This window comes from Camelus bactrianus, chromosome 26 (assembly GCF_048773025.1).
Source record: "Camelus bactrianus isolate YW-2024 breed Bactrian camel chromosome 26, ASM4877302v1, whole genome shotgun sequence".
NCBI lineage: Eukaryota > Metazoa > Chordata > Mammalia > Artiodactyla > Camelidae > Camelus > Camelus bactrianus.
In genome coordinates, this window is record NC_133564.1 from 23322308 (window position 1) to 23610665 (window position 288358).

General features: G+C 40.8%; 4 protein-coding genes, 1 long non-coding RNA gene and 1 other non-coding gene across 25 annotated transcripts; 4 read left to right on the forward strand and 2 right to left on the reverse strand.

Moving 5' to 3' along the window:
* The first annotated feature begins 10765 nt into the window (after positions 1-10765).
* CLDN23 (claudin 23) lies at positions 10766-12452 on the forward strand. The gene has a single exon (XM_010953236.3). It carries the CDS (start codon positions 10770-10772, stop codon positions 11649-11651), a length of 882 nt encoding a protein of 293 aa, XP_010951538.2. The 5' UTR covers positions 10766-10769; the 3' UTR covers positions 11652-12452.
* Positions 12453-17910: 5458 nt separating this feature from the next.
* LOC105067725 (low-density lipoprotein receptor-related protein 2) lies at positions 17911-54472 on the reverse strand. Of its 5 annotated transcripts, XM_074353422.1 has the most exons (33): positions 50975-54470; positions 50309-50422; positions 49214-49333; positions 48573-48812; positions 47416-47529; positions 46233-46352; positions 44845-44970; positions 44066-44269; positions 43180-43348; positions 42526-42694; positions 41456-41681; positions 40550-40675; positions 38930-39154; positions 36965-37276; positions 36084-36296; positions 34761-34955; positions 34003-34215; positions 32133-32368; positions 31143-31272; positions 30737-30921; positions 29728-29914; positions 28933-29151; positions 28341-28524; positions 27141-27342; positions 26888-27052; positions 26509-26709; positions 25110-25659; positions 24571-24696; positions 23503-23613; positions 21887-22123; positions 19532-20003; positions 18409-18517; positions 17911-17990 (listed from the first exon to the last, which is right to left on the reverse strand). In XM_074353422.1, exons 1-33 carry the CDS (start codon positions 51588-51590, stop codon positions 17961-17963), a joined length of 6846 nt encoding a protein of 2281 aa, XP_074209523.1. In that variant the 5' UTR covers positions 51591-54470; the 3' UTR covers positions 17911-17960. The 5 variants fall into 5 exon arrangements, with proteins under 5 accessions (XP_074209523.1, XP_074209522.1, XP_074209524.1 ...); XM_074353421.1 differs by having other exon boundaries at positions 17911-18517; XM_074353423.1 differs by lacking the exon at positions 24571-24696 and having other exon boundaries at positions 17911-18517; positions 50975-54471.
* LOC105067639 (uncharacterized) lies at positions 50455-167224 on the forward strand. Of its 9 annotated transcripts, XR_012502442.1 has the most exons (10): positions 50455-51082; positions 58389-58446; positions 69353-69626; positions 94151-94296; positions 120583-120687; positions 131988-132109; positions 139144-139440; positions 145825-145949; positions 160848-160894; positions 161729-167224. It is a non-coding gene; the product is annotated as an uncharacterized LOC105067639 (long non-coding RNA). The 9 variants fall into 9 exon arrangements; XR_012502444.1 differs by lacking the exons at positions 160848-160894; positions 161729-167224 and adding an exon at positions 147100-147607; XR_012502445.1 differs by lacking the exon at positions 139144-139440 and having other exon boundaries at positions 50461-51082.
* Positions 98177-170807, reverse strand: MFHAS1 (multifunctional ROCO family signaling regulator 1). 6 transcript variants are annotated; one of them, XR_012502435.1, is made up of 4 exons: positions 167815-170807; positions 110188-110314; positions 105203-105313; positions 98177-100880 (listed from the first exon to the last, which is right to left on the reverse strand). XR_012502435.1 is itself a non-coding variant. In XM_010953232.3 (3 exons), the coding sequence occupies exons 1-3, from the start codon at positions 170804-170806 to the stop codon at positions 100847-100849; spliced, it is 3153 nt and encodes a 1050-aa protein (XP_010951534.1). In that variant the 5' UTR covers position 170807; the 3' UTR covers positions 98177-100846. The 6 variants fall into 6 exon arrangements, 3 of the variants coding, with proteins under 3 accessions (XP_010951534.1, XP_074209528.1, XP_074209527.1); XR_012502436.1 differs by lacking the exon at positions 98177-100880 and adding an exon at positions 102521-103703; XM_010953232.3 differs by lacking the exon at positions 105203-105313.
* Positions 160588-160722, forward strand: LOC123616408 (small nucleolar RNA SNORA1). Its single transcript, XR_006724404.1, has one exon. It is a non-coding gene; the product is annotated as a small nucleolar RNA SNORA1 (small nucleolar RNA).
* Positions 170808-231475: 60668 nt separating the features above from the next.
* On the forward strand, positions 231476-273213 carry ERI1 (exoribonuclease 1). 3 transcript variants are annotated; one of them, XR_012502371.1, is made up of 9 exons: positions 231476-231745; positions 235615-235793; positions 240516-240726; positions 244251-244334; positions 245666-245775; positions 247779-247893; positions 251372-251673; positions 253913-254004; positions 265979-273213. XR_012502371.1 is itself a non-coding variant. In XM_010953231.3 (7 exons), the coding sequence occupies exons 1-7, from the start codon at positions 231638-231640 to the stop codon at positions 251612-251614; spliced, it is 1050 nt and encodes a 349-aa protein (XP_010951533.1). In that variant the 5' UTR covers positions 231476-231637; the 3' UTR covers positions 251615-253620. The 3 variants fall into 3 exon arrangements, 1 of the variants encoding a protein (XP_010951533.1); XR_006724353.2 differs by lacking the exon at positions 265979-273213 and having other exon boundaries at positions 253913-259998; XM_010953231.3 differs by lacking the exons at positions 253913-254004; positions 265979-273213 and having other exon boundaries at positions 251372-253620.
* The last annotated feature ends 15145 nt before the right edge of the window (positions 273214-288358 follow it).

Genomic DNA, 288358 nt, shown 5'->3' on the forward strand with positions numbered 1-288358 from the left:
ACAAGTCTAGGATTTGACGGCAGTGTTCTTCTGTATCAGTTAATTATTGCTACATAACAAACCAGCCCAAGACTTAATGGTCTGTTATTTATTATTTCTCTAGAGTTTGATGAGTGCTTTTTCCTCTGATCTTGTCTGGGCTCACTCATCCAGCTGCATTCAGCTCGCTGAAATGGAAGGTCCAGGATGGACTCACTTGTCGGGGGCCTCTGTGCTAGCTGTCAGCCAGGTAGCCTTGGTTCTCCTCCAAGCTTCCTCTCATCCTCCATCCATCCACTAGACTAGCTTACTTACTTGGACAGGCTCCATTACACAAGCATCTGTCAAGCCTCTGTTTAGTTATACGTGGTGGTCCTGTGAGCCAAGGCGAGTCACATGGCCAAGTCTAGGCAACGTGGGAGGGAACTTATGGAACTTACTTAGATTCCGCCTCTTGATGGACAAAGTGACAAAGAATTTGTGTCATTTTTAATCCTTCGCAACATAAAAGAAATCCTATTAAATTAATTTTGTTGTTGTTGCTATTGTAAATGAACTTTCTCTTTTCTATTTTGCTTTTTTCTTTCCAGTATTTGTACCCTTCAACTTAGGTTCTTAGCCAGTTTCATTGGCTAGCCCTTCCAGGTCGTTGTCAAAAAATAGTTCTCAACTTATCAGGAATGCTTCTGCTATTTCACCACTTATGCTGTTGGCTACTGATTTACGTAGCTATTCTTTACCACTGAGGGAAATATCTCTTTCTTTTATTTCACTAAGGGTTTTTGTTGTTGCTGTCTGTCTTAATTAGTAATTCACATTGAGTTTTAACAAAAAAAAGAATCTTTTAGTATGATTGTTTTCTTTTGATTTATTAATATGATGGATTATATTAATAGATTTCCTATTGTTGGGCATTCATCCATTTCTTAAACAAATCCACCCTCCTCCACTCTCCACCTTCTGTTGCCAGGTGTGTGTGTGCATGACTGGGGTGGGGGAAGACTGCTCTACATACAGTCAGTTAATCCCAGTTTCCTGGTCCCACTTCTCCCACTTGCCCCATCTATTAACGTCTCCATCTATGCTGCTTAATAATGGTCACCAGCCACATGAAGCTACTGAGCACTTGGAACGGGACAAGTCTGAACTGAGATGTGTCATGAGTGTTATTAGGTTTTAAAGGATTAATGCAAAAAAAAATAATGTAAAATCCTTCATTCATAATTTTTATAGTAAGGACATGTTGAAATACTACTTTGGATATAATGGGTTCAAATAAGTATAGTATTAAAATTAATTTCACTTGTTTCTTTTTCCTTTTTTAAAAAATGTGGCTACTAGAACATTTTAAATTACTCTTACATATATGAATACGTATTTACATACATAATTACATACATCTGTATTGAACAGCACTGATCTAGCTGAATTCTATTCCATGGTTGTAAACTCCTGAGCTATTGTGACATTCCTATTCAAAGACGGTTGGACATATCAGTGACAGATGGTGGCAGTAATGGGCCAGAATTGCTTTCATCACTCTCTATGCATTCCCTGCAAAATTCCTTCCATGTTCACTCTGACCTTGTCCTTGTGACTTCGCAAATGTGAGCAGAGGCTTGAAGAGTGCTTGTGTATCCTCTTTTGCTGCGAGAACTCTGAAGCCACATGTGAAGCAGCCCCAGGCTTCCTCCCAGAGAATTATGCCTTAGGGAGAGAAGCCGTGCTGTGTTAGGCAAACCAGCTGTCCCAGTAGAGCCCAGCCCCCAGCCCAGACACTGCAGACATGTGACAAAGCTGAGCCAAGACCAGCAGAAGCATCACTCAGCCAAGCCACAGGATCAAAAGAAATAATAAAATATTATTATTTCAAGCCATGAAATTTTGGTGTAATTTTTATGCAGCAAAGAGGCCAACTGATTCTGTACTTTAAGTCTTTAAGAGAGAGATGATGCTGTATGTATAGTCAGGATTGGCCATAATTTCATTTAGTTGTATGTAAATATAAAACACATTGCCAAATCATCTAAAGTCTCTTACAAATGGATTTCACGCTAGCCAAATCTGTCACCAGTATGTCATTTATTACCCATGTCCTCTCTCTCTTACTGTCACCTGCCTTGTCATGCAGTTGAAAATTTACATACTTTATGGATTTCTCTCAAGAAACTTCCTCCTCTCCTAACCATTTATAGTTTAGCACTCTTGCCTCTATGAGCTAGGTTTTATTGCCCCTGCAATAAGTAACTTTTCGTAGGTGATGTGACTAATGGTTCAACACTTCTGAATCCTAGGTCATTACTTCTCCAGGGAGTCTTCCATCTGACTAACCCTCTAAAGCCAGCCTCCTCCCCGTAGGATCAGCAGGTCTTCCCCAGGCAAAAGAAGGAGGACACGTATTTCAGCTAATTAAATCTGTTATTTAGAACAGAGTCACCAAGTAACTTGGCCAGCAACCCAGTAACATCATGACCAGAACTGTTCATGAATTGTACTCTAATGAAATCTGTTGTCTACGAAATTTAAAACATATTCAAGGCAAAACCACAAATACCATGTGGCTGGGGTCTCATAATAGAATAGGGTATCCACTGACCATCTTTCTAAGTTTCTTTAAGAGAGATTCCAATCCAAATGCATTCACATTCTTTTGATTCTGTCTTCCTCATTATACCAGCACTTCTTTGTATCCCCTTAACAAAACATTATTCCAATATGGAATTTACATTCGAATTGTATTATTCTGGAATTTTATATTCAAACTGTCCAATTATATATAAAAATTCTACTCTCAGAAATGCTCCATTACATTTTCAATGACTGAGAAAAAAATATTTTAATTAGCTTTAGACTTCTATATCAAAATTGACCAGAACCAGCCTCTAAGATTTTTATATAACTTCTTCTGCAAAACGAACTCAATTTTAAAAGTGTCTAGGTTTTCAACACTTAAATTTGACTTGCAGAATGAATTACCTCAGGTCTAAAAACAAAAGGAGTATAAGCTAAGGGTTCAGGTTATTGTTAATGCTCCACACACTACACTGGTTGGCAGACTGGACACACTTGTTCTAATGCCACCGCCTCGTGTGTTGGCTCTTTGTCTCATATCCCATAGCTAAAGAAAAGTAGACAGACGTACCTAAATATTGCCTTTTTTCACGTCCCTACCACATACTCATACGAACATACTACTCTCCACTATGCTCTTGAAACTTCTAGGCTCCCATTTTATTATAAATTTCAGAAACACTAGATAGAGTATAATGAGGTTTAAACCCAATATCACTCAAATACAGATTAATCTGGCTTTGTTACTATTAATAAAATAATATTTTAAGTGCCTACTCTTTGTTACATACTTTATAAAGGTTACCTTGTTCATCCTTACAACAATCCTATTGAGTAGAAACTAACTGCTCCATTTTAACTTGAAAAAAGTTAAGCTTCTGAGAGCTTAACTTGGCCCAATAGTAAGAATGCACATCAGAGCCAGTTCTGCTGTGTCAAAGCTGTTGCCAGTTACCTTCACTCCATCATTCTGAAAGTCTCTTCTCTCTGCACCTCTGAATTCACATCAGGAAAATAAGGAGGTTAGTTAGAGTCCCTGCTCTCATGGTCCTTCTAGCCCCAACATTTGCTTATTTGCACATACCACATAGTGGGTTTGCCTATTTCTCCATGGCTGGGTTTTGTCCAGGTGTTTTTGAGTATAACTGGGTCAGGAACTGAAGAATGTCTGTTGAGCTGTAAACATTGTGCGTTGTTATTGATCCAGGAGAACTGAAAACTGATAAAATGCCTGACTGATGGCATCAAGCTTCGCACTGACAAGTTTTGCAAGTTTAACCGGTTCCGTTCTGAATTGCTTCTACAAAATAGAGTTGGAGAGGAATGCTGAACGAAGATAAAATGGTCTTTCTCAAAAGTTTATACTTAGAAAGGTCTCTAATTTTTGACATTTGCTTTCTAGCTACTAAACAAACCTCACACCAGCCATAAAGTGAGGAACATGCATGTTTTGATAGGATGTGCTTGTGAAATCACCATCTAGATGTTAGTGGTGTGTAACTCCTCTCTCTCTCAGATTTTAGTTGTTTCAGTGACATTCACCCCATTTCTGTCTGTTGATGTGAAACATAGCTGTGCACAGAAGCAAGACAGGACAAAGAACTTCCCAGAGCAATTCTATGCTGTTTCCTACTCAGCAAGGAAAACAAGTATGTCCTGCAAATGTCCAGGCAAGGGAATTATCTTGTCCTAAAATGGGGAGGGAGTTGCTTTTTTTAATACTCCATTTTCATTCCCAAGTTCAGAGGACCCTTCAGCGAAAACAGCTGCTTGTTGAATTATTTACCTTTACTTTGTCCAAAATAATTAAATCCAATGGAATGGGACAATAGTTCCCTTTAAAACCACTATAGTTCTATTTGATATCTTTAAACTAAAATTTCCCCTTTAATTTAATTTAAATTTTCTAAAGTTTATGGAGTTTATTTAAGCTTCCTAACGTTTATGGACTGGCAGTATACAATCTTTGTCTGTTACTAGATTCGGTGCGTTTCTCACATGTATTTAGAAGTTGCATAGCATAACACTGTAAATGTAACATTAGGTCATCCACAGAATTGTCCTATCTGCTTGGCAACCACAGGAAAATACATTCAGAGTTCCAGGAAGAAAAAGAGAAAATATGTTTATTACTATTTCTGAGTATACAGTACTTACCACAATTATGAGCATGACATTCATAAAAGTGACCTTCTGAACCAAGAAATAATGTAAAAATGAGAAAACTGAACGTATGGTTCCTCTGTTTACCAGTCTACAAAGTATTTGCCAAATATATTGTTGAAGTTCAGAGTCAATGCCAAATGTGAATTATGGGGCCCATGACAGATCTATATGTTGAATTTTTGCCCTTGCTGTTTGGTGCTAGGTAAAGTGTTTCTGTATCATGCATAAACATGAAAAATACTTGGAAATACAGAAAAATAACCACCCAGTTTTCTTCCTAGAGTTATGTGCTTATTGTTTATTGTGTGTACATTTCTGTGAATGATTTGATGTTACATCAAAATAGAATTTAGCTTTGTGCTTTTCACATAAGACTCAGCCTAGTTATTGCCATAAAAGACTGTACATTCACAATTATGGAAGAAAAATTTGTGGCATAAACTTATGGGACTTGACTTCAAAGTCAGAGAAATTGAGAAACTTAACTGCTCCTATGAACTTTTAAAAGTAATCTTTTTCAAATTTAATTTTAAAAATTCTGGAAAAACGAAATTTTGAAAATGCATAAAAACTCAAAATAAAAACCGGTTGTGAATCCCATCACTCCAAGAACAGCTAATCTTTTGGTATATCTCTTAGTATTTTTCTATATACATACTTTTTTTTTTTTAACCTAATTGGTTTCTTGCTGCAATACTGTCTTATAATTTGCTTATTATAAAGGACACCACAGTGAATATCCTTATAGCTAAATCTTTCCACATACTCTGTTTATTTCCTTGGGGAAAATTCCTGGAAGGTTAATTGAGAAATCAAAGAGAAGGCACATATTTAAGGCTTTTCAAAACAAACTGAAACTTCACTTCTGAAATATATTTACTCTACCTCCACTAGGGACCTTTTCCCCAACCCTAGCCAAAATTGATAGCATTTTCCCCCTTAACTTTTCTAATTTAAAAAGAGAAAAAATGGTTTCCCCACATTTTATTTTGCATTTATGTAAATAAAAGGGTCATTTAATTGATACCCTTGAATATGCTTATTAGGTGTTTATTTTCTTCTGTGATTGTGCATTTTCTTTGCCCATTTTTCATTGTGATATTTAGTGTTCTTATTGATTTGCCAGATAGATATGAAATATTAACCTTTTTTTCTGCCACAAAAATGAAAAAAGATTTGTCCTAATTTTGTTTGAGGCAAATTTTGTGTATTTGTGGAATAAAAAATGTTAAGCTTTGATATAGTTAGGTCTATCAAACTTTTTCTCTGTAATTACCAACTCTGATGTTTTTCTTAGAAAACCTTTCCACATCCTATATATTTATCTCCCCTCCTACTTCCTTTTAACTTTACCAGGATTCCTTTTTATATGTTACTATGCAGGCCTTTTTTTTTTTCTTAAAACATCTTTTGTGATAGAGGGGCTTACCTTTTTTTCTTCTCCCAAAGCTAAGCAATTACCACACCACCATTGAATTTTCATGCTTTTCTGTATAAGTTGAAATCTCGCTTTATCATGTTATAAATTTGTACATAACTAGGATCTACTTTTGGCCTTAATTATGTTTTATTAATCTACCTATTCTAGTGCTAATATCCCATTGTTTCAATTATGGCTTTATATCACATTTAGCAGTTGGCACGTGCATGCTTTTTCATTGTTGTTCTTTACAAAAGTTTCTTAATATGTTTAATTCACTAATTTTTCCAGATGAACTTTGAAATTACTTGTTCCATTCTAGTATGACTTTTTATTGGAATAGGATTGAATCTTTCCATTAGTTTGGAAAGCATTACTATCATTATAGTACTTGGTTTTTCCATTTAGGAGTTTGCCATGGTTGTCATGTAGTATGAATTTTGGCAACACAAACAGACAAAACACTTACAATGAAAAAGAATACCTTTCTCAGTCTGAACTGAATACTACCCCAAAGACCTAAATGAACCTAATCTGTGGCATAGTAAATCATTTTGCCCTGCAGTGGACAGAAATGGACAGGGTTAAAGAGACGCAGGCTATGTGAGCAACAGCAGCTGATTCCTGGGAGCATCCCCACCTTTGTAAAGGAGTCAGCCATGATGCTAAGCCAAGAAGGGTTTGAAGCCTCTAGAAGATAAAACTTGGACAAGTTTTTTTTTTAAGTGGCATGATATCCCACATACCTTCTGATTTGTACAAAAGGGATGACAAATAGATTCTTGCTTTAGATGACCAATCACCACACAGAAATGATATAGAGTACATTTTAAATGATATGTATTATCATAGCAGCATTATTCACAATAGTCAAAAGGTAGAAACAACCTGTGTCTGTTGACAAATGACTGCATAACAAAATGGGGTCTGTTCATACAATGGAATATTATTCAGCCTTAAAAAGGAAGAAAATTCTGACACACACTACAGCATGGATAAACCTTAAGGACATTATACTAAAAGAAATATCAGTCACAAAAGAACAAATGTTGTGTAATTCCAGTTATATAACTGGCATTGGGTAGTCAAATTCACAGAGACAGAAAGGAGAAGGGTGATTGTCAGGGGTTGGGAGGATGAGCGAATGGAGAGTTGTTTAATGGGTAGAGAATTTCAGTTGTGGAAGATTAAAAGATTTCTGGAGATTCAATGTGAATGTCCGTAAGACTACTGAACGGTGCACTTAAATGGTTCAGATGATACATTTCATATTCTGTGTATTTTACTATGATTTTTTCAAATGACATATACTGTGTCTTCCTTTTACTGTGTAGGAATTTTACTAAACTTCTTTCATTTATGTAACAAACTAAAACTATTTATTGAGTACTTTGTATGAGCTAGGCATTATTCCAGGTGCTGAGATAGACCCATAAAAAACCCAGCAGTGTCCTTAGTGTTTGGAACTTAACAGTGCAATGGGAGAAACATTATAAATAGGTCAATGTGTAATTAATAAGAAAAAATTTGGTAGTGATAAGTTCTATATAGAAAATAAATTAGGGTGATGTGATACTGAGCTAACTGGGGGCTAATTTAAATTTGATGTCAAAGGCTATCTATTTATTCTCTTCAGTCCCGGGCTTGAAAAACAGTTTTTAGGCTGTATGCCAACAAGGAAAGCTAATGACATGTGGAAGGTCTTCATTCAATTCAGGCTGTTGTAATGCTGTTTTAAAATAGAGAATGATCACAGTTTAATTTTTATTCTATAACCTACTGAACTGAATTTGTCATTGGAAGACAAACAATGGTGTTTAGGGACTTTGAGGACATGTCATAACAACACACTTATCTTTGCTCCCCAAAGTTTGCAACGTGATCTCCAAGATAAAGTCACTGCAGAAGACTGGGGTTTTGTGGTACTAGGCGGCGTCTGAGACCCAGCCTGTGTAGGCTAACAGAGGGCCCAGCATTCATCCCTTTAGAATTAGTCACTGGGAGCTCTCTGTTTATTGGGAAACCTGGGGCACTGTAAACAGACTCCTGCCTTAGGCCCCTCTTCAGAAAAGAAAGCTATTATAGGGCCTGGGGATCGGCTTACACAGACAGGTACTAATCTCAGCAATAATTCATTCCTGCCACACTGTGATTCACGCTTTGTTTCTCACTCAGCCTCATGATGAATTCGGAGGCCCATGGAACAAAGAGCCCAGGTCTAGAATCAGATACTATACTTAATGCAGTCATCTCTTTTATTACGGTAGAAGGTTACCCTCACAAGGCTACTCTTTTTTTTTTTTTTTGTCATAAATATTGCGCTGTGCTATATCTCATTGTTTTGTCTGCTGAAAAAACATATAAACAACAAACAACTTGTTTATTGAAATGAATTAATAGTTTATTTTGGCCAGGCAGTCGTCTGTAGGTGAATTCTGTGGATACTATGTGAAAGAATAAAGGGCAGAAAGAGATAAAATGGATTTGTTGAGTGGCTACTGTGGGCCAGGCACCAAGATGGATTTCGGGGCAGAACAACTCGAACATTATCCCTCCCTCAGAGAATTTATCCCTGCCCTACACAACTAGCTGACTCAAGTAATAAGGAATTGTGGCAAGTGTTACGATAGAAGAGGGCGTATTTGGAAGCACACAATAGGAAAAGTTAACTTAATCTTTGGGATTGAGAAACCCTCGCAATGAAAATGGCATTTAAGCAGAGATCTGAAGGATGTGCTGGGCTTGAGAAGTGGCAGGCGGGACTCTAGAAAAAGAAAACAGTATATGCCAAGGTCTAGAGTCAAAAGGAAGCACAACACTTTGCAAAAATGAGGAAAAAATCCAGTTTTCCTGGGTTATGGTGTGAGGAGGTGGTGGGAGTTGGAGAAATTGTAACCCTTGTGTACTGTTGGTGGGAGTGTAAAATGATGCAGCTGCTATGGAAAATAGTAGAGCAGTTCTTCAAAAAATTGAAAATAGAGTTATCATATGATCCAGCAATTCCACCTCTGGAGAATTGAAAGCAGGGACTCAAAAGAGATATTAGTGCACCCTTGTTCATAGCAGGATTATTTATAGGAGCCAAATGGTGGAAGCGAAGTGTGCATCAAAGGATGAATGGATAAACAAAATGTAGTATATACACAGTGGAATATTATTCAGCCCTAAAAAGGAAGGGAATTCTGAGACACGCTATGAACGTAAGTGTGTCTGGAGACATAAGTGAAATAAGCCAGTCATAAGTACTGCATTTTCCCACTTGTGCAGATATCTAAAGTGATCAAATTCATAGAGACAGAAAGTAGAATGGGGGTTGTCAGCGGCTGGGGAGTGGGAGGGGTGGTGGTAGACCCAGGGAGTTACTGATAAATGAGTAGAGTTTCAGTTTGGGAAAGTGAAAGTCTGCAGATGGGTAATGGTAATGGTAACAAACAATATGAATATACTTAATTTCAATGAACTGTACACTTATAGATGGTTATGTGTATTTTTAAAATTTAATTTAAAAATTTTCAAAAAACAGTGATTCCTATCCCTGGTATTGTCCACTCTAAAATTATTTCAAACCAATGCTTAATTAACTTCGATTTTTAGAAATAATTTTAATTTTAATCAGTTATAAATGTTCACACACTAACATTGTAAGAAATACAGAAAATGAGGAAAATAATGTTAAAGGATAATTTTTAGGAAAACAAAATCTTTCAAGAGGCTGAAATAAGAAATTAAAATCCACGGTAACTCCTCATCCCAGAAATACACTCGCTTTGATTCTTTTGCATCAAAGTTAATTCGGAGCATAGAGTCTTTATTAGACAAATCAAACAAAATACATAATTGCAACACTTCGGAAAATGCTTCCCGACCTCTGGGTACACCTGCCCAGCGCATCTCCGGAGGTTCCTCCCGGTAGGCCGCGAGTGGCTGCGAGCTAACAGAGCAAAACTTCGAGGGGCCATCGGATCCTCGCTGAGGGTGGAGGGAGGACAGGCTACAAGCGCAGGGCCGGCAGTCAGGGGTGCAAGAAAAACTTGAGCAACCGACATCCGCTGAGAAGCAAGGGACCTACGCGGCGCCGCGGCGGGGTGCGGCCGTCGAGGCGGTGCCGCCCCTTTCCTTCCCCGCCCACGGCCGGCTGGGCCACGCGGAGCCTCGCCGCGGAGCCGGGGCGGGGCGACCTTTGCTCGGTCCGGAGCCCTGGGGCCGCGCCGCTTCCTGCTCGCCGCTCCCGCCCCTCCCACCCGGACGGGTTAGACCGCGGCGACCGACGTCTCTGGTCACCGGCACCTCAGGCTGCGGTTTCGATGAGACTCGCCCGCGAGCTGGTTTCGATTAGGCAGCCAGGAGGGAGGGAGGGAGGGCGGAGCGGCCAGAACGCGAGGAGCGAACTAGGGACGAGCGGCGGAGCGCGGACGGCCCCGGGCCGGAGACAAAGAGTGGCCGGAGGAGAACTGGGCTCAGAACTCCGTGCTCAGGACCCCGGGAGCGGCGGCGGCGGCGCGCGTACGGACTTCGGGGGACCGGAGCCTGAGGCGCTCTCTGGGAGACCAGAGCCTGAAGCGCTCTCCCGGGGCGCGAAGGCTGAGAGTGCAAGGCGGCGGAGGCGGAGGAGGCGGCAGGTGCGCCGTCCAGGATGCGGACGCCGGTGGTGATGACGCTGGGCATGGTGCTCGCGCCCTGCGGGCTGCTGCTCACCTTGACAAGCACGCTGACGCCCGGCTGGCGGCTGGTGAAGGGCTTTCTCGACCAGCCGGTGGACGTTGTGTTGTACCAGGGCCTGTGGGACATGTGCCGCGAGCAGAGCAGCCGCGAGCGCCAGTGCGGCCAGCCGGACGACTTGGGCTACTTCACGGCAGAGCCCGTGCGGGTGGCGCGGGGACTCATGATCACGTCGCTGGCCATCACGGCCGTGGGGCTGCTGCTGGCGACGCTCGGCGTGCGCTGTTGGCAGGACGAGCCCCACTTCGCACTGGCCGGCCTTTCTGGCGTCCTGCTCTTCGCCGCAGGCTTCTTGAGCCTCATCCCAGTCTCCTGGTACAACCACTTCTTGGCGGATCGCGCCGTCCTGCCCGTCCAGGCCAGCCCGGTCACCGTGCAGGTCGGCTACAGCCTGGTGCTGGGCTACCTGGGCAGCTGCCTACTGCTGCTGGGCGGCTTCTCGCTGGCGCTCAGCTTCGCGCCCTGGTGCGCAGAGTGCTGCCACAGCTGCCGCAAGGAGACCCCGGACAACCTGCGCCGCAGCAGCATCAGCACCGTGTACGTGGACTGGCCCGAGCCGGCGCTCACGCCAGCCATCAAGTACTACAGCGACGGCCAGCACCGGCCGCGCCCCGCCCAGATCGGCGCCTCCAGCCAGCGCAAGGTCGGCTTTCCGATGCCTCGGCCGCCGCCCAAGGCGTACACCAACCCGGTGGATGTGCTGGACGGAGAGAAGGCTCCTGACTCCCACCACGGCGGGTCCTCCCTTAGCACCAGACCCTGCGGCAGCGCGCTGCCCTGCGACTCTGACCTGTAAGCGGCGCCCCCAGCCTGCAATGGTCAGGCCCTGTCTGGATGAAGGACTTAACACCAGGGTCCAACCTTGAACCTGACTGTTACCTTCCCACTGGAAAAACCTGGCTCGGAGTCGGACCCCCGGACACATTCCAGTAACTGATTTGGAGGGCGATCTTACTTTCCTGTGGCCAAAGTCGACTCCTTGAGACGGGATGATTAGTTCAGGTTGGGTTTGGTTTTCTTTTTATAGAGTTTAGTGTTCCTCCCCAGAGGGATCAGGGTCCCCTTATGGAGCAGCAGGCTTTTCATATGTTAGGCTGAAAGATATAAAAAAGGAGACTTTACATTATGTTGACCCGAAACAATAACAACAGGGTGTCAAAATCAGCAAATAGAGGCTCAAGATTGATTTAACACCTTGAAACAACAACATTCTGAAATGCCAATGAATCCTGCATCAATACGATTATTTTTTTTCCCCACTGTATAATTCATTTTCATGCAAACTCAAGAGGCCAGTATATTTCTGGCTATATTTCAATGAGGCTCTTAGAATAAATGTAGAGCCATGAAAATACCAGCAGCTTTAGTGGCTTTTATGGAACGAAATAACCTGATTAACTTGTATTTACATTTCTTCATGTATAAATAGGATTTACCTTTTTTTATCACTTCTTTTTGGTTTAAAAGTTGAGGTCACTCCAGAGTTTCTCTTCTAGAAGCCAGAAGGAGAATGAAGGGACTAACGCTATATTGTTCTATTTCTCTGCTACCTCACCCTGGACCTAAAGTACTGTATATTAAATATTTGGTACAATCACTTTAGGCTAACGTCCATCTGTATCTATCTCTTATTTATAAATAATATTTGAAAGCAAGAGTTTCATTATACTCACAAAAGCTTTTTTGTATCTGGTACAACCTTTGGGAGTTTAAGCATTCATTACTAACAATTTCCTAGGTGCCTACGCACTGTTTCTGAAGTCTAGCACTCAGATCTTTGCACCTCTTAGCATAAGATTACTAAAAGTAGCCAGTGGGCCCCACTTCAATCCCTGATTGCTTTATTTTGAGGTTCATGCTGTTTTCTATGCAAAGCCAAGTCTATTGTTGAAAAAACTAGAAGCACCAGTTTCTACATGAGGTGAGACTAGAAACCTTTTCCTCTTGTAACAGTGCTGCCTGAAATCACAGGTGGGCAGCTGTGTATTCCATGAATGAGACTAAATCTCCAACAGGGCCGGCTCCAATTCCAAGTGGTTGGTTTAAAGGCGCCTTGAACGGAGTGAATCTCATCTTTAAAACCTGCTGTTAGTAGCCAATTCTGGGGTTGGAACATTCCGTTCAGTAAGCACTGATAACAGAGCTATAGTAGAACTAACTAAACAGCACATACTGCTTGTTAGCAGTGGAAGGGTTAATACAGTTTCACTTCCTTTGTTTCTTTTTGCAACCAAACTTTAATGTGCTGGCATATCGCTTGAAGATCTTTTTCAAATGCAAATTCTGATTCAGTAGGTCTGGAGTGAGTCGTGGAACTGATTTCCTAACTGGCTCCCAGGAGATGCCAGTGCTGATGGTTCACAGACCCTCTTTGGAGCTGCATGGCTTTCACTGGGACGGTGCCTCACTCACATGTCCATCCCACTGGCAGCACACAATCAGACTCTTGAGAGCTACCACCTCAATGAGTTAGGGGAACTTGATCTAGGGAACAGAGCCAGAATGGAGAAAAGGACCCTGCTTTCTTCAGCTGAGACCTCAAAAGGCAGGAATTGGGCACCTGAGAAGTCAGGATGTAGCAGACAACGTAAAGATACTCGGTTTCTGGCAAATACTGAAATTTCTGAAACTTGCCTACATCGTAATTCCAAATATTTCTAAGTGAGCCTTGGTAAAAACAATCAAAACTGGTACTTTGTGTGTTTCTACTTCTCTCTGCCCTCTTATTCTCCACTGGCTTCAATCCAAAACACCTCCTCTTTGGTGATTAAGATTTGTTGCCAAGAGCTAGAACTCTGTTTTTGCCCTATCAACAGAAATAAAACCAAACTCCCTTTAAGAAATACAAACTTCCTTTTGCTATAAAAATATTCAAGATGGCTTGGAAAGAGACTCCTATGTCTGCCAGGATCTGGTCTGGGCCTGAGGGTCGTTCTGTGCTCCAGCAGCACAAACTGACAATGGGCTTGAGACTCAAGATGCTGGAGGAGGCTGGAGCCTTAGGCGTTGCTGTTGTGGGCAAGCACTTGTCCTGAGCCTGATACCCACTGGCCAAACAACTATGCCGCAGTGAGACAGCACTGAGTGAAGTAGCACTGCCTCCTGGCCTCAGACCCTTCACACCTCTGATATGACATTACAACTCATTTTTTTGTAATCCTAATGACATCCAGAGGATGTGTCTGCATTTAATGGGTGATGTCTTTTCAAGATTACTCAAGTTCTGCCTGGAGAACTGAGGAGTCTGTGAAAGTAGAGTAGGCTCTGCATTAACACAGCACCTGTGCTACCTGTTTGCTAGTCAGCTCTGATCCAGGTGTGCACACTTACTAAGGAGGGGCAAGGTTTTAGCTCACAGGCTGTTGTTCCTTGCAGAGGCTCTGGGAGGTGCTGTTGAAGATGCTTCAGCAACCACCTTCCTCTACCTGGCCCTTATCCTTGGTCCAGTAAGTTTGGAGGAGGGGGCACCTGTCATTCTGTCAGCACATTTCTGGATGCCTTGGAAAGCAAATCCACTCCAGGCTTTGCCTTTGTGGAACTTTCATACTCTAGCGTGAGAAACATGTACAAGGCAAATGAAGAAGAATAAACCAAGGTCAAGGGCTGGAGAAAATAGGGTGATAGTTTAAGAAAGGTGGTCAGGAAGGAGGTGAGAACAGAAAGAAAAGATTGGGCATCAGAGAGAACAGCAAACTCCAAGTTCCTGCTAAAGGAATATTAGTGAAAACTAGCTGGCAGAGCGGTATTGGGACTGGCTTGTTTTGCTTCTCCTTCACTCTAGAATGGGGTGGTAAGAAGCTGGTGGTACCATTGAGTGAGTCCGAGGAAATTTTCTGGTCTACACTGTATTGGGCGAATAGCTTTTTTAGGAGGGAATACAGTCTGGAACAGATTCCATCTGTTGTGGAGAAATATTTTCAGAATCAAATAGAAACAACCTGATATATGAATAGATGGTGAAGGATATTCTGTTCTGCCAATGGATAGGTACTTCCACAATGCAGTAGGCAAAGAAAGATATTTCATCCTCAGAGCCTCATCACATCCCCAGAGTGCTGGGAAAGGTTAGTAATCAGGATCTCTCTCCCCTACACTAACCCTACATCTTCACTCTGAGCTTCCTAAAATGAAGGGCTGTAATTAATCTCGAAAACTCTCAGGCTCTTCCTTATGTATTATCTACTCTTAGGTTAAATTCTGTTCATGATTTAGCCAAGGCTATGTTTTCACCCTCTTGACTTTAACTACTTTCACCATCAGTTTAGAGGTGTCATATTTGAACACATCATTTAAATGTTCATATGTGTAGTTTTCTTGGTGTATTTTCTCATTTTACCTCTAAATTGAAGTTAGGGGCACAGACGGTTTCTATTTATTTTGGCAGTCCTAGAATGGATACTAACATTTCTTCAGAGCCTGTTAGCAATTTTAATAAATTAAAGGTGCCTCTAAAAGCCATTTCTGTACCCAAGTGCTTCCTTACTTGACACACAACTTATCATGCACCTAGGAAGTAATTTGTGGCCCGAGGCCACTGGCTCGAAACCCAGGAGGGGGCGTTTGTCACTGGATGGCAAACATGTTTGGTACTATTGGACCAGAGTGTGGTAGAGTTGTACTTAAGTCATAGTCATCCTCTCCACCTGCCCCCACTGGGGAATCAAGCCTTCTGGTCAGTACTGCGTCCCCCTACACCCCAAGCTTTGTCCGTATTTTCCCTTCTTTGGGCAACTTAAACCATGTTTTCCTGTGTTCAGTGCTGCTTCATTAAGATTTGCTGGAAGAGGTCATTTTATTGTGTGTAGTGAGGAGAGCAGAATGTGCGCAGAGGTTGTTGGGAGATGGGGTGAGAATTTCACACAAATTTTTATCTGAAGTATTAATTGAGTTCCTTATTTTCCCCACTTCCCACAGGGAGAAAGAGCTCATCTGTAATGTCTTGGGAATAGAGGAGGCATGAGTTATGCTCGACTGGTCTTTGTAAGCCAGTCATAATCCAATTCACAAAATTGCTCCCGTGACCAGTTCTCCACCAGTGTTGATGTGCCTCCACTAATGTAGAGATGATCACTAGAAGGCTCTTACACTTCATAACATGCTTGTTGCTCCAAAGAGATAAGGTTATGAAATTGACATATAACAACCAATTTAGGGGATAGGATAGTTAGGAATTAAGTATTCTTTCATGAAATTAAGACTTTATGGTGAAAAGGGCATTCAGATGTGTCTTGTGAATTCTTGAATACAGAAAGTCCAACAGAATGTGTTAAACTAGATTCAGGTGGGATGTTTGTAAGATAGGCAGACATTCATAAAAGATCAAAGATAGGAAAAGATACAAATACCAGTGGGTAGGGTTGGAGGAGTGTATTTGTGACAGATTTGGTTACAGCCAGCTCCCTTTTCCCCAGGAAGAGCAAATAGCAGGTGTTTCTGGGGCCCAAACAGGAAATGGGCCTGCAATGCAGAAGGGAGGGCCAAGAGTACCACTCCAGCACAGAGCCGGCCGAAGCAGGCCGAGCTAGCCAGGACACAAGCTCTGGAAGCCTGGTAGAGGTATAAGGTCTAAGGAGCCAGGGCGGAGGCTTAAGCACATCCAGAGAAAGTGGTGATTCTGTTGTACATCATCCATGCAGACTTTTCATCAGGATGCTTTTGTGTCCTTGTTATGTACTTTTGCACAGATAGAGGCAGAGTCTTGCCAAGGGCAAACTTGGCAATGAGGATGGCTCTTGGGAGAGGTGGCAAGAGAAATGTGAGATTCACCCTGTGGAGGACAGGGGTCTAGGGTACTGTGGTGCTGAGATGGGTTCTCTCAAATACAGCAGAGCCCCAGAGGCAATCTCATGATGCTGCACGTGCCTGCCAGCCTCAGGAAGTTGAGCCCCCAGCACATATTCTTCAGGTCAAGCTGATCTGTACTTGGGAATTTTTATAGTTGACTACATAGCACAGTTTACTTTATGCACTACACCCACAGGATTAAGCCCAGGATTCCTCTTTATGCTTGGCATCCTGTACAAATTCTTTCTGCAGGAAACTGAACATGAATAGTCTAGAAAAGATCCAAGCAAGAAGTCTTCCAAGTTGTGTTTATTATAACTTGGACTCATGTTCATCAGTCTCAGGTACTATGGTAAGCAGGCATTTTTGTGTTTTCATTCAGTATCCAATTGGCCTGATACAGGTTCTGTTAATCTTACTCAGTTTCATGATTAAGTGATTTGCCCACGGTTGGTGCTGTTGAGCTTAAGACCATACTCCTGCTTTGCTGCCTGTGTCCCATCACAGATTCCATGCCCTTGATTCCTTATGTGGTGTGAATAAAGTAGTGATCCAAGAAGACATGCAGAGATATTAGCAGTCGAAGGAATTGGGGACCTAAGTTGCATTTGCATGTTTCCCCAGCCAGTGTGAGCTGGTTGAGGTGAATTCTGGTCCACACCTATAATTCTGCCCACCAGTATCCACCCACTTTACTTGAAAGAAGTCTTAGACAAATCATTTGTCTGAGTTTCTACACCTGTAAAATTGATTTCCCTGTGCTTAGTTTTAGAATCAAGATGAGATCCTGAGAAACATATGGTTTTTATAAATTGTCAGCAGAAGTGAGTACTAAACTTTGCAGCCAAATGTATCTGAGAGAGGGAGATTAGGAAACTAACACTTGAATATCTTCTGCACCGCAAAAGCTTGACCTTTATCCCCAAAAGCAAAGATTCAGGAGAGGTCATTCCCTTTTGTAAAATGGGGAAACAGGTTCAGAGAGATTAAGTAGCTCCAAGTTAACGTCAGAGCCTGGATTCTGGATTCAAATCCAGAACTTCTAACTAGTACTGAGCCAGGCATACTGGGAACAGAAAGCTTCTGTGGATAACCCAGAACCTAAATTACATGGAGATTGTACTGAAATCTGACCCTGCCTATGAATATTCAGTTTTTCAACACCCACTAACAAAACCAGATGACTTCCTCCAATTTAAAAAGCAGTTCTTTTAAATATGAAGTTACCATTTACCACAAACTGTTACAGAAGTTAAAACAGTACACAGTGAAATATAGAAACAATTTTTATTAAGATGTTTCAGCTCCTTTTTTTATCAGGTTAGTCAGTTTGTAAAGAGGTTAACAATTCCTGTAGGAAAAGAGACTTGAAATTAGACAATATGCATTGCATTAAAACAAAGCAAAAACACAGAAATGGTTGAGCTATGCAGAAGTTCACAGAGATCCAGGGTTGGGGGGAGCATAAGTTTTAGCGGTAATTCTAACTAATTACATCTTAATCCATTCCACAATAGGATTGGGCCCCTTTTGGAAGACCACCAAAAGCTGAATTTCTTAATTATTATTTCAGGTATGTTACACTTTGGTTTAAACAACTAAAGATTGAACAGAGTTGGAAAACAAAAAAAGTTACTGAGCACTCATTTGATCTACATAGTAGCATCATTTGCCAGTAACAATGTTCACTCTGCTAGGATTTTCCAGAAGGGGTATTCTGTAACTATACCTCACCCCCTCTTTTTCTCAGTGACACTTCCGAGGCATACCTGTTCATCATAAGCTTCATTGACAAAAATCTCACTGTTCATCAGATTCTCCTCTTCTTGATTATTTTCTTTATGGCGAGTCAAATTTCTTGATGATGCTCTACTGTTTCTAGAAATCAGAGAAAGTCAAAAGAGTTGTTCCTTAAGGTAGAAGCTGGGATTGGGACATGGTTAGACATGTCCAACTTATCTCCTAGCAAAGGTTATTGTTATGAGGGCTGTGCTCCGTTTTAATTGTCTCTTTAGCAAAGTGACTGAAGAATTAATAATACTCAAGTCAGTTATGATTCATTACTGGGCATTCACTTAACTTTCCAAAGATACATCTTCTCAATTGAGGGGAAACTAGGTAATTGGAATCAGTGAGAACTGAATCCAAAAACAGGTTAAGTAGCAACTGGACACAGGTAATTTAAGAAAGCAGCTTAATGTAGAAGACAGACCTGACTGACAATCAGAAGCCCAAGGGAAGCACCTCAGTTCATCTGAATATTAACCAGTTAGCTATTAACCTGTGTTACTTTAGGTAAAGACAAATCATTCCTTCTGGCTTTTTCTTCATCTGTAAAGTGAAGGCTGGACAGAGGAGATATAACTTATAAAGCTTTTTTTGGTCATCTCTGCAATGTCCCTTCCCAATATGTTTATCTAATCAGTTTCTTCCATTCCTATATCTTGCTACTCTAAAGCTTCATTTTATTTAATTAAGCTCATTCTTACTCTAAATCATCATTTTGTTATTCTTGTTTGTTTTGTTAATTCAATGACTCTCTTGCTCTTAGACAAAACTTACTGCTTTTACGTTAAATCTTTCATGAGCTTGTTTATTTCACCTCCTGTTATGGGCTGAGTTTTGTCCTCCCAGAATTCATTTGTCCTCCAGCCTCGTGTACATGCCTCGTACCCCTTACAATATTGTTTGCCGCAGATCTCACTCAAAGAGATAGTCACAATTATGATTTTCCCAGTAACACATAAGGCTGCTTCATAGCCCAAGTCTTTCCTCAGAAGACAAGTTTCTAGAGTGGATTCATACTTCCAGCCGCATTAATCTTGTTTTTATTTATTTAATAAGCCTTCTTTGGAATAAAATTCTCCCATGAGGACATTAGTAGCTACTCACCGTTTTAATTCATGGTCTCTTCTGAAATATACAAATGCTCCCAGAACCACGAGAATAACCAGTAGGGCTATGGTTAAGCTGAGGGCCATGTAGCCAGGGGTGGGTCTGCGTGCTGCTTCTTCACAGAACTCTCCACCATATTCCATCAGACAGCTGCATTTCCTCAGTTCTCCTTCCATAGTACAGGCTCCCCTCCCATTACAGAAATCGCTGCTACAGGGCAGATGTTTTGCCTTCTGTGAGTCCTTGAGCTGAACAGACTCTCCTCCTCCCTTGGTTTCTGGAGTCTTGCTCTCTTGAGTAGGAATGAGAGGTATTAGTGTTTTCCTAGCAGGATGATTCATCCCTTCTGGACCTGGAGATCTAGCTCTGGTGAACTTGGTACCCTGGACAGGCTGGGCAGCTTTTGGTGTCAGTCCTTCTCCAGCCCCTGACATTTTAGGTGTCAAATGAGTTTTATCTGGATAGGTACCTACAAAAACAGTAGGTATGAGTGTGGGCATACACACAAGTTTGTCACTGTCAATTAAGAACTATTTCAGAAGAACAAGAATTCTAGCAGACCTAAGCAGATAAGTTTGAATTTTTGAAATCAGAATCACAACCATTACTTTTGGCCAAACAAAAAGCTATTAAAAGCTTATAAAAAGCTGAATATCTTAAGGCACTTAAAATATTTCATTCTGGGACCAGTGCAGTCTGTCATACCAATCTATTTTTAAATTATCTTATGCAGAATTTTAGCCAAGGTAGATTTGTCCAGTTATAAAAATGTTTTACTCTGTAAGAATGAGTGTGGTAGATCTAAGTAGTAAATATCTAAACTAAAAAAGTTTTTAAGATATAAATTTATCTGTAAGTATTTCAGATTTTTTGAGTCCACGTAAACTGCAGGTTTAGTGAGATCTACAAGTTGCAAATAGTGAACCAGATTTGGTGGCAGTGGTGGGAGGGGCCCTTATAAGGCAGGGATTAGGCAACAGGGTTCTAACCAAAGAGAAATCCAAGAATTAAGTTTGTGTTTAAGGCATTTCACCATACTCTCCATCATTGTTGGCAAAAGTGTTATTCCTCACATGGAAGACCAAACTACAAGGGGTGAAGACAGCAGTATTAGCAATAAAACTGCCTCTTGCCTCTGCCCTAAGCTGGCATCACAGGAGTATTTTCACTCCTGGGCGTTTAGGGCTCTTGATGGTAGGGTACATCCAAGGGAAGCCAGTCTAGTTGTATATAGCCAGAACCATTTCCCCCAAAAAAGTTTTATGTAAAAGTCAGGGTGAAATCATAATTAAGGAGCAGAACCAACTCTTGGGCCCAGGTCATCAGGAATGGGAGAGCAAGTGAAGGGATGTTAGGTTCCTGGTTTCATTTTAAAACCAGGTGGTGAAGGTGACAAATTTCTCATTCATTTGCCCCCATCCTTGAGTCACTGCCAACACAGGACTTTCAACAAAACCACCCTCATTTGCTAAATGAAGGAATCAAATGAGGGAATCTGGGAATCAAAATCCTTTATCTTTCCTGTTTAAGGTGTTTTTAGGGGTAGTAACTGGTCTTCCAGCTAGTCGGGTTTTAGGAGGATGAGAATTTAAGTTGAGAAGTCAGTGAGAACTCTTTACTGTAAGACTCCTTTCCCAGGTCTCTTCCTTTATTTGTTATGACCAGTTTCAGTACCAAGCCCACGGTCTCTTCGATTCTACAGCACAGGGACTTGGATACCAGTGGAGCTATAGCTATAGAATAAGAGGCTGGTGGTTGCATCAGAATTAGATATTATGATCACTCAACTGACTGGCCATGACAACACCTTCCCATGAAGACACTATGTGGCACAATATTTCTATAACAACCATCTAAAACTAACATTTATGTACTAATATGACAGTACTGTAGACTAATATAACAGCTTTACACACAATCTCTTGGATTCATTAACAACTCTATGAGATAGAAAGTGCTATTTTCACGTTAAAAACAGGGAATCAAGACAAGTCAAATAGTTTGCCCAACCTCTTACCCTAGGTGATGCTCACAGTTGTGATCAGTTTCCATGGACTAAATCATACCTAGGTTAGATGAGTGCTCTTTCACACAACACACAAACTGGCGAGCCCTGTGGAGCACACTATCATATTGCCTTACCCTAGAGTCAAATTAGCTTTTTACAAAGAGTCCACGTAATCTATATCCAATTGCCCATTGTTAGAAGTTTCATATTGTTCAGTTTAATAATACAGTAATAAAGAGGTAACAATTTAAAGGATAAGACCTTGAGAAATACTGTGGAATTAGATATTACTAAATAAATCATTCATGGTGACCAGTATTGGGTCCTGGGTAGGAGTTACTCACAGTCCATTTCATCAGATCCATCCAGACAGTCAGCTTGACCATCACAAACTTGCTCCACGGAAATGCATTTCTGACCATCCTTACAGGATTGTGATGACGCAGAGCATTGGACAGCTTCAACACATTTATGTCTGTCAGCCAAGTAGTACCCACTGGGACATTTACAAGTCTGTCCTTCAGGGTTTGGTAAACAGATATGGCTGCATCCTCCATTGTCTTTTGAACAACTGTTACTACCTGTGGATCCCCACCCCCCAAAAAAATTTGATTTAGATTGTGTCAGAAGGGTCTTCTGTAAATTTTCTGCAAGTAGACTATCAGAGTTACAGGACCCAGGTGTTCTGCCCAAAGTAGCTTTTCAATTTAATTTCTTTTAGTCAACTAAGTACCAAATGATTGGTTATTCTTCTTCATGGATAAAGATGGCTTTAGAAGGCTAGGAGTTCAGATAACGAACCAGCTTAAGAAAAACTAAGGTGAACTCTGGCTCATCCAAAATCTACTGTAAGTTCTCTCTTACTTTCTACCAAGTAGCCAATATCAGAACTAGGGGTGGGCTTAGAAATAAAGCTCTCTTTAGATGAGAAGATGGAGGCTGTGGTCTCTCTCACCCCTCTAAGAGTCATAGATATAAAGAACAGATTGGTGGGTGCCAGGGGTGAGGGTTGGAGAGTGGGGGACAAGAGTCTGATTAAGTCAGCCATTTATGTCTTCCCATAGTTCTCCAAGGTTTATATCTCAAGCTTTTACTTCTGGTGAGGTTTTACCTCTTGACATATTCTAGGAATTGTGGAATAGGCTGCATATATAATGAAGATAAAAAGTACTTCAGAGGTGACAGGGACCCCCTTCTGGTTCTCAGAAGTCAGTGACAGATCAGCATCACTTGGATGACAATTTATCACACTGAAGAATTCTTAAAAGTTTCTCCCAACAAAACCAAGACTTCAGGAGTTTAAGCCAGACTAGTACCAGTTTATAAAGCTTAGCCTTCAAAAGCAAACCAATGGAGCAGCATTCCCTTAAGACAAGTACATTCATCATATATGGTAGTGGTAGGTATGGTTAGCTATTCGAGCTCACACTGTTGGTGTTAATCTCAACTAGGGACAAATTTCATCTATTACTAAGCCCATCATCACCCTCTCCAAATGCTCAATTAGGCACTCCATTTGTGTCTATAATAAAGTTGGAGAAACACATTTGAGCACCCTCAATTTGATATTTCAAAGATAAGTTAACACCGTAGGTAGATACAAGTGACAGTGAGTAGGATGAAAACCAGTTTCACTTTAGAACTAAAAGGGAATTTTGATTATGTCACAGTTGAAATTCAGCCTACAGTAAAAGAACTTAAAATAGAGCCCAAGCCCCAGCCCAATATTCTTACCACTATTGTGTCTCCTAGATAAGAAATAGGACTAGTTATACACCAGAATCAGATTGTATAACTGCATAAAGATATGAGAGTAATACAGATATACAGGAATTTTCCAGAGAAACATCTTAATGGGAAACACAAAGATATTCCAAGGAGATATTGCAGGATGGAGCAATCCCTTCAGGGGAAATTCAATAGACTTCAGTGTTGTTATCATCTTTGTAAGCTTGCTTACCCTGTTGACCAAGTTTGCTATAAACTTTTAAATCCATAATCTTCTGGTCTACTTGGAACCACCGATTTTCTGAAAGTTCTGTGTTGCTGTACCAAACTTTATTGATTTGGGCTGAAACAAAAGCCAGTGAACAATCATTAACAAAACTGAAATTCTATCTTACAACAACTTTCTAGGCAAAAAACATTGCTCAGCAGAAAAACTGTCATTCATGTGTCAAAACTCCAGTTGAATGACAAGGTTTTTACAGAAAAGACATGTTTTTCTACATCTTGTTTCTTGGAAGAAACTTCAAGATAAATAAAAAAGTTATATGCCTTTGTTGAAGATAAAATCTGGTGGAAATTATGTACAGCACATTCATATGTGTCCAGATATAAAGGCAGAAAATGAGGATATGAGACACTTAAATGCAGCTCATGCAATTGATGGGTCATGATTTTAAACACTGTTCTAGAACAACATTTCTGAAAATGGCTCATCTGCACCAAGAGTCACCAGGTGATCTTAAAATAAATGTCAAAGGTATCACCACACACCTAATAATTTAGCATCTTTGGGGTAGGATCTGACAACTTATTTTTGCAGTTCTGATGAGGGCAGCCCAACTGGTCAATCAATAGACCAGCATTTGGAAATATAAAGAGAAAGATTTGTTTTAGACAGAACTTTCCAGTTTTAACTAGTCAGAAGCAATGTACTAGAACACTGGGGTTTAGATAATTTCTTTGAATATTAGAAATACCCAGGAAGGATAGAATGCTCTAGAATTCACCTAGTACTCTATGTGTATATTTGGTCAACTGAGACGGTACTGCCTTCATGATACAGCTAAGGTGTTACAGCTACTAACTGACAAAGAAGTCATAGCACCTCATTCCAATTCCTGGCCCAGTTCTGTCTGTACCATTCCGTGGTGTCCTCCAAAGCCAAGAGCTTCATATGAGAGCCAGAAATCTCAGGCAGAATAGGATTAAGCATATTCACATTAAGCATATTCACATATAAACAATAACCAAATGAGTAAAAGCTCCCCAAATCACAGTCAGATTTAGAAATAAGACCTACCATCATCAACTGTTGTCCAGAACATCATGCCTTGGCCATACGTAAAGAGTTTAAGGCCCTGAATTCCTCTGCGGTCTACTCTGTATCTAGAGCCATCTGGTTGAATACTTTCTATGAGTCCTCTCCCTAGAAGGAGAGGTTCAGTTAATCTCACTTAGCCCAAACAGCTGTACTCCGTCCTGCAGCTCATTATGTCCTGTCCTGCCTCCCCTCCAGGAGGACATTGCCGTGCATTCTTTGAAGGCCAGTTTTTATTCATTCCACTCTAACAGTAATACACAAAGATTTGCTCATGCACATATGTTAAGTTCTTGATTTTATTCCTTCATCAAGAGGCAACTGCATGACTCTCTGGGCTACTATATGCTACTCAGGATGGGGAATGATTGCATTTGTTTGGAAGGTTGTGCAGAAAATGTAAACTCAGACCTACAAGTTATTTAAAGTTCTAGCTGAAGACCAGAAAGCAGAACATCACTATTTCACTCTGGCCAAGGTCCCTCAGACTCACATTCAGAGTGTAAAAGCTAACTGCTTACCAGGATCAGCCCAGTACACTCGGGTCCCTGCATCTGAAAAGGTCAAGCCCACGGGGACCTGGGATTTTTGCCATAGCACCTTCCTCCTGCTGCCATCCATGGAGGCACATTCAATGCTGGAGCCACGCCGACCGTCATCCTGGGAACCCAGGTCTACAAAGCACAAGGTTGCGGTCGGTGGGTGGAGCACGACAGAGGCTGGGCGGTAAAGACTGTCGCTGAACAAGACCATGGAGTACTGGCCCTTGGAGGAAGCTACGTTGATGTGAGGATTCTCACTGTCAATCCAGTATATGTTTCCACTCAAGCAGTCCACAGCAAGGTCAATCACTGTCCCCTCCACAGATATGATTTTCCTCCAAGAGAGCTTTCCAGATTCTTTCAGCCTCCATAGCCAGATATCACCCTTATTCCACTCTGAAAGGTAAAGCATCTTCTCCTGCACAAGGTAGTCCATTGATGCAAGCTGGCTCACACTGGTAAAGGGAAGAATCCTATGTTCTGGGAAAGTTGCTTGTTCTCGGAAAGCTTCTAGATTTCTCAGATAAATCTATGGGAAAAAGTTAGGTGGATGACACCAGTTGAATCTAGTCTAATCCTTCATCTTGATTTTGCATTCATGTTAGGATACCTAAGTTCACATTTTCACATCTTCTATCTTCTAAAAGCAGATAGTATTTCTCTCCCTTCCTGGAGCTCCAAGCACTTAAAATTCCTTGATTCCACTCTTCTATGAAAGGCTCTCCCCTTAATTTTTTAAATTTATTTTTATTGAGATAAGATTGACATATAACATTGTGTAAGTTTAAGATGTAAAAGGTATGGATTTGATACATTTATATATTAAAGGCCCTCCTCTTTAAATGAGTTCACTATTCAGATCTTACTTAAATTGAAGTCAATTTTCCAACCCCAAAATTTGTTTCATCGTCTTAAAATACCAAAGTTGACAAGTCCTCTGGGGCATACTAGGAGTGACTTGCTTGTTGGTACCTTTTATCCTCCTATGATTTAAGAGAAGTTCCCTCACAAAATGAACCTATCCCTCAGGCTGCAACCCCACCAAGCTCCTTGTATTTGGATTTACTCTGCCTCATCAGCTAGGTACTTGGATGATTCAACCACATTAAACACACTCTCAGATCCCTAACCTCACTATGTTCTGAGCTACGAAGCATTTCTTAAGAAGTTTCATAGAAGTGGTCTTCATTTCCTGGCTACTTTATTTTGGGCATGCCAGCTCCCAGCACACAGTGAATATTAAAATTTAAATTGTATTTAAAGAATATTCCAAGAGGAAGAGCCCCCTGGAATAGTCAAATTCAAGAGGATTCAAATTACTCAAAGACTGAGATAGACCATGGCCCAGGCACAGACACGGGACAGGACAGGGCAGTACCTGCATGATTACTGTGGGCAGCATGAGGAACAGAAATGCAGACTCCTTGAGTGGAACACAGTTGACGCCATCATCTGCAAGCAAGAGTCCGACTGGGCAACGGCAGCTTCCCTTGGATCTCGGGCTCAGAAGGCACAAGTGAGAGCATCGCATGTCCAGACAAGGATTAGAAGACCTGGGCTGTAGCACTTGGTGTATTACCTGGAAGATAACAGCTAGATGTCACCACACATTACCGAGTCCTTAAAAAGAGCAAATGACTAAATCTTGCCTTCTAATCATTAGAGATGGATGTCACTCCAGTTGGTCCTTGGGCAGCTCATATATGTAGCCTTTTCAGGGAGGATTAGGGGGATATTTTGAAGCGTAAACTATAGACCTTAAGTCCGTAAGGCTGTTCAAAACGCTTGATGAGGACGGCCCTGTTCTTGCCTGTTGCCTTTTTCATGCGCTGTACTGTTCGTGTCTTCATTTCAGACCAGAAGACTTCATCTTCAAACACAGCTACCGAAAAGGGGCTCTTGACTTGTGTTAGCTGCAGCATCTAAAATGGCGATGGTGAGGTTTCCGGGACGAGTTTTACATAAGGCACATGACATTTCACACAAGCCTGACACCAAAAGAACACTTACACTAATACCAGTGCCATCGAGATTGGCAGAGCCAATACAGTGAAATTTGTCATCAGACCAGAATAGCTTCCCACTCAGCTGATCAAGAGCTATGCTAGTTGGCCAGCCAAGACCTTGGTTGATGAGTATTTTTCTGCTGCTACCATCCATTCCAGCTTGTTCTATTTGAGGTTCTCCTCCAATTTCAGACCAGTACATTAACCTATGTGGATAAAAACCAGCTTTAAGATAAAGTATTATCTCATGGGAAAGAACATCTATTCATTCCTTAAAACACTGACTTAAAGCCCAAACTTAAACTTGGTCTATGCCTTAAGCATAATTTGTGGAGTAGTAAAAGAGGGCTTTCCTTGAAATTTTATGGTGATTGTTTATTCATCATTTAGGGGTAAAATACCTATAATGACACCTGTATAAGAAACCTAAAAAATACGTTAGTCCCTAGCCTGGAACATATCCAGGGAACTTGCCAGTTTTTTCTGGGCTAGAAAGTAGCCTAGTTCCATGGGCAGATGTGTGCCTCAGACCTCATTCTTGGTCACAAGCTATTCCATGCTCCAGGAAACTCCTGCCAATTTCCTGAGGACCATGTTAACAGATTCCTGGTTGGAGGTACTGAAAAGGTGAGAAAAGCAGAGGGAAGGTATCTGATCTCAGTGACCTTTGGATCCTGAGTTTTGCTCTGTCTTGTTCTTCCATTTGATACACACATGGCCATTCTGAGGGCTTAGCTCTGACAAGTAGGAAATGCTGTCTCTAAGTTTCTGGCCCTTTGCAAAGGAAAAGGACTCTAGACAGAAGAATCTGGGCTCAACCCCATCACCCAATTATTTTGACCCCATCACCACCACCAAGCACATTATTGTAAATTAAACACTATCCCTAGTTTCATTCTCCATCTTCCTGCAGCTCCAAAGCCATAAAAATTCTCCATTTAGAGGTATATTTGTTTATCTTAGCAAGTGAAAGTATAAGCGGGCCACCAAGTAAGCACATCTACATCTCACTTTTCTGGAATAAAGGACTTTTCCCAGGAGCTTTCAAAATTACTGTGTTGACTCACATCATCATAACATCTAAAGTAGAGTAAGATAAGTTTCTGTTCACCCATTCTGTGTTAAGGGAACACAACCAAAGTAGAATTAAAGAGGAACATCAATCTTAAAGGACTTGACCAGGCATTGTGACACCTGGACTCACCCATTTAGGGGATCTAAAGCCAAGGACCGTGGTTGGTTTAAGTTAGCGTCCAGCACGATTGTGTACTCAGATTTTCCTCTCCAAACAGCAGTCAGTTGAATTGCCAAAATCTGACCAGCTGCCTTGTCCGTCCAGTAGAGATTCCTCCCAATCCAGTCAACCGCTATACAGTCTGACTTTATCCCTGAAGAGAGAAAAAAAAACATTCAACATGTGTACTTAGGTTAAATTATAGCCTTTACTAGGTTTGAGGTCACACAGCAGACTCACATGCCATGTTTATTTATTTTCCACTGGTATACACATCTCCATCAGAGCAGTCTTCTTTTAAATGCTCCAAAATACTATTTGTCAAGGAAGATGGCACTATTTGCAGAGGAAGATGACCATTATAAATGATGGTCACTGGCTGATAGTTTGTCTATGTCTACTGAGATGGCACCTTTCCATTTCTAACCACTTAGCAAGCCTTGATCCCTTTTAGTTAAGGAGATATAATCCAAGGTTTAGAAAGTTCACGGCCACTCATCTGATTGTTCATGCTACGCGTATGTAGTAAGGGCGAGATGAGAGACCACGTAAGGGCACATACCTTTCACCACCGTCCCTTTCCTCTTCGTATCCATGCTTATCCACTGGATACTTTCTGCACCAAGATCAGTCCAGAAGACTTTCTGATCCACTAAGTCATAGTCGATAGAGAAAATAATTAGGTTCTTGTCTGTAGTTGCGAGAATATCTTCTTTCAAGCTCCTCAATCCATAGAGGAGTAGTTTAAACTGAATTGCCACAAGCAGGATTGGTTCAGTACCTGTCAAGTAAGGACTGCTTTCAGCATGGCCTGAAGGAGTTTGAATGGTGAACCCAGCACTGGCTAAGGAATCAGAGGACAAAGCAGTGTTTGCCTTCTCGTTGCCAGAGCTGTCATACCAGGTAGCTGGCATTTAAGTGGTTCTTCCCTTGATGTGATGGTTAAGCTAATAGCCGCGGTTCAAAGATACTTAGAATAAAGGCATGATTCGCTTAAATTGAAAACCACATTTTAAACTAAATATTTGGGGGTAGGTGAGCAGGAAAGAAGTGCTTGTCAGGTCCTTAGATATTTATTCTAATTCTAGGTAAGGCTAACCCATGGTAACAGAGGCCCGAGTTATGATTTTGTTATACTAACGCCTTATTAGTGGATGCTTTCAGACTCGAATTCAGTCTAAAATATGAGATATAAAAAGGGAGTTTGGGATCGTGCTAGTCTTGTTCTAAAGACAGGTAAAGCAGGCAAGGACACTTAAGACCTGATAAAGAGAGATTTGTATCAATATTCCTGGAAGATCTAGGACCTCCAAGCCTTTGACCCCCAGCTTGGGAGATAGTCCCAGCTCTAGTTTACCTGTTGCTTTACAGGTATGGCCATCAGGCTCCAGCAAGTAGCCAGGATGGCAGGTGCAGCTGTAGGAGCCCTGGGTATTGATACATGTCTGACTGCAAGGCTGACCACCTAACTTCCGGCATTCATCCACATCCTCGCAGATTTGGCCACTGCTTTTCAGCTCAAAGCCTTGCTCACAAGCACATACCTGAAAGAGGTTGGAAAACATTAAGACTTTCTGAAGACAAGTACAACATTGATATAAAGGCCTCAACATTGATATAAAAAGCACATGGCAATGTATTCAGTGTTAGCAACTCAAACTGTTCTTTGAACCAACTTCATCTTAATTACAGTCAGTTTCTCCATCTCATCAACCCTGCCGCACACCTCACCCCCTTGCCACCACTGTGGGTCCCAAGTTAACAAAGGAATCAGACCAGGACACTAGAACCCGCAAGTGAACGACACGTAGACAACTGAACTGGTTGCCGATAGATGTTACTGTGACCAGACATCAGAACAGTTTTTTTCCACGTGCCTGTCAGAATCAAGTTCACCATGTTCAGTCAACTAGTAATTCCAGACCAGAACACAGTCAGTCCTCAATTTAAGGGCAAGTCATTCTAAATACTCTTATGGAAAGGATGTCCATGGGGAGGTACTCAATTTCCTAAGCTTCATCACGAGGGGGATTTTTTGGCTCTTGGGACAATTCACAAAAACTTGCTGCTTTGGTGACCCTAAATGTCACCCAGAGCTCACAGCTGGGGTGGGAAGGACCTTAGTAGTCGAGTTTCTAGAGGCTGAGCAGCAGAGTTCCAGAAGACACGAGACAAGAAATGAGCTAGACAGGACTCACCAGAAAGGCTCAAGCACAGGGGTGCGGAGGGATCCAGACAGCTCTGCCACAGACTCAGACTCTGACTCAGAGCTTCAGGAGCCATCAGAGACGGCCCAGATTAGGATGTCTCCCCCCTTCCTTAAATCACATCTCTGGTGCTAAAGGACAGGAACTGAAACCACTCACAGGTCCACGGGGTGATGGGTAGCAGGTGTGGAAACATTGCCCTTGGCCACATGCCGACGACGAGCACCTCCCGCCTTCATCGGAGCCGTCGGCACAGTCCTCCTTCCCATCGCACACCAGACTGAGGTCCAGGCAGGTGGAGGAGCGGCACTGGAACTCAGAACTCTGGCACTTTCCAGGGGGGCCTGGAGGGAATGACTTCCTACTTTCATCATCAACCCCCGGCCAAACATCCCTCCCACAGCAAGCCTCCCTTGTATGCATCCTAGACGACTCCATCCTGGTAAAGGGATGGATTTCAGGGCCTGTAGCGAATGCACCTGCTCACTGAGCTAGGTACTCATGCCAAGAAGCAGCAAGCAGCAGGTGCCCCTTTGAAGCCATCTGCCTTCTCCCCTGCACTTACATCCAGCCTCATCACTGCCGTCCCTGCAGTCAGTCTGCCCATCACAGCGCCAGGGCTCAGGCACACACTGGTCTCCACTGGCACAGGACCACTGCCTCGAGCCACAGCGAAGCTCCTCAGGGTCACAGTCCTGAAGAGACAGTGACTCCATCAACAACACCTGCATTTAGAGCCTGGGAATTGTCCTGGAAGAAGAGGAAGCCTCAAGTCCCTCCTGAAACAAGGCTAGACAGAGCCTGAAAACTCGAGTGGTATGTATTAAAGAAACTCCTGCATCTGGAATTCAGGCGAGAAGTTCTAGGTGATACCAACGTGGGCGGGAAGTGGGAAGAAATGTCTTATTTTGCAAACTGATCAATCAGGAAGTCTTAGTTCCACTTAAAAAACAAAGCAAAAGAATCTGCTCTAGAAACTCTACTGTAGAATTCTTCCCACCATTTCTAACACATACTCCAGTAAATTAAAACTTAACACCACATTTTGCACCTGACTTGGATTCTCAGATCTGGTGCAGGATGTACGGGAGAAAGGAAGGGGGACTTCTGTGCACCTGCTATACTCCAGCACCTTGAGATAGTCTCAGCCCCTCAGACACTACCCATTTTACTGAACACTAGGGCATAAGTACTTTTTTTAAGATCAATGCAAGCAATAGTTCAAAGCCCAGGCTGCATCTCATACAATGTGGGAGCACCAGTGGATGTCACCATGACTATTAAGTAGAGCATCAGAGCATCTAAGTAAGACCTTAAGCCACAACAATCAAGACCTAACACTTGCAAACCTACTACAATAAAGACCTCTTACAAGTTTGACTTTCAACAAGAGGCTATTAACCCTTTGGACACTTTGATGCAGCTATGACTGGCTTTCTGGGCAGGAATTATGGAAGACTTCTCTGTTGTATTTTCCCAAGTTCTCTACTAGGAAGCATGTGTTACTGTTGCGATTAGAAGTCAGCTGTATTGTACTGAAAGGAGAGTGGGCTACCTTCTCATCGGTTCCGTCTTTGCAGTCTAAGTCATGGTCACATATCCATTCTGCCAACACACACTCTCCACTCCTCGGGCACTTCACCTCCCCTGACAGGCATGTCAGGGGCCAGGCAGGACAGCCCTCTTCATCTGAGTGGTCCAGGCAGTCCCGGTTCCCATCGCAACGCAAGGAAGAAGACACGCATTGGCCATTCTGACATTTAAATTCAGACGTGCTGCATTTTTCATAAACTGAAAAACAAAGCTTTAGGTAAGAACTCAGCCAGATAGAGAAGCAATTTGATGGGAGATAAAACGGTTTGAAGATCCTCAGTCTTCTGCTGTCACCTTGAGAGCTAAGCCCCAGCAGGTGTTAGGACAGGAAGGTGGTTCAAGTAGAGTGTTAGGCTAGAAAAGACCTACTAAGCAAGCCCAGAAAACGCTCTTGGTCCTGAAGAATGAGGGCTGGGGGACAAGGTTGGGAGGACATGTAGGACATGTAGAAGGATGCTGGACTAGGTAAGGTAGTGGGATTTTCCTCTGGGATCTTAATGTCATCCAGGAAAAGAGAAATTCTCCCATAATTTCCAACATACCCTACAACTTACGTTCTTGGACTCAATTCCTCCAGATAGGAGTTGCTTGACTTGACTCAAGAAAAAGGGTCAAGTCCTAGGCAAAACTATAAATATGTATTGAGAAGTAAATTATACCTTGGGTTCCTCCCTCATTCCTTCCTGTGTCTTTTTCCTCCTGATGTTTTTCTCTCGAGCCCAAGTGCAGTCACACCCTCTGGCTACCCCACCTCCACATCCAAATCTATCATGGTACCTTACCCAGCCTCCTCTTCTTCCCACTTGCATTCCCCAAATTCTCTCTTCTACCTTCCTCCCACAACATGATTAAGGCCTTTGAAACATATCATTAAGAAGAATGAAAATAAAGGTGTATATCCCCAAAAAATGAGGGGGAAGCAATGATGTCTACAATGAGATGGCTCATCCCATGAGAAGGCCTAGGAACAAAATTAAATCTTCAAGGAGGCAGATTTCAGCCCAACAAGAAATTATACGTTATTTTATACATAGATTGATTTTCCACTAATGAAAATCTTGTCATAGAAAGGGGTCCCCTTCTATCTCCAAACATGATCTCCAAGGTCCCTCTACCTCAGAATCCTTCATCTTCATCTGTTAACTCTGTCGTGGGTACAGTTGCTCCTCATCATTTGTGGATTCGGTATTTGCACATTCACCTACTTGCTAAAATTCATCTTAACCCCCCAAATCAACACTCCCACACTTTCATGATCATTTGAAGAGACACACAAGAAGCAAAAATATGAGTTGCCTGACGCAAACCTTTCTAGTTGTTGCAGAACAAGGCAACATTCTGCCTTCTTGTTTCTGTTCTCATACTATAAAAAGGTGTCCTCTTTGCAATCCACTTAGAACCATGCTTTTCACCTTTTTTTGTACTTTTTGGCAATTTTCCTGTTTCAAGTGGCCCCGAGAGTAGTGCTGAAGGGCTATCTGATGTTCCTAAGTGTAAGAAATCTACGATGTGCCTTGTGGAGAAAATACACGCATTAAATAAGCTTTGTTTGGCAAGACTTACAGCACTGTTAGCTGTTAATGAGCCAGCAATTCGTGTTAAGTTGTCTTTAAATAGAAACACACATAAAAGAAGGTTATATGTTGATCGGCTGGCAAAAATGTTGTGACCAGAGACGCAAAGAACCCTCACCCTGTATTTTTCCCAGGAGCAATGATTCAGTATCCTCTAATTCAGTGTTCATGGCAACTTTATGGAACATACCGACCCTGAATAAGGAGAACTGACTGTAATGCAGTTGAAAATACTGCGAGGAACTTCCATGAACTTACTACAGCCTTGCTCGTCTTTTTTGTCAGAACAGTCTGGGTTGCCATCACACAGCCAGCTCTTGGGGATACAGCGGGTCTTGTCACAACGCAGAGAACAATCTTCTACGGGCTTCCAGCAGTCCAACTCATCGGACCCATCCAAGCACTGCTGAGCCCCATCACAGTGGTACTTCTCCTCAATGCACTTGTTTCCATCCAGACACTGGAAGACCCCTTAAATGGAAAGGGTCAAAAGCTATCACCATATATACTCATCACCCTGTAGGTTTATAATTAGATTAACTCACCCTCATTCTGGAGTTTGAACTTACTTGTTTGAGTTCTATATCTTAGTTGCTCCGTAAGTGAACTTTAATAAAGTGCGTGAGTCAATTAAATTAGCAAGCTGAACTAGGTTGTTTAAATAATAAGGCCTCCTATAGGTTTGGTTACTTTAACGACTTGTTAAAACACTACCAAGTCTGTTATAAGTGGTCCATTTAGGTCAGTCTATAAAGGCAAATATTGGCAAACTTAAGCAAATGTGAGGAAGCAAGGAAGCAACAAATTATCCCTAGCAAAACACGGCGGATTTAAATGTGATAAAATGGACAATCACAGAGTCAGTATTCTGACAGACTGTGATTTTTATCTATGATAATACATAGGGAAAGTCAGTGTGATTATAGTAACAAACACTCTGGCATTTCGTATGGTGCACCCAAGGCTGAATCAGTGTACCTGGACCAAGAGACCGAGAACAGGAGACGGTGACACACCTGGTCTGTTGCAGAACTGAGAACAGTTCTCTTCATCCGAGCCATCCTCACAGTCCCGCTTGCCATCACAGAGGTTCTCCCGGGAAATGCACTCCTGCCCGTTCCGACAGGGGACAGAGGATCGGGTGCAGAGGAGAGGGGGTGGTGGAGGAGGAGGACGAGGGGTGGATGTGGTGGCTCCTTCTACCTCAGGATCTAGAATAAACAGGTGAATCGGCAAGTCTGTCCATTTGGTTTCAGCAGTGGAGACGTGCTTTTACCGTCCCCTCCTCGAAAACCCATGTCATGGCTAGGTTTAGGCATGCAAAATTAAGTAAGTTTCTGAAGACAGGGACTTGTTCTGTCTGGTTCCTGCTCTAGCATCGCATGCTGTAGGACAGAGACCAGCATTACTCTGAGGTGTCCAAGTCACACTACTAAAAGTTACCAGTGAGTACTCTTCAGCAACTGTCCCAGTAACCTAACAGATTTGTTAGTAGAATAATCAAAACTATATTTTTTACCAAAAAGTTAACCTTTTATTGGTACCCTTTACCACCTAAGAAATATGCCTGATGTTTCTTAGCCTCAAAGATCAGGTTAAACCCATGAATCCAAAAATAAGGCAGTTTAGACAACAGGAGATGAGAGACCCAAACAGAGCAAGTACAAATAAGGAGGAAAGGTTCTGTCCAGCTCTGCTTCTACTCTCCCTTGGGACTTCCGGCTGCTTCTACCAAGAAAGCCCTCTGAATTCTGTTGATAAAACTTCTTCTTTTTCTGCCTCAAGATCCAGAATCAGAACTTTTGGCACCACACCAAAGGCTTATATGAAAAGCGTTAACCCAGGTGTAAGCAGATTAATCTAAATGACAAGGCCCAGCTTCAGCAGGAGGAAGAGCTGCTTCTCCGGGTAACCACAACCCAGAGCAGCTCCACAAAGGGTGCTCCGCAAGATGGCACTGCTATGAGAAAGGGGGTTCCTTGGTGAAGTCAGTTTGGAAAACTGGTTTAGAGCAAGTTAAATGGATCTCTTTACTGCCAGACTGAAAGCTGCAAAATGGTAATGTGAAAGATGAATCCCGAAAGGGGCTTGTGGTGTACACCCTCCTTGGGGTATTACTTAGGAACTCGTGTCACTTAGCGATTTTGAGAAACGTGTTAGAGTCTTACTTCTCCAGGACCAGGACAAGGACAAGTTAGGGAGAAGGCCTGCTGAGTCGTTGGTTGGGATGACTGCCCATACACACTGGAAGATGCCCAGGATTTTCTCCTAGAAGCACACACTGAGGAGAGCCTGGGAAAGTGGATCTCAAAGATTAACCCCCCCGGGGGAGGACTCACCTGGAACCTCCAGGTTCTCTGCTAGGATGATCATTCTCTGTATGTATGGCTCTTTCAACACCAAGAAGGGCTCTGGCATCCTCCTGTTCCACAGCACCAGAGCTGTTCTGTTCAGGGTCACCAGGTAAGGCTCGTGGGCCGCTATCATCCCGTCACTCCAGGTCTTGTTCAAAGTGTATGTTCTATTTTTTAGGAGACTCAGACTTTGCAACCCTAGGGCAGAGTCAAATTCTTACAAGCTGACACAGAACAAGTAACTCATGACAGTGAGGAGGCATGGGTACCACTGGATTGCAAGGTTCAATGACCTCACACTGAAAATCAGCACAGTCTTATAGGTTTTAGTTTTATCTTTAAAGATAATCCAAGAAAGTGGTTAAAGCTCCAGGAAAGCAAGGTCTGCCCTATGGAAACATCAGATGTGACTTTACCACCTTCCGTGTCCTGTCTTAAAACCCCGAGTCGTCAGCACACAGCTACCAGTTCTCAAGGATGGCCTCTGGGTGAGAAGATTATCACATTCAGCTACAAAGGCATAATCTGTACCTGCTCTCGAGTTACAACTGAAGCACCTGTACCTCGTTTGCAATGGAAGTTTGGTTCCATTATTTCTACTTACAGAGATAGAAACAAGTAGCCGCCTGCAGTGTTCAAAATTATGTGATTTCTGAAGTTTCTCTACCTTTAAAATCATAAATCTAGACTTATAGATGAGAGCTGAGCTTAAGGTCCATGTCTGTGCTCAAGCTGTAACTATGCAAGTCAGAGTTTGAGCCTACATCTAATGAGTTCCAAGAATGGCTGGCATCCTTATACTAAACCCAGGACTCCCACTCATCCTCTTAAGCTTCTTCCAACCTCTCTGGTTGTGTAGTGCTTACCTGACCCTTTGGTGGCCCAGAGGATGCTAGATGAGCCGAGGTCTAGGGCCACATGGGTGTCTGCCGTCCAGGTGCCTCTCCAGATTTCCTGTCTGCCTTTGCCATCAAGGGTCATACTTTGCAAGTGTTCCCCACTTTCCATCCAGTAGAGCAGCCTCTTTGGCCAGTCGAGAAGAAGATGCAGGATAACACTGCCTGTTCTGTACAGGGTACGTGTGTCTGGGCCAGTGATTCTAGTCTTCTGAACAGCACTTCTGTCACAGGGCAGCCAGTACAAGTTCCCAGTCGGTATGTCCACACTAGCTGAACAGACTGTGTGGAGGACAAGTCACTTCCGTTAGAAAGGGCATTCAAATAAGTTCACACACTGTCTTAAACTCTGGACCAAGGATAGAAGGGAGACAATTAGGGGAATGCAAAGATCAGTCCCTACAAGCCCACACACCTTGGTGGCACAATGAGCCCCATGGTGACTATTCTGGTTCCCCACCTTGTCTGTCACATGAGCTCATTTGATACTTGACAACCACCTGGCAAGGTAGACAGGCACTGCATTTTATAAGTTAGATATTTCAGTGGCAAGGCCTGCATTTGAATGCAGGTCTGCACCTTCAGATTCACATTCCTTCTTCACAGGCTAAGGATGAAAATCAATCAATTACATGTCAAGTGACTAGGACTGAAATTGCTCTGGGAAGGCAGAGATTGGGCTCAGATGACACCAGGACAGTAGTATGAAAGGTTATCAGTACAATGGCTAGACAGTGAGGAGATCTACAATTACAAGATACAAATAGAAAGTTCTGAGCTTCTAGTCATGGAGCAGTCTTTCTGTGACCAACCTCCAGAGGCACTGATAAGGTTTTTTAGCTTTTTCTGGTCTTGAGTCTGGGTAGGATAGAAATGGACCTTAAATTCAATTTTGCACTGCATTGCAAAGCCCACCAAGCATTGTCTCATTAGAACAAAAGCAGTTCCTATCACTCAGGAAATTACAAAGGTCTTAGGAGCTCTGTGCCATTAACTGGGGACAGAGGCCAAAATATATATTTTCTATTATTTCAGAGCTATCTATCACAGGGACTCAAAATTCACCACGAGAGCCAACTCAAAGGAATTGTCAGTCTTTTGCAAATCCTTGATATAGCTGTAACACAGAAACCAGTTATCAAAGATTAGCCAGTGGGGGGAGTTACATTTTAATTAAGTGGGAAGAAATCCATGATCAGAGTTTCCTAGACAGCCATCAGATGTACTGCAAGATCACTGCCTGTTTCAGTTTTATCCCTGAAGTTCTCTTAGTCAGGGACAGAAAGCTTCTATGTGCCAGGCTTGCCCACAGGGCTCTGGGTAGATTCTACTGCTCTGAAGGCTCTCAGGAACACGTATTCCAACACAGCACTTCCTGTAGTAAAGCAGATCCTTGGTACTTGAAGTACCCACTCCACAGGCATTCAGAAATCAGATTACTCACTCTGGAACTCAAGTCCCAGTTCTCTTTTGTAAAGCAGATATTTGCATTTAGGCTGAGGACAGGGAGCTGAGGGTGGGGTATGCCATGCAGGAACGTGGGAGGGGAGAGAAAGTATATATTATCATATTAACAAAATATCTTGCTAGTTTACTCTGAAATCTGCATTGCAAATTGCTCCTAAATTAGTGTAAGAAAAATCTGCAATGCAAAGTTGAAATATTTAAGGTCCGTTTCATCCTACCCAGGCTTAAGGCCAGAAAAATAGAATTTTAAAAACCTTATCACCAACCATAGGATTTCCCAAATCATGGTGGCCTTGTAAACTGTCTGCCCACCCCTTGTAAGAACAAGGGTACATCAGACACAATATTAAATTAGTTTAAAAACCACTCTTTGACCACTCTTTGAATCAGAAACAGGTAGGGTTTTTGGCTCTAGTTAATTTTAGAGCTAGAAAATGAAAAAAAATAAAATAGGCACCCCCAACTCACCTGTACGCTCTGTCCTAATCTCTTGCTTTTCCCCTGAATAGCCAGTTGAGTGGAACAGATGCCCCCGGGTATCTGTCCAGTAGATCAGGTTTCTTTTCCAGTCAATATCCAGTAAGTAGATGTTCCTAGGATGCTCCTGAATTACAGTTCTCTCTATAGAAGTTCCCATAAAACCAACCTTCAACAAGTAGAGACGCTTGCCAGAGGAAAACACTAGTTTTAATTCTATCAAGGAAAAGGAGAGATTGATTCTTTAACTGTTTGTCAGATAAGCCCTGTGCTCCCCCCTTGAGCTATGCCCCTCTCTCAAAGCGAGGTTCCCCTCCAAAGGAATCTTATAAAATTCGCTTTAGAAGCACGCATATGACGTATAAGATGTGAATGCCCCTCAGAACTTCCTTGGAGAAGGGAGTCATGTGGGCAAATGGCAGTGCTGCTCAGCTTTCCCAAGGCACCGAGCCTTTTGAATTTCTGCTGAAAGGTTAACACAGAATCACGAGGGTTAGGGCTGTAGTGCTGCTCCATTTGATTCAGTGAAGTCATCAAGTCCTTGCTTGTAGCACACAAGGCTCAGTACAAAGAATTTTAACTCCCTATTGTTTCTCTAAAGGAAAGTTACTTGGATATTTAACAGTATATATAATGTTTAAAATACAGTTTCAGTTGAAGTCTGGAGTTGGGCGCAGCAGCTTATTACGCCATAGCTACCTCTGCTGAAGTATGTTTTTTTTTAAGGTAGTTAGAATATCAAAACGTTTACATCATTTATTCTTAAAGCCTCAATTTTCTATAGAAAAAAAGTCAATTAATTTGGGTAGAATGGATAATCAATGTAGCCTTTACCATTTCAAAGATGGAACAGCAACACAAGGAATTACGTTAATACCGAAGGAGACACTGCTTATAAGTCAGAATACACAACAGTCATAAGACTATAGAGTGTTTCTTATACCAACTTAGCTGTTAAGTTTTCACATAGAAGCTATTTTTTTCCTGGTTTAAAACTTACCAAACCCTAATGTCCACAGATGGATGAATGGATAAACAAAATATAGTATATCTATACAAGAAAATATTATTCAGCCTTAAAAATATTATTCAGCCTTCAGCCTTAAAAAGGAAAGTCTGACACATGTTACAACATGAATGAGCTTTGAAGATATTATGCTAAGTGAAATAATCCAGTCACAAAAAAGACAGATTCTGTATAATTTTACTTATATGAGGTACCTAAAGTAGTCAAATTCATAGAGACAGAAAGTAGAGTTGTGGTTGCCAGGGCCTGGGGGAGGGAGTGGTGGGGAGTTATTGTTTAACAAGAACAGAATTTCAGTTGGGAAGGTGAAAACGTTCTGGAGATGGATGGTGATGGTTGTACAAAAATGTGAATGTACTTAATGCCACTGGACACTACACTTAAAAATAGTTAAAATGGTACATGTTGTAATGCTTATTTTAGTACAATAAAAAACTAATCAAGTTCTTTTGATAACAAAATTTGTCATCAAAGTAGGTTGTCAGTATAAAAGCGATTGATCCAAAAATGGAAGCTATATTATTTCCAGACCTACCACGGAAAGTGCCTTTTTGAGCCAAACCCATTTCACCCAGCATACTTACTGCTACATGTACCAGAAGGTAGAAGAAACATCCCCTCTGGACAAACACACTTATAGCCCTTGGGATGGACAGGGGACAGGAGACATAAGTGGCTGCAAGATCCTGGAACACATGCTGGGTATCTGCCTGTTTTAAAGTAAAAACAGGTTAGTTACAATTTCAGACGTATTTAATCCAAACCGGTTCAAAACCTAAGACTCAAGGGGAGTTAAGGCATTTTTGCCTTAAGGGGAATCCCGATACACTTGTTACCTCCTAGGTTAGGCATACTGACTTTGAACTCCTGTGGATCCCTGTCTTTCAGATCATTACAATTACCTATCTGTACTCAGCTCAGGCCATTAAGCTTCAACCAAAAGCATCTTCCCTCTCGGAGTTAAGGCAAAATGACTGTCTAACTTGCTTACAGGAAGTAAGTCATGGTTCTAGGCTCTCCACTTTGCTTAGTTTCTTGGGCCCATTTGAGAAGCATTATCTGAGTTGACTCACGTACAATTTCAGATTCGCAAGTTTTTAACTCCTAGTCAGTGAATGTTTGACTTCCTCCTCTAAGGAGGATGCTACTCTTGGTTAAATTTTCTGTTATCAATGGACATGTCCGTGAGTAAGCTATTCTAGCCCTTCTGTGAACAGCTTATGACCCTGTTTTGTGTATTTCAGACGTTAAACCTCGGGTTGCCATGTTAGACAAGAGCAAGATGTGTGCCTGGAATGTTTCCCAGTAGATATTTTCGTTCAGTTCATCTTGCTCAGAAGTCCTGTCTGTGTCTGGAATGATACCCAGAACATTTCCCCTGCCTCAAAACAGCAGTTTCCAACAACAGACCGAGGTAGTTATTTAGGTGTTTTCCATTTAGTATGCGTTCTGATTCATAAGCATTTCACAAAAGCAAGCTGATGACTTACTCTTAGGCTGCTGGGACTTGTGGAGCACAGAGAAGGCAGATACGGACGTGTTTAGTAGCGCCACTCTCTCCTTTGGGGTGTGCGGTGAAATACGAAGCAGCTGTAGTTTATTTGCCCAGAAGAAGGAGTTCTCAAATATGGCGAGTCCTACTGGAACTTCATCTTCCAAGAAGATCTCAGGAAAGGTGTGCCTCCCACTGCCATCCACATTTACCGTCTCTATGGACTGAAGGGTTAGAGGGTCTCAAGGGAGCATCAGTGTGAAGTGCTGACCATGGTAGTGCCCCTCAGTTTCTTGGACACTGATTAAACATCTTTACCTGATATCAGCTTGATAGAGATGAACTTGTGTTAGGATCCATGGCGGCTAATGCCAAAGCCTGTGGATCTGACTGCTTCTTATACAAACCAGGGTCACAGATATTTTGTACAAATAGCTACTATAACTTATTGTCTGCATCCAGACATTGTACCAAATCCTTCCACTACATTCTCCAAATGCCTTCTGAGGTGGGCATTCTCTCTATTTTCAGAGAGGGTAGTGGGAGCTCAGAGAGGCACCTAAGCGGCCAGATATCATAGCTGGAAGAAATAGGCTTAAAAATACGACTCCTAAATCTAAGCTTTCAGCCACCATGTCCTACTGGTCTTCTAGTTTGATTGTTCCAAAAATGAGATGACATGAACTGTAATATTAAGACCTAGAAATGTGAGTGCCAGACATTGAAGTACTTCAGTAACTGCATGCTTCCAGAGAAGTGGTCCGCCATCTTTAAAATTTTGTATCCTAGGTACCACATAGAACATGACCTATACTACCAGGAAATTTCAGTGCTGAGTTTGATTGTAGAGAGCTTAAGAAAGTCACACTAAGTCTCCCCACCTCTGTTGATACAGCCTGGCTCTACCTGAAGATGCTGTGCAGTTAGGGCTTGCTTTTCTCACTTTTCATGGCCAGAAGATGCTTCACCAAGTTGGTGGAAGACTCAAGAGAACTTTGTATTTACCACGGTCCTACCAAACCCCTACTACATAGGTTTACCTTTTTCCTCCTGACCCATCTGCGGTACCTCCTTATATTCACTGATCCAGTAGAGCCTGCCAGTCACATGGTCCAGCGTCAGTCCTGCAGGTTCCTCCATGTTTACAACTGTCAGCACCTTCCTGTCAGAGCCATCCATCCCTGCAGTTTCAATAGTCCTCATGCCTTTCCCACCTCGATTCACCCAATACAAATACCTGAGAAAAGCAAAGCACAAGGATTAGAGAATCCCCTCGGGAGCATCTATATGACTGAACAGCCAGGCTTGCCTGGCTCTCCCCCATGGACCTCAAATCACTGCACTGCTAAGAATGCTGGAGATTTCTGCTCTTAGACTTAGTAGACTTTGAAAAGTTTGGCTCTATGGTATTCGATTGAGACTTCAAAATTAAGAATTTTTTTGAGCAAATAAGGACTAGGTTGAAACAGTTGATGTATTCTTTTATCAACTTAAATATCTAAGATAATATATCCATGAAGTCCTGGGTTCAATCCCCAGTACTTCCACTAAAAATAAATAAATGAATGAATGAATGAATGAATAAATACATAAATAAATAAACAAACAAACCTAATTACCTCACCCCAATCAAAAAAAATTTTCTTCTAATTTTAAAAAAGACTACACATACGATAACATATCCAAGATCATTGGTTATATTCCAAAAGAAACACTACTTACTTCTTTGCAGGAAACACTATTAGCTGTTCTGGCACAAGATCCTTTTCCAAGATTTTGACGTAGCCTCTGCCATCACTTAAACCAGCACAGACAACCCTTGCAAAGCTGCTAGCCCAATATAACTGTCCCGTGAACCAGTCCAAAGAGATACTGTTCACTGCTTTAAATTCTGGGGATACAGGAGACAGTATTATATTTCTGTATTCTTCTACACCCATCTTGAAAAAAGAGACTCAGACAAATCTTTTCTACATCTTCTGATTTCAAGCTACACAATGAGGCAAGTAGGACACAGGGAATGAGAGCCAGAGCTGTGTGAGGGGTTTCCAGTATACGGTGGGCAATTAGGACAGAGAAGGACTTTAATAAAAGCATAACCAAGAAATCCAAGAGAATGTGACCTTGATTTGGGACACTGTTTATTACAGAAGTTTCCGATGAATTGTTATGAACTCCACCTCCCAACTACTATCAGAGGATTTCTCTGCGCCCAGGGCTACATTAGGCACTTTCTTCCCAAGCACTGTCTAGCTTAATCCTCACACTTAACCAATGCTATTACCCTCATCTTGTACACAGTGGTTCAAAGGAGTTAACAATTTGCTCAAGGTCACACACCTAGTGATGGGGCTGAGACTAATACTTGTCCTGAGCCACATCCTCAAACTTTCAGTACTGGTTAATAGCAATTTCATTCTCAGGTTATGCTCTACAAAGCTCCCGAAGAACCAAACTACATAGAATCAGTATCTTGAATCAGGATTTTATGTACTCTCATAATTCATGACAAGGGAGTCACAGAATATGTCCAGATGAGCACATATGCTTCCTACACTATGTTTAAGTAACCTGAAGAAGCTAGGGCTCTTAATATCAAGAAATATACCTGGATAGAGAGGAACAAAGTTTGGCTTTCCAAGAACAAACACATTTAAGACTTCATCCACCCAGAAGTACATGCTTCTCTCAAGATCATATGCAACAGAAGTAGGCCTTGATTTTATAGGTATCAGAGTCTCATAGATGCCTGTTCTTTGATCCAAGACACCAAGTTCTCCATCAGCTGCGGTAAGAATTTTAACAGCATCATCTGCAATAGAAGTAGGAGTGATACGTTCCTATGAAACTTCCTTCCATGCCATTCCCTTTAACTAAAGATGCTGTCCCATCGCCCATGCCAAAATCCACTTATCCCTGAAATCTGGACTAAGGTGGATCGAGAGCGGATCTAGTTGACCACCTGAAGCCTCAATTCCTCCTCTGAGCTCCGGCACATTAAAACTAATCTTTGGAACTTTTCTGCCTGATTTCAGATTCAGCCCTTCTCCCCTAGACAGAAGCCTTCTCCATGCCTTGTATATAGCAGCCAAATGTAATTAAGTGTCCCATCATTAAGGCAGCACAGAACAAGTTGAGATTATTGGTTGGGTCTCTGGAGCCCCAAACTGTATTATCCTATAGAAAACCTAAATCATTTTATAGACACTTGATAGCACCTGATACTCAAAATTGACCAATGAATGTTATAATAGCAGCTTCTTTATGTAACGAGTAGTGTCATCTCTAATACCAAACCTTAAAGTGAATCGTCTACATCACTTTTATCTACACCTACTGCTGAGAAGAGAGCAGGAGCTCAGCTTTGCTTCCAGTACTGAAGCTCACCTGTCACTCGACAGTCGGTGCCATTGTAGAGCTGGTAACCTCGAATACACTCACAGGAATAAGAGCCTGGTGTATTAATGCACAGCTGGCCACAGGGGCTGTATGCTGTAGAACACTCATCCACATCTGATGATAGAGAGTTGTAAATTAGAGAAGACTGAGGAACAATCTCTTGAGTATTTTTGTTCTTTTGGGCCACTTTTCAGGTGCTCACAAGACCTGTCATATGTGGAGATCACTGTGCTGGGTACTGGGATAGAAGTTGCTGCCTCCGTAGAATTCCCACCTATGTGGTTGTGTTTCAGCAGAACCATCACTGTAGGGAACCATCAATGCAGAGGTTTAACTGGTACAGTATATTTATCTGTGTTACCCTAGCAACATTCTTGGGGACGTGGCTCCTCTCAAGCCAGCTGGAGCCTAATTTGAGAATGAGTGGCAAGGATGTAGAGAAATCAGAACCCTTGTACATTGCTAATGTCAAGTGATGCAGCCACTGTGGAAAACAGCTTGATAGTTTCTCAAAAAGTTAAACATAGAATTTACCATATGACTCAGCGAGTTCCACTTCTGGTATATACCCAAGAGCACTGAAAGCAGGGACTCTTGTACACTTGTACACCAATGTCCTCCACCACAGCCAAAGGGTGGAAACCACCCATGTGTGCATCAGAGGCATGGATGTGGTATATAATCCCACAAACAAAATGTGGTATACAGTCATCCCACAAGGGGTTGATTCTGGGACCCCCGAGGATACCAAAATCCATGGATGCTCAAGTGTCTTCTATAAAATAGTGTGGTATTAGCATATAACGTACACACATCCTTCTAAACATTTTAAACCATCTCTAGATTACTTACAATACCTAATACAATGTAAATAGTTGCTAGCATGCAGCAAATTCAAATTTTGCTTTCTGGAACTATCTGGAATTCCCCTTACCCAGCGTCTTCAACCTACAGATACAAAGAGCCAACTGTTTACATACACTGGAATACTATTTGGCCTTTAAGAAGGAAGGACATTCTGAGACATGCTAAAACATGGATCCACCTTAAAGAGAGGCTAAGTAAAATTAGCCCGACATAAAGGACAAATACTGTATGATTCCACTTACATGCAGTATGAGAACAGGCAAATTCATAGACAATGTCAATGAAGGTTCCCAGGAGCAGGGACAGAGAGTTACTGTTTAATGGGTACAGAGTTTCTGTTGGGGATGATGCAAAAGTTCTGGAAATGAATAGTGGTGACAGTTGCACAGCAGTGTGAATGTAGTGGATGGCACTGAATTACACACTTAAAAACTATTAAGATGGTAAATTTTGCTATGTATATTTTACTACCACAAGAACTTTTGAAGATGAGCCAAATGAATTCTGACCTCCACAGCTCTGACCATCCGGCTGTAATAGCCATCCAGCTCCACACGAGCACTGAACACCCCAGTCTGTGTCACTGCAGGGCCCCTCACAGCCCCCGTTGGCCAGAGAGCAGTTCTTACCTGGTAGAGACAGGACAGTGGTCAGTACAGTTGACCATGGTAAAGATCAGACGTCTTATAAACCATATTGTGTCACAAACCTCTGTGCTTGTGTGAGGAGTGTAACACTGGTTAAGAATAACCTTCGACCCTGCCCTCTTACCTAGGAATGTGGAGGCTTTCGGGGAAACCAGAGAACAAGGAAAGTTAGGAATCACGGAGCAGGGGAAAGGTGTTTCCTTCTGGGCGGACAGTCTGGACAATTCCAGATGTTGGTGTATTGGTCACCTGTGGAGGGACCAGCGACCTCTTCTGTATTTTCTCTAGAATTTATGGGCAGGTGAGGCCCTTAGCTCAGGAAATGATATAATAATTTGCTAATCCCAGTGAATTATCTATACAGGACCAAAAACCTGTATTTTGTGTCTCACTATTTATGCTTTTTGTATCTCTTATGTGTTCCTTTTGTGAAAAGCTTCTTTCGCGGCCTTTCACATTACTGGAGAGGTTTCATCATAATGTCTCAGACCAGATTTGAGGGGGAAACAGGAGACAGACAACAAAATGACTGGGGACAGATGCCCCCCTCCCTCTGCCCCAACTGGAACCAACAGTGATTTTTACGTGAGAACCACAAGAGTTTCAAAGTCAGAGGTGCTTGCTCAGAAGCATCCCTCCTCACCAGGAAATGGTCTTCTTGGGTCCTTTTTCAGTTAAATTCTTAAAGAATTTGCCATTTTGTCTTGAACAAATGTATTGCTTCTCAGTGGCAAAGTTTGTGTTCTTTATTCCAGAATTTTAGGAGCAGTGTTGTTTGCAGTGGTGAGCTCGTCTGTTTCCTTAAAGCTACAATATGAGAACAGCAATTTTTATAGCTCAGGAGCATTGGCTCACATTCAGGAGACGAAAGCCAAGGGTTGGAGCTTGTGAAATGTAAGCGCTCCATCACTGAAGGATAATTGCTCCCGTAGACGTCTGAGTCCAAGTGTTGTCTCAGAGAGTAGACCCCGGTGATAACTGGGGCACTCAGTTACCTAATCTTACTCTCCCCTTTCCATGTTAAGCCAAGCAATTGATTTCTTACCACATGTGGCAGGTTCATCGGTACCGTCAGTACAGTCTGCTTCCCCGTCACACATCAGGGATTCTAGGATGCATTTCCCCTCATCACATCTAACCATGCCTTCTGGACAGGGCCCTGTGTAGGAAATTAAGCATTCTTTTTTTGTATATATATATTTTATTGAAGTATAGTCAGTTTACAATGTGTCAATTTCCGGTGTACAGCATAATGCTTCAGCCATACATGAACACGCATACATTCGTTTTCATATTCTTTTTCACCATAAGTTACTACAGGATATTGAATAGAGTTCCCTGTGCTATACAGTATGAACTTGTTGTTTATCTGTTTTATATATAAGCATTCTTTTTCATTAATACTCAGGGTGGTGGTAAAAATAGACAATGCTTACAGTGGGTAAGGAAAGTGGCAATATTTCTACTAACCCAATGCAAGTCTGGGTAGGAAAGAATTATTTTTATCTTTTTAAGCAGAGTTTTCAGGAATTTGGACTTGATATCAAAGATGTTAAGACCTCTGGGCCCTGGATTGAAATAATAGTAAATTTGAACTGAATTAGTATTAAATATTACTGATTGACATGGTATTAAATTCAGGTAATACTAGCCCTAAAAGAAATATTCTCTTAAGAAGCCAGGTTATAAATTATTATTAAAATGTTAGAATCTGAACACATTTGAGATTACAGATTTAATGCTAGAAAAGAAAGGGTGAATAGAATTGTGGTTCACCAAAACGTTGGGGATTCCACTACACTGTGTGTTTCAGGTAAAAAAAAGGATTGTAGTGCTCACTGAGTTCTTTGGGGGTTTTCTTTTTTTAGTGAGGAGTGTTCTTCCATATTCACTACACAAGGATGTAAGGCATCTGTTAGGAGGCTTCCTTCAGATACTGATGCTCAGGTGCTCTGTGCGTTGGCCAGAACTGAATGGTGGGAACATTCGAGGCCATGCTTAGAGTGTCCGCTGCAGAGTTACTATTTAAGCACTGCTTTATGTTTCCAAGGGTAACTAAATCTTGGTTATTGCTAGCAAACATCCTGTTTTAGATCTAGGATGGCAGTCTCAGCCATAGGAATGAAACCACAACTTGCAGAAAGCAGCCAACATAGTACGACCTTCCCTTTAGACAAAAGGTGGGGGTAGAGTAGGACTCACCACAGACCTCCTCATCGGAGGAGTCCCCGCAGTGGTTGAGGCCATCGCACCTCCAGCGGTGGGTGATACACAGGCCGTTCCTGCACTGCCACTGCCCAGCCATGCAGCCGGTACGGGGGCCGCGTGCTTCGTCCAGCCCACCTTCACAGCCCTTATTGGCATCACAGAGTTCCCAAGCATCGCGACACAGAGAATCTCCTGGGCACTGGATTTTTTGGTCCGGACGTGCTGTCAGTCTCTCTAAAAGGCAGGAGTTGGCTCAGGGAGGTCGCACTGCTGTCCCACGGGCTTGTTTATTTAGGTATTTATGGTTTGCTGATGAATTTAATCTATAGAAAACCAAGGCTTGAAAGGGCTGGTAGCCATTGGAGATGTGGCCACAAGTTTGTATTCTGAAGTTTCACCCCTAAATAATTTTTTTAAGTCAATAAAGCTAATAATCTTTTTAACCTTAGGTCATTTTGAAAAATGAGTAAGTGGGGAAAAACAGGCACCTGTGACACCAGAGACAATTTAATGTCTGGGTTTAGCACGTGTGGCAGGCTATTTAATGATGGGCTTGCTTCACTTAATACTATTGATGTTAACCAATGCTGTTAATAAACAGAATGTGACTGAAGGTAAACATAAGTTGTACCTACCACAGTTAACCTCATCGGAGCCATCTAAGCAGTCACCAACACCATCACAAAGCCAGCTAATAGAAATGCATTTTCCATCATCACACTGCCAGGCCTGTGGGTGTCCACGACATATTTCTTCTGCGGGCCAGCAGCATGTTCAATAAGAAGCAGAAAGGAAGGGGTGTTTGTCAGGGCACTAGTGTCTTTTAAATTTGGATTTCATATTAAGTATTTTAATTAACAAAGGAATAACTCCTGATGTGCCACTGGAGTCAACCCTAAACTTGCCTGTCCTTTTTGCGTTACTTCTTATGCTACAATTCAGTACCCCTTCCTCAGGGACCATCACCTAGCAGATCAATAAACATATCCTCCTCATCATTCATCCAGAACACCACTGTCCAATAAAACCTTCTGTGACAACGGAAGCACTTTATCTCTGTGTTGTCCAAAATGGTAGCCACCAGTCACATGTGTTTTGAGCACTTGAAATGTGGCTACTATGATAAACAAACTGAATTTTTTTATTGTATTCATTTAAATAAATATAAATCCTCACATGTGGCTAGTGGCCACTGTATTGGGCAGTCCAGTTTTACAGATTCACTTCTTTGAACTCCTTTGGAATTTGAGACTATATTAAGATGTAAGGCAACCTGGGAACTGGGCCTTGATGTTTAGACTTTCAAGTACTTCCACCTAAGTCTGCCTACTGGCTGAAGCAAGTAAACTTGGGGAGCTGGGGTGAAGTGTATGGAGGGCCGAGGATTTCTACAAGTATAAAATTTTACTCAAACCTGTAATAGTACACATTTTGATATCTCAGGTTTCATGTTAAATTAGGTACAGTTAAGTGATGACCCCAGGAACGTGCACATAGGTGGAAAAAAGGAACATAGCCCTCACCAAGTACAGCTGGGTCTTCCTGTTTTAATGAGGACTGTTCCCTTCCATATTTACTGCCCAGGGATGCTAGGCATCTTTTAAGAGGCTTTCCTCACTTACAGGTGCTCCGGCGTCCCTCCTGGGGATCTGAGCTCTCTTGGCACAGAGAAGTACTTGACTTTATTTCAGGAAGACATTTGACACGACACAGCAGAGAGAAGTGCCTACCACACTGCTCATCCGTCCCATCCAGGCACTCCTGCTCCCCGTTGCAGAGCCAGGCCACAGGAATGCATCCCCCACCACATGCAGCTTGCCTCGTCACATTACACTGTATTTCATCTGCGTTGGATGACCAAGAAGCAAAGCCATGAGAATTCTTGACTTCTGTGGGTCCAGGAGGACACCTGACCCTGGGCCCAAGCCCCATTTCCTCCGGGGCTTTCTGGAGGGAGGCACCTCGTCCCCAAACCCGGGCCGCCAAGAGGTTAAATTTGCTGCCTGATGAAACCCCGGGCAGCAGTGGGTCCCAGTCGGAGACCAGGGCAAGAAAGCTAATCCCACTCGCCTCAACTTTGGGGGAAGGAATAGCCTAAGAGAGTGAGTGCGCTCCTGAGAAACGAAGAGAAAAAGTCGAGGAATTTGTCCGCTGAGCCCACCGCCCCCCCTTCCCACTCACTGAGAGGAATTATCAAGGAGTAGAGAGCGGAGAAGCAGGGGCCCTCTCCAGATGGCCCAGCCTCGCCCTCCCGGATCAAAGGTCACAGGACGGGGGACACGCCGCGCACAGCCAGCGAGGGCGCTCCCAGCTCTCCTCCGACCCTATCCAGCAACCCCGCAGCCAGCAGAGCGGGATGAGCTCCCTCCCAGCGCGGGTCCGCGGGCCCCACTCACCGGCCACTGAGCCCTCGAGGCCGCCCAGCACAGCCAGCAGCGTCGGCAGGAGCAGAGGGAGCTCCCGGCGCCCCATGGCCGCGAGGAGACAGCGCGGGGACCCGGGAGGTAGGCGCGCTGCGCGTGGAGCCGCGGGTGGGGCGGGCGCTGGGGCGGCTTTCTCTCGCTCCCTCGCGGCGCACGGGGAATGGCGGCGGGGTCTGGGGGCCGTGGGCGGGGAGTTGGCGCTGCCGGATCCCGGGGAAGAGCCGCCGGGATGCAGCGGGGCTGCAGAGGGAATCGCGGCGCCTCGCATCCGGCTCCCCGCGGATGTTGACTGGCCAGGAGTGCCTAGGCTCCTTGCGCTCCTGCAGTGGGACAGCCGACGCTCAGCTAATGCAGGGCTCGTGTCACACTGAAGCTCAAGGTAAAGGTGGTCTAAAGGTCTAACTAAAGGTTTCTCAAACTTTTGCTGTGCCCACAAAACGCCTGGAAACCTCCTAAATACGCAGACTCTGGTCCTGCAGGTCTGGGGAGGAGCCCGATACTCTAACAAACTCTGAGATGACGCATTTGTTGCTGGCCCTGAGACTTCGCTTTGAAAAGCAGGGGCTTGATAGCCCCAAACCGAGGGCATCACTGTGACTGCTGATCTGTGGGCTGCTGTCTGCGTGGACGCCTTGCTGCCTCCTGTCTTCCCACCTGAGCAGTTTAGGCCTTGACCCCAGGTCTGGAATGACAGCTCTGACAAGTCAGTCCTCTTAGACTGGCGGTCAGCCAACTGTAAAAACAGAGTAACAGCACAAGAGCCCCGAAAAACACCTACCCCTTTCAGTCTGTATCACTGCCAGGAGAGGAATACTTTAATAAGCAATTGGACATGGACATGTATCAAATTTGATGGGTTTGAATCAGAGTCAAATATAATCCCTGTAGGATGGTAGATTTACAGGTCTGGAGGAATTTAGAGGTCATTTAATCCAAATGCTGCCATTTAGGGATGAGATAGTGGAGTCTGCAACACATTCCCTCAGACAGACCACTCTCCCACCCCCTTATTTATCTAAGCTGTGACATTCCTTCTTTCCAGGACACCCTGAGAAAGAAGTGTCAGATTCTTGGAGAGAACACGGTGGAGATTGAATTTAGAATGGAAACTGGCAAGGAACATTTATAGTGTTTGGGAATGAAAGGCAGCAGTAAAACACCAGAAACAAAAAAAAAAAAGAAAGAAAGAAAGAAAAGAAAAGAAACAGAACAGTGAATTGCAAAGTGCCTACTTAGATTTTATTTGCAACACAACACTCCAACAGCTTTCTTCTAAATCATACCTCCTCTTCGTGTTCACTGCCGGTCCCACCAAACCACACTTCAAAGACATCAGAATGCCATATGTTCTGAAGCTTTCCTTAAATTCATTGTATGCTCTGATTGCATAAGCCCAATTTAAAGGACCTTTCTGCTTTTAACAAAAATCTCATAAAATATATCGATTTCTGCTGAAATGTTACTGCTTTGGAACCAGATTGAGATGCTTCATGGAGTTCCATGACACAATAGAGTAATCAGAGGTATAAGAATATGGACCAGTTTTCCTCCCTGGTCCTCAGAACGGCACTGAAGCCAGTGGTAAGTACCTGGGACTGGAATATGATCGACCTGGGATCGAATCTCAACTAAATGAGATTATATGTACATATAAAGGGTGGCTTTATTATTGTTGTAAACAGTCAGCATCAACTCCTAATCTGAGGTAGCCATAGACACAGGTGATATAAATAATAAGTAATTTAAATGTTTATATTTCTCTTTAAAGTATTATATTCTCCCTATCAAATGTTTAAATGCAAGTCCTGTTACAACCAGCATAAAAATCCACACCTTCCTTGAATGCATTAACAAATTATCCAGCACCTCCTCCTGTGTCCCAAGCACTGTTCTAGACACTGAGGATACATCAGTGAACAAAACAGCCAAAACTACCTACCTTCATAGAGCTTACATTTTGGAGTGATTCAGTGGGGTAGTGGTAGGCGTAATTTGACGGAAGAGCAGATCAGTGATAGGCCTCATGATGAAAGGAGTGTACATTGTGCACTCCTTCCAGACACCCAGGGTAAAAAGGCATTCTACCTGGAAGCAATTACCAAACCTGGAAAGGGAGGGGGAATACAGTGGTCTCAAGGGGCAGAGGAGACAGATCAGAGTCCAGGGAACTTGAAACAGCTGGATTTTGTAAAACATCTATTAAATGTTAACATAAATAGCATATTTTATGAAAAATAATCACATTTTCCAGATTACAAAAACTTAATGAGAACACTGGCATTATTTTACATTTTTTCAAATCTCTGTAAAGATAATAGAAGACAGCTGTATTCTCATATGTGATTTTGTGTATTCACAATCTGTTATGATACGTTGTTTTGGTTGCAGTATATGAAGAAAATCTGGCCTCACATGGATATGTGTTAGCCACAGAAGTATTTCAAAAGCCTTTTCAGATAAATGTAGAAATTCTTCTTTGATACTGCTATGGGTTGAATTTTGTTCCCCAGAAAAGATACATTGAAGTCCTAACTCCCAGTACCTCAGAATGTTGACCTTATTTGGAAATAGGATCTATACATTTTTAATTAATTTCAGATGAGGGCATTAGAGTGTGTCCTAGTCCATTTTGTCTTATGAAATTATTGTAATTGTAATACTTCATAATAGACAAATATTACTTATGAATATGGGAGCAAAAGTCTAAACAAAATTAATTGCATCAAGAAGTTTAAAAAATACATAATAGTGAATAACAAGTAGGGTTTATTCTAGTAATGCAAAGTTGATTCAACATTAAGAAGAGACTGTCTTTTCTCCATTGTATATTCTTGCCTCCTTTGGTAAAGATTAATTGGGCATAAGTCTATGGATTTATTTCTGGGCTCTCTATTAATCCATGTGTCTGTTTTTGCGCCAATACCACACTGTTTTGATTACTGTAGCTCTGTAGTATTATCTGAAGTCTGGAAGGGTTATTCCTCTGGCTTCGTTCTTTTTCTTCAGTATTGCTTTGGGAATTCTGAGTCTTTTGTAATTCCATATAAATTTTAGGATTATTTGTTCTAGTTCTGTGAAAAGTGTCCTAGATGATTTGATAGGGATCACATTAAATCTGTAGATTGCTTTGGGCAGTATGGCCATTTTAACAATATTACTTCTTCTGATCCAAGAGCATGAGATATCTTTCCATTTCTTTAAATCATCTTTAATTTCCTCAATCAATGTTTTGTAGTTCTCTGTGTATAAGTCTTTCATCTCCTTTGTCAAGTTTATTCCTAAGTAATTTTTATGAGATTTTAAAAGGGATTTTTTTTTTTTTTACTTTCTTTTTCTGGCATTCATTGTTAGTGTAAAGAAATGCATCTGATTTCTGTATGTTAATCATGTATCCTGCTACATTGTTGAATTCTTTTATCAGCTGTAGTAGTTTTTGTGTGGCGCTTTTGGGGTTTTCTGTATATAGTATCATGTCACCTGCATATAGTGACAATTTTACCTCTTCTCTTTCAGTTTGGATCCTTCTATTTCTTTTTCTTGTCTGACTGCTAAGGCTGGGATTTCCAATACTATGGTGAATAGAAGTAGTGAGAGTTGGCATCCTTGTCTTGTTCCAGAATTTAGCAGGAAGGCTTTTTACCGTTGAGTATTATGTTGGCTGTGGGTTTGTCATAAATAGCTTTTATTATGTTGAGATATGTTCCCTCTATACCCACTTTGGTAAGTTTTTATCATAAATGGATGTTGAATTTTATCAAATGCTTTTTCTGCATCTATTGAGATGATCATGTGATTTTTGTCCTCTCTTTGATCGATGTATTGTATCACATTGATTGATTTGTGTGTGTTGAACCATCCTTGTGTCCCTGGGATGAATCCAACTTGATCATAGTGTATGATCTTTTATATGTGCTATTGGATTGTTTGCTAATATTTTGTTGAGAATTTTTGCATCTATGTTCATGAATGATATTGGCCTGTAATTTTCTTTTTTGGTGGTGTCTTTTTCTGGCTTTGGTGTCAGGGTGATGGTGGCTTCATAGAATAGCTTGGGAGTGTTCCCTCCTCTTCAGTCTTTAGGCAGAGTTTGAGAAAGATCAGTGTAAGTTCTTAGTATGTTTGGTAGAATTCCCCAGTGAAGCCATCTGGTCCTGGACTTTTGTGTGCAGGGAGGTTTTTCTTTCCTGATTCTATTTCACTTCTAGTGATCAGTCTGTTCAGATTGTCTATTTCTTCTTGATTCAGTTTTGATGGACTGTATGTTTCTAGAAACTTGTCCATTTCTTCTGTGTTGTCCAGTTTGTTGCCATATAGTTGTTCATAGGATTCTCTTATTTTTTTTGTATTTCAGTGGTGTTGGTTGTAATTTCTCCATTTTCTTTTCTTATTTTGTTTATTTGTGTCCTTTCTCTTTTCTTCTTGGTTAGCCTGACCAGAAGTTTGTCAATTTTGTTTACTCTTTCAAAAAACCAGCTCTTGGTTTGATTGATTTTTTTCTATTATTTTTAAAATCTCTTTTATTTATTTCCTCCCTGATCTTTATTATTTCTTTCCTTCTGCTGACTTTGAGTTTTGCTAGTTTTTCTTTTTCAAATTCTTTTAGATGGTAGGTTAGGTTGTTTATTTGAGTTTATTCTTGTTTTGTGAGGAAGGTCTGTATTGCTATGATCTTCCCTCTTAGGACTGCTTTTGCTGTATCCCATAGCTTTTATGTGGCTATGTTTTCATTGTCATTTGTCTCAAGGTATTTTTTAAATTTTTTCTTTGCTTTCATCATTGACCTATTGATATTTTTAAGAGCATGTTTTTTAGTCTCCATGTAGTCATTTTTTTCTTGTTTTTCTTTCTGTGGTTGATTTCATACCATTATGGTAAGAAAAGATGCTTGAAATTATTTCTGTCCTCTTAAATGTGTTGAGGCTTCTTTTGTGTCCAAGTATGTGGTCTGTCCTAGAGAATGTTCCAGGTGCACTGGAAAAGAATGTATATTCTATTTTGGGGAGGAATGTAATGTCCTGAAAATAGCATCAAGTCTAACTATTCTACTGTGTCATTTAGTATCTCCTTTATCTCATTGATTTTCTGTCTGGAAGATCTATTTAATGATTTTAGTAGGGTGTTAAAGTCTCCTACCATTATTGTATTCACATCAATTTCTCCCTTTACAGTCAGTTTTTATAAGATCATGCTGGTTACTACTTCTGATGTTATTGCACAGAATTTTACTGTAATTATCTCTTTACACATCTGTTCCTTTGAGATTTTGAATTCAAGCAAGAACTTTGTCTTAATCATCTCTGAACTCCAGTATCTAGCACATTTTTAGTATATGATAATCAAAGAATCAGTGATTGTCGTGAATGACTTCTAAAGCAGAAGAGCCAACTGTTCTGTTCCCAGTGAGGATAGCTTCCTTCTGTAACAGTGCAAGTGCTCAGAAGCTGGTGTACAAATGCTTAACTGACTTTTGGCATGCCCCAACAAGCCACATTTTGTAATTTTCTACTGGAGCTTCCTGAGCCGGTTGTGATGGTTAACTTTATGTGTCAACTTGACTGGGCTAAGGGATGCCCAGATAGCTGGTAAAATGTTGTTTCTGGGTGTGTCTGTGAGATTAGCTTTTGAATCAGTACACTGAGTAAAGAAGATCCACTGTCACCAATGTGGGTGGCATCAAGGGCCCCAGTAGAACAAAACAGGTAGATGAAGGGTAAATTCTCTCTTTCTTCTTGAGCCAGGACATCAATCTTCTCCAGCTCTTTGGCATCAGAACTCTTGAGTCAGTCTCAGCCTGTCAGTAGTGATGCTGTTGGCTAGAAATGCCTAGGGCACTCATCTAGGCCATAGTACTTGTGGCAACCCCGACAGACATTTCCCAGACCAGAGCCAATGTGTGGCTGGACCAATCCTTGTGGTTTTCATTATGATTACAGGATGTACCTCAGCAACAACCACCAGAGAATTTTCAAAATGCAAGGTCTGTTACTCACAGGTCCTGGAGGCACAGCAAGCTCATGGTAGAGAAAGCAATCATGGCTCTGGGGCTCTGCCTTTCCTGGGGTCGAGAGTAGGGTGCCTAGGGTTTCAAGAGCTCACTCTTTATTGGTGAATTTTAAACGTAAGACCAGGAATTAAAGTGCAGGAAGGGACAGACAGTCACTAAAGCAGCCAGTTATTAAGGTCATCTAGAGCTTTCTAAAAAGGGGAACTTCATGGAGGAAACAGCCTGGCTCTTTACGTAGTTGTGTACCTAGCAATATGTTTATTCGAGATAGCAGCCTTCAAAGTGGATGCTCAGTAATCAAAAGCTTAATGTCAGGCACTTATATTACAATAATTTTTAAAAAGCTAATTAATTGGTTAGGAGCTTACACAACAACCAACCTTGCATTCCTGGGATAAATCCATCCCACTTGGTTGTAAACATAAATTCGTACTAAAAAAAATATAGTGTGGTTAATGGAATACACCCCCCAAAAGACTGATTCATGAGAACATGAGTGTGTAGTTATCACAGTACATCCTATCAGTAATCCAATGAATACCACCATCACTGTGAATGTTGTGTGCTGGCCAAAGTTCAGAAATGTGCAATTAATAATAAAAATATGAAATAAAAATAAAGTAAATTGCTATAAAGTTTAACACCAAGGATTGATACTAAAATTATTTATTTGGTGTTATGTGCATTTTATTTTCTGAACATGAAATTTGCTAATTTATGTACATTTAAGGATAATGAATCTCCATCAGTGAGTTGATTCACCAACACCTTATCCTCTGTTGGACTGGATAGCAGAGAATTGGGTGGGAGTCCATGTGAGTATGAAACAGCTTCCAGGAAGAAATGTTGAGTTACGACATGCTAGGAGATACTGGCCTAAAAAGATTTCAGGAAAGAGGTGAAATTTAAGCAGCAATTTGAAATAAAAAAGAAGCACGCTACAGAGGACCATTTATGTAGCAAGTCAGAGCTGTGTTAATTTTCATAGCTGTTGATTTGGCAATGTGGCAAACGGAGTTACTTGGAAGAATCCATCTGTTTGAGTATAAATACCAGAGAATCTTTCTGAGCCTCCTTTACTGGTGTCCATCTGGGCCGTCTGATTAACAGATTGCTAACATACTCTGGTCTGACATGAGATATTTTGTCCCATCCCAAGTGATAGCCTGCTTCTACACCACTGATTTTAACTACGTTTCTTGGGGGTGTCTCCATTCTGTGGATCCATTTGACTTCACTCCTTGCTCATATTTATGTCATTTATGATTTCAATGTATAATGTTGTACTTTCCATTTCTAGAAGAGTCATTAAAATGTTATTGTCACTGGTAAAAAGGAATCATCCTAACTCTTTTTGCTGTTTCTCCAAACTGTGTCTCCCAGGGATTCAACGCGAAATTCAGAATAAAAGAACTTGAAGTTACAGAGCAGGAAAAAAACAGTAAGTAACTTATTGGTGGTTCATTTACTGCATTATTATTTTTCATCTTAGAAAGAGTAGTGGCGAATGTCAGCATGGAATCATCACAAGCAAGGACCACAAATGGTACAGGTAGAGGGAGACTTCAGAGCTGCAGCCACAGGTTTGGGGGCAGGGTCTGTGTCAGCCTGTTCTGTTCACATATTAAGTTTCTAACAAGGAAAAGAGCAGTTAGTGACTTTCCTCTGTATTGTACTAACCCTTGCCTTGCTTGTTCGGTCAGGTGTTAGCGGGGCTCTGTAATCCCACCTGTGGCACCTGCTTTCTCACGCTCACCTACGCCCCTCCTCCTGACGCCCACTGGCCACGCCCCCACCCTCCCGCCCTCAGCGCCTCCCACGTGCCCTTCTCAGTGGTTTGCACTCAAAGGCTGTGATCAGAGTGTTGGGGAGCCATTCATTTCACTGCAGCAGGCTACTCTCTGCTCTGACCACAAGTACTCTTACTCCCTTTCACCTAATGAAAGATAGATCCTAGTTTATTCAGCAATTTTCCTTCTCTGCTTCTGTATACCAAATACTACAAGATCATAATTAAGAGAAAACAAGAGCGATCAGCTTTTATTAGACTTTTAAAAGAGGCTTGATACTTCATTTACCAGATTTTTTTTCTTCCTCCCTCCATCCCCCATCCTTCACTTTCCTTCTTTGCTTTCCTTTCTTTCTTTCTTTTTTTTTCTGTTGTGGTAGTGGTGGTTTTTATTGTTTTGACTTGGTTCTGATTTAGAGAGTATTTGCCAATTCCCATGTAAAATGAATTAGGATAGACATATATCTGGTCATACATCATTGAAATTTCTGAACCTCAAGGATGGAGAAAATAAAATATTTCAGAGAGAGAAAACAGGTACTTGGATAGAAAGAGAATCGAGACTATCAACACACTGCTGATTTGCAGGATTTTGATAGGAAAGGACTGTGATCTGGGACTCTTGTTCAGAAGCATTATATTCAAATGTGAGGGCAAAGCAGGCTATTTTTAGATGTTCAAGAATTCAAAAGTGTATTCACCCTTGTTCTATTACTAAGGAAAACGCATGATGCTCCAAAAAAGAAGGAAAAATTAATTCAAATCCAAGACCTAATGAGAGGGGAAAAAATTAAGAATACAAAAATTTGTGACAAGTATATATATTCTTGTAAAATGTATAATTTAAATTGTTAATGAATAATGCAAATAAGAACAGACAATACATATGCATATATGTAATAAAGATAAGATCATAAATCAAATCAGTGGAGAATAGAAAAAAATAATAGAGAAAATCAATGAAACGAAAAGCTGGTTCTTTGAAAAGTTTAACCAAAAAAATGATAAAAGTCTAGCCAGACTCACCAAGAATACAAGAGAAGATGCAGATGACTAACATCAGGAGTGAAGGAGGGAGACAGTCCCCATAGACCGTCTGCCCACATCCCAGACATTAAAAAGGTGTCTTAGATGAAATGGACAAATACCTTAAAAGACACAAACTATAAAACTCACTCAAAAAAAAAAAAGATTATTGGAATCGTCCTGTATCTATTCAAGAGATGGAGTTTGTAGTTAAAAATAGTCCAAAAGGGAAAAAACTCCAGGCCCAAATGTATTCACTGGTGAATTCTACCCAATGTTTAAGGAGAGGAATTTGCTACCAGTTCTACACACTCTCTCCCAGAAGAACAGGGAAAAAGAAGAAACAACACCAGCAGCACCAAAACCCACCAGAACCTGAAAGCAAACTGAAACACACCTAACTGTATTTCAAATGAATGTCATAACCAGACTGAAGGGGAAGGAGGGAGGGAGGAAGAGAGGAAGGGAAGGAGAGAGAAAAAAAGAGAAAGAAAGAGCTGCAGGTGTTAGCTGTCTGAAAGAGCTGACTGCTACACGAACACAGGGTCTGCCAGTGGAGCCTCATGTGGGGACAGGCAAGGGCCATTGAGGTGGGGAAGAACTGCAAACAAATCCTGAACTCTTTTTAGTAGTTTACTTATTTCAGCAGCGTGGAAAAAGTAATTCTGCAATTATTTTAGATATATTTTAAAAATTGAGCAAATGTCTCAGTATGTTGGCACTGTTGGAAGCCAAGTTCTCACTATGGAAGAAGGGACGTATGACTCTCACTGCCAAACCTGGGCCAGTTTGGGTGCCAAAATAATGGAAGTACAGCATTGAATTATGAACCTTTGAAAATGTAGGGATGAGTCTATGCAGTAGATTAGATAGATAGACCAGATAGACTAGATAGATAGATAGATAGATAGATAGATAGATGAAAAGAGAGGGCTCTTGTTTACAGAAAAGTGCCAAGAGCTGACCGGCAGGGAGTGATAGAGTAGGAAAAAATCTATTTTGCGAGCATCATAGGTAATGATTAGACCAGGCAAGAATCATCAATGGATAAATCTAGGAGGGAATTTTGACGAGGATAATTGCGTGGCAATGAGGTGTTTTGCTACAGACTGCTTATTAGTTGCAAAGGAGAACAAAACTGTAATTGTAGGATGGAGAATGAGACAACAGCCTGTGTAGGAGATCAGAATTAACATCCCCTGGGGAGGGCAGATGGATGCTGTGTGAGGGCAAACAAGGGAGCCCGGGGAAGACATGGCCTCACATGATGAGAGTGAGCTGAAACGTCTCACTCAAATCTAATCCGATGGAATGATCCGAAAAGCACAAAATGAATGATCTGCTGTTTTTTTAAATGTCAAGGGGGACTTTACTCTTTAAAAATATTAATGTCATAAAATACCGAGAAAGACTGTAGAGGGTTCTAGACTAAAGGAGGCTTAAGAAATATAAAGAAATGCGACACTTAACCCTGGGCTGGACCTGCCCTGGGGAGGGGTCAGGAGTGCATACAAGCCATGCTTAAGTCAATGGACAAGATATGAGAGTGAATAATACACTAGAGCAAAATGCTCTATCGATACACATTTATGGAACTGATACCTCTATTATGCGTGTACAAGACAACATCACTCTTTTCAGGAAGTGCACACTGAAGTGTTTTAGGGTAAAGATGTAGATGTAACTTACCCTCCGATGGCTCAAAATAATTGTGTGTGGAGTGTGTGTGGTGTGTACACAGAGAAAGCAAATGAGAGTAAACTGGAGTAAAATGTTAGTAATAGGTAAATCAGGGTAAAGGACATTACGGATTTTTCTCCTATTTTTATTTTTCTAATTGTAAATTTAAAAAAATCCATAACTACAGGTTCTAATTTTATTAACAAAATACAGGGGTCAGGAAAGGGAGAATGCATGAATGGAAGGGCAGAGGCATCCCAGGTGGCTCCGTTTGGTGGCAGAAAAGGCTTAATGATGTTAAATCTTTATGGAGTCAGAGTGACTGTGTGATTTCAGTATATAGTTAGAGACTTCTACCTTTAAGTGTGAGTTTTAAAAAAGAGGGATGTACAGTAAGTTGTATATTGCTTGAAAAGAAGGAGGGAAGGGGGATGACATTTTAAAATTAATGTCCTGATTAATCTGGAAATTTGTGTAAAAGGGAAAGGTATGAAGGATAATAAACATAATAAATAGTAAATATAAAGTAAGAAAGAAGTTAGGAGATCAAACCTATTAGAAGAAATGTGAACAGGTTGGACTCCAGTATCAGATAACAAGGATTCTTAGGCTGGATTAAGAAATAAGATCAAGCTCTATACTCTCTAAGAGAAACATATTTTTTTTAATTTCACAGAAATTTTTTTAAAATTAAGGGAGGGATAAAAACAAATCAGGCATATGCAAACCAAACAAAATCAGATGAAATGAAATGCAAAAACAGTAACTTTGCCATCAGCTGTTGGAGAGCCCATATGGGTTTACCAGTGAGGAATCATTTTAGGCCTCCCTGTCTCCTGTCTACCCTGGGAGGGTCTGCGTTGTTTCCTTAGCAACCCCGTCAGAAGGGGAGAATTTGTTCCAGCATAAGAAAGAGGAACAATGGCTGTCACAGGCCGTAATTCGGAAGCCATCTCTCATTAAATGTTGAACTTAGCTTCATAACACCCCATTGCTGAGAAGGACATTCTAATTTTTTTTAACATAAGCATGAATGCATGATTCTTTGGAGTTTGTATTAATGATCTCAGATGTGTTCATTCACACTGAGAACAGACAGGATGCCAACCGATGGTGATTAAATGATTAAATGAGGGGATGCTCCATGGAAAAAGGCTTAGTAAACGTTAGTTATTTAATTTTACTTTGGAAAATTGTCATCATTGCTTTTGAAACATCTCAACCATCTTAGCACTGTGCTGAGCACGTAGTAATTACCCAATAAATATTTGAAAGACTGTGCACCCCCCAGTTGAAACACTACTGATTTGGAACTCCAGGACTAGAGGTTCTTGCTCAGCATACAGGCTGCTGAGAAAAGTGTGGTTAAGACAAGATGCCAAAGAAACTTGGAAACAATCCACCTCTAGGTCAGTGTTTCTCTAAATGGGGTTCCTGGTCACCCAGCAACAAATATGATCTGGGTGTTTATTTAATATGTTTAATATGGAGATTCCTAGACCCTACCCCACACCAACTGAACTGAAAACTTTAGGGAGACAGGCCTGGGAAGCTGTTTGTTTACCAAGCAACTTGTGTGTTTCCTGAGCGCAATTAAGTTTGAGAAATATTCTCTTGGCAATCTCGTTTCTCTATTTTAGGTCTTGCTGGAGCACCAGAAGGGTGCACATTAGCTGCATCTTTGGCCCCAAAGTGCCTTTACTGAGGGTTTTTCTTGTGTCCTAGGGTTTTGTTAACATCACAAACAGATGTGTGTGTGGCACTGTGGTGTCAGTCTAATAAAACCTGAGAGTTCGTGCTGATGTCTGTGGTGCACTGAGAGCACTCAGTCTCTCCTGTTTTAAGCTTGTTAAGGGTTTTAATTTAGAAAACAGGGCTTAGAAATACAGTATATCTCTTGCTGTTCTGGTATGAGACCCAGTTACACATCACAGTAAAAAGTGTGCTGGTCTAGTTTTCCCTTTGTGTCCCGACCTACCAGAGCTTGTAAGCTAATTTAAAGTGTAATCACAGCCATGGTGAGCTTTCTAATTAAAAGAAGGATAATCTCATTTTTATTGATTCTGAAATTTTACTTTATCTTTTATAAATTTCATTGTCTACTTTTGCAAAAACTGTATTCAAACCTCAATGTTTGACAAGACTTTCTCCAAGTAACTTAGGCCAGACAGTTCAGTTATTTCCTTTTTACATTTTATGGTAGTTATTTTTTGTTTTCATTAGAATAATACAGGTTAATTACATTAAGTTTTAGAAAGCTTGGTTGAGTATAAAGAATTGGTCAATAATCTTTCAATCCTGAGAGCCACAGTTACTATGTAAACTCCTACATACAGAGTTTTCTTGCAGAATTGGAATTACGCTATGCACTGAATCTGCATTTCCTTTGTTTACTTAACAAGATTATATTTATTAAAAGCATTTAACCATGTCATTAAATATTCTTGATAAACATAATTTTTAAATGTATGTATCTCCTCTGGTTGTTTCTAGTTATTTCCCGCTACTCCAATACTGGGACAAGCATCCTTTACACACCTTTTGTGCTCTTGTGTGATTGTTTGGGAATAAACTCCTAGAAGTAAAATGACTAGATCAGTGGGGAGGAACATTTAAGTCTCATGTGATGTTTTACCAAGTCCCTTTCTGGGAAAGCTTTCTCCATTTTTTAACTCTCCAGCTCCCCAAACTCCCTGACAATAACCCCTCCAGTTCTCCTTCCGTAGACCCTTTTTTTCCATTCCTGCTGCCCAAGTTCCAGTCTTGTCCTCTCCCACCTGGACTGTGGGGAGAGCCTTCCTGCCCCCAGGTCCCGCTCCCCAGTAGCCCTCTCCCCCCCTTCTGTTCCTCTTCCTCTGCTCTGTCTCCTCCTCCTTCTCCTCCTCCTTTTGAAGTGAGACAAGTTTTCCTTTTAGTGCTTTTGCTTTCCCTTTGCTCCCATCACCTTTCCCTCCTCTTTTGTCAGTGATTGGTTGTTCATTCCATGGGACAGGACTTTCCAGAAGTGGCTGGTGTAGCAAGCAATGCTCTTTCTCTCTTACTAACTGTCCCTGTCCTTCTCATCTTTAGACAAGGAGCGTGAAGTGTCCCGAGTCCCTGGGCAGAAGACAAGCCCACATTTGGCACATGTGCCCAACAGAGTTTGGACAGATAACTTCTTTAATCATGGATCTGACTTTCTCCTTTGCTTAAAACACTGAAAGGCTGACATTTCATCACCAACTGCATGAAGTCCACATTTCCCACGTGATCATCGAGACCACGAAGACATATCCCCATCCTAGTTTCCAGTGTCATCACTCATCACTTCTGCCTTGTGAACATGCTCTCCTCAACCAAGGTGCCCTTCTTGTTCTGTTGAAAATCCTCCAGTCTATGATTTTATCCCTTGATTCATCTTTCTCTGTCTTCTCTCTCTGTCCAAAGCCTGCACACACTTCAAGATCAGGTTAGCTGCCTCCTACCCAGGAAGCCATCCCGAATCCTCTGCCTTGAGTCAGCTCCTCTGCTCACTGGCACCCACAGATGCTGCTTTGCTGATGCTCCCAAGTATATTCCTTTGCCTCCATCTCAGCCCTGGGGAGCCCTCAAGTGCAGGGACTGGGTCTGTGTCTTATTCTTTGATGCACTTCTCCCAGCCAGCTGACTAGCAATGCTTGTGCCCAATAGATATTAGTTGTATGAATGAATGAGTACCCAGGTGGGAGAGACAAAAGGAAGGAGGGAAGAAAGGTCCCTACCCGCAATGTAGGGTTTGTGCTCAATTACCTGAGAATCAGTTACACTAAAGAGATTCATCATACGGGTTAATATAACCCCACGGTTGTAACCTCCAAATCATTTCTCTCTCACTCCATGTGCTTTTATTACCTTAAAATTATGTAATGGATAGAGTCCATGATGGAGAGGTCCTGATTATGGGGTGGAGGTTAGGGTTATGGCTTCATTTTTGGGATCTGTGAGATGTCAAGATGGAATACTTGAAGATCTTTTTGCTGAGGACCCTGTCAGCCTCTGAGAAAATAGTGACAAGAACTTTGGGGTATTTGTTAGGACCCTGGATATTCTGCTTAAAATTTATAAGCCCGGCCTGGGTATTGTCCTTACTGCTCTGGAGTTGGGGTGGTAATCTCTGTAGGGGACAAAAATCCTTAGTCAAGTGTTGGCCCAATGCCTGGGAATTTATCTTAAAGGCCTTAGAATAGGAGACTGTGAATGAAAAGAGGAAACTTACTCACTGGAAGCCTAATTAGTAGCTGAAAATGCTAGCGGATAAAGAATGCTCCCCATCTAAGAGGCTCCCTGAAGCATCAAGACAGAGGCAGGGAATAGAGCAATTGCTAACTGAAACCACCAGGTGGCGCAGCAGACCGCGGAACTCTGGGCAGGACAGGGCTGACCCACACCTTGGGCTGTGCCCCCGGAAGAGGAGTTTGGGAACCCCAGAAATTTGTCTGGAGGAGGGCGCAGAGTCAGACACCATTGAGATTGTGTAGCCCAATACCTTAATTTCACCCTTCTCCCAATTTTACACTGAAAGATACTTCCAGGAAATATATTATCTAATAGAATTGGCTGGCTCTTGAGAGCCAATTGGTAAATTTTTCAGAAAGTTAAAAAAAAAAAAAAAATTCAATTAGAAGTAGATCCTATACATTTACAATAAACTAGATTATATTAAAACAAAGGTAATAATTATTCAAAACTCAATGTCTGATTATTTTATTACATTTTACTGTTTTGGGGACCCTACAGATTTGTCCAAAGGGGAGTTCAGAATTAGACACCATTGAGATTGTCATAGCCCAGTACCTTAATTTCACCCTTCCCCAAATTTTACACTAACAGTTACCTCCTTAAAATACAGTATCTGACAGTGCTGGCGCTTGAGAGCCCATTTCAAAATTTCCAGGAATTAACAAAATTTTTAAATTAGAATAAAATTGTACAATCTTGATTGTAGTAGTGGTTTCATTGGTGTACACATCTATCAAAATTCATCAAAGTGTACATTTGAAATATGTGTAGTTTACTGTACAGGAACCATACCACAATAAAGGTGTTTTTAAAAAATGTAAAAATTTACAATTAACTAGGTTATATTAAAACAAATACTCAAAACTCATTATCTAATTCGTTTATTAGAAATTGTATGTTACACCCACTAAAATTATGGCTGCTAAAAGCGTCCAGGTCTGTGTGTGTGTGTGTGTGTGTGTGTGTGTGTGTGTATGTATGTATGTATGTGTGTGTGTGTGTGTGTGTGTGTGTGTGTGTGTGTGTGTGTGTGACTAAAAGCAAATAGAGTCCACTGTGATACAGTCCGGCAGAAGCCTTTGTGGGCTGTGTCTTTTTTCCATGCCTGGGGTTTTGCTCCCACCTACTACCTCAGGCTGGGCATTGCACTTTCCCCTTAAAAATGCTATTTTTCCACTCTTGCCAGAAATTCATCTAATTATTTTATTACAAATGCTGTGTTACAGCTACTAAATTATGGCTGCTGAAAGCTTCCAGGTCTTTATTGCAGGCGTCTAAAAGCAAATACAGGGTGCACTGTGATATAGTCCCGCAGAAGCCTTTTTTTTTTTTTTCCCGTGTCTGAGGTTTTGCTGCCGCCTTGTGGCTTAGACGAGGCATAGCAGTTTCCCCTTAAAAATGCTGTTTCCCACATTTGCCAGAAACTCATTATCTAATTCTTTTATTACATTTTATTACAAATGGTGTGTTATATCCACCCGAATTATTGCTGCTGAAATCTTCCAGGTCTCTACTGCAAACGACTAAAAGTATATAGAGAGGATCCAGTGTGATACAGTCCCACAGAAACCTTTGTAGGCTGTAGGTTTTTTCCATGACTGAGGTTTTGCTGCCACCTCGTGGCCCATGTGGGACATTACACTTTGCCCTTAAAAATGCTATTTTTCCACACTTGCCAGAAACTCATTATCTAATTCTCTTATTATATTTTATTACAAATAGTGTGTAAAATACACTAAAACTACGGTTGCTAAAGGCCGTTTTGAGGAGGTCTTTTTTGCAAGCGACTAAAAGCATATTCAGGATCCACTGTGACACAGTCCCGCAGAAGCCTTTATGGGCTGGCTTTTTTCCATTTCTGAGGTTTTGCTGCCACCTTGTGGTGCAGAGGGGGCATTGCAGTCTCCTCTTAAAAATGTTTTCTACATTTGCCAGAAACTCATTATCTAATTCTTGTATTACAACTGGTGTGTTACATGCACTAAAATTATGCTTGCTGAATCTTTCAGGTCTTTACTGCAAGCGACCAAAAGCAAATAGAGGATCCACTGTGACACAGTCCCGCAGAAGCCTCTGTGGACTGGCTTTTTTCCATGCCTGAGCTTCTGCTGCCACCTTGTGGCTCAGGCAGGGCACAGCACGTTCCCCTTAAAAATACTATTTTTCCACACTGGTCACAAGGGTCCTTCAAAACTGCTTATGTTGCATATTGAACAGTGAATAGAAATATGAAGGACCCGCAGATATAGTGAGTATCACGCCAAGAACTCCAGGCATACATGCCGTCTGTGTCAGGGAAAGCAGTGGGACGATTAAGTCACAGGAGGAACATGTTCCTTTGCCAGGCTTTGGGAGGGCCCTTGAGCTGCTCTGCTGCCTGAAACCCTCCTGCCCAGCCCTCCCTCCCTCCTCCACTCCCCACCCAGTAGGGGCTGATCTCTGTGGGCTCCCTTGCCCCCTCCTGCTCTCTCCCCTTCATCACACTTCAAAGCTTCTCCCCCAAATAAGTGTCTCGCCCTCAAATCCTATCTTGATGTCCACTCCTCAGAGGAACCCTACTAATACAAGAGGCCTGATCCCGCAGTCACCGGGGCCAAAAGGGACCGAGATGCCTTCAGTGAAGTCAGATTGGGGACCAACAGGAGATGGGTATGTCTGGGCAGAGAGTAGCAGACTGGGCACTGCAGACCTGCCTGGGCCTGGAGCAGCCGTGGGCCTGAGTGCTGGACCTTTGGCTCAAGTTGCGGGTGGACTGCAGACCCGGTTAGGGTCTGCGATTGAGAGCACAGCCACCCAGGAGCCGCTTGAAGGGCTTTTGTCAGAGGAAGGACGGAAAGTGAAGGAGCTGCCAGCAGCGCAGGAATTGTGCTCTTTAAGCTTTTATCTCGCCTCTGGAATCCAAACCTCGTCCTCTGTAAAGTGAATTCTGAGCTTTAGCAAGTCTGTGAGGAAAGGCATCTCATTGAACCACACAATCCAAGGCTGATCCTTGATACACAAAAGATTCGGTGTAATTGCTGCAGAAATGCCTCATTTCTAAAATTCTCTATATTGTCAAAAGTCTGTAAGGTGTAACTGGGGAGAATGAACAAATTATTTTACCACTCAGAGCGTCAGTTTCAGGAAACTAAATGAAGTAAAACCCTGTAAATGGCCTTCATTTCAGTGGTCAGGAGATGCTAGGCTAGTTATCTTTGACAATGCTTAACATTATGTCACTGAAAAAAATTTTTATACAAATTTGTTTTTCTCGGGACATGAGACTTTCGATTTCATAGGTTATACATAATTGCTGTTGACAGTTTATACTGATAAGCCTTTTAGCTGTTGTCAGTAAGATGTTCGTTTTTCTTATTTATTTTTCTTCCTTGGATATCACGACTAAAATTGAAGTTGGTCAGAGTGTAGATACTAACTGAGCTTTAACTCTATGTACCCTGATACGTGGCGGATTTAGCAACTTTACCTCTAATGCTCACATGTACTGGAAGTCACAAGATTATGAGGGAATAAAGGGCAGTGACGGAGACCGGTTGGACTGGTATCTTAGTAAGTTATTAAGAACCCCTGAGAACAGGCACAAGTTTCTTTACAGGTGATTATCAACTACACACAGGGATTCCCTCTCCAGCCAATCGCGTCCGAGTTCCGGGACCGCCCCTAACAAAGATGGCGGGGAAGGCCTCAGGGAGCGCGCGGACTGAACGGCTGAAGCCGCGGCGGACGCGGAGACAGCGGTAGCGGCGCGGCGGGGACCGCGGTGGCGGGCAGCCGCGGTGGCAGCGACGGCAGCACCAGCGGGAGTGGCGGGGCGCAGCGAAGGAAGCCGGAGCGCACGGCCGAGGTCCTGGTCACCCGGAGCAGCTGCGGTAAGACGGAGGGCAGGGCCAGGGGCTCGCGGGGACACTGCCCGCCCGCGTCCGCATCGTCCCGGGCGCCGAGGTTCGCGGTTCGTGGCTCGCGACAGGCTCGGGGCTTCGGAACCCCTGGGGACGCTGGACCGTCGGCGCCGCGCCCGGGTTTGGCTGCTGCAGCCTGGCGACCTGCGGACTCAGGGCCGCCCCGGGCCCCGGCGGCTGACTCCGGCGAGCCCGTGTTTCGCGCCGCGCGCTGGCCGAGCTGCTGCAACCCTGGGGCCCGCAGATGCGCGGCCGGGGACCGCGCGCCCCGCAGCCCCGGCACCCAGCCTGCTCCCAGTCCGCCCGGAGAGCGAGAGGGGACGGCGAGGGGGCCCCAGCCGGCCGGCCCCAACCCGGCCCCTTTACTCCTAGATAAAACTCAGCCCAAGGATTGTCTTCACTTAAGGGTTTCCTTTTTGCTCACAAGGCTTGTTTCGCTTCCCTGAGCTTAAGTGTTTTCATCTGTAAAATGGAGCTGGTCGTGGCGACGCCCTCGAAGGGTTGTTGGAGGGGCTAAACTGTGAACATTTCTGACACGTGGAACCAATCACTTAATTGGCACGTCCATCATCATTTGTATCGGCAAGGACGCGTGGAGGCACCTTGTCCCGCTGCTGGCCTGTTGCTCTTACCACCCCAGAGCAAACATTTTGGGCAGCAGAGTCCATCCGCCCTGGGCTGCAGTGAGAACTGGTGCTTGACGTGTCTCACCGCATCCAGGTTCGGCACTGACTCCCAGATTTCTCCCAACCCGGCCACCCCTGATCATTCCCATCCCTCCTGGTCCTACCTGGATTCATGTTTGGGAATCCTGCTAACGGTCCTACTGATTCCGCAGCTGCCTGTCCTGTGGTCATACATCAGTTGCCAGGAGAAAACCCTTGGTTTAAGGTTTTGAGCCACAACTTGCGTACTCGGCCCTGGCCCCATCGGAAGGGCGCGCTTGCCTGTTCCTTCTAGTACTTGGCCTGAATTTCCAGGCTCATTTTGGCTTCTAAACTGCTGTGTTTCAGGACCTGGAAGGGAGAGACTCTTGCAAAGGTCTCGAGAGGCTTGATAACCGCCCTGCTTGCTGTCCTTAGACCGAGGAAATAAATACTGGATTAATTGAGTTTAACGTTACACACGTTACTGTTCCTTGATTTTTTTGAATGGATGGTCAGTATTAAAGGAATTAAAAGCTTGTTTTCCATCAAAAGATTTTCTAACTGAAAAAAATCAAAATACAGCTTTTCTAACTCAATTTGAAACATCTTTTTAATCATTTAAGTTATTTGCTCCTCATTACTTTATCATCTTTTTCAAAATCCTCAGTTGGGTACTTTCATTTCCTTTAAAATCGTAAGTTGCATGGTGCCTCTCTCTGTCCAGCAAGCAAGTTTCCCCTTCAGGATGCTTACATGTCCCTTCCCTGCTGCTCCCCACTTCCCTGGCGCCCCTCTGTCCTGCAGCAGGTTTGAGGGCTTAGTGTGATGGTGAGAAGTTCGGTTAGACAGAACTGTGTTTGAATTTCTGCACAGCCACGTTGTTGCCAAGTCAACATTAAGTTGTTTTGAGGAGGAATTTAAAGCCAGAGGGAATCCAGGTTTGCCACTGACGAGTGTGGAAGCTTGGACATGGTACTTAACTCAGAGTGATGGGTAATCATGGAATGTGCCTCATAAAAATCCTCATGTGATGAGGATTAAATAGATGAGTTTGTGCTTAGAACAGTGCCGGGTATGTAGTGAGAGCCATGTCAGCCATAGCTTCTATTGTTGTGCGACTTTGAACAAGTTAATTCACTTCTCTGAGCCTCTGGTTCCTTCTCTGTAAAAAGATAATGAAAATGAGCACTTGATGGGGTTGTGTGAGAGTTTCCCCTGGGCTTCAAGTACTAATGAGCATTCAACAAGGGGTTATTGGAGTTAGATGAGCATTACTGGTCTCTGTGCGTCACCACAGGTGATTTCCCAGTGAGCAGGCTGGAGCGGGCAGGCTTGGTGGGTCAGTTACCTTCTTTTTCTATTTCATGGCAGTTATTACTTCTTTGTACAGTAGAATAATACAGGTTAGTTATATAAAATTTTAGAACACTGGTGAAGTATAAAGAATTAGTCCACAATCTTATGATTCAGAGATAGCCACACTTAATATTTTCTTTTGCTTCTTTTTTTCTTTTACTATACATATAGAGTTTCTTTACAAAATTAGAATCATGCTATGCACTGTGGATCCAGATTTTTTTCACTTAACATGATTATATCTATTAAAGGGATTTGCCCATGTCATTAAACATTCTTGATAAGCATGATTTTTAAATGTATCTCTTTTCTAGATATATCAAAATGTATGTATCTCCTCTGGTTGTTTCTAGTTATTTCCTGCTACACCAATACTGTGATAAGCATTGTTACACACCTTTTATGCTCATGTGTGATTATTTGGGAATAAACTCCTAGAAGTAAAATGACTAGATCAATGGGGAGGAACATTTAAGTCTCCTGTGATGTTTTGCAAAGTCCCTTCCTAGGAAAACTCTCTCAAATTTGTTTAACACTCAGGCTCCCCAGACTCTCCAGCAGTAAATCACCCTAGTTCTCCTTCCGCAGACCCTTTTTTTTTTTTTTCCATTCCTGCTGCCCAAGTTCCAGCCCTGTCCTCTCCCACCTGGTCTGTGGGGAGAGCCTTCCTGCCCCCAGGTCCCGCTCCCCAGTAGCCCTCTCCTCCCCCACTTCTGTTCCTCTTCCTCTGCTCTGTCTCCTGCTCCTTCTCCTCCTCCTTTTGAAGTGAGACAAGTTTTCCTTTTAGTGTTTCTGCTTTCCCTTTGCTCCCATCACCTTTCCCTCCTCTTTTGTCAGTGATTGGTTGTTCATTCCATGGGACAGGACTTTCCAGAAGTGGCTGATGTAGCAAGCAATGCTCTTTCTCTCTTACTAACTGTCCCCGTCCTTCTCATCTTTAGACGAGGAGCTTGAAGTGTCCCGAGTCCCCGGGCAGAAGACAAGCCCACATTTGGCACATGTGCCCAACAGAGTTTGGACAGATAACTTCTTTAATCATGGATCTGACTTTCTCCTTTACCTAAAAACACTGGAAGGCTAATATTTTTATCACCAACTGCATGAAGCCCACATTTCCCACATGGTAATTCAGACCACGAAGACATGTCCCCATCCTAGTTTCCAGTGTCATCACTCATCACTTCTGCCTCGTGAACATGCTGTCCTCAACCAAAGTGCCCTTCTTGTTCTGTTGAAAACCCTCCAGTCTATGATTTCATTCCTTGATTCATCTGTCCCTGTCTTCTCTTTCTGTCCAAAATCTACATACACTTCAGGATCACCTTAGATGCCCCTCCAGGAAGCCATCCCGAATCCTCTGCCTTGAATCAACTCCTCTGGTCACTGGCACCCACAGATGCTGCTTTGCTGATGCTCCCAAGTATATTCCTTTGCCTCCATCTCAACCCTGGGGAGCCCTCAAGTGCAGGGACTGGGTCTGTGTCTTACTCTTCTTTGATCCACATCTCCCAGCCAACTGACTAGCAATGCTTGTGCTCAACAGATATTAGTTGTATGAATGAATAAATACCCAGGTGGGAGAAACAAAAGTGAATAAGATTGGAAGAATGGTTGAGGACACCCACCCCCAATGTAGGATTTTTGCTCAGTTACCTGAGAATCAGTTACACTAAAGAGATTCATCATACGGGTTAATATAACCCCACGGTTGTAACCTCCAAATCATTTCTCTCTCACTCCATGTGCTTTTATTACCTTAAAATTATGTAATGGATAGAGTCCATGATGGAGAGGTCCTGATTATGGGGTGGAGGTTAGGGTTATGGCTTCATTTTTGGGATCTGTGAGATGTCAAGATGGAATACTTGAAGATCTTTTTGCTGAGGACCCTGTCAGCCTCTGAGAAAATAGTGACAAGAACTTTGGGGTATTTGTTAGGACCCTGGATATTCTGCTTAAAATTCATAAGCCCGGCCTGGGTATTGTCCTTACTGCTCTGGAGTTGGGGTGGTAATCTCTGTAGGGGACAAAAATCCTTAGTCAAGTGTTGGCCCAATGCCTGGGAATTTATCTTAAAGGCCTTAGAATAGGAGACTGTGAATGAAAAGAGGAAACTTACTCACTGGAAGCCTAATTAGTAGCTGAAAATGCTAGCGGATAAAGAATGCTCCCCATCTAAGCGGCTCCCTGAAGCACCAAGACAGGGGCAGGGAATAGAGCAATTGCTAACTGAAACCACCAGGTGGCGCAGCAGACCGCGGAACTCTGGGCAGGACAGGGCTGACCCACACCTTGGGCTGTCCCCCCGGAAGAGGAGTTTGGGAACCCCAGAAATTTGTCTGGAGGAGGGCGCAGAGTCAGACACCATTGAGATTGTGTAGCCCAATACCTTAATTTCACCCTTCTCCCAATTTTACACTGAAAGATACTTCCAGGAAATATATTATCTAATAGAATTGGCTGGCTCTTGAGAGCCAATTGGTAAATTTTTCAGAAAGTAAAAAAAAAAATTCAATTAGAAGTAGATCCTATACATTTACAATAAACTAGATTATATTAAAACAAAGGTAATAAATATTCAAAATTTATTGTCTGTTTTATTACATTTTACTCTTTTCTGTGCTCTTTGAGGTTATATTGTATCTTCAGAATACAAATACTACCTAATGGATTATACTGCATATCTATTCCCAGCTCCAGTTTCAGAGGCATCAAGTTGGTAATTTGTAATTGGCCGTGGAGATTGCTAAATGCTGCAAACCAGCTCTTCGGAGCACTGGTTGTTAAACATTTACCAATTACCAATGGGTGAGAAAAAGGAGAGGTGGCCCATGAATTATGCTGGGAGGCAAGGGAAAGGAGTTTGGTATTACTATTTGCCTGTATAATAATTCAGACATGGCAAAACACAGTAGCTACTAACTTGTCATGTTCGAGGCTTTGAACCTGTGCTCTGCCATCGATTAGCCCTGCCTTAAGCAGCCGACTCTTGGTGCCTATTTTTCTGTAAAAAGAATATAATATTGCAATCTTCATAAGGTTATTATAAGGGTTAAATGAATTAATAAATATAAGTCAACTTAAGTAGCTGTGTGTGTTGACTGTTACTGCTGAAAGGGATGGAAGTATGAATATTCATGAGAAGGAATGTTGATGCAAACGGCAGAGAGGTATTTGAATTCTCAGATCCTAAAGCCATTTACCAATCTTGTTAGATTTTTACATTTAAATTCACATAGTGAAAAGAATATGAAAATGAATATATGTATGTATATGTATGACTGGGACATTGTACTGTACACTAGAAATTAACACATTGTAACTGTACTTCAATTAAAAAAAAATGAAATCCTGGGGGGGGTAAATTCACATCATGATTTAAATTTATTTTCTGAAAAGAGACTAAACACAATGCCAGGTTTCAAGAAACAGTAATAAATTATAATAATAATAATAAATTTAAAGTAAATATTTATAATAATAAGTAAATAAACCATCATACATTTCCTTTTTGATATTGGGGAAGTAAATTTAAAATCTCCAAGGTTTAGTTCTGAAGGCTATCTTGATTTCTTAAGTACTTTGTAAATATCACAAAGTCAGCTGGGTTTTCCCGAAGAGCATACCATTTTACACAAGTATGTCTTGAGTTGTCTGAGTCAACCAGAGAGGCTGCTCAGAAATCGGGTTAATAGAATATCCACATCTCATTCCTCTGAGGAGTCAAGAATTTGTCTCCATATTTGAATGGTGGCAGCCTTTGAGAATAAATTCAGAGAATGATTTCTCAGTGACAGAAGAGAATGAGAAGAATCTAGAATAATTGGACACATGACTCTCTGAAATCACAAATTAAATACAAGACCCAGCTTTGTGATATGAAAAGTTTGAGCCGTTAGGACTGAATTTTAAGTGATAAAAACTTTAGGATGTCTTTTGACATAAATTTGTGACAGCTCTTTCTGGAAGTTTTGGAGACGGTTGGCGTACAGCCTACGTCTGAGATCCTGACATGTTGATACTTTCCTGCCTGAAGCCAGAGGAAAACTCAGTAACCCACTAAAGTCACCTCCAACTGGCAGAAACTGGAAAACTGTTAAATAAATTGGTCACAAACTGTCAAGCCTATTGCATAATCCAAACTTCAAAACCCAGATGGCAGAGTTTTCTCCTCACCCCAGTCACTCCCACCCTGATTCACTTCTCGATTCACTCATCAGAGGAGCATTTATTGGCTCTCTGTTATGTGTGCCCAGCACTGAGAAGTGATGTTTTAAAATTTATTTTTAAAACCATAACTAACAGGGAAAGAATTTGGGTGGTTTTCCAAGGCACCCAAAGATTGAGATGGTACATTCTATAAATCTGTAAGAAATAATGATTTGCTTAAAAAAAAAACAATGACACTTTAACAGGGCAGACAGACTCAATGTTCATCACGCTGGAACTTTGCTGCTGCCAGAAAGTGACAGGGTGTTTCTGCAGCAGAGTATGCACATTGCCATTTTTAGAATTTCTTCTGTCATACGGCATACACGTGGCCTCAGGGGAAGAACATGTGACACTTCAAGTCATTTGAGACTACAGTTGTCTTGCTATCATGATACATCAGGAACTATTCTGGCACTGCCACAGCTGCTGGCAGAGCCCAGGTGGGTGTGACCAGGCTGGGGCGTGCAGCGATATGGACAAGACAGCTGACACTGACAAGGTGCCATTGTGACAGATTGAGAGTCCCAGCCCTTGCTAGCACTTCCTAAAATTGTCAATATATCTATATTGTGAGAGTACATACAAACTCGTGGTTGAATATGTGTGAAGCAGAAAAGCATGAAGAAGATTTTATAATTTTTTATTTTCCCACAGCTTCATGGAGATATACTTGACATATAACATTGCGTACGTTTAAGTGTACCACATAATGATTTGCTACAAGTATATATTGCAAAGTATTTACCACAGTTAGGTTAGTTAACGTATCCTTTATCTCATATAATTACCTTTTTTTAAATTGAAGTATAGTCAGTTTACAGTGTGTCAGTTTCTGGTGTACAGCATAATGTTTCCATCATCCATATACATACATATATTCATTTTCATATTGTTTTTCATTATAGGTCACTACAAGATATTGAATAGAGTTCCCTGTGCTATACAGTAGAAACTTGGTGTTTATCTATTTTATATATATGAGTATCTGCAAATCTTGAACTCCCAATTTATCCCTTCCCTCATAAATTACCTTTTTGTTATTGTCATTGGTCAGAACATTTAAGATCTACTCTCTTATCAACTTTCAAATATGCAATACAGTATAGTTAATCATAGTCACCATGCTGTACACTAGATCCCTGCAACTTATCACCTTGTAACTGGAAGTTTATACCCTTTGACCATCATCTCCCCATTTCCCCCTCCTCTTAGCCCTTGGCAATCATTATTCTACTCTCTGTTTTTATGAATTTGGACTTTTTTTTTTTTAAAGAGATTCCACATATAAGTGAGAACACACAGTATTTATCTTTGTCTGACTTATTTTACTTTGTATAATGCCCTCAAGGTCCATCCACATTGTCACAATGGCAGGATCTCCTTCTTTTCAGCTAGATAATATTCCATTACACACATGCACACAACACACACACACAAATAAATGTGTATATCACATTTTCTTGTCCATCCATCCATCAGTGTGCCCTGGGGTTGCTTCCATTATCTTGGCTATGTAAATAATGCTGCAGTGAACATAGGGGTGCATATATCTTCTTGATTAGTATTTCTGTTTCCTTTAGATAAATACCTAGTGGTGGAATTACTGGATCGTATGGTAGTTAAATTTTTAATTTTTTTGTGAAAACTTCATACTGCCTTCTGTAGTGGCTACAGCAGTTTTCATTTCCACTAACAGTGCAGGAGGGTTCCCTTTTCTCCCCGTCCTCGCCAACACTTGTTATTTCTCGTCTTTTGGTGATATTTCTTGTCTTTGAGGTGTGAGGTGGTATCTCATTGTGGTTTTGATTTGCATTTCTTTAGTAATTAGTGATGTTGAGCATTTTTTCATGTACCTGTTGGCCATCTGTATGGGGAAAATGTCTATTCAGACCCTCTGCCCAATTTTTAATTTGGATTGTTAGCTTTTTTGCTCTTGAGTTGTATGAGTTCTTTATTATTTTGGATATTAATCTTTTATTGGATATATGATCTGTAAATACTTTCTCCTGCTTTGTAAGTGGCCTTTTTATTTTGTTTCTGTTTCATTTGGTTTCCTTTGTGCAGAAGCTTTTTAGATTGATGTAGTTCAACTAGTTTATTTTTGATTTGTTACCTTTGCAAGAAGATTAATTTTAAGTGTGTTGCCCCACCCTCTAGACACAAACAATATTAACATTTTTGCTGCGTTTCCTTCTGACGTGTTTCTGTGTGTGGGTCTGCGGAGACAGAGAGACAAAGACAGAGATGGAGAGACAGAGACACAGAGACAGAAGAAAGAGGGAGAGAGAGCGGAGGAAGAGAGAATATATATTTTTTTCCTCACTATCTCTACCATTTATTTTGAAAGAGTTTCAGGTTTACAGAAAAGTTATATAAATAATATAAAGAATTCCAATATGCTCTTCACCCATATTTTCCAAATATTAACACTTTATCACATTTGCCTCCTCTCTTTTTCACTGAGCGTTTGGTCTCTTTGGTGTCCTTTAATCTGGGTGGTTCTTCAGCCTTTCTTGTCTGGCTCTGACATCTTTGAAAAGTACAGAGCAGTTACCCTGTAAGAGAGTCTGGGGTTGCTGTTTCCTCATGATTACATTCACGCTGCGCGTCTTCGGCAGGAATGCTGGGGGGTGAGGCCGGGTCCTCAGAGCATCTTACCAAGGGCACGAGTTGTGCTTTGGACACATCCTGCTGATGTCAACCTTGGTCAGTCGAGTAAGGTGGTGTCTGCCAACATGCTGTACCATAAATAATACCCCTTTACCCTTTGTAATGAAAAACTATCTCGTAGGGAGGAACTTAATACTGTGTAACTATCCTATTCATGTTTCAGTTTTTACCTGCTATTTTTACCATCCTTGATGATTCTTGCTTGAATCGAACATTATTATGATGGTTACCAAATAGAGATTTTCTAATTCCATCATCCCTCATTTATTAATTTGCATCTGCTGTAAGGGAGCACTTTCCTCCTCCCCACTTATTCATTGACTCACTTTTATCAGTATAAGATATAAATACTATAAGATACTCATAGGTTCTCGTTTGAGCCTAATTTATAATCTGTTGCTGTCTTTATTGATTTCGATGCTCAGATTGTCCCACCTGTGGTCATTGGGAGCCCCTTCAACCTGGCTATGTCTTTTTGACACGTCCCCCTCATCCTTTGAGCATGTCCTTACTTCTTTGCACAGCAAGATGCTCCACCAGCCCTGGAATCAGCCAGTTCTTCAAGGAGGCAGTTCCTTTTAGTCTGGAGGTTGGTATTTAGAAACCCGATCTGGACACTCAGTGTGTTCACTGCTACTGGGATGTTATTGGTTCTCAACATTCTCAGCAAACAGAGCCAGGAATATATGTTCATGCCCTGAGATTCGTACTGATTTCTATATTTGAAAACCATGTTTTTACACCAACACCTCCAATTCCAATTCAGCACCACAGGGCGCATCCTTGCCTCCCCTTTGTGTATCTATAGTTCCTTCTCTGATAGTGAAAACGGGACCCCACTGTCTGCTCAGTGCTGGAATATACATAAGTCGGTTCAGAACTGCTAACATACAACACAGTGAAAAACAAACTTACTAGCTACAATAATTGTTTATAGTTTTTGTGTTTAGCCTAAGGGTATAAAATCAAACTACCGTGTTCAAAATTACTTGATTGGATCCCCACGTTCTTTGTCTGTGTGGTAGTTATTGTAAATACTATTAGGATTATTTGTTTCTGTTCATATTCTGCGTGCAGTTTTTATCCCACATCCTCACTGATTCTGATTATTAATTAACACATTTGGTTATTCATTTATTCACTGAGTAAGTGAACCATAAACATGATTCTAAAATCAAAGGTACACCAAAAGGTTACTCAAAAAAGTGTCCCTTCCGTCATCCATTCTGCCCTGTTCCCACCCACCTGCCCTGAGGGTGACCAATCTCTGTTATTTCTAGTCTGTCCTTCTGGGATTCCTTTTGCAAAAATAAGTAGATACAAGTATATTTCCCCCACTTTTTTTGTTACACAAAAAGTAATACAGTAGATACTACATTTGCAAACTGATTTTTTTTTCTACTTAACAGTATGTCCTGGAAATCAGTCCATATCAGTTTGTAGAGAACCTCATTCTTTTTCCCAGGTGTACAAGGTACTCCACTGTATAAATATACCAGAGTTGGTTCAACCTCTCATATACAAGTGCTTAGGATACTTCCAGTATTTTGACATTACAAGCAATGCTGCGATGAATTACTGTGTGCATATGTATTTTCATTTTGCTGGAGTTCTGTCTTCAGGGTAGATTCTTGGGAGTGAAATTGCTGGATCAAAAAGTAGTTTTAAATAGATACGCAGTCATTAGGTACTGCCGGGGACCCCTCCAAAGGTGATGTACCAGTTCCATTCCCACCAGCAACGTATGAGAACACCTATTTCCCACAATTCCTTTAATAGAATGTATTGTCATGCTTTTTAATTGTCACCAATCTGATAAGTGAGAAATGGGCGTCTCAGTAAAGTTGTAATTTGCATTTCCCTAATTATGAGTAGAGTTGAATATTTTTCACATATTTAGGCTATTTCTAGTTTTTTTAATGAACTGTCCTTTAGTAAATTATCCCTTTTTCTATCTAGTTTTTGGTCTTCTTTCCCTTAATTTTAAAGAGTTCCTTATATATTAGGGACATTATCTATTTATCTGTGATAAGTATTGCAATAATTTTCTCACAGGTTATCAGATGTATTTTGATTTTATTCATTTTTTGGCAAAAGATTTTTATCAATCTTTTTCTTTCTTTTCCCTTTCCTTTTTTTTTTTTTTTGCTTCCAGATTTTCAATCTTAGAAAACCTTCCTCTCATACATATATTATAATAGAATTCACCCCTGCATTCTTCTAGTGCTTCAATGATTTAGTTTTACAAAATTAAGATAATGAGCTTTGTATCCCTTTTTAAAAAATTAACATTATATATGAAGGCTTTCCTGTGTTAATTAAAAATGATTCAAAAATGTGGTTTTTAAATGCTGCATTTTCTTTGAATGGACTGATTATAATTGCTTGATTTATCTCTTATTGTTGGATGTATAGATAGCCTCTAATTTTTTAATAATTAAATAATGCTGTAATACATAACTCTATACATAAATCTTTGAACAAATATCTTACTATTTCCTTAGAATAAATGTCTAGAAAAAGATGGACAATTTTATGCCAATTGACAGGTGAATGAATAAATAATGATATATCCATAAATAGAATATTACTCAGGAATAATAAATAAAAAGGAATTAATTAGATACATGCAATAGCATGAATAAATCTCATAATCATTATGTTGAGTGAAAAAGTAGAGACCAAAAAAGACTGTGCTGTGTTATTTAACTTATATAAAATTCTTTAAAATGTAAAATCTATAGTGGCAGAAAGCACAGCAGTATTTACCTGGGGAGGGAAGTAATTAGGTTTATTTATTATTTATGTTTTAATGGAGGTACTGGGGATTGAACCCAGGACCTTGTGCATGCTAAGCATGCGCTCTACCACTGAACTATAACCTCCTCCCACTGTAACTATTTCTTTAAATTTGTCTTTTTACTTTCTTATTTTGTGTATGGTATTTTCAGAGAGACAAAACTTTTAAAAGATAGACATAATCAAATGTGGTAATTTCCTTTATGGCTGTTGTTAAAAAATCCAACCCTATTCTGAAATCAAATGAACATTCACTCTATTTTCCCAGTGTTTATTTAATTTCAGTTTTTGTACTTAATCTCCTTATTCCTCTCTGGAATTTAGGTATGTAATTTTTTAAAAAGTCTAAATTTTTTCCCCACAAGTAGTAAAAGATATTTCCCAGGACCATTTTGGTGATATTTCTAAAGAAAAAAATAGCAATTTAAAAAAACCAAAGATTTTTAGTTATATTGTCCTGTCTTCCTGTCTATAAACTGGGTATAGTAATTTCTGTGTCATCACTGCATCACACATGGAAAACACTTGCTCACCGGGCTAGTTCTTACGTGCAAGATAAGCATTTTTAACAGGTTATGAAACTCTGATGCCCTGAATTAATGTACAGACAAGAGCTTAACTATATTTGTAACCCATCTGGAGGCAAAATGAAGCACTTTGGGGGAAATGTTCTCACTAATGATATTCCCAGTGTCCTAAGCATCTTGTTTTTCACTTTTTACCAATCCCTCTATGGACCATTCATCAGACAGAGAGGAAGAGAAATCAGATAAGCCGCAAGACAAGAAAAGGAAAAGAAACAACAAGAACAAATGGGTAGTACTATTCACCAGGTTAAAAGAAATCTAGAAATGATTTAACCTGCATGAATTTGATTCCAGATTTCTCCCTCTATATGCTATTCTCATATTTAGTCCTTAAACACACACACTTGTTCAGGGGGAAAAAATAATGTAGTGATATACTGACTTTCTTACAGACTTATTCAATTTTGCAGATATAACCCCTGACACCTAGTATGTAAAATATAAAATAGAGAGAAAGTATGCTACTGCAAAATGATCTACTCTGTGGATCCTTTAAACGAGTTAGCTGTCCTGGTACATCTAAACTCTGACCCAGTTGATAAAGTACAGTGTTCGAGGGTGCAGAAAATGAAGCTCATGACATTTCTGTTTGGCTTTTAGTCTATATATAGCTAAACTTCTATCCAGGGAACACTGTCATCAACTTTTTGACCCTCATCCAGAAAGTATTTTATAAGTGGCCTTACTATCTTAATAATATTGGAACGCTTTGTAACATTTTATGATCACAGGCTTGGGTAAACCATTGGCTACATTATGCACTTATAAAACAGAGTCACCAAACAGGGTCGCTGCACCCTTAGCAAAGGCTTTTACCCAACATGGCCAGTTTTGTTAGCATTTCCAGCATCACAGATGTTGGTCCTTTTCTTCCCTCACATGCCCACATACACAGGCGTTTGGAATGGTCTCTGCAGGCCCTAATTGTGCAGATATTATCGAAGCCTCCTTCTTGAAGGGCTTGAATTTGGTGAACTGTCTCACTAGTGGCGAGTTTAGGCTTTCGTGTGTCTAACGAGTATGCCTTAGTCCATTTGGGGAAAGAGCTAGTGGCTATTGTCAGATCCTGAAAGAAAGAGTGTGATGGTCTAGAAATCTACCTAGTAAGGCATTGAGGATTCTATGGACTGATGTGTGGGCTTACCCTCTTTCTTCTCTCCCCACCCCCGCTTTCAGTAGGAACACAGCGTCTGATGGAGCTGGAACTTGGCGCTCCCACAGCACCCTGTCTGCATACCTCTCTGTCAAGCATTTATAATGCAGGGGTCCCCCAAGGGTGAGACCCGCATCATCTGGGATCAGACTGACTGGATCAGGTGGAGCCCAGCAATCTATGGTTTAAGAAGCCTGCCCCCGCCCCAGTGATCCTGATGCAAGCTAAATTTTAAGAACAACTGCCATACTATATAGTCAGCCCTTTGTAGCCGCGGGTTCTGTATCTGCGGATTCAACCAACCGCAGACCCAGAGCCGTGGTTGCAGAGCACAAACTGTACTGCATCGTTTTATACAAGGGACTTGAGCATCCTAAGATTTAGGTGTGGAGTTGGGTGAGGGGTGGTCCTGGAACCAGCCCGCACAGATGTTGAGCAAGGGCTATCATAGTTAACTCGTATATATTCTCAGCGAGGCAGGAAGTTTCTTCAGGACAGAGACAAATGTGGTTATCAATGCTTTAATGTATAGATTATCAAAAATATTTGTGAATGAATTAATGAAGCAAATGAACTCTTGCACAGTCCCAGCTATTTAATAAGTGCTTAGTAAATAATTTTGACAGCATCTGGCTTGAGGTGGAGCCAACAAATCACTGAGAAATATCCCCTGCCCTAACCCTGGAACTAAAAGGACATTTTAGCTGTGAGAACAAACATTTCTCCGTAATCCATTTAGGACTTGTTTAAATAACTGTATTTTTTTTTTTCTATTGGAAAATGGAATGCAGTTTCATTGCAAAACATTTAGAAAATGCAAAGAAAGTATGAAAAAGAAAAGATTTATCTCTTACACCACCTCCTTCTGAGTCTTTTCTATGTACTTTTATGCATATCCCTCAATTATCATATTAAAAATAAAACTCTTCCTTAAAAACAACACATACAAAGATTGGAAAATGCAGGACAACATCACAAGGAAAATACCACTGATAATTTCATCATTCAACGATGTTAATTCTCTGGGGGGTCTCCCTCCAGACTCTGTGCATCTTTGTATGCATTTTAAAAGCCCTGTATATGCATATAACCAGCCCCCGCTCTGTGATTGCACCCCCAGCGCCAGCATTTCGTATGTGATTTCTTCCTGTGCTGTGTATCTTACAAAGTACGCTCAGGGTTATCCCACAAGACAGACTTCCAGGAAAAGCCTGTTCCAAGAAAAAGTGTGAAGTCCTCAGGGCCTTCCTGGAGGATGGAGGTGTGCGGGGGTCAGCCCGCTCTCTTCTGGCCTTTGGGTGATGCTTAGGACTTCAGAATCAAGCAGTGGTGCACGATGCCTGTCTTGCTGTGTTTTTTCCTATTGTCCTCAAAATAATCGTTTGAAAGTAGATAGAGATATTGCCCCCACCCACCCAGCTTGGAACTCTCCAACAAACCTGTCAATATGGGCTGTGACATTTGTAATTATCACTAGCCGAAGTGAATTATGTGGCTTTGATTTTCCTGTTGCCATTGAGTCTGCAGGGAGAAAGGCATGGTGGTGATGAGAAGGGAGACAAGGTAATTTCAAATGAAGGAAGGGGTGGTCATCTAAGGAACACTCAGTTTTTTATAATGATACTATAATTTCAAGGTAAAATTTATTGTGGGTGATTTGGAAAGCAGAGTAAAGTGAGAAGTGGGAAGGAGGAAGGGGGAAAAAATCACTTACCCTCTCAAATCTAAAGTAATCTGTTAGCATTTTGTCTTGCATCTTTTTGTTTGTGCATTTCAAGGATTGAAAAATATATATAAAACTTGCAACCTCATTTTTTTCACTTAAAATTTGTAGCAAAAATTTTTGTATATTACTACAAAACATCCTTAAGAAGCATCATGGTAATAATTCCCATCATGTATTTGTGTTACGGAGTCACTTCCCTCTTGTTGCTTTACATTTTTGCTAGAAACATTCTTATACACAGATCTTTGACCTTATGTCTATCATGTGGGAATAGATTCCTGAGAGTGGGATAAAATTTGGACACACTGATGGATTTTGAGAGCTGTTCCTAATTGCTCTGGAGAGTGGTCCAACTTCCACTGCCACGCCCTCAGCAAATGAGTACAAAAGAGGCAAACTTGAAAAGCAGGTTGTTGGGGAATGTTTGTAGCGCCCAACGACACGAGATATCAAAGATGAGGTGTTTACTGATAGGACCCCTCTTAGCAACTTCATTAATATCTTTGACAACCCTAATAATGCAGCACAAGTCTGTCTTGGATTCTGTCTGGGGAGTCTGGCCTCAGAAATGCCTCACGTTGTAGTCTGGTTGGTCCATGTTTTAAAAGCATGAGTTCTAAGAACTGCATTCCAGAGGGGCCCCGGGGTAGGCTTGGGGGGGTAAGCATCTCTGGTGAAGCCAGATTTACCGTTTTCCTTTAGCTGTGCTGCATGTACGTTTTTCACAAGGGATCACCCTTACACAGAAAGTGTATCACTCATCCACCCTCTCCACTCAAGAACTTGAACACTTAGTTCTTTTCACTTGAGTTTAAAAATAACACTGTGATAAAATCCTGAAAGGCCAGTGAGCGCATGAATCCATTCGTTCACTGTCTCTTAGACTCTGGAGCTAAGGAGAGAGCAGTCTTAGAGGCTGTGCCCCTAACACCACGTGTGAGTAAGAGTGTCACAAAGTGTCACAGCCCCAGCCAGATGCCATGACCTTAGGCCACTGCATGACAGATGTGGGGTTAGTCACATGGAGAACCAGGCAGATACATGTGTGGGGATCGGTGCAATTAGAAAAATGACCCTCATGTTACCGGCTTAGCTCTAGTAATCTTGTGGCCGGGGAGCAATGGTCTAATGAGTTGGCATAGATTCAACTCAAACTGGGAGGAACCTTAAGCAGTTGTTGAGTATACAGATGAGCGATTTAAAGCCCAGAGAAGCCCAGTGACATGCCCCAGCTCCCGGGGCTGGTTAGTGGCTATCGAGGTCTTTACCCAGGCCCCCCGATTGCACACTCAGTGTTCTTTCTGATACTGTGTTAGCTGCATCTCTGGCCCATGTCCGTGGAGTCTTGGCAGAACTGGTTGAGAGACAAGCCTGGCCCTATGGGGAGGCATCCCTTATTATTCTTATTTATGCTGCTGCCACCTGTACATAGTTAGTGAAATTTTCTGGTGCAGCCCAGACGCTGACAGTCACCCCCTTGTCTTCGTCTGTGTCCCTCAGGAGGAAATAAAACTCACTTAAGAACTCACTTCCCCGCCCCCTTATTTATAGCAAGCCCCCTCTGCACAAAGGAATAGTCCAAAGCAAGATTCTTTTCCGATGAGATGTAAACCAGTCGGCAGTGAAACATGTAAGCAGGGAACTGTAATTTCCTGACCCGGCACCATTAAATCTCAGCCATGCCATTACATTAGCTTGTTTGCTTGTAATTGTATAAACACAGCTTGGCCAGTTCAAAGCACTTGGAAGTATTTCATTATAAAGCCTTCTTCCTAGCTGGGCAATACTGACCACGGCCAGGGCTGAGAAAATAACTCGCTTGTCTGTGAGCTGCGGATGATTTGGACTTGGAGGAGGGCAGCTGGACCAAAGGCTTTAGATGCATGGTGCCATTTAAATTTTACTCTAGAAGATAGTGTGACAGTGAGGGACTCAGGACCATGTGCTTGGATGCGGAGGCTGAGAATGAGAAAAGGGTGTTTGACCTCCTCACTTCCTCCCAAGCTCCTCACTGGTTGAATTTAGTTTGGTGTAACCACTGTGCGTTGGAGGGATCCCATGTGGAAGGTTCAGTGATGGGAATCAGGCCCAGTTTCTGTTCTCAAGGAGTTCAAGTTCCTGAAGGTGAGATAGGCATGTAAATCACTTGAACTCGGAGGCAGAGTGGCAGGAGTGGCAGGAGTTCCATGATGGCCACAGATGTGCTAAGTAGTACAGAAAACAGGGGACTTACTTTTGCCTGAGAGATCCTGGAAGGCTGCAAGGAGGTGGTGTCATTTAGCAGGTGAAGGGATTTCTACGGAGAGGAACCTTTCTGAACAGTGTGAGTCAAGGGCGTGGAGCCAGGGGTGTGGGAGCGCAGGGCCAGGGGCTGCCAGAGGGTAATCCAGTGGGAGTGGTGACCACCAACATGAGACAGTTTCTGACCACAAGGAAACCGGCTCTGTGCAGAGGCCCAGCTTGCCTCATCTAGTGCGGTCTCCTGTGCCTCAAACAGCGCTTAGCACGGAATGAGTGCCCGATACTTGAGTGAAGCAATTCCTAGGGAAGGGAGACTTGTGCAGCCAGGTATTTAGGGTGCAAATGCAGGGCTCCTTTCAAGGTACCTCTAGGAATGGGTGGGGCTCAGGGGAGGGGTGTCACTTTAAGAATTTACTTGGACTGGGACAATGGAGGCAACTCCAGAGACCCCTGATTGTCTCCAGACCCAGTCACGGGGGTGTGGTCCTGGCATGGTTTCTGCATTGTTCAGCCAGCTTCCTCTGCTTCAGCCAGGTCTCCGCTCCGTCTTCCCTTTGGTCTGGAAGTGGCCGTGACAGCCATCCCAATGCAGCTTTCCATGTCACAACACTCCCCTGCTATTCCCAATCTTTCCCGTTTCCAGCAGGAAGCTGGTTGGCCTGGACAGTTTTTGCATCATACTAGGTGACCAGATGCCCATGGCTACTTTAACCAGCGTCACGGGACTGGCCGCGGGGCAGCGGGCACTGTGCACACAGGCGTTTCCCTGAGAATTGGGTGTGGCTGCACTGATTGTCTGGAGCACAGCTGTAGAGGGAATAAAGTGATGTTAGATTTATGCCAGTTGACCAGGGAATTGCACTGAGCGGTATTCAGTAGGCACAAGGTTGTGGAAGGGTTTGATCGGGGTGCAGGCTGCTGGCTCTATACTCTTGTCATGTCCTCAGACTCTGGCATGCCAGCTGCGTAACAATTCATTGCCCCCAGATATTTTCCTGTATTTCAGTTTTGTGTCTTCACATGACTCATCACTCTATTCTCAGTTTGGCCCCATCACACTCTGCCTTTGCCCTCATGGAAGCCCATGCCCTCAGCTTTCATAACAGCAGGTTGCTCTCTGTAATGTAGGTGGGCCTCATCCAATCAGTTGAAGGCCTGAGTAGAACAGAAGGGTGATTCTGCCCTGAGTAAGAGAGAATTCTCCAGCTGGACGGTCTTCAAATTGAGACATTGGCTCTACAGATTTTTGGACTTGCCAGATTCCATAGTCACACGAGCCACTTTTTTATAATAAATCTCTTTCCAGTATGTGCTACTGGTTCTGTTTTTCTAGAGAACCCTGACTAATATACTCACCCAAAAGAAACCTTGTACTATTAGCGTCATTTTCTAGCCCTCCTCCTCCCAGCCCTAAGCAACCACTGTATCTTTGCCTGTTCTAGATATTTTGTATAAATGGAACCATACAACATGTGGTCTTCTGTGACTGGCTTCTTTTACCTGCATTAAGGTTTCTCCAAGTGACAGCATGTATCTGCGCTCGGTTTCTTTTTATTGTCAGATAATATTCCATTGTATGGATATATCACTTTTTAGTTACTCACTCATCAGGAGAAGGTACATTTGGGTTGTTCCCACCTGTTGGCTATTATGAATTGGGCTGCCATAAACATTTGTTGACAAGCTTTTGGATGGGTGCGTGCTTTTATGTCTTTTGGGTATACGTTTGGAGTGGAGGAGTGGAATGGCCCAGACAGAGGTAACTCCTAGTTTAACATTTTTGAAGAACTGTCCAACTGTTTGCCAAAGTGTCTTGACCATTTCCCCAGCAACATATGAGAGTTCCAATTTCTCCACCTTCTTGTCAACCCTTGTTGTCTGTCTTTTTTATCACAGCCATTGGGGTGGGTGTGAGGTGGTACCTCACTGAGATTTTGGTTTGCATTTCCCTCACAGCCAGTGGTGCTGAGGGTCTTTTCATGTACTTAGTGACTACTTGCATATGTCCTTTGGAGAAATACCTATTCAGATCCTCTCCCCATTTAAAAATTGGGTTATTTACCTTTTTCTTATTGAGTCTTAAGAGTTCTTTATATATTCTGGATAGAAATCCCTTACCAGACATATGATTTGCAAATATTTTCTCTGTTCTGAGTTGTCTTCGCTTATTGATGGTATTGTTTGCAGAACAAGAGGGCGCTTCTATTTCCTGGAAGAATTTGGGAAGGATTAGTAGTTCTTTTAAGATGTGATGTACTTCACTAGTGAAGCTATCTGGTCCTAGTCTTTGTGGGAAGGTTTTAAATTACCAATTCAGTCCCTTTTCTTAGTGCAGGTCTAGTCAGATTTCCTATTTCTCCTTGAGTCCATTTCGGTGATTAGTGTGCTTGTCCATGTTGTCTAGGTTACCTGAGTTATTGGCATACAGGCGTTCGTCGTGTCCCCTTACAACCCTTTTCATTCTGAGTGGTCAGTAATGATGGCCTCTTATTCAGGTTTTCGTAATTTGAGTCTTCTCCCAAATTTCAACTTTCCTTGACCAGTCTTGCTAAAGGTTTGTCAGTTTTGTTAACCTTTCCAAAGAATCAACTTTTGGTGGTGTTGATTTTATGTTCTTCTGTTCTCTGTTTCATCTATTTCTGCTCTTTGTTACTTCCTTCCTTCTGCTTGTTTTGGGTTTTGTTTGCTTTGCTTTTTCTAGCTTCTGAAGGTGAAGTTTAGGTTACTGATTTGAGATGTCTCTTCTTCTAAACATAGGCATTTACAGCTCTAAGTTTTTCTGTGCCTGACATCCCTTACGTTGCCATATGTTGTGTTTTCATTTTCATTTATCTCGAGGCATTTTCTAATTTCCCCAGTGCTTTCTTTGACCATTGGGTATTTAGCAGTGTTGCTTAATCTTTACATTTGTGTTCATGCCTCAAATTTCCTTTCCTTCCTGATGGATTGACCTTTTTTCATAATGAAATGTCCCTCTTTGTCTCTAGTAACACTTTGTTTGCTTTAATGTCCATTTCGTCAGATAGTAGTCTAGCCATTCCAGCTCTCTTATGGTTGTTTGCTTTCCTGGCATATCTTTTTCCATTTTGTTACTTTCCACCTATTTGTATCTTTAAATTAAAGTCTACCTTTTTGTAGAAAGCATAATTTTTAATCCAACCAGACAATCTGTCTTTTGATGAAGTTGTTTAATCCATTCACATTCACTATGATTGAGGATGTGGCTAGATGCACATCTGCCATGCTGGTTTTTGCTCTCTGTATGTCTCATACCATTTTTGTTCCTCTCTTCCTCCTTTACTGCCTGCTTTTGAATTAAGTGGATATTTTCTAGTGTAACATTTTAATTCCTTTAATGGTTTCTTAAATATATTTTAAAATTAATTCCTTAAGGAGTGCTCTCTAAGCCTTAGCAATAAACTTGTTAACCTACCAGAATCTCCTTCAGATTCACATTGGCTTAGTTTCAGTGAAATACAGAAACTTTACTCCATAAAACTCCATTCCCTCCACCCTTTTCTGTATTATTATTGCTATACATATTATATCTACATTACAAAAACAATATTTATAATTATTGCTTTATGTAACATGCCTTTTAAAGAAGCTGAGAGAAGAAGAGGACATGTAACTATAACTTTTGTTATAATGACTTCTTCTTTATTCTTTTGGCTCATTTCATCCCTTCCTTTGGATTTCAGTTACCATCTGCTGTCATTTCCCTGCTTCAATGTAACTTAGCTCCACCTGCCTCCTTTGGGCTTTTATCATTAGTTATAGGACCAACAATACACATTACATGCCTATTGTTTTCTGCAGTTGTTTTAAACCAGTCAAGAAAGGAAAGGAGATGTATGTAGTTACAGTTTTTATCATTTCTTACATAATTTCCTTAATGGGGCTCTTTGATGTCGCTGCTCATATTTTCCCCCTTGTTTTTATCTTTTAGCCCAGCTTCGGGACAGGGGTGTATGTGCCTCGGTTCTGCATAAGTAACTTACTGGTCAAAAGTGATCCTTCAGCCCTCTCCACCAGTTAGATTTTTACCCTTTCCTGTTGGATGCATGTCTGTCTAGCTTGTAGGTTGCTGTCACACTTCGGGGAATTTGCATTTTTTGGCTTCACATTCCGCCAGGGACTGGCACTCGGAGTTCCCTCTCTGATCACTCCTGAGAGGGCTCCGCCTTGGACATGCAGAGTCTTCCAGGCTCCCTGGAACAAGTGTGAGTTTAGTTACAAGCCTGGCTTCCTGGCAGCAGCCCCTGGGTTGGAGTAGCTTACTGCTCAGTCAGTATTTGCTCAGAGGTTGTGTTTGAGCCCTTGTGCCCCACGATGGTGGTCTGTGTGTGGCTTTGAATTTTTCCCCATGTCCTGCCCCAACTACTCCTGAGGGGTACAGCCTAAGCACCCCCAGAATCGACGGTGATCCCAGAAGGACCCTCTGGCTCCTTCCCTGGGTGCTGGGCTGTCCTCCTTGCCTGTGGAGCTACCAGCCCCCTCTAATGCTCCCCAGCATCGCCACCGCTGTGACAGCGCCCTTAGGCATGCGGTTCCCTGGGCTCTGTTGCAAAGAAGGTCAGGCTCCTCAAGCAGAGCCGTGGAGATCTTCATCTTTATGGCCCTCCTTTCCCCCTAAAACCCCTGTGCCCCTGCACTGGAACTGAGGGCGGGGACCCTCTTTTTCTGGGAGTGACACCCCTGCTCTACAAGTGGGCACTGAGGGAGGGAGTTGTGCAGCCCCTGGTCTTCTTGGCTTGCCTGTCCCGGGGTGGGACCCCCGCCCTAAGCTGGCCTGTCCCACCTGTGGCGATGGAAGGGAGGCCCTCGCCCGGAGGAGAGCTTGTGCAGTAAGGGGCTGGGCAGGGTAAGAAATGACAGCAGCCTGTCTCTCCTAAGGTGAAACTGGAGCCTCAGAGTTGAGGGGAGAATCTCCATCTTGAGCACACCTGCCCAGAGCAGTCACCCGGGTATCAGAGCGTGGAGCCTGGGGGAGCGGGGGGAGGTCATGGCTCAGAGGTCACAGACCCTCGCTGAGCTTTTATTTAGTAGGCTTTCTTGAATGACTATTTCTCCATTTGCTGTATGTCCTCAGGACAGTTTCCAGGGATATTTAAATGATTGTGACAGTTTTTTTTTTTAAACAATTTTCCTCACTTTGTTTTGCTGGGGAGAATTTCCACTGAGCTCTTCAGCTCATCTGCCATCTTGACATGCTTTTTGGAGCAGGAGAGAAAAGAGTGTGTCACTGGGTGGCCGGCATTACATCCACCCCCCGACGCTCACGGGGCACGTGGCCTGTACCCGGCTTAATTTCATGCCATGATTTCTCAAGGACTGAAATGACTGTAAAACGAATCCAAGCAATTTGTTCTGTTCAGCGTGTACCAAATTGGTTAGCGAGATTTCGCTTTGATTTCTGATGAGTGAAACATGTGAGTTCACTTTTCCAGTCTGGCTTCAGTAAAATATTCAGAGAAAAAGTGTTTTAAGGCCTTCCTAAAACACATTAACATTTTCACAAATGGAATTTTCCAATATTTCAGGATTATATTTATATGAAAAGTCTGGCTGCACTGAAACATTTGAGAAAGCAGAACTTATTTAAACTTCAAGAAATACTAATTTTCTAGTAATACAATTATTCTTTTGTAATCTTCCAATGGTTTTCTAGCAGAAATTTTAAAACTGAGGGAGGTATCTTTAAAAGATTATGTGGCGGGGGCAGGGATCCTCCAGGCTTATGGGGAAGTTGCCTCGTCTCCATGGGTGGCATCAGACTGGGTCCCAGCATTGTGTCACCTGGATGCTCACGTACCGTTCTCCTAAGTTTTGCCATATAGTCACCCTTTGTTCTGTGTACCACCTGTGCTTAATATTTCTCTCTGTAATACATTTGAAGTATTTCTTTCTAAATGCATTCATTTTTTAAAAAGTTTTATCACTGGTGTGAATAACCAACTTGTAAATATGATGAAGACAAAAGCTTAAACATTGTAGTTAGATACTGTCAAAGACTCAAGACTTGAGACTAGCTCTCTTGGTTAAAAAAAGAAAAAAAAAGAATTATGCACGTTAACAGAGTTACATTAGATGTATTTGATGACCAGGAAGAGGCACTATCCTATGTCCTGTACACATAAAGTCTCATTCACTATTCATCACAATTGTATAAGTGGACAGTTTTCTCCATTTTACACATGAGGAAACTGAGGCACAGGGTAACTGGACGGCAGAGCCAGGATGCAGCCCTGCCTGCTACCAACAGAAAAGGCCTCGGGAGATGTGATTCTGCAAGTGCCCTGGGTCTCACTGGCGGAAGACAGCCTGCACTTTGGAAACACTGGTCTCAGAGGACGTCCACAGATGGCTCTGGGGAAAGGCTTCCTTCCACTTGGCACAGTCTGCTGCCCTTCCGGACACTCACGATCTGCGTTAGCATGTGGACCGTTCTCAGTCCTGCAGTGGAAATCTGTTTACGCTTTATCTACCGCAGCTTTCTTACTCACTTGTTCTCATGCCGCCACAGAGGCGTGCTCCTTAGCGCCACAGGAGATGTGAATGGCTCAGGGAGCAGTTTGGGGAATACAGAGTTCACCTCAGTGTTCAGAATGAAATTCATTTCACTCTAAATTATTTGCATAAAGATGAAGATATTTCTTACTTGGCGCTGAAAGATTCAGTTAGGGTTTCTGATACCAGGTGAATGTCCTCATGCTGTCAAACCCAGATAACGTCAGAGGGTCACGTGCGGCCCCGCTCAGTGCAGCCGCGCACATCCCACCCCCTCGTGTCCTTCCTCATTCCCGGGACCCCAGGTCCCGGTCACAGGCAAGGGAAACCCTGGGTTTTTGAATCCACTGCTCATGGGACACTGTGTATTGATAGCAAACCAGGAATCTCCTTCAAAAAGCTCACAGTTAAATGGGAAAAACACCGCCTTGGGAGGGGATGAGGTATGTATGTGGTGAATGAGGCATTTCTAATTGTCACCAGGAGCACCTGCTTGTCTGTGACCTGCTCGGCAAACTTACAGAGCTCTGAGTTTCTTGGTTAAGAAAAACGAGGCCCAGAGTGATGATTTACGCTCCTCGTGTTCTCTCCAGCAGGTGGGTCACTGGTGGCACTGAATCCGGCCTCTGCCTTACTGGACTCAGCTGTCAGGCGAGCCCACCATCGGGGCACACCCCTCGGCTCCCAGCTCGTGAACGGAAATTCTGATCACGTGGTTTCAGCGTTTCCACTGACAGAGGTACAGCTGGTTTGGGGCACCCCTGGCTGCTCCTACCTTCTCAGCGTTCTCACAAGGGGGCCCCTCCTGCCATGTGCCTGCACTGCCTCAGGGCAGGGCTTGTCCAAACCCAGTCCTTCCCCAGAGGATGTTGCTTTTCCAAGCAGCAGCCACATGCTTTGTGTTTCCTTATATTCCCAAATATAGAAAGAATGAGGAAGAGGGAAAGAGAAGAAGGGAAGGAGAGAGGAGAAAGAGAAGGGTTGAGATGGGGAGAGAGAAGGGAAGGAGAAAGATAGGGAGAGAAAGTAAGAGAAGGATGGAGAGACAGTGAGAAGGAGGGAGGGAAGGAGAGAGACATAGAGAGGGCAAGGAGAGAAGGAGGGAGGGATGGAGAGAAGGAGATAAAGAGGGATACAGTGAGAAGGGGAGAGAGAAAGAGACGGTGAGAGGGAAAGAGAGAGGAAAAGGAGAAGGGAAAGGTAGAGAAATGAAGAGGAGGAAGGAGAGAGAGGAGGAGAGAGAGAATGAGAGAAAGATGGTGAGAAGGAGAGCCAGAAATACGAAGAGGAGGTAGAAGAAAGGAAGGAGAGAGAGAAGGAGGTAGGGAAGAAGAGGAGAAAAGGCGAGAGAGGAGGGAGAGAGGAGGAGAGAAACAGGAAGAGAAGGACAGATAGAGATGGAGAGAGGAAAGGACAGAGAGAAGGAGGGAGAGGAGAGACACAGGTGAAAAGGAGGGAGAGAAGTAGAGGAGAGAGAGGAGAAAGGAAGGAGAGAAAAGGGAAGGAGAAAGATAGGAGGGAGAGAAAGAGAAGGACAGAGGGAAGGAGAGAAAGAGGGATAGATGGTGGGAGAGAAGGAGACAGGAGAGAAAGATAGAAAAGGAGGGAGAGAGGAGAAAGGAGAGAAATAAGGACAAAGAGAAGGATAGCAAGGTGGTGAGAGAGAAGGAGAGAGAAAGAAGAGAGGAGAGAGAGAAAGAGACAAGGCGGGAGAGAGAGGACAGAGAGATGGAGGGGAGGGGAGGGAAGGAGAGACAGAAGAAGAGGGATAGAGAGAAGGAGATAAAGAGAAACAGCAAGAAGGGGAGAGAAAGAGGAAGAGAGAGAAAAGGAAGGAGAGACAGGAAAAGGAGGAGGGAAAGGTGGGAAAAGGAGAGAAGGAGACGGAAACAGCGAGAAGAGGAGAAAAGGAGGGAGAGGTGGAAAGACTAGAGAGGAGAGAAAGAAAGGAGAAGGAGAGAGAGGAAGAGATAGAAGGGAAGGAGGGAGAGAGATGGAAAGAGGGAGGGAGAGGAGGAGAGAGAACGAATAGGAAATGAAGGAAAGAAAGAGGACAGAGAGAGAGATGGAGAGGAGAGAGGAAAGGAAGGAGGGAGAGAATGAGAGAAGGACAGTGGAGAGCCAGAAAGAGAGACGAAGAGGAGAGGAGGTAGAAAGAAGGGAAGGAGAGGATAAGGACGGAGAGAAGGAGTGAGAGACAGAAGAGAGAAGGAGGCAGGGGAGAAGAGGAGAAAAGGAGAAAAAGAAGGAGGGAGAGGTGGAAAGAGAGGAGAGAGAGAAGAGGTGGAGAGAGAGAAGGAGGGAGAGAAAGAGAAGGACAGAGATGGAGAGGAGGAGAGAGAAAGAGACGGAGTGGAGAGAGAAGGAGGGAGAGATGGTAGGAGAGAGGAGAGGCGGGGAGAGACAGGAGGACAGAGATGAAGAGAGAGATGGGGAGGAGAATTAGAAAGGAGAGAGAGAAGGAGAAAAGGAGAGAGAGATGGAGGGAGGGAGAGGAGAGATGAAGGGAGAGATGTGAGAGGAGGAGGTAGAAGAATGGAAGGAGAGAAGAGAGAGATAAGGACAAAGAGAAGGACAGAGATGGTGGGAGAGAAAGAGACAAAGAAAAGAAATGAGAAGGAAGGAGAGAGAATGAGAGGAGGGAGTGAAGGACGGAGAGAATGAGAGAAAAGGAAGGAGAGATGGAAAAGAGGAAGAGAAGGACGGAAGGAGAGGAGAGAGAGATGGAGAGAAAGAGGGAGGGTGAGAAAGAGACAGAGGAAGAGAGGAGAGGAGGGAGAGATGGAAAGGAGACGGAAACAGCGAGAAGAAAGAAAAGGAGGGAGAGAGGAGAAAGAGAAGGAGGGAGAGATGGAGAGAGGAGGAGAAAGGATGGAGAGATGAAGGGAGAGAGGAGAGAGTGAGAGAAGGAGAGAGACAGAGAAGGGGAGAAAAGGAGGGAGAGATGGAAAGAAGACTGGAGAGGAGGAGGTAGAAGAAGGGAAGGAGAGAGAAATAGGAGAGAGGAGGGAGATGGAGAGAATAGGGAATGAGGGAAAGGGAGAAGGAGAAAGACATGGAGAGAGGGAGGGAGAGACAGAAAGAAGGAAGGAGACAGAAGTAGAGAGAAATAGAGGAGGGAAGGAGAGAGAGAAGGAGAGCCAGAAAGAGATAAAGAGGAGAGGAGGTAGTAAGAAGGGGAGGAGAGGATATGGATGGAGAAGGAGTGAGAGACAGAGGGAAGAAGAGAGAGATGGAAAGGAGAGGAGGAGGAGACAGAGAAGGAGGTTAGGGAAGAAGAGGAGAAAAGGAGAGAGGAGAGAGAGAAGTAGAGAAGGAGAGAGAAAAGGAGAGAGGAGGATGGAGAGGTGGAAAGAGAAAAAGAGGAGGACAGATGGGAGAGGAGAGAGAAAAGGAAGGAGAGACGGAGAGGAGGAGATAAAAGAAGTGAAGGAGAGAGGAGAGGCAGAGAGAAAGAGACAGTGGTGAGAGAGGAAGAGGGAGAAGAATGGAAGGAGAGAGAAGGAGAGAATTAGAAATGAGAGAGATGGAGGGAGGGAGAGATGGTGAGAGAGGAGAGAGGACGAGGTAGAGAGAAGAAGGAAAGGAGAGAGATGAATGGAAGGAGACAAAAGAAAGGAGAGAGATAAGGACAGAGAAGGATAGAGAGATGGTGGGAGAGAAGGAAAGGAGGAGGGAGAGACCGAAAGAGATAAAAAATGAGAGAAGGAAGGAGGGAGTGAAGGATGGAGAGGAGGGAGAGAAGGAGAGAGAGAAAGAGGGAGGGAAGGAGAGGAGAAAGGAGAGAAGGAGAAAGAGACAGATGGTGGGAGAGATGGAAGAGGGACAGGAGGGAGAGATGGAAGAGAGACAGGAGGGAGAGATGGAGAGACAGGAGGGAGAGATGGAGAGAAGGAGGGAAGGAGAGAGAGGAGAGGCGGGAATGAAGGAGGGAGAGAGAAGGAGAGGGAAAAGGAAGAAAAGGAGAGAGAGTGAGAAGCGACGGAGAAAAGAGAGAGAGACGGATAGAAGGAAGGATAGGAGAAAGAGAAGGAAGGAGAGGAGGGAGAGATAAGGAGAGACAGAAGGAGCAAGGGAATGACCAAGCGAAGGAGAGAAAGAGAAGGAGGGAGAGGAGAGAAGGAAAGAAAGGAAGAATGAAAGTCGGGAAGGAAGGAAAGAGGGCGCGGGAGGAATGGGGGGAAACTAACCCGGGAGCTGGAAGCCTCTCACGCGGTGCGGGCGGAGCGGTGCGGGCGGAGCGGAGGGCGGCTCCTGGGGCCTGCAGCGCAGCCCGGGGCAGGGAGGCCGGGAGAGGGGAAGGCAGGCTCGCCTTGCGTTCCTAAGCTCTGCCAGGCACGCGCAGATCACTGAAAAAAAGGTTCTGATTTAAGACACAATAAATATTCAAGAGTCGAATCTCCAGCCTGAAAACAGAGGCAGAGTTTGAAACGGAGACTCTGGTTTTCTTCCTGGGGCCTCAAGCCCCAGACAGTGCTGTCACCACGTACACCTCTCATGGCTCAAAACTTAAATAAATATTTTGAACTAAAAATACGATACTGTGATACCTTAACTGATAAAATTGAAACAAACAAACCAAAAAACCAGACAGAAATAACTAAACTCTGGCAATATAATTGTTTAACCATTTCTTTGTATTTTTATTACACCTTTTTGAATTTTTTTTTTTAATTTCTGCCCGGTCACGACAATTAAATAGGAAACCACAATTACAATTCACAAACTGTGGCATGAAAAAGAACACACACCCTACAGGAATTACACCAAACCCTTTCCTTTTTATTCATTCAGTCCAATGCACAAGCGTCAGATACGAGCACTGTCGTTTTTTTTTCTTGGAAGGGGGAAAAACATTTATTCTGGCAGCATTTTTACAATTCCAGGAAGTGGTTTTGATACCACACATTGCAGGAATAGAAACCATAACAAACTTGGAGGGCGTCTGCTTGCGAGGCAGGGGACGACTTTGTTGGAAAAGGTTCCCCTTGTGCTGAGTGAATTGCCTGTCAGCCTCCCTGGCTGAGTCCTCCCAGGTGTTGAAAGAGAACATGGAATTTCCTGCATGGATGAAGACAGTTCCTACAGAGCAGAGTGTTTCTCTATCTCCCACCATCCCCTCCTCCTGAGGCAAGTTCTCAAGCTTTTCTGGAGCTGCTTGTGGTCACATGACCCTCTATCATGATGACCTTCTTGCTAAAATACATGTGACACCAAGATTTCCTCTCACACTGCTTCTCTAGGGTTCAGATGACAGCAGAAAACATCACTTGTCAGAAAATAGCAGATATTAAGAATGTGGGCATCTATGTTCATAATAGCAAACACTTTGCTGGATGTGTCACCCAAAGGAGCTTTTTTCCCCCCATTAATACGGTCCCCTGGGGAGTTAGCCTGAAGTCACACACTTAACAGTCTTTTCAAAAGACTGGTCAAAGCCAGTTAATTTGACAGTTTAGGAACCGTCCAGTGCCAATCAAAACTTTTATGCCCCCCAAAGCAATTCAATGTTACCATTTAGTTCACACACACACACACACACCCCCACGCGCACATGCACACGCGCAGGAGAACTGTGACAAAGGGATGAACCAGGTGAATCTCGTGACTGCTTAAAAGAAAATGAAATCCCAATTCAAGGTGTCGTATTCGATTTCAAGTATTAAAAAGTACAGAACTAGTCTGATCCCATTTGATTTTAGGAGTGTAAGAGTCCAGTCGTGTTTACCTGGAGGTTCTGGAGTTAACGAGGTTCACTCCTGGGGCACAAAATAATCTACAAAAATCAATTCATGGTTTTCCCCACTGTGGCCACTTGCCGCTTTGTTATTTCTTTTAAAAAATATGTGGAGACTCCACATACTGCGCCATTCTAAGAGTCAATACTTGATAAAGGAAGTCAAAGAATAATACCAGCGGACTCACTTTTCTTGCTCCACACGAGTGAGAAGCAGTTTTACACATTTTCAGTCAACACGGGAGGAGGCAGACAGATGTAAACAGAACCCTTCACATTCTTAAAAGAATGTGTTACTGTTGTAGCAGAGGCTGTCTGGGCTGGATGAGAAGTAGGAGAGGGAGCAGTTTGGTTGGTTGGCTTTTTAAGTTTCACCTTGTGGAGATTTTAAACCAGGCTTTCAGTAGGCCCCGGCAGCAGCCCGGCTACCGGGAGCCGTGCGCCCAGGCGGGCAGCCCCCGGGCTGAGGGCCGGGCAGCCCGGGGGGGGGGGGGGGGGCGGTTTCGAGCGCCCTGCTAAACTGCACAGGCTGTTCTGGGGGGAAAGGACTTGTTAGCAGAGCTCTTCACACACTTCACAACAGACTCCTGATTATCATAAGCTATTGCAAGACTCCGCTTTTCCATGGATTCATGGAGCCCTTCGTCCCCGTCCCCTGACGAATCCTAACATCAGGCCCCTGTCAGCCTCTCAGCCAGGGACAACTCAGTCATCACAAAGCCTGAAGGAAGGAGGACTCTGCCCAGCACTAGTCATATGTGGGCAAAGGACAGGACTAACCCTATTGCCCTGTCTAGCGGTTTGCAGGCAGGGACCTTTATTTAAAAGGAGGGGAGGGGACCTGAAATGCATGACTTACCGATAGTGTCAACCTCTATGAACTAACACTTAATCCGTGGGCAGAGAGAGAAATATCTTTTTTTTTTTTTAATCTGCAAAGGATTAAAGAATAAAGAATAAACAAAAAGATCCTAGGCTAAAATAAGAAAGCCCCATCTTGGCACAGTTCTCGTCAGAATATTGCACCCAGTGTCAGCTAACGCTAGAAGCTTCAAACTGTATAAATTTAAATGTATTTGCATATTATAAAAATAAAGATAAACATATACATATTTTACACTAGTTATGGAACGGCAATGAATGGTCAGTCAATCCCTCTTTCACATTTAACAGAACTGAAATCTGAGTGCTCTAAATACTGCCACCTTTCCTGGAACTATGGCTTATATGTGCATGGAAAACAAAATCCCTGAGAAGCCATTTGACTTTTTTTTTTCCTTTTCTTCAAGTAGCGCTCTCCTTGGAGGATCACAGTTCTGAGGTTCAGGTTGTAAAATATTTGCTCCATATTCTCTCCCATCCTCCCCTCCTCCCCTCCCCGCCTCACCTACAAGCCAGGTGTGCCTCCTCCCCGGAAAGCACCCTGCACACGTACGCACGCAAGGTCCTGGAACATGCCCGGGAGGACGCAGGGTGTGCCGGGCACGAAAGATGGTCCAGCTTGAGTCCCGATGAGGCTCTAATCTCCACGGAAATTCCACAGCCATAAAAGTCACTGGTTTCTGTGCTTTTCACCAGCATTCTTCCTACATGGGTAGGTGAGAAGAAAGCACAGAAATGACCAAAGGAAAATAGGAGATGATACTCTTCAATTATAAGAACAGCATATGGTCATATAAATCTTTTTGGCAGAGATTTTCATGTCTACTTCTAGAGCTTCTTATACAATGGTAAACGTCAGACAACTAACATTCCTACAAAGGAAGGAGGCTTTTTACTAGACACCTCGTCAAACATTTCTGTTTGTGACATGAAGTTCAGGCATAAAGAGGGAAATAGACTAAGTAGGCTGTAACTGCCTATTCCGTTGTAATTCCACAGTGCAACTAGATTTCTGATTAAGAGCCCCAAGCTCTAAACACAACACTGTTTTCCTTTCAAGAAACACACATGGACACACACAGACACACACTAATCGTCAACGAGTAGGAACATACACTAGCAACTGAGAATGGGTGTCTATCTGGACTAAAAAGCATTTTACTTTAGAAGGCAGTCAAATAAAATGGAGTTGGGTGAATATAAAATGATGAAACTGCTGTATCTTCAGCTAACTAAACAAAAGTGGCCTTCAACTCAGACAAAATGGTTAGACGAAAACACGTCACATGCCCCCACCCTGTCCTTCAGCTTTTCTGTAACGACATGCAACATGTGATGTTTTTAAAAGTGTTTGGCAACATTTAATAAAGACATGAAGGGCTTGTGACCCACTTCCCCACCCTTCACACCACATCTCTCTTAAGGCTGCTTGCTTTTAAGGAAACTGGCAATTTAGTGTCTACCTAAGACATCAATCACTTCAGTCCACAGAAGAGTCAGCCGAGCATAATGCGAATACCATCACCCAGAACAGGCACCTTCCTTTTACTAAGCACTTACTACACGCTGGGAGCTGCACCAAATCCTTAACCCACAGCACCCCGTAGGTGCGCTCCGCCTTGCTGTGCATTCACCAAGAAAGCAGCTAATGTTCCAATAGGTTAAATAGTTTCTCCAAAGGTACACACCAGTGAGCGCAGGGCCAGGCCTTTAAAGAGGGTTATTTGACTCCAAAGTATGCTTGACAGCTCAAAGCAAGGCTGGAATAGCTGGGGCCCTGGGGAGAGAGTCGCATTTCTGTGGCCCTCAGCCATGCAGACTGAAGATCTATTAATGTAGTAAACTTCCCAGTAGAGAAAGGTTTGAAAACTGCCTCACAGTCTAGTAACAATATAATAACTCTAAGTGGGAAGAGGACGGCAATGTGAAAACACTCGTCCCAACCAAGCAGTGAACTCTGGCCGTGCGGGCTCTGGCTTCATGGCGGAGAGGTGCTGTGTAAATGTTTTTCTTGCTGAATCTAACAAACCTTGGGAAACACAGACAGTTGTGTCTGGCTGTCTGCTCCCCAAAGCCACTCTTTAGACTGAGAACCACAAGGGTACGTAATCTCGGGCACCCAGGGAATTGTCCAGAGTTCAAGGGAGAAAAAGGAAAACCGGCTTGAACGTTTTTCCACATTGATGTCATTTTTTCTCATTCGGGCTCTTGGGGAAAGAGAAGAACTATCCAATCACCAACCCTCCCCACCTCTCACTGCTTCTCTGTCTTAGTAAACTCGCCCTCTGCTACTTCCTGGAATTTTCCCCAATTCTTCTGGTAAAGTTCTTTCTTTCTTTCTTTCTTTCTTTTTTTTTAAGTGGAGATGCTGGGGATTGATCTCAGGACCTCGTGTATGCTAAGCATGCGCTCCACAAGTGAACTGTGCCCCTCCCCACCAAAGTTCTTTCTTCTCTGTGCCATATACCTGTCGCCACAGGTATCACATTTTAATAGGAATTAGACACTCACAGGTTTGTCTGGTTTTGCCTTTGATTCCCTTTCTCCCCAAGGAGGCTTGTAGATTCTTAAGAATCTGTTATTTCTGTACCCTCAACCCTTGGCACAATGGCTAAGAGAGCAAATACTCCACAAAGATCCACGGAAGGAATGAGGAATAAGATGTGATGAAAAAGTTACAGGCAAAAAAATAGCCAAGCTACTGTGAGATCATCACTGTAACGGAGGTATATGAGACACATGAAGAAGACATGAAGGGAAGAGTGTCTGATTACATCAGGACTGAGGATAGCTTCTCAGAGGAGGTGACACATGACCCGGGTCTCGGGGATGATGGGCCTTCATCAGGCAGGAGAGCAGGGGTGGCAGCTAGCTGTGGACTGAGAGCAGCCAGAAGTCAGATGAGGCTGGCCCTCCCACAGTAAGGGAGCGTCACAAGTCAGAAGTGGGGTCCAGTCTCACTGGGAAGCCCTGTGGGTCGTGCCCAGGATTTTGAACTTAAGCCCATAACCACCAAGAAGCCAGTCGAGGCTTTTAAATACGGAAAGAAGTGATAACGTCTGACACTGAAAGATCGTACTGGTTTCAAGGACAAAGACTAGCGAGAAGGAGGCCAGTTGGGATCTTGGCAGGACAGATGCACTGACAGGAAAGTGTGGGCTAGAGAGAGTTCAGTGGCCAAATTCACTCATTCAGGACACACTGATAAGAGGGGTACCAGGTCTCAGTGGAAGAGCGAGAGGGAAGCATTGAGTGGACAGACTCCTAACTTGGCAGCTGGTGCAAAGCTGTGCCATCACCGGGGACAGGAGGCCCAGACCATGAAGAGCTCTGTGGGACGAGGGCTGTAACGTGCGCCTGCGCAGTGCACGGGACATCCAAGGGAGGGGCCACGGAGGGCGATGGGAAGAGGCCCGCAGCTGAAGGCAGAGGTCAGCGTGGGTGCTCAGAGCCAGAACCCTCTCAGGTTACGGAACCTGCTCTTCCTTACGTCCAGCAAAAGCATTCAAGGTATTTAGAAGGTCAAGCTGAAAATGAAGCCATACCATGTTGTATTAAGCAGGTCTTGGATTTTCTGTATTCTGATGCTTTGACGTCCGGGGCCTTGCCCACCCTGGAGGGACTGCCCCTCCCAGCATCAGTCGGTTAGTTCCCAGAGACCGTAAACCACTCAAGTGTGAGCATGTGTCTCAAATACAAACCCACGAGTCCCAAGCCCACACCTCCACCCACCTCCTTTATCGGGTTCTCACGCTACAGTCCACCTGCCCTAATCACCCCAGATCCAGGCTCCAGACAACCGTGACTGTCTATGCCCCAGAGCCCGCAGAAGTGCTCCAAAACTGGCCCATCTTCTACCTCCCCCGACCCTGCCTTGCCAGTACCTTCCCGCAGAAACCACAGTCCAGGCTCCTCCCACAGTTCCGCCCTCTCCATCTGCCACCTCACTGGCCCAGGTGCCCCACCGCACAGCACCCCCAAGGCATGGCGTGCCCCTCTTCTAAGAAGCCCTAATAAAGTAGCTCTTGCACAGCAGTCATTTCCAGACATGCTGGCCTTACTACGTCTCTAGTAGTAAGTTCCATTCCTGCACTGTAGGAGTCTGTCCTGGCACCGGGGGCACAGGCACTACAGGACCAAAGGACTGATCCCACTCATCTCCTCTCTCCCAGGAAGGTGGGCTCAGAGACCGAGGTTTACTCAGTCTGCAGGGAGCCTGGTCAGCAGATCTCCGTGTAGCTCACCTTGACCCCGTCATGGTGGTGGAGGGGAAGGTGGGCCAACGTGCTCACTTACCTACTGAGCACACACACTCACCTGCCTTGTGCAGGCACCTCAATTAAGAAGCCAAACAATCTTAGGTGAGTCAGTGAGTGGGTTTTACTCTAACATCTATATTTGCATTTAAAATTTTTTAAATTACCTTTATATCATCCACAGTGTACAGCACTAATATTTCTAGTAGAAATAACAGCACCTGAATTTATTGAGCGCTGCTTACTCTGTGTAAGGAATAATGCTAAGTGCTTTCCTTGCAGAGGTCTCCCTAAATGCACACAGAAAAACCCCGTGACACAGTGCTTCTGAAACCTGCACCTGTCACAGCACTAACAAATCACAGGATTCAAACTCAGGATGCTGACCCCAGAGCCCATCAAACTGCCTTGAGAAAATAAACACTGCTTTTAAAAAGCTATTTGCTGTGTTAATCAACTTGAGCTTTTCCTGATAGATTCTTGCCTAACATTAAAATTTTTTAAATCGCTTATTTTTTCCAAAAAGGATCAAAGGTTACTAATACATGCAGTACAGCAAATCAGGCAAAAGAGTCAAGCAGTTTCTTTACTCTTAATTCCCAAATATATCTTGATTCTGCATAAGTAAAAGATCTGTCATCTTAAAATGCCCTGCTCTATGGAGTCTCTTCATCCCAAACCCATCCTCCCCGTTTTTTCCCCTAAACTCTCCAAGTCCTTGTAAAGCCCTTACCTATTTAAGAAACCCTCTCTGCTTCCCAGAGACTTACCCTTAAAAATTGGTGCTCCTAAAGTCACAGAGTGGGTACAGTAAAAATGATGGCATAAGGGAAAGAAGCACTATCTTTTCCACTTAATTGTCCAAGAAAGTATGGAGATACCTAAGCAGAGAGGGAACAAATTCCAGTGTCAATGTGGCTGATGGGAGACTAAATTATCAAAGAACCACTGTTTGTCCCAGCCTGTGAAAGTAGCAAGGCAATGAACTGTCTTACTCTTACAAAGAACAAAACAAATCAATGCAAATCAATGATACCCCCGACAGGCAACCTCCACATTCAAGCCTCCTTTCCTTCTGAAATATCATCCCATCCCCACGCTTCATGTTTTAAAATTCTGAGATCACTTAAGTCTCCATTGTGATTAAGCCAAATTCATCCATTCCTTTTAAAAAACTTTTTTATCAAGTCCAGACTAACTGATCTTAGTGCAGTTAAACATACTTCGCATATTTATTTGGTGAGATAAAGGCTACCAAATCTTCATCCTACTTTTTACAAAAGGCTTATTTGAACTGGTCTTGAATATCCTTATGTCATAACAAAGTAACTGCCAAAATTCCTGTGCAAAGTAATCACTATGCTTTTGAGAATACTTATAAACAGTAAGAAATTGGAACCTTACTGAGCTGTTGGCTTGAATTGGGAAACTACAGTATATATGCAATAATCCAGGTTTAAAGAGCAGTTTTGAAATGCAGTGTCAGCCTTGTCTTTTATTAGCAGTAGTACTTTCCAGAAAGGAGAAAGCTTTGCCCAACAATTTTCGAACCAGCCCATTTTTTCTAATTCTGTAACAAATGATCTGCCCAGATCAGAATGAGCTTGCTCCTTCAGTTCCACCTCTCCACGGACAGACAGGGTAGCACTACGAGAGAAGTGGCACTCATCAGGAAATAAAAATGACACATTCCCCTTTCCTGCATGTTCAGGACCGGTCCATTAAGAAACCACATGGAAGGCTGTGGGTTGCATTTCAGTATGTTTTAAGGTAAAACATTTGCATTTGCTAACCTGCTGAATTCTGTCTTTAAAATGAAAATCAGTAGGTAAGTTGAGTTAAGCGGCAGTTTCTCAGACAATATGCTTTAATTAGTAAAGGAGGGAAATAAATCTCTTCAGAAATAAGAGAAATATTTTATAAGGTATCTAAAAATGAAAGGCAAACAGCAAGCTGACATTTGCCCAAAGTTCACACTTCCCTTCCAAACTGGAATTTTAAGTGTCTCAATCCAAGAGCAACAGGATGGAATCAAGAACTCACAAATAAAAATTTTTAAATAAATGTAAAAAAATTTATCCTTCTACTTTCTCCTTCCTTTCCCCACTGAAAGTGTATTTTTGTCCTTTCTGACCCCAAATGTCCAAGGGTCAGCGTCCTTTTAACTTTAGACTGAACTGGGCCAGGCACGAATAACTAGTGTTTATACGAATTTCTTTAAAACTCACAAATCTATTTAATACCAACACACCAGGCAACAAAAGCATTCCTGAAAGGAGCACTAAAAATATGTACTGACTGCATGGAACTAGGTGTTCTATTAGGCACAAGTGACTGCAGATGGGCACGGAACTTCTCTCTGGAATGATGGAAATGAAATTTCTAAAATGAGATTGTGGAGACGGTTACACAACTCTGTAAATATGTGAATCGTCACTGGATGGGCAAGCTTTATGGGATAAAGGTAACACCCCAATAAAGGTTTAAAAAATGTATCAGACAATCCATATCCATAAGGAGTTCAGAATTTCAGAGCAACCCAGCAAATCTGCTTCTAGATGAGTTTTCATCTCCTCTCAAAAGCAAATATCCTTGAAAATCAGCCCAGGATTGCCAAAACCTGGAAATGACTCATATTTCTATCCAATAATCAGCAAAGGGGCCAAGAAGCCACTCAAATGCTAGTTTTCTCCCCGGAGGGTGAGGTGCAGAAGGACGGGCATTTCATTCAGTTCATGTAACCTCTTCCCGATGGAATGCTGGTAGAGATCTCACTATCAATCAAGGAGACTATGAGCGTAAGTCAGGTTTGCTCTTTTTTTAAAAAATTGCTACCTACTCTTTTATTCTGTCACTCTCCGTAGGGTATTTAAAATTTTTTAAATTTTTAAAAATGAGAAATAGAAAAACTTGGAATTTATAAGAAAGATCCAATCAAGTAAGTCATCAATGGTTTCTCTTTATAAAGTGCATAGTAGCATCATTATTTTATATGTGGTCAAAGGCAGGCCATTAATGACAAGTCTCTGATTTGACCTAAAAAGGAAAGGAGTAAACTGGTCAAAGCAGAGCGTGAAATGCCTGTTTAAAAACCACTGTACGATCTAGATCAATGACGTAAGAGTAGGATGATGATTCTGGTTTGCCTGGGATGGTTCCAGATGATACCAGTCATCCTGGTATAATTATTAATAGCTCTCGTCCTTGTCACCCTCAATCCTTTCCTGAGTTGGCCAACAAATTACATGTCCAGCTGTAAGGGTGACACTGGGGTGGAAGGGATTGGGTCAATTGGCGCAGCATGGATTAATGTTGCCTTAGTGCTGACAACTGGTTACTGACTAGAGAGAGGCTCTGTAGCCAAAGATGAGGCCCACTGGCCAGGGAGGCCACCCCTGGGGCCACGGAGGGATCTGAGAGAGCAGCATGTCCGGTACATACATGACAATCATCTGAGTCACTCCTCTTTTCTTAAAGACTAGTCCCTGGCCCTGGAAATTCTGATATACATGCCTGGTCAAGAAAGTCTGATCTTGACCATCGACCTGCATTTTAGGGGAAGAGAGAGAAGTAAAAGGCCACTTTCCAGTGACTTGCCTAAGTCAACAGGGGCTGGAGTCGCAAAGCCAGGGCAATAGCTCCAGTCTCCCCATTTCTACTGCCAGCTGAGACCCCAAGTCGAACTCTCAGGCTCAGACCAAAGCTATATTGACCTAATGACCACCTCCTGGGGCCGCTTTCCTCTTTGGTACCCGAATCCCCTACTTCCAATGCATTGCCAGTCGCTTGTAAATTTGAGCTTCCACTGGGCTGCGCTGGGCCTGTTTTCACTTTGTTCTCAAGGATATTCCTTCATTTAGAATTGAGACTTACCCTCTACACCTGCCACCCATTGTGTGAGACCTTTTTTTTTTTTTTTATCCATTTCAAAATAAAACTATTCACAGAGCTAGGTCAAAAGTAGTTCAGTCCCTAAACGTGTTCCCTCCAGAATCTAGATGTCTCAGGCCATGTGGCTCCAATTACCCAAGACTTGAAAGCTGCTTGTTCATTTTAGGTGTGATAAACTGGGGGAGAGGCGCTGACAGCACTTCTGCAGGTTGGGATAAATGTCTCTCTCTGGCAGTACAAGAAGCCCGTGAGAAGACACCGATAAACGCTGGCTTGGCGCCACCGCGGTTTCTTGTGCAAGTGGATATTCTGATTCCTATTTCTATCTATCCCGCCTATTAAATGCCAAGTGGCTACAGCAAAACAAGAGGTTACAGTCTCTCCTGGCTCAGGAAAATCTACACCCGTGGAAAGCGTATGGATCAACTGTTTCCCTCCATTCCAGATCCTACTGTTTCTATAATATCCCTTTTTCCTAACCTTACACACATCTGAAAGAAAAGGACTAGTGTACACCAAGTCAAAGAACTGGTAAAATTCCTGCTGGCTGGTACGTTCAGCACAAGGGAATGTTCTGGTTCATATGAAGTTACTATGTAATCCTCAGAAGCACTTCCAGGTTTCACAATGTCAGAGGGTCATTATTAGCGATGAATTATACTATGTGCATGTTACCTTAAAAAGCATTCTGAATAGAAGAGCATTAGAGAAGAGGTTCCCTCGGGTGTTCAGTGATATTTTCCAGCAAAGATGGATTAGAGTTGCTCTGTCTAATGAGTCACCCGGTTTGGAGAAAAGGAGCAGCTGCTAATGAATGAGAAAGCCTCTGCAGAGAGCATGCCAAAGGCAGGAAAGCTGACACCTGAGGGGCGAAGGCATGAGCTTTATCACACACAGCTCACAGGAATGCAGCCTGATAGCAAGTTTCTCAAGATGTGATGACAGGTCACCATTCTCAAATGTGAACTTCCCAACCTCCCTATAAAAAGCTTAGATATGAAAAAAAAAATATTTGTGGTCAACTAGGAAGAAAAATGGAAGTTTCCTGCAATGCATACTTTGCAGTATAAGCCACCTTGCTGATCTCACCCAGGTAACGAGATCTCCAGGGAGACCTGGGACTGCTACTTTTCAAGATTTGCTCCCAAAAAGGTATTTCATCTCAGTTTAAAAGTGGCCTGTTCAGTTCTTAGCACTACCAATAATAAAAATCAAAACAAAAAAACCCCATACAGATGAGTTTTACCTGTTTATTATCTCAGTTTGAGTTTAATACTAGGCTAACATTGTATGCAAAAGTGAGTTCACGTGTGTACATTCTATGTCTCTAAGTCCACTTTGGGGAAGGTGGGAGCAAACTTCACAGCCTCTGATTATCAGGAACTGATAGAGAATCAAAGATCAACAGGAAAAAAAGATCTACTAGAGATTCTTCTGCCAGCTTTTCTTATTAAGAGGCTCTCACTGTTTTCTGAAGCGATGGCCCACTTAATTCTACAACGACAGAATTAAGACTATCCATCAAAAATAAAACTGCTCTTTTAGGTTGCATCTACCTGCAAATATACTAAAAAACAATGCATCATGCACTTTAAATGAGTAAACTGTATGACATGTAAATAATAATATCTCAAGAAAGCTATTTAAAATGGTCTGACTTTTATCAGCAAAAGTAAAAATAAATTACAAACAAGAAAAAAATGAAAGTTCTCTTAAGCCTTGGTGTTGATGGCAGGTGGGTACCAGGTCTGCCCTAGGGGAGGTTTTCAAGGTTTGGGGAAGGTACTGTCACTCGGCTTTTTGGTATCACAACTGCTGAGGCGGGCTCAGGAGTGCGGGACGGGCGAGCGCATCCGGAACTCACTTGGAACAGGGGCTGATCACAGTCGGTGTGGGTGGGTACACCAAGGCAACATTCACCCGCTCGCTGCCGTTCTTGGGACAAATGATCTCTGCCACTCCTTCCGGTCTGGGCTGACTCAGCAACTCCCCTGCAGGAGGAGAGAAAAATGCATTAGTGAGAGCTGCTTCAAGAAAAGGACCACCTTATTGAGAAGCACAGCACTGGGGGTGGGGGAAGCAGGGAGGAGGGCAGGTGGTGAGGAAGGGAAGGGTCTGCAGTCAGAGAACAGATGTGCACCCAGGGCAGAACCGGCTCTGCTCACTGTCGCTGCCTAAATTCTTGTCTGCATCCCCATGAGGAGCGGTGATGGCAGGAAGGCCACCGTTCCAGACAAAGACAGCCTCTGCCACTCTTCCCTCCACCTTCCTTTCCACAGACAGACTCCAGAGATCTTTATCTAGACGGTGAGGCGAATTGAGCCAGGATCCCTAGAGCCCAGAGAAGCCCAGGCTGCCAAGGAGGTGTTCATAATTAGGATTCAGGGCAGATGGGATTCGTGGCAGCCTTGCAACAAAGCCCTGCATTAACGAGCTGGAAATGCAGCTGACTAGGTGTGTTATCAAGGTGCACAGCCCAGCTTAGCTTCGTGCTGGCAGGAGGATTTCCTGGGTAGGTATGTGTGCAGATTTGAAAGGCCCAACAACAATGCTATCTCATGAGTAATGGGGACTAGTAAAAACAGACAATTAACTTAATGGATTACCCCAACACCCAAAGGAAACCTGTGTACTTTGCATGCCCCGGATCTTTCCAACTAGATCATTAAATCCCTAAGAGCAGTGATAACTCCCATTTCTTAGTTTGCTTCCCACTGTCCCCTTTCCCGGCAGCACCCTGACCTGTCTCTGTTTTTGCAGCTAGCACAGTGCTCTTGCTCAGAGAATTAAAAAGATAGCTTTTGACTGATGATGGTACCTTATTACCCCAATTCCCCTACTTATACCCAGAAAGTAAATAAACCAAACCAAGGACACAAAACATATTTAACTGGGGAAAGATGCTATTGAAAATAAAACATCAACTCTATGGCAGCCATCACTTGGATTACTGATTTGAAATTCTCGGGACTCCAAAGTATATGCAACATGTGTGGATACAAAAAATTCTTTGCCTCAAAATACCGTATTTCTAAACATCTCCCCTTCAGCAGAATTCACATGGATAGAGCATGTGCAAGCCCCAGCACGGAACAGAGAACTTTAAATGTACATCTTATTTCATCTTTACAATGTCCCTGTAAGGTTAATCCTCATTTTGCAAATGAGGAAGCTAATATTTAGGGAGGTTATGTGGTGTTCCCCAAGTCAAGAGTTAGCAAGAGTTATTAGCAAGGGTGACTCGGGATGTGATCCTGGGAACCCATCTCTGGGGCCCTTACCCTTTGCCACCACCCTCTGACACACACCCCGAAAGTGGGGGCTCCTTTCTTACTCCAGAACACATCTTTCCTAGAAGAGCAAGCCAAAAATGCTATCATTAAATAATGAACTAAACATTGGCAAATTTGTACTTTTATGAAAGACAATTATTTCCTGGTTTGAACACTTTTATTGGCTTTGCACAATATCAACTGAATGTAATTTGAAAATTAAAACTGTAATTTAAAACCAAACTACTGTGAACACCAAAATGACTGCAAAAGTTAATTTAGCATCATTAGCTTGTATCATGGATACGTGGGTATCAGAATTATGCTCTAACATCAGTTAGAGAAAGATGTCAAAATATAAAAATGCAAATTAAAAACATAAGCATTAAATGCTATCGAAGTCATAAAATGAAGCAAAGTTAGAGCATGTTACAGCAGACTGAAACTTGGAAGTTATCCAGCCCAAATACCACTTAACGAGTCAGAAACTCTTCGAGTTTAACAGTTTTGCTCCAAGTCCCACAGAGAGCTTTAAACCAACCAACCCACCACATACTACAGGGCTAGAACTGTACCAAAAGAATGCTCTGAACACCCCAGGCTTGGGATGGTCCTGGACTGCCCTCCCTTGCTTCCTCACCTGATATTTTCAACTTCTACTTTCTGTCCCAAGATTACCCCGAAGGCTTTAATACAGACTAGGAATCTCTGGTTTCCCTGAAAATTCCTGGTTAGAATTTCACACACAGGCCTTTGCTCCTTTTGGGTGCAGCTGCCCAAGAGACCAGGATAACAAATGTAGAGGTCAAGCCCCCGCCCTGGGCACCCATCCCTGCACAGCTGGCTTCCTTGCTGGATACACTGTAGGTTTTGGTGAAAAGACCAGTTTCCCAGACAATGTGAAGTAGTGTGCAGTTGACTATAAAGCATTGGTTATCAATTTCTATTAAACCAAGGGCTTTACTGCCCCCCATCTCAGATTCCCAGTATCACACAGGACCAGGGAGCTGGTTTTGTTTGGGTCCTACCCTTAGCAGCGTTGCCAGCCACTGAAATAATATAAAAATTTAAGGCACCAAGAAATTCCATGCATATGAAAAATTCACTTGCTATGGAAGACTGAGCAGAAACAGAACAGCCCGCAGTCTCTAGGATGCCAGCAAGCTACTGCATGGGGCCAGTATTCTGAGGATTTAAGAAATGTGTCTAGTGGCTAGATTAAGAAAGTAAGAAAAGCAGCTTTTTCCTCTCAAAAAAATCTATCCTATCAATAATTCAAAGAGTGACTCATAACATGTGTTAGCTACTAAAATAGAAGTGAATCATCTCAAATTTCCTTAACACAAACTTGATTTTCAAATCAAAGTACAGCTATTCATTGAGCATCTAATTAGGGAGGTCTTACTGTGTGAGGAGCTGCAGCAGAAGCAGGGATACAGGAGCTTAAGGCAGAGCCTCTGAGCAGAGGGTCTCTGCATCCAAGCAAGTCAAGTGCACAAAAAAAGAACTATCGTCCTGCGTGGTGGGTGACCCCAGGAAGTTATGAGATGCTAGAGAATGAATGAGAAAGGCAGACTAACACTGAGCTGCAGGATTGGAAAAGACCTGGAAGTGCCGGGAACACTGACTCAAAAGACCCAGTAACATTCCTTATCAGGATGGAGAACAGTACGCGTGCTCTATTTTACCATCGTGCTGTGGCACACGTCAAGCTGAAGATCAAACTAACCCCAGAAGAAAACCCAATGATCACAGCAGCCGCTAACATTTACTGAGCACTTATTATGCACTAAGTCTATAAATGTATTATCTCACTTAGTCCTCATGCCAACCTGATAAAGTGCGTACAATTATCCTCATTACATAGAAAAGGCTCACGGGTTAAATATCCGCCAATGGTCACAAGGGGGAGGTGGTAGTGCCAGAATTTGAACCCAGGATGACTCCACTCTTAATGACTGTACAATACTGTCCTGGGATGATTAAATTAGATAACACACGAGAAGGAAACATGGGGCATCTAGTAAGTTCTTGACACTATTATTATAGACATAAAGATTTTTTAAAAGCTTACTCTTCCAAATATAAAGAATTCATGTGAATATATGATCAGAACCCAGATTCTCTGGTAAAACAGTATACGAGGATTAGACCATAAATTATCTACATGCAAAACACCTCGCCACACATGTGAAAACTTCAAATGAAAAAAAAAAAAAGATTTATTATACATCTGTCATCACTAGCAAAAGCAAAAAAAGATAAATCCCAAAGTTGGTGGGAGCTATAAAAAAATAAATGTTATATTTACATAAAATATATTACCAATAGGGTAAGGAGAAATACACATGGGACCTGGTATATTTCCATTTTTAGGAACTTGCTTCAAGGAAGTAAGCCTTTCTTTCTGACAAAAATTATACAATGATTGCTCATAGCAACACTGTTTATAAAACAGTGAAAACTTTGGTAACCCCCTCAAATATCCAGCAATGGGGAACTGATTACAAACTACGACACAGTCGAAAGACAGAATTCTCTGTAGTCATTAAAGATTATAAGACTGATATTTCTATGTGGAAGGTAAATCTGAAAGTATGTTTTCATTAGAAATATAAGCTGACAAAGAACAAAGAATTTATAGTGAAATGGGTCATTCAAGATTAAATGGTCCTGAGGTTATTGTTTATTTATTTTTATGCTTAAGTCAATTAAAAAAAAAAAGACTAAGTGTGCCTCACACTAAAGGGAGATGCCAGCTTTAAACGCCCATGCTTTCTCCTCTGTTGGCGATGTTCTATTCATACGCAGTTTTTACACAGTCTTTCTGAAGATGCAGAAATTTGACCTCATTGCATTCACTGAGGCTGTATTAGCCCCCTTCACAGTCTCCCTGTGCCCATTAAAATTATGAAAAACTCTTCTTAATTACTCTGTTTCAAGACTTCTGGCATTAAAATGCTAACAAATTCTTATCAACTGTTTCCTCCCTTGTGTAAGAACAGAACATCAAGTTTTATTACAATTTTTTTTTAAACAGGAGAAAATAAGTGAAATGAGCTCATCTTTTTCTGCTAATCACCAGAATTCACAAACATTGGGTACTTTATGCAAAACACTAAAAATGATCACTCTGATGATGCAACCAAAATATTAAAAGCCCCAAACATGTCTTTTCGGTGAAAACAAAACCCACTTCCTCATCCAGGATCAAGATCAGAGTCATGAACATCCCTCAAAACAACAAAAGTGGTCTGGAAATTAAAACAAGCAATTATATAGGTTCCATTACATAAGGAATTATCTAGATTTCTTCAAGGCCTCTTTCAGCTTGAATATTCTAAAGTTCACACCCCTCCAACCCCCAAAGTCTACTGCTGTCTTTTAGTTAAGTCTGAATGTCGCTGCAAAGATACACAAATGCTTGTTCCCCACATACCCTCTGGGCAAAGGCAGCATCCTTGGAAACCAATGAGCAGGAAGGTTCCCACTCTGCAAGTCCACTGAGTTATCAGATACAGCAAAGATGAGAGAATCGCATGGTCACTTTTATACGGAAGATGAAAGCCAGACAGAGAGAAAAGGACACTTTTATCTGTCTTAAAACAAAATAAAGCCCAGAAAACATATACACAGGAGAAGTAAACAATGTAAACTGGTGCAGCCACTATGGAAAACAAAAAACTGCTTAATAATCGGATATATCCTAAGTTATGAATTCCAAAGGCAGCTGCAAAAACTTACGCCATCAGACACTGTAGACATTGTGAATCTCTTCCACAACTGGGTTTTCATTTCCACCATATAGCCCTGCAGTTCTTCAAACTGTCGGAATTCACTGAGTTCTAAAGCAATTTCACTGTGTAAAAGCATTTCCATCTCTGAGATTTGTTGAATTCCCAAATCCAGTTTTGATTCTGAATGCTGAGATTCTGTTTTTTAAAAAATCACTCAGGAATGCCCTCTGTGCCGTGAAGCTCTAGGGACAATTTGTAAAGTCTTATCATTAAGAACTTACAATCTGCAAGCCATACAGAAGGAGGTCAGCTGGGTTCTTGGAGATGGCCTAGAACCAAGAGCACAACTCAGTACCTATCTTCAGTGAGTTTTCAAAGCCTGGTCATTAGGCTCCACTGAATAAACTAAATTTCAACATTTCAGTTTCTTCCCAACATCCTCCAATGTGGTGACAGTGGTGACAGTTACAGGCAGAAGGAAAAACAAAGGCCACACTTTGTTTACTTCTCTGACTTATACACTGAAGCTAACCTGTGAAGCCCTCAGACTCCTGGTGAGTAATTCAGTGGAAGCCAAGCCAGCCCCTCACGCCGGGCACAAGTGACAGACACTTTGGATTTTCCCTTTACGGCAGGTGCTCATCTGGAGCAGACAAGCTTTTCTTTGTTTAACCCAATTCCTGACAGAAGATGATTGTCCTCACAGTTATACTTGCTTTATAGTCACATAAAGCTTTTTCTTTGTTTGTTTATTGAGGGATAGAAGGAGGTGGCTAAGTACCTCAGGTGAGCTCCACTAAGAAGAGGGGCATAGGGTCCATGGGGCCGCTCCTGGATGGATCCTCATGCAGGTCTCTTCTGGATCAAGAGTCAGGACCTGACATCACAGGTCCCCTTCCAAGGCATTTGGCAAAAGTTCAACAAGGGGGAAAAACTGCTGACAAAATTGCTTTTCCAATCTCCTTCCCTCACATTACAAGCTTACACTTCCTCTTCCTAATGCCTTTTTCTTTTTGTGTGTGTTTTTATTTGCACACATGCAAATAATCCTCTTCCCCACTGCTTCCTCGCTTGGCTCTTTGAAGTTCCCTTTCCCCCCAGCCCCCTTTTTTCCATCAACAAGAGCCCCCCATCCCCTCCTCCTTCAGGCTGCTCTTCTGCCTAGACTCTCTCCAGCTGCTGATAGGGTCTCAGGGTCCCTGAGGAGTTTCCTTTCCCAAGTGCCCATTACAAGTACTGGGAAGAGATGCCAGGGAGAAACTTTGGGAAGGTTCCACTTTGAAGTGCGAGGTCCCAACAGACACAAAATAAATAGTCCTGGGGGCCAGAACAAACATCCTGGGACAGCAGGTGAACCTGGCTCACGTGACACTTATTAATATGTAGGAGAAATTGCTGCAGGGGAGTTTCCAGAATCTGAGTGCCTGTGCTGGCTTTGCTTTGGTTCTAAAAGAGCAAAAAATAGCAAAATAAAAGACTGTTTTCTATCAACATTCTATACACTTGCTGTTGGCAGCATCTTCACCAGTCCCAGACTAGCCCAGATAATATACAACTGCAGTATCACAAGAACAAGAGAGCCTGCCTTTGGATTCTGTACAAGATTTTGCTAGAATGTCTAAAAAAGAACCACACTGTATCCTAGAAACCTAGAACCATGATGCACCACTTGAAGCTTAAATAAGGTGGTCTGAGGACAAGAAAACCTTCTTATCAATGGCAAGCATGCTTTAAAAACTCACTACCCTAAAATAAGTCAGAGAAAGACAAATACCATATGATTTCACTCATATGTGGAATATAAAAAATGAATAAGCAAAAACAAAATAAATGAACAAACCAAAGTAAACAAAAACAAACACATAGACCTAGAGAACAGAGTAGTGGTTACCAGAGGGGAAGGGACAGTTGGGAGGGTAAAGGGATCAAATGGAGGGTGATGAATGGAAACTAAATTTTTGGTGGTGAGCACACTGTAGGGTAAACAGAACATACGAAACTTATTCAATGCTGTAAATCAATGTGACTGCAATAAAAAAATAAAGAAGTAAAAAGTCACTACCCATGAGAAGTGGCGAGGGCTGGTCCCAAAAGGTGTACACAAATTCATGCAAGTAAATCAACAATGGTACACACTCTAAGAAGGTCAGGCTTCTGAGACTGAAGTTTCAGAGGACAGCTAAGGCCTTCCACAACCCTATATTCTTAACAACAACGAAATAAGGTGACCTAATCATTCATATACATACAGCTATTGCACTGGAGTTATGAGCTAGAGTTAATTGATTAGCTGCTGACTCAGCTGAAGCTGTTGTAAACACCGCTCTATGAAAAAGCACATCCTTCAGCAAAATGCATGTGAGGACTGAGACCTTTAATGAGTCTGACCCAAGTCAAAGCTGGCTGGGGTCAGAGGGACACAGGGCCCTACCCCTTCCCACCACTCATTCATTCCAACTCGCCCCAGCTCAGACATGTGTGCCCGCCACTTGGCTCCATCACCACTGCTAAGGGTTTATATAAATACAAATCCACCCAAGAAAGGAAAAATATTTCCCCTTTTCCTGCTCTGGATAAAGTTCTAGCAGACTTGGCTGAGGATTAGACACGCTTCACAGATCAAAGTGCGCTAGGGGGAGGCGGGAGTGGGGAGGACCAGAGCCCCAGCCCAGCTCTGGCCTTCCCTCTCTCAGATGCAAGTCAGGATCATAAAAAGCCCCCTCACTGCTGGACGGAAGTGCTTTCAAAAGGTTACTCTTTATTTGGATAGCTTGTCACCTACTTCTTACTGGAAATGGTTCCAGGCTCAGAGAAGTGAAGGCAGACAGCATAAAAGCCTTCAGACTGAAACTGTCTCCCTCCATCCTGAGTTTTCCTTTCAACTGAAAATGGGAGGAACTTTTAGGACCTGAACTGAAATTTGAAACACTGGCCCGGTGGCCTTGTCAAAATTGACTAAGGGAACCATCTGAAGTCTTTAAAAATGATCAGAAACAGTATCTTTGCGTCACGTCTCCAACAAGGAAGATGACAAGAATTCCTGCAAATTCACTTTTCTTGGAGGAAGGGAAGAGGGAGGAGGAATGAATTTTGCCCAGTGAGAGAGGAGCTGTGAAGCCTCCTATAGGGGCCTGAAAGACCTGGTAGACTTAGAGTCAGACCCCAGAGTCTTCAGGCTGGAAGGAACCTTGAGATGGCCCAACTTCCTTATTTTGCACAAAAATAATATCTCACACTTGCACAAACAGACACTACCGGGGAACATGGTCCAGCCAGGACCCTCTTCCAACATCAGCTTTTCTTTATCTACTCTCCCCACCCAAGTTTCTTTCCCTGAAGATCCAGCCTGGACTTGAGGCTATAAAACAAAAAGCACCCACGGCATCCTGAAAAGCACTACATTATGTGACCAATGGAAACTAAGTCCTTCTCAGCCTTTCCAACCTCTTCAAAATTCTGTGAACAACAAGAATTCTTACTTAAGTCTTTATTTTTTCTTATTTTTCAGGTGCATCTTTTCCTGCAAGCAGGTGTAGTTGGCTTCCAAATGAAGTCTCAATGTAGATAAAGAATGTAATCATAAAAGCATTAACGCCCATTAAAAAGTATGGGAGCCCAGACAGGACTAGCTTCCTTCATAAGGGGAAAGAGCCACTTCTGAGGGCAGCTCAGGTTATGCAGAACTGCCCCCCTCTTCAATGAGGTCCCTCTACTCCTGAGCTCTTGACTGAATATCAAACCATGATCCGACTACCTATTCAACATTGTCATTTGGATTCTGATGTGCCTAAAATCAAACTCTTGATTCCCACTGGCCCCATGCCCCACCAAGTTATTCCATTTTCAGGCTGCCCCATGTCTGTGAATGTCCACTCCGTTCTTCCAGTTACTTTGGACAAAAAAACATGGAGTCATTTTTCCCTCTTTTTCTCTCACATCGTACACTCAATACATTGGTATATCCTGTTGCTCTAGCTTCAAACCTATCAACATCTGACTACTTCATCACCTCCCTAGTCCACTCCACAAGCAAGCTGGATGTGTGATGGTCTCCTAGTGGAACTCTTGCCCCCACAGTCTATTGCCCATTGGAGCCAGAAGGATCCCTTACAATGCAGATCAGATCACGTTACTCCTCTGCTCAGACCCTCCAAGCCTCATTCATCACTCAGAACAAAAACCCCAGTCCTCACAATGTCTACAGGGACCTATGTGATCTGCCCCTCAAACTTCCTCTTTACATCTTGCAAACCTATTCAAAGGGCTTTTGAGGCACAAGCAATGTCACACATTCATCGTTCAACCATAAGTGACATCAGTCTTCTATACCTAGTTCATTGCTCAGTGCACCCCTATATTTTCTGCAATGCTAGAGTTACAGAGATTTCTACTTTTCCAAGAAAGAGGAGGAGGAGGATCAAAAAGAACATGAGTACTGTGACAAAGTTGGAAAGCCGGCTCTACCACTTATCTGCTGTGTGACCTTGGGGAAGTCACCTAGCCTCTCTGAACCTTATTTTTCTCTGTATACTGTGGACAGTTAATTGCAAATATATACTTCATAGGAGTGCTATAAGAATTAAATAATGATGTTTGCAATTCACCTAACCCAATGCCTGCACATAATAGCAGTTCACTAAATGTTTATTTCTTCCTCACACCATATTAATCTAAAACATAAAAATCAAGGTTTGAGCAAAAATAACTTCTGAAAAGAGAAGTACCTCTTAGAGGAGCATTTGAAAAGGCCCTGACTTTCCTAATACCTTGCCTAAAATCCCTGTTGCTGCCTTTGTATATAATCCAGCTCCAAGACAGCACTGTTCTCCAAGGATTATCCAGCACTTTCACACATTTCTGAAGGAAGTATCAATTTGCACCTCCTCTCTGGAGAGAAATTTGGCAATTCCCACTTCAAGATATTTATTCTCTGGGTCTACCCATAAATGTCAAAGGATAAAGTCACAGGTATTCACTTCAGTATTGTTTCCAAAGTAAGAAATTGAAAACAACTCAAGTGCTCATTCAACAGAAGCCTGGTTAAATAAAACCCGCTTATATAACAGAATATCATACAGCCAGTGCAAAAGGAGTCAGCCAGCTCTGTTAAGTATCATTATGTTCAGTATATATTTTTAACTTAAAAAAAAAGACCCAAGCAGTGTTTATATTATGCTACTATTTTTATGGGAGGGGGGGACTCTCTATTCCCCTTTTCTTACATACAAATATACATTTGTAAAAACACAGACCATTCCGCAAGAATACCCAGAAGTGTGGCAACACTGGTGGCCTCCAGGAGGAGAAACGGATGGCTGTGGACAGAAGACTTTCCTTTTCCCCATAGGGCCTCAGGTACCTTCTGAATTTTACACCCTTTACATAGACTACCTATTAAGCATAAAACTTAAAATAATCTACCCAGTGTAAATGAAATTTTTTCCTTTTTCCTCCCTAGAATGGCGTTCTTGTTTTTTAACTATTTAAAAATTTTTAATTATAAAAGTTACCATGTACTGGTTTTAATAAGCAAATTAACATAAAATGTGTAAAGAGGGGATAATCACTTTCCCCTTCACCCGCTCCCAAGTATCCAGGGGTGGGCGGTGTGGACCCTTCCGTATCTTTCTCCTGGCTCAGGCACACGGGTGACGCACATACACACATCAGGGACTTTAGGGGTTGATTTTCCACGGGGCAGAATCAGACTGTAAGCATCAGTGCAATGCTCCTTTCTTTCATCTGGCAGTGCATTATCTGACAGTCTCTGAGAGTGAGAACTATATTTGTTCCAAATTTCTCTATCCACTCAATTTCAATGTCTTTCTCTTCCCTGCCTCTCCACCACTCCCACTCTCACAATTTTACATAAATGGACTCATGTCACACGTTCATTTTTTTAAATGGGATCCTTTTGTTTGTTTGGTTTGGGCCACCATCCCCACTCCCATCTCCTAAACAGTCTCACAGCCCTTTGTAGGGTGGGTCTCTGTGCCCACAGGGGACCCTGTGGTCTCCCCAGGCCCACCCCTGGGGCTGGTTCCTGCTCTGAGGGCACCTTCCCACTCAGGGATGCCCTGGGGCAAACCTCAGCCTGCTGGCCAGTCAGGGAATCTGGGCCCTGGCCACGTGTCAAGTGTGATTCCAGACTCCAAGATGAGACGAGTTTGCATCATGAAATTAAACAATTGAAAAGCAGCAGCTACTGGAAGCTTTCACAAAACCAAATCACACATTTGATTAAGAAAAAACAGCACAAGTGACAGAGAAAAGCTCTCCAGCAAGTAGAGGCCTCCAGCTCCAGCATCCGTCCCCAGCCCTCTTCCTTCAAGATGAGAGAAGTTGAGTCAGAACGGGACGGGGTCTTGGTCACACAGATGGTCACACTGGCCACCCCCTGGGGTCCAAGGCCACTGCCTGCCTGGCCTCGGGTGTGAGAGGAAGCAGCTGCCAGATGGAGCCGGAATGAACTGCAGCGGGGATTAGCGGCTTCCGTGCAAAGCTTACGGGATGCCTCCAAGGCCCCCGTGCAGGAGGTCAAAGAATAAGGAGGAGGGAGTGGAAATGGAAGGTCACTTACTACTAAGCCTATTTCCACCCAGCTTTGTATGGTTCTCAGATTTCATCAGGGCAAATTTTATGGAATGTAGGGAAGTACTTTCAACCTTCATTCAGCAGGACACTAGTGTAGAATGATCACTTCGCCTCCAGATATGCTTGCAGTTCTTCTGTCTACACAGAATCTTACCTGTTGCCGGGGGTTAGGAAGATACAAGTCAATCACCACTGATGAATTAACATTTGATCTACTCCAGGGCTTCACATCTTCTTCAAAAGGGGTGGAGGAGCTTTTAAAAATTCCACAAACCTCTGGTGATGTTAAAACCTCACTCGGGTGTTTCTACAAGGACTTGACCTAGATTAAAGGAATCCTCCTGGGACCCCAAGCATGTGGTAGATACCACAAGGGGCTAAAGTGAGGTTTTTATAAAATCCTATTGATATGAAGCCTGTACTGATAGCCCAGATGCCTTCATAGTAACATCCAAACACGTGCAAAAGACAGTGGGTCTACTTCACATTAGAGCGTTTTAACTTATTAGGGATCCACAGATTAACTTCAGAAAAGCCCAGCACAAGAAGGAGGCTGGTGCCTCCCAGCAGTGGGTCCCCAGGCAATGGCTTTACCAGTGCTGGGCCTGAGTTTCCACGTCCAGGTGGGGGACGATACATCACAGGGTCCCTGTGAGGACTGAATGAGATCGTATACGCCCACGTGTTTAGCACAAAGCTAGCTGCCCTGCCTGGAGCTCATGAGGCCCCTGGGCCCCTGGCCCCATAGCTAGCTCAGGACTGGCCACAGGCAGCCAATTCCTAAGTGGGGCCACAACACGCAGTCTGGTGAGAAAAGCTGAAGTAGGTAGATCAGATGGCTCCCAGGGGGAACTGGAAATTGGAATAAGAGATAGAGTTAGTCTAGAGGGAAGAGTAACTGACACAGAGAGGTGTGGGAGCAGACATCTGGATCATCTTTGAGCTGCAAAGTAAACTGGTTTGAGGGGAGAAGGGAAAATGGGGCAAGCCCTTAGGGAGAGATAGAGATGGCACTGAGAGGCGACCACACCTGAGGCAGAGGGCAGAAGATGGGAGGGGACCAGGATGGAAGACAGGGGACTGAAGTGGGCACAGGGAACAAAGAGACGGGACAGGGGGACCAAATCAAGGGGATGGAGATGGGAGACAGGGTGACTGATGAAAAGAATGACAGGACAGGAGGCACCAATAGACTGGGCAGGGAGAATGGGGGGACAGGGATCTGGGACAAGCAACATAGAGAGGCTGGGACAGAAGGATTTCCTTTCCTTGGATCCTAAAGATGGCTCTAGTCTTGCCATAATCCTGTTGCTTTTTCCCTTCAATTATCTCAAGAGCTCTGACTAGAACATAATAATCAATAAACAGCTTTTTACTGAGAATATCCATTTTGTGCATTAACCATGTTCTTATTTGCAATGAAATTATGCAGCTCTAATAAACTATTATAAAAACAACTTTTGAAACCTTGGCTTTAGTGTATCCCTCTGGCTTTACCATATCCCTCTGTATCCAGGGAGATGCTTTTGCAAAGGCCCGGTGAGCATCCCTTCTAGAAGGGAAGGGGCCAGGAGCTGGGCATTAAGACCTGGGTCCGGATCCTGGCGCTGCACTAATTCCCTGCCAGTTCCTGGGGACCCTGACTCCTCCGGGCCTCAGTCCTTCTGCTATAAAAGGAAGAAGCTGAACTGGCTTATCTCCAAGGCCTGTTCAGCTTAAAGTAGTCTGTTCCAGCTTAAAACACTGTGAAAATGTATTTTCTACTGAATTTTCTAGGCTTCTGTAGTAAACACCTCGCCAATTTAGCATGAAGTAGAACAATTTCTAAAACAGGGCAAACAAACATGTCCTGCACTCTCCCCTGCTGCCCTCCATCTCTTCCCTAATTCATCCATCCTCATGCTTCGACACATGGTACCAAAACCCACCAGCACCAAGAAGAGTGTTATCTGCGAACTCAGTTTCAGGCTTAGCATGGAGAATGGTCAGGGCCGAAGAAAGAAATTGTATGGCCAGTAAAACCCTCCACCCGGAGATGCTTCTGCCTCCCTGGGCTTCAAAGAGCTCAGCCACATCGTGCATAATGCAAAGCTGAACGCTCGCATAAAAGGCCTGCCACTGTTCTCATCATGGCAAATTTCTCTGGAGTGAAAAAAACAATGGTAAATCAGACAAAAAGCAGTGAGATTTAATTTTCCATATAAATAAGTATTTTTCATTCCTTATTTAGCAAAAATCAGTACCCTCCAGAAGCTCACAGCACCAGCCACACCTAAATATTTCCATCTGTGCGGCTCTCTGCTCTGACACCAGTGCGTCTGCAAGGTGGACATGCTGACCGTTGAGGCTGCCCCGTCCCACCCGTACACTGTGCTCCGTGAGAAGAAATCCATAAATAGGCAGGCAAAGGCCTCACAAAAAAGGGGCTCAGCAGGGAGTGGACTGCCCCGAAGCCAACCTCTGCTAATGGAGCATCCATTAGAAATGCATGCTTGGGTTCCCCTAGGGCAAGCATGAGTGCCCCACGGTCACTGCCCACTCCAGATTGGAAAGTGGGCTCTCGTTTGGCCTCAGGAAAGATCAAGTGTCCCTTAAACTGGAACATTGCAGGCCATTTCAGGGTCCTCTGGCCCTGGCCAAGGCCTGGCTCAGACAGAGGGCTGGGGCTGGAACAGGTGTGTAGACCCTGCGGATTTCACAGCCAGAGGCCAAAGAATCAAGACCACAGGAGAGCATCCATTGGTTCTGAAGGTCAAGGACAGAAGGTGGATGAGAGAAGAGGCACACAAGCTGGAGGCAGAGCTCCAGGGAACCCAGGAGTGGGGTGTGTGGGGAGAGGCTGGCGCTGGCCTCACGGTAACAGACACTTGCTTCTTCCTGCCAGAGACCCGCCCTGCTCCCAGCCCACGTTCACATCTCCAGGTTCCAGGGCTGCACTCCCTGGGGACCAGCTTTCACGGGGACAGGAATAGACGGAATAGCCAAGTCTGGTGCAATTTCACACTATCCTGGAGATTCAGCAAAATACATAACTATCCCCATGAAAGTGTAAAGGGATAGAAGACTGTATAATTTGCCAGGACTGCTATAAAAAAGGACTACAGACTGGGTGGCTTAAAGAGCAGAAATTGAGTAGCTTGCAGTGCTGGAGGCTAGAAGCCCGAGATCCGAGTGTCAATAGGGTCGGTTTCCTCAGAGGTCTCTCTCCTGGCTGTCATCTCCCTGTGTCTTCACACAGTCTTCCCTCTGTGTGCATCTGTATCCAAGTCTCCTCTTCTTATAAAGACACAATCATCCTGGATTAGGGTCCACCCTCGTGATCTCATTTAACTTTATCACCTCTTTAAGACCCTCTCTGCAAATACAGTCACGTTCTGCGGTACTGTGGGTTAGGACTTCAACACAAGAATTTAGAGGTCAGGGAGACAAAATTCAGCCCTTAAAAAAGACTGAATGAGAACCTCTTCAAGATGCTAGGTTTCTTTTGTGACTAAAGGAGCTGATTCTTAATCCCCTTCTCTGAGTCATTAAGTGGAGGTGGCTCAGACCCAGGAGTCCAAGATGGGGTCTAGTCTAACCTTTCCTCTTACAGCTGAGGCTGAAGCCCACAGGCTCTGAAGAAGTGGCTGGACAGCTGTACCCAGGGGTTCTGTCACTTCCCTATCAACTTCCTTCCTTTAAAGTTAACATACATTCATTCTTAAAAAAGAAAGTAATCTCAGCAGGAAGGAATATAAAGTGAAAAATAAATGTCCCTCTTCCTCTGAATGCCAGTCTATACTGAAGAAGTAACTACCGTTATCCATTCCTCAGGCACCTTCCAGAAATACTGTAACACAAACACAAACATGTGTGTGTGTGTGTGATACACTCCAGCTGCCTACCCAATATTCCACTCCTCTTCCTCCACACTCACAGGGCCCTGGCTTGTGTGTCAGGGAAGAGCATAGGCCTAATTAAAATCCTTGCCTGCACAGATTCCCTTGAAGGTCTGGGAGCCATGGGACAGTTCTGGCCAATGAAATGTAAGCAGAAGTCCGCTGAGGATTTCTGGAACTATCTCAGCTTTCCTAATACAGAAGCCTTGTTTCTTCCTACTTTTCTCCAAATATCTTTTCCTACCTGGAAATGCAGATGGGAGGCCAGGTGGAGATCCAGAGAGAAAAGAAACTTGGACAGAACTATGCACAGATGGAACAGGTTATCTCCAGTGGGGTTACCCTCAGAGGTCCAGAGGCCAGAAGCTCTGGTGGGAAGGCCACAGAGATGACCACACAGTGCTTCTCAGTCTTGAAGGTATCTACCTGCACACACCTGACTCAGTAGGCCTGGGATACAACCTGATCTTATGCATTTCTGCCAAGTTCCTGGGTGGTGCCAAGGCTGCTGCTTCAAGGGCCCACCTCAAGATCAGGGGCTACATGTCCTCCGGTTCTCTCCAATCCTGAGATTCACCCATGGATCCTGATAGGAGAGGCGACCCACAGCTTCTGGCCACTAAGAGTTAATAACTTGGAGTTATATGTGTTAGGAAACACCAAGATGAAAGGCTTAAGGGAGCAAAGATTGTAAAAGCTCCTAAACTAAAGAGTCCCATTTGGCATCAAGATTTTCCTGAAGCATTTTGACTAAAAAAGGGTACTAAGTTATTATTAAGGGTCAGCCACTGTTTTCATTAAGCTATTTGGTTTTCAGTATTGTTTTTGCTTGGCTATTTTAAAACTTGAATCACAGCATAGTACATAAGTAAAAGAAAAAATTGTCTATTAGCCATCCAAAATTACAGGGTTTTAGATTTAAATGAGACATCGGTGGGGACTATTCTAGAGTCCATATCTTCTGACAGTCAAGAAAACTGAAGCCCAAGGTCAACAAATCTCACAATGAAGATCACCATCCTATATTCTCAGTATCCTTTCCCTGTCTGTCTGTCTGTCTGTCTGTCTGTCTTTATTTATTTATTTATTTATTTATCTATCTATTTATCTATTTATTTATTTTTGGAGGGGGAGATATTAGGTTTCTTATTTTTGGAGGAGGTACCAGGACCTTCTGCATGCTAAGCATATACTCTGCCACTTGAGTTATGCCCTCCCCCTTCCTTTCCTTGTCTTTAAAGTCAGCTTAGTGTCCAAGTCTAAAAAGAAATATGCTTACTTCAGTTTTCAGAAGTAACTAGAATAAAGTATTTGAGAAAAGTTTGATTAAAAGAAATTGAACTTAAAAAGACATCTTCTCCGTAACACCGCTTGATTTTAAAACTTATCGTAAAGCTACAAAAATCAAGGTAACATGAATATATGTATAGATTAATAGGACAGAACAGAGTTCAGAAATAGATAAGTACATTTATGGTCGATCAATTTTTGACAAAAGGGTCCAGGTTAATCCCAAAGGGAAAGGATAGTTTTTTCAACAAGTGGTGGTGAAACAACTGGATATCTGTATGGAAAAAACAAACCTCAACCTTTATTTCATGGCATACACCGAAAATAACTTGAAATGGAGTCTAGATCTAAATGTAAAAGTCAAAATAATAACACTTCTAGAAGAAAACTTAGGTGAAAATCTTCTTAATCTTGAGATAGCCAAAAAAAAAAAACAAAACAAAAAAAAAAACAAAGTAGTAACCAGGGAAAAAAAAAAACTGATAAACTGAATTTTTAAACTGTTGCTCTTCAAAAGATACTGTTAAGAATGGGATGGTGGTTGCATGTCAAAACTCATGGAACTTATCATAGGCTTAAAATCAGTATCTTTTTACTACATGTAAATTATGCCTCAAAAGAGTTTATTTTAAAATAAAATACCCCCTAAAAGTTAAAACATATTTTTAAAAATATCCTCTCTTGTAGGCCTTGAGCATCTTTCTGAGATGGTAAGTGCCTCGGAGCAGGAAGCATGTGGCAGCCATGTCAGCAGCTGCCCGTAGGGCCTGGTAGAGCATCATGGTTCCGCTCAGGAAACATTTGTTCATTAATTCCCTCATTTTCCTCACAATGAAGATGTTTCCACAAGAAAATGAAAACTGAAAACTGAATTCCAAACTTGCTATATAATTATCTTTTCATGAGAACAAATTTTTATCTCAGCAATTTAATTTTTAGCATCTATAAATATTTATAACGCTTTCTCTCTTACTCTCTCAAGATTCTAGTCACTGAATAGGGTTCCATATTAAAAAATGTAAGAGATCATGTACCCCTCTAAGAATATCTGGGATCCTATTAATACCAGGGAGGAGAGTCAACATCTGGAGATGGCTCTCATTACCCATGTGTTGAGATTAAACTTTCCATGGCCCCCTGAGATTATTTAGAATAGGGATAACCAAAATAGGGCCCACTGCCTGCTCTTGTAAATAAAGTTTTATTGGAATATAGCCATGGCCAGTCTTTTACAGATTATCCATGGCTGCTTTCCAAGATGGTACAACTCTGCTTTCCAACTTTACTACAACAACAGAGTTACGTAGTTGCCAGAGAGACTCTATGACTTACAAACCTGAAGACATTTACTATCTAGCTCTTTACAGAAAAAGTTTGCTGAACCCTGACCTAGGATGTATCTGATCTAAAAGAGTACATACCATACAAGATAGAGAGGAAGGAGTAGGAGAAAAACCAAACACTTAAATGAAGAATTTCTTTTTAAGCACAACTAAACAATTCTGTGCAGACTCTGATGCAGGAGGGAAGTTTATTATTTCAAATGCAAATGTTAGCCTACTCTGTTGTTCCTAACAAAATGTGTAGCTTAAGTAGCACCAGGTTCTGGATTGCATCCCACTCAAAAATATCTACTTCTGTGGGCTGTTTCAAGTTGTATCAACGGTTCTAAACTTCTGAGAAAAAGCACCCAGCTTTCTATTTTAAACACTTCCTGAGTGAGGCAATGCATCTATGAACTCAAAATTTTTATGTGCAGTAATAATTTAGGAGAGAAAAAAATGTAGTGGAGCTGGCTTTCTTTCGTTCCCCTTTTCTATTCACGTGAGTCCAAAAAGCCTGACTGCATTTTCTTCTATGAATTTCATCATGTTGCTGGAAGTGAACCAGTCTTTCTTTTTTTTTCCCCATAGTAATAGTCATCTCATTATTTATTTAAACTGGCTCTTTACATGTGGATGAATTTCATTCTGTCTAATGTAGAGACTAAGCATAGTTCCATGTTTAGGTATTTTTGTACAAGTTGAACTGGGTTAGGGAGAGCAATGGGGGAACAGTGGCCTTGTGACTCTAGCAAAGCATAACTAAGCTCTGTGTCTATAAATTTAGTATTCTGAAATAGAAACTTATCAATAAGTAATCAGCAACTAGATGTTCATAACACTGTGATTCTTAGATGATGGTGCAAATACTCTGCTAATGTGGACAAGCTCTTTATATATTCTTGAAACAGATGACCAAACAAGTTATCCTTCTAGGCATTCAGGACAAAAGATTTTAAATAGGAATGAGGCAAATGCTTGATTTTCTCCAAAGAAGATATATAAATAGCCAATGAGCGCATGATAAGATGCTCAACATCACTAATCATTAAGGAAATGCAAATCAAAACCACAATGAGATAACACTTCACACCTATTAGGATGGCTACTATCAAAAAAACGGAAAATAACAACTATTGGTGGGAAGATAAAACAGTGTAGTTGCTATGTAAAACAGTACGGCGGTTCCTGAAAAAAATTAAAAATAGAATTACTGTATGATCCAGCAGTTTCATTTCTGGGTACATACTCAAAAGAATGGAAAGCAAGCTCTCAAAGAAGTATTTCTACTCTCAGCATTATTCATAACAGCTTAAATGTGGAAGCAACCCGAGTGCCCACCGACAGATGAATGGATAAGCAAAATGCAGTATATATTAATACAATGGAATATTACTCAACTTTAAAAGGGAAGGAAGTGCTCACACATGCTGCAACATGGGTGAACTTTGAGAATCGTATGCTGAGTGAAATAAGCCAGAAGAATACTGTATGCCCTTCCATATTACCTCTCAGTGATCTCTCTTGTGCTTTGGCAGTTTGGGTTTACAAATTAGCATGGTTTTAACCAACATGTGAAAACAAACAAAGTAGGTGTCCAGTTTGCATATAAGAATGTGAGAGAGGAAGAGAGGGGGGTCTGTGTGAGAGAGAAAGACTTAAAGGGAAAGCTGGGTACAGGATGGGCAGTGCAAGGGCAGGGGAGGGAAAGAGGAGAGAGAAGGGAAGGTAAAGACATGGTCATTTCTCCCCTGGATGTCACCTTGAGCCCCCTTCCCATAAACACTAGCAAACCCACCCATATCTTACAGGCTAAAAATGAGACACTAGCATTTCTCTTAAGTTAAGCTTTTACTTTTATTGATCCTTTTCATTATATAGGGTCCTTTATCTTTCTTTATGGCCTCTGTTTTAAAACCTATTTTGTCTAATACGAGTATTGCTACTCCCACTGTCATTTCCATTTGCGTGAAATATCTTTTTCCATCCTCTCACTTTCAATCTATGTGTGCCCTTCACCCTAAAGTCTGTCTCTTGTAGAGGAAGCTTATTGTTGGCTCTTGTCATTGTAAATTGTCTATACTTCAATAAAAAATAAATTAAAAAGAGAAAAAAATTAGCTTTCACACTAAGGTCAGTGAAAACAAACCAAAAAAGGAAAGGTAGAAATTGAAGAATTATCTGGGGCAGATATACCTGTATAAAGTGGACAAAATATAAAAAGCAGAGACTTATTTTATAAATGATTGGGGAAATCTGCTCTTCTCTGGGATTCTGACTGCAGGAACATGGAGACACAGATTCTAATCCCATGGAAAAGTCTAATGGATGGAGAGGAAAAGAACCCTGGCCTGCAGCACCAGCCCGTCCCCTAACTGGCAGGGAAACCCGGGGCAGAGCTTGTCTGTCTCAGCTTTGTCATTCAGAGAAATGGGAGAAATCAGACTACATAGTCCCCAAAGTTTCCTCCATTTCAGCCCTAAAAATGATATGACTCCAAGTCATAGAATCATTGTCCCCATATTACTCCCTTAAAAATGGGAAAAATAACCCACAGATGTTCTCATCAGAGGCAAGCTTCAAATGCGCTATTTGTTTCCTTTAGGAAATAGTACCGCCTTCTTCAAACAGGACTGTGTTCACACTTAACCATGTTTCTTTACAAAAATACAAATAAAATATGCACGGTCATATACATCACTCCTGTCATTGTTTAAAATTAGCAGGACTCTTGCACCAGATTCTTACGTGAAAAGAGCTAGAACTACACAATTAAGATGCTCTAAATCTGCAGAGGCAGGAATGACCTCCACCCACTCTCTCTGTTATAAATGAGGAGGCTGGTGTGAGGTCAGAGCTCAGCTTCAGATGCCTCCTTCTCAGATAACCCCAGGCACTGCCCATCACTCCCTGCATGACCTGACTCTCCTGATACTTACTCAAAGCTTTACTCATATATTTGGATACTGGATTACTGATTGCCCAACACACACACCCAACTAGATTTTCAACTCCTGACAGGTGTTGCCTGTCATTGCTTCATCCCCAGCCCCTGACACAGTGCCTGGCACATAGGGATGCTCCAAAACTGCCAAATAAGCAAATTTAAGTTCTACTGGGCACTTTGGGCTGTTGCTTTATTTTTAAAGGAAGGCCCAAATACTACCAGCATAACAAAACAATTCTTTTTTTTCTTTTCTTTTTTAACATTTTTTATTGATTTGTAATAATTTTACAATGCAAATTCCAGTGTAGAGCCCAATTTTTCAATTATACATGAACATATATATATTCTTTGTCAGATTTTTTTCTCTGTGAGCTACTGTAAGATCTTGTATATATTTCCCTGTGCTATACAGAATAATCTTGTTTATCTATTCTACATTTTGAAATCCCAGTCTATCCCTTCCCACCCCCCGCCCCCTTGGCAACCAAAAGTTTGTATTTTATGTCTATGAGTCTGTTTCTGTTTTGTATTTATGTTTTGTTAGTTTATTTGTTTGTTTTACATTCCACATATGAGCGATCTCATATGGTATTTTTCTTTCTCTTTCTGGCTTACTTCACTAAGAATGACAAAGCAACTCTTGGGTGAAGTTCTGAACAACAGCAATAACAAAAGATGAAGGAGGAAGGAAAAAAACTTCATTTGAGTTCGAATAAGAGGAAGACTCTGGGGACATTCTAAATGGAGTAAGTAGCCTCCTTCAGTATTTTGAAGGTACATATGTTCTTTTTTCCTTAAAGCTAGAGATAGAGATTTAAACCAGCCTGCTTTTAGCCATATGCAAAGAAAATAAAGTGGATTTTGTTTTTAACATTCTGCTTCAAAATTGCCATTGTTTCTCAGGCATGATCAGCTGAGCAAATAATGGAATGTCCTAGGTTCGTTCATGTAAAAGTCAGAAACAGTTCCATTAAAAAAAAAAAAAGCTACTTTCACAGGGCAAACCAATATTGGAAAGATGATTAGAATTGATCCATCTATGACCCACGGGAAAATCCATACTCCTTTGCAGTACTCTTAGCCCCATCATGCACGCAATATAGCAAGTAGCAAAGTCCAAATGTGGGGGCCCACCCAGTTAGAGCCAGAAGAAGGAACAAAATATTGTAAACGGCATCTGTGAGGCTGTCTGGAAAACGGCTCTCAATTAGAAGCCTACAATTTAATTAAATTGCCTTTTATAAGACCCTCCTGCAGGGGATCATATCAAGCTCCTGAAGATGCTTTTCCTCACTGGCCTGTTCTGATCTTAACCCTCAATTTTTCTTTCCTTGACTTCATGTTTCCCTATCTGAATCTCAGTGTTGACCTGAGATTTATTAATAAAAGCACAGGTATCCCTGTGGAAAAGCATGGAAAAGACTGAATGAAACAATAAAAGCTTTTAATTAGCACCATAACAACAACAACAACAACAACAAAAAAAAAGATACAGGGCCCACACTCAACTTTTGATTTTTCCCATCAAAATTTCCTCCTCTCCCTGATCAATAAATGGCAACTCTAGATTCTGGTTGCTCAGGCCAAAACCTTTTGTCTTTCTTTACTTCTTTTTCTCATAACCTGGAGCCTATCAACAAACCCTTCAGCTATCTTCCCATCAGATCTAGAATTTGGTCACTTCCCAGCAGCACCACTGCTAGGGTGGATTCCGAGCTACCACTGTTTCTTACTTGGGTACTGCACCAGTCCTACCTCCCCTCCCCGCTTCCCCTCCTTGCTTGCCTATTCACCACACACCCTCTGTGGTATTTCTCAGCTCAGAAACTCCCATTGGCTTCCCAAATGTCATAGTGTTGGTGAGATTACAAGTGATTTTTATTTTCTTCTCCTTTCATGAATTGACAATAAATGTGTTTTACTGTCTCTGGAAGGAACAGCCACAGGGCTTTTATTTCCAATAAGCTCATTAGAAATGTCTTGAGAGAGATTTTCAGAAGTAGATAGGATTAATTTAAATGATAGAAAAAAATATGAAGAATAGGAATTCATTATTGGTAAGACAGGTAGTGGTTATATACTAAGAAATAAAAATGACCTATATTTAAAATTGTCATGTATTAACTACCCAAGTGAAGATACTTCACTGCATAAACCAATTTTGCAGTAAATTCCCCGCACTTTCTAGGCCTCCCGAAAAATGTGTATTGACTAAAGTTCTTCCTGATCATAAACAGTGAAAGGCATATTTTCATTCCCAACCACTTCAGATAGCAGGCTAAGTCACTCCGTCCTCTGATGGCATCACCTACTTAGTATAACCAATACTCGGTCTAGCCCGCAGAGCTGCGTAACCTCAACCTCCTACCACAGTCATGCTTAAGATAAACATCCGTAGATACCAAGGGGATGCAGACTTGGCACGGCACACACAGGAAGGATGTTCAGCAGTACACTAACACCCCTTCCTATCTGTGGAGATCTTCCCCCAGCCCATGATAAACGGTGAGCAAAGACAGACACAACCCAACACTGTGGAACCGAACTGCTTGGAAATTCTGAGGACTTGTGTTTTGTCCCCACGGCCGGGGCTGCGCTGCCAAATCCCTCTCTCCTCAGTCTCTTTCAGCTGTACTCAGAGGGTGTCCCACCTGCCACCAAAAGGCTTGAAGTGGCCACTTGTGTCCTACATGCTTTTACCTTTAATCATTTCCAGCACACTTATTATAATAGCACTCCTCCCAGTCTTCAGAGAAAGGACTCTGACCCCAATTTACACACAGCTGAACATGTGAGCCATCTCGAGGGAGTGACTCTCCTCCCCATTTCATAAAGAGCCGGTCAGGCTGCAGCATGGAAAAAAAAGTCATCCAATTTCATTTCCTTCTCCCTCTCAAGCAAAGGAATAAAAGTGAAAGCCATTAACACAAAGAGGCACACGTATAACAGTACAGAACTCTCTGGGAAGCTCAAAACCCCCTCATTGTTCAACTGAAAACTGAGATACTGAAATACTTCGTGAGAGGATGGGAAGCTTGCTGACTAATAACAGAGCTGGATAATCATTTTTAACAAGTAAGTAAAATATTCAACAGAGAACTGAGAAACCTTTTTGTCCTTACATTAGGACTTTTTTTTTTTTTAAGGAAATAAATGAAAAATGCAGACAACCAGAATAAGCCACCAGCCCACAGGCTACTTAACACAAAAAATTAAATGTCCACACAACTACCATGCAGTGTGGGCCTCCACACGTGAAACTGGTTGGGGAGAAAGTGGTTAAATCAAACAACCTCCCCCTCCCCCTGCCTGCCGAAAGTGAGAGGGAGATTTACTTCTGTTCCTCTTAAATCACAGACTGACTGAATTTAGCATTTCCCCACTAAATATCATGGTAAAGGTACATAGCTGAAAACATAGCATTCTGAAACGGTTAACTCTGAAAGTTCACAGTTCACTGATTTTTATTCCTTCATCTACCCACATATGTATGTGTACATATACTATCTATCTATACATACAAGTGTATACATAATTCTACATCAGTCATATTACTATAATGATACAGTAATATAGTAACATAATATAGAATAAAACCCATTACTAATAGTAATATTTTACATATTCTATTCTCTAGATCTTTATATTCTAGTTTTACTTTTATACATATATCAGTAAGAAGAATGTGGTGTTACTATAAAGATATTTACCCAGTCGCACATTGATACCTTTATGGTTCCCTTCAGAATTCAGCCCAAATTTGGCACCAAAAGAGCCTGTGTGGGCTGAAAATGCATCTGTGTCTCCTGGATGCAAAGTGAGACGCCCAAGTGGCTGCTTTATTGTGGTCGGGGGCGCTATGCTTTTGTATAGATAAATGATTCCTTTCTTTAAACTGCAAACAGGTAAGGGCAGATAAGCTTTACTTTCTAGCAAGGGTGCAGTTCTCTCCTTGCCCTTTCTCTCAGAGGGAACCAAACCCTAGGAGAAGGTTTATGGCTCAAAGCCCTAATTGCCTGGTATGACCCAGGGAAAATTCCATCTTGAGAAAATGCACTTTCCTTAAATACTCTGAGGCAGAAAGCAGCCAGGTCTCTAAAGAAGCCACTAGACTTTCTCAGGATGCTAGAGACTTATAGAAAAGCAAAGGAAATTAAATTAACTCAACCTAACAAAGTGTTTGAAATCTTCACTGTGAGCAACAGTGAAAAGCCAGTACTATGCCTGTTCTTGGGAAGATGATTTTATGATCATCTATTCTTGACTAAGTTTGAGGCTCCCAAAACTAAAAATTAGACTGTAAAATTGTACATCCAGTGGCAATCATCAGCTATTAAACCAGTTAACACTTATGAACTATTAACTCTCATCTGCACACTTTGGTAAAAGTGAATAGTCACTTAAAGTTCTCTTTCATTAACTGAAAAACAAATAGCTTAGCTAAACCCAGGCATGACAAGACACACTCATCATTTCCCACTTTATACATTTTATAAAATATTAGTAACAGTATTTTTGCTGATACCCAACCTGAAAATAATTCCCATATTAGAAAAGTAGACTACAGAGCTGATTATTTTCCTAACAGTGTATTTCCAAGTGAGAGCAGAATTTTTAACCTGGAAGAGACTTTAAAGATCATCTAATCCAGCCCCTCCCTTTGAAGATTAGGAGACAGAACCAAAAAGCTGAGATGCCCAAAGTTACAGAATTTATTAATAGAAATAACATCAGAAGACCCTGAATTCCCAGGCCCCCACACTACACATCAACCCACCTAGCCCTTCACACTCATGTGACCTCAGCAGAACTCTTCTTCTTCCCCAACTAGCCACTCCCTCCTTCAGTGGGTTCTACATACATTCAGACAATTCCATCAACGATTTTACCACCCTTGGAACCAATCACCAATCAGCTTTTCCTTACAGAGCACCTCTGTACTTCATAACCCAAAAGTCTTATCCAGGGTTACATATGTAAGTTTTCCTCAAGGGCTTAGAATAAAATTCCAGAGCTAGATGAAGTACAGCAATTAAAAGTACAAGGTTTGCTTCCCTTTTTCATTACGCTTTGGTTGTTTTCATGATGCCCAATTCTGCTGACAAGAATCTGCACTTTTCATTTGTGCTATGATTTCGACTTGGGTGTCTGATTAACAGGAACTAGATTTTGTCATCTGATCCCAAATATTGGTATGTCATATTTTCCCAGTACTTAATATTTCCCAAGTTTCTGTCACTGAAATGAGTACTACACTAGCAGGTGGGGACACTGGGTCTCAGGGAACACGATGGACAGTCAGCAAGCAAACACTCCATGAATGCATGGGTGCAGAACCCTCCAAGACGTGAGGTCTGGAGTCCCCCAGAGAGCCTCTGCTAACTCTGTGTGAGGAATTGCTGTCTAAAGTTTAACCACAGTCTTCAAAAATGGAGTTTTAATGTGCCATGAAACAGTCAGAGACTAGAAAGTGTAAAGTACTTAGCTACTGCTGCAAAACACAACTGGAAACAAAACCCTATGCTTTCATAGTGTACGCCTTCCTCTTGCCTTAGTTTTCTCTTTCCATTCACTCTGTAACACTTTAACCAAAGAATGCACTTAAAACAAAAACAAATGCAGGAAGTTAATCTGAGCAAAACACTAGCAGTAATGCTAAAACTAAGGTAAATGGAAAATAGGAAGTTTCAATGCCTGCCATAAAACAAGGGTTCTCAGGCCTGTGAGACTTCGAGAGTGATCACCGTGTCCTCCATTCTCAGTAAGTCCTCAGTGATGGAGAGAAAATATGTTCTCTGGGCAAAGTTGAAGCTTAAGTGTAAATTCCAGGTAATTAAGACCCCTGCTAAGGGCTGGATGTTGAAGAACACCTACAGAGCCCAGTTTTAGAGACACGGGGCGGGGGGGGGGGGGGGATGCTAGCTTCTAGTCAAAGGGTGCCCGGTCCCGCGACCACGTGAGCCTCCTCATACCCAGAGAGCTGAGGTTTCAGGAGTGCCTGGTATGTTAACCACGTCATTACTACATGACTGCTTAAAACATACCACACACAGTTTTCTATCCAGCATCTGCTGCTCTCAAGGGCTTCAAAACCAATGGGAGGGAGTATTTTGTTTCTTTGCAAATTCTGTGCTCTCAGGACAGCACTGCCCTTCGTTAGGGCTGAGATTCCAACTTCCATGGCCATTTGCCACTGATGCTTTTAATAACCATACCTTGATTTGGTTCTCAAGTCTAGAGAAAAAGCATTCTATTTTTGCTCTCCCTAATAGAGTAGAGCCAACAGGGCATTCTCCACCATGTGAAGCTCTAATTTGGGTGACACCAGAACAAAGTCTGTTAAATGGTTCTTATATTAGGCTATAACTGTTTTTAGCCCTAATGAGTCAAATTTACATTCTGGGAGAAAGGCATGAGTCCTTACTTCCAAATGCTTTAGGTCAGAACTGTTTTACATTTCCACAAAAACATTTATACCCAGACCTATTTCAAAGTATGACTTTGTGGATGGAAAGATGGCCTTAAAAAAACCCATTTAACTCAAAGGAGGAAGGAGGTCCCAATTCTTCTCTTGGCAACAGCAACTGCCTGACTCAGCCTAGTGTCTGCTCTCAAGCCCCTGACTTCATCGCTACCTGCTCCACTTTCTCCTACTATAAAAATGGGGATTTACCATCCACTCCTGCTTATGTAGTTAAACTGTGGATATACACCGACCCACACATACACACTCACATATCCTGTGAAGTGATCTCCCTCTAGCTCAGCAGATAACCAACTCCTATCCTGCCTGCCCCTTCCCATTCCTCAGGAAGGAAGGGGAGCACTGGAGAGCTGTACTGAGATGAAGAGAAAGAGCAGAAACAGAGCAGGAGGCCGGTGTCTCTTAATCACAACTCCATAATCCCACACAAAAATTTTATTAGTTAATGTGCATAATCTCCCAAAATGGCCACTTGTTACTAACATTAAAAACTTAGGTTAGGAGTGCCTGGCTCAGAGAAGGTCAGAAGCACTAGCAAATCCATTAATTCAGGTCCTGGCTACATATTTCTATCACCAAGGCTACGCAGTTGTAGGTGAAGTGGTCCATCTTCACAAGTGCTATTCGTGAAAGGGGGTCATTACTCCTTTTACAATTCCCATTCTACAAGCCCAGTGAACACCTTGATTTCCTTTAGTGCGGTCACATTTTAGAATTATACCTATTTGGGTTCAAAAAAATAGTTTCTAAATAAGAGACATTATATAGGGTTGCCTGATTTAGCAAATAAAAATACAAGAAGGCCAATTAAATCTGCACACTGTATGGGACATATTTATACTAAAAAATTGTTTATTGCTTATCTAAAATTAAAATTTAACAACATATGTATATATAAGACATACTTAGAATAAAACTTGGTTGTTGTTTACCTGAAATTCCAATTTCACTGAGCACCCTGCATTTTATCTGGTGACCCTGATGGTTCTGCACTAGGGCCTAGAAGAACAAAGATGGATAAGACACGACATCCAACGCCCCGGAGCTCAGTCTGGTGAGAACCAGAACAATATAGGTTATCAGAGAGGATCAGAGGTGCAAGTACTTTTGCAAACACAGGCAGAGGAGCTGTTACATCCTAACTTAGGACACAAATATCCCTACTCTTCACAATGAAAGTAAGCATTACGGAATTTTTTATTCTAGAGTCTACCTTCTCCAGATTCTATAACCCTGATTCATGAACTTGGTAAGTGCTTGTCCCTGACTGACCATCACCCACCATTCCTCCTTCAGGAGTAACATCCACAGTAAGAAGCAAACCCCAAGCTAAGCTGAAGTTTCCAACACCTCCAGGAGTTAAGGACTTCTCTCCTTAACCCAGAGCTATGCTGCTAACCTGACAACAACCCACACAAAAGCAGAGCGCACCGTGGCCTGCACGCGGCTGCTCAGTAAGGGTCATCTGGATAAGGAACCGAATGTTACCAATGCCACACCACCTTCAAGTGTAAACCCCAAACCTGAACAATTGTGAAGAACACTCATTCTGCTTTCTGCCATTATTTGCACCTGAAGCAAGTTACTGTCAAGGTAATCTGGAGGGACTTAGAGGATACCATCCATAAAACAGATTTGAAAACACAGATTAGAGAATAAACTGAGTTGTTTACAGCACCAAATACTCTTCCTCACTGAGCTTGGAGAGCCAGCACAGCCTGAGAGTCTATTTCAAATACAGTGTAGGGGACAGTCTTCCCCATTTCTGCTGAGATGAAGGATTCCCCACATTCTGCTCATGAGCACAGCTCTGAAAGGAAGGTTTGGAGCCCATATTTGGAAAACTAACTCTCCTTTTATATCTCAAGCTGTCTTTGGCAGCAGTGGCCAAGGAGCTGGGCAACGCACAAAGTTGACTGGTCAGGTGGGGTCAGGCAAGGACAGTGCCAGACAGACCTGCCCAGCTAACGCTGCTCTCAGAGGGCACCCAGGCAGGCGTGATCTGCATGGCCTGGCACAGAAACGGCTATGGCCTAGAAGTCACCCGCACCTTTTCGTGAAGAATCACTCCATTTCCCCTTGATTTAGAGATCATAGCAGAGAGAGCAAAAGGAAGCCAGGAAGGTACGAAATAGGTGGTGTGTATCTATTTCCTGCTGGAATTGCCTTAGGTGACAGAAAGAGGGCATGATCATTCCCAAGTGCATTAGGTCAGGCTTTGGGATCCATCGGTGGGAAACCTATATCACATACATCACACCAAAGACAATTCAAGGACTTAAAATTGGGTAATTAGCTTTGTATTATTTTACTCACAAGGTCTCATAGTTCAGTACTGAAAATACTAACACTTTAAAAAATGAAACTGGCCTTTTATTCCAAGCCTATTCATCTTTGCATTCCCGGCACTGAGCGTCGTCTTGGCCCTCAGCACAGACCTTATAATGTTCATGAGTTAATGGATGGCATCCATGAAGTTTCAAGCCTATGGGCCAGATTCCCTACCACGTGCACTCATTGGTTTATTACTGCACACAGGGAACCTGGCAGGCACCTGGCTCTGCTTACACACTTTGCTAACAGCCAATATGATTCCCTAGGTGATAAAGAGAAATGAATAGAACTCAAGTTCTCATCTTTCAAGGCCTAACATTAAAACTTACTTGAAACCAGACACTTTTGCAAGTCAGAAAAGTAAAAACACTATTTCATACTTTATCAAAAAAGAAGCCAACCTGTTTATAATTTTGTTTTGGAGGAAGTACAGAAGGAAACATTTTGGAAAGCACTGCCAAATTCTAAAAAAAAAAATCGTAAAAAAGCCAAAAACAAGTTCATTCCACTAAACAAGTGGAAAAAAAAACCTATCAATTCAAAGCAATAGAAGTTTAAACAGAAAGTTCATGAAAGATCAATAAATAAATTCCAGATGTGGCCCCACTGTTTAAGTATTAAACAGTGAACCCTACTTACATTGGTTAACCAACCCAGAATGGGCTTGCTTCTAATTTAATACCCCTTTCAGATCTCTGACTCCATAATGAGATATCTTTCAAGCCAACATATGCCAACTTTTTCTGCCTTAAAATAAACATGAGAATTTTCTGGTTTTAGATACTTTCTTCTTTACTTTATTCAGCCACAAATGGTCTAGTCACCTCAACCACATTTAATAATATGTAAAAGTAATGTATGATTAAAAACATATATACACATAAGTTGTGTATATATAATATGAAAGTAGTATGTACATAAAATTAAAAACAAACCTGGGTATAGATAACTGCCAAGTGAGATGAATTAAAATAGAGAAATTAATTCTAATAATAATTTTAATTAAAATTGAGTTCAAAATTAATCATTCTTCCATTTTGTAAACTCAATAGATGTATATGACTTTTAACTATCTGTTAACCTAACAAAACTTGACAGTTACAACCTAATTTTATTTTATTATTCTTTTAAAGGCGGTACTGGGGATTGAACCCAGGACCTTCTGCATGATAAGCACCCACTCTACCACTAAGCGATACTCTCCCTGCTACAAACTAACTTTAAAAGTGCCTAAAACCTAAAGCAAGTTTTCCTCTACAGTCAGGCAAGTTCCATCTGCTGAAATGCCCCACTTGTTGACACATACAAACTGCTGTCAATAATCCACCAACATCAAATTTTGGTAAAAATATTTTCAAACAGATTAAGAAAAACCAAGATGATCTGAATACCTGAGCTGCCTCAAACAAAATGCTTCAATACAATGAGCGATGTATACTGACCTGGGTCATTTCCCAACCTCTGAGCCTAACAACACTTGACCCAACCAGAGCAACAGCCATGTGTCTAGTATCTGAACTGGGAAGCGTAGAGAGTGGTCAAAGAACCAGGAAGGAAAGGAAGGAAATTGTTCATTAATTGCCTACAATGTGCCAGGCAGAGTTTTGCATTTTAAACTTTTTAGTATCTTACTGAATCCTTACAATATCTCTATGAAATAGTTAGTCTTTTCATAGTGAAGGAAATAGACTCAGATGTCCCTGTGTCATCTAAATATAATTATATCAAAATGTTCACACCTTTTTATTATGCTTTGGTATATAAGAAAATTCTGTTAAATGGCCCATCCAGTTTTGGAGGCTAAGAAGGGCTCAATATTGAGATTTTTTTTTTTCAACTGGGACTTAAAGCTACAGACTACGTCAGTGCTACTTAAAACGATTACATGACACCATGATTACAATTATATGAAAAACGCCTGTGCCTTTTGTGGTGGTGGATATGTTCATTATCCTGATAGTGGTGATGATCTCACGGGAATACATATACTTCAAAACACATCAGACTATACACTTGAAATATGTGCCGTTTACTGTATGTCAATTGCACTTCACTAAAATTGTAATAAGAAAAATGCTCATGGATCAGATCCAAATAGGTATAGGGAAAGTGAAAATATCCATAACTGATACAGTTTTCTGAATAAAAAAAGGGATGGTGGTAAATGTGGGCAAGATTTCTCTATCAGCATTTCTCAAAGTGTATTCTATATGACACCAACTCTGGGGGTTGTTAACAAGTGTTACATAGACACACAAGTTCTATGGTCACATAAGTATGAGAAGAAATGCTTGCTTAAACAAGGCTCACCACATTTGTTAGCTGTGGAACTTTTCAGAGGCTTCCTCATATGCTAATAAGCTAAGATTCTCAGTGCTTTTCAAAAACAGCTCTACAAAATACAGCTTTTCTGAAAATAATTTGACTAGAAGCCCTTTTTCAGAGGATCTCCTGGGACTGATAATCTACACAAAACACTTTGGGAACCACGGCTCTAATGCACAGACCACAGGGTCCACACTGGCCGGGAGTTTAGAGATCAGTGAGTCTGAGGTCCTCAGAACTTAGCCCAGAGATTAACTGCAGCTCTGAACTCATGACCTGTCCCTTTTCCTTCAGCTGTGATAAGGGACAGTGCACACAGCTTAGAGGCACTGAAGAGCAATAGAGGATGAAACCATTCAGCGTGGCTGTTTTCTGCAGCTACATTCAAATACCTGAATGCCAAAATGCCTGTGCAGCAAGGAAACTGGACTAAGGGAATTGAGATGAATAGTCAGGAATAGATCATGGAATTTAAACTGAGTGAGGAAGTGAGGATGTGAGTGGGGTTGGAAGATAATATAAAGGTGGAAAGGTCTGGAGGTCTCAGTGGGATCTGGGAATTTTTAAGTGGATTATGTAAATATGCCCTATGAATTTGGATCTTCAAATATCACATTTTTAAAAAATGTAAAGCAGAGTCTTGTCTAGAGCTCAAGCTGGTATCTGATGGGAGTTTTCTTGAACAAAAACATAATCACTTAAGAAGCAGTCACCCCTAAACACCTATCAATCATGGATTTCCTCCTGTCAAGGGAGAGGGCTCGATGAAGGTACAATACCATTTGATTCACATCGTCCCTGTGCAGCCATGAGTGAAAAGGCATCTGAGGAGAGCAAAAGGAGGAGGAGGAAGCAGGCTTCCAGGGGATGCAGATTAGGCACTCATTAGAGAGGAAAAAGAATCGGGAAGAGAAAGGGAGCGAGATGAGGTTGAGGGAACGATAGAAGAGAGGTGAACATGACAATAATGTTAAAAACCTCTTTTAAGAGTCAAGAGAGTACCAGGTTCCACACCTGGAAGTGTCAGCCCCAGGAAACGTCCACGTCATATACCGAGTGGTCATTAGCACCAAGACTCTAAATTTACCAAACACCAGTGTCCTTTCTCCCTATACACAAAGAAGCTGCCACTTAAAAATACCATTTTTATTCAGGACTGTGTATTAATGACCTAGGGCTGCCATCCAAAATACTGCAAACTGATGGCTTAACCAACAGAAATGTATTTTGTCACAGTTCCCAAGGCTGGAAGCTCAAGATCAAGCTGCTGGCAGGGTGGTTCTCCTGAGAGTGGTGAGGGGCCATCTGTTCTGTACCCCTCCCCAAGCTTCAGTGGTTCGCTGCAGTCTTTAGCATTTCTTGGCTTGAAGATGCAGAACCCCACTCTCTGCCTTCTCTTCACATGGTTTTTTTCCCCTGTGTGCGTGTCTCTGAGTCCACATTTGCCCTTTTTTTTTTTAAAGACATCGAGCCTTGTAGGTTAGGGCCCACCCTAATGGTCTCAGTTTTAGCTCTATGATGATTATCTCCAAATAAGGTCACATTCTGAGATACTGGGAGTTAAGACTCCAACATACCTTTTTTGGGGGGTGGCGGGGGCTGCAATTCAACTCATAAGGGACAGGAATGTGTGTCTTAGTTTTGTCTCTTAAATTAGACTACAAGTAACCTAAGGGCAATATCATTTTTCAGAGAACTCTGATTGCCTCAAAAGATGGAGGGATTTTTATAGACAAAGTACCTATTTTACAACCTTGGTTGGAGCCAATGTTAAATATGGTACATAACACAACTTCGTTCAATTTCATGTCAGTGTATGATTTCATTAGAAAGAATCTCAAAGCAAAGGACGTACTTTTGAAATTAGACTTTCTGGAGTTTAGCTTTTCCAATGTGCAGAATTATGTTGAGAAACGGGCAATGGGAGAAGAAATACCCCACATACTGTCCCACACACACACTCTCCTGCCACATTGAGAAAGGTGATTCCTGACATATGCATGTATTTGTTTTATCATAAGCTAAAGATTTCCCTAAGTTTGGGGTGATATAAATATAAATTAAGCATAATTTATACCCCAAGGCCCTGTTCAAAGAACAAGTCCTTGTCATAGAGGAAGGGTGAGATTATAAAGGGTCAACAGTAGGGAGTTTTCTGGAGGTAACAGAATTTTTCTGTACTCTGATTGCTGTGATTATATGAACATACACGAGTTAAAATTCATAGAATTGTATGCCAAAAAAGTCAATTTTACTACATGATAATTTTAAGAAGAACATTTAAAAAAGAATATCGGCACTTAACTTAGTGCCTATTTTTCAACAATTTTAAGTGACATCAGTATTAATCCCATTTTTCAGATAAGGAAAGTGGCAGCTCAAAATTAAGTAACTCGCCCAGGATTATATACCTTAGGTGGAAGATCTAGGATCTGAAACCACATCTGGCTGTCTCCAAAGCCAGTACTGTCTTCCACTGCCCCACAATGCCACCATGAAAACTAGGGAACTGCCTAATGTGGGTAGGCCAGCTCCTTCTCACAACTGCAAATCCTTGATCAAGAGCAAAGGCTACTGTCAGAGGGAACACAAACAGAAGTGAGATCCCACAAAGAGAGCACAGAACAAAACATGGAAACCCACCCTACTTACATAACATCATTTCTTGGGTACGCGATCTTTTGGGGCAGAGGTCCAAAAAACAATAGCCATGTGCTATGTGTCAGCGACCAACAACCTCATCTCTGATTGCTAGGATAGCTTCACTCCACATAAAAATAGCCACCTGCCCTCTCAGTCGCCTGGACTTATTTAGAAAAAGAGAAGGATGAAACACACCAGAGTTAGGAAACGTAAAGCATGCATCCCACTGTTTCCATTTGGTTTGGATGGGTCTCCATTCAGAAACCTAGGAAAACAGGGCATTGAGTTGACCAGCCTGGACACACAGGTGTACTGAATTCTCTTAATATGTTTTTAGAAGTTTCCTTCTAAACGGTTCTTCATTTGATGCTGAGTGTGGCCCCTGTCACCATCTCAGCAAACAACAAAATTGAGTCTTAGGATGAAGTGACAGCCACTCTCCCCACATCTTCTGCACTCCAAACAAAAGGCCACAGAGATACCTAGAAGCAACTCTCCTTAAGCACTGATCATTTCACTTATGACTAATGGCTCAATACAGTTAACCAATAACTAAAGGAAGAGTCAGTGAGGTCATCCACTCAGTAAAGGCAAACTATACAGACTTCCCCTGAAAAATGTAAAGAGACGCTTGCTCTTGGCAGACTACTGGTCTTGTTTCCATTTTTTCTTCAGGCTCACATGTATACACATCCACAAGTACTTATTTCTTCAGTAAAAAAAAAAATCCAGATACCTTCTGTTAATGACTACAATGGAGACAACAAGGACCAAGAGTTGAATTTCACATCGAGAGTATGGTAAAGTCTATACATTTCTTTTAATTTGATCACCTAAATTCTTTCAGGCAAGGTCAACAAACTCATCTTAATATCCACCCACTGTATTCCAAGTAGAATGTCCCAAAAGCACTAGAGATACATGAAACATTTACTGAACTGAAAAAGCCAAATGAAAGAAAAGAACATGCATAACTTAGAACAAAAATTTAGGCTTTTTGGCTTACAAAACCCTTGAAATCTGACCCTTGCCACATAATCTTGAGCTGTAACCATTGCCAAAAGTCTTTCCAGTTAATTAGAAAGCAAACAAAATTTCTTCTGTTAGTTGAACCATAGGAAATCGCTACTTTTGAAGGTCAAAAATAACTGAACATCAACAATTTCATGTGGCTTAACCTAACAGAATATAACCAATCACACAAACTAAGGTGGAAAATCTGGCTATATCTTCATAATATGTTCCACTTTTAAAATATTCATATACAAAGGATAGAATCACAAGGCACATACCATGTTAATGTGAAAAAACTTGTTTCAAGATATCCAAGGAATTATTTTCATCAGAACTTATCTTTTAAATTAGCTTTAATGAGGTATAATTTACATATAATAATATTTACTAATTTTAAGTGTAGAAGTTGATGCTTTTTCATAAATGTATCCAGTCTTGTTCCCTCCACCACAATCATGATGTGGAATATTTCCATCACCCAAAAAAAGTTTCCTTGTAGTCCATTCCCTTCCCACCCTCCCCCAACTCCTGATTTGCTTTCCATCACTATAGCAGTTTTGCCTTTCTAGAATTTATTATAAGGGATTCAGATACAAAAGTACATACTCTTTTGTGTTTGACTTCCTTCACTTAACATAATGCTTTTGATATTCACCTATATTGTTTTATCAGTAGTTCGTTTCTTTTCACTGCTAAATTATATTCCATGATTTGTTTATCTGTTCACGAGACAAGTTGCTTCCAATATTTGGCCATTATGAAAAGAGCTGTTATGAACATTTTTGTATGAATCTTTTTTTAAACATAGATTTTCATTTCCCTTAGATGAATATCAAGAAAAGAAGTTGCTGAGTTGTATGGTAAATGGATATTTAACTTTATAAGAAATTACCAAACTGGTTCCAATGGTTACTATACTATTTATATTCCCAACAGCAATGCAGGAGAGCCCCAGCAGTTATAAATCCTCACCAACACTTGGTATGGTCAGTTCTTTTAATCTTAGCTATTCTAGGGAGTGTGGTTTTAATTTGCGTTTCTCTAATGACTAATGATGTTGCTATCTTTTCATATGCTGATTTGCCATTCAGATATTCTATTTGGGGGCATGTTTATTCAAATCTTTTGCCCAATTTCAAACTGGGTTTTATCATTATTGAGTTGTAAGAATTTTGCTTTTCTTGTTGTTTTTTTTTTAAATCAGACTTACTTTTTGCAAATATTTTCTCCTGAACTATGCATTATCCCTTCATTTTCTTAACAAGTCTTTTGAAGACCAAAAGTTTTTAATTTTCATTAAGTCTTATATTTCAAATTTTTTCTTGTATAGTTTCTGTACTAAAAAAAAAAATCTTCATCTATCCAAAGGTTACAAAGAGTTTCTCCTATGCTTTCTTTGTAAAATCTTACACTTTTAGCTCTTATATTTAGATCTATTATTCATTTCAAGTTAATTTGTGTGTATGGTGTGAGGTATGGGTCAAGGTTCATTTATATAAATACAGATATCTAATTGTTTCAGCACTGTTTGTTGGAACTATTACCCTTCCCTTACTGAACTGCTTTTGTACCTTTGTCAAAAATTAATTAAATATATATTAATTAAAAAATATATATATATATATATATTCTGTTCTATCGATTGGAGGGAAGGAGGAAAGAAAAACAAGAACTGAGATGAGATACCATAAAATTATATAACACATGCTAAAATTTTTCTCATCCAAAAGATTACTTGAGAATTCTTTTGGCTTTATGTATGAATTAGTTACTTAAAAAACAAAACAAAACAGAACAAAACCTAGTCTCCAAACAAATCAATTAGGAGTCCACCTAGATTTTTGGTTTTTTTTTTTAAGTTTCAAACAATGTTTCACAAAATGAGAAGCTTAGAAACTATTGCCTTATAAAACCTGGCTCTCCTTCAAGAAACTAAACTCAAAGGGCAATACTTGGAAACTGGATACTACAATTAAAAATGGGCAAGGAGACAGAGGTGTAGGAGCTGGTGAGGGTAGGGATTACCCTAACGCAGATGGCCTGTAACCCAACCAGGGTCACAGCCTAGGAAAGCCCTGAGAGAGGGGAGTCATGCTAAAAAGCAGCCAATAACACATGATATCAATTATTCTCTGGAGAACTTCTCTGCATATTAAAAAGTGGCTGTTGAGTATAATTTCCTATCACTCAACTGTCAAAACTTACGTTGCTCCAGGTGAGCTGCCTGCAACTTCTCTGAAATTCCTGGTAATTACATATTACAAAAATCAAGTTACCACCATTAAACCATACGGCCACTTAGTACAACTACTTTTTGTTCCCAAAATTAACATCCAGTATCTTAGAAAAACTAAATTTTCACAGTCCAAAAAGGCCAGAAGCCTGGTTATTATGGACCAGCTGGTGTCCTGTTAGTTTACTGGGGAAGACAGGACAATGAGGACAAGGACCATCCTCACCTGCAGAGATGACATCCTCTCCTGCCCACCTCCTCACACTCCACACAGGAAGCACCAACCATGCCACCTCAAACGGAAGTGATGAGGAAGATGCTCAAAGGCTGGGTCTCCCAGGATGTGGCTGGGCAATTTTGGGAAAGTTTTACTCCTTGTTGAAGTGGTTTTATTATGCTCTTTCTCGAAGCAGGAAGATAGAAAAAGAAACTCAGGGAAACTGGGGAAGCTCTTTACCCACTTTACAGGCACTTTGCCTGCCCCAAGCACTCTCCTAACTGATCATCGCTTTTTCAGAAGAGAAAACGTAGGCATTTAAATGGGGACTCAGAAGAGGGCTTTGTGGTTACCTAGTAAATACCACTCTTAGAGCTGGAAAAAAGGAACAGGGAACCTAAATGACCACTGATTGATTCTCTTCTCTTTCTCCAATCTCCCATATATTGTCACAGAGATTGCTTCATTTATTTTCTGCAGAAGACAGAACTCCATGAACGTGATAGAAAATCTTCATAATGCCACTTGGATCTCTCTGGTCTCATGAACTACCTGAATAAGCAATTACCTTGAGGAATCCCAAAATAAAATCATGATATGAACTCATGAATCAAGAAAGTACAATTTACTTGCATTAGAGATTTCTTTAGAGAATGAGGAGAAATATATCTGATACAAGACAATTTAAAAAGTAAAATCCCATCATTTGTAAATAACTAACATTAAATTTAGAATGTGACACTGAGCAAAAAGAGAGAAATGACTTAGTATGATCTACTTTCAGCATATAGCTATGCATAATATAGTCACAGTATTTCCTATATTACTAAGATGCATTAGTAAAATAGAGAAGGGGAAACAAAACAGGACTCACTTGAAGGAAAAAAGACAATAAAGCAGATGGACTGAGCTCAAGTCCATGCCAGCAGAGAATGCAAAGGCTACAGTTTTATTAAAATTGCAGTGATTAATAGTGTAGGTAGGCCCAATAAATTTCTTCACCATATAAACTCTGTTACATGTGTATAGCATAAATTAAAAATGTATGCCTTTAACTGCTCCTAAGATAGCAAAGAAATAAACGATCCTTAAAATAGCATAAAAATAAATGGAGGTACATATGTCCCTTATATGTATCACATAGAGAAAAAAAAATTTAAATAATCAATGTTTCTACTCTTTTGTTATTATTTCCATCCCAGGATTTGAAAAGCAATGCAAAGTATTGTTACATGAGAATGGGCTAGTGGTAATTCAAAAATTATGAATTACTACACTTTTTTAGCTAACAGGTTAAAAGCCCAGGGATTTGACTGATCTCTCTAGAAGAAAAAAGACCGTTTGTAACCTCCTTTACTCATAAATGCCTTTCCTATCACTTGCAAGTGGAATTCTAGTTTTTCCACAACCCACTCAGTTGGAAGTAGTCTCCTTATCCTCTGAATTCTCATGGCACTGGGTCTAGACTCACTTTAAATGTATCACAGTGGTGCTCAAGCCTCATGTCCCTTTCTAGACCAGGGTCCTTGAGGACAGGCTCTGAGGGTGATTCCTGCTGGATGTCCCACAGTGCTCCTGCTGAGTGAATACAGGATTAAGCGAATGTGAATCCTGACAAACATCTACCTGTGTGTTAACTCTAGGCATTATTCTGCTTCTCACTGCTTGAGCACTGTATTAAGACTTTTAGTTAGTTAATACTATAGGCAAATGGAGTTAAATATTTCCTGCAAAGATTTTTAAAAATTTAGTATGAGCTAAAAACTGTAATTAACCTCTCAGATCAGGATAGCCCCAACAATCTGCAACTGACTGTAAACTGGAGCTCTGACGAATGCATGGGGCCAGCCCTTAGCAGATATGTGCTTCCCCAGGTGGCCGGGGCCTTGGAGCCAAAGTCTGGAGCCACTTCCAGTTTTGAGATGTGCACCTAATCACCCCACAAATGATCATCTTAGGGCAGATGAGACAGCTCACCTAACCACAATGAAATACATAGATAGACTAATTGATTCTAGATGAACCAGGCCTGTCATCTGTGTCTGGGAGGCTCTGCCCTCATAAGGTAGGTAGTGCTTTCACTATAGAAAAAGTTATGAGTGACTAAAATATGCAATGTCACCATTGGTTTCCACTTACAGTCATCATTACTTCATGTATGAATTTTTAAACAGTACCTTTGATACCTTACTCAGATCCTAAAGGAATCTTTGCCAGGGGATTGGGGCAGGGAGAACAAACTAATTTTCTGGTGCACTTCTTGTTTTTTAATCCTCTCTAATTGCATTGAGAGTCTAGAGAAAATTAGTGGGAGAAAAGATCATGAGCTTGTTAATAATTCATTTCAATTTATTTTATTTTATTATTAGGTTAAAAAGTAGTTAAGGCCCAACTGCTTTTACTCAAAGCATAAAGATCTTCATTGGGCCCCACTGCCTTGAAGAGTTTAAAGAGGGTGCAGCTAAGAGGAAGAAGGGGCAGGAAGAGGACTGCTTTAGAGGCACAGGGAATCCACAAGGGATATACAGGCTCCATGCTTTGTCAGTAGCCTGACCCACAGCTGTTAACTCCACGGGAGGTCCTCCTGCCACTGTCCCCAAATCCTACCCTACTGCGGACCAATTTGATAATGAATAAACAAAGCACAAACAAAAGCAACTAACAGAATAGGACGGCAAGAAACCATCATCCTGCATCAAACAGATCTCTTTAATGCATCTGCTTTGACCTCTTCTTTTACAAGCACCACCACCGAAAATAAGCTAGAACAAAAGATGATTCGTTATGCACAGCCATAAAGAACTCCAGGGCACGCCGCATCCATAATTCATGATACAGAGCCAGCCACCATCAGCATCATTTATCCTTTCAATATTTTAAAGCAGTGAAAGGTTGCTAGATATTTATAAAGTCGCTTATTTCTATACGACCCTTCCAAATTGAGGAACAAATGAGAAACTTTATTCTTCTGCAAATGATACTACATACAAACCTAAGACTATAAATCTGCTAGAATTCACTTGGTATCCATCATAGGAGGGTGACTAAACAGCCCTAACAAACCAATTAAGCCAGCAGGCAACATATTTCAGGTCTGTTGAAATTGCTCTTACCAAATCACTGCTGCTTTCTGTTTTAAAAATAAACGCCCCAGTTTTCTTCCCACTGTGGTTAAAATCCATCCCACCCCCTACATCCCAATCAAAGAGATATGCTTTCCACCTCACAGACAGGAAAGCAAAGCCGAGAGGCTACTTAGGTTGCCCAAGATCTCCCAGCTAGGTAGCCGGAGAGGCCTGCGACTCCACCTTCCTCATTAACATTCCGACTGTCTCCTTCCCACGACCCCCTCAACCCCCGGAACCTGCCTGGGGACCTGCATCACGTAACGTCTGAGTGACCTGAGATTGATCCCCAGACTCTATTCCCCCTTTGTTCAAGTCCACCTCCATGCTGCTGCCCTGTGTAATCTTACAAAACAAACCGGGCAACTCCCCCTTTGACCCTTCAGTATTTAATTCTCACCCTAGGAAACAAAACTATGAAAACAAAAATATTTTAACTCTTTATCAAGCTGGTAAGAATTCTGCTTAGAATTTTTGCTAATCAGGTAGGCAGGATAAAAAAGATTTACATGGCTTGTGCCCTGATAAGTAAAGGCTGGCTCCCCATAATCTGCACAACCCTCCTCCCTCATCCCTACTCCATCACACTTCAGTGGACCTGCTGGTCTGCAGAATGTCCCCAAGGATCACCTCCACTCAGCTAGAGACCTGCTCCTATCCATCCAACCCCACCAACGCAGCTCCAGAGAGCTCCCCTCCTCGGGCCTCTCCTGGCCTCTGGAGAGCTTCTTACCTTGGCATTTATTACCCTGTAATTGTACGTTTACTGCTTGTGCCACTCCCCTCAACTGTAGCTTCCTGGGATCAGGGCCTGTTCACCCCGGACTCCCCATCACCTGCCCAACTGTCACTGCAAATTACCAGTTAGTGCTCATAGTTCAGCACCAGAGTTAAACACACATGCCTTCCATACACGTTATTCCCTTTTCCATTCAACCAACCAGCCATTTTTGGCAGGTGAAAAGCTGTGGTTTTCCTGAGAGGCAGTACAGGGTGGGGGCAGACATTGTGGAGGATGGCCTGGGCCCTTCATGTACCACGTGCCCCGGGCCAAGTTACTTAGCCCTCCTGTGCCTCAATGTTCCTCCCCTGTAAACCCCTGTAAACAGGAATCATGAGGTAACATTTCCAGAGCATTTACTATATGGTAAAAACTACCCTGGACCCTTGGCATGCATTAATTCACTTAATCCTCACAGCATTTCAGGAGGTTGTGAGAGCAGGAGCAAATACTTAAGAAGCATTAGAATTATTCTCCTCATTCACAGATAAAGAATCCAAGGTTCAGGCAGGCTTCCCAGAGGTCCAGGCTTCTTTTCTCCCTAATCCACTGGCTTTGAAAGATAAAAGATGCAAGGCCTCTTTTTCTGATGCTGGTTTCACATAATATAAGAAATCCACATGGCAACAGCCATCTCCAGCTATAGCTAAAGGGACCCTTGTCCTGGGTCACCTTTCTTAGGAAACTATGTAGACTCCTTGTGGTAAAGATCTGTCCCATTATAGAAATGAGCTAAGTTAGAAGAGAAGGAGGAAGCAGAAAGGTATTCACCCTTTAAAAAGCACACATCCAGACTCCAAGCATTATCCAAGTGTCTGCATAATGCATGCACCTGCATCCTTAGAAGGCAAGAGAGCGTGTCAGTGCACGGATGTGAACAAAGCCACCGACACAACCCAGATTCTTCAAAAGCAAATATTTGTCTACAACTGAAGAACCAGGATTCTTTTCTAACAAAGAACAATGAACACCATTCTAATTCCTGATTCGTCCTCCTGCTTTACAGCAGGCTCTGATTTCAATGGAAATCCCCCCACTAATAAACGTGTCTCGAATCCCAAATGGCACGATAAATCAGAAGATTTATGAACTGTAAAAAGGGATGACACAAGGAGTCCAACCTTCATGGAACACCTGGGGCCAGGTATGCAGCAGCTTTTGGTTCTTGGAAAGTCACCTGCTTTTTTGGCTCAGCCAGAGAATTTTAACAGCACTAGTAATCAACAAGATGCGATCGTCCCTGCTATTTGGGTAAGCTTTTAAAGCTGTGCCCTGTCCCACAGGCAAGGCTAAGATGCATCAACAGTTTTCAAGAACTGGCTGAGTCTATCAGAGAACCGATAAGCTGTGTGGCTACAGGAAAGCCTGGCCCAACAGCCCCAAAGGCAAATTCCTGAAATGACCAAACACAAAACTAGTGAATTTTCCTTCTCCCTATACCAAGGAAAAAAAAAGGTGGAAACAAGGTACCAGCCAGGGAGAATGCACATTACATCACACAGTAACCAGAGGGTGAGCACATGTTTTTCTTGGAGAGGGGAAAAGGCATACACGGTCGCAGAGGCTTAATAAAAGAAATAAATTCAAAAGAACACCTGCCCCAAACTAGAGCAGGGCACAACCAGGGCTGTGCCGCTCACTAGCCATCTGGGGGTGAGTGGTGTTGGCAAAGAGGACAGATGCATCCTCCTACAGGGGCTTTGAATCCCATTTTTTGTTTCTCTAACCTGGACACAAAACAGCTCAGCTCTCAGCAGACCAGAAAGCTGCTTTGGGCATCAGTGTTCTCTGGAAAATTCTCATCTCTATTTTTAACTCTTCCCCATGCGATTCATAAGCAATAAGCTCCCTGAATTCAAGGCACCTCAGCTATGCCATGTTGATGTGCAGCTAAGGTGAGTCAGGAATATCTCAGCAAATATACACGTTTTAATAACATGTTCAGAAAACACAGTACCCTCTTGCCCTCCAAGCTATCTGCACTGACTTGGACACTTAGTATAAGATGGAGGATTTTAAAGATCTTTTTAAATGAAAGAGCATTTCAGTGAGTCCTGTGAACAATCTATTTTCTCCAAGAGCCTGACTGGTGATTTTATTCACGTTCAACACAATATACAATTAAATATCTTTTAAACACACAAGTAACTCTACCAGGATTTACTTGTTTACTGTTCTTCCAGGTCAAACACATTTTAGTGGGCTGGGTTAGAACCATTCTTTATTCATGACACACACTGAGAAGCAAACAGTTCAGATAATCTCTTAAATTTTGAACCCCTATGGGTACCAGGATAAAATATCCAGGGCATATCTGTGCATAACACACCAAGCTGAGGTCTAGAAAATACAACGGTATGGAATTCTGGGGCTAGTTATAACACAGAAATAAAAACTGCCCTACTGGTATAGGCAGACTATCCTTTAGATGATAGTTGGGGTGGAAAGGCAGAAGCAACGTTCTGAATCAATTCATTACCAATTATTTTTCATTAATGTCTCACGTGGACACAGCACTATTCTTGCTGCCACTGTCTTACTTTGATCAGTGGTGTATTTGTAGACATGCAAGATTTGTAATTATTGCTATGTCTAAACATTACATCACATTATAATGGGTGAATTAAGCTGGGAAATGCTTAATTATGGTGGAAACAATGGTATTCCAATAGGCATCACAGAAGCCAATTAAAAAGATTACCCTTATTTTACATCACAGAATTAAGCTTTTATAATTCTCAGCCCCCTTTTTAAGTCCCACCATTCTGACACAGAGATTTTTCTTTTTCTAACTGCATCTCAACAGTGTCCTGAACACAAAGAGGGGTCACCAACCCTGAAGGAAATAAAATTGACTATTTCTCCAAATTCTGGAAGGTGGAAAACTTAGCTTAAAATCTATAAAATAATCTGGAAAGAATCAAAGGTCTGTCAATATAGGACTAACTAAACAGTACATCCAATGGTAGCATATTATGCTGTATGTGTACGTATACATACACACACACAATAGGTTTGTAACTGCTCATGTGGAAACATCTCCAAAATATATTTTAAGTGACCAAAAGCAAGGTGCAGAACAATGAATACAGAAGGATCTCCTTCAGGTTTTATTTTCCTTGAAAGCAATCACAAGGAAGAGTTCAGAGAGGAGAAAGGGACCTCCCTGGGGAGGGGTTGAGAGAGTTTTGCTTTTGAATATACCATCCATGTACAGATATTACTGCTTTATTATCAGCAGAGGTTATACAGGTAGAGAATTATGATTCACAGTGTGATTCCTTCTGTTACACCTCTTTATTTAGAAAAATAATGATGGTATTTCATTTAATCACAAAGGAAGCTATCAATACATTGTATCATATGAAATTTAAAGTTTTAAAACATAAGTTTTTTAAATATCAAAAAGGCACATGCTAAGTATAAATAAACACCTTAAGAATGAAGGAGTTTAAGGCAGCCCACCCCAGTAATATGCCATTTTGACACATATTTTGAATTAAAGTTACTTAAGAAATAGCTGGTACAAGAAAGGCACTCTGACCCTCTTCTGTCCTCCTGAAAGAAGGAAATAAATCTCCCATGTGAAAGGTGCCCTCCCTGTACCAGGAGGTAAAGAGACATTCTTACTGCCAGAGATAGGGAATTCATGGTGGAGAAGGCCGCGTAACCAAACTCTGCTTAGTTTATTAATTAGTTCCCAAGCCTAACTTTGTCTTGTCAGCTCTTCACAAATTTATTTTGTCTAAAAGGTATATAAACAGCCTGCTTTGGTCACCTCTTGGGTCCTATGTCTATGAGACCTCCCTACATAAGAAATTAAATTTGTTTTTCTTTTTCTCCTATAATCTTCCTTGTGTCCATTTAATTATTAGACCTGCCAAAAGAACCAAGAAGAGTAGGGGGAAATGTTCCCCTCCCCGACAGTTTGACAGACAAAAGGTTATCATCTTTTATATATAAAGTGTTGATATAAACTGAACTTTGTGATTATAAGAAATAACCGTGATTAAAAAAAAAAATACCAAAATGATGATCCCAAAAGGCATGATCAGATGACTCACAAAGCAGCAATAAAATTAGGCAACATTCATACAGGGAAACATTCATGTTCACTAATTTAAAAGTTAATAATTGTTAGGAATTTAAAAATCTATCAGTGATATATTGTTTTCCATTAATTGTTACTGCATTTTTAAGATGATACCCAATGCTGAAGAAGTGCAGTAAAATCAGGCTTGCATCCTGTGCAGGTAGGAGTATAAACTGTGTTCCTTGAATGGACAGTGACTTAAACACATATCAAACCTTAGACATTCTTTGCCTTTGACTCAATGAGTCCGCTTTGGGGATTATTGCCCAAATAAGAGCTTTTATACAGAAGTATAGTCATCACAGAATTATTCATAACAACAAAACTTGAAACTACTCAAGTATCTAATGGTTAAATAAACAAAGGTAAAAATCTTCCTGATGTGCTATTATGCAAGCATTTATAATTACCGTGAGGATACTAATAACATGAAACCATACTCATGGTAGCTTAGGTTTAAAAAAACACTTAAATTATTTATACAATATGATTATCACTACACATTTTAATAAACCTAAGCTTAAAAGGAAAAAAAAACTGAAAAGAAATAGAACAAAATGTGTATAGTAATTATGTTAGAAACCAGCTATGAGTGGTTTTTTCCCCCTTGACACTCCAAATTTGTAAATATTTTAATAAGGGGAAAAATGCATTTTGAAAAGAGCATAAGGTGTTTATGAATAGGGATCACACTGTACTATACTCCTTCTCTGAAAAAGAAGAGTTTTACCCATAATTTTATCATGTGTCCAAATAGATCTTTAAACTTCTGCTTCCTGGAATAACTTTCTGGAGTAACAGCAGCAGCAAACATCTATTAGGGTCCTGCCACATGTCAAGTAGTGTTCAAAGCATTTTACGTATCTTAGGTCAATCTGCAGAGCCAGCCTAGGAGACAGAAGCAATTATGACATCCAAAGTCACACAGCTAGCAAGTGCTAGAACAGGGATTCCAACCCAGCAGAATCTCAAGAGCCCTGGCCACTAACTACTGGAATGCTTCCATTTTAAAATGCAACACAAAGTTCCAAGTGTTTCAAATCAAAATATAAAGTAAATATAAACAAAATATAAAGTGCTTTAGTATCTTGCACTTCCTAGGATTTCCATTAAAATGTAACTAAGTATAGTTTGATAAATTGAGAGGCAAGGGAAACAAACTCCAATGGTGATATAATGAAAGCTGCAGGAAAACGTTGTCACAGCATGGTAAGTGGAGTCCAAACAAGTGAAATGCAAAAAACATGGTGTTCCATCAGTGCAAAATTAATAAAAAATAATATTTTCAGTCAGTCTGTGGTGTCACAAGAAAACTCAAAGTAAAGACAGAGAAACTTAGTACACAATAAAATGCTAAAAGTATTATAGCCAAATTCGCCTTTATCGCACGATCTGTTATGGTAAGATTTAGAGTAAGGAAAATCGATGTTCTCGGATACATTCCTAGGGATTATGGAGGCATGTGGCCATCTGGCTGTGAGAAGAGCCAACGTCCCTGTTCCCTCTGTACTCAGACACAGAGAAAGCAGCCAGTGGGGTGCTTAGATGGGCAACTCACAGGACAGGTGTTCCGTCAGCCCAACAATAACCTGATTATGAGCCTGAGCAAATCATATGAAACCACTCTCCAGTTCTCCAAGCCATAAACCCCTTCCATGGTCTCAACAGGCCCCGCCCGATGGAAGAGGAACGAGCCAAGACAGGGCTTCCAAAACTCTAGTTGATTAGCCAGCAGTGCCAATGACAAACTGTGACCAGTCCATCAACGAAACTTTAGAAAAAAGCTTCTTCCTTATGACAATTTCTAAATGCTTCTGTGCACATACACCCACCCCCAGGCATGGCCTGCTGAACTATCTGAACCCACACTCCGCCTTCTCAAGAGCCATTCTAATTTGAAATGCCCTTCCCCACTTCTCCATGAGGTTCACTGGGACTGGAAACCACCCTTTCAGGAACCCCTCTCTGAGACCCCACCACTCCCTGGCACCTGACCGTGACCTCCACATGGGCAGGTCCCAGGCATTCCAACCCTGTATGTATGCCCAACACTGTGACAGTGGCCAGCACTCAATGACACAGAACAGACATCTAAGAAAGAGGGGAAAGGGGTGAATTTGTGTTGCTGCAGAGCAGTGGGCAGTGCAACCCCGAGGGGCAGGGCAGAGTGGTAGGTAAGAGCAGAGGGGAAGGGCTGAAATCCCAGGGTGCTTCTGGGGAACTCATTCCTCTTTCTGAACCTCATTTTCTCCCCCTGAAAATCAGGACAATGATAATATCACCCCTCCTAGGGTTGCCGGGAGGGTTGCATGAGATCGCCCATAAGCAGCACTCAGCACTGTCTCTAGAACAGGAACTCAACAGTGTCACCAATTCTTGTATTTTCTCCCAACCCTATACCCTTAGAATGACTGATGTGATCATTAATATAATAATAACCTCTATGGCATGAAAAATAATCCTCTCATGGAAACAATAATAAAAGTTGGTTAAGTCACACAACAGTATCTAGGAGAAATATCACTTTTTAATTTTATATTTTCCTTCTCCATTACCTTTTTAAAAAATTCCCTATTTTTAAAAGAAAGAAAAGAAGGGGGGAAGGGAGGAAGAAAGGCTTGTTCTACTACCCCCAAATTCGCTACTACTGTAACACAGTACTAACACAATGTCAAGATCACATGCTTCATTTTAGGAGCAGGGAGCATCTAAGAAAATTAACTCTTTAACTCTTTTAACATTTAATATGCTAAGAATAGAAAACCACCTAACAAAGCATCCCTCAACGAAGGCATCTCGAAGTAGCAGCCACACACGTTTATTATGAAGGTATCCAATTTAATTTAGATTGTCTTTGGAGTCAGTATTCGTATAGTCTTTGGTGTTCAGAAATCCCTGCTGACGTCAATCCCTCTCAAAACAGAAGCAAATCCATAAATGATTCTGTAAAAGATTCCTGAAGAGGAGATATTTTCCCCCCTCCTCAAAAAAGTTGATTAGTTTTGAAAGTTTTTAGAAATCCTCAGATACAATGCTTTTTCTTTCTCAGCATCTTCGCAAGATCTGCCTAAGATTTCTTGCAAGCAAATGATCCAAACAGAAAATCAACTGCAAAGAATGACTTAATGTCAAGCAAATTCAAAATTGTTCCCAATTTTTCTCAGTATGATCACTTTTTTTTTTTTCCTGGGAAATCAAAAGCCAGTTTTTTTCAGTCATTCCTCAAACATGCAATGAATTTCTCCATATATGATCAGATTCCCTATGCACAAGAATCAACAATTACATCAACCAAAATCCCACCTCAGCTCCTCGTGGCCAAGGCCAGGTATTTTATTTTATTCTCCTAAAATTCCAAGTTCAGTACAGACTTCTGTATGCAGCAAGTATTCAACAGTGATTGATGACAAAATCCAGCTAATAAACTTAGGGTACCCTTGCCTGTCTAATTTTGTAATGACCCAATTTTGAATCAATGCAACCCCATCCCCTTAACCCTCATATTTGCCTACAGCCTTGCCACTCATTCCAGAACTCCACTCAAAATCTATTTGCAAAAAAAGCACCGTACAGAAGATAGTAATTACACAATACTTATTTGTGCTTCTTGCCTATGTGTTCTTTATGTGACAGCCCCATTAAATCACATATGCTACAGAAAAGACCAGAAGGTCCCATGTCTTATTTTCTGTCATCTCATCAACACTAAGGAAGAAGCTTCTCATGGCAGCCGTGTTCAAAAGATATTCATCAACGTGGCATCTCAAGGCCTAAAAATCCCTCTTTTAAAGTCTCTCCTCAGAAGGAAAGTTGCCACAAAGAGCCTGGCAAAAGAATTCCAGAACATTCACCCAGAAAGGAAGCCACCAATCTAATCTGCTCCTTGCCTCCAGAAGGACTTGACTTATAGTTGTGAATACACAACATTGCGACTGCACTGAATGCCCAGAAACTGTTTTAAAGTAGTTCATTTCAAGCCTCACTGTAGATGAAAATGGGTACTGCTGTTCATGGTGTCCAGAAATGGTTGATGTGCCCACCTTAAGACATAGGTTTTGTATCCATCACAGTCATTTTATTGCAGTGGTGACAGTGAGACCTGTGACTTTTTTTGCTAGGCTCATGAGTGAAAATTGGATGTAACAAAACTTTTCAATATTACAAATGATGAAAGAACATTGTATTTTAGATCATCTGCCAAAATAACAATGTGCTTCCTACAATTTAACTTCTAGGGCCCTAAAGCAAATTGCTTGAAGAACTTGGATCGCAAAGATTACAGGTGGGGAATTTTCAAAGTATCTCCATATTCAAGGGAAGATCAAAGATGCTCAACTAAAAAGAATCGTGGGCTGACTAACATGACAACTGTGAACTGAGCCACAGTTCTTTTTAAAAGGGCAATCTTGAAGATTATGACTCAAACACTGAAGGAACTAAGGTGATGGGCAGTGGGAGGAATCCTAACATGAAAATGCATTAAGTAAAAATGAATTGACTTTAAATAATTTTGCCCATGTTACTTTTAACAAAAGAAAAAAACTTTACACTCTAAAATAATGGTTAATTTTATGTTACATGAATTTCACCTGGATAAAAAGGAGGAGGAAGAGGCAGAGGCAGAGGCAGAGGCAGGGCTAGACTCAGTAAGTCACCCCACCCAAAAAAGCAGAAAGGCACACACAAAACAGGAACCTTCAAAGTAGCCATGGTATAACTTAAGACAATTTCCTTTCCTCCTCACCCTTCTCCCAAGTGCCCTTGTGCACAGATTTGCAAAAGTGAAGGAAACAGCTGGAACAGCCTGGGTGCCTAGGATTGCCAGTCCAGAGCAGGAAGTTCTTTACTGAGGCAATAAACTGGGACCCGTGTGCCTCTCACCTGCTCCCATGCGCCCCGCTTCAACTTTGTTTCTCCTCCTTGCCTTTTGTAAAGCCACAGCTAAAAGAGAATGTGCTGATGGTTTTTCACTAAGTTACTCTTTAAGAAACAAAGCATCACTATTTTCAGCTAAGAGATTAGATTAAGGCAGGAAAAATAAGAAAATGTTTTCTTGCATTCAGCACCAAAAATAAAAGTAACTAAAAATATTTTCTCCTCCCTTTCCACGAATAAGTCGGCCCCTCTGGCAATGGCGTCTGCGAGTTGTTACCATGGTGTACAGTACACACGAACCATCGCTGCCTTGCTTACAGGCAGCGACTCTTCCACGGTCTCCCGTGACCTCAAACAGCAAGAACCCTAGAAGAAGCTTCTGGAAAGCAACGGCTCTTGGAAGAAGGCAAAACAGCTGGTACCTACCACGGAAAACATCTTCTTTCCTGCATCACCAACATCACATCCTCACTTACCTTACAGTTTACACTTTCCCACTCTAGAGGCCAAAGTCAGGGGAGGGTTGGGGGCTGGTTAGAAAAAAGAAGCTACGAAACATAGGGTGGGGTGCCCATGTCTCGAAGAGGTCAGATGTGTGGTCAGGTGTGTGGTCACCTTTCTGCAGCCAGCTCCTGTGCTTCACTCACCTTCACATCCTCATGAGCTGCCCCTTGCCCATGCCCCCCTATTTCTGTAAAGGTCAGGAGGATGCAGAAAGGCGGCAGGAATTTGTGTGCCAAAAAATCACATGGGAAAATTATATGTGCTTCCTTTAAAGTATACACTTCGAGATAAAGAACAACATAAGTAACCTTTAAAAAGCACTCTACCAAGGAATCAATTAATAAGCACTAGAATTTCTCGAGTTCTTGAAAAATAACCAATCTGCTTTGAGTCCCTTCTTCCTACTCAGCCCCGTGCAGCACTGTCCGGGCAGGGGTGCGCCGTCCCAGGAAACATCGGAAGTCAGAGAAGTGAGTGTATCACCGTCCAGTAAGCTGCTATGCCTTACATGGGACAGGGTCTTCGTAGTTCGGCAAAGACGTGTCATCGTATGTATTCTGTGGTTATCTGAGATGCCTGCCAATCCCTCCAGGCTCTGCAGTCTGTGCAGCCTTGAGGAACTAAACAGGGATTGGAGGGTCAGGTTCACTGGTGCGAGAGCAGGACTGGGGCAGGCTGGCCAAAACGGGGCCTCCTCAGCCCTCCCCGCTGAAGTGAAGGTAGCCCCCAGAGCAAGGGAAACCTGACACCAACGTAACTGGTTTTGCAGTGAGAAAGGCTGAACTGGGGGAACAGAGACCTGCTGGGCTGGCCCCAAGCAGAGCCTGAAACACAAACAACGCTCCTCTCCAGCCCCAGGCCCAAGGGTGCCAGGGCTGCAACAGACAAGAGAGGGTAAGAGACAAGGCTGGCACTTGTCCCCTGCTTTTAAAAAAAAAAATAGCCAAGACATGGAAGCAACTTAAATGTCCATTGACAGATGACTGGATAAAGAAGATGTGGTGTGTACACACACCCACTGGAATATTAATCAGCCATAAAAAAGAATAAAATAATGCCATTTGCAGCAACATGGATGGACCTAGAGATGATCATCCTAAGTAAGGCAGACAAAGATAAATATATAATATAATGTATATGCAGAATCTAAAAAAAAAAAACCGATACAAATGAATTTATTTATAAAACAGAGACTCACAGACAGAAAACAAAATAAAGTGTTACCCAAGGAGAAGGGGGGAGGGAGGAATAAAGTAGGAGTTTGGGATTAGCAGACACAAACTGCTATATATAAAATAGATAAACAACAAGGTCCTACTGTATAGCACAGGGAACTATATTCAGTATCTTGTAATAACCTATAATGAAAAATGTATCTATATGTACACCTGAATCACTATGCTATACACCAGAAACTAACACAACATTGTAAATCAACTATACTTCAATAAAGACAAGCAAACAAATAAACAGACAACTCCCTGATGGATGAATGGTCAGGTCCTTAATCAAAACAGGCTCTCATGGAGAGAAGCAAGTTACTGGATGAACAGGGAAATCAACCTGAAATGTTCACTCCAGTATCAGCCCCAACCCGTGCCCCCTCCAGTACACGGATCAGGGGCCCTCCCTTCTTCACAGACACAGAAGCATAACTGCTTTACCCGACACATTCTCACCTAATCCTCAAAACAACCCTGTGAAGTACACCCTGGACAAGTTTTAGGTGTTCAGATGAAGTCGATGAATAAGAACTAAAATAGGTGAGACTCACTGGGGAATAAGATGAGCAGGTGGCAGAGCAGGACAAAAACCCTTGTTAATAAAATATACTTTCTATAGGAGATTCCAAACTGCTTGTGCAGGGATGGGCTAGAGAGTTTATTCTAGAGTTCAAAGAAAAGGCACCTAATACTTAAAATAATTTCAACCCTCCAAAGGCCTTTCAAGTCTTTGAACTCTGTTTTGCACCATATTTCTTTATTTCATTGCACAGTGAAGGTTTTGATTTTTATATGAAACAAAGCCCAGGAGACTTCAAAGAGGACTCCACAAAAATAAAAGCTGAGAGGCATCAATATTAATAAAGCCAAACTAAAAAGATGTTCAATAACCTTTGCAAATTTAAAAAACAATGACTAATTCAAGCCAAGTAACTAGGTCATGTTCAAATTCCAGGAACTCTAAAATGGAGCGAGAATAAGGCAAGAATTTTGCTTTGCTCCAGTGGTCAAAGTGAAGGGCCCATTCAAGGGCCAGACCAGAATACAGTCACAATGAAAACATGACAAGGACCTATGGGGCAGGGGAGGGAAGCTGGGACACAGGACAAAGGGAGATGACCACTACCCGTACCACCTGGGAATCTGACACAGTATGTGAATATCAAAGAAAAAAAAGTATTTCTCACAAAAGACCAAACAATCATTCAGCAGACATCTGAGAGGCTCTTACAGAAGCCACAAAGCCTCAGGGTGTCTCCTCCTAATCAAAGAGATATGATGACCTAGGCAAACAGCAACAGAATGAGGCAAAATTCACTGAGGGACTCAGAGAAGGACACAGTGTGTAAGAAATTAAACAAGGACAAGAGACACTTGCATAGGGAGGTGTGGTGAGGCACTGAGCGACTGAGTGAATGAAAGGCATCAAATATGGAGAAGGGCATCTACCAAGTCTGTCTCCAGTTCTGGGGTTGCTTTCTAATTATTAAGAATGACCTGTAATAAGTTGGAGAGTGGGGTATTTCATGAAATATCACATGCAACCCAAGTTCAACACACTAAGATGCACTCTTCCAATTAAAAAACACACAGCATCCTTTCAAACACTGAAGTGGAGAGCAAAGCACTAGAATCTTGCTGTGGACCTACGGTCTCGCCTCCACGTCTTACTCCACAGACACACACCATCCAACCCCAGTAGCAATCAGCTTTCCTGGTTTAGACACCATAGTGGTAGGAAAGAATAAGAACATAAATAAATATCCACAAGAAGAAACTTACTCAGGGCCAAGAAGCTTCGACCACGCTCATTCGTGATGGAGGAGGCAGGCTGGCTGTCAGGTGCTGGCAATGAAGTCAGTACCTGCAGAAAGTAGGCAACGACTCACACCTGACAGGGAGGCTGCATCACAGGCCTCCTTGGAGTTTCCAAAACCCTTTGCTGTCCCTTAACCCATTCAGCTCACATGAAACAAATAGGTCATCTCCCTGACAATGTGATTAGATCTTTTTTACAAGAATTTTTAAAACCAACCATTTTCCAAAACACTGCATTGCTTTTGTAGACCAAAACAAGAAAGGAGAGAAATCTAGCATTATACTTCCCTAGGCCAACTACTTTAGTGCAGCTCAGGCCAGAAAATTCAATGCCCTACTGACAATGACAGAGCCAAAACAGACTTTACACACAATTTTAAGATATGAATGCAACTTTGTTTCTTCCAGATAAAATCAAAGGAGACACTGCGATTAATTTGCTATTTAATCTTAATGTCTTGAAGTTTAAAAAATTAAACATTCAATGTTTTTTTCACCATTGTATACAAAATTGTTAGTTTATAGAACTTGACACTTTAATAAAATGTAAAACTAAGTAACCAACTTTTTTTCATGTCTCTAAAAAGCAAAATGACTTCTTAAAGAGACAAAAGGCTATCAAGAGATTCAATTTTTTTTTGGTGAATTACAACATATTTTAATAATCTAGAGACTTGATGAATGTTTTCTTAAACGTATACCTGAACACCCAACATTATAATTCTTTCTGTTTCTACATCACCTTCCAGCTTTTTATTATTTTAGCTCTTCTCAAATCTTTCAGAATTGTGACAAATGCTAACAAATGACAGCTATCACAGAAAAATATGAAAGAGGAAAACGCACTTTTCCCTTGTCTTCTTAATGTAATAAATGTACTATAATTATCTTTTCCCACTACTCCGTACCTTCTGCTACTTCTGGAAGAAATACAATCCTAAATGAAGCAAAAAAGATAATTTCTTCCTCTGACAATAAGACAGAAATGTACAGTGTACACTGTTAAAAAAAAGCTGATGACTTATTCCTACTCATTATATAAGATAATTTGATAATTTTCAACCATTTAATGGCTATTTAATGTTCAAAAAGTCATCTCTTCCCTAAAGCCTGGATTGCAAGCCAGGTGAGCCTTTTTTGAAACACAAAAATGCAAAATAATAACAAGATAATAACAAAATAATAACAATGGGGTTATTTTTGCATCTGGAGACAGCTTGTTTGTGGAATTTATGACTGTTAAAAAATAAAGAGCCGAGGTTAGGGAAAAAAAAAAATTCAGCCTTACTGTTTACTCTTCAAAGTTCTTGGAATTCCTCTGTACAGATCCTTACTTGTTCAACAACGTCAGTTTTATTATCAGTCCATCTGTGCATTAGGAACTGGCTTTAAGTAGCTCCTTCAATAACCTGCTCTGTGAATATGTAACTCTCAACCACTTTCTCCTATTTAGTGGCACAATAAAGAAGTATTTGGCATTCATGAATAAAAGACAATGGCAACATAACACAAACTGAAGAGTCTACCAACTCACCAACTGTGAAGAGACACCAGATAATCATACCAAATGGGTGGCTCAGCTGACTGGTAACTGGATAAGGTAGCTTTTCTCAAGCTGAAGAACTGAGCTCAGCCTAGATCTAGGGCAATGGGGAGATGTTACCTTTGGAAATATCCAATTCCTTCCCGATACTATTACAAGTATCATTCAGACTAGGACAAAGATCAGAGCGGTCTTCCATTTCATCACACAATGTACCCGGGGGTGGAGGATAGAGGGGAGAACCTGGCAATGATGCTATCATGGAGTTTGTCCTCAAGACACTTGAAATGTTGTTAACCAAGTCTGCTTCACAAAAATCAGAGCTGTTTAGAGAAGAGTTCCAAAGTGTGAAGAAATGGACACATTCCCAAATAAAGACTCTTAGAATATCAATTAGCCAGACTCAAAAAATCCCACTAGTCCTGGAAGTCTCTCTCACCTATTAACAGTTAAAAAAAAAAAAAAAAAAAAAAGTCTGCTGGAAAACACTCTCCAAGAGAAAAAAAAAGAAAAATCTTGTCAGCTTTTTGTCCCTCCCATCTCTTACAAAGCATCTCCATAAAGTTCCACTCTCTAATACTTAACTAAAAACTAAACCTTAAGATGTCAGTAGAGCACAAAACTGCCAGGAAATACCCAAAAACTCCCCTAAGAGATTTCAGTAATCTCTTTCATGCCCTAGAGCGTCAGCCATCCCAGGAGTGAGTCATGCCTTACAGACTGACTTTTTTGTCATTCACCCTGATTACAAAACATTCTTCTCTGGAATTTCTTAAGAAAAATGAGCAATCATTTCTACTTTATGATCACACTCTGAATTTAAACAAAAGACTATGACAATGGACATCTCAAACTCAGAGCACCCCTTCGAGATTGTCTAATAGGCATGATAGCCCAGGGCTCAGCGTCAGACCCCATCCACCTTCTGTTCAACCATCTGAAATTTCCTTTCATGAAAGGTGGGCAAGGTCGGGAAGAGGGAAAAAGAGACAAACATTTCCAAACGGTTTTGACTGGAACCCAGTCTTTCTGCTAGAAGGGTCTGATACCGGGGACTGTATTTCATGTTGCTCATGCATGCACTGCCTTTTGCTTGTCCCCCAGGCCCCTGTATTTACCTTGAAAAGCTTTCCTGGGGAGCCTGTGAGGTTAGGCAGTCTGCCAAATGAGAAACAGATATCTTCCAAAAATACATCTTAGAACACACCGCATAAGAGCCACGCCCCTCTCCCCCCTTACCTGGGAAAGCATGTGGATTGGGCGACCCTCTCTTAAGGCACTTAGAACAGAGAATGTGCACGGTGTAGTGCAGTCCAGGCCATTCTTGAAGTAGGACATTCAGTTCCTCTACCAAGGGGGTTATGGCTTGCCATGCCGTCCATATGTTTGGTAATGATGCATGGCTGGCAATGGACAGAGTGTCTGGCTGCAGGACCCCCTTGGCAGGTCTGTAACTCACCACCACAGGGACTTTCCCTCTGTATGCAAAGATCTGAAGTTTGCCATCCGACCTGTGCACCACATGGCTGTTAATCTGGACACTGTAGCGTGCAAACAAGCCAGGTGGAAAAGTAAAGGGAAAACTATATTCAATCTGCAATTGCTCAGCCACAAAAGACTGCCCGGCCAGGTTGGTCCCATTAATCCAGGCCTCCGCGTGGGGCACCTCGTTCTGCACATAGCACGGGAACTTGTACCAGGCCGTGGACCCATTCAAAGGCTTGCCCTTGGGTTTGTTGAGGCAGTAACAGAGTCCCATCTTCTCCAGCAGCTCCAGCAGCAGCTGCAGGTCCTGCTGAGCCTGGACATGAGGCTTAAGCAGCAACCGGATGACATGGGCTGGCAGGAGCCCGTGAAGCAGAAAGCCCTCCACGTAATGATGGAGCTGCGTGGCCCGAAGCGTGTCCTGGCTCTGGGTGGACAGAGCCTTTAGTGGGGAGCTCTCACCCTCCCCCTCGCTCTCACAGCTGGTCCCTAAGAGCAGCTTATGCAGCAGCAGGGAAGGATCCCTCTGGAAGAAGACGTTGAGGATGTCGATGAGGCGCGAGAGGTTGTGGAAGACGTGCTCCTTGAGAGCCGGGCTGTCCTCAAAGTAGAGCAGCTTGCCGCTCTCATGCAGGTAGGAGAGGGCACTCTGCAGCCGGTCCTCGGTCAGCCCTGCCTGCAGGCCCAGGCGAGCCGAGTCCCACCAGCTGAGCCAGAGCCGCTGCGCCTGAGGCGGCTGGAAGTGCAGCTCCTCCAGTACCTGCCAGGATCGAGGAAGCACTCTGTGTAAGTTGGGGAAGATTTCCCGGTGCTCAGCCACCGAGAGCAATTTGTCCCGAAGGCGCTGTAACTGGCGGGGATCCCTGCAGCTCACGGGCAACACGGGGGAGAGGATCTGCAGCCGGTGGTTGAGCAGGTACTGGAAGTGAGCCTTGCGCCGCCGAAGGTTCTTGTCGGAAACACCGTAGTAGGCTGCATGGGGGCTGGCGGAACGCAGCTCGAAGTCCCGGGCCAGTGCCTCGTCCACCACCTGGGCCAGACGGCTCAGCCCCTCAGCATCGTGTTTCTCCTGCAGGGCGATCTGGCGGTGAATGTCCAGACACTTCTCCTCTAGCTCCTGCTCCCCGCACAGGTCTGCGTGGGTGCCCACAATGCACACGACGGCATGAGGCACCCGGGCCCCCACCCGATGCAAGAAGGAGCCCACGGTGGTGGGAAAGCGCAGCGGCTCATAGGTGGCCAAGTTAACCACCAGCACGTAAAGGGCCCCGGGGGAGAGGAAGAAGGGCTGGATCACCTCGTAACTTTCATCCCCGGCCAAGTCATACACGATGAAACGCAGGCCCCGGGAGGCATCTGCTGTCCAGCTGGTCACCTCGATGCCCTTGCTCACGGGAGGAGATGAAGGGAGGTAGCTCTTCTCCTTGTCACCTCCACCCTGATTCCCCTCCACTCTGCCCTCAGTGAGGCAGTGACGGAGCAGGGTCTTTCCTGCAGCCTTATGGCCCATCAGGAGCAGCTTGAGGCGGGGCTGGACTGCTGGCTGGGAATGAGCCAGCTCCTTCTGGTAGGCTGCGATGTAGGGGATCCCCTTCATACAGACCTCGTAGGGGGGCTGGATAAGCGGGTTGTCCTTGATCTTCCACAGGCCTACCCGGGAGAGCTGGCCAAAGTTGTCTGGCAGCACAGCGATCTGGTTCCCCTGGAGGACTAGCTCCTCCAGGCCGGTCAGCTCCACGATAGAGTCCGGCAGGTACCGGATCCGGTTATTATCTAGCCACAAGGTGAGAAGATGGCCCAGGCCTGAGATAAGGGATGGCACTGAGGTGAGCTGGTTGCGACTAAGGTAGAGCTCCTCCAGCCCAGCCAGGGGCAGCAGCGCAGCAGGGAACTCCTCAAAGAGGTTGGAGGAGAGGTTGAGCATTTTGAGTCGCTGCAGTCGGCTGAACTGGGCGGGCAGAGCTTGCAGCCCGTTGTTGTCCAGCATGAGGCTCTCCAGGCTGGCCAGCTCGCAGAAGCCACTGGGAAGGGTGCCAAGCTCGGCCCCGCTCAGCCAGAGGATCTTGAGTGCACGCAGGGCATTGATATCCTCAGGGAGGCCCCGCAGCCGATTGCTGGACACGTCTAGCTCCTCTAGGGCCACCAGCTGCAGCAGCTGCCTGGGAAAAACCGTGAGCTGGTTGTGGTCCACGTCGAGGGTGCGCAGGCGGAAAAGGCAGGAGAGGGAGTCGGGCAGGTGCGTCAGCCGGTTAAAGCTGACGTCCAGCTCCTCCAGGTGGACCAGGGCGCCCAGCTGGGCGGGCAGGGAGGGCAGCTGGTTGTGGCTGAGGTTGAGCTTCCGCAGCTCGCGAAGGGCACTTACCACCTCGGCGCCCAGGACGCTCAGCCGGTTGTGGCTCACGTCTAGCTCCGTAAGGTGATGGCCCAGCTCGGCCACCGCCGGGGGCAGCCGGGTGAAGCGGTTCCGGCGCAGGACCAGGACGCGCAGGCTGCCCAGCGCCGAGCCCAGCCCGTCGGGCACCTCCTCCAGGCCGTTGTTCCCCAGGTTCAGCACCTCAATGTCCCCGATATTGGCCGGCAGCATGAGCTGGGGGGTGTTGGGGGAGTCGATCTGGTCGGCCCCCGAGCAGCCCCCCGCTGCGCTGAGAGTGAGCTGGCGCAGGTTGCTCCGCAGCTTCCTGGCGCGCAGGGCGGCGTCCCGCCACAGCCTTACAGTCTTCAGGTTCCCGCTGCCCGTCCCCGCCATGGCGGGGCCCCGGGCCGACACCTTCTAGAGGGAGCCCGCAGCTACATGCCGCGCTGCGCCCCACCTGGCGCCAGTCTCCGGGGCCCTCTCGCTCCCGCTCCTCCCTTCCCACCAGCCCTCGGGGACCGGCGGCGGCGGCGGCGGCGGCGGGTCCTAGCGCAGCCAGCGGCCGGGCGCCCGCAGCTGGAGGACGGCGGCGAAGCGAGCAGCTCCGGGGGGCCCCGGGCACGGGGCGCGGGGGTAGGCAGCGGCCGGCGTGGAGCGCAGCTCGCATTCTCTGGGCTCCCGGGCCAGGGGCGCGCCGGGGCAGCAGGGCCGCCGCCCGCCCGCCGCGCCGCGGAGGATGCCTGCCGCTCCCCCTCCCGCTCCGCCCGCCTCTGGCGCCTCGGGGCCGGGGCCCCGCTACCCTCGCTGCCGCGGCCCAGCGGCCCGCAGCGTCGTCCCCTCCGCGAGCTCCACGAGGACGGCGGCGCCTGGCTCTGCGGCGGGCATGATGCGGGCGCAGAGCTGGGCCGCCTCCCCGTCTCCGTTTTCCCGGGCTCGGGCGGGAGCTCGAGCGCCGCGTCCCCAGCACTGGGAGGGCGCGATCGGGAAGCAGCAGCGCCGCCCGGCGGAGCGGCCCCCACGTGACCGGCGGAGGAGCCGCGTGCTCCCGGCACCGCCCTGGGGGCGGAGGCCGCTAATCACCTCCCGGTGCGGGGCTGGGGGCGCCTCGCCAGGTGCGGAACGGCGCCATGGGTCGCAAAGGGCGGGAGACGCAAGCGGAGGTCCAGTCCCGGCCGCAGATCGGGGTCCCGAAGTGCTCCTGCTGGAGTTCGCCTGCGTCTGGCTCTTTGTTGGCCCTGCGCCTCTAAGGATTTCTTTTCTTCCCTCACGTATCGGATCCCTGGCCTCCGTTACTCATTTCTGACCTCCGCCTTCCTCCTTCCGCTCACCCTACATCCAGTAGAACTGGCAGCATGCAGGGGCCTGGGGTCCATTGTAGGAGCTTAAAACGAGAGTGTGACTAAACAAAAGAAGGAGAAAAGCAGGCAACCATTCATGCACTCGGTAAATATTTATTGAGGCCCTATTTTGTGCCAGACCGACCAAGACAGAGGTTCTCCGCTGCCCTGGGGACAGCTCTAAGCTGGTCTAATTGGGAGGGGGGAGGCGGTGGGCACACATGGTTTTATCTGGGATATCCCATTCATCCAACAGGCCTGGGAGGCAAATACCATATCCCCAACTGTGACAGTACTTGTTATGCTGTGGGTTCAAGCAAAATTCGCCGCAGGCGAGTGCTCAACTCGAAGGTTTATTTTTTATGTAATTATTTAGGTGAGGACGTTTCTTTGAGATCATGTCTATACTAAGTAAATAATTTCTTCAGAATTTGCCCCAACCTTGAAACCTATCCAGTCTCCGGATATCATCTCCCTCGTTGCTTGCAGCTTGATTAATGATGAAGCAAATAGTTTTCAGAGATGCAAAGCTGAATTTAATTGGATAAGTGCACCAGTTAACATGTCGTGGCCCTCCTCCACACTTGACATTGCTGTCATTTAGAGACCCAAATTCGGTGCAGGTATTTGAATAGAAGTAGTTTGTCTCTTCAGAGAGAGGTACTGAACATCTCAGGCTGGAAATCTGCCCCAGTGATGTTTATCAAGCCTGGGGTGGTACATCCTGCAAATGGAGAATGCTCCGAGGGCCAGGTGGAACTCAGAAGCTCCAAGTATGTTAACAGGGACAAGTGAGCTGTGTTAAGCCTGAAGGACTGGAAGATCAAATTGCTCAAGGGTTCCCCAGATCACCTACCCCAAGGAAAATTCTGTATCATCTAGGCTGATCCATTTATTCACAGAGGAGGCACAGGCCTAAGAGAAGCACTGCCCCAATTGGTCCGCCAGGTAAAGGGTAGATCCAGGTGTGTTAACTCCCTTTATGGGGTTATTCCCCTGAGTGCATCACCTTCGTGGTATTCTTTGGTGGGAGGAAGAGGGGACTGAAGGTAATTAGGGTTACTGATTTATTTTTAATAGAGGTACTGGGGATTGAACCAAGGACTCAGTGCATGCTAAGCATGCTCTCTACCACTAAGACATACCCTCCCCCATCATGGTATTCTTGAGTCAGACCCTCGACTCCTCCAGGCTTTAGCTCCTGGTTACAGAGACTGGAGAAGGCAAGAGCTTCCTACCCTCCTCGGGGTAAACTGAAGTGGTCTGAATTTGATCTAAATGACCCAGGCTAAACTGCTTTAGAAGCCATCAGAAAATTACACTTCCATCTCAAAGGTCTTTGAAAACACTGTGCTTACTTTGTAATCTGAAATTTGCTTTAGATAAAGAGATGGAGAGGACCAGAGAACATCCTGATTGGGGCCTCTCATTGGAGCACCAAAGCCTGGTGTTGGATGAGTTTGCATTCTTTCTGAGCCCTTCAGCCGGCTCTGAGCCGTTGCAGTCAGTATTGTGGGCAGCCTCGCAGTAAAGTCTTATCCAAGAGTTATTTGAAAATCAGATAAGGAGAATGCAACGATAAAATGTAACTCCAGGAGAAGACAGTGTGTCCAGTATGATTTTTAAACTCAGGCAAGAAGGATCCTGGTCTGGGCACCCAAGCCGGTTCTCCTCTTGCTACTCCCTACGCCTTGTGATAAAATTTCTGATGAGCCAAGAGGTTGATGGACATGCCCCCTCAGCCTTCTAGATCATGCTTATCATGAAGGACCCTGAATTCCTGGTGCAGACAGCCTGAAGCCTGCTTGGAGAAGGTGGGCAGCCTTTCACAGTCATTTAGGAGTTGCTGATGTGCACATTCCTAGGCCTTGAAGGTGTGGATGGGGCTTGACCATCCCTGTGAGCCCACAGGCTCCTCACTGTGCTGGATGGAGCCCGGGTTAGGATGAGAGGGGGAGTGGGTGTGCCCTATTTGTTAGCTTGAAGTAGCACATTTAACTCTCAGGCATATGGTATATGGGCTTCCATTTGTACTCTTGCCCCAGGCCCTGCCATTGTTAGGGTGGCCCTGCACAGGTTGGAGTTCTCCTAAAAGCTAAAAGTAATAATCTCAGTTTGGAGAGGAGGGACTGGTTATTCCAAGTTTTCTTGCCATGGATGTTCACCCAACATCATGGACTTAATCTATAAATTTTCCAAAAGCGTTTCATTTCTCTTATTTTTCTTACTCTGAGACTATTTTCATATATTAGCTGCTGCTGTACAATGGCCCTTGGATTGCTCCCAGACCTTCTGCTAGGGCACAAGTCATCTGAAGGAGTAGGAGAGCACATGTGAAAAGGCTGGGTCTTCGTCTAGGCCTTAAAAGAAGTGACTAGTTAGAAGGGAGGATCCCAGACACAGGTGCAAGAGTCTTCCCTTCAAATATTTGTCAGTAACGGTCAGAATGGCCCAGGCCACAGGAGTCCTCTGCTCTTTGGAGCAACAAGCTCCAAGTAAGCTTTCCATCTCTGGTTTCTTTTGTTCTGTCTTTAACACACTAGACTTTCCTCCATCTTGACAGATTTTTCTCCTGACCTTGCCAGCCCCCTAGCTACTGGTTCATTGCTTTATTTCCTTTCCCTGTCAAATATCTTACATAAGTGGTCTAGGGTCATCTGGTGTCTCCCCACTGGGTCCATCCTTGGGCCCAGTAATCTGGCTTCCATCCCCACCGTGCCAGCAGCACTGCTCTCTGGAAGGTCAGCTCACCCTTTGTCCTTCCTTGACCTCCCATCATGGAAAATGTTAAGCAATTTCCTTTGGAAACTTTCTCCTTTCTTAACCTGTAGGATAACTGATATCACATTAAGGTTTGGGATTTCAAAAAGAGCCCTGTAAAGGCTAATTATTTCCTTGTAGGAATCAAGTTTGCAATTTGAATAAGTACTACCAAATGAACCACTATAGCTGCAAGGACAAAGTCTCCAGGATTTCCCTATTTAATGATAGCTTCTTATGAAAATATTTGGTCATATGCTTTTTCTGTTTATATTTCTGTTATTCTATTTATATTAAAGATACATAATTTGGAAAAATCACTTAAGTGCCCTTTCCACTGAATTTTAATTTCATCAAAAACAACTTAAGTCTTTATTTTAGGGTGACCAAATGTCCCAGTATGCATAAGACTGAGGGTTTTCCCAGCATAGGAGACATTTTATGTCTAAAACCAGGGCACTCCTATGAATCCAGTACAGTTATTTAACCTGCTTGGTCTCTATCTTGCTCTCCCTTTAACTTTCAAGAGTTTAGAAAACACAGCTTCCCAGAAATGCAGGACTTTTACTTGCTTCAGCTGCTTTAGACTTTCAAAATAGTTATGATTTATTTAATTAGTACAGGCAGAGGTCATTTTATGGTGCTTCGCTTTATTGCACTTCCCAGATACTGCATTTTTCACAAATTGAAGGTCTGTGGCAACACTGCAGTGAGCAAGTCTATTGGCACCATTTTCCCAACAGCATTTGTTCATTTCATGTCTCTGTGCCACATTTTGGTAATTCTCACATTTCAAGCTTTTTCACTATTGTCATATGTCATGGTGATCTGTGATCTTTGATGTTCCTTTTGTGATTGGGCATATGAACTGTGGCCATATAAAATGATAAACTTAATAAATGTGTGTGTTCTGACTGCTCCAATGACCAACCCCTCCCCTGTCTCCCTCCCTCTTCTCTGGCATCCCAGAAACACAATAATATTGAAATTGGGCCATTTAATAACCCTACAATGGCCTCTAAGTGTTTAAATGAAAAGAAGAGTCAATTGATGCACATGCTTCATTGTCTTATTGTGAGAAATTACCATAGCCACCCCAGCCTTCAGCAAACCACCACCCTGATCAGTCAGCAGCAATCAACAGCAAGGCAAGACCCTCCATCAGCAAAAAGATTATGACTTGCTGAAGGCTCAGATGATGGTTAGCATCTTTAAGTAATATTTTTTAATATCAAAACTACCTGTCTAACTTTGAAGGGAAATGTGGCTATTCCTTAAGCCTTCAGTGTAAATGAGCCCCGAGGGTGGGCTACAACATTTCATGAGAAAATTTTCTTAGTTGTCTCCTTGAAGTCTGGAGAAGCCCAGTAGATGCTGCCTTTATCATGAAAAGAGGGAAAGGGCTTCCCACATTTCTCCTTCCTTGTAATTTTTAGATCCAGTGAATATTGCTTTAAATAAACAATAACAACAAAAATGCTCCCTCCTATCTGGTTAAAGGTAAATTAGAGAAAAAGCATGTCCATAATTTTCATCAGACCACACCCTTCTTGGTTTGGCTTTGTTGGAGGTAGAAATGGAGGAAATCAAAGGAAAAACAGAAAGAGGAAAAGGAAAGGATGTCATGATTTTAGGCTTGCCCCAAAGAAGAGGCTAGAAGTCAAGCCTTAAGAATTGCCGTAGGACAGTTTAGGAAGTGGATCTTCAAAGTTGTGTCAGCTGAGCTCTTTGATACTGGGCATGACTGAGAAATCTAAGAAATCTATTACTGAGAAATCTGAGAAATCTATTACCAGTGTTAGCAGCTAATATGTATTTAAGGTTTTCTATGTACTCAGGCACTGTGCTATGGACTTTTCATGCAGTATTTCATTTAACCATCACAACATCCTTGAACAGCAGGTCCCACTATTAGCTTCATTTTACAGATGGAGAAAAATGAAGGCAGAACTACTAACTGGCAGAATCCAGACTCAAAACAAGGCAGAGTCCAAAGCTCATGTTTAATCTCTGTGCTATTCCTTGAGGGGTTGGGCAGGGGGTGGAGGGGAATGGGTCTTGGTTCACCATCAACAGGCTGTATTTTAAGCTGCAGAGAGTGGTACCAGCTGGAGAGCAGGGCTGACACCCCGTCTTCAGTAGAAACTGAACTTGCTCTTATAAATGAAGAATGTCATATTGAGCAACTAAAAGCTCTAAACAAATAGTATCCCCAAGAACTGGGTGGAACATCTGTTATTCAACGTTACAGCAGGAAACAGAATTTCTATGCCATCTGTAGATAAGTTGTGTTTGATTTGTCTGCTTTTTGTTTTAGAGGGGAAGGATTGAATACAAATGTCCATAAAATCTATACTTCAGTTAAAGGGCATTTCAGATTTTGTCTTTTGAGAAGAGCACTAAAAAAAGAAAGAAAGAAAAAGATGGAAGGCTAAATTATCAAGCTAAGATTAGATACAAAGAATGTGATATTTTTGTTTGGGTTAAAAAAAAAAACCAAACTATACTTCACCCTCTTCCCCCAAATTTAATAAATCTGCCTTGGACTCACCGTCTGATTTGAATGCAAGCCACTTTGTATCAGCACTGGCTAAGAAGACTGAGAGTGGTCGTTTAACTACCAGCAGGGAACATAAAAAATGTATTTGAAGCACTAACTCCGCCAGAGAGCAAAGGCAAAATCATACCAATATGTCTGTTGTTTTTCCTTCCCCTTGCTCGACAAAAAAACAAATTTATCTTGGAATGGGCAGCATTAAATTTAACATTGGATCTCTTTGTGTTTCCAGGTCAAGTGGGAACACATATGCTCCCTACTGAGGAGAATAAACTGCAATGTATTTTTAGCATCTGTTGGAAGTACTTTCAGCTGAAGATATTCTGCAGGATTTAGGCAATTTCACTGAAGGCTAAAGGATTTGCAGCAATGTCACCTAGAATTCCAGAACTTGCCCTCAGGGTCTGTAAACAGCAGTATTCTGGAGCCCTCCACTCCACTCCCCCCACCATTCTCAGTCTCAATCCTGGTGTAAACATCCTCTTTATGAGAAAATGGAGGAAAATCATTCCAGTAAAAAATAAATGAAAAACATCTGTGAAGTAGTTATGACAAATGAAACTAAACTATAGCACACTTGGCACTTTGAGATGAAGCCTGTCAAGGAGCAGGGAATGGGGAGGATGGGGAGCAGAAGTTGCCCTCGCCTTCTGTGCCTAAGGTTGAAGATAAGTCATGGACAGGGAGGCACCATATGGTGCATCTTTGTGAAAAGTGCCTATGTGTGCCTTTGTGAAAAGCAGAACAAGGCACCACCCCCAAAGACCTACAACAATCAGGTGGTTTCAGCTGCTGGTCCCTCCCTCCAAGGGTAGGGTCTGCAGTGCACAAACTGTGTGGCCCTGGCAGTGGTGTTTCAGTTACTAGTCTGAAATGTTTATCCATGAGATTTGGTGATAGTGAGACAAATTATTTAAGACCTTGCTTCTGTCTGCACAGTTTTGCAAAATATTTCCCATTTTTAAAAACAAATTTAGTTAACTTCCAGCTTTTAAATAAATGACACTGGGATATTGCCTCTTCCTTGAGAAATATTGTGTTTCTAAAATAGAAGCAAAGTCTACGGTGATAAAGTATGACATATATCATACAGCAAAGCGTAGCAACACAAATGTGAAGTCCTCCCAAAGAACTGTAATTTTGGTGATTATTATAATAAAGCCAGGTGTCTATTAAAAGACAGGGAAGCCAAAGTAATCATTTATGCTCTTCCTGATACTATATTACTCCTGTAGCAAAAAAAGAGTTTCTGTTTACTCTTCTATAGAACAGAACAATGAAACCTGACTCCTGACCTGCTCTACTTCATCCCATGAAATGGTGAAATGCCCTGGAATAATGCCTTGTGACTATAAGGGATGGTGGTACATCATAATACACATATCACAGGTGGTCATAACGTCATTATTAACCCAACACATATTTATGTAAGACTCTGCAGGGTGCCTGAATACAAGAGAATTTGAGAAGGTTTCTGTCTCTGTTGTCTTCATCAAGATGGAAAAGTAAAGCATTGTCTCTTGTTGATTAAGACAGTCTTCAAAAGCTGTGGACCTCTCATAAGTTACAAAGATATTGTCTACGTCAAAACTCTCAGAGCAGATTTGATGGAAGCCTAGAAGACTCTTCCCTTTTGTTCCTTTGCTCCCTCACTACAGTGGCTCTTCAGATGTTAAAGAATTTGAGAAAGCCTTTCCCTTCCTTTATAAGGTGATATGATACTGTTCCATGGTCATATGGTTCCTAAATATAATTATACTAACATTTAATTTACATTCTCAAAACTAGGTGTATTAGGTTGACGTGTCAGGAATTTGGGTTTTGTTCTAGTATAGAATATTAAATGTATTGTTCTTTTGTTCTTACTTTGGCTCTTTAAAGTAAGTTTTTGTTCAAACAAGTTTAACATGATGTACAGATTAAATGACACTGTGTCCCAAAGTAAACTGAAAAAATCACTGGAGCTTTATCCTAGCAGCTTAGCTTTGTAGGGGAGGAAAAAATAATTCCCCCTCTACCTATCTGGGTTGTTAGCTGTGACCCCTGTAATAAGAGCCAGATTAACAAGAGGAAAGCACATAGAAGTTTATTCATGTGTATACTTCATGTATATATGGGAGATGCCCAGGTCAAAAACGAGCCATTCACAACAGTGACTTAGAACTCTGGTTTATATAGCATCTCCAGCTGAAGACATAGGAAAGGTGTGGAGACCAGTCTTGGTAGTAGTGCGGGATGGTGGTGGTTATGAACATTTAGATCAGTGCCTTTCCATTGATAAGGGTCTAAAGTTGTCTATGGAGATTAACCTTTGTCCTTCCGGGTAGAGAGGGGAGGAGGGACACCTTTGTAAATATATGTCCTGCTTTTAGGCAAATGGAAGACAGGGAGCTTTTCTTGTATCTGCTTCTTCTCAATTGCCTTCAGCTCAAAATAATCCTTATGCCAAAGTGGAATAATCCAGGGTGCTATATTCTGCTACCATTCAGGACTGAAAGTAGGAAAATCAGTCTTTCTGTGTGTCCAGGTGTTAAATGCGAAACCATGAGCAGCTATCTTAGACTGTCAGAGGAACTTGGGAGAAGAGGAAATCCAGTTCACCAAGAAAGAAAAAGGCAGACATGCAATGATCGCAGATATTAATAAGAGAGCATATTTCTTGGTTTTCCAACATTTTGGTTTCTTGCCTGGTATTTTTCAGTCTTAGCTACATTCCCTGCCCTAGATACTTATAATAAATCCCCTGCTTTTGCAACAGCACCCTTGAATTGGCTTCTCTTCCTTGAAACCATAACACTCTTAGCATAGAAATTGTTTTCTGAAAGTGAGTTTGCAAGTTACAGACCATCTAAGAAAATGCTTATGTCAAAGCAGATGGGGTGAGAGTGGGTAGTCCAGGAAACAAAAGAGAGGATGATAAAGCGTGTTCAGTTCTTGTAGCCTTTCAAGGAAGTACAATGAGAGTGAGAAGGAGAAAGGCTTCAGGCCAAGGTTGCCTGGCCAAAAGCAGGCAGAAAAGCAGAGTCAGAATCCAAGTATGTACCAGGATCCTTTCTGACCACAGCCAGCCATCTACAACTGCTGAAAGTCAGTCTAAAAAGCATCTAAAAAGACACGGATCAATACCACCAGATTCTATATTGCAGCTGTTTTTAAAACTAAAAGTGGTGTGTTTATTGAGAAAATGTATGATCTCGGCAATTAGAATGGGACTATCTGGGAGAGACCAGAGGGGCTGAGGACTTCAATCCTGAAACTTCAGCTTTAACTCCCCAAATCCTCTATGTGTCCCACACCCCCATTCATCCCACCAGATAAGTGTGATAAGGCCTGTTCCCACTGTAAAGCAGTACAGCTCAAATCAATTTGGGAGCATAGGTGACACTTCCTGCCACTTTTGGGAAGGAAAAAGTGGCACCATAAGCTAAAGAAAATGACAAATGGGAAATATTTTCAGTACCTACAACGGAGGATTTATATTCAAGATATATAAGGAATCCCTACAAATCAGTTTGCAAATAATGAATAACAATTTTTAAAAAGAGGCAAAGAAAACAGTTTACATTGGAAGAAATACAAATAGATAGCAAATATATTTTTAAAATAGCTTAATTTCCAAAGTAATGCAAATTAAAATAGGATACCATATTTAGCCACAAAATTGGCATAGAGTATATATATCATTATTTTTTACAGTTTTGTTGAGATAAATTTACATACATCACTGTATAAATTTAAACTATACAGCATAATGGTTTGACTTACATATATTATGAATGATTACCACTATTAGTTAGCATCCATCATCTCATAGAGATACAATAAAAAGAAACAAAAGAAAAAATGCTTTAACACATAATATTAATAGAAGAATAAGGAAATGGGGCACTCTCAGTATTATAGCTAAGAGTGTACTGGTACAACTTTGTGTAGGGCATTTAATAATATGCAGCAAAATCCTAAAGAAATGTTCTGCTCCTGGGAATTGTCCTAAAGAAATAAACATGCCCCCAAAGATCCACATCCAAGGATATTCAAGGATCATCCAAGGAAAACACCCTGGATTTCCAACAGTAAGAGAACAGTTAAATAAATGTTGGCACACATATATGATAGAATCTATGTAGCCATTAGAAATTGTTTTCCAAGAAAATTTAGTAATTTTTAAGATACCTATGTTGTAACATTTGTTTAAAATATCAAGATATATAGTTCTTCATATAAAGCATAATCTCATGTTGCCAAACTTGTGTCTGCTCCCAGGTAAAGCCAATCTACTGGTACCAGGTTGTGGTAAAGGGAAGTGCAGATGCCAAGCAAGGAGTCCAGGAAGCTAGTGCTCAAAAGACCTGAACTCCTCAATTGGCTTTCAAGGAAAGGTTTTTAAAAACAGGGTGAGGAGAGGGGTTGTGGGGTGTGTGATCAGCTCATGGACCTTCTTCTGATTGGCTAGTGGTGAGGTAATCATGAGTCAATATCATCAACTTTCTGGTTGCAACCCATCTGGGGTCTATGTGCTTGTAGTCAACATGTAGTTAACTTCTTCCACCTGGTGGGGGTTTCAGTATCTGCAAAACAGCTCAAAGGATTTGGCTTAGAATGTTATCTATAGCCCTTGAGGAGGAACTAAGGGTCCTTGACTTTGTTTAATGGCTAAACTATTATTATTTTGTCTTGCTTGATTGTTTTCCTTTGTTTCTGCATTTTCTCACTCCTATGATTAAATTTATTCTTTGGAACTCAGGGAAGGCCTAGGAGGCTAAAGTTTTTCTGCAAGCAAGAGGCAGGCAGAGGACAAGAGGGGAGGGGCAACCAGGGAAGTCCTCACAGGGTCCTGCTCCATCACAATATCTATATGTATATTTGTGTATGTGTGTGTGTTTGTGTGTTGGAGGTGTGGGGAGGTGGTATAAAGGGACTTTCACAGGAAAAAGCCCGAGAATATCACCAAAAACATGCATCAAATTGTCAGTGGTTGTTACCTGTGCTTGCTGGAATTATAACCATTTTACTTTCTTTCTTATTTTCCAAATCTTCTATAATACATATTATCTTTATCATTAGAGTAAGTTATATTTCAAAAGAAAGTCATGCAAAAAGTACATACATTTTGCTCAAGCAATCACAAAAAGTGATTGTTATATTGTTATAGTTAACGTTACATTGCTGTATTTCAATTTGTGGTTTGTTTGAGAGCAAATATGTTCAAAAGGAAATCCCCCCTTTTCCTGGAATACCAATCTAAGTGTCCTTCCTGGCCTTAACACCACCCTTATGCAACATGTGCAGTTTCTCCACATTAGTTGCATGAGACTCATAAAGTTGAGGATTTTAAAATACATTTCAACAATGTTGAGAATACGTTGCCTAGTATTATAATACAAAACATTTCCAGGATTCTCACTTCCAGCTAAAAAAAAATTTGAATCAGTTCAAGTTCTGAAAATGCTGCCTTTGCTTAACTTTAATCCTATTAAAGAGAGTTTTCTGCCCCACCTTTTCTTTTCTTTTCTTTTCTTTTTTCTTTTTTCTTTCTTCCTTCCTTTCCTTCCTTCCTTCCTTTCCTTCCTTCCTTCCTTTCTTTCTTTCTTCCTTCCTTTCCTTCCTTCCTTTCTTTCTTTCTTTCTTTCTTTCTTTCTTTCTTTCTTTCTTTCTTTCTTTCTTTCTTTCCTTCTTTCTTTCCTTCTTTCTTTCCTTCTTTTCTGCTTTCTTTCTTTCTCTCCCTTCCTTCCTTCCTTTCTTCCTTCCTTCCTTCCTACCTTCCTACCTTCCTTCCTTTTTTTTGACACCAGATTTCTCTGGCCCTTTCTCTTCATGTTCTGCAGAGCTGGTCACTGGAAAAGTAGGCAACTTGCATAAAGGCATCACAGTCAAAACCAAGTAAGGAGACCAAGAGTCCCAAAGGCCAATTTAGAGTGGGAAGGAGAGTCTGGGTCAGTGACCCCATCATACACTAGATGCCTTCACCTGTCATTTGAATGGACAGCACTTAATGTCTTGTCCATGTTAATACAAGTACAGTCAGGCTTTCTGTATCCTGAGGTTCTGCATCTGAGTATTTAACCAACTGTTGATTGACAGTATTAGGGGAAAAAAATTTCAGAAAGTTCCAAAAAGCGAAACTTAAATTTGTCATGTGCAGGCAACTATTTACATAACATTTACATCGTATTAGGTGTTATAAATAATCTAGAGATGATTTAAAGTATAAGGGAGAATTGTGTATGTTACGTGCAAATACAACACCATTTTATATAAGGGACTTGAGCATCCACGGATTTTGTTATCCATGGGGGTCCTGGAAACAATCCCCTCTCCAATACGAAGGTCTGACTATATGCTACCTGAAACCCCCATATGCTAGAATTTGAGGTACTGTCAGAAGCTGGGTGGGGAGATATATTTGGGCCCATGGGGCGTCTCACATCAATTACTTGCTTAGGAATTTCATAACCAAGTCATAGTAAAAATCGCTTGTAACTAGAGTGAACTCTCTACCTTATCTCACTCTGTTTCTGTGGGTGAGTCGTTTAGCCACCATGACCCTCAATGCCATTCAGCATAGAAGGAAAGAGCTGAATTACATCAGATGCTTAATTGTGGCATCAGGTGGTTCAGGAACACATGAACTTATAAGCAAAATTATATGCATTTTTGAGAGAAAAGATCCATAGCTTTCATTGCATTCTCAAATCATGTATCCAAAGAGCTTATGGCCCCTGAGTTATGTGATCTGTAAATTTCATTCAACATTAATAGTCCATGAGTCTCCATTTATGCATATTTTGGATAGCACTTCCACCTCATTAGAAAACTTAATTTTATACCATGCTTAGTTTGCTTAGACTTCAAGTTGGTAAATACTATCATTTCCTCCAATAATAAAAATGGAATGTGAAGTGAACATTCTTTCCTCTCTCATTTACAAGGCATTTTAATAAAGAGGGGTCTGTAAATGTATATATTCACAAGAACTACAAAATGCAGAAAGCAGTAAAATGGTTGACCATCCATTAACTCTAACGCATATGTTAGAGTTCTGTTAGGTCCATTATTGAAATCAATAAGATTTCATGTCAATGATGAAAATTTTGCAATTACACAATTTGCTAGTTTAGTTGATATAATTAAAATATTGTAAATTTCTTGTACATTAAAAACAATTTTACACAGTGTTATCTCCACATGGTCCTGATGTTGACCTTAGTGTAATATTTTTAAAGATTTGGTTGGAAAGAAGTTGGGAAGTCCTAGAACTGTAATTCCAAGATCCCAACCCCATCAATATGTAATTAACTACAATGAATTTAGAATCTTCAGATTTTCATTCCCTGCTTGACATTAATAATGCAAAATATCTATTCTCATCAGAGTCTCTGACATTTATATATTCTTTCAGGAGACCACATTAGAAGTGACTTATGCAGGCTCACAGCATCTTGCTGCTCTACAAGCTGATGTGAGATGTATTGAGAAATTCTGTCTGGGAACAAACACTGGCAGTGCCTTTGCCAGGGGCACTGAATCAACATGCCAGAGCATAGTCCTCTTTCCCAACCAGCCAAGCAGGGCACACAGAGCCAGCCTCACTGGTTCAGAGCACTCTGCAATGATGTCTTACTGTGGGACAGATATTGTATCCATTAAACAAAAGAACAGCCTGGCCTCACAACTGTGGAGAACAGTTTGTTTTTATTTTTGAAATGGTTAACTTCGGATTGTTGGAGTCCCTAGAAAGGTCTTACAAAGCCTTTAAATTCTATAGTTTGATTCTTAGATTCCTCACCTCTTTGGGGTTTTGAAAAATACCACTACCACACATTCTATGTGCCCTTTTGCCCCTAAAGAATTCAGTGAATTTGTAAGTAAAGATAGAAATAAAACAGTTAAAAAGAATTATGAGACAACTGGGTAAACAAAATGTGGTCTCTACACACAATGAAATATTATTCAGCCTTAAAAAGGAAGGAAATTCTGATACATGCTACAACAGAGCTGAACCTTGAAGACATTATGCTCAGTTAAATAAACCAGGCACAAAAATACTGTACGACTCCAATTCTACAAGGTACCTAGAGTAGTCAGACTCATAGAGAGACAGAAAGTAGAAAGGTGTTTGTCATACTTCTAGGGGAAGAAGAGGGGAGAAATTGGAGGTTATCATTTAATGGGTATATGATTTCAGTTTGGGAAAATGAAAAAGTCCTGGAGATGGATGGTGGTGGTGATTACACAACAATGTGAATGTACCAGTACCACTGAAGTATACACTTAAAAAATAATTAAATTGATAAATTTTATATTATGTATATTTTACACAAATTTTAAAAATCCATTGAATTTTTTAAAATTATGAGACAATAAGAGAAACTTGAACACTGACCAGATATGCAATGATATAAAGGAAATATTGTTTAATTATTTTTAAAGACTATCTTTTGAGGTATGTAATAAAATATTTACAGATAAAATGATATGATATCTGTCATTTGGGTATAGAGGATACAGATTTGGCTAAGAGTTGATTAAATTTAAAAAGAGAGAAAGAGAAAAAAAGACCAAGGGCATGTGTTACTGTTAACCTTACATAAATGAAATCAAATATAGATTATAGATTATTTTTAACCAAAATGATTTAGCCATTATATTATTATTTATATCTTTTGGTTTGTTGAAATATTTAATTTTTTTCAAATTTTTTTCTTATGGATTACAAACATCTTAAAATGTTTTCATTTGTCAATACTATATTCTAAAACATATAAATTTCTAGAAAGCATTCACTGTGTTCTTCTGAATGATCTTTCAGCCTAATCAAAAAATATATTGACTTGTTTGAGATCATAGAGAAAATAAACTTATCCCTCTGTAGTCTTATTCCAGTGTCATTATTTTTTAGGAGTCACTTTTTACTTATTATGCAAGTTTGTTGATTAAAAAATGATGTAACATTATCATAGAATTGGACTAAACACTAACACAAACTTAATACTAATTTAATTTAGTTCCCTCTAAACTGAGAGCAAACTTAGTTACAAAATTCTCTACATTGTATACTTCTTGAGAACAAAATTTGTTTTTTTAAGCTAGAAAATAACAGGTACTAATAAATATTTGACTAAGAAAAGAATGTCTAGTTATAAGATAAATAATAAGTACTAGGGATGTAATGTACAATGTGATAAATATAATTAACACTGCTGTACATTATATACATGAAAGGTGTTAAGGAGAGTAAATTCTAAGTTCTCATCACAAGGGAAAGCAGTTTTTCTTTTTCTTTTATTGTGTATCAATATGAGATGATGGATGTTCACTAAGCATCTTGTGGTAATCACTTCATGATGTATGTAAGTCAAACATGCTGTATACCTTAAAGTTACACAGTGCTATATATCAATTATATCTCAATAAAATGAGAAGAGAAAAAGAAAGGAAGAAAGGAAGAAAGAAAGAAAGAAAAAAGAAAAGAAGAGAAAGAAAGAAAAGAAGAGAAAGAAAGAAAAGAAGAGAAGAGAAGAGAATGTTCAAGATGCTGCTTTTGGAATTCCTATGCTGATCTGTAAAACCATCATCACACACTTAGAAAAGAAGTCTAGTATTACTTTGACTGATGGTGCATGGATTGATATTAATTTAAAATAAATGTCTTCCTTAAATATAAGACACAACACTATAAAACTCCTAGAAGAGAACATAGGCAAAACATTCTCTGACATAAATTGTAGCAATGTTTTCTTAGGTCAGTCTCCCAAGGCAATAGAAATAAAAGCAAAAATAAGTGGGAACTAATCAAACTTATGTAAGCTTTTGAACAGCAAAGGAAATCATAAACAAAACAAAAAGACAACCTACGGACTGGGAGTAAAATTTGTGAATGATACTACCAACAAGGGTTTAATTTCCAAAATATATAAACATCTCATACAACTCAATAACAAAAAACAAACAACTCAATCAAAAAGTGGGCAGAAGACCTAAATAGACATTTCTCCAAAGAAGACATACAGATGGCCAATAGGCACATGAAAAGATGCTCAACACTGCTAATTATCAGAGAAATGCAAATCAAACTACAATGAGGTATTACCTTGGATTGGTCAGATGGTCATTATTAAAAAGTGTACAAATAACAAATGGTGGAGTGAGTGGAGAAAAGGGAACCCTCCAGCACTGTTGGTGGGAATGTAAATTGGTGCAACCACTATGGAAAACAGTATGGAGGTTCCTTAGAAAACTAAAAATAGACTTACCAAATGATCCAGCAATCCCACTCCTGGGCATATAGCTGGATAAAACTCTAATTTGAAAAGACACATGCATCCCAATGTTCATAGCAGCACTGTTTACAATATCTAAGACATGGAAGCAACCTAAATGTCCATCAATGGATCCTTGGATAAAGAAGTTGGGGTATACACACACACAAGAATACTACTCAGCCATAAAAAAAAGAATGAAATAAGGCAATTTGCAGCAACATTGATGGACCTAGAGATTATTATACTAAGTGAAGTAAGTCAGACAAAGGCAAATACCATATGATATCACTTATAGATGGAATCTAAAATATGATACAAATGAACTTATTTACAAAACAGAAACAGACTCATAGACAATAAAAAACAAACTTACTGTTACCAAAGGAGAAAGGGGGGAAAGATAAATTAGGAGTTTAGGATTAGCAGATAAAAACTACTATATATAAAATAGATAAAGAACAACATCCTACTGTTTAGCACAGGGAACTATATTTAATATCTTGTAATAAACTGTAATGGAAAAGAATATGAAAAAGAATATACATGTATAACTGAATCAATTTGCTGTACATCTGAAACTAACACAACATTGTAAATCAACTATATCTGAATTAAAAATAATAAAATAAAATAAAACAAATGTCCTCCATCCCAGTTGTGATGGTCTTTGTATTATTCTTGAAGATCTGGAGCACTGTCCACTTATGAATCCCTCTATTTGGAAATCTCTCTCCTAAGATGTTTACATGAAATTCCTTCCCTTACTTTTTCTTGTAAACTTCTCTAGAGACCTTCTCTAACCACCTCAGCTAACCTGGATCCACATTCCCACCCTGTTTAGCTAACTCTTTACTCATAATCTCCTACCCCCTCATCGAGCACTTATCATTACATGGATAGGTTTGGTTGTTTTGTTATCTGTTTCCCACAGAGGACTATAACTACATGAGGACAGGGGATTTTTTCTTTCACCACTGAATAACCTAAGCCTTGGCACATGGTGGGTCACAACTGAATATTTGTTGAATCAATGAATGGACAAAGAGTTGAAAAGGCACACATGGTTAAAGAGACTCTAACTTCCAGCTTGAACAATGAGCTTCAGTCATATCTTCAGCAACTTCCATGGGAACTCTCATGGAATTTAATTACATATGTTTTTCATCTTCAAAGTACATTATACATAATTCTTTTAATACCTCCATGAAACAGATGCTAATACTCCATTTTATAGATGGGGAAATGAAAGCACAGAAAAACTAAATCCTAAAAGATCAATGAGTGAGTCAATGTCATAGCTAGGTTTAGAGAAGAATTTTGGATATTTAATCTTGAGCAACTGACTCCTCAAAGTCAATTATCTATATCTTGTGCTTGTTACAACTCATTTAAAAGCATTTACTATTCCTGAACTTGAAATTGGTTTGTTGTGACAGCAGGTGACTCAGTTACTGTAAATCTCTTTCAAGATCTTGTTCTTAATCTGTAGCCAGTAATTCCAACAAAGCAAGTTGCTGTCTTAGCAGAAATATAAGGTCTGTAAGTAATTACCAATTAGTTTCATTATGCCTGGCCCTCATCTAATTTTAAAATGCTTCCACCACCCCAAATCTATTGCAAACATGGTGGGGGAAAACCCATATGCAGTGTCTATAAAAGATTTTCTCAAAGTCTCATTTTACTTTTGATTCTTTGATCATTATTAGATGATAGGACCCCCAAATTTCATTTGCCAGAAGGATCACATGATCTCATTTTTCATCAGGAAGTCCCTTTTTTTTTTATAGGGACAGTGGTTCTCAAATCTGGCTGCCTTTTAGAGTCATCTGGAAAATTTACAAATATTGATATCTGGATTCCACCCCCAGAGATACTGTTCTTTGATCTGAGATGTGGCCTGGGCTTTGTGATTTCTTATAAAAGCTTCTGCAGTGCAGCCAAGATGGGGACCTTTGCAGAAGAGCCTCAGCTCATGGATCTCCTGACATGACCCAAGAATGGACTCCAGGAAGGAGGCAAAGCCAGAGGACTGTGATATTATGGTTTCTAGATTTCTCTGTAATTTTATGTATTTTAAATTATTACAATATCATTAATATCTTACAGTATTCTTCATCCTGGGGTTATTTCTTAGAAGGATCTAGTTTTATGTATCTAAGATTTAAGTTACATTGAGTTAAAATGAAACAGATGTCAAGGTGACAACAACAGGGATAAAGTGTATGAAACACTCCTTAAAATTGTGACAAGCTATAAAAATGTGAGACACAACTAGTATTAATTAAAATTTTGACATGCTACATGAGCCATATAAGACCAAAGTGGTCATTTCTATAATACAGATTGCCACCAAAATAACTTAGTAAAAAACAGAATTCACTCAAAACATGTCTACTTCTATTCTGGACACGTTGTACCTGCATCATCAATCACTCTCACTTGAAGAAAAATGAATTTAGTTTTTCATGCCTGAAAGTTTTCCCCATTCCGATAGCTATAGCTTAAAGTAAAACAATCCTTCTGTAACAACACCAGTCATTACATTTACCAACGCAGACCCTCCGTCACAAAAGTATTATGAAGAGTCACACCCATTTGTTTTCTATTAACTTCTCACACTCGGTACTTACTTGGTTTGCTTGACTGCTTAACTGTGAATGGTAATATAAAAAAGGCAATAGAGAAAAATAGACACAAATGAGGAAAGAATCACTGAAAAAGTAATGCTCTGTAAAAAATCAGCAAGGAAACACATATGAGCTTAGTTCTCTAAGAGCTAGGACAAGAAACCCTGTCTCTATCCTTGGCATCTTGTTGGATGCTTCCAGAACCCTGTGCTCCTGAGTCCCTCTCTCCCTTCACTGGCCGTGGGTCTGGGTTTCTTGTCACTTGATCACTTAAGCTCTTTGAAATAGTTTTCCCCTACTTTGCTCCAGGCTGCTGGGCTTGCATTTGGTGTAGGTTCTCTGAAGCAATGAGGCTGGTGTCATCATTCAGCACTCCTATTTAAACACTCCCTTAATTCCTCCTGTTTAGTCTGGCTCATTGGGTGTCACCCATAAAAACAGTTTGACTTTTGTAATCACCATTAGAGCAGGGTGGTGTGACTAATCAGTCAGTTCACTGCAACTGTTATCTTCTGCGAAGTGAGTCAGTTTCAACATAAGCTTTGTGCTCATATGTCACTCCCTACTCTCTGGTGTTCAAGTCTATATTTGTTCCAGAGTCTAGATGCTTTATTAAAAAAAAAGGCTTTTTTTTTTTTTTAATAAAAACATCTTCTATACTCCCTCTCAGGAGAACCAACTCCACAGGAATTTGGAGAAATTCCCTTAATGCTAGCTCACTATCCAGAATTCCCAGTGCAGGGAAGACATTTGTTCCATCAGTTTGGGGAATTATACCAATAAAACAACTAGTTCACATACGGAATGTTTACAAGGTGCCAAGTACTTTTCATATATCATTATTTTAAAAATACACAGTTTATTTTAGAGCAGTTTTAGATTTATGGAAAAAATTGCAAAGAGTGCAGAGAGTTCCCATTATATCCCACACCCAGTCTTCCCTATTATTATTAACATCTTATATTAGTATGATACCTTCGTTACAATAATGTAATGATACATGATCTTTACAATATTGATACATTATTATTAACTAACATCCATATTTTTTCCATATTTCCTTAGTTTTTACCTAATGTCTTTTGTCTGTTTCAAGATCCCATCCCAGATAAAACATTCCATTGCATCATCATATCTTCCTAGGATTGTGTTGACTGTGACAGATTCTCAGCCTTTCTTTTGGATGAAGTTGACAGTTTTGAGGAATACTGGTCAGGTATTTTGAAGAATATCCCTCAATTGAGATTTATCTAAATTTTTTCTCACTAGGCTGGGGTTAAGTGTTCTCGAGAGGAAGACCACAGAAGCAGAAGGCCATTTTCATCAGATCGTGTTAAGGGCATATACTATCAACATGAGTTGTCATTGTTGATGTTAACCTTGATCACCTGGCTGAGGTAATATTTGTCGGGTTTCCCTACTGTAAATTTACAGTCAATTTGCCCTCTTTTTCCCCTTTTCCATTCTATACTCTTCAAAAGGAAATCACTATGCACAGCTCACACTTAAGGAGTAGGGAGTTATGCTCCACCCCTTTGAGGGGAGACTACATAAACTATTTAAAATTTTTATTTATTGAGTCATCTTATCAGTATGATCCTAAGAATTTTTTTATACTTTGGGCCATAATCCAATACTTCTTCATCTTCTTGCTCAACTGTTTTCAGCTTTGGCCACTGGGAGCTCTTTCAGTTAGCTCCTTGTCCCTTTGACATAATACTTCATTATGGATTCTTTTTAGCACTTCTTTAATTTCTAACTCTACAAGGTGCTGCAGGCTCATCTTGTATATTTTCCATCCTAGTCCTAGAATTAACCATTTCTTGAGGAGCCCCAGTTCCTTTATTGGAGCGTGGTATTAGAAACCAAGATCTGGGTGATGAACATGCTCAACATTACTGGAGCGTTCTTGGCTTCTCTGCTGAAAGAGGAACTGTATGTACACCTACTAACCCATGTACATAAGTATTTCAACATATAACCATTTGTATCTATATTAATCTAAATATTAATTCACACAGATATCTCCAACTCAAATCTGTTACCACATGGATCATTATAGCCAATTTCCCTTGCTTCAACAGTGAACAAAACAGTTCCCATCATCCATATCCATTTACTTAATTTTTCAATTCCAGTACACATGTATAGAAGTTTCAGAATTGTTGTTAACCTGTACCCCTGTGGGAGGCAACTTTATCAACTAGAGTGGTATTCCATAGAGTCTGGAAAACATTATTCGAGATGGTGGTATTATTATTATTATTATTATTATTATTATTATTATTATTATTATTATTATCATCATCATCATCATCATCATCATCATCATCATCATCATCAAAACATTATTCTGAGCCTGGTATCATTCAACAATCTTTACCGAGGAAGAAGGGTAAAATCAATAAGGAAAGACAATTAATGGTCTCCATCACAGAACCCACTGGAGTGGCAGGTCAGGGAAGAGAAAAACAGAGTGGCTTTATTTTCAGTTTTAACTGAGTTTCTATGAAAAGGGTAGTTGTTTTCTTCTTAGACTGCAAACTTTTGACACAATGTTCATTTCCTCCCTTTGCCACTGAACCAGCTCCACCTTCTTTCAGCCTCTACAGCCATCAGCAACAGAAAGGGAGCAACTTGATTGAGTACATGATGAACTGTGAGGTCAAAGGGCACAACTGGATAATGAGGCAGCAAGGGATAGATAAATGGACTTATCAGCTAATTGTTGGGCAGCTGAAGGTAGCAGAGACTGCAAATAGGTACTAATAGATCCAAAATATTAATACAGCAAGGGCAAAAATGTGGGTGGTGGAATGGGATGTTACTGTGGACCATCAATGAGGCCCTATCCACAACTTTGACTGTCCTGTGCCCTTTCATTGATCTATTATCAAATCAGTTGTCAATATGCTATTTTCATGCACACTTGGCAATACTCAAAACAAACCCTTCCATAGCCACTCTCCAGACCTGAACTGATATCTAGGAAGCATTATGCCAATATGTGGGAAAGAGCAAGTAACTCTACACGGGGAAATCTAAAGTTTTCCCTATCATATGAGAAGATTCAGAGTTTAAGATTCTTGAAAAAGGAAAATGACATAGTAGAAGGAAAGGGGCTTTGGAGATTAACTTATCTGGGTTTGAATCCAAGCTCTGCCACTAAACAGCTGTGCAACCCTAAGCAAATTATTTGCTGCTGTTTATATCAAATTGATATTAAGATACTAAATTACTAAATATAATGTATTAAAATAATATAAAATGATATATTTAATTAGCATTTAAAATGATATGCAACAAAACCCATAGAATTTTACAGCACAAAGAATGAATCTTAACATATGCAAATTTTTAAATCATTTAGGAGGTTAAGGGATCCAGGGATGGAATGCAGAACGTGGCAAAACAATTTATTTGCATTATAAATGTATGAAACAATCTCCCTGGGAGGTGGGGGGATCATGTGTTAACCTAAGTAATTCTGGAAATGAGTGGAGTCTGTCAGACTACAGGCAAAAGAAACTGTACATGAACATAGTGGTCTAGTTGGAAGTGGAATGTGAAACTTCCAGGAGTATCTTTAAAAGGAGGGAACACCCTTTAAAGAAGGGTGTCTTCTTTCCTACTGGGTAGAATAGGGCAGGATGTCTGGTGGGAATACCCATCTTGGATCATGAGGTGGAAGATGGGCTGAGGACGATGGGAACAAAAAGATACAAGAAGCCCATCTTCTTCTTATGACTATAGAGCCACCATTCTAGCTGAATTTACATGGAATGAAAAATAAACTTGTCTTGCTTAACTCACTCTTATTTTTAATTTCCTGTCACAAAGGAATCTAATCACAACTAGTATAGATTTCACTTGTATCTTTTCCTTCCTGCCTTTTACCCTTCCACCAATTCCGGAATCCCTCACAAAGTGAGGGTACATAACTTTTCAATATATAACTCTCCTTCTAAGACCCTCTGAGGTCTTCTTAAGCACCCAATTCTAGCCAATGAAAGGGGGTATAAAAAGTTATGACCCTGAATGGAATAATAATTGATCAGTAACATAATTTGCATGAACTCATCATCTTCACAAAAGAGTTTTTAAAATGAGTATAAATTTAGCTTTTGTTTCCTTTATATCAAAATTACACAATTACTAGATTTGCAGAGAAATGTTAAGAAGTATAACCTTTAAAACTGAAAGCAACATGGTTGGAATGTAAATTTGGTGCAGCCACTATAGAAAACAGTATGGAGAATCCTCAGAAAATTAAAAATAGAACTACCATATGATCCAGCAATTCCATTTCTGGGAATTTTTCCAAGGAAAACGAAGAGTAATTTGAAAAAATATATACATGCCTATGTTCATTGCAGCATCTTTACAATAGCCAAGATATGGAAGCAACATAAATGATAGATGAATAGATAAAGATGTGGTGTATGTATGTAATGGAACATTACTCAGCCATAAAAAAGAATGAAATCTTGCCATTTGTGACAATGTGGATGGACCTAGAGGGTATTATGCTAAGTGAAATAAGTCAGACAGAGAAAGACAAATACCATATGATTTTACTTATAAGTGTAATCTAAAAAACAAAACAGATGAACAAACACAACTAAACAGAAACAGACAGATACAGGGAGCAAATAGGTGGTTGCCAGAGGGGAGGTGGGAGGTAGGAAGGAAGAAATTAAAAAAAAACAACACTAACTATATGAGGTAATAAATGCTAATTAACTTGATGGTGGTGATCATTTCACAGTTTATTTATATGAAACCACCACATTGTACACCTTAAATATACAATTTTTGTCAATTATACCTCAATAAAACTGAAAAAGAAAAAGACTTTTAAAAATAGTAAAATAAAAGGCAAAAATAAATAAAAATGCAAAGCAACACAAAATAAAAACACTAACATGCTGGTTTGGAAGGTGATAACTTTGTCATGTAAAACAGTAAAAATATTAAGAAAATAGTCATTCATGACTGGTGTGTCATTTTTCTTTTAAATATTTCCATAATAGGCACTAATAGTCTAAAATCTCCCTCTCTCTCTCTCTCCCCACCTCGCTCACCCCCTGGACTTTTGATGCTACACTGGATTTAGGAATTACAAGTCTGTTCATAGAATAATAGAGCATAAAAGGAGGATGGCAGTTAATAGTTGCTAGGTGTCCATTTCAAAATGGTTACCTAGCAACAGTTGGAGTTTGTAGCTACAAGGACTAGTGCCAGGGGCTTACAGTTAAAAAGCTTGCTTGAGCTAGACTTGCTCCACTAAACATCTCCTCTGCATGCTTTCAAAATAAGAATCACCTTTTGGGGTCATGTGGGCTGATGTACAACGGACCATCTGCTTTATTTGTTTTATCTTACTCTCTGACAGGGAAAATATGCTTGGTGTTTATAGCAAACCACTCAGGTTGTGGGAAAAAAACCTGACAGTATTTGAAGCTAAAAAAAAGTCTCTCTCAAAGTTCCTAGATGCCAGGGATAGTAGCTATGTGAATTCATAAATAGATTTTTTGAAACACAAAGTCCACTTTTAAGTAAGAAAATTAAGTTTTTTGAAACCCACAGAATAAGTTTGAAGAATGTAAATCAGCATTAAATAATTCTCACTAAAGTTAAATATCAGTCTAAGAATACTCTAACCCAACAGCCTCCCCAAGTTTTCATCTGTCTATGTTCAGTTGCAGGAAACTGAGACAAATATCTGTAAGAGGAGAAATGCAGGATGTATTACAGTAGTTGTGGTATTTGATATTTACATCCTATCTTTAAGCTGCACTTCTATTCGTTTGTGTTAAGCCTCTCTCCTTGTTTACAGTTATTTTCTATCTATATCTCAAAATTATAAAATATTTTATCTGTATGATTTCTTTGTAAAGTCTTTGGAACTCTAACCTCTCAAAAGGAAAGCCTCTTGATAAGGTTTAAATACACATCCCACATACTGTATGCATTAGAAATCTATTAAAATCAAATTTGCAGGCACTCAGCTATTTGTACACACAAACAGATATTTGTACACAACAGTGTTCACAGCAGCATTATTCAAAATAACCAAAAGGTGGAAAACCCATGTCCATCAACAGGTGAATGGATAAACAAAATGTTGCATATATGACAGACTAGTATTCAGCCCTAAAAAGGAATGAAATTCTGACACGTGCTCCAATATGGATGAACTTTGAAGACATGATGCTAAGTGAAATAAGCCAGACACAAAAAGATAAATATTGTATGAGTTTGCTAATAGGAGCTACCTAGAGTCATCAAATATATAGAGACAGAAAGTAGAATGATGGTTTCCAGGGGCTAGGGTGGGAGTGGGGGCAGGGAATGGGGAGTTATTGTCTGATGGATACAGATTTTCAGAGAAGATGAAAATGTTCTGGAGATCGACAGCAGTGATGGTTGCACAACATTGTAAATGTAGTTAATACTAGTCAACCATACAGCTAGATTTAAAATGGTAAATTTCAGTTATATATATTTTACCACACACAAAAAAGCCAAAAGCATCTATTTAGTCCAGACCAAACATTAACAATATACTCTGATTTTGCCTTGTGCTCCAGTGTCCTAATGGGGAATAATTACAGGTAGAGAAAACTTTTTTGTGGGGAAAATGTAATGAAAAGAGGAATAAACCATGTTATCAAAAGAGCAAAATCCTGCCTGATTCTTGCTAGGAATTCTGATAATCAGTTGAACTAAAATTTTTGAAAGTGAAAGAAACCTGACTCTTTTGAGGGGAAAATGGGCTAACAGTATCTATTCCAACAAATATCCACTGTGTTGTTTCTCTTTGGCCTTTTTCCTTCAATGGCCAGACATTTAAATTTGTCTACCCTGAAGAATGAAACAAAATATATGTAAAAGTGAAATTATTTTGCCATTGCTTCCCGTAAGCTGAACATTCATAACCTGTACACGGCTTTTATAATTGATCCCCTTCAGCAATGTAATTACAATACTATTAGATTTGCTTGTTTTCTCATCTGGGCCCTACACTGAACCACTGAGATAACCATTACATAGATACTGCCATCTTAATTATAGTGTTGTGGGTTAATCACGATGGACCCCAAATGAAGACCAGATTAGACTTTTAGACTCTTTCAAGTCACAAGCTTATGATGTATAATTTTTGTAAAGAAGACTAATTTCATTTAAAAGCATGATTTTTATCTTTTCATATACATTGTCTTTAATGTTTATCCCTATTGCAAAAGTAAAATGTATCAATTACAGGAAAATCGGGAAATACACATAGGCTTAATAAATCCTAGGACCCCACACAATCCTCTCAAAGCAGCATGGAAGGCTAGCCTGTCTGCCTCTTCAGTGCTGTGCTGAATATATTCTATTTACTGCACCCCATTTCCTCCAGGAACATCTCCTCAACCTCCCCTGTGCTGCTCCATCCTCTTAGAGGCCCCCAGGTTTCCTGCTTTTTGCCTGAATTTAGCCAATGAGAGGGCTGGTAGGCCCACATCTCTGGCATCCCAAAGAAGCAGCTACTTACCAGAAGAAATACGGTGTTTTATTTGGGGTCTGTCCAAAAGCAGATCTTGAATCAAGGACTTGAATGCAAGCCGTTTATTTGGAAGGTTATCCCAAGAAACAGAAACAGTGGTAGGAAAACGAGGAAGTGAAGCTGGGAAGAGAAGAAAATAAACAAGAGGGTATATTGTCAAGCAAGTCATCCTATGGGCAACTGCAGTTTAATTTCTTGGAGGAAGAGAGAGGAATCTTAGAAACAGCAAAGGATATACACCTCAGAGCTGTCCCATGTGAAGAGTGGGGATTGGGGCATTTGTCACCAATTCACACTTGTCAGCGATGGAGGATGACCCAAGGACAGTGTATGTGAAAGTGTAAGGGCTGTACCTATCGATTTCTCCAAAGGAGTTTCTGGAAGGACAGTGTCAGTGGAGTGGCAGGCGTTGAAGCCAGAATGCTTCAGAGGAAGAACTGATTATGTATGCAGACAATTCTTTCAGAAAGTTTGATTCTGAAAGGGAGGAGAGAGAGAGGGCTGCAGCCAAAGGGATAAGGGGTTAGAGCAATGTTCTTCAAACTGGGATCTTTGAAAGTATTCTCAGTCCAAAAGACTTGAGAATTTAAACACACACACACACACACACACACACACACACACACACACACACACACACACACACACACACACACACACAGAGTGTCCACACTGTATGCCTGGATGCCCACTTATAACTGAAAACTAACTATTTGGGGATTTCAGTTCCTCTTGTCATATTTGTGTTTACAAACAAATCACAGCCAGGCAGTCATCCTTTAAAGATAACTTTTCAGCAGAAATTGTTCCTGCTGCTGTACCAGAGGAAGGATGCTCTCCATAGGAGTGAACGTCCGTTTCTGTGTTGACAAGGAGAATCCTGATCTTGTCTTACATGCTGCTTGTTCTGGCTTTGGAGATGTTTGCATTTGAAGGGACATTCCCAGTGGAGAGTGCTTATGTCCTAGAAAAGACATTGAGACTCAAAGAGAACAAAGAGCATCAGAGGGAATGGGATATTAGGGATGAGAGATTTGTTGTATTAAAACAGGAGCACAAGCTGAAAGCTTGATAACACTGCATCCACTCAGTCACTCTGGCTACTATAGGGCACCTCTCCAGAAAGAAGCTCTGGAAACTTTCAACCCTGAAGGATTTGAGGACTTGATTTTCAGAGAGGAATTACTTTCATGGGTATATGAGTGAGTGTCTCAAGCAAGATTAAGTGGGAATGGGCTCCGTTGTGGCCACGGCAGTGTTGAGTTGGGGACATAGGCAGACCAGATGTAAAAGCCCCTTGTTTGCCCATCCCGGAGAATTTTCCTGCCTGTCTGGGTATGCAGGCCAAAAATATGATTTAGTGTGTGCCTGTGAAAAGCAAAGAGAACTTGTGTCATAGGTCATCTCAAGATTTTGATGTCTAATAAGGAGGAACTTAGCATCAATGATTAGGACAAATAATCTTAAAAGTACTCAATGTTTAAAGGAGTTTTACAAACACACACACACACACACACACACACACACACACACACACAAACACCCACCCATAGAGAAAAACACTTTGTTTTAACAGAGCAACTATTTGCAACTTTTTATCTGGTCTTTCTAATTTTGATCTATATGCCTATGGTTTTTAAATCCTTGTGGCCAATGTGTTGAATATTTCATGAGTCATCTCAGACATACCACGTCAGCTCCACTAGTCTGTTTTTCTGTCAGCAAATGAAGAGAACTGCTTCTATTTCACAGGGTTATTCTGAAGCCCAAGTGAGATAACGTAATATAAACACAATTTGTAAACTCTAAAGTGTAAAATTTTGAGGTATAATACTCACATGTGACTGCTTATATGCTTTTCTATGTGTCATTTTCAATGGTTACAAGTTATTTGAACTCAATTGCTATCATCATTTCTTTAACCATTGGCTGTTGTTCATTCCTGCTTTTTGCTACCATAAATAAAGCTGATTATAAACATCTCTGAATGATTAGCATTTTTCCATTCTGAAATATTTCCTTAGAACAAATTCCTGGAGGTAGAATAGCTGGGTCCAAATAATAGCCAGGACATTCTTCTTTAGATGATGTACATCTTCTCAGCACAAACCCTCACTCCAAAAAAATCCAAAACCTAATTATGATGCACCACAATTCAGATAAGTTAAAAAAAAATAGATCTAATCCTGGTGATGGCAGCAAATCAGCATATATAAAACCATATCATTACAATTTCCAAAAGGCAAATAAAAACTTTCTCTGATCTTGGAACAAGTCTCCCAATGGCTAAAAATCCTCTTTTTGAAATGTGACAAGATAGAGAATGAAAGGCAAAGACCCTGACCTGGTAACCTTCTTTTCCAGTTTTAGCATCCTCTACTTACAAAAGACCTGGTTTTCAGAGGATAAATTTCTTCCCATCCAAGGCTTCAGGCTCCTTCTTTTCAGCTGGATTAGATTCAAAGAAAAGTAATTTTGGTAAAAGGATAGTTTGCTACACAGATTTTAGGTTAAAGTTGAGGACATAAATTTTGAGCTGCATGTATATAAAATATGAAAATATATCCCTCATGATGTGGTTCCAGTTTTCTGAAAATATCATCTTAATATTTATAAAGTACATGCAGATTCTTAGGCTCCTGAACTGTATATGCTCTTAACATAAATTATCTGATACTATTTTTGGAGGTTTAAATGATCAGATTGGCAGGAATTCTCTCTGCCTAAAAGATTCCCTTCTTTGATTGAAATTTTGCTTTCCTCTGGGCCATTTCTTTAGGGATGGCTGTAGGAATCAAAGAAGAAATATCTGATCAAACAAATACGGTTCAGTAGGAACTCTCCCTATAAGGTGTTTCAGGGGAATTTTACTTAATATCGTTAATCAAGGGACCAGTGTGATTATTGAATGATTAGCTCTACATGACTCATTTTGTTTCTCCAGATATTTCTTTTTTAAATGGCTTGAGAAGGAGTTAGGAGGAGGTATAGTGGAAGTGCTGGCTAAGAGTTAACTGTGTATGGTTTCAGCTTTGCCACTAACTAACTAGCTGTATGTCCAGATCCAAGTTAGTTACTTATTTGGGCTTCAGTTTCTTCAGCTACGAAGTTGAATCTAACAAATACTCTGTGATTCTATATAGAGCAAAGACCATTTAGAGAGGCAAATAACATAGAAAAGTCTTTCTTAATGTTGTGTTATTGCTGTTCATTGCAGTTGTGTGTGTGTGTGTGTGCGTATGTGCGCGTGCGTGCTGGTGGAGCACTGGGTGGGAGAACTTTCTTCTTCTCTAAGTATCAGTAGTTGAAAAACAGGTTGGAAAAAAACATTGTGCCCTCCTGTGTTTGGGCAAACAGGAATCAGGCCACCCTGACCTCATATTGCATCAAGATTGCCAGGAAGCCTGCAAAGTTCGTCCAATGCTGCCCAGACGCATGTCTGGCTGAAAATAAGCTGGAAGGAGCAGTACAGAGCGTTAATGCCTGTAAAGAGGTGGGCAGGTGCCGGCCAGGTGCGGCACGTACTAAGTGCTGAGTTAACATCTGCCTGATTGTCGTTATCAGCTCTTACAGAAATAGCCTGTAGAATTCTCTAGGGTGGGGGGGAAAGCCCTTAACTTACTCCAACCTCACTTCAGGTGCATTAATATTTTAAAAAATAAACTATAATACTTCTACTACTTGTTAAGATTATTATTTCTCTCACATTCACATCCCGGCAGCTGCGTATTTGTATTTGGTATTTATCTGGCATCGCTGTTAAATCTAAGATCCCAGATTAGAGCTCAGGTCCTACAAAGCACTATTATGAGAATGGAGAGAAAGTCAGTCCCAGTGTCCCCTGAGTCCGCCTTCCCTGCCTGCAGCCTCGTTCCTCTGTGGCCCTTGCAGACCTAGGCCCATAGTGCTGTTTAGCCATCCATGTGGCCTCCGGCTTGCCCAGTCTGCGCACCTCTGCTAGTGCCTCTTATGGTCACATTTTCACTTCTCCCTAAAATCTCTCTGGCCTTGCCGGCTGATCTAATGCTACATCCTGTTGCTTCTTCACACGCCCCTCAGGTCCATGGAGAATGATCTGCTGTGGGCTTTCAGGTGCCTTCCCCAACTCTCTGCCCAGAGGTTCTTGCCCCTGCTTGTTGGCCTAATGAACTCTTAAAACTGCCATCCTTCAAGACTCAGCTAAAATATCTCTTCCAGGTATTGTATTGCTTCCGGAATTCTTTGAGCTGCCTCAGCACCCAAGACAATTGCATATACACAAGACACCGTGAGTTTCCTGGAACCATGCATTTTACTTTTTATATTTTCAGCACAGAATCTGGCAAACAGGTGCTCAACAAATGCTCACTCCATATTTAGACCTGTGTTCTAATCATTTCATCTGCAATTCCTGTTTAGAACACGGTAAGGAGAGGTGCTTACATGAAAAAAAGTGTGTAAATTGACATGGGAAAATTTATACTAGATCATGTTTGAACTTCTATTTGCTTTATGGAAACTCATCTTTAAGCAAAGAAAAGTGGGACCAGATGACCTAGGGCCCCTTTCAGTCTCAAAGATCTCATTTAAGAGGAAAGTCCCTCCACACTCAACCCCCAACACACTCCCCCATGAGTTTCCTACACTTCTACAAACCATGGACCCATTTAGGTTAACAAGTTACTCTCTTCAAAATTTAATTACTTGCTAGGAAAACTAAGTCTATTTACCCCTTAGTGAGAATTACTCTAAATAGAAATTCTGCTGTGGAGAGCCATGGGCTGGGGACAGTGAGCATGCTTCATTTTTTGTTTGTATGTTTACTGAAGTATGATCAACTTACAATATTAGTTTTACTTTGGTTTTTGTTTATTTAAGTATAATTGACTTAACAATATTAGTTTCAGGTGTACAACAGAGTGATTCAGTATTTTTGTACAAGATGATCACCACGTAGAGAAGCAAACTTTGAATGGAGGGCTCTTTCCAGGCACACAGGTTACAGCTCTAATGCTAATTAGCACTCCTGAGCTGCAGTCCACCCTCGGCCCAAATTCCTGGCCCATGGAAAGCCAGTGTCCACAGTGTAAAAAGCCTGGGCATCTTTGCTAGTTTCAAATCCGGGCTCTGTCACTTGCTGGCTCTACGATTTGGGGTAAACTACCCAACTTGGCAGAGGCTCTATTTTCTCACCCATAAAATGGTGATAATAACAGTAAATACATCACAGGTTTTTGAGAGGATTAAATGAGATGATGGGGCTAAGGTCCTGGAATAGAGGGGTGCACGTCAGTAGTAACTATTACAGCTTTGCATGACTTTGGGGCTCTAGACTTGCCAGTAGTAGGTTTGGATTGGTTGATTACTGGGTCTTGCTCTGGGGTGGGGGTAGTTTGGTGATAGGACAGGAGGCCTGGTGGATATCTGGTCAGGTACGGCACACTGTGGAGTCCTCAGCTGGGGGACACACTATTCTGGGAGCTCCAGAAAATCATCAGCCCACAGCCTGCCAAAGACCCTAGATTCTGGGGGCTAGTCCCTCTTCCAGCTGAAGGTCTTTTCCACTCCTAGCCCACTAAACTAGGGAAGGCCACTGCACTCTTGCAACTGTGGTCCCATCGGCATCCCTTGGGAGCTTATAAGAAATGCAGAAGCTCAGGCCCTGCCCCAGACCTACCGAATCTGCACTTTTAAATAATTGTGCTAAAATATGCATAACACAGAATTTACCATCTTAACTATTTTTAGGTTTACAGTTCAGTAGTGTTAACTATATTCACATTATTGTGCAACTAATCTCCAGAACTCTTTTCATCTTGCAAAACTGAAACACTGTACCCATTAAAACAACTCCCCATTTCCTTCTCCCCTCACCCAGCCGCTGGCAACCACTGAGAACTACACTTTAACAAGGTCCCCAGCTGATTCATATGCCCATTAAAGGTTGAGAAGCACAGCCCTAAGTATAAGAACCATAGATTATAAAATCAGGAGCCACTGTGAGTTTCCTGAGGCACCCAGGCCATGACCTTGGGCAAGGCAATGGAAACCAGCCAGCAGAGCAATGACTAATCTCTCCAGACAATTCTGATGCATGCTCAAGTTTGAGAACCACTGCTCTAGACCAGTGATTTGCCCTCCTGCCTACATACTAGAATCACCTGGGAAATTATGACTGAGATCCATCCCAAACCAAATCTAGTCTCTAGAGGCAGGACCCAGGCATCTGTATTTTTGAAATATCTCACAGCAATTGTGATCACTTAGCCAAGTTTCAGAACCACTGATCTGGAGGGACGAAGGAGGCTGGTAGGATTCTGCGCTGTGTGTGGGATTTAGAGGGGAATGGTGTTCCAGGTAAGGAATCGTAACTGCTGCTCCATTTTATATTTGCCCAGGTACCCTGATATGAACGATTGCTCCAAGGAGTTGAAAAAAAAAAGTTGTCTTTGTGAAAAGAAATAGCTGTCTTCTCAGAAGCTGTGACACCCTCCCATCGCCTGTCATTATTTCCTAACACGGTGCTCTGTTTATTTTAATAGCATCCACCACAATGAGCAATTACTGTGCTTACTGTCTGCCTCCTCTCGCTGAACCAACACCTGAAGCTGTGTAAGAGCCAGGTTCAGAGCTCTTGCTCACCTCTCCCTCTCACAGAGCCCTTGATAAATATTCAAGTGAATCAAACACGTTACCAATCAACCCTGTTATGTCACCGAATTTCCTCACTTACTGGCCCCAAACCAACAGAGTGTAATATAGGAAAGCGGGGAGCCAGCTTCTGACAGTGAAAGAGGCTGCCAAACTGTCAGGACTGGAAGAATTGTGATGGTGGTGGGATCCGGGGAGCAGGGGAATGTGGGATTTGCATGACGCAGTCAAGGTCAGTGAGGGGTGAGTTTTCCCAGGTGGAAGAGGCCAGTGCAGGTAGCAGTGCAGACTGATTGACTGGGTGAAGATCAGAATTCTTAAATGAGTGATAGGGACTTTGAGTTAGTGAGATTTGAATATATAAATGTGACTTCATCCAGAACCTCCCAGCTGGTGAGGTTTGGATGAAAATGAATTTATATTTATATAACACCTCCCGTGCTGACTCCCATCCCAGGCAGAATTCTGTAGTGGAAAGACCATGGATTTTGAAACAGACATGCATTCAAATTCTGCTGTAGAGATTGTAGAGTTGACAGCCAGCTGGAGATTGAGTTCTTAAAGAATTTGGGACACCTGACCACACCAACCCCAAACTGCCCAGTATTTGCAGAATCCCCTTGAAAAAGAAAGTGGCCAACTGTTATATGCAACTGAACTTAATTTGAACTAATACAAGGTATAGTTAAATTATGCTTCTTTCATATTCAATTCACAAAAATGAGGTTTAATCACAGATAATCACTGCACTGATTCCATGATGATCAAATAGTGTACAATCTACTAGTTGCACTGAACTGGTGGCTGAATGTAGAGTTTTGATTTATAATGCAAAATAAATGTTAAGATGCTTAAAGAAGTGTAGCTGATCCAAAAAGCTGATTTTAGACAGTAATAAATAGCCCTAAGCTTCTCTGGGCACCAAACATTACCTCTGAAGGAAAACATATGCAAAAAAGCACCACAATCTAGTTAAAGTAAAAAGTATTGCCGTTGGTTTTATGGATTTCTACTAACTATTTTTATTTGTCTTAAGTTTGAAGTAGATTTTAGGCACATTTACTGTGCTAGAGAATTACCACTAGTAAGAAACAGTCTCTGTCCTAGAAATACATATATGTAACTTTTGGTCTTTACTTTTTGTCAGAAAATGAGCAGGGTGGGAGAGAAACAGAGACAACATGAGATAAAGGGAATGAAATGGAAGGTTATATACTGGTCAGTGGGAAAACAGGGAAAAGCAGAACTTGGAGGAAGATGCTGAGAGAGGGTGTCCTATGGGATGGCTGGGACAGAGGGTAGTGATAATATCTACTGTTGGAATAATGGATTTCTGTTTACAAAGCCCATGAGTTACCTCACTCAGCAGTAGGTGTAGAAACTCAGGGAGGGATGCCGGGGTTATGAGTCAGAGAAGGGACGGCTGTAAGGGAATAGCAGCAGGAATTCTTTGGAATGATAGAAAAGATAGTCTCTTTACTCCAACTGCCCAAGATAACCAACATTGGTTATAATGTTGGGCGTGTATATAAGTATCAGGGAATGATTTTAGATTTTGACCTCACACTTACGCTGTTTTGGAGACCCTCTTTATGAAAACTACAAAATTAACTTCAGGGTCTTGAACGAGATCTCTGCAAGTGAGTGCTTCTGAGCCTTAGCCCCACTGTAAATTCAGCCCTGATCATTTATTTACATTTTAAAAACAATCAAAACAGGGACCATACTATACATACTGTCTGTAAACTTTTTCCCCTCAACTATATGTCTTAGGTACCCTTTCCTGCCAATAAATCTGATTCCAGCTCATCTTTTAAAATAATTCTATGGTTTTCCTAATATTCTTTATACATGTATTGAATGATATTTAAATTATTTCCACATGTTGATCCTCTCCCTGGGGGATGCTTTCCATAACAACAGAGCCTGGAATATGATAAGCCCTCAATAAAATGTTTGTTGAATTGGTGCCTTGTTCTGAGCTGTGTAGTTTCCAGGTCTGACTGGGTTAAAAGATGGTGACCTCAACTCTGAAGCTCCCCTTGGCTGGAGTGTTGAGACAGAGAACAAAGCATCAGTATTCTGTCTCCAATGCCTCTCCCTCCTCTGTCCATCTTTCCTCCCTCCCGCTTCCCATGGGCTATCAACACTCAGGGCTCCTAGTGACGGTGGGAAACCTCACTGAACAGGTTTGGCCACAAAACAAGATGGTGTTTCAGGAATATGCTTGAGATTTCAAAGCACTTCTAACCTTTTAGGGAAAGTTTCCTCAACATTCTTTCCCCGGATGGCAGCAAAGTCCCAAGCGTGCAACTGGAAAGACAGTGGCAATCAGAGAGTCTTGAGTTCATTTAGCTCCTGTGAATCTGGAAAATAAAGAATATTAAAAATGAATAAAAATTTCACAAGATCAAGGAGTATGGGACTTTAGAAAGTTCTCTTTAGATTCTTATGAGATTGATAGAATGGACGGTGAATATATTTAATTTATCTAGGCCAAAAGGCATAATCTGTTCATTCGTGATTAGAGACATTCTCTAGAAATAATCAGCAGACGTACCAGCAGAAGAAACAGTAGGTTCAAAACCTATCATCCCAGAATAATGAATAGAGTTTTGATGCTTTTAAGGAGAAAATGCATATGCTCATATCCTCAAATAAATCTCTACATCATTCATGAAAGATAGTGGAATATTAAGCCTACCAACTTCTCTTATTTCCAGCCTCTATAGCCATCTAATCTAAACTGAGATCCCTCTTCTCCATGGGTTCAGTCATGTCCCCAGGCCCAGGTGAATCTAAGGCACCCAAGGGCAGGTGCTCAGTATAAAGGACATAAGTTACTGTTCCTTGCTACTTTCTCAGCTTTACATAGGTTTGACAGGAACAGGGCTCTTGCTTCATTCCTAATGCCTGAGTGGCTGACAAGGACAAGTTTCAGTAACCAGGTCACATGTCTCTCCCATAGTTTTCTCCAGATCCTTGAACTATACTGGCACCTTTTTTGATATTCCGTTTTTCTAGAGTGAGGACCCTGGGTAGACATCGCTAGTTCACTCACCACCACTCATTCTCATTTCCTAATAGTACTTACACTGTCTTTCTAATATTTACCTCTTTCCCACGCAGTTCAGACATTTCAGGGAAATCTGACCCCATGCCCAGCTCAAGAGGTGGGCTCTGGTGAGCTCAAGGCCATCCACCCGTTGCAGTGCCCTGATCAGTTCACCTACTCAGGGATGTGCCAGCGACTCAAGCTATCTAGTCACAATGAATCTCAGTGTTTTGCTCAGACTATGGGGACTCGGCTGCTCTATTTCTCATTGGAAATAAGCCAGAAAACTTTTAGCTCCCATTGCAGCTGGCAAAAACTAGTTAAATGTTCACCGCTGTTTCCTTTTTCCCCTGGGCACACAGTTCACTACATTGCCCAGCCTCCCTTGGAATTAGGTCTGGCCATGTGACTGAGTTCTAGCGAATGGAATGTGGGCCATATCCATGTCTCACTTATCAAGCCTGTTGCCTCCTAAGTGATCATTCCTTCTCCTTCCCTATTTCCTGGCTGAATGGAGAAGCACAATGGAGGGAGCCTGGGTAGCAATCTGGAGGACGGCGTCCCAGGACTGCTGCTTGACCAGGCACATTGTGTTGAACTGCATGGAGAAATAAATTTATATTTTGTGAAAAATACTAAAATGTTGAAATTGGTTATAATATTAACCTTCCCTGATTACTTCACTCCCTTACCTCTGAATCTTCCTTTTCATAGCCCCATAAATCCCTTTTGTTGATTAAACATGTTGCTTTGTGTTTTTCTGTAACTACTAGAATAGGATTAACTGATAGAGATCCTGCCTTGCACCCCATTCTGATACAGATCCTGGTTTACACTGTGGCTTTTGGGTTGTGTGGTTGAAGCTTATTTGATTCAGTTCATTCCTGGCATTCATGTCACCCTGCCTAGGGAGCACAATCTTGCTTGTTTAATGGCTTAACTAGTGATTGTGGTTAGATGCTCCGCCTTATTTTCTCCATTTGCTAAAATAACTTTTTTTCCCCCCACTGCAATTTGCTGTCCATTTAGGGATTAAGGATAACCACTACAGGCTCCATATTGCTCCTGGTTAATTACTTAGTGCTTCTTAATTACTCACTAAGGAGCCTAGCAGCCAAATAGTTTAACTAATATCACAAGATGAAAAAAGATATAAACTTGGATAGGAGCATCTTACCCTTACTTTCACGGGGGTTATAGTTCTCTATAACCAGATCAAAGTATCCATATTCATTGTTCATATCACTTTCACAGGGACCAAAAGACCTTGGAGGCAAATGACAAGGGTCAATGGAATAATGGAGTGGTTTGATTTAGTCCTTTCCAGATAATTGTCTATTTAGAACAAGCAGTCTTCTGTGTTAATAGCAAAGGCCAACCCCATGTCAGATCCACTTTAATAAACAAACCAATGTTGAGGAAATGCCAAATATGACCACCAGCAAGATCTTTTCTTTTTGCCCCAACCTTTCTTTCTCATACTATTTTACTGTCCCACCCAAGGAAGCCTCCCTGCCACTTGCTCCATCAGACTAGATGTGTTAAATCAGTATCACACCAACTTTTTTTAACCTAGTAATCCTGCTTCCCATCTTTTCTACCTTCGTTTGTATTGACCACTGAAAATTAAAAAAAGTTAAGTCAAAATTTCCTTTCTCAAAGCACTTACAACCTCATGAAGGAGGCAAAATGCATTTTAATTGTAATAAAATATGGGAAGTGCTATGATAAAGTTATACACGTGATGCTGTGAGGCACAGAGAAGAGCCGCTTAACCCAGTATGAAGTTCATAAAGGCTCTCAGGGGGGGAAAATGCCTAAGCTGAACCACAAAAAGCTGAATGCTATCTGAACATAAACCAGGAGCCTAAAATGCCAGCAGCTGATGGGTGGAGGGACACATTCAGGGAAGACGGTAGAAGGCACGAGAGGTCAGGGCTTAGAAAAGATACCTAAGCATGCTTTTGAATTTGTTATTCCTCTTAGAATTTAAGTTTCTTGAGTGTAGAAACCTGATCTATCTCATTCACTGATGTGTCTTCAGTACCTAAAACAGAGCCTGATACCTACATGGAACTAAATTAGTATTTGCGGAGCTGAATAAATGCCTGGAAGTGATGCCATCAGGTATGCATCTCACATGAAACATGCTAGCAGCCATGTGCAGCCGGCAGGGAGACCAGTCCTCAGGCAAACGCAATAGACCCAGAAGAGAAGGGGACCTCCGCATGGCAATGAAGGCAGGGCAAGGAAAAAGGGACATATTTGAGAAATGTTTACAAAGTCAAGTCAGCAGGACTTGGTAACTGGATGTGGGAGACGAAGGAGAAATCAGTATGACCCTTAGTGATCAAGAATAGAGCAGGAATAGATTGGGAGGAGGGAGATATAACAGAAGAAACCTACATGGCTAGGAGTTTGCTTTTAACAAAATCTTTCTCCCACCCTTCACCCTCTCAGGGATCCCCTAACCAGGTAATGTCACATTCATACTGTCATGCTGGTTTAAGTGACATTTATATAATTTTGAAATTATACAATTTATGATATTATAAGTTAGGATATATTTACATATCCTAAATAATATGTTATTTAAAGGTGTATGTTAGACCTTCTCACTGTATCTTTCAGATCAGTTACCTCTACTTTGTATTTTCCATATTTTTGACTCCCTGTTCTAAATTCTTGGTCTGTGTATATATATATATACACAGACACACAGACACACATAAATATATGGCTGTGTGATTTCAATAATATTGAAATTATAAATTTGTGCAAGTGCTTTTATTTTGGAGAAGACATTTCTCTAACAGCTAGATGAGATAAACTTTTTATTCACTTAAGATTATTATTTATTATTAGGATGTAGCACACAATTACTTTTTTTAACATTTTTTATTGATTTATAATCATTTTACAACGTTGCGTCAAATTCCAGTGTAGAGCACAATTTTTCAGTTATACATGAACATATATATATATTCATTGTCACATTTTTTCCTCTGTGAGCTACCATAAGATCTTGTGTATATTTCCCTGTGCTATACAGTATAATCTTGTTTACCTATTCTACAATTTTGAAATCCCAGTCTATCCCTTCCCACTCTCCGCCCCCTTGGCAACCACAAGTTTGTATTCTATGTCTATAAGTCTATTTCTGTTTTGTATTTATGCTTTGTTTGTTTGTTTGTTTGTTTGTTTAGATTCCACATATGAGCGATCTCATATGGTATTTTTCTTTCTCTTTCTGGCTTACTTCACTTAGAATGACATTCTCTAGGAGCATCCATGTTGCTGCAAATGGCATTATGTTGTCAGTTTTTATGGCTGAGTAGTATTCCATTGTATAAATATACCACATCTTCTTTATCCAGTCATCTGCGGATGGACATTTAGGCTGCTTCCATGTCTTGGCCATTGTAAATAGTGCTGCTATGAACATTGGGGTGCAGGTGTCATCCTGAAATAGGGTTCCTTCTGGATATATGCTCAGAAGCGGGATTCCTGGGTCATACGGTCAGTCTATTACTAGTCTTTTGAGGAATCTCCATACTGTTTTCCACAGTGGCTGCACCAAACTGCATTCCCACCAGCAGTGTAGGAGGGTTCCCCCTTCTCCACAGCCTCTCCAGCATTTTTCATTTGTGGATTTTTGAATGATGCCCATTCTGACTGGTGTGAGGTGATACCTCATTGTAGTTTTGATTTGCATTTATCTGATAATTAGTGATATTGAGCATTTTTTCATGTGCCTATTGATCATTTGTATGTCTTCCTTGGAGAATTTCTTGTTTAGGTCTTCTGCCCATTTTTGGATTGGGTTGTTTGGTTATTTCTTATTAAGTCATATGAGCTGCTTATACATTCTGGAGAGCAAGCCTTTGTCGGTTTCATTAGCAAAAATGTTCTCCCATTCTGTAGGTTGTCTTTTTGTTTTACTTATAGTTTCCTTTGCTGTGCAGAAGCTTGTAAGTTTCATTAAGTCCCATTTGTTTATTTTTGCTTTTATTTCTATTGCTTGAGTAGACTGTTCTAGGAGAACATATTTGCGATGTATGTCAGATAATGTTTTGCCTATATTTTCCTCTAGGAGGTTTATTGTATCTTGTCTTATGTTAAAGTCTTTGATCCATTTTGAGTTTATTTTTGTGTGTGGTGTAAGGGAGTGCTCTGGCTTCATTGCTTTACATGCTGCTGTCCAGTTTTCCCAACATCATTTGCTGAAGAGACTGTCTTTATTCCATTGTATATTCTTGCCTCCTTTGTCGAAGATGAGTTGACCAAAAGTTTGTGGGTTCATTTCTGGGCTCTCTATTCTGTTCCACTGGTCTATATGTTTTTGTACCAATACCATGCTGTCTTGATGACTGTAGCTCTATAGTATTGTCTGAAGTCTGGGAGAGTTATTCCTCCAGCCTCTTTCTTTCTCTTCAGTAATCCTTTGGCAATTCTAGGTCTTTGATGGTTCCATATAAATTTTATTATGATTCATTCTAGTTCTGTGAAATATGTCCTGGGTAATTTGATAGGGATTGCATTAAATCTGTAGATTGCCTTGGGCAGTGTGACCATTTTAACAATATTGATTCTTCCAATCCAAGAGCATGGGATATCTTTCCACTTTTTAAAGTTTTCTTTAATTTCCTTCATCAATGGTTTATAGTTTTCTGTGTATAATTCTTTCACCTTCTTGGTTAGATTTATTCCTAGGTATTTTATTACTTTGGGTGCTATTTTAAAGGGGATTGTTTCTTTACTTTCTTTTTCTGTTGTTTCATTGTTAGTGTAAAGAAATGCCACTGATTTTTGAATGTTAATCTTGTAACCTGCTACCTTGCTGAATTCTTCGATCAGCTCTAGTAGTTTTTGTGTGGACTTTTAGGGTTTTCTATATATAGTAACATGTCATCAGCATATAGTGACACTTTTACCTCTTCTTTCCCAATTTGGATCCCTTTTATTTCTCTCTCTTGCCTGATTGCTGTGGCTAGGACTTCCAAGACTAGGTTGAATAGGAGTGGTGATAGTGGGCAACCTTGTCTTGTCCCAGATTTTAGTGGGAAGCTTTTGAGTTTTTCACCGTTGAGTACTATGCTGGCTGTAGGTTTGTCATATATAGCTTTTATTATGTTGAGATATGTTCCCTCTATACCCACTTTGGTGAGAGCTTTTATCATAAATGAGTGTTGAAATAATGTTTATTATATAATACAATATTTATTATTAATGATCAACAACATAAATAATTTCAATTGGCCTTGTTAGTCTGTAACACTGTATGAAATTCCAGCTATAGCTGCTTCCCTACCCAAACAACTAATAGTGTTCTGAATAATCAAGGACACAGATGGTGACATCAACTAGGATCTAATCATGTAACCTTAGGCTGCCATTTTCTCAGGTCTGAAATGAAAAGGTTGAATTCTGACCTCTGAAATGAGAAGGTCACTTCAGTTTAAAGGGTAATCTGGCTCTTTCAGAGCTAATAATCTGGGCTGATAATATTTCAGCTCTTTTCTCTGGGGAAGAAAGAGAAAGACAGGTTTATCCAGTTACTACGTTTTTTCCTCTCCTCAACCCAAAATCATTTTTAAAAAGAGCTCGTAGGAGCAAACAAAAATAAATCAATATAATAATACAGGAAAATATTGAGATTTTAAAATGAGAGGAAGAGAAAAGAGATGAACACACACAAATTTATTCTATAATGTCCTATAGTTGGGTCACAAAGTCTATGCAGCACTTTCCGGTGGCCCAAGCAGAAAAGAAAACATGATTAGTTATTAAGCTCACATTGTTCATAAGATAATAGCAAACCAAAGCAAAGCTTTGCCTAGAAACTTATTCTGAGAAAACCTTCTCCCATGGGTCTTGTGTCAGTATCCTTGAGCTGCCATGAGAAATTACTACAAAACGGGGGGCTTAGAACAACAGAATATATTCTCCCACAGTTCAGAAAATCAAGGTCTTGGCAGAGTTGGTTCCTTCTAGGGGCTCTGAGGGAGAATCTGTTCCATGCCTCTCTCCCAGCTTATGGTGCTGCTGGCAGTCCTTGGCAAGTAGCTGCCTCACTCCAGATTCCACCTGTCATGTGGCTGCCTTCTCTGTGCATGTCTCTGTATCCAAGCTTCCCTCAGTGAATAATACTGTGTCTATACTGACTGATCAATTGTAACAAATGCACTACACTAACGCAAGCTGTTAGTAATGGGGAAACTGTGGGGAAGGGAGAAGGGGCACATGGAATTCTCTGGACTTACTGCTCAGTTTTACTATAAAACTGAAGCTTCCCTTTAAAAAAAGTCTATTAATTTTAAATAACTTAATACTGGCTTTTAATATTTATATGTAATAATGAAAGTCCAATAATAACATAATATAATTGAAAACTAGCATTTCAAAACCAAGCCAGGACTTTTGATGCTCTAACCATGTTTTAAAAGATAAGGCACCCAAAGCTCTTCTTCTCTATCTAGTTTGCACAGCTGTCTGGGGCCCTGGAGCACCCTCGTCCAATGACCTGGCCTTGGCAAGAGCTTGTCTCAGGGACCCTCCACCACCAAGATCCCTCTGGTTCCCAGCAGGGTGTGGGGCACCAGGGGCAGCTCTGTGCTGGCATGTACCTCTTTTATTGGGTTGGTGATCACTGCAGCCATGCCTTGGTTTGGGGACATCCCACTGCGCCGGCTCCACCTGCTTGCCCAGCCCCTCATGTCTCCACCTGGTCATGCGCGCCACACCTTGGCACCAGGGATGGAGAGGATGCTGAGCCAGAGTGTCTGCTCTGAGCCCCTCTCTGAGATCGGCGGGGCAGCTGTAGCTAACATGGTGCAGGAGTAGGCAGGTAAGGTGGCTGGAAAGGAAGCCTGGTGTGGGGCTGGTTTGTTTCCCCACCTCCCCTGGCCCAGCTAAGGCCTCAAACCCGCAAAGCCACAGACGCACTTCCACACAGCTTTGGACATCCAGTCTGTCATTCCTAAAGCCTGGGTGGCTGTGCTTGCAGCCTAAAAATAAACTCCCACTTCCCTTGGGGGCATTGGGATTTATTCTATTTAAATTGCACAGATTGTTTTCATTCCTCGGGGTTTGAAGCACTGAAGGCTGAAATCTGCTTCTCAGCTCTTTGCACGTATTTGTTTTTGTGATGGAGTCACCCTTGCAACAGGGGCTGCTCCTATGGCAACTGCTACAAAACAAGATCAGGCCTCCACCAGTTGAGGGGAAAGGAAGCCTTCCAAGAAAGCCTGGCACTGCTAGGTGGATCTCCCTTTTAAGGGCCTGGCCGGCATGAACAACGATGCATGACAACGATGTTTTCATGATGAAGTCCTGCATTGTGCTAACTCAGCTGAAAATTTCTTTAAAGTATGTCTTTCTCTTTGGGTTAGAAGGAAATGTTGGAATTAGGAGTTAACACTTGTTTCGAACAGTTACAAGAGGATAAAGTGTTACACCTTAGCTCATATTCTAACAACTGCAAGCACTGGCCTTGATATCGACATACAGATAGATATGATATATAGAGCTATATGGCTAGATAAAGCTATAGGTGAATAGATATATACAATGCATACAATATAATGCACATGTAATTACATAAATTGTTGCACATATTATAATATTCCAATTATTTTGAAACTTTGTACTTCTGAGCAGATATTGTTTGGAAAATACTTGCAACACTTTACACTTTGAATTTTAAGTTCTTATACTAAATTCAGAGTTGAGGTCCAAGATCCCTCTGGATCCAGCTGAAAAGCAAGGCTTCATTTCCTTCTAACAGAAGAATTCTTGACCCTATTAGACCTCATGCTCACTTTTTTGTAATGAATATTTTGTAACACCTCCTTAACTATCCTAAAATGCAACTTATAGTTAATATTATTTCCCTACAATATAATTTTAAAAAAATCAATACAATGCTCTAACTACAATATAAAGTAGAACTAAAAGGAAAGTAATTAATAATAATATGATACAGGGACAAGCTAAGAGAAGACACTGTGAGGTAGACGTACGCCTGCCCTTCCATGTATAGTCACATATGAGAGTGACAGCCACAAATGAAAGCTGATACAGATGTCTCATTGGCAAGGAAAATATTCCAAATTGGTGACAAGATTTTCTGAAATGGCAAACAAATCTTAGTAAAGCAAGCAAAACAAAATGGGATCTTCCTCTTTTTAACATCATAATTGCATTCATGGAATTCAATGTATATTAAAACGATGCAAAAGATCCTTTGGGTTTATAGGTAAAATTAGTTAGGTTCTAGGCTCAGATAATCATAAATACGGTGTTCAGTTTATTTGTTTTCCTTAAATATATGATGGGACATTCAAAAGTTGATAGAAGTATCCCATGCCAACAGTGCTACCCAAATATTGTGACAACTAAGCCTCCTCCTACACAGATTTCCAAAACATCCCCTAGAGACTTTTTCATAAGAGAGAAATAAACCTCTATTGTCTTTATGTACTTTGTGGTCTTTTTGTTATGACAGCTTAAGGAATACTCTAGCCATACATACAGTTTCAAGTTATTTTATATATGTTTTATTTATTTGTTTGTTTTTATACCATTAGTTAAAGGTAAGTATTATGATCAGGCAAATAAGAACATTCTCATAAGGAAACAAGTACAACCATACCTCATTTTATTGTGCTTAGCTTTATTGTGCTTCATAGATATTGCATTTTTTTTTAATTGAAGGTTTGTGCCAACCCTATGTTGAGTAAGTCTACTGGCACCATTTTTCCAATAGCATTTGCTCACTTCATGTCTCTTTGTCACTTTTTGATAATTCTCACAGTATTTCATTACCATCATATTTGTTGTGGTGATCTGTGATCAGTGATTTTTTGATGCTACTGTTGCAAAAAGATCACCACTTGCTGAAGGCTCAGATGAGGATTAGTATTTTTAGCAATAAAGTATTTTTATATTACGGTATATAAATTATTTTTTAGTCAGAATGCTATTGCACACTTAATAGATTACAGTATAGTGTAAACATAACTTGTATATGCACTGGGAAACCAAAAAAAATTGTGACTCACTTTTATTGTGATATTCACTTTATTGCGGTGGTCTGGAATCCAACCGAAAACATTTCTGAGGTATGTCTGAGGAGACTTCTCTGAAACATAGAACAAAGACAGAAGATATATTGATTTAAAGTGTACTTACTGTTTCATGATGCATTCTACCAGACGAGATTGTCCTAGCTTCACAGATATTTACACTTTTGTTATCATGAGGCAGTATAAGGTGGCTATTAATTGCTTAAGTTTGTAGTCAAGTCCTAGCTTCATCCTTGTTGCTGTGTGGCCTTAGACAAGTTACTTAACCTCTCTGTGCCTCATTTCCTCATCTGTAAAAAGGAACCAACAATAGATCAACTTCATTGGGTTGATGTGAGAATTAAATGCAATTCTTCATAAGTGACCAAGATGTTGGATAATCAAGATTCTTGTAACATAATCAGAAAGCCCTTTACTGTCTCACTGTCTACTTAAAATTTATTTAGTGGGAGAAGGCCTTCCCCTGCTTTGGATGAAAAATCAGGCATCTCCCTCATTTTTCTGACTATCCTTAGATAATAAAAAGCTCTACAACCTCATTAAGTTGTAAAACACAATCTTATTTTTGATGCTTAGGAAGTCATGTTCCATATAACAATAAAGGCTTCAGTTTCATCCAAAGTTCCCCCCAGTTGGGGTCTTCTAATGAGAAGAAGACAGGTACAGGGGACAAAATTCTCCTCTATTTCCTCACCTTACTCCTCCAATCTTGATCTCCCAATTTGATAACCAGGGTTTCTCATCAGTTGAGGTGGGAGGAAAGGTAGGGAGGTGCATAGAGAAGTTCTTACTTGGGACCACTGGAAGATGGCTCCCCACTTTCTGGGCTTGGCAAATGTTCAAAGGTAACTTTTATTTTCTGATGTTTCAGAGGCCCCACCATGACATTCAACTGCACTTCCTGTGTTGAGAGAAATGTATTTTCTCCTGGTTGCTGTCTGGTTGCTACAGCCTTAGCTGTGTGTGTGTGTGCGTGCATGTGTGTATCTGCGTGTCTCTGTGTGTGTATTTTCAATTGCTCACTGGACAGAGAATCCCTGTTGGAGACCCGCTGTTCCTCCAGGCAGTCCCCTAGCCAGGATTTAGGAAGGCTCTGAGTCACCCTTTCCTCCCTGAGGGTCCACACATGGACTCTGTCCTGACACTCTGGGAGCGCCTGCTGATTGAGGACAGCTGCAGCTCGCTATCACTCTGCTCACGAAGCTTCTTGCCCACCCTTCTCTCTTGCTCTTTAGAAGCTCCAGTCACAAGTCAGACACAACAACTGGGCCTCCTCATTGCAGGAGACACATTCCAAGCTGCTGGATGGTCCCAGGAAGCCCTCTTTACTTGAGATGAAAAAGAAAGCAACCCTACTACACCCATTTGGTCCATATGGGAAAGAACCTAGAGAGCACCTCTCCCCAAATACTTTTTCTTCAACTCTTAGGTATTTGACTTGGCTGAAGTTGTCAAGAGTTTTCAACTAAATCCTACTCCGTAAGCCCTCTAGGGTGTTTAGCTTACAACTCACTTTGGTATTTAATATCTATTGTCTTCATGTCTTAGTCAAAACTGGGAAAGAAAGAGACTCATTTTTTTATCTTCTGTATGTGAAAAGCATTTGTAATAGTGATTAGTAAGTGGTAGCTAACATGACTATCCTGACATAAAACAAGACATGTGGGTAGTTTAAAGTTAGTAAGTGGAACCAAAACAAAAGAATCACTCATATTGTCCTCCTCTAACAAATAGGCTTGGAGAATCAATTCAATGTTGTGAAGTATCTTTTCCAGTTTATTTTCAGAGTAGAAGAAATTTTTCTCTATTTGGGATAAATTAACTGCAGTTCAGTTTAAGTAGAGCAGTGGACTTGTGACCTCTTATTTCTAGTCAGTGATACTTTGAAACTGAGTCATACTAAGCAAAGATATATGTGGCAGGAATTACGGCCAGTATGGGGCCAGTGAGTGTACAGGGCCATGATGTTCCATGCAAAGAACGTGGAAAGATTAACTTCCAACCCCTTTGACTATCATTTCCTTCAGCAGATACAATAGGGAAATTGCTGTCCACACTTTTGAAATGGTTCCTCCATGGACGACTTTTTCAGGGAAAAAAGATTTACTGTTTTTTAAAAACAATTTAGATTAGGAAGACATGATTTTTTGTTGTTATTGTATAACTGCAGTCTCCTTTTTATGCTTTCTTTTCTAAAGACTGATGAAAAAAGTTTACTGGGTTGTTCTGATTGGACCAGTCAAGTTCCAGCCATGAGAGCCTGGGATGAATGCTCTCTGAACCTCTCAGCAGCGACTTTGCTTCTCCATCAACTGGGGAGCACACACCTGCCCTGAGTAACTCACAGAGCTATTTTCAGGATCTAATTGGCAAGTATGTGTAAAAATAGCAATGATGCTATTTCATTATTAGTGAAAGTACTTGATAATTATATTGAGGGAAATAATTTTCCTGTTGTGTTTGGGCTTGTCTGCTGAAGATAAATTCTGGAGCAGGCCGAAGAGAGAGCAAAGTCATATATGAATCCTGGGCAACTTGGGGCCTTAGAGCATCTGACAGAACTTTGGAATAGAGCCCTGGACATCCATAATATGGTTAGAGAGAGTGAATGGCACTGTATTTTCTCTGTCTTAGCTTATCATGTTCTACTTCCAGCTCTCAGGCAGTTCAAAGCAGAATATTTCTGTAGCGTGATATGAGTACCTTAAACTAACATGGCAGTAGGACCTGAAGGAGAGAGTAGTCACCTCACCAGCTCTTCATCAAGACAAAGCAGATGCAGATAAAAATCTGGCCAGGTTCACTGGACTTTCAGTTCACTTGTTAAACAGAGCATGCTATTAGCATCAAGGGTCTTGGTGATGACAGCACTGAACATGCCTGTCTCTTGAGGTGTGCTGCTCTGATCCTGATTGACGCCCTTTGATGGAGCATAGCTGTCACGTCTTTCTCCATCATCTGGGGGATCCCCTGTCCTGTGTCAGATCTCCTGTTTTTTGAATGCTGTTTTCCTCTTTCTTGGCTTACTCTCATGTTTTGTGGAGAACCTTGAGAAAGGACACACAGAAGGTAAGATTCTGTGATATTATATACCTGATTATAGCTTTGTCCTACTCTAATGCTCCACGAATAGTTGATTAGGTATAGAATTCTACACTGCAAGTAATTTTCTTTCAGATTTTGGAAGGTATTGCTCCAGTGTTTTCTTGCTTCCAAAGTGACTACTGAGAAGTCAGAAGCCTTTCTGTTTCTAGTATCGGGTATACTACTACTTCTGCCTGTCTGGAAATGAGTAATATCTTCTTTTTACCCCTGGCATTCTAATATTTCACAAGAATATGCCTCAGAGTGGATATACTGGGCTAAGTATCTACTGGGCTTTTTCAATCTGGTAACTTATGTCATTCAATTCCAGGAAATTTTCTTGAATTTTTTTGTTTATTGTCTTCCCTTCCTTTTCTTTCTTCTTTCTGGCACTTTTATTATTCACTGTTTTGATTTCCCTGGATAATCCTATGGGTTTTTTTCATCTTTTCTCTTTGTCTTCTACTTCATGAGAGAAGTCCTCAAACGCACTTTCTCAAGTGCTATCAACAGAACTTTCTGCAATGATGGAAATGTTCTATATCTGAGCTGGCCAATACCTTAGCCTCTAGCCATGGGTGGCTTTGGAGTGTTTTTTGAAATGCAACTAGTGCAAATGACGAGTTGAATTTTAAATTTCGTTAATTTTATAAGTAATTTACATTTAAATTGGTTAGCGGTTACCACATTGGACAGAACAAGTATTTTTTTTTTCTGCTACCAAGTTTTTAATTTCCAAGAGCCCTTTTCAGTTTTCTTTTTCTAAATCTTCCATTTCTATAGCTTTGGTTCTTGTTTAATGGATGCAATATCCCCTCTTGTCTCTCTGAGGATAGATATGATTATAGCTATTGCTTTTAAGGCTTGAATAATTTCTGTTTTCTCCAAGATGCTTTTTCTGTTTGTTCTTGTTTGTTTTGGTCTCTATCTTCTATATAACAGGCTTTCATCAGATATCTGGTAACACTGGGTGGCCTACTCAAAATTAAGAGAAATTTAAAAACATTAAAAAATCTGAGTCTGTGAATTCTATTGTAGGGTGATGTTGGTAGAGAGGCTGTTGGCAAAATCTTGATGTCAGTATCTTTAAGCATCTTCTTTAGGATGGCCACGTTCCCCCAGGAAAGTTTTCCAATCTCTCCCCTAATGAGTAAAGATTCAGCTGTTCCTTCTGTGGACGAAGTAGGGGAAGAGGTTGGGGAAGGGGGTGATCTCTCAATCTCCTTTAATGAGAATGAACATCCAGACTTCTACGGGTGAAGGAGGATCTAGGGCTCTAATTTCTTCTCAAACAGCTTTCACTGTGGTCCTCCTTTTATTAGCTTTTCTCTCCCTTTTACCTCCAGTCCTGGACTTGTAGTCCTAACTTAAAGAGCCTACAAATCATGCCCTTTGAAGAGTTTGCTGTGTCCCTATTGTTGGTTTCTTAGCTTTCCCACTGATGGCTTGGGGTTTTGTTTTCTCAGGTCTGTTAAGTCACTTACCACTGATCTAAAAGTCCTTCAGCTTCCAAAATTTTGTTGCTGTTGTCTCCTCTCCTGTTCTCCTAATCCATGTGGGTTTAGGCCCTAAAATACTTCTTATTTTTAATGGTTGTTCAAGAGGGAGGAAAATTAAATGCACATGTTCAGTCTACCATTTTAACCTGTAAATTCGGAAGTGTCTGATGTAAGGTCCAGTTCTTCTGTAATGCATTCTTCTGACTTATTTGCCTTTAGCAGAATTAATCCTGTCCTTCACAGCACTTGAATATTTTTAGTGTGGTACACAAAAAATTGGATCCTAATCCATTTGTTTCTGTATGCCTCTTTCCCCAGAGAAAATATTAATCCTAAAATGTCAGGACCCAGTTTTTATGAATAGCACCTATCACAATTAACAGTAAGTGAGGACTCAATAAATGTTTGCCATACTCAGGAATGTATAATAGTTAGGTTCCAATAAGGGTAGTGATGAACCTTTTTAAAAATCGAACACTTATTTGGATATGTTTTCTGTTTTTAATTCCCCCTTTTTTTTTTGCTGTCTTCCCAAATTAAAACTGAAAACTGTTAGCCCCCCCACAATATAGAAGCCTGTTTATACATCAGCTAGATTAGTTTCTGAATTGATCGCCCTCTGGTGGCATTTCAAGAAACGAACTTCTTGTAGAGCCTGTGGGTGGTCTTTTAAGGAGAGGATATCTGGTCTATTGCTATTAAATTCTCAATAGACTGCATCTGTCTATTTTTCTTAGTTTTCCTAATTGAACATGCACGACTTTTGCAATCAGAGAAAAGCTATAATTTTCAAAATCACTTGATGAGTTTCTGATATAACAGCCGAACAAAAATACAAATATAAATTATGTGTATTTAAAATACAATCTATTTCTAATGTTTACTTTGCTTTTCTTATTTCTCAATCTGACTCAATTGAATTACAACAACCTTCAAATCTACCACTGATAATTCAAATGGTAAATATCTTAAGTTCTTTATAACAGAAAATCCATTTTATTTTATATACCAAAAACCCAAACAGTTTCTTCTGCTCAAATTAAAAATAAATCTGAAATCTTTAGTATACAGGTTTAATCATGTTTATTTAAACAGACATAAAAACGTGCAAAATAAACTTTCTTGGATGCTATATTTAATGACAGGGTCAAAAATCTGTAAACACCTCCCCTGTCACTATCATGCTGGTCTGTGCTTGTCAGCAAGGCTATACTCGGGGATGTAGTGGGGAGAACAGAGGACCCTGTTTGTTTATATTCAAGATGAGATAGGATATGATTTGTACCAGGTCTCATAAATGTTTTAAGCAACTGCACAATACCATACATAGAGAAATTATTAGAACAAGGCATTTTTAACTCACAAATACACACACACACACACACAGCATACGTATCTATTAATATCCAAACTGAATAAAATTATTTAAACTTTCGAAGTTTAACTGTTCACAGAACCATAGCAAAGAAGTTCATGCCAAGCAAATATAAGAGAAATGGATACTATCAGATGACAACCACAGGAGATAAAGATGGGAGAGACACTCCATCCCTTCCCCATCCCTCTGAGAGCAGAAAACATGCTTGTCACATGAGTCTAACCAGTCTGAGCTCAGAATCTTTCTAGTTCCTACTCAGCAGGAATTGGTCATTTGTGGCCCAGTGACTGTTTATGTTTTCCCTTCTTTCCTCCTCCTCCACTTTCTCCTCTTCCTCCTTTTCCAAATAAGTATTCTTATTCCAGTTACCCTGCTCCTACTTTCTCATCTTGGGTATAGTCAGAGCAGAAGACTTGTCTTTGGTTTACAAGTGGCAAGAAGAGCTCCACTGGAGCCTGATAATGAGGACGGCACATCACTCAGAGATCGCAGACACTGAGCTGGATGCACTAACTGAATAACCTCTGGGTGTGGTCGCCACTGGGGAAGGAATGGGTGTGCTCTCTGTGCAGGAAGGGGGATGTGCACGGGTATGTGTGTTCACCAGGACTGTGGCAGAAACTGTTAGTTGTCTGAATGTTTGATCTTCCCTTTTCAACAATTACAGACTTTCAACTGTTAATAGTTAACTGTGCACAGAACCAAAACATTCCCCTCAGCCTCTTCTGCAACTAGTTGTAGTTATGTGACTACGTTCCAACAGATGGGATATAAGCATGACTTCTGGGTGTAACCCTAAAAGGAAATGCACATTCTCCCTTTCAATTTCTCCTTCTTTCCACTGGCTGGAACGCACACGGAATGCTGAGCTGTCTATAACAGGGGAATGAGGACAGCACGCTAGGAATGGTGGAGCAACAAGACAAAAGGACCCTGGGCCCTGGACATCTTTGCATTATAGAGCCAAGCTTTAACTTCCCAGATAAATTTTTATGTCATTTAAGCCATGGCTATTTAAGGTTTTTTTCTTACACAGTCAAATCTTTATTCTAAAAAGAAACATGCCAAGGAAGGAAGCAGATCTCATAAAGCAGAATTTAGCCAAATCTGGAGATTTGAGGGAAACATTCTGGAGATGAAGTTTAATCTCTGATTTAAAGAATGAGAGGAATTATCCTGGAAAAACTTTGAGATAAGAACAAGGATCTGATATTGGGATATGGAACAAAGTTAAGCATGGAAGGAGACAGATGGTATTTCCTGCTAAACCTGCAGAAATCAGCACAACCCAGATCATTCTGAGTCTTGTAGCCTCTTGAATGAGGCAGGTGAAGAAGATGAAAAGTCAAAAGTAAATCCCCAAAATGAATCCAACTACGTGGTTTACAAAACCATTTACTGAGAAAAGAAACAACAGAGAAGTGGTAGTTTTGGTGGGAAGATGATGAGCTCACTTTCAGATACACGGAGTGTGAGGTGTTCTTGAGTAGGCAATTAGTCACGTGGATCTTGTGCTCGGAATTAAGATCTTGGATGGAAATATATGTTTTGGAGTCACTGGCAATCAGATGGTAAACAAAGCTAGAGGAATGGATAAGAAAACCTAGAAATGGATAGGGACACCTAAGAAAGTCTACACTGAGAAAAGAATGCAAGAGAAGAAGGTCTAAAACCCAGCCTTTAAAGAAGTCCTGCATTAAATGACTAACTATAAGAGTGGGGACTGACCAGGGAGACTGAGAAGGAATGGCCAGAGAGAAAGCAAGGAAGCCAGGCAAGTTCATTGTCATGGAGACCAAAGTAAGAAAGTGTTTCAGTAAATAAATTATGACCAACAATGTTGGATGCTGTTGCAAGGTCACATAGGATGAGCTCTGATAAGAGCCTACTGTGTATATATCTGAAAAAAAACAAAACCATTAATTTGAAAAGATACATGCACTCCAATGTTCATAGCAGCATTATTTACAATTACCAAGATCCAGAAGCAACCTCAATGTCCACTGACAATGAATGGATAATAAAGATGTGAAAAAATATATATATCCATATATATAATGGTATACTACTCAATCATAAAAAACAATGAAATCTTGCCATTTGCAACACGGATGGACTTTGAGGGTATTATGCTAAGTGAAATAAGTCAGACAGAGAAAGACAAATACTGTATGATATCACTTACATGTGGAATCTAAAAAATAAAACAAGCTAGTGAATATAATAAAAAAAAAAGGTACAGATTCATAGATATAGAGAACAAATTAGTGGTTACCAATGTGGAGAGGGAAAGGAGGGCAATATAGGGGTAGGAGATTAAAAGGTACAAACTTTGACACAACACTGTAAACTGACTATACTTCAATAAAAAATATATATATATACAAAAAAGGTACAAACAATTATGAATAAAATATTCTATAAAGATATATGTACAACACAGGGACTATAGCCAATATTTTGTAACTTAAGTGGAATATAATCTTTAAAAATTGTGAATCACTATATTGTATACCTATAACTGATATAATATTGTACATCAGCTATACTTTAATATAACATTTTTTAAAAAATTGAGGCTTAAGAGTCACACCCACTAATACCAATGTATGAATGTTATTTTGATACCAATTCCAAAAATAAATTTTAAAAGTATGAGACAATTGAAAAAAAGGAGAACTAATCTAAATTAAAAGTAAAATTATAGCTCATGTAAATGCCATACACTATGGGCTGAGCTATATATGCCTCAAATTCATATGTTGAAGTCCTAATTCTCAGTACTTACTTAATTATTTTTTCTTGAAGTATAATCAATTTATAATATATTAATTTCTGGTGTACAGCATAGAGATTCATTTATATTTTATATATATACACACACACACACATACACACACACACATACATACACATATACATATACACACACACACATATATATACATTTATGTTCCTTTTCATAGTTTTTATCCCCAGTAGTTCATAATGTGACTGTATTTGGAGGCAAGGGTCTTTATAGAGGTATTAAGTTAAAATGAGGTCATTAGGGTGGGCCCTAATCCAATATGACTGATGTCCTTGTAAGTACAGGAAATTTGGACACAAATAGTTATAGAGGGAAGACTATGTGAAGACACAGGGAGAAGATGGCCATGTACAAGCCAAGGAGAAAGGCCTCCAAAGACACCAGCCTTGCAGACTTCTTTATCTTGAATTCAGAATTGTAAAAAAGTAAGTTTCTGTTGTTTAAGCCACCCAGTCTAGGGTACTTGTTATGGCAGCCCTAGCAAACTAATATATCATATATCTTAATATTGTAGAAATAAGAATGTAGCTTCAAAACTTATTGACCTCTCTCTCTCCCATGAATCCTGGAGAAATTCTGCCATTAAGAAAAAATATGGATTTGAGAAATGAATTACAACAACAACAACAAAAGAGGCTCCTTGGGAGTCTGAAGGGTTCAAAATGGTGTGGGAGGTAGATGTGCTTATCTAGGGAGGATGCAACTCTGCCTGGGGTGGTGGGCAACCAGAAGCAGCCATGAGAAGGCCTGGAGGGAAGCAGAAACCAGCAGCAACATCCCCACGCTGCCCAGGACTTCTATCAAGGCAGAAGCATGAGGGCACCAGGCTGAGGAGAGGGGTTATAAAAACAGGAAGTCTGACCAGCTGCCTGCAGACGACTTCTTTGCCCTTCCTCTTCCAAATCCCAGGGCTGGTGGATTATGAACTGGGGAGATGGTCTCTCAAGCTACTTCTTCCTTAGAGATCAAAGGTGCAACCCTGAACAGAGTTGCCTGATGGAGTGACAACAAACAGGAGTGATTAGCACTAATTCTGTGGTGATGGGGGCTCATTTGCTTCCTTCTTAAACTCATCTGGAGGGTTACACATGCCTCTTCCCCAATTCACATTAGCAGACACTCCCATGGGCAACATGAGCTCATAGGCCAAAATACCCTGGCACCTGTGGAAGAGCTGAGAGATCATGAAATGCAGACAACACACTGAATCACACATACCAACTGAATTAGAATTATTAGAACAGATTAATCAAGAATTTCAAAGATGCATGATGAATGTACTTAAGGAGATAAATGAAGATATCAGCAACATGAAGAAAAAAATCATTAAAAAGTGGAAACATGGGTTATGAAAAGTAAAAAATTCTGATGAGAGAAATGGTACAGATCTGGCTTCAACAAAGTGAAGGTGCTGCGCTCTCTAGTTAAACTCTCAAGGCTTTCCAAAAATTCACAAACTACCGAAATTGTTTTCTTTGATACCCCTATGGGTTGATTCAAGCTGCTGGCTAACCAGTATACCCCAAATATGTGCACACCAAGCACTATTTCCAGACTGTGGCCTTTCTCCTCTCTCTTTTGTCTTTTAAATCCTGTTTTTGCCTTTGTTTCTTAACAATAGTGTAATGACTGCCTTCCTCATGTGACTGAATTGCTGAAGCAAATTAACTAAAGGTTCCTGAGTTATTCTTTGACTAAATAAAATATTTGAAGGGAAAATGCAATAAATAGGAAAAACTGCATGGAGGATACTGCTAAAGAGTAAGTTAGAGATTTGTAAAATCAGATTGAGAAACTTTCCCAGGAGGATGCAGGAAAAAACAAAGATACAAAAAACATACAAGGGAAGATAAGAGATGTAGAGGGTATGAAAAGAGCACAATGCTAATATCCAGATTTTATGGGTTCAGAATAGAGAGGGGAAAAGAATTGGAGAAGATACACTGAAAGAGATAATGAAGGTAAATTTTCCTAAATTAAAGAAAATGAAGGATCTCAGATTGAAAGGAATCAGAAATCAAAGAAAACAAAACAGACAAAAACCAAAAAAAGATCCCTACCTAGATTCATTACTGTAAAATTTAAAAACATTGATGATAAGAATAAAATACGCAGAGTTCTCAGAGAAAGAGAACAGATCATTTAAAAAAGATCAAGTATCATGTTGACTTCAGACTTTCAAAGCAACATTAGATACAAGAAGAAAATAAAGTAGTATTTTTAAAGCATTAAAGAAAAAGACCTTGGAACCTGCAGAAAACATTATATTAAGTAGAGATGTTCAGCACTGGTATCATTACTGTTAACAAATTACCAAGGCTTCTGGGCCATGCAGTAAGAAAGAAAAAGATAAAGAGGTGTAAGGGTAGGAAATGTAAAGCTAAAACATTTGCAGATACATGATCATGCATTTTAGAAAAAAACCAACAGAATAAAAAAACTACTAAAGTTCATAAGAGAGCTTAGGCATTATAAAAATCAATAGAATTTTTTCTTTAAGTTCTTCTTACTCCTTTTACTAGAACTTCTCACAAATACCCAACCTAAATTTTAAACACACACACACACACACACACACACACACACACAGAGCATTCACAATAGTATAAAATAATATACCATTCATTATGGCAACAAAAACCATGAAGTATCTAGGAATTATCTTAACCAAGAATGGACAAGACCTCTATGGAGAAAATTATAAAATTTTAAAGACATAAAACATGATCTGAATAGTTATATTTTTTAACAGGGTGACAATTTTAGTATGTCAGTTCTTCAGTTCTCAATCTACTGAATTCAATTTTAATGAAAAATTCTGTTGGATTTTCAAGGACCAAAAACTTTGTCCTCAAATGTATGTGAAAGACCAAAATCCATAAATAGCTAAGCCAGTCTTGAAAAACAAGATTAAAAAGGGGGGACTTCTTTTGCAAGATACTAAGACACTGCAGAGCCAAGCAATAAAAACAGCGTGGGGTGGGTATAAGAACAGACATCATGGACCAATAGAACAAAGCAGGGTGCTCAGATTCAAACCTACACGTACAGAATTAAATATACACTGGCATCAGGCAGCAACAGGTAAAGGGCTGAGAAATAAATGGCATTCTACTCCATAAAAGTCACATATTTAGTTCAGCCTAGAACAATTTACAAAACCTGGTATTCAACACACAGATCTGTCAGAGAGTGGATTAATTCAGGGACATTAATGAATGCTAAATGAAAAACAGGTGTGTTTTTCACTGCGGTTAATAAGAGAATAATAGATTCTAGAACCTCTCTTTTAGGCTTGTGCCATACTTGAAACATTTAGGGAGGCTTTCCCCTCGAGCTGACAATCTAGGGCAACTGACTTTCTTAGGCACTGGGATTTCCCCCTTGGTGTATGGAAAGTAACAGCAGAGTCAACATTTAAAAAATGCGGATCTCCTTCATGCTGACATCACATAATCAAAGGAAAATATGGGACATAGCGGTATTTCTTGAACAAGTTCTCATCTCAGGACCTTTTCACTTGTTGCTCTGCCTGAAAGTCTCTTCAGATATCCTGCTTGTTCCCTCACTGCCTTTAGGTCTCTTTGCTTAAATAGAATATCATCAGAGAGATCCCCCATAACCACTCTATTTACAATTGCAACCCCCCCTTCCCACTTGAGCATCCCTGCCCATTCCCCTTACCTGCGTAATTTTTCTCCACACTGTGAACAGTTTACTTATTTCCTTTGTTTATTGTCTGTATCACACTTCTTGAATGTAAATTTCACTAGGGCAAAAGATTTTGTCATTTTTTTCAATGTTCATTTCTGGCACATAGAAAGCACTCAATAAATATTTGTTGAATGAATGAATGATTATTGCATCTTAGCATTCCCATAGATACTGGCAACAGTACTAAGTATAAGACCATCATTTGAAGTATAGATAATAAATCAAGTCTTTATAGAAAATCTTCTTTACTTAACAGTTGAGACACAAATCAGAAAGCTCAAACAGAACAATTTGTAGCTAATCCTTATTAATGTTCACTTAATGTGGATCCTGACAGTGTTTACTGGGTCATTTTTTCTTCTTTGAGAGAGAGAGATGAGATTAGCAATTCTTGTTAATTTCCCTGCATTTTTGTGTCAGGACTCAGAGTCATTATCTGAAGAAGAAATGATTAAATCCTGGCAGAAAGAGATGATCAGTGCTGTACCTTAGAAATCTTTATAATTTCTGAGCCTATAAACCTTATTTTATAAACATGTAAGCCTGTAGTTATGAGAGAAAAAATACAGTCCACTTACAAAGAAGATGATTTCAGAAGTAAAACATCTGTGGTAGATTTCTAATTATGTCCCTTTTACTATTAGAGAACTATATGTTCTCACCAATTGCCATGTGACTTGAAGTGATACTATACTCGTTAAGTTATTTTTATAATAATGCAGAATAACAAACCACCCCAGTGGCTTACAAGAGGCATTTATTTTTCTTCTTCACAGGTCTGCAAGTCAGCTAGGATGGCTCTGCTTCAGGATGCGGCTTTTCTGGACTTGTTTGTCTGAAAAAGTCTGTTTCACCCCGTTGAGTATAGAATGCCAAGTTGAGAGTTTTGTTTTGTTTTTGCACTTTAAAGCTGTCATTTCATTTTCTTTCGGCTTGCATAGTTTCTAATGAGAAGTCTATAAAAACTCTTATTATTGTTTCTCTGTATATAATATGCCTTTCTTCACCAGCTGCTTTTAAGATTTTTCTCTTTATCTCTATTTTTCACCAATGTGATTATGATATGGCCTGGTGCAGTTTTCTTTATATTTACCTTACTTGGCTTCTTTGATCTTCTTAGATCCAATATCAAATATTAAGCTTGGAATATTTTTGTCCATTACTTCTTCAAATATTTTTTCTTCACCCCCATCTGCTTTATGAGGCCACATATATTAGGCCTCTTTATATTGTTCCATAGGTCACTGAAGCTCTGTTTTTGTTTTGTTTTTTAGTCTACTTTCTGTGTGTGTCATTTTGGATTGTTTCTGTTGCTATGTCTTCAACTTTATTGCTTTTTTTCCCTGCAGTGCCTAAATTGCTATCCAGTCCATACACAGATTTAAAATTTTCAGATATATTTTAAATCTCCAGAAATTCTATTTGCTGCTGCTTCTTTTTAAAAAAATCTCTTCAGTTTCTCTCCTGTCATATTTTGTGTTAAATCCTTGAGCATACTGAGTGAATCTACAATAGGCATTTAAAGTCCTTCTCTGTTTTTGCCATCATTTTGTCATTTCTGAAAATGTTTCTATTGACTATGATATATTTCCCTTTTTATTTGGCATGTCTGTTAATTTTTGACTGGATGCCTGATATTTTAAATTTAATGTTATTAAGTCCTGGATTTTGCCCTAGTTTTTTAGAGTATTAGACTTTGTTTTGGCAGGCAATTAGGTTACTTTATTGAGCAGTTTGAGCCTATCAGGGCTTGTCTTGAAGCTTCTTAAGGGTCTGCATAGCTTTTCCTTTAGACGCCAGAGTCTAGGGTTAGTTTACCTCACTACTAAGGCATGGCACTTCTGGGGTCTCTACAGCATATTCCCCTCACCAACTGTATTCAGCAGTCTCTCCACTCTGGCTGCAGGGAACGCAAAGGATTCCTAGTCCTGTGTGAGCTCTGAGAATTATCTGGCTTACTGCTCCCCAATAATTGTTTTTTCCTGGCCTTGTGCAGTTTCACAGGACATATTCACTGATTTTTATTCAGCCACAGATGCAGCGGTACTCGTAAACAGATTCCTGAAGCTCTTTAAGAACTCCGCCTCATAAATTCCAACCAACCTGGCCTCCCCATGTGCCCTAAATCCAGTTCCTGTCTTCTCAACTCAACAAGTCCTCCGGCTTGTCGGCGAGACCCTCGGCTGTGTTTGAGCTCCCCTGGTACCTGCAAGCTGGACACTGCCTCTGGGCAGAAAGCCAGGGAGATACAGGGCCCACCCCGTTAGTTTCTTTTCTCTCAGGTACAAATGCCCGGAACTGTCTACTGTCCAATGTCTGAAAACAGTTGTTTCACACACTTTGTTCAGTTTTTCAATAAATCCGGATCCATTTCTTTTTCCTGTCCAGACGCGGACGTCTTAAATGCCTTATAGAAAATGCAGATTGATTTATAAATGCTATTTGCTATGTTTAAAATTCACCTCTCTCTGTGGTACTCCTTGTATTCTTCTAAGGAGATGGCACTGGTCATTTCCTCTAGTGGAATCCTCCAGGGACTAGATAGAGCCCGACGCTTGCGTATCCTCAGCTCCGCGCGGGAAGCTCCCAACCTGTCTCTCCCGCGCGCGCACCTCCTTCCCTCCCCCACGCCGCCCGCCCTCGTCCTCCGAGGCGCTCGCGTTCTGCACGCCGGCTCACTGCGCCTGCGCGGCGTGCGGACGCCTCACGCTCCCGGAAGTGGGAGGTGTTTGCTAGAGTTTGTGTGGCCGCCGCCGCGGGAACGCGAGCCCGGTAATTTTTCAGCGGAGAAAGGCGAGGCTTTCGGGCTTGGCCGAGTGAGAGTGAGTGAGTGGAGCGCTCTAGCAGCTCTCTTCTTCCGTGACACCCGTCATGGAGGATGAGCAGAGCCACCAGCCCGGCGGCGAGGCCGTGGCTCCCGCGCGGCACCGGTCGCCGGGGTCGGAGTGCGGGGAGGAGCCGCAGCATCAGAATCCTGAGGTGAGAGCCTGCCGCGCGCCCCTTTCTTCTAGGGTTTTCCACAGAAACCACAGCCTGTGTTCCCTGGAGCTCCAACCCTGGCCGCCGTCCCTGTCCCCAGCTCCCGGAGCCTTTACTCGGGGTAGTTGTCATTGAGCTCCCTCTGGTCCCAGTGATTCTCTGAAAGTGAGTAAATAGTCCAGACGAGAAGTACGTTGCAGTTTTAGAAGTTCTGAGTGGAAATTCTGCCCTAAACATTCTGAGCACACGGTTACTATTGTCATTCTGTGTAGCTCTAATCTGTAATTGGTAGTATATGTTTTTAAAAATCTTTTCTCTAGGTATGTCTCTTCTTAAGACCTTTAAGCCCGTCTCCCAGCCTTGGCAGAAGGTGCTTGTGCTTGTTAGCTGGAGACGTGTCTCTGATTTTTGCCCGTTAACTCCTGCTTAATGTGGAACAGTGTATGACTGATATTCTTAATGATTTTGACACTGGTAGATCCTAGTTACGGCGGCAAAGTTGTAAAAATAGTCTTAAAACTTCTGTATTCATCTTCTTTGCAGATACAGTTATTGTTGACCAGCGTTGCGTACTGTAAATAATCTAATACCAAAATTAGTCATTTTCCATGAATAACAAATGCTGAGCACCTCATAGAGTGGATTCTTGCAAGAGGCTTTCTAGCTCGTGCTCTTTGCATCTACAGCCAGTTCTTCAAGTAGCAGCTAGAATGATCTTTTGGTAACTTGAATCTGACTGGATCTTCAGTTTGCAGCTCATAGGACCTGGCTCCTTCCTGCATTGCTAACTGCGTCTCATTCAGCTCTTCCCTTTTGCTCTCAGTCCCCAACAACCTCGGTTTTATGGTGGGTGGTCTTTCTTGTTAAGCAAACTTCCTTTGCCCTACATGCTCTTCCCTTGGGTCTTCGCATAGTTATCTCATTTGCGTTATGATATTACTTTTAAAGAGGCCCTCATAGCCCTTCTCTCCAAAGACCCACTCTTCCACCCGACCTCCCTCTTAAATGTGACATGCTGTCAATAACATCGTGTAACTTGATTTAAAAATCGTTTTTCAAAGTTAATTTTTAATAAGAGAAGTGTGATTGAATACGCTTCATTATATTTTAAAGTCTTAAAACTGAGATATAGTGACTTAAGTCCTGGGTCTATTTTCCTAGTTGGTTTTAGTGACTGACATTTGTCAAAAACGTGTTGTTGGAGGTTTTTTTTTTTTTTTTTCTCCAGGCTCAATTAAGCAAAATATTTTGTTGGAATTCAGCTAAGTAAATATTCTTTATCCCCAATGGCAGTTGTTTTTGTAAACTATTAATAGGGGTTGCATTTTTATATTTTTAATCAAGTAGGTTCAAATTTCATCAGAATTCTTGGAAGGATTTCAATTAAGTTTACTTCTGCTTCTAAGGTTTTTGTTTGTTTTTTAGTGCAATGCTGCAGAGACTTTTTTTATAATAGGTAATGCACAGATTTTTTTTGTTCAGTATAATGAAACATTTTCAAAACATCCGTTTTCAAAATGTTCTTGCCACAGAAAAGGTTTCTTTTGGTAAGTAGTTACTTTCTGAGTTATTGTTAAAACATATTTTCTTTCATCTTGAAATAAATTGTGTTTATTAAAAAAAAAAAACTTAAGGATAGAGGTATTAGTCCCTTTCTCATCACAGAAGATGACAGCAATTTTGGAACACTTCTTTGTAAAAGAAAATATGTAACCCATCTGTAAGTTCAACAACACTTTTAAGTACTTTGCCACAAGATAATCAGTAAGCCACTGCTTGGTATAAAAGATTTTCATGGTCACTTCCATTTTGTAAAGATTCTCTCATTTGGGATAATATAAAACATGCAACCATTTACCTGGACACTTGAAAATTGCAAAAGGTCACAGTACCATGAAGGTGAATATTCCTCCCTGTACTGTGGAGTCCATCCCCACTTTCCTCATTCTATGGCCAATACTTTCTATGACATGTGACAGATGGACATAGACATTGGGGAGGGTGCCATTATCAATCCATGTATTTAGTAAACTAACTTTGTATTTTTGTGAATGAGTAACACATGCAGGGTTTTTAATATTTTCTTTCTGCCCCTTATGGATTGTCTTGAGCAACCTTCTTTGGAAACTGTTAGTGTAGAATGAGATTTGTGAGAACTGGCCTTTGACTGTGTCCTGGACTTCACTGAAGGAAGAGGGCTAGAGTTGGACTCAGGAGAGGAGGCAGAGTTTTCTTTATAGAATTCATGATTTATAGCATATCTAGAAGAGGCCTAAGTGTTACTGTTGGGTAATATTTGTAGCTACAATTCTAGATGAGAATTAAGCAAGTGAATCAGAGAGAACGTTTAGCAAAAGAGAAAATTTTCTTAAGCTGAGTAACACATCTGTTTTGGTAGACAACCTGTTACTAACTTGTTGACCTAAATTTTAACATGATTGAAAATGAATGATTTAAAATTCACTGTAACTGTAAAGACAAAGGATAAATTAGGAACCCTGATTAAATTCTAATGATAAAGTAGCCAGGCATCGTAAATTTAATATATTATTGAAAGCTAATTATTTTCTTATCTTTAGTCAAAGATCGGTGTAATAAAGTTTTCTAAACGTTTGTCAGCAAGGAACTTCAATATAGTTATTCTTCAGTTTATGGGAAATTCACACATTGGAATTGCTGACCTCTTCCTTAGAGGAGATGGGAGTGAGTAATTCTTAAGTATTCTGGCACAGTATCTGCTAAATGTGTGTTGCATTAAATTGAGAGCTTAGAGTGAGAAATAGTCCCTGAACCATCAGGATCAGTTCTGACGCAGGGACTATGGCCTGTCCATGGTTATCCTGCCTTAATCTGTAATTAAAGTTCCCATGGGAACAATGTGGTAAATTATGACTAAGTTAACAAACTTTAGTATGGATTGCTGGTACCAAAGTGTTTCTGAAAATTCTGGAACATACCTAATATTTGTAACATTGCATGTGGAAAATAACTTACAAATGAATTTTTGGAATTAAACATATTATTAATTTGGGGACACCTATGGCATGATTAGAGTCAAATTATGTTTTTTATCATAATTCTTAACATGGATTTTGATTTTTAAAAAGGAGGAAAGTTTTATAATACAGTAATGATAGTTCTCCTGAATAACTGCTATACATGTAACTTTTGGAAATTGTGTGTTTTTAAACAAGATATTTCCTTCTTTGTTTTGGGTACTAGCAAGTTTTGAGTCAGATTTCTGGTCCATTTTGTTTTTATATTGGCTAATTCCTGTTAACTTTGTGAAACAAAGTCCGGTTAAAAAATTCTCAGGAAGGCACTGACTTATACATGCATAATGTAAAAGTTTATTTAAAAATTAGTTCATTTGTAAATTTTAGAATATTGTTTGTGAAAAGATCTGATCTACAGTCTATGATGGTAGTAAGTTACCATTTATTAAAAGCCATGATGAGTATGGTATCAGGAGTCTGATATACTTAATGTCATTTAATCCTTATAATAATCTTGCCCCAGTACTATTTATCATTACCACCAAGTACCAAATGCCATTTGAGACAATTATTATGATACCTTATTTTATAGACAAGGAAACTGAAAATCAGAGGCTAATAAGTAACTACCCAAAGTCAGCTGGGGTTCTGAACCAAGGTTGCTCTGACTCCTAACACCAGAGTTCTTTTTACTTAGCTTCATTTCCTGTAAGAAACCTCATGACTCAGAAGAGAGCAGGATAAATTGTATTGGAAACGCATCTTTCTTCTTCCCATGCACTTATTGAACATATAGCATGAAGAGGCCACAGGAGTTTGAATCTTTAAGATGTTTGTACTAATTATAAACTATTTATTTATTTATTTTGATAGAAAAAGCAGCGATGTAGACTTGATGGACAAGAAACAAAAGGATCTAAGTTCATTACCTCCAATGCAAGTGATTTCAGTGACCCAGTCTACAAAGAGATTGCTATTACGAATGGTTGCATTAATAGAATGAGTAAGGAAGAGCTCAGAGCTAAACTTTCAGAGTTCAAGCTTGAAACCAGGTAATTAAAAATAACTTTTTAAAATTATGAAAGTAGTATATGCTTATAGAAAATCTTGAAAACACTGAAAAATTAAAAATCATCTATAATCCTACCATAAAGAGATAACCAGTTATTAATAATAATAACCATTATTAGTCATTCAAGTAACAGTTATAATTACATTCCTATACATGAATCTTTGTGTGACTCTGATTATTTCTGTCTTTTATTGTGTGTGTATATACATATATTTATTGATGTATAATCAGTTTATAATGTTGTGTCAATGTCTAGTGTACAGCATAATGCTTCAGTCATACATGAACATACATATATTTGTTTTCATATTTTTCACCGTAAGTTACAGGATACCGAATATAGTTCCCTGTGCTATACAGTATGAACTTGTTGTTTATCTATTTTATACATATTAGCTAATATCTACAAATCTTGAACTCCCAATTTTTCCCTTCCTACCTCCTCCCCTCTTGTAACCATAAGTTTGTTTTCTATGTCTGTGAATCTGTTTCTGATTTGTAAATAAGTTAGTCTTTTTTTTTTTGGTTTCCACATATAAGTAATACATGGTATTTTTCTTTCTCTTTCTGGCTTACTTCACTTAGAAAGACAATCTCCAGCTCCATCCATGTTGCTGCAGATGGCATTATTTTATTATTTTTTATGGCTGAGTAGAATTCTGTCATATATATAAATATACCACAACTTCTTTATCCAGTCATCTTTTGATGGACATTTAGGTTGTTCCCATATCATGGCTCTTATATATAGTGCTGCTATGAAAATTGGGGTGCATGTATCTTTTTGAATTAAGATTCCCTCTGGATATATGCCCAGGAGTGAGCATGTATCTTACTGGATCATATGGTAAGTCTCTTTTTTGAGGAATCTCCATACTGTTCTCCACAATGGCTGCACCAAATGCATTCCTACCAACAGTGTAGGAGGGTTCCCTTTTCTCCACACTCTATCCAGCATTTATCGTTTGTGAATTTTTGAATGATGGCCATTCTGATTGGTGTGAGGTGATACCTCATTGTAGTTTTGATTTGCATTTCTCTGATAATTAGTGGTATTGAGCATTATTTCATGTGCCTGTTGGCCATCTGTATGTCTTCATTGGAGAATTGCTTGTTTAGGTCTTCTGCCCATTTATGGATTGGGTTGTTTGTTTTTTTCTTATTAAGTTGTATGAGCTGTTTATATATTCTGGAAATTAAGCCCTTGTCAGTCTCATCTTTTGCAAATATTTTCTCCCATTCCTTAGGTTGTCTTTTTGTTTTGCTTACGGTTTCCTTTGCTGTGCAAAAGCTTGTAAGTTTAATTAGGTCCTATTTGTTTATTTTTGCTTTTATTTCTATTGCTTGGGTAGACTGCCCTAGGAGAACATTGCTAAGATTTATGTCAGATAGTGTTTTGCCTATGTTTTCTTCTAAAAGGTTTGTAGTGTTTTGTCTTATGTTTAAGTATTTAAGCCATTTTGAGTGTATTTTTGTGTATGGTGTGAAGGGAGTATTCTAACTTCATTGATTTACATGTAGGTGTCCAGTTACTCCAACACCACTTGCTGAAGAGACTGTCTTTTCTGTCAATCTTTTTGATGATAGACTAAGATTGCTGAGTTAAAGCCTATGAATATTTTGATAATCTACCAGGAATGTATAGGGCTATCTATCTTTTTATACCAAATATGTTTAAATTTCTTTTTTAGTTGATCACTTGGTTGATGGATAATTATACCCTGTTAATGAGATTGAATGTTTTTCCTTTTATTTTGTTCATTTGTATTATTTTTATAAAAAGAGTTTCTTTGAAACCAGAAAATTAGAGGAAAAAAAACTTTCACCTACCAGGAAATATTTTTTTCTTCTGTTTTAGTTTCTAAAAATGTGCAGAATGAGAGTAAACATTAACTGTATATTGATTGAGAAAACAGTGCAACTTAGCCAACTCAGTGTGAGTGTATGTATGTGTGCAAAATTTTTTGCAAAACAAATCATTTTATTTTGACTTGGGATATGGGCAGGAATGACCTTTGGAATCCAGAAAAACATGTGGATTTTTGATATATAAGAGAATTGCCAGGCATCAAGAAAAGAAAATTGGCTACACATAGTAAAGGAAAACTTACTGTTTGGGGATCTCTTTATTATCTTATAAGTGTGGTATTCCTCCTCTTTGCTTTAAAATAAAGCTTCACTGCTTTTCACAAGAACATATGTGTATTTTTTTTCCCTTCTGGATTGTCTTACTCCATAATTTATGAAGAAAAATGTTACCTTCTTTCCCCCATCTTTTCCTATTATGAAAATACAGCCTGTAGCCTACTTAAGATTTTCTGAGCAAAATTCTTGTCCTTCCTAGGTGTGAAGATAAGTTGCTTACTCCCAACTTACATGGAGCTAGAAATTTAGATGTATGTTTATACATTTAGTCAACAAACTTTTACTGAATTGTAAGCACTTAACTAGGTAATAAAGGTAAAACAGACCTATTCCCTATTTTGGGAAGCTCAGTCTTTGGGAAAATCTACAAACCAATTATCACAATACGGAGTGACCAGTGCTATATTGGAGGTCTGGCCAAGTACATCATAAGAATACAGAAGAGAGTCTGCCTCAGGAATTAAGGGGGTGACATTTGAATTGATTTAAAACAGAAAAGGGAGGGAAGTTATATTAGACACAAAGAAACCAGACTCCTGATTTCTGCTTGTTTGTTTTCTGCTACATGATCTTGCTTTTTGTTTGTACAGCCAAAGTTATGGAATATGAAATGGTTCCACATTTCAAGAAATGGCTTGTATTATGTTTTGTCTGTAGTATGTGACATACTGTAGGGAAGGGGAAGCATCTGAAGATGATGCTGAAATGATTGGTGATAGCCAAGTGGTGAAGAAACTCTGTGCTGAAGTCTACATTTTACCTCGTAAAGCAGAAGTGAGCCACTGAAGGTATTTGAACAGGAAATTGGCACTAGTGCTTAGCTCTTGAGCAAGATAAAGAATGAAGAGGAGAGCTATGATAGTGGAGTCGTGTGCCTAGTCCCAAAGGCTAATGGGAGCCCTGCTGGATAGAATTCAGGAGAACCAGATTCTGAATGTTTGTCTGAGTTGGAATTTGGCAGAAATGGTGATCCTTAAGATATGGGGAGGCAAGGGAGATGTTAAAGATGCAGGTTTCTCTCTGGAGCAGCTGGTTATGTATTTGGGTTGCCATTAGGATTACAGAAACACAATCTTTTAGTAAATAAAATTTTACCTTTAGTAGAATACAGTTTCTCCAAAAAGAAAGAAAGAGAAGAAATTAAAACAAAGCAATCCAAAGTTGTTACATGACACACAGACGTCACTCACAGAACCTTAATATGAAAGGAGTTAGGGGGTTTCCTTCCTAGATTTTGGTGATTTGGAAAATCTCAAGCAAATAAACGTATTAAGACATTTTGTCTTAAAACAAATAGCTGGTTAATTATCTGGATTTTTCATGGATAAGATTCCTTTTTAGTGGTAGTTTAGAAAGGAAAACAAAAGGTTAGAAACATTTTTTCTAATAGTTACTAGTTGGTGATGTGACCAAAATGTCTTCCTTGTCACTACATACCAAGTACAATTTAGATCCTCTTATTTTTACTACCATTTGTATTTTCAAACCCCTATAGGACTCAGCCTAGTAACAAAGAAGGAGGTCTAAGTAATGGGTGTGACTTTTGATTTTTTGAAGAAGTATATATACTGTTTGACAAACATGACTGCCATTACCCACCATTGTTACCCATTTAGATCAGCCTTTCCCCACCTCCCATTTATGGAACATTTAAAAAAAAAAATACTTGTAAAACTGAAATCTCCTAAATCATATTCTACCCTTGGTAAATTAAGAAATCTACTTTCAATTAAGAATCTCCTGGGAGTTCAAAATTTGTAGATGCTGACAGGCATGTGCAGAATAGATAAACAAGATTATACTGTATAGCACAGGGAAATATATACAAGATCTTGTGGTAGCTCACAGCGAAAAAAATGTGACAATGAATATATGTATGGTCATGCATAACAAAAATCACGTTCTATACTGGAATTTGACACAACATTGTAAAATGACTAATAAAATAATGTTAAAAAAAAAGAATCTATGACAGTGTTCTTCTGGACATGGTATTTATTCTAGGGTATCTCCTAAATTAGTTTTCCTAGTTAAATAGCTAACATTCAACTTTATATACTAAGCTTATAATGCTTTCATATTCATGTGGATTTTTTTAGTTGTCTCACTTAAAAAAGCCAAAAGAAAGGAAAGAGCACATCATATTTAATTTACCTGAATTTTCATTCTCTTAAATTTGTATTTGATCAGTAAAATAATTCAGTATTAATTTCAGTTTCGTATCATGTACTTCATCTTAATATGTAAGGCAATAGGGCTGTATAGGTGGTGTATGCTAACAAGGCTTATGGTTTGAAAGACCAATATGTATTTTATATACTGTACTACAAAAGTGAAGTAAACTTGTGAAGGAAAATATTGATGTTGTATTAAATGTTCTATTTTAATTAGCTCTTTGCTGACTTAACTTTGCATCTTGCTTTCTTTACATTTATTTTAGCTAACATTTTCTAAATTATGCTGTGACTGGCATTGTTCAACCAAGTGCCAACAGGTAAGAGTTCAGATTCTTGCCTGTAAAGTTTGCCTGTGTTAATTTTATTCTTATTTTTCTTAGAGGTGTAAAGGATGTACTAAAGAAGAGACTGAAAAACTATTACAAGAAGCAGAAGCTGATGTTGAAAGAGGACAATTGTGTTGACAGTTACTATGACTACATTTGTATTATTGACTTTGAAGCCACTTGTGAAGAGGGTAACCCGCCTGAGTTCATACATGAAATAATTGAATTTCCTGTTGTTTTACTGAACACTCATACCTTAGAAATAGTAAGTGAATTGTTATATTTAAATTTTACTTTTAGCAGCAGCTAGTCTGAGGTTAGCTAGTAAGGTGGAAGGTCCAATTTGCTGTTTTAGCTAGAATTAGAATTCCAAAGAGGGGGTTTTTGCTCTGACTGCATACTTTTGATCAGCTTCATTAATAGAAAGGCTGTAATCAAATAATTTCAGAGTCTGCTGCTCTCCTTTTCCAGTAGCTAAAATTATAGTGTTTTTTTCTCTTTGCTTAGAACATGTATCTGACTGGACATCAGAATCTCCTGGGGATTTAAAAAAAAAAAAAAACTTGGCTTGCTGCTTGGCCCTCATCCCAGAGATTCTGATCCGCTTGTACTGTGGTAGGGCCCCGGCATCAAAAGCATCTCAGCTGATACGCAGTCAGGGTTGAGAACTACTGCAGTAGACTAATGTGTACTCTGATCTCTAAAAAATGATAATATACAGAAATTACCCTTAAACTTAGAACTGGTTATCTTTCTGGTGAAATGCTTTTGGGGGAAATGACTTAGAACCTTGGCTTCTAAGCCATATGAAATATATGCTTTAGATATTTTCACCAGTGCACTATTTGTTCAGGATCTCAGCAGATATCCTCCAAATTATGATACCGCTTGCCTTATAAAATCTGAACAAGGATGTATCATAACATTTCATATATCCAGGAGTTATTTCTGTGGTATCCGTAGTTGCCACCAGCACACTGGGGATAAGTATAAAAAGGCTTTGTGTTTTAAAATACATAGAATTGTTTCTGTGTGTTGTTTGAAGCTTCGTTTAGTTATATTCTTAATCAGCCTATTTATATAATTTCCTTGTCCAAAGCAGATTAAACCTCAATAAATTAGAAGGGGAAAATGACAGTAATGAAGGCAAATCATCTTGTATAACTCACTAGATCCTACATCCTCTCTCTCACTCAAGGACATTGCTCTCACCATTCTCTTCCCTCAATTAGACATGAGTGATTTCTTGCTTTCTACTATATTGTTCCCATCACATACAGACTTGTTCTTTTTCACATAATCAGAAGCCTTCGCTTGATCCCACTTCCGTGCCAGCTACCCCATGTCTTTGTTCCTCTACAGCAGATTTCTTTGAAAAAGTTATATAAACTTCTGTCTCTGTTTCCTCCCATTCTCTCTTAAACCCACATGACTAGGTTTAAGTTATGTAGTCCATGCCATCATTCCACTAAGATCACTCCTCGAGTCATCTTTAACCTTCACCTGAGCCCTGGTCGAATTGACCACTCTCCTGGAAGCACTTTATTCAAGTGACTGCCAGTACACCTCATTCTCTAGCGTTTTCTCCAGCCTCACTGGGTGTTCCTTCACAGTTTCCTTTGCTGGTTGCTCTTCCCAGCTTCCTAAAACAAGATGCCCTATGTTCAATCCCAGATCCTCTTCTCTATGTAGATCCTCTCCCTTAATGATCTCATCTGTCATCGAGTTCCATGGCTTTTAGGAACTGAATGCTAATGTCTTTCAAATACGTATCTCCAGCCTTGTCCTCTTTCCCAAATCCAGATTGCTTACTTTACATTTCTACTTGAACATCTTAACAGACATCTTAATGTGTCCCAGATTAGATTTATCCTCAGCCTGTTTTAGCTTCAAGGCTAGCTGAAGGCTGGCAATTCTGTATTCTCATTGCTCGGTTCCGAAACCTTGGAGTCATCCTTGACTCCTCTGTTTCTCTCACATCATCACACATCCAGACCAGCAGCGACTCTTGTCTTCAAAATATATCCAGAACCCAGTCACTTAAGAGAATTGCTATGACTCTATAGTTTGAGTCCCACTGATTTCTTGTCTGGATTTACTGCATTCACCACTTAACTGGTCTGGTCTGTGCTTGTTCCCTGTAGCCAATTCTCAATGTAGTGGCCAGACTGATCCTTAGGAAATCAGGAAGTCGGATCATTTTACTCTTCTGCTCACAACTCTTCTATGGCTCCCCATTTAACTCAGAATAAAAGTCATATTCCATATATGACCTGGCCTCTTCTTGCCTTGGATTGCGTCATATTGACCTACTTGCTGTTTCTCCACCCCTTTACCTCCCAGGGCTTTAGCTCAAATTCCTTTCCTTCAGAGGTCTTGCTGCTAATTCCCTTCTTCCCTCTCATCCCCTCTTCCTTACTTCGAGGTCTTCCTTAACCTTGCCTTCTAAATAAAGCATGACTGGTTCTCCGTTCAGTAGTGCAGCTTGAACACCTCCCCCCCCCCCAGTGTTTCTGATCCCTCTTATCTACTCTGTTTTTAAGACCCCTCATCACCTTTTAACTTACTATGTAATTTATTTAAATGATTTTTAAATAGTCAATGAATGCATAGTTCTCTGTTGCATCATTCTGTTAAAAGTATTACATAACAAAATTTTGTTAGTGTCGTACCTAGTATTACCTGCTTGTAATGGTAAAGGAAGTTGCAACATATTTTTGAAAGATGTTCATCTAAAATTATGAAACAAAATACTGATACTTAAAAGAATATAGAGTTTATTTACCTATGAGATTCAGTTAAGTAAAATTTTTCCTTTTGCTGTATGTTTGGTAAATAAAGAACATCTATAACTTTTGACGTTCTGTTGTTCTTTTACTCTTTTACAGTTGTTAGTAACTGTTGATAATTCATCTGCTTAATACGCTAGTGTGTAAAAAGAACTTCATAAAAACTTATTTTTCTTAATTTTTAAATTTTCTGTAAGGAATATTCTTTTGTCTTTTTCTCCATAACTGCCTAATGTTGATAATTGCTGCCGGTAAATCTTCAGGCTTTAAAATTGTCCTTAGTTTTTAACAAGTGACTTAGTGTGATCTGGTTTAGGGAGGTAGCATTGGGCTAGAGGAAAAAGTACTTAGAGACCTGAGCCTGGTGATAAGAATACTGTCCTTACTGAGTCCACAGGATTGTTGTGAGCATAAAATAAGACAAGCATGGAAGCTTCTTGAAGAGGTTAAACATTGCTAAAATGTGTAGTAGTATTATTGCTGTTTATACTACTACATGCCATATAGTTATGCTTTGACTATTCAGAATTCATGTTTAATGGAATCATAATATAGAAATAAAGACTATTCAGGAGTATATGAAAGAACAGTCATCTGAGCTAATTTGTTATAACTGAAGACTGACATTTCTTCAAAATACTTCATTATTTAAAAAACTCTTAGTATCTTGAAGTAGAGGTTGCCGTTTCAAAACATTATAAACAAAATCATCAGCATTTTGCTCCTCTGGAAAATGTTTATTTAAACTTTGGTTTGAAGACTTGCTTTCAGATACTTGTTTTATCTTAAAATTTTTAAAATTATGAAACCTATTTTTTTTAATTAAAAAATTAGAGCACTTTGGAATAGGACATTATCTTTAAATTGTTAAAACTCTGGAAAGGTTCATGACGTGAGCACCTATAGGATTATAGTCTTATGTGGCTGACTTTGTCATGTATTATGTATCATGTATCTTAAGTCATAGAAAATACTTTAATTTGCTGTCCTTCCCTTGTAGGAAGATACATTTCAGCAGTATGTGAGACCAGAGATCAACACACAGCTTTCTGACTTCTGCATCAATCTAACTGGAATTACTCAGGTTATAATTCTGTGTTCTTTTTTCTAGAGTTTGGAAGTAGTTTTGAAATTGGGGATTCATTTTATAGTTTCAAAAATTATTGTTGTATACAATTTAATGTGATGCTTTCCTTGCTTGGTTAAGATCTTTCATATTACAGTATTTAAAAGATAGAAAAGCACATTTTTTTATACCGGGTAAGATTGTTTTCAACCTTTCTTTTTAAGGAATTGTTATGATGAATCTGAACATTGCACTTGTTTGGAGCATTAGTGAAGTAAATGTTACCATGTTGAACTTGGTGATAAAGTTTTAAAGTGTATCTGTTTACAACCTGACTTCATATGTAGCTTACTTTTTTTTTTTTTTAGGTCTCTGATTTTTGGTTGTATTCTAATGTGGTAGGCCCTTTGTTCATTTACTTAGTTCCTTTATTCACTCAATCACTCATTCAACAAATATGTCAGTGCTTGCTGTAGTATTTGCCAAGGTACGAGGGATATGAAGATGGTCAAGGCAGTCTCTCTCTTCACTCACTTAACAGTCTGTAAGTCAGGGGACAGAGTAAACCAGTCGCTGCAGTGTGGTCAGGAAGTCTGCAAGTCAGTCAGTGTTTCATCAGGGTGTCATGGGCATCTATAGGAAGAGCTCCCTATGTAATGGGAGGGCTGTCCTGGGAAAACTCAAGTTGGTGAACTTGGGCTGAGTCATGACAGGTAAATAAGTGGAAAAGAATGACTGGGCATGTCAGATGCGAAGGGCAGAACTACATGTTGGTAGTTCTGGATGGTTCAGGTGTATTATGGGCTAGTAAGAAAGTGGTCGCAAATAAAGCTCATGTCAGAGGCAAGCTCGATTGTGAGGAGACTTGTGTGTCTTTTTGTACTGAAAGCCTTGGGGAATGTTTGGAGGATTTTAAGTATAAAGCGATGTGATGGGTCAGATTCACCCTTTAGGAAGATGTGTGTATGTTTTGGAGAAATGGGAACTTCGAGATAGGGAGACCACTTTCAGCTGAGAAGAGATTGCCCTTTTTCTCCCCTTTGGAGAATCAGTAAGCCACTAAGTTGAAGCATAAAAAAGAGAACCCCTGGGGATGATCTTAAATCTTAATTTTGGGAGGATTATATACTTCAATTGAAAGCAGTCCCTAATACTTAATTATAAACAATTTTTAATGATCTTATAAATGGAATTTTAGGTGAACCTTAGCCTAGGAAACCATGAAGAATTCATAACATCATAGATAAGACTTTCTCTTACTGTTCCTTTCCCTACAGTGTTTGTGTCTGGCTATTTTGTGGGACTGTGTAGCTACCCTGGTTTTTATGACTTTATTTTCATATCCTCAGGATCAGGTAGACAAGGCTGATACCTTCCCTCAGGTACTGAAAAAAGTCATTGACTGGATGAAATTGAAGGAATTAGGAACAAAGTATAAATATTCCATATTAACAGATGGGTAAGTATTTAGGAAATTTATCTTTTTAATCTACTTTTTAAGATTAAAGATGTCCTTATTCATTTAACTTTTAGAATACCACAAAAAATATTGTTTACTGAAGGTCCTGAAGTCTTGCACAGCAGACAGTATTTTTTCATTCACATTCTTATTCCTAGTTAAATTTTGAGTCCTAGGGGTCAAAGAGAGGAGGGAAAGTACCAATGACAGTCTGATCGAGGACTAGAGGAAGATGAAATATTAATGTGTGAAACTAAAATGACTTTACTGAAACTATTTTTTATCAGGACACTTCTGTGCTCAGAAAAGTCCAAACTCTTCAGTCTGGCTTTCAAGTCTCTCATCTAATCCCTCGCTACCTGTGTAGCCTAGTCCACCTGCTATTTTTCTTTTTCATTCTAAGTCAGGCTGACTCATGAATCACATGGTTTATCCTTTCTCTCTGTACTTATGCAGCTCTCCTCTCCGCTGGAAGGCTTGCTTCCTTGACTAGTTTATTATCATTCAGAGCCCACCTCACATTTTACTCCAGACACTACAACTCACGTTGATCTTTTCTTGAAGATCTGGCCTCCATGATAATGTACCATTTGTGTTGACATCTGACTAAATATTCTGATAACTAAGCTTAATGTGTGTGAGACTTATGTTTGCAAGGAGATTAAAAATCCTTTCAGAGCAAGGACTTTTGCTATTTGATAGTCTTCCATGTTGTTTACTATAATGCTGGGCTCAACATGTATGCTTTGAAAGCATTAGTTAACTGAAAAGCCAAGTGGGGAGATGAGATTAAAACAGGGATTACAGGCATTGTGCTGAGGTAGCTCCTATACCATATGCTATTAAGGTTGAAGAAGAAAGTCCTCATCAACTTCTGGTTCAAACTGTGGACAGTTGGACAATAAAGCTGAGGTGTTGCCTATGTGAAGGATTTAGAGGCTGTCACATGCAGTAGGGAAAGAGCATTGAATTTAGTTACATCATAATTGTGCTTAAAAATAGAAGTTTGGGGAAATGTTGCTGGACCTCTTTAGAAATCTACTGATTTGCAACATAAATGAGCAGTGTTTCTGCTAAAGTACATGGGTGGTTCTGTCATAACACAGACTGTGTGATTCTCTAAAAACCTCCTGTTCTGAGACACATCATTCAAAACCTGTACAATTTTGTACCTGGAGCACTAACAAAAACAATACCTCAAGAAATAATTTGCACAGCCCAGGCAAGCAGCTTGTGGTCTGTGGAAGTCACATCAGAGGATGTTACAAATGCACAGAAGCCAGAGGACCCTGGGGACAGGCACTTGTTTTAAATTTTCTTAAAATACATTTAAAAGTACTGTTGCTGGTACTGCTGCTGAGTTGAGAGCTTTTTTCTTTCCTGCTGAAGGTTATAATTTCTATTGCTCCTATTCTGACTCCCTTTGCCTGAGAAAGACTGTATGAACCAACACAATTTCCACTTGATACAGTCAGGGTTCTTCTGCTTAACTACACAGGTTGGTTAGTGTGGTAGAAACATGTGCCGTGGCAGAACAAATGGTGATCTAATTGCAGTCAACTGCTTTTGTCTCTTTCAAGTATTTTGTTCATTTATTTGTTTTTTTTTGTTTTATTTCAAAGCATGCCCTCAAAGAACATCCTAATACAATAAACCTGGCTTTACCTGTAAGCTGAGTAGTTATTTTAGAATTAAAAAATAACAAAAGAGATGTGCCTAGCTAATCAGAATCATAAAAATGGTCAAAATGAACCCAATAGGAATTAATTTGTGAAAAAAATTTAATATACCCGACTTCCACTTTTTCTTTTTGAAGTTTAATTTTGCATGATTATTTTGGAGCAAGAGAGCTTAATTTTCTAAGCTTGATGTTATATATATGACTATAAGGAAGAAAAGTGACCTGTAAATAAAAACAAGTAAAATGACTTAAAATCCTCATTTTTGAGAATTAGTATAGCATTTATTTAATCCAATTTTTTTTTTTCTGTTTTTGATTTAAGTTCATGGGATATGAGTAAGTTTCTGAACATTCAGTGCCGGCTAAGCAGGCTCAAATACCCACCTTTTGCCAAAAAGTGGATCAATATTCGAAAGTCATATGGAAACTTTTACAAGGTAAGATTTCTATGTTGATTATACTGCTCTTAATGGTAAATTTGTTGTATTTTGCATGTACCTTAAGTTGTGGTTTATGAGGTCCTCTTCACAGAAAAAGATCATATAATTTGTTGTTATTTTTCAGATTCCAAAATAGTTATGTTCATGTGAGTTTAGAAAAATGAGCTATTTTCTCTCAGTCTTTTATTTAACTATATACACAAACACATATATGATCTTCAATAATAGAGGGTTGAAACTGTAGGGGTATTCAGTATATTGATTGTAGAACAGATGCTCCCCACTGAATTTTAATTTTACTAAAGTTAATGCATGTGTGTAGTATAAGTTTTGTAAACAGAGTATTGCGAGGCTGATAACAAATGGCAGTTTTCCACCAGGGCCCTCACCCGTCCTGGTTCCTGTTCTTGACGCAAACACTTTCAACCTTTTAAAGCTATTCCTTCTAATATTAACCTTCCTATTTCTAAGTTATATGTTTATGCTATTTCTTGAATTTTCAGTTTGAGGTATCTGTTGAGTTCCTGCAATGGAAAGTGAAGATTTTGCTGTATTAAAAAGCCACCCATTCCTGCATGTCCTTACCCTCCCTGCATCTTTCTCATTTAGTTACATTAGCTTTGTAATCAAATCATTAGTCAGTGTTTACGTTTCTCATGACTTTGGAGGGTGTTCACGACCTTTCCCCAGATCTAAAAATTGACTTCTTTTGTTGTTTTCTTACCCTGTTACTCTCCACTCAAACTGTAAATCACTTCTCAGTACTCAAAACATGCAGGTAGTCTGGCCGGTTTTCTTTTTCTTTTTTCTTTTCCTTTTTTCCTTGGAGACTGTTTTCCTGGAGGCTTTAATCCCCTAATCTGAACTGTTTGTACTAAAATCGTCCTGAGAGATTTCTGTTGCTTCTCTGTCATGTATTAGATCTTGCGTCATCTTCTCTTTCCCTTTACAACCTCATATTGGTGAAGCACATCCTAAAGTAGGTTCATGAGAAAAGATGCTTTTCTTTAAAAACTTTTTTTTGGGTAGTTTTAACATTTAAAAAAATTGAGAACTGTGTATACAGAAAAGTGGAGTTTGACAAATTGTTTTAAAGTGAAATTCCTTGTAAACTCCATCCACTTAACCCCCTTCCTTCCTCCCAGAGCTCCTGTAATCCCTACTGTCATGGGAATCATTTTGTTTTTTATATAGCTTTAATATCTATATGTTGATCCTTGTACCATATAGTTTAGGGGGTCTTTGCCTGCTTTTAAATGTGATATAATTGGCATCATACTGGCTGTATTGTTTATTTTGTTTTTCCCCTCAACATTATGTTTGAGATTCATCCATGTTGTGTGTGTAGCTGTAGTTCATTTATTTTATTGCTGTGTAGAATTCCATTGTGTAACTGTACCATAGTTTATCTGTTCTACTTTGGCTGGCCATTTGGGTATTTTTCATTTTGGGGCTTTTATGAACAGTAGTGCATGTCTTCTGATGCCTTGTGTACTCGTTTCTCCAGAGTATAAATCTAGGGGTTTAATGCATCATTGGAATTAGTTGATAATGCAAAAATAGTTTTCCAAAGTGATTGTGCCAATTTGTACTCTCACAAGAGGAGTGTGTGGATTTATAGTTGTTCCACGTCTTTGCTAACATCTGGTATTGCCAGACATTTAAAATGTTTGTATAGATGGTTGTGTGATACTATCTCATTGAGGTTGTAACTTGCATTTGCCTAATTATTCATGAAATTGAGCTCCTTTTCCTATGACTATTAGTCATTTGAATTTCTTTTTTTGTAAAGACCCTGTTTAAATCTTCTACCCATTTTCAAAAAATTCGTCTTTCCTTTTGTTACTGGTTTATAGATCTTTGTTGGGATTACTAGTCCTTTGATTATATTTGGTAAATAGTTTTTCCTTTTTTGTGGATTTATCTTTTTACTCATTTTGTGATTTCTTAGAAGTTGGTTATGAAAAATTATAAACATATACAACAATAGACACATGTAATGAACTCTCATGACCTAGTTTCAACAGTTATTAATTCATGACCAACCTTGTTTCATCTCTAACCCCACCCACTTTCCCCTTTCCTTATTCTTTAGAAGATCTCAAACATTACTTCATTTGCTTTGTAAACATTTCATTATGTAACCCCCAAAAGATAAAAACTCTTAGAAAACGTAACCACCACACCATTATCACACCTAAAAAAAATTAGCAATAATTCCTTGATCTCATCAAATCATCATAAATATTGTATTTTGTTTTCTTTTACCCTTTGTGTGTTGAATCAAGATCAGAATAAGGTTCACACATTTGGTTAACGGTTGCAGTTGCTTAACATGTCTCTTAAGGTTTTTAATTTATAAATTCCTTTCCCACCTTCTTTTTCCCTCTAGCAGGGTTTTTGGGTTTTTTCATTGGTTTTTTTTTTTTGATTGAAGTGTAGTCAGTTACAATGTGTCAGTTTGTCATGTACAGCATGATGTCCCAGTCAGGTTTTGTTTTTGTTTTTTGTTTTTTCTTTAAGAAACTGAGCCATATGTCCTGTAGAGTTTCCCATGGTCTAGACTTTGCTTATTGTATTGTGTGCTATAGTTTCAGATATGCCTCTGTCTTCTGAATTTCATGTCAGTTTGTAAGGGCTTGATCAGCTTTAGGTTCTTTTTTTGCTACAGCTCCTAGATGGTGATGCATTCTTATATAAGAGGTTTTTCTCCAACCTTTAACTTAGAGGAATAATTCACTTTTTCTAAGGATAATTATTAATAATTACTAAAACCATGAAATAATTTTCACATCTGCAATATCTTAGATTGACCAGAAGGTTGTAGATACATTAAGGCAGTTGCCAGTGCTTGTTTGAGTAGAGAATAGTATTTTCCTGTGAGTCTGTTCATGTTGGCCAGTGTCTTAGGCTGCTCTTTTCTGTGTAGATTCCCCCTCTTCATAATAGATAGCAATTATAATGCTAATTAGTTAAGTGAAATAATACATTACAGAAAAATACCACCCAAAAGAGTTAGTTTGGGTTAAAACGGTAGGAGCTTCAACTTAGATGTTCAGAACCATACATTTCCTTTCATAAATGATTTGTTAAATTATAAAACTTTTGAGATGTCTTGAAGATTCCATCTGTTTACATGTATTTTTATCAAAAACTATTAAGATTTTTTTATTAGGGGGGGTAGGTAGTTAGGTTTATTTATTTATTTTTAGAGGAATTACTAGGGATTGAACCCAGGACCTTGTGCATGCTAAGCATGTGCTCTGCCACTTGAGCTATACCCTCTCTGCTGCCCCAAGATTATTTTTTTTAAAGCTCTGAAGTTTGTTATTTGCTTTATTCAACCCAGGAGTATTTGTCCTTTGCCTAACTTTATTTGACTATTACTGTAAGTTCAGCTTCTTATTTTCCCACTTCACAGTGACTTAACAGAATACTAAAGAATTATTTACTAAGCTTTTTGTTTGTTTTTTAGGTTCCTAGAAGCCAAACCAAATTGACAATAATGCTTGAAAAACTAGGAATGGATTATGATGGGCGACCTCACAGTGGTCTTGATGACTCTAAGAACATTGCCCGAATAGCAGTTCGAATGCTTCAGGATGGATGTGAACTCCGGGTTAATGAGAAAATCCATGCAGGACAGCTAATGAGTGTGTCCTCTTCACTACCAATAGAGGGCACTCCAGCTCCACAAATGCCACATTCTAGAAAATAACAGCATTTTTGCCCTTTTGTCTGTGGATCATTCACTCTAACTGGAGTTGCTACAAAGAGGTAGCAGTTGAATACTTATTGAATTATTCCTTCAGTGCAAAATTTAAGCACTTTAAACATTTAAAATCTTACTACAGTTATAGGTATGTGTGTGAACAGATTCTATGGGGAGGGCATATTGAATCTTTGTCACCAGCACTTTTGATATGAGCAGTATTTGTTACACAGTAACAGTTCCTGCTTAGAACTGAATTTTATAATTTAAGGTGTCCAGGGTGTATTCCTGTTGGTTTTAAAATGCAAAGGTTTCTTGGCTCTCCCCTCAATGGTCATCTTACTGATGTTAAAATATATAATGTATTTCTGCATTAACATCATTAGATCAGATCATTTCCTAAAATGTAGAAAAGATTGGAAAGGTGGGCCTTATCTAGCCTTTGGGTTTTAAGAGTACCATAGTCTTTTTGATTTTTGAGTTTATATGTGAGGTTCAGCTGTGAGTGTGAATTTCATACAGTACTTGGTACATATATCTGCCTGTATTTCTTTTCAGTTCATGATTGGAAGACTTGTGATGGATTATAGGGTCTGGTTAAAAATTCAATTACTGATGAGATTAATGGAAAATCAAAAGAAAATACCATTTAAAGGAGTAAAGGGCTACAGCTTGAACTTTATAATATATGAGTCAGTGGGATTTTTTGGATTTGGCGTTTTGGTTTCCCTCCCTCTTAAGACATATGTCTGTCCTAATTCTTAAATCTAAGAGACCATGCTTTGAATTAGACTTAAAATTAAGGGTCACCACTTAATTTTGCCTTTTTATTCAGCATTATATGTGAGGTTAATAAAGTCAAGTAATGTTTTCTACCATATCTTAACGTTTTTTATTATTAAAAACTGGTTTTACATAGTAAATGACCACTGAATGTTGAATAGTTAATTCTTAACTAATTCTGAAAACAAAAATGTGTTTATGGAATTGAGAAAGGAAAATTCTTCTTGTCTAGAAGCTAAAAATACATATTTTCAGAATAGGATTTCCTCCTGTAGCTTTCCTAGAACAATTTCATTGACATTGTTTCTTTTCATTTACTTTCTAATAATAATTGTGATACTACTTTAGTTTAATGATTTATGCAATATAATCAAATTAATTTTGTAGAGATTTTCCAACCCTGATACATAAGAGAAAACTAGGCATTTTTCTTGGTATGAGAATTCTCCACACAATGCTATTGGTTTTTTACTTGAAAGGATGGATTTCTGCCTTTGAGCAGTAGTTGTAGAATCAGCATAATAAAGAATAACAAGTGGCTAACAGAAGGCACATGGGTATGTGATGCCCTTAGACAAACTGATATGGATTATAGTAAAACAAGGAAATCCAGATTTTTTAAGTTTATACTGTAAACTCTTGGGGTGAAATGGATATATGCGAAGATTTTTGTGAATCCCAAGTAGCACCATACAGTATACCATAAAGTATTACTGGACATTTTAAAGCATTTCCTTTAAATCCTTACTAAGTTACTGTGCCAGGGCCAAATAGTAGAGAACAGCAAATCATTACTGAGGTTTGAATGCCAGGAGGTCTCACTCCTTAGGGAGATTTTTCTGCATAGCCACCTTACCATAGAATTCAAGTTCATGCCGCAGCAAACTTATATCTCACCAGCTTCTAGAGTTGCTCACAAATAGCTAGAAGTTGCAGTTGGGAAATCTTGAGTATGGCAAAGAAATATTACATTGCCCTCCTCCTTTGTGTTTTGTTTGTTTTTAAGTCAAGCTGCTAATTTTTTTGCCTGTTTTACTTTTTGCCACGTACCCAAGTTTTGTATTTCTGTAAGACCTTCAACATTATAAGCTCTCAATATCCTTTTGGCTTAACCAAATATTTTATCTGGTGATGCTTTACTGTCCTAACTCATTTTTTAATACTTTGCTGAGGAATAATTGTCAAATGTAATTGTATATATTTAAGTATAAATGTGATGATTTGATACATACTGTGGAATGGTACCATGATCAAGATAATTAACACATATATCACCTCATATAGTTAGGGTTTTTTGGTGGTGGTAAGAATGCTTGAGATATACTCTCGGCAACTTTCAAGTCTGCAGCACCGTATTATTAACCGTAGTCACAATGCTGTACATTAGCTCCTCAGAAATTATTCTTTGTATAACGAAAATGTGTATCCTTTGATCTACATCATCCCATTTCCACCATCCCCAGCCCTTGACAACCACTGTTCTGTTTCTATGAAATTGGCTTTTTTGTTTGTTTTTTCTAGAGTCTGCATATAAGTGATACCGTACAGTATTTGTTTTCTCCATCTGGCTTATTTCACTTAAACCTCCAGGGTCATCCACATTGCCGCAAATGGTAGGATTTCCTTTTTTTATTTGGCTGAATAATACTCCTCTGTGTGTGTGTGTCTGTGTGTTTGCCCGGAAGTGTGCCATTTCTGTTTGTTTCAGGGTATTTTTTGAGTTCCCTTTTTACTTCTCCTTTGACCTATTGATTGCTCAGAAGTGTGTTGTGTAATTTCCACATATATGTGAGCTTCCCAGATTTCCTCCTGTTACTGATACTTAGTTTCATACCATTGTGGTCAGAAAAGACACTTGATATGATTTCAGTCTTTTTAAATTTATTGAGACCTATTTTGTTACTTAACACATGCTCTATCCTGAGAATGTTCCTTGTGTGCTTGAGAAGAATATATACAGGTATACCTCAGAGATACTGTGGGTTCGGTTCCAGATCACTACAATAAAGTGAATATCATAACAAAGTGAGTCACATGAATTTTTTGGTATATTTACACTGTACTGTAGTCTATAAAGTGCGCAATAGCATTATGTCTAAAAAACCCAATGTACATTCCTTAATTAAAAAATGCTTTATTGCTGAGAAATGCTAACCATCACTTGAGTCTTCAGCAAGTTCTACTCTTTGCCAGTGGAAGGTGTTGCCTCGATGTTGATGTCTGCTGACTGCTCAAGGTGATAGTTGAAGGTTGGGGTGGCTGTGACAGTTTCTTAAGACATCAGTGAAAGTTGATCACATCAACTGTAGCTATAGTTACTTTTAACACTTTTGTGTCTTAATCTATATGCTAGAGTTCAAACTAACTTACCAACATAGCAGTATTAGAGTATTTTGAATTTGAATGTATATTTACCTTTACCAGTGAATTTTATATTTTTTTACGTGTTTTCATGTTACAAATTGGTGCCCTTTCATTTCAGCTTGAAGAACTCCCTTTAGCATTTTTTGAAGGCAGGTCTAGTGGTGATAAATTCCCTGTTTTTGTTTGTCTAGAAAAGTATCTCTCCTTAATTTCTGAAGGACAGCTTTGCTGAGTTAAGTATTCTTGGTTGACAGTTTTTTTGTTGAGCATTTTGAATATATCATCCCATTCTTCCTAACCTGCAAGGTGTCTGCTAAGAAATCCGATGGTAGCCTTATTAGGATTCCTTTGTATGGTCTCTCTTCTCTTACTTTCAAAATTCTTTTTTTAAAATTTTTGAGATCTTGATTATAATGTATCTTGGTGAAGATCTCTTTGGGTTGAGTCTGTTTAGGGATCTAGCTTCATGTACCTAGATGGCTGTACAAAAAAAAAAACAAACCACTGTTAACTTCATAGGTAACAAGCTTGCAAGGCTTGTTGGTAATGAGGATCAGTGGGGAAGGGGAACGGATTTATGTTTACAGTTTTTCCCATTGTTCTCTAGGTGAGGAGTGCAAACGAATCTAATGAGACGTAGAGGTCAAAGGGCTTAAGCTTGGCTGATGAGGGGCTGAAGGGTGGAGGTGGTCATTTTTATGGATCCTGTGTCAAGACTTGAGTAAGAGACCAGTGATGCTGAGGCTTTCAGCTCAATCAATCAGTTTTTGAACTTCTAAATGCACGTTCTCAAGAATGATTTCCTTAGATTTCTTTAGGGCAAATATTGATAGATCACTATGGAGTCATTTAGTATGATCAACAACAAGGTTAGAATATGAATCCTTATTTCCCCTATTGAACAAGAAAACAAAGTAGGAGAAAGCGTATGATTTTCCATCATTGTTGATGGAGATGAGTTGGAGCTTGAACCTTTCCCTTCACATGTCCATTCTTGCTTGCTGACCCTGTTCCTTCCAACATAAACCTGTTTTCCCGTTGGATTTGTTTTTGTCAGTGGGACCATGATTATTCTAGTCAAACAGGCTTGAAACCTTGGAATTAGTTGTGGTTCCCCATGCCCTTTTAGTACAATGTCCTTTGATTATTTTCCAGTCACAATATCCACAATATTGAGTCTGCTTCCATCCTACTCCCCAGACCATGGCTGAAATTTAAGTCACTCTTCTCTCTTCCTACATGCTACTGTCACTAAAAAAGCTCCCTAAAATGTCACACATTGATCTCAGAAAACTTTGCATTTCTCATGGGATAAAAGCCAACTCTTCATTGGCATTTAAGACCCTCCACAGTCTGGTTTCCAGCTATATTCCAACTTTTATAGCAGCCGTCTGCTCTGGGCTAATCACTATTCTCCTCACTGTCATACCTGAATCACACCTACACCATCCTATTTCTGTCCCCAGCAAATTAGCCCATCAGTCTTGTTCTCTTGATTCTGTTTTTTGTTTGTTTGTTTGTTTTGTTTCGGTTTTTGTTTTTAAGACCTACTTTGATCCCAGACCACACTGATTTTAGGGAATAACTCCCTCTATTTGTTCATTTCAGTTTTTGTCATAGTCATTGGACCCATAATTTGTGCTGCACAGATTCCTATTTATCTCAGTGTTTTTTTCCATTTCCTAAGGGATACTCAATTAAAAATAATTAGTAGTGGTAAAAATACTCCATGAGATTAGTACCTTTTCTTGAAACTGCAAAGAGTAGAGAGCTTAAGTCTTGACTAGTCTCCAGTCAAGGAGTTACTGCTCGCTCACAGTTACAGATATGAGCTGTTCTCTGTTACTGTGCGCCATAAATCAGTTCTTAGAGTGTGACTCAACAGTAGACCTGTTTAATCCCTGTCTATGCTTGGCTTTCCCTCTAGGTGCCAGGAAAAGCAAACAGATGCTAAGCTCTCCTTCTTAGTTGTTCAGTCTGTGCGCTGCTGATAAAGAATCTGCTCTATCTTTGGCCTCAGAAATGTCATTGCTAACCTTTCCTCTTTCTGGAACAGTGATTTGCAAACTTTTTTACATCAGTACTCTCTAATAGTTTTTTTGTTTAATAGTTTAATTATCTTAAAAGGAAACTGTTCCTTTGTACATTTAAAACTGTTCCGAAGTTTAAACATTGGCAAAGGATAGAATTTCCAGCATAGTATGAATACTGGCATTTTAAAACAAAACATCACTCTTTCAAATATATCCAGTGGAGGCAAAATATAGAAATTTAATACTATCAACCATATTAAAAATACATAAAGATACTTAAAATTTTACATCTTTCCTTTTTCTCCTTGAACTTGTATTTCATTGTGATTTTCCCACAGGATCCTTCCTTCCTTCCTTCCTTCCTTCCTTCCTTCCTTCCTTCCTTCCTTCCTTCCTTCCTTCCTCCCTTCCTCCCACCCTCCCTTCCTTCCTTCCATTTCTTTATTTATACTTTTTAAGGGAGGTATTGGGGATTGAACCCAGGGCCTTATGCATGCAAGGCACATGCTCCATCACTGAGCTATACCCTCCCCCCATCTTTTTTTTAAATTCTTTTTTTTGGGGGGAGAGATAATTAGGTTTATTTATTTATCTGTTTTTTAATGGAAGTACTGGGGGTTGAACCCGGGACCTTGTGCATTCTAAGCACACACACTACCACTGAGCTGTACCCTCCCCTTCACAGGATTTTATCTTAATGTAATACAACATAATGCCTAGATGGGTCCCCAAAAATTGAATTTTGAAAATACAGGGTCATATTATTGCACTTATAATGAAAAAAATTATATTTCAGTCTGTATTGTCACACAAAGGACAAAAATAAAGATAGTGAAATTTACTATACAAATTGACCATTCATTGAACTGAGAAAGTCCCCAGTAATCACAAGGTAGTCACTAACACTTTCTAACCACCACCACGTGCCTTCCCTGGAGAAGCTTAAAATGTCTGGGAGTAGGGGACTGAAATGGAGGATGGGGGCCAGTTCCATTAGACCAGATTCTTATATTGTTGGAGTTTGTTGTCATAGGATTTTACTGTATGTTTTTATGCCCGGAAATAATACTGGTCACACTATCATCTTTGAAAAAAAAAGTATATAGATTAACATTTTAAAATTTATTATAAGAGGGTGAGTATTGCTTAGTAGTAGAGTGCATGCTTAGCATGAGTGATGTCCTGGGTTCAATCCCCCAGTACCTCCATTAAAGAAAGATAAATAAAATTTAAAAAAATAAAATGTATTTACTATGGCCTTAAGTCTGTGCTAAATTTCTTCTATATTGAGTTGTTAAAATTATTTTACATAATTGATCAAAATATAAGTATTTAAGATTTTGATACTTATTAAATGAAATGTAAAATTGTTGAGAGTCCTCTTTTAATGAGAGTAATTTTCTCATTGGTTTATGTATCCCTGCATAAATATGGCATTGCTAGAATGAAAGAGGGCTCAGCATCAGTTCTGTTTATGTCCTTCATTTCTATCTATGTAAGTGCTGAAACAGCCCCTAAATAGAGCTGGGTATGGAAGTAGCTTTATTAGAACAGTTTTACTCAATTCTTTAAATTCCATGCCAAAGATCGTGTTGTGTTTTTAATTATCCTTCAGCTGACAATATGATTAGTTTACTGTTTTTTTTTTTTGTTGTTGTTGAAAACAGAATTGGTAGCTCTAACTTTTGGAAGAGTTTGTTACTTAAAGTTATTTATTCTCAAATTTGGGGACATAAACCCAAACAGCTCTACCGAGACTATCAAATGATTATTAAGTGTACCTGTTACTCTTCCACTTAGAAAAACTTTATTTAATTCAGTTGGAAAATCCAACCTGTTACTTTCAAAACACCTTTTCAGATATATTTTTCATACAATTAGTGCTTTAAATATTTTTATCATAATATGTATTTTATTAAATGTATCAGTCATCAAAACCTTGGAACCACAGGTTTAATCATTCAGTTTATGGTAAATGTCCACCACATGATGAAATCAAGCCAAATAGCCACAATCTCATCATTAAATCAAGTAAACAAATCATATTTCCTTTCTGTCAGAAAAAGTCTGACTTTTATGTTGTGTTAATGGATTTTGAAGAATATTATAAAAAGTATTAAGAATGTCACAAAACACCTCTTCTAAGAAATTACTAAAAGCACTCAAGGGGTAAAATTTTAGTTTCATATTACTTAACCTATAACAAGTCAACGGTCCTCTATAAGCTAAAATTATCAGTTACCTAAGAAGCAAGTAGGTTGATAAGGCAAGATAATCTTTCAATAAAGATGTGTGCATATATAGAACTAGGTGTTTAGTTTTTGGTAGAATTAGGAATCAAAAAATAACAGTTTTATTAGGATCAGATTTTTCTATAGATGTTCTATAGGGTGCTAAAAACTGATGTGGCAGGTAGAATCTAATTTATTTTCTTTTAATAGGTGGTGGGAAATATTAATCATTTCATAAAATTAAATAAATTGAGATATGTCTGTATTTGAAGTAAATGTTTCATAATATGAAAATTTTTGTCTGTAGGTTTTATCAGTGCATCATGAAAATTCTGGTAGTCCTGAAAAATATCCCAAGTTATAATTAAAGTATCAGCATTACTAAAGTGTTCTTGTTTTGACTGTTCAGAGTTACTTTTCTTCAGGGTCAGTGATTGTTCTAAAGATAAATACTTTAAGTAGTAGAAAAAGTACTTATGAGAAAAGCTGTTTGTAGCATTCAGTGTTTCTTAAAGGTGCTTCCTGCTTTGCTAGTAGGGTTTCCATCAAGACTGATATATTTCTTCCTAGGCATGCATCTGGTAATGGAAGCGGCCAGTCTGTTAAATAAGAATCAGCATTACTTCCACTATATCCTACTTTGCAACATATCCAAATTTTGAACATCCTAACAATTCCCAAATACGCCATCTCTAAATCTCCCTTAACAGAAACATAGAACAGGAAATGCCAGGAAGCCCCAGGGACTAACACTCGTGGACCCTGTAGACTTGAATGCCTCAGGGCAGTACAGCCTAGCATGAGCTGGGGAGGTAAGAGGTGTGCCTTTGGTTTATGGAAGGTGAGTGATGTGCCTTTGGTTTATAGAGTGGAGGAAATACTGTGGATGCAGTATTTTGTTGTTTTTTAGATTGCTCAGTTTGAGGGAAAGTTATGTATGAAAGGTGAGAATGTGGAGTAAGTTTCCTTTAAATTTACCCTTCCTCGGCAACCCCTTGATAGATTTTGAGGTCCTCTTGATAGGGTTAGACATACCCTATATGAACACTCTGGTCCAGAGTGTTGAAAATTTCTGTCCTTACTTCCGTATGTTTGTGAAATGTTTTCGTCAGCGACGTTGTGCTTTTTTTTCTTATCTGAGTTCCCATTTGATAAAAGTTCTTATTTAGGACTTCCTTAGTGAGCACTGAGAAAACTGGGTTAGTCTTTTGAAGGGGAGTGAAAAACAAACCAACCTGCCCCTGCCTCAGTGTCATAAAGCTTATCCATCAACCAGCCAACACCAGGCCTTTTGAGTTCCCCTTATCAGATAAAGTCAGGAACACCTGGGTTAGCATTCTTTCCATGTCAGTCTAGTGCTTATTCAGTCCTGAGCTGTGTTGAAACTGCAGACATACCAGGTATAATGTTAAGAAACAGTTTTCAGTGCAGACAGCTGAAACCCAGTCACTCACTCTGCTGAGTGCTTTGGTGATTACACTGCACTCGGCTTGCTTGCTTAAAATGTATAAAGAGCACTGCAGGGAACAATGACCATGACTTCTTCATTCTGTGTGTATAGTGAGAAAAATATGGGAACTCCAAATAGTAACTTAATGATGATTCAGGAAATTAAGGAAAGACAGGCAAAATATAATAAATAAACCTTAAGTCATAAAACTTGCATTAAATCCTGTGTTCCTCATACAAGCAACTTCCTCGAGTTCTACCAGTTATGTTCAGGGAAGAGAGAAGGAAGGGGAGCTTTTAAAAACTGGATCTGGTAAAGTTCCAGCTTATAATTTCAAACATTCTTATAGGGGATTTTTTATCCAAATATATGGGATAATAGTGCACAATAAGAATCTTATGCTGTTTTGGATACCACAGTTCTTTATTTTTGAGAAAGTTTATTAATCCATTCAAAGGCTGCACTCTACCACAAGACTTTGTATGGCCTTACTGAGTAAAGTCATTGATTCTAAGGCTCTATTTGACTCTCAGATTTGGGGAGAAATTTACTACTTCTGTCCAAAATAGAAGGAAATAGAATAAGGTAAGCGTTAGGAATGTCTCAAGGCCAAAAGGAATCTGTACAAAGAAGAGGAAGGATTTGGGGATGAGGTAACCAGAATGCCTCATCCAGTGTGTGCTCCCCTAAGCTTGTGTCCTTGGTCCTCCCCTTGCTTTATTTTTCCCCTGGAATGCACAGGATTTTATCACCTCCCTGCAAAAGATTCCTAAGATCTATTGCCCTAAGATCTATAACCTCTCTTGAGTTCTTCTCTACCAGCTTACTGGGTATTTCATGAGTATCACCAACATTTTAAATTTAATACATTAAAAAACAAACATATGGTTATAACCCACCCCGACCCCTGCCTATACTTCCGTCACCTGCTTATCACTCATTCAGATGCTTTGGCAAAGCTGCCAGTTTCTTGTTTTTTGGGCTAGAGGCATGCTTTGTCTTTCACAGTGCAGGCACGCTGTGGTTTTCTGCTCTTGGAGAAAGCCTAGAGGTAATTACACTTTGCACCTAGAATGAAAAGTTTACTAATAAAGCTACAGAAAAGTGTTGTGCTTTCAGGAGGTGATGCCTGAGCCTGCTCGAGTCAGCTGTTCCCTCCATTGCTCCCAGATGTGGTGTCATATACCTGCCTGGTGCATCTGTCATCCCTGCGAGGCTCTGGACTCAATTTGCTATAGCCCCAGGAGAGAAACAGCTTGGCTCCTGCCTCCTTGCAGTCTGTCTTTCATCTCTTCTGTTGAAATAGGTGGGGTTTGACTCTGCTTTTACATCTAAGTGCATCTCTTTAGGTTTCCAGCTTTTGAACCATGCTTGAGTGTGAAAGGGGTACATAATTCTAATTTATTTAAAAATTTTTCTTTTTATACTCCCCCACTTATAATTGATATAAATCATTTCTCATATCCCCTAGAACTTCTTAAAAATCCCTCCTTTAAGACAAGTGGTGAATGCTTTCTTGTGTGAGCTGTCAGATACATAGATGGTGTATTTGGGAAACCAGTGAATGCAGTGCCCTCCCCCAACTACTCAGTTTCATGCCTGGCATATGTGACTCTTCTGTGACTCAGTGATGAATCCTCCAAGAGTGTGTCTGGCCCCATCTCCCTGTCTTGAAATAGTTACGTGAACATTCTCAGACCCTACCCTTAAGGGCCCCATCTAAAACAAACAGCACAGGGTAAGTAGGGCTTCCTTGGAGTTCAGGAATGTCTTACGAAAAATGAAGACAACAGTGGAGAAATCTTTCCCTCAGCCATGGTAAATAGATGAGATACAAACGGGCTGAGGCTTACATTCTGTTGGAAACTTTTAAATATATACTTCTAGAAAATTATTCTGTGCTTGGTACCTGATAAAAGAAGGTTGGGCACTTTTTTTTTAGTTCAAATCAGTGGCATACCATCCATAATTACATTGTTTGTATTCAACCAAAGCAACAAATACTTATTGAATATTTCATTCTAATTGGGAAAAGAAGGCATATATAGGGAGAAATAGCTAACTACATAAAGTAAGTTTCTCAAGGGGCCTCAAGGGCAGCCTTGTGTTTGATAGTTTAAGGATTTGGAGTCAGATCTGGGTTTTGATCTCAGTTCTGACACTTACTGGTGGTGTGGCCTGAGCAGGTTACTGAACCTTTCTGACTGCCATTTTTCCCTATAAAGCTTTCTTTGTAGGCTTGTTGTAGGAGTTAAATGAAAATGAGGTAACAACTGAATCATGCCTAGTGAATTATGGCCAGTTTAGCTAGAGTATCATAGTGTAAAACATCCACAGAATTCATCATGGTGTTAAAGGGTGTCCTAATCGGCATGGCATAATGCATACAGGCCTACAGGTCTCCTTATTTGCCATGATTAAGGGATGAATGACCACAGAAACTGGAATGGTACTGAGATTTTTGGCAAAAGCAAAATGGTTTTGACAATGGGAATAAGGGGGTGTGTGAGGGACAGAAGGGAAGCCGAGGCCAGATCAGCAGACACATCACTACATCAGTTCAGTAGGACGGTTCACACCAACCCCCATACAAGTAGGTTTAGTTACCTAAGTGCCAAGTACCCATCATCAAATGGAGGTGATGGAGACGTAAAATGATTACCATCCATGATGTGGTCGAGGTACACAAAGGATATTATAAGAACTGAAGTAAAGACTCATGGACTAGGGAGTCAAAGAAGCCTTCCTCTAGGTAGAAACACAATTTAAGTCTTAAAGAACAAACCAACAGACGTTAGAAGAGTTAATATTACCAAGCAGCAGAAACAGCACGTCTAAGAAGTGAATGCGTGGGAACATAAAACACAACTTGATTCTATAAGGTGATGTTTTCCCAGTGGAGCTTCATTTTTCTTTAGTATGACAGCCCAAATTCTAAACCTATTCTTGACTCTTACGCTGACCCACACTACCTGCATCACCTACTTGGCTAACATTAAGCCAGATTTCACCTGGTAAGAAGTGTTCTTGAAATCTCATCTAAAAGTCCTGACCACGAAGCCTTTAAGAATAGTGATATTAGATCCAACTCTCAGTCGGCTTCTCAGATTTCCACTAGACTGGTTCTACAGCAAGTGTTCTGTAGCTCAGGGAGTTCCCCAGCCCACTCATGTATATTTGCACTGAAATGAATTGCTCACTCTAGCCCTACAGTAATAGCCTTCACAAATAGTAGGCAGCTTAAAAGGCAGTCTCGTTAGACCTTAGTGGAAAGATTAATGGATACCAAAGTCTTGTGTTTCAGTGGCTTTCAAATCTAATTTATCATCAGAATTGCTTGAGGAATTTTTAATGTAGAGTCCCAGCTCCTTCCCAGAGACTAGGGTGGAGCCTGGGTCTGTATTTAAAAAAAAAAAAAAACAACTCTCACAAGTGACTCAAATCATCAGCCAGACCTGGGAACCTTGGCTGAGAAGTTGGCCACTGGGCTACGTGTCCACTGACCACTGCGGATGGTTACTTACCAATCAGGTACTTCCTCAGAATCGATACCAAAAGACACCAGTCATGCTCTCAAGTGGAAGTGCTGAGTACTACTCTCTGAGTGGTAGCAACATGTCTCCTCGTAGGCGGAGGCAATCAAAGCCAGTTAGCAGAGAGACACAAAAGCAGCTCACATGCCAAACTTCACAGATGAGACATTGCAGTCATGTCCTGGCAGCTTTCCAATTCCCTGTCCCTTCCTGAAGCCTGGCCACACTCTTGTCCTTGCTTGCTTGAGATGTTCCTTTATTCATATAATAAATCCCCCTCTGTGGCTAAAGCCAGTATAAGTTGTTTCTGTTACTTGCAATTAAAGATTCCAGTGGCTAGGAGTCTAACTAAAATAGCTTCTCTAAAGAGCAATTGAGGCATACACTTTATTTTTTAAATTTTATTGTTTGTTTATTGAAGTGTAGTTGATTGACAATGTTGTGTTAGTTTCAAGTGTTCAGCAGAGTGATTCAGTTATGCATATATGTATTCTTTTTCAGATTATTTTCCATTATAGGTTATTACAAAAAATTGAACATAGTTCCCTGTGCTATGTTACAGCAGGTCCTTGTTGTTTATCTCTTTTACATATAGTAGTATCTGTTATTCCCAAACTCCTAATTTATCCCTCCTCTAGGAGTACACTTTATTTTTTTTTAATTAATCAATTTTGTGGGGTAATTAGGTTTATTAAGTTTTAGAGGAAGTACTAGGGATCGAACCCAGGACCTTGTGCACACTAAGCATGTGCTCTACCACTTGAGCTATACCCTCCCCCCTCTAGGCATACACTTTAAACATGCTCTGGTATGAAATATCAACTTTCTTTCCAAACAAGCCTGGAAATGGGCTCAGGGGAGGAAAAAACAAAACACTCTTACGACTGCATAGTTTACTCAGCTATTAACTTGGGACAAGGAATACTCCTTTATGAAAAAAAAGAAGACACTGTATTGATAGGAAAAAATGACAGTGATGGAAGCAACCCATGAACCAGTGGGGGCACAGATGGGCCTCCCTAAGGGTAAAGGAACTACTGCCAATTGCGTGGCAAGGATGATTTCCGAGGCTGAGCCAACCTCCGTTACACTGATCCCAATCTGTGCCTTCTGCCTCACCCTCTCTGGATCAGCCCGAGGCTGGCAGAGGTCTCTGAACAGGGCTGGGATTTTTGACCTGGTGGGCTGAAAACAATCAACACTGTCCAAGGAACAAATAGAGCACAGCTGTTTTCAGAAGGGAAAACAGGCAAGCTACTCTTTCCCAAAGGGAGCATCCTTGCCAAGCTAGGATGCCCTCAGGGTCTTCCTGCACAGGGCACTTAAATGCTCTGCTGCTCTTGAACAGGAAACGGTTCAGGCCTCCTGGCCACCACCACACACCTAAAAACCAGAGATACTCAGCCAGCCGGGGGATTGGGGATTTAGAGCAGCGTCTCCTGGGTGGGTCAGTGAGCTGTTAGTGGCTGCTCTTTCCACTAACGAGCCTGAGGCTCCAGAGGCCACTTGGGCCAAGCAGCCCTACTCTGCTGGCTCCTGTGGCCACAAAGTTGTCCCTGAATCCAGCCAGCCTGATGCCTGCCACCAGAAGAGAGATTGGAAGTGGACCACAGCAGTTCCAAGGCAGGTAGAGCCACCCCAAACAGAGGAAAATTGGATCTGTAATGTTATGTTCCATACTAGTGGTCTTCAAATTATTTCCTAGAACCCCTAAGAGTTTGCAGAACTCTGGAAGAAGAGAGTGGGGTCTCTCTCCCAAAACCCAGCTTCCAAAGGCAGTTCTGTCATTATCTATTTATTCATTGGGCTTCTCATCATTTTGTTGGAAGAATGGATTCTTAACTGATAATACTAATAGCTCATATTGGGTGTGTGGGTGCATGCGTGCGTGCAGGCACACGCCTGCCAGACACTGCTGAATGTTTTTTAAATGCCATAGCTTATTCCTTCAAACAATTCTGTTATTATCTCCACAGCGCAGTTGAGAAAACAGAAGTCAACTATCTTGTTCATGGTCACAAAGCTAGTATGCGGGAAAGCCAGTAATTGAATCCACCTCCCTCTGACCTGGAGCCTGACTGTTATTGGCCTCGGGGAAGGACCACAGGGAAAATCAACAGAGGGAGGAAAATAAAAAGTTAGCCTTTCACTAAAGCAATCATTCTCAGCCTTGCCTGCTCATCGGAACCATCTGGGAAGCTTTAAAGATTATGGACTCCAGGCTCTCACCTCTGGAGACACTGATTTAAATGGATTTGGGGAGCAGCCTGGACTTAGGGATTTGTTTTTAAAGACTGAGAACCACTGCATTAGAGGAAACAGTGATGGGAATTCAATAATTAAAATTACATGTCAACACTGATTTGAGGGTGTCAAAGGTAGGAATTTGCCTCGTGGCAAATTACTCAACTGATGATATAAAAAAACGTCCTTTAAGAAAGAGAAAGAAACAGCAAAACTGCTCCTGTAGCTCTGGTGCAAGGTGATGAAGACTTTTTCCCCTTCTTTCTCCCTCATGGCTCAGCTATGAACTTGAGAGCATGTGGTGGTCACTGATTTGATGGGGCTGATGTAGAGAACAGCTCACTTGTAGAGGAGACAGGGAAGGACATAGGGAAACTAAACTGGGAATCAGGGCCCTGTGATTGCATTTTTAATGTACCGGTCCAGGACCGGAATTGGGTGGGGACCGTGAGGTGCTCAACCTCGGGCACAAATTTAAGAGGACTCAAAAAAAAAAAAAAAAAAAAAAAAAAAAGGAAACAAAACCCCACCAAAACCCCTCAACCATCAAGATAATTTAGTGCCATATTAAAAATAAAAATTAATGCAAAAAACATCCATGGTAAATGAAATGTCAAGAATTTAAATACAGACAGGATCCGACAGGGCTGGGAATGGGGCTGGGGTGAGGGAAGTGGGCTGTGTGGTGCAAGTATGTGGTTGGATCTCCTGTCTTTATTTAAAATGGATTTTTTTGCGTTAATTTTGATTTTTAAAAATACTGCAGGCAAGCATTATTTGTCTTGTGCCCTATAGCAAGCCCCAGTGAACATTCCCTTGAGGAGAGTAAATGACTTTTTTTTGGCTTATTCAGATCCTTCTGAGTTGAGGGAAGGGAATATCACAAAAGCATCAGAATATTAGCCTCCAAGAGGCCTGATGGGATTTCCTGCATCATAGTGAAGGCTTCAGCAGAGAAATGACCTCATCATTCAGAGCCAGCAGGTGAGAAGAGAGAGTAGAAAACCATGCAGGGAGAGGGGAGGGAGGGTAGGCTGAGTGCAGGACCAGCCCGTGTCATGAAGGGCAGCCCTGGAGTCCCTATCTCTGTTGATTCATTAGGCTGGGATGTGGTCTGGGCCCAAACACACAACTAAAACTGTTACCTTGGTATGTTAACCCATTTAGCACTCAGTTCCCTTATCTGTAAAACGGAGCCAATAATAGACATTCCTCATGGGGATGTTTTAAAGAGAGATGACCTAATACATAGCCGTGTGGTCTTGGACAAGTTTCTTAGCTCTTCATGCCTCAGTTTGGCTCACCTATGAAATGGGAATAATACAGCACCTGCCCAAGGGTTGTTGTGAGGATTAAATGGTTAATGTCTATAATGCATCTAAAATAGGGTACTACTGAATGCTTTGTAATTGTTTGCTAACTAAAGATTAAAATGATGCCTGGCATATAGTAATTTTTAATAAGTGTTAGAAATTTTAATTATTTTCTGCTTATGTGACCCCCTCTCCCTCCATCTCTCCAACTGCAGTGATTGATCAGGGAGTAAGAATCTGGAGCCCAAGATTTTGGTATTTCTAACTGTTAGGATGGGATGGTGGGAAGACTCTTTCTCCCTGTAGTCCCAAAGTTATTGCTGCAAAGTCAGGGAAGAAGCTAATCAGCAGTAGGAGAGAAGAAAGCTACCAAAAATAAATTTTTTTTAAAAAGCAAACAAAAATAATATTTGAAAGGAGGGGAGCAGAGAGAGGGAAAAAGACAGACACAGAGAGATAGACAGTGACAGTCAGAGACAGACCTAATGGTATTAGAGACATGGTTCCCATGTCTGGAGTCCCAGAAGTTTCTTGGTTTTCTGTCCTTCTGATCATGGTTGAATAAAGAGCTCTTCTTTCTGTTCTGTGAGCTACTTTTAAATATATATTTCTCAATAAATCTAAGCAAGTTTTAGTCAGGTTTCTGCCTCTTGCTATCAAAAGAATCTGGAAGAACACCACTTGATTGGGAACAGTCACCTCCTATTTATCTAATGGGTCTCTTTCTGATCCTTCGGTCTTCTGAGATCCCATGAACGCTTCCTCAGTAACACCAGCAGCATTCTGGCATATGTGGTGTACACCAGCACTGTCAGCTACTTAGCTGAGAAAAACTTAGTGCCATCACACTGAAGTGCATTCTTTGCACAAAGAATTGTGTAAAGCATTGCACAGTGGTAGGAACCTGGGTCATATTTGTCAGGGAAGTATGTTAACTTCGGGGTACAGTTTAGAAAACTGAAGTAAAGAGATTTCATCAGAAAACACATTTCAGAGCTGTGGCATAATAAAAAATAAATATTTGGTCTTTATCCCAGGTTCTTGGCACAGAAAATCCCAAAACTCCTTGGGATTTTCTGAGTGATAGTATTATTTTGTGTTATGAATAACAAGCTCCTTTCTAACCGAATCTAAGTTGATGTTAATGAGATGACAAACGGTGGGACCCTCAGATAGATTCAAGGGAGGGGCTGACCACAACAGAAAGACCCAATGTGAGGTTAGAGGGTTAGAGTTTTCATCCTCACCCTCAACCTCCAGCGAGAAGAGAAGGGTTGGAGATTGAGTTCCACCACTAATGAATAGAGATTTAATCAATGGTGCCTAAGTAATGAAACCTTGATAAAAACTCTTGAACAATGAGGTTCTGAGAAGCTTCCAGGCTGGTGAACTCATCATGGTTCTGGGACAGTGGAGCACCCAGGAGGGCATGGGAGCTCTGTGCCCTGACCCCTACCCAACCCCTTGCCCTATGGATCTCTTTCATTTCGCTGTTTTTGAGTTTTATAATAAAACTGATTGTAAATATACCTCTTTGCTGGGTTTTATGAGTTCATGACGCAAATTATTGAATCTGAGGGGGGTCTTAGCCCCCCAACTTTTTTGGACTATTTTTTAAAATTGAGGTTTGACATAAAACATTTATATTAGTTTCAGATGTACAACATAATGATTTGATATTTGTATAGAAACCCCCGAATTTGTAGTCAGCCAAGCAGAAGTGCTGGTGGCCTGGGGACCCTGTTACCCAAAATACTGGGTTCGTCTCTTGGGTGTAGAGCCAAAATACACAGCCAAGCCAAGGAGAAGGAAGGATTAATTGCTTGCAGCAAGTAAGGAGAACACCAGGGATCATTCCCAAAGCAGTGTCTCCCCAAACAGCAAAACTGGGGAAGTTTTAAGCTAAGGGTATATGCATATTCATGAAGGAGCTTGGCTGGTGTATGCATATTCATGAAAGGACTTGAGCAAAGGAGAATTCAGCATAGAATTGGTCGACAGAGTCCAAGCATTGGTTGAGTGAAGTTACGAGGATCAGAAAAGGTCAACATCATCATCCCTCAGGTTATGACCAGACTGGTTCTCGGTGTGTAGTTACAATCCTCCACCCAGGGAACTAACTGTTCAAGGGCAAGCATCGTGGCCAGCCTTAGCTCACAAAATGGCTTATGGCAGAAATGGCTTCTCTCATGTCAAGAAAGCCATCTGTAATTCTCTTTCTCTGGGGACTCCTACCCTATCTGCTTAACAACCCCTGGCGTCTGAAAGGGGGGGCATCTTGTGAGAACTAAGCCTTCACTTGCAGAATCTAGTGCCGACTCCAGGCGGTCAGTGTTAGATTTGGATTGAATAATGGGACTCCCCATTAATGTCAGTGAATCAAGGCTGGAACCAGGTAAGAACTCCTAAATCAGAATCCTGCCCAGGCTGAATCATCTTGCAGTGCCGGAAGCCTCTGTTGTCTTAGGATTGCAGGTCCCTCACCCTCCTGCTGGCAGCCATGCTGCGCATCCCCGCCTGGCATGGCCCGTCCAGTGCGCGCGACCAGGGCGTGCGTGCAGCCCTACGTTGGTGGACACAGGGCGCAGCCGCGGGCGCAGCCGCAAGCGCAGCTGCCCCCTCCCTCGTCACGCAGCGCACGTTGCACGCTCCTGCGGACCCCGTGCTGCGCGCTCGGCCTGCTTCTGAGTCGGCGTTTCGCAGGTAGTACGGCAGCTCCCTCGCGGCCTTCTCTTCAAAGTCAACCCTCCGCCCAAGAGTTTGTGAAGGAATAAGACGAGGAAAAGAAAATGAAAGGAAAGAACTTCGGAGGAACTGGCTATAGGAAGCCTCTTCTGAAAAGCGGCCAAGCTCTCAGTCCTCTATTGTCTCCAGAAAAGCACTTTAAAACACTTAGAGCGAAATTTTCAACAGATCCTTTTGAAGTGAAAGAAAATAGATCCGTGATAGGTGAGTAAACCACGTCACACCAAGTTCTGAGACCCCATATTCTACCTGGTATGATAATGAGTTCCGCCCGGGTCCACGTTCACATATGAGGTTTATCCAATTTGTGATTTTTTTCTGCTAAATCTCCTCAGAGTGGATCTCATTACTGTGTAAAAGCAACGCCGTGGAATTGGATGTATCAAAGGTGGTATAAATTACAGTGGTAATGGTGTTCTGGAATTAACCTGTGGGTGAACTAACCTACCTGACAGACTCCTAGACTCTGTTTGAAAAACAGTTGTGAGGGCCAAATTATATCCATCAAAATACACCGTTATGTGCCCAGGTAGTGCTGATTTGGATTCACTTTTTTATAGGATTCAGCTTTAGGTTTCTACAAATACATTTATTGTTTAATGCCTCTGGTTTTACATTTTTGTTTGTACTTTTTTTTTATGTATTTGGAGTGAGCCCACTCTAATTTATATGCATCCCTAAGTAACGATGGGGTGTCAGAGCAGGTCATTGGGTGCCCACGTGCTTAGGGTTCCTGGAACTCTGAGGAGAGAGACTGTTGCAGGAGAGCAGAGGACCTATCAGTCTCTGAGGATTTGAGACAAGAAGGGTGGGGTCCAACAGCCCAGAATCCAAGAACACTGCTCTGTCCTGGGACCAGGTCTGTTTATACCCAGCCTACCTCCTTCCCATATTTTTTCCCTAATCTATTTGGGTGGAAGTCTTTGTAGCTTCACATCAGGACTTTCCCACATTGTTAAATTATTAATGTGTCATTAAAAATGGAATGGAGTTGATGAGCCATGTAAAGTTTGCTTAGTCATTTTCTTATGGTGGGCCATTTAGGTGGCTTCCAAATTTTGTTTTCATAAATATAGCTGTAATAAAATCATTGCCTAAATAAAGCTTTTTCCACATTTAGGATAAAATTATACAAATTAAGCCCTGAATATTTTAAGGCTTTAGACCCATTTGCCAAATAATTTTCTAAAACGGCTCTATTTTCTAAAGGGTGGTGTCTGAAAGTACATTTTTCTCTTTTCCTTTACCAGTATTGAATATCATAATTTTTAAAAACCTCTGCTAACATACTAGTAAAAAAATAGTCTTACTGCTTTGATACAGATTTCTTCAATTAGTCTTGATGTTAAATACTCTTTCCTCCTCTACTTTTAGCCACTTATTTCTTCTTTTCATAGACTTCTGCTAACTCTGAACCATTCTTCCCTCCATAACTTCTAATTGCTGGATGAGGCTGATGAGTGTTGAATTAGGGTTGGCAGACACTTCAGTGGTCACATAGAAGACTCAGCATACAGCTCAGAAATCCAGTTATTTGGGGGTCCATGCTTAGAAACCACACTTGTTAACTAGTTTGTGTTAATCTTTGTGCAAAACAAGGATTTGGCATCTATATTCATTTATTCATTCAACCGACAATTCTTAGGGACCTTCTGTATGCTGAACAGTGTTTTAGACAGACTAATATCAGACAAAATCCCTCCATTTATAGAGTGTATATGCTAGTGAGGAGAAAAAGTAAACCTACTAAGCCTGATTCTGTACATCAGAAGGCGAAGTGCTGGGAGAGGAGAGCTGAGTGAGGGAAATTGATGGCACTGGGGAGGAGGGTGGCACATGCAGCAGTTCTGAATAGCGTGGTTGGGGTAGACCATAGAGAAGATGGCATTTGAGCAGAGACTTGAAAGAGGTGGGACAATGTGGCGAGGAGGGTCTCGGGTAGATTGCTTCGGGCAGAAGCTGAAGATGGCTTCCGCCAAGGAGAAGATTCTGAGGCAAAAATATGCCTGGTGTGTTTCAAGATCAGCAAGGAAGTTGAGTGGAGTAGAGGAGTGGAGGCAGTGGCAGCTAGAGGAATAGAAGTTGAGGCTGGAGAAGTCAGAGGAATGGATCTTGTAGGGCCTTTTGGGCCACAATCAGGACTGGGGCCTTCCTTGGAGTGAGATGGGAGGCCCTGGAAACTTTTGAACCAGAAAACCGGCGTGAACTGTCTGTACTGTGTTAAAGACAGAATGCGGGGTCAAGGGCAGAAGCCGGGAGACTGGCTAGGAGACTGCTGCAAAGTTGCAGAAGTCGCACTTGGCTGTGGAGGTGATGAAGGAGCCTCGGATACTGGCATAGCAGAGGGGTTTTCTGACGGAGTGAGTATAAAGTCTGAAAAAAGGTGGACTCTTCCACTGATTCTTTTTAAGTAACTCTTAGGTTACTCTGGGCACGGTGGACCCTTAATGTTTCTGAACATTTCCAGATTTCAAATTAGAAACACATTTGCTCACAGAGAGAGTTCCAGGGATTAAGGCCATATGAGAATTAATTCCCATCATGAGAACTCAGAAGGGGCAGTGGTTTTATCCACTTTAATGAGATGACAGATAAACATGGTAACACGATTGTGGCATTTGGTTCATCCTTTTAGGATCTTCATATATTCCCTGTTTAACTTCATGTCATTGGATTAAAATAAATATTCACTATCTTGGCAACCAATTGTTATTCTTATGCAGGATGTATGCCTGATGTCTTTTGAACTTATCCACACTTGCAGTGATTTGATTGAATGTTCACGTGTGTCTGGATTGTCCAGCAAACTGAAGGTGGATGACACACTACAGGCAGAAAGAAATCAGATGGATTATTTTGTACTGATGTAGGCCATTTTGTTAAAGATGCGTTCAGTTATGAATGATGGATATATAATGCAAGCCATTATTTTTAAATAAAGGGGTTTAATATATTTTATGAAGTCTATTTTCTTATCCAAAATACATAGTCTTTGCAGACCCCATGGCAGAGACTAAAATGTGACTGCTCAATGAGTTGGCAGTGAAGATACTGGTTGAATGTGTCTGTGATCTCTTTGATTTTATGAAAGGTGGAAATCCCATTGTGTCGCTGTTCTGCTGTTCTCAGTGACTTCAGCTGAGCTGTGAGAATGGGCAGATGAAGTGGGAGGGGAGGGAAGCCCTTCAGGCTCCCAGCCTCTCAGCTGCCTGGCAACAGGAATCAATGCTGGTGAACGGGGGAGAAGGTCGAGGTCTGCCCCTTGCAATATAAACTTGGGCAAATTATTTAATGTGTGTGTATCTCAAGTCTGTTTACAAAAAGGAAATAATTTGGATTCCCTGACTATTTCTTAAAGCAGTTGTAAGGCTCAAAAGTGAATGTGATATGACATAAAATTGCTTTGTAAACACTAAACCATTGTGTAAATATAAGCCTCTATTAATCTAGCAATAAGGTACATTAGTCATACATGTAAGATGTTAAACCCAAAGATCATGGACACATTTTTTCACCATCCTAAAATATGTATTAAATTTTCTGGACATGAAGAATCCATTATTTCATGATTGTAATTTTTCCTCTCTGTGAACCTGTTCCTTATAAAGGTCCCCAGTGAAATTTAATCTTTAACCTGTATGTTTCTACATGTGCGTGGGTGTGTGTTGGGGTGTGACATTAATAGAAGGAGGGACAAAAGAAATGTGAACAAGGCCTTATAGAGGGTGGATGAGGCCTTACAGATGACTGAGTCCAGTTTCCTCATTTTAAGTTGAGGAAGCTGGTTGTTGGTTGATTGCCAAGATTTCATAGCTTATTAGAGCAGAACCAGGGCTGGGAGTCAGGTCGATGGACTCTTAGTCCAGTGTTCTTTCTACCTCATTTTACTTCTTTCCTGTATTATGCAATTTGTCTGCACATATTAGTACAGAGTGTTACACCACCTATATGTGATATAACATATCTCCCCCAACAGTCCCTCAGCCAAAGGAGAACTTTCTACCAAACTTTGAACAGTTTCACTTAAAGCTTTACAGCTGAATAAGTAGAGGAAGCAGGGGACATATATTTTCAGAGCCATCGCTAAGCCAGAATTGCTTTTCTCCTTACCATTCATTTACCTTCAAATTCAGATTTTCTCCTGAATATCTCTGAAATCTTTTTTTATGTGATTGACCTGACACTGTCTCACTTTTGAAGACACATTTCTGGAAGTTCCACCTAACAATCTCCATGACATCTCACATGCTGTCCTGTTCTTCCAGATGGCCAGGAAATGTGGGTTGGGGCTCTCTTAAGGGTGAGAGGGAGGCTGGATACTGTGAGGACATCTTTCTGTCACAGAGGGCGTTCATGACACCAAAAGAAGCAAGCTCCTCGCTTGCCCATAGGCTCCATCGTATCCATGGCTTACTTTTCTTTTGTATCATAGTCTAAATTTGTCTTCTCTATTCACCTGAGTGCTCATTCATTGTCTTGTTCTTTCTTCTTTTTAGGACATCAGCTTCCTGAGAGCAGAGAGCTGACCTTTGTTGGTCATCAGTGTATCTTGAGTGTGTAGCATTTGGTAGGCACTCAAGTATTATTAGAAGGATAGAAGATTTATGGGGTCAGTAAGTTGAATATTCATGAGACTTTGGATCCAAATTATCAAATCACCTCCTCCAAAATATCAAAGTTCAGAATCTCATCAACGATGTTGGACGGTCCTTTTCCTTGCATTCTGTCTGAACCTGGGTGTTATAACTCGGTAAAAAAGCCCCTGTTAATATCATAGGCAAAACACTAAACAGGAATTCTTATTCTTATTTTAACTTACATTTGTTCATTGCAATATATTTTAGAAAGATTTTTATTCATACAAGTTAAGTTTTTGTTTTTATATATTTTTTTTTTTTGGATTGTGGTAATATAAAGGGATAAACTTTAGTGGTCAAGAAAATTCAGTTAATCTTCCCTGGGAATGCTGAGTAAATTGAAGATTACTGTACAGCCTCTTTCAGTTATTAAGATCGAACATTATGATACAGCATTTTAAGAAGAAAAAACAAATTATGCAATCATAGCAATTTGTTATACTGACAATGGTAGTGCAGAGGAGACTGATGGTTTTACTCAGATAACATATTTAAAGTACTGTAAAGATACCTAGTTATACAGTCAGACCTTCTATACCCTCGGACCCACTGCATCGTGGATTTAACCAACCTCGGATAGAAAATAATATATATTTTTAAATTCCAGAAAGTTCCCAAAACTTGCATTTGCTGCATGCCAGAAATTATAAGAAATCTAGAGATGATTTAAGGTATACAGGAGGATGTGCTTAGGTTATATGCAAATACTATGCCATTTTATATAAGGGGCTTGAGCATCTCCAGATTTCGGTATCCTGGAGGTGAGGGCGAGGTCCTGGAACCAATCCCTCTTGGATTCCGACTGATGACTGTAGCTAGTAAGACATTGGTAGTGTTCAAAACTGTTAGTATGGATAGAAAGGAAGAAATCGATGGGCTCTTTTCCCAACCACTTATTTACTCACAGAGCATTCATAATGAATACCCACAAGAACTCATTGCTTACAAGGACCAATTAACTCACTTAACCAATGCATTTCGTCCTTGCAGATGCACACAGAAAGATCTACTTGCTATCTGAAGGGATCTGGCTCCAGTCTCAACTGTATAGGTCAAAGTTAATTTTTGTTTTGGACCATGGTTCTGTGAACTATTGCGGCTGACTTTGTTTTAAATCCCTCTTTTCCCCAGCTTTTTGGCAGACCATGTGTCAAGGGCCCAGAGGGGATGATGTGGTGGTGGTCAGGGCATGGGGGAAGAAGCTTTCAGGAGCATCTCAGTCTACTGTCACCCTGAGTTCTCCAGCGACTGCAGGGTGACTGGACTCAGTCCTCTCTCTACTTGGTTCTTCTGGGTGTTTTGGTCTGTTGATTTTCCAGTGTCCGTAACCCAAAGCAACGTATCTTTCTTGGCATGTTTGGAAAGGGAGCTGTTGCTAAGATTATTGGGCTCACAAGGGAATGTTCTTGTAGTTACACAGTATAATAATAACATTATTCTAAGCTGAAGTTTGTATGGTTATAGATACTTGCTAGGTCAGTTTTTCTTAACCATTTTAATAAAACTAATGATAACCAGTAAACTTGACACAATCATTTCTCAAAGGAGCTTTGGTGTTTAATAAATACTTTTCTTTTTCTAGGGTTTATATTCTAGCTATTATATTTGAAAGTAGAACGCACACCCACTATAAAATGCCTAACCTTTAAGCTCCCTCTGTGGAATTCAATATAATTAAAAGCAGAAAGTATTTAAGTTTCTAGGAATGCCAGCCCTATGTGAGGAGCTTTGGGGGACACCCAAGAAATCCAAGTCCTGGAAATGATGTCCTAATTATGTAAAGGAATGAAAAAACCTTTACCAGTTTTCAATTCCCAATACATTCATCTGAGAAACGCTTTCTCCAGGTCGGACAGGATAATGACTCCTTTAACTGGTTCCCCATTCTGCAGGGAAAGGTGGAAACTGCTCCCCTTGAGCCGTTCTATGGCCAGTACCTTCCTTTCAGGTGTTCAAACTGTAACATGTTCATTACATCCACAGTTTGTGAGCTCCAGCAGGAAAACAGTGGTATCTAGACAGTGACAGAGAGGCAGAATTCCCCTAAGAGGTGTGAAATATGAAATATATGATTTTGAGTTTCCCTATGGTTCTTTACTTAGCATTTGATAATACCTTTCCTTTTCGGGGTCAGTTATACCCAACTCTTTACCTTCTAGCCCTGGGAGGTTGCTGTCATGGCTTATTCTCATATCACATTGGCTCTTCTCTCTAATTTCTTATTGGCTTAAAAAACAGCTTTTATTGATATATAATTCACATATCATAGACTTCACTCATTTAAAGCATACATGCAGATACATACAACTGTCACCACAGTCAATTTTAGAACATTTTTATTACCTCAAGAAGACATCCAGTATCCCTTAGCCCTCACCTCCCTACCCTCCCATCCCCTCCAGACCTAAACAACCACTGATCTTTTCTTTCTTTCTTTCTTTTTTTAAATCTCTGAAGCCATCATGTGTCAGCACTTTGATATAAATCTCCACTAGATTTTTATCGGTTCTTCGCCAGACCTTGACATATGTGCTCCCTTTCAGTTGGAGCCAATACACCAGGGAACACAATGACCTAATGACAAAAATAGCACCACAGAGAGGTTAAGGGTTAGGATTAAGCACAAAGTGTTCTCAGGTGAACTGAAAATCTTGACCTGGCATTTGGAGAACCACCTCAGCCTGAAGTTTTTTCATAGAGATCAAGGTGCAGCATTCATCTTTTTGCTTCTTTGGAAGTAAAAAACATTTTGTGATTTTGCTTTTCACTGTACCTTCCCTCTCTAGTTCTCTTTAATTTACATCTGTCTTCTACTCTGTTTGACTTTAGGATGTTTCATCTGTATCTACCACATTCATCAGGGAACAGATGCATCATCCTTCTTTTGGCTTTTGTTGTTAGTCAGTTTGGATATTGGTTGTCTTCTCAGCCATAAAGTTTATGACAGCTTTGTCCTTGGGTTTGGAAGACTATTGAATCAACATTGTTTATCGTTCCTGAAGGCTGTATCTTAACCACCTTATAGTAGCATTAATCTGTCATATCATCCCAAAGATGTAAAGCACTATATACTGTCTAAACTGAGACTCCTTGTCTGTTGAAGGGTATTGTCCACTCTCTTATTAAAATATCTCCTCTTCTGGTCCTGAATACTTCCGAGAAGTGTAAGCATGAGAGAAAGTATATGTGGGGACATTTAGGTAGGGAGGAGGGCACACTAGAAAACAGAGCATGGTAGAGATCACTGTCATCAGCCATTTATAATTTTGATGCAGGAGAATTTTGATGACTTTCCTTTGGTTTTCTAGTTCAGTTTTTATTTAAAAATTTATAAGGCTTTTAACCATTCTGTATTCAATTTTGTTTTTTAAGACACATGATGTTAGGCTTTTAAAAATGTCACTGAATAATTATATTCTGGTGTGAAAAATCTGTGGTATTAGCCTCCTGTTTCTTAAATAGGCTTAAACATTCTTCACCTGTTCTCCTTCCTCTGATGCAATTAGGACTGTAAGACAGAGGAAACTGTATCTAGTCCAGTAAAACTTTTGTTTTAGGGTCTTTCAGTTATTAATAATTCACTTCATGACAGTTTCAAGCCCTATAGCATCTTGTAAAATTCCATGATTTATTCCATGTGCTTTAGTTTTATAATGCTCACATATATATGAGTAGTCTCTGTAATATCCACTACCCTTTAAAAAAGTCCTGAAGCTTTAGTTAATAGAGGGCATAGTCCTCTTGGTTCATTTCAGCCCTTCTAAGGAAAAATCAGCATTTCCTTGTGTTCTTACGTTTCATAGCCATAAGAACAACATTTTCTCCTTCAGCACCACGGGAGGTAGCATATAAGAGTGGCAGGGCTGCCAGACATGCACTTGCACTCATCTGGTCCTGGCTGAGTTAGTAGGTTTCCCATGAAAGCCCATTTTTCCTTTCCTGAATCATATCTGAGCCAAAGGCCCTATAAGGGAAAGATTCCCTGCTTCGTGAGGAAATGCCAGCACATGACATTCTTTCTAATGAGTCACAGTCAATAAAAATTGTTCTCGAAATGAATCTGAGTATGCCTCCACACCAAGCTACATGAAAGAAACATCTTTATCAAATCAAAACATCTCGTTTCATTAGCTCATTTCAGACAAACCTTTCATGTCTGTAAGCAAAGGGAAATGAGTTTCCACACAAAGTGAAAATCCAGTCTGTCCTTATTTTTCCTTTGTTACACATGTTATATAGCATGAGGAAATGAGGGAGACACATACTGGAAAATGTTTTCAGGGCTTGGGACTTAGGAGAAGCTACCAAGGAATTTTGTGTATTATTAATAATGAAATGATTTTTCATTAATCTAAAGGTACTTTGGACTCCTAAGAGCTTCCATATAAACATTAGGTGATAGGACTTGTGTATATAGTTAGATTGAACATGGTCTTAACTTGGAATCTCACCAGCCCTGTTATGAGGGGAAGTGGGAATTTATTAGCAGTGCATTTCTGTTGTGTTATTGCTCAAGAGACTTAGTGAAGCCACAAAGGATCCCCAAGGTGTATACATATGAGCTATGGACGGGCTATCCTTCAGGCTTGGGAAAATGGAAATGAAGAAACCCTGTAATGATTGTCCAGAGGTTAACTATCATGTGAAAACATAAAGAAAAATTTAAGGAGGAAATATAAGCAAGTCAGGTGACACATTTAGGGGACAGCAGAGAGGGTGTGAATTTCAAGGCTGGCATCCATAAAAATCCTTCAGAGGAAGGACATGCAACACATCAAGTTCAACTGTAAATCAGAGCAAATCCAAGTTAGAATGAGATGAAGGATTTAATTAACTGCAGTCAAGGCTCCAAGGGATCAGTGACACCATAGATAAGTGACAACCCAGTTGGACCTTGAACGTGACCTTCTCTCAAGCATTGCTAGTATTTACCCAGTAAGGAAAGGAGGCGGGGCAGGGAATTAAATTCTTATCCAAACATCAGGAGTTTGTTTGCTTAAATTATCCAAGTGCCTTTGATAATGCTGTGTGCTTCTCTTTCTATGGGAGAAACAAAATTATATCCAGAGAAGGGTAACTGGAACGGCAGAAAAAGCCTCTTAAATGAGAAATGGCTGAAAAATCCAGGAGTGCTTGGCAATAAGAAGAGAAATGTGAATGAGGGCGAGAGGACTGCCAGAAAATTAGGAGAAAGGGGGAAAATGTGTCACTCCGAAAGGCAGAGCTGGGACCAAAGCAGAGCTTCCCGGCATTTGAAGGGGCCTCTGGGGGAGATAATAATTCAGAGGATTCGGCTTTATGATAAGGCTGCAGCAGTTGGATATGGGGAGGTGGATATGAGACCAGGGTTGGGAAGGAAGGAAGAGCTGTTAAGAAAAATAGACTCTTAACAGATCTCCCTCCCTCCATGCGCTCCCCCTTCCAATCTCCATCTGCAGACCTGTGTTAGTAAGGCACATTGAGTTTCTGATCAGAACATTTAATTGGCTACTTATTACCTATTGAATCATGTTCAAACTCCTTTTCTTTGTACTCAAAGCTTACAGCAGTGTGGCTCTAAACTTTTCCAACTGTATCATTAGATTAATCGTCTTCCCAGACTCTCCAACGCCCCCTACATCATGCATTTTCCTGCCTTGTGCCTTCACCTTCCTTTCCCACTCAGTTCTCTGCCTGTTGAAAACCTTTAGGGCCCAGTGAAAACTCCACCTTTTTCACAAAGCACCACACCCTCCCCGCCCCCCCCAGCCTTTCTCATCCCAACTGAATGCACCTCTTCCTCTGTGTTCACTCTGGCCATCCTTTTGACACCAACCCCAGGCTGTCTTCTTTTCTACTATTATGTATTCGTACAGCACTTTGCAGCCACAAAGAATTTTCACAAACATGGGTATCATGTCCCTGGGAGATTTTTATTCCTATTTTGCAGATAGGCTTTGAGAGTATAAGTAATTTGTCCAAAATCACAGAGCTAATATTTGGTAGAGCTGGAATTCAAATGCAGGTTTTCTAACCCTAAATGCAGAACCTCCCTCCCTCCTAGATTGTGGTGAGGGTTAGTTAAAACAACAACAATTCTTAAGGCTGAGAGCAATTTTCAGATCTAAAATTCTGCTCAGATGAAAGGAGGGATGTCTCCATCAGACTGCCATCTTCTCCACACCAGAGACTAGGTCTTTTTCATCTGTGTGTATAAATGCAAATTCTCAGGCCCACCTGAGACCTACTGAATCAGTGACTCCAGTGCCTTTGTGCTGACAAGCCCTCCAGGTATTCTGATGCACGCTCAGCTCTGAGAACCAGGGCTGTGAGAGAGGATTATCCTTTCTTTGTGGGGCCCTTGTCCTCCAGAGGTGGGGCGTTATGGGATCATTAGCAGGTATACAAACCTCAGTTCTCAGAGGGGAGGATGAGTGAGCAAAGTCTATATAGTGCTGAGTGAGCAAAGATTTTATCAGGGATAAGAAAAAAAATTAAAGACTAAACTGGCAAGATTTTGAGCTATAAAAGGTGGTGTGTTACCTGGAAGGCAGGTGTCAAGTGGAGCTTTAAGTGGTGGAGGTAAGAAGACAGGCTCTTGAAAGGGAAATTCTTCATGGGTGTCAGAAAATCTCACGGGGTGGGGAGAAAAGAGATTTATTACGGAATTTTAATTTGGGAAAGAAATGACAAAGATTTTTTTTTCCTTTGAAAACCGCTGACAACAGGCCTTTGGTAAAAGGGTGGAACAATAGAGATGCAGAGAGCAGATAATAAAGAACTGAAGGGTAAGGTTAACCCCTTAGTCCAAAGAATGGACTCTGTCATTTGAGTTTCTGTGACCATTTTCTTTTGGAAATGACAGTGTGAGTTCAGCTACAGACTGTTTTTATTTTCCCTAAACAATGCATTGTTCTAAAGAGAAAAAGTAAAAGGTTCCTGGTTTCTCTAAGCTATTTTGAATAATGCAAAATATTATTTGGTATTCTTATTTGAAATGTGCACAGAATTAGCTAGCAAAGAAGAGGAACTTGCTGAAGTTCAAATGACCGACCGTATAACCCAAGTCTGTCGCTAGAGTCGATGTGCTCTGTAAGTCTCCAGGTGCCCTCTGGTGAACTTCCGTTTATGTCCTGAGATGATAGCTTGCATCATCCTGCAGTACGCATATTGTGGGAAGTCCCACACCTGGTCCTAACCTTCCTGTAGGTTTCTGTGGGTTCCAGGTCTCCTAGTCAGCCTTGCTATCACCTTATTTCAGAATCTGAGAGCATATCCTCAGTGTGGAACTTGACCTCTTCTTTCTTATTTCTCCCCTTCCCAAAGCAACACTAACTAGGCTTCTGTAGGTAATAGGTTGTGATATTGTGATTTATAGTAAGAAATACATATTTGGTCTTCATCCCTATTTCTTGCATAGAGCTCCTAAAACTTTTGAAATTTCCTAAATGGTAAGAATGATAAAGGTGTGTTTTGTTACTCATAACAAGCTCCTTTCAACCCTGTCAATGGAAAAAAATTAATCAGTTGATCTAAGAAATAGAAAATTTTATTTGAGCCAAATTGAGGAATATAACCCAGGAAGCAGTCTTTCAGAAAGCTCCGTCTGTTCTATCCAGGTCAAAGCACAGTTATCTAAGCTTTTTGAGACAGAGGGCTCTACGTTAAATGATTATTATGGACAGTTTACACAATCCAGATCTAAGCGTGTGAAGTGGGTAGTGGGTCATGGGTCATCGTGGCCCCTTACAAGATTAGGAAGGAATGTTATCTGTTAAGGAGTTGTCTTGGTGCTAGGAGAATGTTGCTCTTTATGGTTGAGCAGGTATTTCTGCCGATAGGGAGGTGTGGCCCCTGCATAATGCAGATACACAGTGCACAGTGAGGGGAGAGAGGAGGCTAAAGAGTAGAGAAGATTATGTTTAAATTTTCTTTGACTTGCCTTAGAGTATGAATTTTTATTTCATCAAACCCATCTGAGTTTATGTTAATGAAGTGACTTTTGGAAAGACCCTAAGGATGGTGGCTGGTGGTCAGTGGAACTAAGCGTGTGTTTTGAGGGCTGGAACTTTTATTCTGCTCTGGCCCCCAGGGAGGGGAGAAGTGCTGGAGATTGAGTTCAGTCACCAATGGCCAATGACTTAATCATGCCTCCATAGCGAAGCCTCCTTAAAAACCCAAAGGACAGGATTTGACTGCTTCTAGGCAGGTGATCTCGTGGAGGTGCTAGAAGGGTGATGCGTCCTCGGGGGGGCATGAAACAAGATTGGCTGTGAGTTAATTGTTAAAGCTAGTTATGGTACGTGGAGGTTCATTAAACTAGTCTGTTTGCTTTTGTGTATGCTTGAAATTTTCTGTAATAAATCATTTTTTAAAATGGATGCTACATATTCCGCAGCTGTCCTAGAATCCCTCAGCTGCCCCTGGCACAGTTTCTCTCTGGCCATCCTTCTCTCTGTTGTGTTTGCTTGGATGCCCCCCTTCCCCTCTGCCACCCATTTCTTTACCTCTCTCCCACCTTTTATGACCCACTAAAGCCCTGTCTTCCCCGCCTAAGGGGGACGCTAATCATCATCTTCATCATCATCATCCTGTTCAGTGCAGAGCAAGCAATTTAATTCTTCTTTGTTGAGACTTCCCATCAGCCTCCACTGGAAGTACCACTCTTTTATAACCAAACATACCCATTCATACTGTTTTTCTGAACACAAGCAGATCTTACCCCATGCAGAATTCTGCCTTCTGCCTAGTCCATCTGGATCCCTCAGCCAGCCTTTAAAATCATTGTATTTTCCCTGTTAGAACTATAAAATATGTTTAACCTCAAAGTAGAAGTCATGAATAGTAGGTATTTCCTATGATAGTCCCAGGAAAGAGAATTTAGTCTCTGTGTAAAAACTTCCATCAAGAGAGGTCTAGCATTGAGACTTGACTCTTGATTTGTCTCTGGTTTAGCAAGGCAAGAGAATGGAAACCGCCACAAACTCCTCAAACTCTTGTTTTCTACATAATCCTCTTCCTTTAAATTCCTCTTATTCCTTTTACCAGAACTTCTGGCAAGTAATGTGTTGACTCATGGTATCACTTCCTTCCTCTGGCTTACCTCCAGTGGAAATGCTAATGAGTTGTCAAGTGACCAATAGGCAAGACGTGATGAAAGGAACGTCCCTGCTACAAAAATATGATCATCTGGGCATTAACAATATGTAACTGGCAGTGACAAACTGAGATAGAATTAGGTTGGGTCAGGAGGTAGCTCCTGCCTTCCAGCATGAAATCACTCTTCCCTTGTTCAGACTCTACAGAGCCCATCTGCGTGTATGGGGGATGCACCATCAGGAATGAGCTGTACATCTTGGGGGTCTTAATTTCAGCTGTGATGAGAGGATATTGAAGGGAACTTGTAGGGAAGCTGAGTCTGGCTTCCTCATCTTAGAGAGGAGACATTTGCTTGGAGACATTTAGACAAATGACTTCTCTCCTTCCCTACATCTCTTCAAGAGCCAGAGGTCAGGCTGTCAATCTGAATTTGTCTAGGATCAGGAAGAATGCCTTTCTAGGAACATAAGGAAAGTTGATGGTGAAATACCCAGCGAGTCATATTATCGAAGTCTAGTCAGTCCCAGGGGAGGTGAGGTGTGGCAGGAGTTGGAGAAGGATGGGGAATCTCCTAAATTTTATGAGCCATAGAAGTAGAGTTGCTAGATGAAATATGGGATACTCACTTAAATTTGAATTTCAGGTAAACAACAAATACATTTTTAGTATAAATGTGACCCAAATATTGCATGGGACACAAAAAATGATATTTGCTATTTGTCTGAAATTCAAAAATGTAACTGGGGCCCTGTGTTTTTATTTGCTGGAGATCCTGTATAGTAGCCCAGTCTTTCTAATGATCTCTTTTTGCTCCATCGAACGCAGCAAGTCATCATGGTGTATTTGTTGGGTGAAGCAAGCACAATGACTATGGTAATAATGCTTTATCTTCACCTGCTTCCAGTGAAAAAGTCACCTATTTTTTCCTTTTGGGAATGTTGTTAAAACAATGATTGTGCTATGAAAATAACTCCCATCCAAGGGTCTTTTATTGCAGCATATATGCTCTTTGGAGAGAGCCTGCCATCAAGGGTTCAGAAATCGTTACTTAACTCCATTCTTTTTTTTTTTTTTTTTTTGATGCCTTTTTAAATTTTATTTTTTTATTATGAAAAATTTCAAACTGACAGTAAAGAAAAAAGAACAGAACCATGAACATCCATGTACCCATCACCCAGCCTCAATAGCTTTCACCTCATAATCAATGCTGCCTCATCTATAGCCCCCCTATTCTGTCCATCCTGACCCCATTATTTTGAAACAAATCCAAGAGAGCTGGAGCTTTATTGCTCTATAACTTTCTGTTCCTTGCTGTACCTTTTCTTTCCCAGTAATGGAATTGTATGGGTAGTATTTACCCCAAAATCTTCTGAACACTGTTCTGTGTTTTTATAGTTTTCTAGGTGTTAGCGTTCCCAATATAAAATCTCAGATCTACCTTTTCTAGCCTCCCTTGCCCCCACGGCTCATACACAGGACTTGAGGTCTGAAATTGAGACCCACCAGGCATAAGACTTTGGCTAGGACTTGAGCTACAGGAGGATGCAAGACTGTGTGCCATCAGGCCCACTCTGCAGTGTCACTCTAGAAGCTGTTCCTGGGAGCTGATCTGAGAACATGTTCCTCCAGCTTTTGCAATGAGTCTGAGCACTCTAACATACCTTAAAACATCCTCATACACTAGCTAGAGAAGAGTCCATTGACTTTAACTTGATAGCTTAACTGATCGGAAAGCTAATAGTACTTACCTTCCAAAGAGGCAAGAGAGGAAAAGCACACATGAGCACTTAAGTTGCTCAGAAGAAAAATGTGATGATTCGTGTGAGTTTAATAATTTATTGAGCATTATAGGCTTATGGGACTATCCTAGAGCAAAGGTGCTCAGAGCATGGCCTCCAACCAACAGCAGCAGCATCACTTAGAGACTTGTGAATTCAAATGCTTGGGCCCATTTCCAAGACCTCGTGAATCAGAAACCTTGATGAATGGAAAGTGGTGGGAGGAGTCTGGAAATCTGTGTTTTCACAAGCTCTAGATGATTTAAATCTGGGGTCAGTCACCAATGGCAGCCTGAGGACCAAATCCTGGTCACCCTGTGATTTTGTCAATAAAGTTTTATTGGAACACAGCCCCAATCATTTATGTATTGTCTCTGCTTTTGTGCTACAATGACAGGTTTGAGTGGTGGTGACAGAGGCTGATGAAGCCTAAAATATTTACTACCTGGCCCTTTACAAAAAAAATTTGCTGACTTCTGATTTCGGTTCATGCTAAATAATGAGTCCATAAAACTTAGAGGGAGCCCTCCCCATTCTGGCAGGACTAGGTGTTCAGCTCACTTCCCCATGTCCTTCAATCCTCTTACAAGCCACAGATTTTTGAATGCTTGTTACCATATTTTAAAATTTGGTCTAATATGCATAGAGTGCTTGCTATGTGCAGGTATTTTTCTGAGCTCTTTAAAACTGGAATCTCAATGTTTTATTATCAGTATTTAACATGTACCTTGGATAGGACAACATACATTTTGAGATATTAATAACATTTTTTAAAAATTTAAGTCTTCTATCATGAAGAAAAGGTTAGAGGGTGAGTTAGCAAGAGTTGAACAGGAATGTGTGACATTAATTTATCACAAAGGATAGCTGTTGGAATTGATTCCCATGATGTGGAATGGTCTTCTACCGTTTATCTGTGGTCTGTGGAATACAGACTAGCTGGCTATTTCTAACTTCTATCAATGGCAGTCTTTGCTCCTTAGGGCTTAATATTAACAGAATCTTATTTGATCAAACTATTAAAAAAAAAAGTATGTGTGTGTGTGTGTCCATCCAGAAGACAAATAATCTCTCAAACAGACCAAGCCTAATTCTATCCCTAATAACAGGAATATAGCTCCAGCTCTCTTCCAAATCCAAATTTGTTTATCTGTGTTGTTGGGGCATTTTCACAAGTAATAAAAAGTGGGGATGGTGGATTTACAAAGTGAGTTCAGATAGTGCAGAGAATGACAAGTAGATTATTTGCCAAGATAATAAAACTCTTCAGACTAAGTGTAGATGATTCTTACTTGGCCATGCTTCATTCCACTCTGCTTTGATCCTTCTATGTGAGGAAGAAGCAGCCACACAGATCACTTTCTGGTCTCTCACTAAGTGAGCCCCAGGGGAATGCCTAAGAGACTGTGCACTGGGTACCATTGATCCTGGGTCAGGTGTCTTCCTCCCTGGTCATTAGTTTTCTCACCCAGAAAATGATGGGCTGGGACCAAATGACCTCTGAGAGTCTTTCTGGTTCTAAAAATGCAATAATTGCTGTGCAGATGGTCTAGTGCTTCTTTTGGCACTGATTATATTTTCTAAGATACCTGTTAGAGACCACGCAGCAGTCAAACCTAGGCTCTTCGAGGAAGAGGGAAATAGCCATACTTACACTCAGCTAGTGTGATAACTTTCTGGAAGAAGTGTTTATAATATGTATCTGAAGACTTAAAAACAATGCCATCTCTTTGACCCACCAACTCCACTTCTAAGAATTTATTCTAAGAAAATAAGAATGGATTTGTATTCAGTGATATAGCAACAAGCATGTTGGTTTCAGCACTGTTTATAACAATGAAAAATTGAAAGCAACTTAAATGTCCTAACTAAATCAATGTGGTTGAGTCATATTGTGGAATATTATGTGGCCATTTAAAGTGATATTGTAAATGTATACTTGTTGACATGGGTAAATATTCATACTGTTGCAGAAACAACAGCTTCAAAGCATCATTTTTGGTTACCATAGTTTGCTGGAACGGACTTACCATTACATATACCTATCTATATAACTGTGTTATAATCTACAAGGGTACATATGAAAATTCTCAAAGTGCTTACTGCTGGGTCATAGGGTTATGCATCCTTTTGATCCGCTTCTTGTCTCATATTTATTTTAAGTTTTTCTGTAGTGATGATGTATTATTTGTGCGTGGATGTTAATGCACACATAAGCACATGTGAATACATGCACACATCTAAGTTCAGAGAAATAACAAAATTTAAATGGGTAAATTTAGACACCTTACTCTCTGTCCCAATTGACATAAGTGCCCTCCCCATGCAGCTGGGTGGAAGCAGAAGGCCCCATGAGGGTCACAGGTTGCTCTACTTTTATAGAGAGGGAAGGAGGCAGGTATAACCCTGGAGGACCTGTTGTTCCTCCCTCATTTCCTGGCTCAGATGACCAACCATCTCAGTTTACCTGAGGCTGAGAGGTTTTCCCTGATGCAAGACTGTCAGTACTAAACGGGGAAGTCCTGGGCAAACTGGGGCAAGTTGGTAACCCTATTCTGGCT

Coding starts and splice junctions, on each gene's coding strand:
- CLDN23 (XM_010953236.3), top strand. CDS start 10,770: ATGCGGACGCCGGTGGTGATGACGCTGGGCATGGTGCTCGCGCCCTGC.
- LOC105067725 (XM_074353421.1), bottom strand. CDS start 51,590: ATGCCCTCGGTTTGGGGCTATCAAGCCCCTGCTTTTCAAAGCGAAGTC. Junction 44,971..46,232: donor GGATGGTCAGAGCTGTGGAG/GTCAGAATTCAT, acceptor CTCTATCATCAG/ATGTGGATGAGTGTTCTACA. Junction 44,270..44,844: donor CACCGACTGTCGAGTGACAG/GTGAGCTTCAGT, acceptor CTTCTATTGCAG/ATGATGCTGTTAAAATTCTT.
- MFHAS1 (XM_074353426.1), bottom strand. CDS start 170,806: ATGGCGGGGACGGGCAGCGGGAACCTGAAGACTGTAAGGCTGTGGCGG. Junction 110,315..167,814: donor CAATCCACATGCTTTCCCAG/GTAAGGGGGGAG, acceptor CTCCTCCTGCAG/GGGAGTTGCTGAGTCAGCCC. Junction 109,186..110,187: donor GTGATCAGCCCCTGTTCCAA/GTGAGTTCCGGA, acceptor TTCGCCCCTCAG/GTGTCAGCTTTCCTGCCTTT.
- ERI1 (XM_010953231.3), top strand. CDS start 231,638: ATGGAGGATGAGCAGAGCCACCAGCCCGGCGGCGAGGCCGTGGCTCCC. Junction 244,335..245,665: donor ATCTAACTGGAATTACTCAG/GTTATAATTCTG, acceptor TCATATCCTCAG/GATCAGGTAGACAAGGCTGA. Junction 247,894..251,371: donor CATATGGAAACTTTTACAAG/GTAAGATTTCTA, acceptor TTTGTTTTTTAG/GTTCCTAGAAGCCAAACCAA.